This window comes from Rhinatrema bivittatum, chromosome 8, assembly GCF_901001135.1.
Source record: "Rhinatrema bivittatum chromosome 8, aRhiBiv1.1, whole genome shotgun sequence".
Taxonomy (NCBI): domain Eukaryota; kingdom Metazoa; phylum Chordata; class Amphibia; order Gymnophiona; family Rhinatrematidae; genus Rhinatrema; species Rhinatrema bivittatum.
Genome location: NC_042622.1, coordinates 97,366,648 through 97,612,331, shown reverse-complemented (window position 1 = coordinate 97,612,331; position 245,684 = coordinate 97,366,648). Strand labels below are relative to the sequence as shown.

At 43.7% G+C, this 245,684-nt stretch overlaps 2 protein-coding genes across 8 annotated transcripts; both read right to left on the bottom strand.

Moving 5' to 3' along the window:
• Window positions 1-24,334: 24,334 nt before the first annotated feature.
• Window positions 24,335-181,778, bottom strand: NACC2 (NACC family member 2). 7 transcript variants are annotated; one of them, XM_029612169.1, is made up of 8 exons: window positions 181,622-181,777; window positions 158,707-158,807; window positions 83,330-84,272; window positions 45,669-45,842; window positions 40,618-40,723; window positions 39,506-39,603; window positions 32,103-32,585; window positions 24,335-25,696 (listed from the first exon to the last, which is right to left on the bottom strand). In XM_029612169.1, exons 3-8 carry the CDS (start codon window positions 84,207-84,209, stop codon window positions 25,686-25,688), a joined length of 1,752 nt encoding a protein of 583 aa, XP_029468029.1. In that variant the 5' UTR covers window positions 84,210-84,272; window positions 158,707-158,807; window positions 181,622-181,777; the 3' UTR covers window positions 24,335-25,685. The 7 variants fall into 7 exon arrangements, with proteins under 7 accessions (XP_029468029.1, XP_029468025.1, XP_029468028.1 ...); XM_029612165.1 differs by lacking the exon at window positions 181,622-181,777 and adding exons at window positions 155,649-155,708; window positions 165,548-165,633 and having other exon boundaries at window positions 24,335-32,585; XM_029612168.1 differs by having other exon boundaries at window positions 24,335-32,585; window positions 45,669-45,839; window positions 181,622-181,778.
• A 32,501-nt stretch (window positions 181,779-214,279) lies between these two features.
• On the bottom strand, window positions 214,280-219,334 carry TMEM250 (transmembrane protein 250). The gene is made up of 2 exons (XM_029612666.1): window positions 219,127-219,334; window positions 214,280-217,705 (listed from the first exon to the last, which is right to left on the bottom strand). The coding sequence occupies exon 2, from the start codon at window positions 217,569-217,571 to the stop codon at window positions 217,152-217,154; it is 420 nt and encodes a 139-aa protein (XP_029468526.1). The 5' UTR covers window positions 217,572-217,705; window positions 219,127-219,334; the 3' UTR covers window positions 214,280-217,151.
• Between the last annotated feature and the right edge of the window lie 26,350 nt (window positions 219,335-245,684).

Genomic DNA, 245,684 nt, shown 5'->3' with positions numbered 1-245,684 from the left:
GTTAAAGTACTTACTGAATGTCTATACCTACATACTTTTAACCACCACATATGTTGAGCAATCTTCAAAAACCCCATTTCTGCGTGTTTTACCTGTGGAAATGGCCACGCCAATTGCCCTTGTGAAACAGCATCAAATAATCTTCTTTCTACATTACTCCAAGAATTAAAGGACCATCATAATAAGCTCTACTGGTATATCACCTTCATAGCTTTACATTTAATCATCGGTCCTAATTAAACCAAGTTTTTTTGTTTGTAGTTTTTCATTATGCAAATAAAATTGTTTTTTCATTGAATTCTTCACTTATTTCATTATGCTCTATGGTCAGGAAAGAAAGTCCATCATGGCCTCTGGATCAAATTCAATGAAGGATAACCCTGAAGCAGCTTGTGGTTCGAAACATGCATGTTGGGTTTGTTACATCCGTGGTGCAAGCACAGATTTATAAACAAGATAAGTAATTCAGAAGATGTTTTAAAACAAACAATTTTATTTGCATAATGAAAAACTACAAACAAGAAAAAAAGTGATATACCGGTAGAGCTTATTATGATGATCTTTTAATTCTTAGAATAATTTAGAAAGAAGATTTTTTGATGCTGTTTCGCATGGTTAAGCCATAGTCTTTTGACACTCTCTAGCTGTATACGACAATTAACCTCTATAAGAATAAAGTGCTACCTTTTTAGTTAGTAAAGAGGTTTATGGAACAAGTAACGCAGATGTAGTTACTGTGCATCTCTATAGAAGAATAAAAATCTCCAGAGTAGGATTAATTATACGTAATGGTCTCACAGAGTACCTTAGAAGCTCCTCTTTGCCACCAACAGAGGAGTTAGAATGTGACAAACAGAGAGCTCCCTGTTGTAAGGTGCTGAGCCAGTCCTGGTTTTAGGCCCTTTGAAACTTGCTTTTCTTAGAGAAACTGCAACTCCAAGTCCATAGATGCAATGGAGGAGTGAATCCAGGACGGGATGAGCCTGTGCAGTGTGATGAGGAGCTCTATGTTCTCCCTCAGGAAATGCTCAAGGCAGTCTGCTGCCTGAGGTGAGGGACGAGATGGTGCTTCCTCCTCCCTAAGGCACAGCATAGGTCAAACCACCGAGAGCGCCAAATGGAGGAAGAGAGGGAGTCCCCATGAAGTCAGGCCCTTGTGGTTATTTGAAATGCAGGGGAAAGGGGCAGAGAGGGGTCAGGGTTCCTGAAGAATGGCAGACAGATTAGCAGTGATAATATTTCTAGGAAGCTTCCAGGATCCCTGCCGATCCTTTCTACAGCATCTGCCCCCTGGGGATGCAGAAAATGGTTGAATGGGGGGGGGGGGGGGGGTATGTGTGTGGTGTACTTTCTCAGGGCTGATGCAAATGTTATTAGGTGCCCTAGGTGAGTCTTACAGGCTTAGCTACTCCCCAGCCAGCCCTCCTCACATAGAATTTAAAATTATGCATTTATTAATTTTAAAATTTCTTATTAACCGCTTCTCTGACCCAAAAAAGTAGATTTTTACATTAAAATGGACATTAAGTACAGTCTTCTGAGGTAAAAATAACACTTACAATATGTATATTATATTTGCATGTAATGCTGTGGTGCCAAAGAGAAAACCCTGCAAAAGAGACACTTGAAACCCATATGATATTGGGCCTAATGAAAAGCACATTGGATGTGGGCTTGGCCTTCAGAAAGCTATGAATAAACAGAATTTCCATTACAATATCGAAACAGAACCAGCTGCCAGCAATCAAACATTAACAGCCCTACCTATGAAAAGGCAACACTGCAAATATTACACCAGGCTCTAAAACACCAATACACCTCCTATCAGGAAAGCAGAACAAGTCAGGCTGCTATTGATCCCTACACAAAAACTATAAGCTAGAAGAATACTTCACCTTAGTCACTCATGCGGGACACAGACAGATCCTCACCAAATACAGAATGAAGAAACCATAAAGTAGAAACAGAAAAGTGCAGACAAAAACTAAACTGGAAATTGCAACAAGCCAGACTTCATAAGCAGTGAAATAATGCAAAAACAGAAACATCACAATTCCTCTTAAAACATAAAATCAAGAAATATAAAACATCAATCATAATAGTAAAACCATACTTATAAAAAGAATAACTATTGCAAATCAGCTGATGAATAGTGCATCCACTAATTATACTCAATTTTTTTTTTAATTTTCCAAAAACCAATAAAATATTTCAAAACAGCAGATACAACAAATAACACCCAATAAATAAAACTAAATGATTTTAAAAATTCTTCGCTTTCCATACCTGGGAACTATTGATGTCCAGAAGGCCCAAGATTGTTGTGGATTAACAGGGGGAGGAAAAAAGGGTTGTTACTCTCAAGTTTTCTCTTCTCTTTCTTTCTTATACATACATGCTCAGTCACAGGAACATGCTTCTCTCTCACACACACATGCATACAATGACAGGAACATGCTCTCACATACACACTCTAAGGCTCAAACACAGGAATATGCTCTCGCTCATACACACTAAGGCTCAAACACAGAAACATACTGTTTCTCACATACACATATGCCCAATCACAAGAACATGCTTGCTCTCATACACACATGCTCTCTCCCCCCTTACACACACACACCTTCTCACTCTCTCTCACACATCACACATACATGCTCACATATCCTCTCTCTCACACACATATGCTCACACATACAAGCACACTCTTTCTCTCTCACACTCACAAGCTCTCTCTCCCTCACATACACATACACCTGTCTCTCACTCACTCCCACAGGCACTTTCTCTCTCATACACACAGAACAACATAGTAAATGGTGGTAGATAAAGACCAAAAAGATCCATCCAGCCTGCCCACTAAGTTTCTTTTTTTTTTAGGGTAGTAGCAGCTGCCACTCCGTGCAGGCTACCCCCAAGCCTTCTATTAAGGGTTGTAGAAGTTGCTGCTTCATGCAGGCTATCCCCAATCAGCAATGTAAACTTTAGGTGTAATAGAAAAGTTACCCCACTTCTTCATTTCCATTCTCTAGCTAGCACGGATCCTCTGTGTTTGACCCACACCCTTTTGAATTCTCTTTTCCTGGCCTATTCTTCAAAGCCCTGCCAGGCCACAGGGTCTTCTCAAGCCATAGCGGGATGGGCTCCGCTGTGGCTTCGCTGTGTCTCCGGGTCTTCTTGGGCCACAGCAAGATTGGCTCCACCGCAGCCCTGTCAAGCCTTGGGTCTTCTTGGGCTATAGCGGGATGGTCTCCACCATGGCCCAAGAGTCTTCTCAGGCTGCAGTGGGATGGACTCTACCATGGCCTACCATGCCTCCAGTGCCTCCATGCATGTCATGCTCCTCCTCAAAGTGAGGTGGCCGCGGCAGGGGTGCTTTTGAGGGCATGTGCTGCTGTCTCTATAATTTTGCCATATGAGGCATCCTCCTCACCATGCCTTATTATAGAACCATCTCTATTACCTTCAGTGAAATACAAGTCCCAAGTAGGTCAGGGCAAGTGAGGATGATCCCTTATGCATGTACTTGAACAAGAAAGAAAAAAAGAAACACCAAAAGCTCACCCTGAGTTGGGGGCACCTTACAGCAGTGTTTCTCAATCTTATCAAGCCCAAGGCGTGCCTACGTTTACAAAAATATTGTATAGCACATCAACTTCCATGGAGCAGACAGTGTGGACCCAGACAAGTCTCATATGGCCCAAAAAAGAGCTAAGGAAGCACTGAAAACCTCATCCATCTCTCTTCCAAATGTTAAAACATAGATAGAAAGGGGGCAGAGACCCTCACAATAGTGCAGCTTTGCCGTGACTTTTGAAATGAATTGATGTGCGGGTACCACAGCAGGAGGTTCGGATGGCTCCCCCACACCACCAGTTTTAAGCAGATGTGGTTATCTAGTTATTGATAGAGCTAGGAACTTACACACAGAGAGAAAGATAACTGCAGCTGGCTTTGTCCCTCCAGTTGTTAACCATTAATTTCTCCCATCTCCATGGCTGCTCTAGCACTGGAGGATGAAGTTTAAGTTGCATTTATGGGTTATCTAGAGAGCTTCAGCACATTTCTCAGTAAAATCTCCTTGGACTTCAGCCACAATTTGACCCTTTTGTTGTGCCTAGAGCCTGTAACTAGGAAACAAAGCATGCGTGAGGACAGGTGCTCAATAAGGAGCTCCTGCATGTTTAAGAGCCATCTTTAGTGTCTCTTGTGCTGCAAGTGCAGAGAGCAGAGCGGTGCGTCAGGCAGTGGAGACCTTTCCAGGGCCTCCTGGCTGGGGAAACAGTGCCTTACAGTAAACCCAACAGAAATCAAGCAGAGAGAGGCATTTTAGGCTTGGATAGCAGCAAGGTTTTTGACTTGTTTTGACAAGGTTTTAACATTTGATACTTAACCTGCCTTGTTTAAATCCCAAATCAGAACAGCATGCCATAAACTTTTCCCCCACAACTCAAATGTCTTCAGTAAACACAGATCGCAGGCAGCTGCACCATCAGCTCTTTGAAATTTACTTCCGTATCAAACCTATGCAGCAACATAAATGTGAGGTGTTGTAATGGCTTCACATTATAAGGCTACGTTATACCACTATTAAAGGGCCTGTGTTCCCCACCCCCCCACATTATGGAGCAATATCTTTCGCTTTTTAAATATCTTGTTTATCTTGAGCGCTCTGCAGCTCCTAATCCACCCACACTTCCAACACTGCAGAAGAAAGAACTAATTTTAGAAATGGTGTTTATAAGTAATCATTCTGAAATATTGGTGCAGCTATATGATAGTTTTCCAAAGTACTGACGTTTGCAAGAAAGAAGCCTTGTGAAGGAAGATTCTGATTATACTAAAAGCTTGCTTGGAATAAATCAGTTGTGCAGTGTTTTGCCAGAACACACGAGCTGGCCCCTTCACTCTCAGAGCTTCCCTGCCACGAGAGGAAGCTAAGAGAAGCCCTCCTCCCTTTCCCACCCCCAAATTGGTTTTAGACATTCAGAGCAAAAACGTTATCTGGGCAACGTCCTTCTCTGCTCCTAAGGCCTAGGCTAGCTCCAGCACAGTACTCACCCCTGTCGGCAGCAGTGGCTCCTGCACAGTGCTCCCTCTTACCAGTGGTAGTTGCAGGTCTGGCACAGTGCTCCCCCTACCTGGTGGCGGCGGCAGCTCTCCTGTACATTGCTCTTTTTCATCTCCCGGTGGCAGTAGCTCCAGCACAGTGCTCCCTCTTACCAGTGGTAGTTGCAGGTCTGGCACAGTGCTCCCCCTACCTGGTGGAGGTGGCGGCAGCAGCAGCTCTCCTGTACATTGCTCTTTTTCATCTCCTGGTGGCAGTAGCTCCTGCACAGTGCTCCCTCTTACCAGTGGTAGTTGCAGGTCTGGCACAGTGCTCCCTTATTTGGCAGCAGGAGCTCTGGCACAGCATCTCTCTTGCTCTCTTTTACTCATCATCCCCCCTCTCTTTGCCACCATCCGCAGTGTATCCCCCCCCCTTCCATTTCCCCTGCCAAGCATCTTTTAACTTTTCTTCTCTCTGCCCCAACTTCATTCTTCTCCCTCTTCCTTCCACTCTCTACCCAGCATAAAAGCATCACCTCAATATTTGCCATTTTTTTCTGCAGTGTCAGTGTCCTCCCTCTCCCTCTCCCTCCACCCCACCCTCACCCGCCCAGCACCCTCTCTCTCTCTCTTTCTCCGCCCCATCCACTCAGCATACTTCTCTCTACCCCACCACCTCCTACCCATCCAGCTCCTTCTCTCTCTCAGCCCCCCACTCAGCACACTCTCTTGCTACCCCATTCCATCTCACCCCACCTACCCAACATAGTCTCTCTCTCCACCCACCTTTCCCTATACTTAACCAGCATTCATTTCCCCCTCTCTCTCCCCATCTAATTACGGTAGCTCCAGATGAAATAAATGACTGCTACATGGAGCAGCTGGCCCAGGAACTAACGAGAGGGGGAGCTATTTTAGCCCTAATTCTTAGTGGAATGTAAGATTTAGTGCGAGAGATAACGGTGGTGGAGCTGCTCAGCAACAGTGATCACAGAGCGATCAAATTTGACTTGATGACTGGAGGAAGGGAATTAAGTAAATCTTCAGCTTTAGTTTTAAACTTTCAAAACGGAGATTCCAGCTTGGAAGCCCAGTCCAGATGTATTCCATGCATTAAAAAAAGGTGACAGGAAGGCTAAACAGCTGCTAGCATAATTAAAAGATGAGGTGAAAGAGGCTAATTTAGCCAAAAGAACTTCTTTAAAAAATTGGAAAGAGGATCCATCTGAAGAAAATAGGAAAAAGCATAAGCAGTGGCAAGTTAGATGTAAAACACTGATAAGGCGAGCCAATAGAGAATTTGAAAAGAAGGTGGCCAAAGAGGCAAAAACTCATAATAAAAACTTTTTTATTACGAGTTTTCTAAATATATGCTAAGCAGGAAGCCTGTGAGAGATTTGAATGAACCCTTAGATCAGAGCTTTCCAAACTGTGTGTCGGGACACGTTAGTGTGTCGCCTGCAGTGTGCAGGTGTGTCGCGCAAGCCCGGTCAACACTGATGCGAGTTTGGGCTTTTTTTTTTCTAGAGATTCACTTTTTTTTTTCAGTTTATGGGTTGCTTATTATTGGGTGATTTTTGCTGTCAATCACGTTTTTTGGGGGGGCTTGGTGGGTGGAACGAGCCCAGCCATCCTTGCATTGGCTGCTGCTGCCGATGAGGCCTGGCCATGAGGAGTACTGACTGCAAGCAGCAGTGTCTGGTGATCATGGAAGGGAGTGAAGCACTTAACTGGCAACAATCAAAAAGACGAGGTACATGAGTGTGGGGGCCAGACATGTGCTGGGGAGAGAGAGATGAGTGAGTGGGGGGCAAACGTGCTGGGGGGACAGACATGTGCTTGAGGGGGAGAGATATGAGTGTGTGGGGGCCAGACATGTGCTGGGGGGAGGAGAGAGATGAGTGTGTGGGGGACAGACAATTTGTTTTATTATTGTTTCTCATAAATTATAACAATAACATGAATCTTGGAATATATATTTTTAATATAAATTTAAGGTTTTCATGAGATAGGTTGTGTCGTGAAACATTTTATTTATGTATATATTTAAGGAAACATACATAAATTGTCAAAATATGTTTCGTTCGTTTAACCTTTAACCTCTGGTTTACTAGTAGACTGAATTACCGTGTCGTGAAATTATGTTTGTCTAAAAAGTGTGTCACCAACATGAAAAGTTTGGAAAGCTCTGCCTTAGATGATCGAGGGGTTAAAGGGACACTTAAGAAAGATAAGGCCATTGCTATGCAGAAAGCCTGTGAGAGAGTTGGTTGAACCCTTTGATACAGCTAACCATAATATTTTGCTTAATAGACTTTCTGAAACTGGCTTATCTGGTATCACTCTACAATGGTTCACATCTTACCTAAAAAATCGTTTCTTTCAAGTCAAAATTAAGTCTAGCTTATCAGAAAAAAAAAAAAAAGGTTTAGAATCAGGAGTTCCCCAGGGTTCATCATTATCCGCCACTTTATTTAATATATATAACCTTCCACTTTGCTACCTTTTAGCAGGATTGGGAATTACAGCATTACATTTATGCAGATGATATCCAATTTTTAATTCCCATTAAAGCTTCAATTGATAGTACATTAAAAACAGTTTCCATGCACATTTCATCATTAAACAACTTCTAACACATATGAAACTGGTTTTCAATATTAAAAAAACTGAAATCATATTACTGAACGGGAAATTAATGTGCACTAATTATCCTGTTCTAAAAATTGAAGATCCGGAAACAGAAATTAAATTGACTGCCTATGCACGAGACTTAGGTATACTTATTGACAGTGACCTAAATTAAAAAAACATGTTAACACAAAAGTTAGAGATAGATACCACAAACCTCTAACACTTAGGTGCTTAGTATTCTCAAATATTGATTATTGCAACTCCTTGCTGCTTGGGCTTCCTAACAACACTTTGCGACCTTTACAAATTTTACAGAATCCAGCCGCCAGAATATTGATAGGAGCAAGAAAATTCGATCACATATCCCCCATTTTAATATCTTTACACTGCTTACCTATTAAATATCATATTGATTACAAAGTACTTTGTTACATAAAGTTATAAATGGAGAGCAAACCGAGTGGCTAAATGCAGCAATTCACCTTCACACACCTCAATGCAATTTAAGGTCCTTAAATAAAGGGTTACTGACAGTTCCATCAATTCGTACGGCTTATTTAAGTGAGGTCAGATCAAGGGCTATTTCAATAGCAGGACCCTAGTTATGAAACACCTTACCAGTAGAATTGCATTTACAAAATAATCTAAAAACCTTTAAGAAAGATCTAAAACATGGCTCTTCATGAAGGCATTTCAGGACAAAGAATAATGATCTAGAAAGTAGGGATGTGAATAGTTTTTTGATGATTTAAAATATTGTCCGATATATTTTAAAACGTCAAAAATCGTTAGAGGCGATATTTAATAGGAATTCCCCTGATTTATCATCAAAAATCGTAAATCGGGGGAAGGGGGAGGGCGGGAAAACCGGCACACTAAAACATCCCTAAAACCCACCCCGACCCTTTAAAATAAATCCCCCACCCTCCCCGACCCCCCCCAAAATGTCTTAAATTACCTGGGGTCCAGTGGGGGGTCCCATTGTGATCTTCCACTCTCGGGCCACGGGTGCGTTGATAGAAATGGCGCCGGCGCCATTTTCTATCAACGCACCCGTAGCCCGAGAATGGAAGATCACAACGGGACCCCCCCCCACTGGACCCCAGGTAATTTAAGATATTTAAGACATTTGGGGGGAGTTCGGGAGGGTGGGGGATTTACTTTAAAGGGTCAGGGTGGGTTTTAGGGATGTTTTAGTGTGCCGGTTTTCCCGCCCTCCCCGATTTACGATTTACACGATATTTACAAAATTTACACGATATTTACAAAAACAAAACCGCGACAATTCGATTCCCTCCCCCCCCCAGCCGAAATCGATCGTTAAGACGATCGATCACACGATACACATCGAAGCAAACATCATTGTTGAAAATATAGCATAGATTCCAAGGTACTTATTTTATTTTTATGCTTTCTTTGAGTTTTATCATCTTCATTTTTGTTTTATTATTTTATTTGCTATTTATTTTACTGTTGTATTTAACTATTTCTTTTATCATTTTATGATTATGTAAACCATTGTGATAGAATACTGAATGACAGTATATAAAACCAGTAAATAAATAAAATAAAATAGTAGATGATCAAGGGGTTAAAAAGACACTTAGGGGTAGCTTTTATAACATGCACGTGTGGTGTAGATGTGCACACACTACCCGGTGCGCGCACATGTACACCCGATTTTATAACTTGCGCACGCAGGCACATGCAAGTTATAAAATCAGGGGTTGGCATGCGCAAGGGGGTGCACAATTGTGCACCTTGCGTGTGTCGAGCCGCGCTGCCTTCCCCCCTTCCCTATCCCCCACCCCACCTTCCTTTCCCCTACCTCCCCCGCCCTTTCCCCCCTAACCTTTTCGTTTTTCTTTTTTTTGTTTCAGAACTTACTTCAGCCCTGGGGCTGAAGTAAGTTGTGAAACAATGGGGATAAAAAGAAAAAGGTAGGGGTTAGGGGGTGGGGAGGAGAGGGGAAGGGGAAGGGGAAGGGGAAGGGGAAGGGGAAGGGGAAGGGAGGTTAGGTAGGGGGTTAGAGAAGTTCCCTCCCAGACTGTTTCTTAATTGGAGTGGACTGGGAGGGAACTGGGGAAGGTTGGAATGCGTCGCCGTGCGTAAATTGCAGACGTCACCCCCCTTGAGCAAGCCGCCCGCACATACGTGTGCATATTTTAAAATCTGGCGTGCATTTTCCACCATGCATGCACCGGCGCGCACATGGTAAAAAATTGGTACATCCATGTGTGCACGCCAGGAAGTGCGCACGCAAAGTGGAAAATCTACCCCAATGTTTGGATTGCCATTAGCCAGCTGAATTTTGGTAGCATAGTAGCATTTTTTTTAGTATGATCGATTTCTTTTTTGTATTTTTTTAGATGAATGAAATAAGCATTTTTCTGTTCTAGAGATGGGTGCTTGCACCAGTGTCTTTCAAGGTGTCATAACTCGGTTTTCATACCACGTAAGGTGAATGAGTACCAGGCAGCTTTAGGTCTTCTTGGAGCAATGGTGTTTAGGGAGTCCGAAATTGAGGAATTCCATTTGGTGACTATGTGGTCAATGTCAGGCCCTTCAATTACAGGAAGATTTAGTAACAAGGTGTTAAGGAAGGCTTCAGGGTCAATTGTTTTCCTTTTATAAATATTTTTGGTGTCATTTGAATTTTTGGAAAGTTTGCTCCTAATGTGTCTAGATACTTGTAGGAGAAAATGATCAGACCAGGGAACAAGCTGAATAACTGTTAAAGTTACATGATCAGAATTGTAAAAAAAACCAAGGTCTAATGTTTGACTTAGTTTGTGAGTGGGCCTGTCTACTAATTGTTTCCCACCTAAACCTTCTAAGGCCTCGAGTAAAAGCGAGGCTGCGTGTGGAAGGGGTGTGGAAGGGGTTTAGAATTGAAGTGAAGATTGAAGTCACCAGCGAGTATGTTGTTAGATAAGTCTACTGGTAAAGTAGTCAGAGATTCTAGAAGGGGAGATAGATCATTGGTAAGTAAACCGGGGGGGAGGGGCAGTACACAGTAAAGAAGTTTGCAATAGTGGAAGAAATAAGCATCAATTCATATGGATATATAGAAGTCAAGGTTTTTCTGTAAGGTTGCAAAGAAGCTTTAATAATGATAAGTAAACCTCCTCTTCTTTGGTTGGGATGCGGTTCTGTAAAGGGGATGTAACCCTTAGGGATGTGCATTCATCTCGGACGAATTAAGTAATTTATATGAAATTGCCTAATTTGTTCTGGTTCAGGGAGCCCGAAACCCGTACGAGTTTTTCCCAAAATTTCGTGAAAAATTAGTTTTCGGGGTAATGCACACTAATGTAAAAATGTCAGCACGCACAAATGGGAGTTAGTGCACACTAATCCAAAATTCGGGTCCCCCCCGAATTTAAAAGGCCCGAACTGCGGGAAATACAAAATTTCCTGCAGCAGGCCCCCAGGACAGATAGTATTCAAAATTAAATGGTCATAATCGAACAACCAAGTTTCACAGATTAGGATAGCATCAGGTAGATGTGATAAGAATAGATCATGAATAATTGAAACTTTTTTCCTTATGAATTGAGCATTTATGATTAGGAGAGAAATGGAAGTCAATAATAAAGTGGTTATTTTAAAAGTAGGTGTGATGTTAATCAGTGAGGATTTATGAAGTAGATGAGGTTTACAGTGATATGTAGTTAAATCACCATATCTTCCATTACCAGTAATGGCTGAGATTTGCATTGTGGACAGGGGAGAAAAATTCAATATAAGCAAGAAGAATAAAACTGAGTGAAAAGATAATGCAAGAACAACATTGAGGTATAATAAATCCCATCACAAAATTACTGCTAGCAACATTTTTTCAGGGTGAGCAACCTTCCTGAAGACTGGAGGGTTGCCAGTGTCATGTCAATTTTTTAAAAAGGGATCAAGGAATGGTCCAGGAAACTACAGACCAGTGAGTCTGACATCTGTTTCAGGCAAAATGGTAGAAACTATCATAAAGAACAAAACTGCTGAACATATAGAGAGGCATAGTTTAATGGGTCAAAGCCAACATGCATTTAGCCGAGGGAAGTCCTGCTTCACCAATTTGCTACATTTTTTGAGGGCATTAATAAACATGTGGATAAAAGAAAGCTGGTTGACATAGTGTATCTGGATTTCCAGAAAACATTTGATAAAGTTCCTAATGAGAGACTTCTTAGAAATTAAAATGTCATGGGATAAGGGGCAGTGGTTAGGGCTAAATGGTAAATTTTCCCAATGGAGAAAGTTGAATAGTGGAGTACCCCAGGGATCTGTTCTGGGACCCCTTCTTTTTAATATATTTATAAATGACCTGGAAATGGGAACAACAAGTGAGGTAATCAAATTTGCAGATGACACAAAATTATTCAAAGTTGTTAAATCACAAGAGGATTGTGAGAAATTGCACGAGGACCCTGCAAAACTGGGAGAATGGGCATGCAAATGGCAAATGAAACTGAATGTGGACAAGTGCAAAGTGATGCACTTAGGGGTAGATTTTTAAACATGCACACTACCTGGCGCGCACATGGACACACAATTTTATAACATGCGCGCACCGGCATGCGCATGTTATAAAATCCGGGGTGTGCCACAAGGTGGGCTGACTGGGAGGGAACTTCCCTACCCATACTCCCGCCCTCTTCCCCTGTCCTCCCCGACCCCTTAAAAGGCCCTACCTTTTTTTTTCTTTGTTTTAGAACTTACGCTGCACCATCTGCCTCCAGTTCCGCCCCGCCACGCCTCCTGGAACACCCCTTTTCTTCGGTCCGCCTCTTGTGCACGTAATGAGGGTTATGTACGTGGCTGGGCCCCTTCTAAATGGGTGATTTAAAATTTGCCTGTTAGGGAAGAGTAACCCATATTATAGCTACACAATGCAAGGTACCACATTGCCAGTGTCATGTCAATTCAGGAAAAGGATCTAGACGTCATCGTTGATAATGTCGAAATGTTCTGCTCAGTGTGCAGCAGCATCCAAGAAAGCAAATAGAATGCTAGGGATGATTAGGAAAGGAATGGAGAATAAACAGAGAATATCATAATGCTTCTATATTGCTCCATGGTGTGACCTCATCTTGAGTACTGTGTGCAGTTCTGGTCACAACATCTCAAAAAAGATATAGCAGAATTAGAAAAGGTACAGAGAAGAGTGACCAAAATGATAAAAGGGATGGAACAGTTCCCTAGGAGGAGAGGCTAAAGAAATTAGGGCTCTTCAGCTGGGAAAAGAGATGGCTGAGGGGAGTTATGATAGAGATTTCTAAAATAACAAGTGGAATAGAAAGAGTAAACATTAATCAATTGTTTACTCTTTTAAAAAGTACAAAGACTGGGGACACAATGAAATTACTAGGTAATATATTTAAAACTAATAAGAGAAAATATTTTTTTACTTAACGCATAATTAAGTTCTGGAATTTGTTGCCAGAGGATGGGATGAAAGCTATTAGTGTAGCTGCATTTAAAAAGTATTTGGACAAGTTAGAACATAAGAACATGCCACACTGGGTCAGACAAAGGGTCGATCAAGCCCAGCATCCTGTTTCCAACAGTGGTCAAACCAGGCCATAAGAACCTGGCAAGTACCCAAAAACTAAGTCTATTCCATGTTACTGTTGCTAGTAATAGCAGTGGCTATTTTCTTAGTCAACTTAATTAATAGCAGGAAATGGACTTCTCCTCCAAGAACTTATCCATATCCAATCCTTTTTTAAATACAGCTACACTAACTGCACTAACCACATCCTCTGGCAACAAACTCCAGAGTTTAATTGTGCGTTGAGTGAAAAAGAACTTTCTCCAATTAGTTTTAAATGTACCACAAGCTAACTTCATGGAGTGCCCCCTAGTCTTTCTATTATCTGAAAGAGTAAATAACCGATTCACATCATGATTTTAAACACCTCTATCATATCCCCCCTCAGCTTATTCTTATCAGTACCCTGGACCATATAAGTCAGAGCCCAGCGTTGGTTGTTATCTGAATCCAATTCCCCTCACCCCATCGAAGTGAAAGCGATGATGCAGTTGCATCAAAATCATGTAAACTTATGCCTTCAGTTAAGGGTAGTAGCTTCTGCTCCATGCTGGCTACCTCCCATACACCCTTTTCTTAATTTCCAACTCCAGCCTTTAGGGATCCACAGTGTTTATTTATCTCATGCCTTTGTGAATTTGTTTACTGTTTTAGTCTTCACCACCTCTTCTGGAAGGGCATTCCAGGCACCCACCAATTTCTCTATGAAGAAATATTTCCTGATGTTGATTCTGAGTCATCCCCACTGAAGTTTCATATCATGACCCCTAGTTCTGTTTGCTTTCCTCAGAAAAAGTTTCGAGGAACATGCATCATTAAAACAATTAATGTATCTGAAGGTCTGTATCATATCTCCCCTGCACCTCTTCTCTTCCAGGGTATACATATTCAAATCCTTCACCTCTCCTCATAAGTCCTCATTATGTTCACCCTTCTCTGGACTGCCTCCTTCCTATCTCTATCCTTTTTGAGATATGGTCTCCAGAACTAAACACAGTACTCCAGGTGAGGCCTCACCAAAGACCTGTACAAGGGCATTACCACTCTGTAGCTTTCTTCAGATGATTGAATTAGGAAGTGGAGGAGCTTCAGGTTTGTTGATTGGCTGCAAGTTGTAAACTATGTGGTAACTATGTGGTAACAGTCTAATTGCGTGGTTTTTCCTCTCTAGCATCACAGAATGGAACCTGGGGATGTTGCCAATATTCAGCTATTTGCTGGGGGAGGAAAGTTGAAGAAGGGGAAACCATTGGAAGGATCAAACTGAGTGGATCAAGTGGTCTTGATCTATCAACAGCAGCTTTCTTACTAAGTGTTCATGATATGGATAGCCATCATTCATAAATTACTAACACTCCATCCCCTCACTCAGATACACACAAAAAGACCAAAATGGCTCATCTAATGGATCCCTCTTCTTCCACTCCACAACGCAAAAGCAAATAGTTAAATATTGACAGTGGCCCAAGGCTCTTGTGAAAAAGTAGAATTGGTCTGTTGCTGAATAATTTACAACCTGCTGCTCAATCAACAAACCTGAAGCTCTTTTACATCTTAATTCAGTCATCTGAAGAAATCTACATGGTGTCTGCTTTGAGTTTCTCTTTTTCTCTGTCTCTCTCTTAGCTTCCTGCTCCAACCTTTTCCCTCACAAGCCACCTGCAGGGAACAAGAGGAGCAGGGGTGAGGCTGAGGTTGGAGCAAACAAGAGCAGAGGAGAAAAGAGGTTCTTTGCTCCCTAACCCATCCTCTCCTTTCCTGTTGTTCTCCCGCACCCCACCTGAAAGGAACAGGAAGGGAGGGGTAAAATTGGACAGAGAAAGCAGAGTGCTTGTTCATAGGGTTGTGCATTTCTTTAGAACAAATTCCATCCTGGAGAGCCTGAGTTGGAGGTGAGAGGGGCTTCCAGGTCTGCCATCATCTTGATAGACCCAGGACATCGCGGGTCGTAGCCCCGGAACAGCTGAGAGGACTTGATCCTCGGGAACGAGAGCGAGGCCAGAGTGACATCACCGGAGCGTCCGCTCCTACAAATTGGGTAGCGGACGGCGCATTACCTGGAGAGCCTGAGTTGGAGGTGAGAGGGGCTTCCAGGTCTGCCACCATCTCGATAGACCCAGGACATCGCGCGTCGTAGCCCCGGAACAGCTGAGAGGACTTGATCCTCAGGAACGAGAGCGAGGCCGGAGTGATGTCACCGGAGCGTCCGCTCCTACAAATTGGGTAGCGGACGGCGCCCCTTCGGAGCGCGCGGCTTGGTCCGGCTTAGGCCGGCGAAGGCTGCCGCGAATTTTGGTGTCGGACTGAGATCCCCCCTATTGCCTCCTATACCTTGATGTTAATGACGGAAGAGTGAGTAAACCCTTTAAAGTGTTATTTTGCTTATTACGTTAACATTTATGCCTCCTACAAAAAGAAAAGGCAAAGTCAGGCAGGATGCCTCTACCCCTGCCAGACCGGGTCCTGTACAAACAACTTAAAATGTACAACTTTAACCGGTTTTTACACACCTACAGCTATTATGGCCCCGGAGTATCCCATTACAATGGGGGATTTTGAGCAAGTATCCCCCTTGTCGGGAGAAGTAAGTCTTATTCCCGGGGTTCCAACAATTCCTGCACCACCAATGAGCATTGCAGAAACCATTGGCCTAGGTTCACCGTTATTACGGACAGAGTATATTGCGGTGAACCCGTTAGAGGAAGTTCATGAGGAAAAGGCTGCAATGCCAGGAAAGGAGGTGGGGTTACCCCCACCTCTTCAAATGATGGATCAGAGATCTGGAGAAGCCTATGGGAGATCTAAGGCATCTGGAGGAAGTACGCCAGTCCCTCTTTCTGGAAATACTTCAGAACAAGAGCTTTTAAATTTATTAGGAAAGCCATCCACCCCTAGTGCTAAGCCTGGTGAAACTAAACAAGTATCTTTAGAAATGCTATGGACTGCGATAATGTCTTTACAAAAGATTGTTGAAAAATTGAATGTTAATATCAAAGATGTGCAATCTACATTGTTGAATTTAAGCCCTATGGTAAGAAATAATAGGATGACTCTTAAGAAGGTAGAAACAGACATAATTAAGATAAAAGAGGTTCAGACATCAATAATAAAGGGAGAGAATATTTTATCCAGAAAAGTTGAACATTTAGAAAATGTGGTTCGTTATTCAAATCTTAGATTTGTAAACTTTCCCAAATGCAAAATGATTTCCCCAGTAGAACAGCTTAGAAATTATTTTACTGAAGTTCTGTCATTTTCAGCTGATAATCTTCCTCTAATTAAATATGCATACTTTTTGAGTGAAGGAAATCTAAATCCTAATCTACCATCGCAAGAGTCTACCCTGAATATTACTGATTTGATAGAATCATCATACAGTGCAAAGATAGAGAAAAGGGGAACTTTAATTGTTAAATTTGCCCTCTCTTCGGATAGGGATAAGGTATTAAAATCTTTTTATGCAAAATAGATACTCTATCTAGGCCAGAAGTTATGGGTTTATCCACATGTAGCAAAGGATACTCAATTGAGAAGAAAGAAATGTATTGCCCTAGCTGGTTTGGCCAGAACATTTGGAATACAGATTATTATAAGATTCCCATGCAAATGCATTATGAGGGTGGATGGTATAAGATATGTGTATTATGATCCTTCAGACTTAGAAAGGTTTTTGGAAGAACGTAGAACTCAGGGAGGGGGGGGGGGGGGCGGAACCTTCAAATTGAAGTTTAGTTGGAATTAGAGAAGAAGTGTCTGTATTACTTCTGTCATATTGCTTTGTTAGGATTTTGTTTCCTTGAAATGATAAGTGGTTTGCTCATCAGGCTCTCAACATTGTTTAGTAATTGGAAACTAGGAAAGTTAAGAATGACTGTTTTATGTTGTTAAAAATGTTATTTGAACCTAGTGTTTGCCTAAAAAGTTCAATGTAAAAATTAGATACAAAATCAAGGGATTTACTTTGTAAATGGAAATTAATAAATAAAGAATTAAAAAAAAAAAAAAAAAGAACAAATTCCATAAACCAAAAATGGCCTCATACAAAAAATACCCAAACATTTTTGGGCATTGTTCTATTAATTGTTAATAATAAAAAAAAAATGGACCTCCCATAGGTCATAAATCACCCTTCTGATTTGCCACTATTTAATCCGGGGTCTGGACCTGTCTGGCTGGACCTCCTCCAACCCCCATTCTTGCCACAAATCTATCCCAGCCCAGAGCCCTTTCCATCCTCCCACTCCTCATTAAAACCTGCCAGGACTGAGAAGCTCCCTTCCTGGCCCCCCACTTATCCCCTTTTCAAGGTCCTGACAAAATCCTTAGGGCCAGAAGCGAAGTCCATTCGGTTCTGCACCAGTTCACTTTAAAAATGTTGCCATCTATTTGGAGATGAGCACCAAAATGACAGCCTCCAGCTGAACGGCACCATTTTTAAAGTACATACAGGTCGTTACAGTACAGTGCGCTCCGAAGGAGCGCACTGTTAACCCGCCACTGGACGTGCGTTTTCCCTTACCCCTTATTCAGTAAGGGGCCGAAAACGCGCGTCCAATCCGCCAAATCTAATAGCGCCCGCAACATGCAAATGCATGTTGATGGCCCTATTAGGTATTCCCGCGTGATTCACAAAGCAAAATGAGCAGCCAAGCAGCATATTTTGCTTTCAGAAATTAGCGCCTAGGCGCAAATTTCTTCGGGCACTGGGAAAGTGCACAGAAAAGCAGTAAAAACCGCTTTTCTGTGCACCCTCCGACTTAATATCATGGCGATATTAAGTCAGAGGTCCTAAAACTTTCCAAAAGTAAGAAAAAAAAATTTGAAGTTGGCTGGCGGCTGTCGGGTCGAAAACCGGATGCTCAATTTTGCCGGCGTCCAGTTTCCGAGCCTGTGGCTGTCAGCGGGCTCGAGAACCGATGCCGGCAAAATTGACGTCGGCTTTCAAACCCGCTGACAGCCACCGCTCCGGTCCAAAAGGAGGCACTAGGGATGCGCTAGTGTCCCTAGCGCCTCCTTTTGCCCGTTTTTACCGCCGGGCCTCATTTAAATACAGAATCGTGCGCACAGGAGAGAGGCCTGTGCGCGCGCCAGGAGAGAGAACATAAGAAAATGCCATACTGGGTCAGACCAAGGGCCCATCAAGCCCAACATCCTGTTTCCAACAGTGGCCAATCCAGGCCTTAAGAACCTGGCCTGCTCTCCCGGGGACTTTACTGAATCGGCCTGACAGAGAGCCTAGATAGGCGTGAGTGGGCTTTGTTCCTGCCCCAAAATATTTTGCCAGGTTTGTGGGAAGAGGGTACATGGGATCCAGGGAGGGACCACCCTAGTCCCAATAGGTTTTAATGGCGAGGCCCTGCCTGGGTCAGATTGGGATAGATTTGTGGCAGGAGTGGGAGTCAAAGAGGTCCAAGGAGGTCCCAGCTGGGCAGGCCCAGGCTCCAGGTTAAATTGTGGCAGGGTGGGAGGGTAATTCCTGAGCCACAGGAGGCCCAAGTGTTTTTTTTTCAATGTTTTTTTTTGTTTGTTTGTTGTGGGGAATTTACAATTTAATGATTTTTTTTTTTGGGGGGGGGGGGGAAAGGAGGTCAGCAAAGAAAAAAAAATATCCCCTCAAACAAAAAAAGCAACTAAATCGAAAATTTGGGGGCTGCACATCCTTATTTGATCCCTCAATGCGTAAGGTCTCTTAAAGCAAAGACGATTTTTTGTTTGTATGGTATGATGGCCCTTTAGAAGAATTTCATCTTTATACAAAGTTGTTGCACCTACATATGTGGCATAACATATACCAGCCACAAAGAACTGCATGTGTTTTGGAAATCGGCAACTGCTGGTATCCTACAGCTGGCAGAGATGGCATTAATTTGAATTCATAGGCAGCTTGATGACTGGCAGTAGTGCTGACAAGTTTCAAACTTGTGTTAATTCAACCTTTTTCTGTGTCTGTTACCATGTGTCCAATATATGCGCACATATTTTTCTGTGTAATTAACAGCATGACAAACTGCTGATGCTGAGGACATTTTCAGTATGCATAAGCTCATATACTCTGAAAGATGACAGATGTTATCAAGAAAATATCAAAAGGATGGTTGCATTATATTTCAATTTAAAATAAAAGTGACATTTCATAGTTAAAACTTTGTAACATATGTCTTATCTTGAGAAACAATTGATTTTTATACTTGTTAAATTTGTATTTGTACATTGTTTTTAAATAATATTTAAACTATGTGAAAGGTTTTCAATAAAAAATTGTCTTCTTTACATAGAGATGTGAATCTTTATACAAAATTATGCAGATTTGCCAATAATTGCCATAGAATTCTGAAAAATCTGCCATAAAATTGCTCTTATTGCAGAATCTTGAAAATATTTGTTGCAAGAAACACAGGGCTCTGCATATTGATATCTGAGATGAAAAATGAAAACATGATAGCAACCAATATGACCTCATTTTTAAAGCTCAAGTTCTGATTGGATTATTTTTTGAACTTCCCCAACTTTAATATTCTCACTTCCTACATTGAAAATGCACTGTATTTAGTAGGGGTGTACAGGAATAAAAAATATTTTTCTTATTTTGGGGGGTTTCCCTACGAATTTCATTTCTTTTACATTTCTTTTTTTTAAAAAAAAAGCAAAATAAATATAAAAATAAAATAAAATAAAATGGAAAAAAAAAGAAATAGGATCTCCTGAGGCCTCCCATCTCACCACCCATCCCTCCCACCCAAAAAAAATGCCAGAGCCAGGATCCTCTCCAGCCCCCACTTATGAGGTCCGAGGGGGGGGGGGGGGTGGTGATCCACCGTGAAAGGCTTGGTCTTGCATAGGCTTATGCTGCAGTAGATCGCCGCAACCTCAGCCTAGGCCCTACGCAAAGCCCAAGCTTGGAGGCCTGGTTCTGATGCCTGGGCAGAGGTCCAATGCCTATGCCTAGTTCAGCCAATGGGTGACATTTTTTTTTTCACGATTTTCCAAACAGAATGAAATTCTGACAAAATTTTGTCAGGATTTAAATCATTTCATTTATAAATGACCCAAAACAAAATAGGAAATTCCGTTTCATTTACTATTTTGTTTTTCCCGAATGCATATCCCTAGTATTTGATAATGAGTTTGCAGATATTAGACTTTCAGATAGCTTTTCTGAAATTTGTAAACTTAGAAAGCCAAATGATATGAAATGCCTTTTTATCAACTGACTCTTAGGGGCTCAAGGAGGAAAAGTAATTTGACCAAGGCCACACATTCGAAACCAAAGACTGCTGAAACTTGTTTAGGGGCCCATGAGAAACAAGATGATATCTGGATCTGGTTTCCAGTGGATGGGTGCCTGCTTCACCGGGAAAAGAAAATATCACAGACTGCACTCAGCGACATCCCACTGGCAGTCCCAGCCAAGAGGCCAAAATTGAGAAGGCCCTCGATATTTTTCAACCCTTTGAGTCCTAGCAGGATGGCCTTTCTAGAAAACGTGAGGTAGCCGGGCAGGAACTGTGTGGGGGAAGCTAGGGCTGTTGCTGTCCATGCCTCTAATTCCAGGATGGGGTGAAAGGATGCCTCAGATTCCAGTGCCATCAACCTCACACCTTTCACTGACCTGGAACTCACCAGAAAAATTTTACAAGTTTTGAGGGTAGAAGGTGGTAAAGGAACGCCTACTTCAGCAGAAGCAATTGATGCACCTATCACGTTGGAAAAGTTGCAATGTTTTCCTTTATGAATAGACAGAAAGCGTTCACTGGAGTGAAGCAGCCTTCATTTTCAGCTGGCTTGGTTTCCTGGTTGGCCTCAGCAGTGGAAGCCAGTCAATCTGCCAGAGAGAGAGAGAGAGAGAGAGAGTTGGTCTCAGGGTTTTGTGTGTGCATACAATAAAGTTTTCATTTGCCAGTTTTCCTTCCTGATTTTCAAACCGGATTGATTTGTAGGTTGCATGATACATTGATAGAGTTATAGGCTGGGTTGGGAAGGAATGAAAGAAATGCCAGATTAATAAGGGATTGTGTTGAAATCATTTTTCACCAAAAGAAAACATGTTTCTTGGTCCAAACTCACTTCTGTTTGCAGCATGTGTGTAAATAAAGCCCAAGCTCCTCAACTGCACACACACAGGTCATGAAACTTTTAAACAAGAGACTCTAAATTATTAAAAATAAAAACTCAGCAATGACGGGAAGGTCTGAGATAAATGCAGCACTGTCAACCAGTGCCTTTGCTCACTCTAATCACCGTGCTCAGTACGGGCAGGGTACAGGATGGGGATAACATGGGTCGTTCTGCTGCTCTTCAGCAGCGATGTGATTGGACATTCATGAGGTCAGCGATGGCCACTGTGTGGATGCAGTAGGTGCTTGAGAATTCCCAATAATGAGTGAACCTTCACCATGCCAAAGGAGGGGTAATCTGGGTTGAGATTAGCACCCCCCCCCCACACACACACACTCATTTTGAAATGTTAGTTGCCATGCATGAGGTCAAAGATGGTTTATGTGTCTTGCCAAAGCATGCTATAATAGGGATGATGTGAAGCTCATCCCTGGAATATATCATCTTAGATCATTTTTTATTTATCATTATTTATTTATCATTTTTTACCTCTTCCACACATGTCCCAACCACAACTAAATCCTATTTATGAGAAGGGCGCACCAAAAGCCGGGGCACTTACAGAATTTCAATTGCTGCTGCCAGGTTGTTTTCCTCAATTAGACCCTCGCCTTCCTCCCACTTTCAAGAGGGTCACAGGACACAGTCTGATTCAAATCTCGGTACCTGTGCACGCTGAATCCCATTCAGAACTCAAAATTAAACTTCACTGAAGTTAGAGCACCACCCAGGGTGGCAAGTTCAAATGTTTGGCACCTTACGGCACCTGCGCTCAAAAAGATTCCCTATCAGATTTCTCGTGGGGAAGAGCTAAACATCGGCTGCATTTATAAACACCAACACAAAGGACCAGGGTCATTTATTACCAAGTGCATTTGGAGAACTGGGGTTAGAATCGGCAACAAAATAGAAAGAAACCTTTGCTCACTCAAAAGAATCAGATGTCATTTCTATTATTGAGGCTAATCCTCCTTCCTCTCAGCACCGTACCTTAGCAAACAGCTAGAGGGAATGAAAGTGGCTGCACCCAAACCCTGGGCTCTGACTGGCTGGGGCTCCATGCTCGTGGCAGAAACATGGCAGGGCACATTTTATCAAGCAGTGTAAATATGAAAGGTCACAGTTCTGCTGAGTCACAGGAAGAGAGGGCAATCACAACAAAAACAGGGCAATAAAAAGTTAGCGATAAGGGTGGCGCACGTGTGCCAGGGCTCGCACAATGACCAACAGCTTTATAACAATGGCACTACAAAGGTAGAAGGGGGTTACGGGCCGACATCACAGAGAAAGAAAGCAAGCTCGGAAAGGGTTTCACCCATTCTTTTTCTTTAACATGGAGGCCCTTTGAGACGTGCATGCAGTCGGGTTACTAATCCTGGTCACTTTTCACAGTACCTCTATTACATTTTCATAGTAGGCCATCCAAGGGAACGTGTCGCTCCAAGAATGTGTTGTTTTTTTTCCCCCCTCAGACAGGAGATGAGTAACAACTGTTTGGGTTTCTCAGTCAGATCCAAGAGACAAAGCACAATTTAGGTGGTAAGCTTTGTAACCATGTGAACTGCTTCCACAACACTGTTTCCCCCGATACCGTTATTCATCTAATATCTCTTTATCATGACATTAGTCCAGCGTCTATAGGCTGCTATCCAGCCTGTATATCACTCGCTTACTATGGAAAGGATTCTAGTGTCTGTGTGCCTATTCAGTGATTGTTCAGGGCATTGCCTCACTTCTCCCTTATATATATATATATATATATAACAATCATATATGAGGATACATCAAATACATCCTACTTAGTTTTCAAACTTTTATTTCTTTATATTTTCCCACAATCTTTTTCTCAAAAACATCCACATAGCAGAATTTCTTCTTGCTGTTACATATAAATCTAACCTAAAATCATTACAAACTTTGTGGTGTGAACCTTTGTGAACACGTCTGGCAAAAATAGGTTTGAAATTTGGTTCAGTCAGAGAAAAGAAGGGATGTTACAACTTGATTGAGCTAGACCTCGTGGAGAAGATAAACATGGACATTTTTCAGAGTGGTGGGCTTTTTTGAGAAACAAAGTTTGTAATGATTTTAGGTTAGATTTATATGTAACAGCAAGAAGAAATTCTGCTATGTGGATGTTTTTGATAAAAAGATTGTGGAAAAATATAAAGAAATAAAGGTTTGAAAACTAAGTAAGAATTATTTGATGTATCCTCATATATGATTGTATAGTTAATTAAAGTGAGGATTAGCAATTAAACAAGTGGTCTAACTTTTTGATTATACTATATATATATAGTAATAATTAACAGAGTGTAATTTGGCAATTGCTGAGCCATTAGAAAAAAAAAAAAGATTCCCCATCATATTATTGAGCATCAGAAAATCATCCTGTCCGCTGTCAGCTTAAAACCACATAAAGCTACAATTGTTGCGCTCCATGAACTGTCTGAGAAAAAAAAATGAGCAAAGTTTAAGTTCTGTATCGGATTTCACAGATGTTGCAAAACACTCACTTGCCACTTTCATGCATGGATTTTGTGCTCCTGGGATCCCTTGATGAAAACCCACAGCCTGCCAGTCGTGCCACACAAATAACTTGGCAAGAAAAATCAAGGACTCTTTTGGCCAAAGCAGAAATAACAGCACTGAATCAGGGCTCAACCACTGTTGAAGGGACTTGTCCAATGGAGAAGCTGCCGGTTTCTGAAAGGCCGGGGCAGTGCCAAAGCTTTGTAGCCAAGAGGATTCTGGGAAAACAACACACCTCAATGCACTTTTCTCTCGCCTTCTGTCCTTCCCCCTGGCAACTGTTTCTACACCGCTTTTACAGGTAGATGTTTCTACGCTTTCATTGCATTTATGTTGTGTAATTTTACATTATTAGTATGCTTTGTGTTTCCCACTTTGAGGCCCTTTGCTTTAATGCAGGCTATCAAATATAATAAAATAAATACAATAAAATAAGAAAGCTAGGGCCACACACACTGATGCTTAAATTTGAATTTATTATTTTTGTAAATGTGAATTTTACAAAGCGTCTTGCAATTAAATGATCACATCTTTTTTTATATGCATTTTGGAGGGGTTTTCTCCCTCCCCCCATGGTATGAAAACAGCAATCGGCACACTCTGAACAGCCGGGATTTTTTTTAGTTAAGGATATCATCTGACAGCCATGGCTACAAAATAACAGTCTGAACTATACATAGTAACAGCACATAAATACCAGTGAAGAAAGAACAGTAATAATAATAATTAAAACAACACCACAAAAAAAAAGCAAATATCTTTTGTGACTGAAATGTAACTCAGTGGTACTGTGAAGTCTCTCTTACAACACAAGGAAAAATAAAAGATTTAACAGTCCTGGTTTATAATACAGTACTACTTCAATATTCTAAGCAGACTCCTTAAAACAACCTTGCACTCTCCAAGTCTCTTATTTCCAAACATTCTGTCCATACGATTAATGTTTTATTTGAATTAAGTGCCATCCAAATGTTCAAGTGAAAAATATTTATACTTGGTTTTGTCTTCTAAAAATAGTATTGCAAGTTTTGGCTTTTTTTTATTACTATTATTTTTCTGACATAAAAATCACAACAATGTGCAAAAAGCGTTAAATGGAAGCGATCGATTGAACAACAGCAGGTTTTTTTTTTGTCTTGAGTGCTTTAGACTACTTTTTTTTTTTTTTGTTTTATCTTCTTGAGCAAACAAGCTTGCTTGCTTGCTCTTTTTTTTTTAATTCATTTTTGGAATCACATCTCTTAGCAAGTCATGAAACAAGCTAAGTGTCTCAATAAACATGGTTTGAGCTTGTTCTGTGGCATAATGGTCAATTTATACAACAGGAAACGTTTTGAAATGGTGTTTGTATTTTGTTTCTGGAAATGCCAATAAAAACCGTTTATACATAAAAAGCCTAAAATGACTTTCAACTCTTGGTGTAGAGTTTACAATTTACTGCCCCGGTGGGGGGTTAATGGGCACACATTGGTTGGTCTCCACTTTCAGCTGATTCTTGGTTCGTAGACTTTCCACTCAACTAATATTTCCATAAAAATAAGCAATCTGAACAAAACTTCGGCAGTATAGCGACTGTTACCCATTTCCAGGGCACTCTACCAAATGTTGTGAGGATTGTTTTTGTTATTTTACAATATCTGTTAAACATGGAACAGTTCCAAAATGGGGATGCAGTTTTAAGATTCTCTCAAGTGTGGGCTTCTTCATTTAACTCTTTTTTTCATTTGCACTTTCAAGAGGTGCATCATGGTATTTTCAGCCACAGAATACTCCAGCAATTGCACATTTCTCAATCTCTGTAAGTTCTTCAGATGGAGACTGAGAAAAAAAATAGTGAGATGCTTAATGTCCACCGAAATACAATGAAGTAAAAACATTTTATAAGGAGAACGTGAAAAAAAAAAAGGTGAAATATTGGCTATGGAGGAGGAAGAGATGGAGAACACTTTAACAGAGAAGAGTGCATTGCCCAGAGAAGTAACACCCAAGGTTTGACACTCAAGCAGCCACTGTGACTACAAGTCTCAGGTTCAACAACCCAGTCAAGTCATTTGATGGTGAATTTGTTACCTTCTAAGTTTTAGTCTCTCCAACTCGACCTCCCCAATGAAGACACAAACCTGGGCAGTTCCTTAGGCATTCTTTGCCTGTTAACTATAGAAATATGGGGAACCAGAAAAGGGCCCAATCAAAAGGGAAGAAATCATAAGTAGTCATTCATGGTGGAGAGAATGAATGAGTATGAAATAGGACTACGAGCATCTGATACCACAAACCAATACCTTCCTGCCTACTTATGCCTCCTATCTAACGGCCTGATTCATCAAGGCATTTTCCCATAGACAAAGAATGGGAGAAAGGCCTTAGAGAATCGGGACCTAACACAGAGCATTTGTGTCAGCCAGTGTCACTAATAGCATTTACATAGGGACTGATATTCAAAGGGAACTAGTTACCTCCTCTCCAGAAATGAAATATTCCAGAGAGAGTGACTAAATCTAGCTGCCTATAGCTTTACTAGGTGGCTAGGTTTTGGCAACTCAACTGTGGGTGGTCCCAAGGTCAGGGGGCAGAATTTAGCTGGCTGAGTACCAATTTTCTTCATTTGCTGGTTAACCTTGGACACCAATATTGCAGGCTTAAATGTAGCCAGCTATGTTTCTATGTTTAAGTCGAATACTCAGCCTGATCTGAAACAAGCCCCATAATGTTAGAGGATTTGCTGTGTATCCGTCTGGTGATATCTATTAGTCCCAAGGTATTAATTTATCCAACATCACCCATTTCTCTGGCAGCAAGTATCAAAAACACTGTGATGCTTCTGTAGTAGTATTTTATATTGATTGTTTTATGCATTATGTTGTTTTATATTGTATTCTTAATTTTTGTGTCATGCCTTCAGCATGTTTGTGATAAGGCATAGATAGACATAGTCAAAAAACATTTAGGCAGTCAAAGTAATTTGTGTTCATACTGTATATACAAATATAAAGACAAAGAATACTAAATGCCAAAACCTATGCAAGTAACACTATTTTTATTTTTTGAAAAAAGTTTTATTTTTATTTTTTAGAAAAATGTGTGATTACATATAAATTTCTACATACAAATAAATATGAAAATACAAACTTATTCTCAACACAACTCTGTTCATGAGTCCATATGACACACATTGAGTGACATAATTATTTTGAAAAGAACAAATACATGTAATGTCCCAAATATTTAAGCAACTAATCATAAGATAGCTTGACTGTGAAAATACCAAATGTTCTAAGAGGCCTTGAAAAAACTCCATTGTGCTGAAACTGCTAAACTTGATAGACAATTGCAATCTTGGTCTCTCCTCGACAAAGGAGCTTTGTTTCACCAATTATTGGCTTCGTAGGGAGGAAGAGATACACACACATGGATGGACCGTTCCAGCGCACTTTCTTCAACATTCAAACATATATGAAAACTTCATAAAACTGGCTTTCCACGTGTATCAAAGCTTAATTTCTCCATTGCTTCAACCAAACCAACTCTTGTTTCTCTGTCAGGAAAATGAAAATGAGGTTCTCACAGCCAAGCCTCCTCATGATTAACTGCATAAATATTTGGGACATTACATTTATTGGTGTTTTTCAAAAGAATTGTGACACTCAATGTGTGGCATATGGACTCATTAACAGACAGAATTAGATTGAGAATAAGTTTGTATTTTTATCTTTATTTGTATGTAGATATTTATAGGTAATCATCCAACATTTTTCTAAAAAATACATTTTTTTTCAAAAAATAATAACATATAGGGTTAATGTCATAGGTTTTAGCATTAGTGTTCTGTTTGTCTTTATACAGTAGATATAACTATTAAACATATTCAGGACCAGATGTATTATGGTTTCTTAGTTTTGTTTCCCATTATGGCTCTGACATTCTCTTTTTCATTGTCCCTTGCTAATCCAAATAGGGTGCAGGATGAAGCCAGTTTTCCTGCCCCTTCCATTTTTTTCTCTTTGCCTGCTCTTTTCATCTTAAAAGTGACTAGTATGAAGTGATGCTTACCATTATTATTATTTACCTAGGATGTTTACCGGGCTGCTCCTGAACACGTTAAGAGTATGATTGTATGAGTGTGTGTGTGTGTGTATCAAACCATTTTGCCAGAAACCTTTAATATATTACTAGAATTCTAGCACTAGACAATACAGCAAAATGAAAGTGGAGACCATGGCGCCTTTTGATAAAGCAGCATAACTAGAACTGCATTACCATGCTTTATGGGTTAATTGGGGATCCAAGTTAGCACAGGAGAGGGTTTCAGGATTAAGTCACTTCCATGAAGTGTGTATGTTTCAAGCTCAAACTCTGTTCAGATTTCAAAAAGTTGTTTCATACACATATACAATACATACACACACATATATATATATATATATATATATATATATATATATATCTGTATGTATGTAAATATTGCTCACAGTCAAAATAGAAGAATAAAAGGTGCAGACACAGGATAAAATACTGGTAAATAGAAATTTGTACTATCAGGACCTAAAAGGAGGTCGGTTCCTATTACTTTCATACAGCAGTCCCAATTCTTTCAAATCTTTAGATTTCTAATAGTGTTGTGAACAGAGGAGGGATAAAGTAGGTTGACCTTAATCTGTTTTCCTGGAAAAATGATCAAAAGGTTCTAAGGCACTCCGGAAAGTCCCTATACAATCCACAGACTGCCTTGCTTCCATTCTACATTCAATATCTTAAGGGACTATGTTTATTTTTGTTTCTTTTCTCAAAGAATACAATCATCATTCATAAACACACCTTTCAAGTACACTCTTGTTAAACCTCCACACACAGAAACATTAGTGCAAAATGCTTGCCTCATCTACCAGATAAGGAAAAGCCCTAAACTCTTCACATTTTTTTTTTAAGTTTTATTTATGATCTTGCCTCTAATCTGGTGAGGGGGGGGGGGAGGGCAAAAACAAATATACAAGTCCTGCTAGGAATAAAAAAATATTTGTTTTTTCACTGTGCAAGTTGACTGTTTCCTTCGACGACATGTGCTAAGCTTTTGTTCCACGCAAGTGCTTGAACCATGTTTTCTCAGGGCCTCCTGCTAGGGCCGTGTTTAGGCAATGTTTTTCTCCACATTTGACTTATTACTCTTTTTTTTTTTTTACTGCTTGGTCCAAGACTGTTTTAGCCAACTGCGCACTGAGTCACGTACTTTCTTTTCAAACAAGATGCAATAATAATAAACTTGAGGCTTGGAACAAAAATTCCTTAGATTTGCTTTAAGCAAACAAAGATGGGAGCAGATTCAAAAACTCTAGAAACGTATGCTTACCTGACACATAGAAGGGAAACAGCCCTGGGGGAAAGCAGGATCTAATAACTCAACCGGGAGGCACATAGTGCAGCAGGGGGGCACTTGGATTGGCACCACATATGCCCTTTCATCTTGTCCTGTTTCCTACGACAGGTAGAGGTGGTTATGCAGGACACTGGGTGCCTGACAAACCCACACTCCCAGATCCAGCAACGTTCCCCCCCCCTCCCCCCAACCACTGTGCCACCGCAGAAAGCACGTAGTCATGAGGGCCTCCACTAATCTTGTTGGATCTCAGACTAGCAGCTTGCCAACTAATGCCAAATTTCGAAAGAGGGTCACTGCAGTTGGCCTGGACCAAACAAACGAGGCTTATATGGGATTCAACCGTTGTACTCCAGGTACAACCCATAAGCTAGAACTGCAGAATTTATAATCCCAAAACGTATGCAGCCGTCACTCAGCTCCCCCAAAGAACGTCATGGCCGGAACTGAGCGTGTGCCACATGCACGCCTGGCCAGCATTTTGGTTTCACAATCTTTGTGTGTTAGATTCAGGGGAAATACAAAGTGAATTAAAAAAAAAAAATAAGCAAACAAAAAAAATATAACAACATAGCGGTTCCATTAAGACAGTAACAACTTCAAGTATTGATCAGAACAGCCTTCTTTCCATTGTCCTGGTAAAACACTAAGCAAAGCCTTTGCTACAAATCCACAGATCAAAAGAATATAATCACTGTTGATCTTCCTAAGTGACCGAGGCTGCACTTTGCATTTGTTTGAGGTAAAAAAAAAAAAAAAAAAATCAAATCAGATTTAAGTAAAAAGAAATCTTTGTATTCTTTTTCAGTTCAGCTAAAAGTGTAAATAAAAGAAACTTCTGTATCGTGCTTGTGAACATTTGTTTTTCAGCCGAACCTGCAGACTTTGTAATCAGCAGCAAGGGCACCTGGTACAGGCCGGTTTGCCACAAAACATGTCACTGTTAACTGTCTCACAGTGCTCAGGGGTTTCCCTCTGGGACACACACTGAAGTATCTTTGCTATAACTCGGGTTCGATGGGAGCTAAAGAATACAGCAAGAGCGGGTCCGTTAAGGTTGCGCTGCCGTCCCCACATAAACCAGAAGTTCTGTGCAGTAACGGTTTCCTGCACATCCTTCCCAACTTCCCGTACAGCCTCCCCCCTCCCTCAAATACCTTCCATAATAAAGGTATAGTAGCTATAACTTTCAAATAGAAGTCTGGGTAACTCTGTCCTTGTTTTCCTTCCCTCTTTCCAATGAAAATAAATGGAATAGTAAAGTTAGATAAAATGCACGGATTGTGTGGTACACAGAATATACTCAAGCACTTAGAAAATTGCACATGGTGTTCAATTTAGGAAAGGTTTGCTGTCACCGTCAGAGTCTGGGAAAGCAGAGGATTTTCTAAATTTGTCAGAAAGTTTAAGAAAAATGCTGGGTTTTTGGGTGCCAGCTGTGGTGGTTCTCAGGTTGGGTGGGTGAGCTTTACCATTTTAACTATTGCCATTAAAAGCCTAGTTATTCTCTAGATTTGGCTTTTTCTTTAATAAAAAAAAAAAAAGTTAAATTCTCACCTGCCATGCTACTCTCCTTACGCCACCTAATCTGAGAGCAGACTTGCTCACTTCCAATACTTTCACCCTGTCCAAAAGGAGAAACTTAAGAATCTAGGCAGGCCCAAACCTTCCAGAGCTACTTCTGACACAAAAGTCACCCCTAGCCTGAGGCCATGATCTGCCAGACCTGCACCCTACCTGGAAGCAGATTACCAACACATTTCCTTACTTCCTCTGAAATGCACTGCCCTACCCACATCGCAGACCCCAGGAGTGGAACACCTGCTGGAGTCTCTCTGTCTCTCGCACACCAGCGGCATCACTGTTTTCCCTTAATAATTTGATCTCCAATGGCCTGCAGACACACAGCACCAGCCAATATTCTACATCCATCAACCATCCACAAATCACATCACCGGGTGCAGAAGTAGGCCAGTAGATGCAGAAGTCACCCCAGCTCCTAAAGACCAAGAAAACCCACAGATGTCACAGACATTCATTTCATCTGACAGCAAAGCTTCTTTGGCAATCAAGTAACTACTTTTTCTAGTAGTTTTTACACTAAAACCATTCTTTCTATTCATATGGTTTTCTGCCCATTAAATAATAAAACTTTGGAACTACACACAGACTGGACAAAGATAATTGTAGAGGGAGCTGTATCCTTTTTACCATCAAGAGATTTCTTCAGAAGGAAACCTAGCTGTTTCCTGCACTTCTGTGCTTTACGACACAAGCAAGTCACTCCTACCACCACTCTGGGGATTTTCAATTCTTTAAAAACAACCTTCCACCCCCCCCCAAAAAAAAACAACAACCCAGAACACTTTCTGCTGAGTGACAGTAAATCTTTCCATTAACGATGAGGGTGAAGGAACAATGAGTTACATCATTTTTGAGCTGAGAAGTGTATGCCGCAGAATGGAAGGGGTATCCTATCTTGTCCAAAAAAAAAAAAAAAAAAAAGGCTACTGTTTTATGGACTAATTTCAGTCATATCAAAAAATGGAGCCCATTAACTTTTTTGTTTGCTTAAGTAGGTCACGGTAGACCTAATCATTTACAGTATAACGAATGCGATTATTTCCTTCATAAATTTTAAATACAAGCAGAATAAAAATCACATTGTTCTCAGGCTATAGTAGCAGTTCAGTAGGTTAAGTGGCTTGATCACATTGTTTCATATTAGTAATTCATGCAAGCAACTTTAGTTTTACAGCTCCCTTATAGGTCTCAAATTTTGTTTCTTTTCTCTCTTTTTTTTCCATCTTTCTATTTTTTTTTTTTTTTTTTATAAAGTCCCTCCATATGTACCATCTTGCCTTCTCACTGGTGTTTCTGGCCTGCTAGTGGAAGCAGGATCTTGCTCAAAAGGTGGAGGAGGACTTTGGGTATCAGATGCTGGGGTATCTCCCGTGCCAGCCACCTCCTGGATGATGGAGCCATCCCTTTCCACATCCTCTTTTTGCTCAAAGGTCTGCTGGCCAGACCGGCTATTTAACTCCACGCTGACCGCATTAGTTCTCAAAGGCACAACAGTTCCGGACTCGTGTCTCCTCTCTGCATAGATTCTCTGCTCAAAGGCCTGACTGGGGATGGACGGGAACTCTGTGTCCAGCGGGATGCTAGCCGCCGTGGAGCCCATCACCGTGCGGTACATCTCCATCCCTTCGGGCAGCATGGACTTGATCTTGGGCAGCCAACGCTTGCGAACTCGCCGAGCGTTGGTGCACATGTCTGCCGCGATGACGTTCATTTCACTCTCCTTAAAGGTCGGGGCAAAATTCTGACAATACACTGCAAAAAAACATGAACGCAATTTAAAGTAATTAACGGCCACATTTCTCCCCAGAAAGATCAAACTTACACAATCTAAGTGCCACTGTTCTACAGGCAGAGGATCAGTATCTGTACGATGAATTGGCTTTTCATGCTAGAATTTGCCATTCTGAAAACATTAACAGATTTGAAATGATATATATATACATAGAATATCTACTTTATCAGTTAGGTTATTTTTTAACCATGGGATAGGGAATGCAAGATAGAATGGAAATCAAAAGATGTATCAAGTAATTTGCTACCGTTCTGTGTTTTGAACAAAACAACCTTGACTAATCTGGATCAAAATTTATTCTACAAAACTGGACATCGACAAGGACAGAGCAAGTAGCAGTAAGGACTGCTCACTCTCTGGAATCTTCAGCTTGATGTAAGAGGACTAAGATCAGGATACACACACATACAATAAAATAAACAGAAATCCCACTGCATAACCAGACTATATACAGAAGACATTTTTCAAAGCCATTTCCCTCGGTAAGTAGTGATTTGCATGCCTGACGTGGCTGTCTGACACAGCCCTCCCTCAATATGACAAAGCGTATGCAAGCTGTCATGCAAGGAGTGTACTTTTAGCTGCATTTAGGGGAGGCATTCCCTGGGAGGGGGGGGGGGGTGGCTCTGGGTGGAATCGTAAAATAATGTACAGAAACTATACTTTCAAGTCTACGGGTGCTATTTTCCAACGAAAATCTCCCTGCATAGATTGAAAAGTCTCCTGGGTACTTTGCGCCCCTGGCAGCTTTCCAAGTAAAAGTCTGCATGGACTTTCTTTTCGAAAACCGGCGCAAAGTGGGAGGCTAAGAGTACCCATGGACACTGTCTCGAAGCAGAGGGTCGGAAAATGACCCCCAAAAGCTTACAGATAGTTGCTGCAGTCCGAGGATGACGCAACCCAGCAAAGACGAAAACATCCTTAAGGTGTGTTGTAAGGATGATTTCCAAGCTGCCTGCACGAGCTGAAATCTGCCGGTGCTTTTTAGCCACAGACCTTAACCAGAATTTTCAAAAAAAACAGATTTATGCGGGTAAATCTGCCTTGAAAATTCACGGACGTGCTCCGAAACCCTGCCCCTCCTGCACGCGCACCCAAAGCTGCGCCTCGAGAGCCTGCTGTGACTTTGGGCACGTAGATTTAGACACTCACTTTTGAAAAATCAAAAGCTTGCTTACAGATCCCAATCCTGCCCCCAACAATCTCAGAACGCATATTTAATATGCACGTAAAAGTTCGCACAAAATAGTCTTCCACACGTACATTTAATCACACACCCCCGCAGGGCTGTTTTCTAAGAGTAACTTATGCAACTAAAATCGGGTTTTATGTACGTAAGTGCCTTTCAAAATTACCCCTGCTATAAAAAGGAAGCATTTTTCAAAAGCTTTTTCTCAAGTAAATGCTACTTTTACACGTGCAACACCTTTGAAAAGGACCTTGTGAGGGAGCCTACAGGAAACTCTCTCAGACTATCTTAAGGGACCGGGCACAGCTGTTTCGCCCGGTCCTCCTTAAGATTCAGACCTACAGGGAAGCCTAGGTGAAAGGAGACCCTTCACCAGAGTATTAAGAACTCAGGGCTTAAAAGGGTGAAGCAGACCCCGGAGAACAGGCAGAGACCCACCGTATGCCAAGACCTGTTACATTTAAGGACTGTTTTGTTACCTGAAGTTAAGGTGAGCTGAACTGATTGTTTTGATTTTGCAAGAAACTGCATCTAAGGAATAGCCAGAATCTGCATCCATAATTCTCCGGTTGTTTCCAAGGTGTGCTATCGCCCAAGTTACCACATATGGTAGCAAAGATGGGACAACAGGCTAAGAGGGCTAGCCCCGCCTATGTAGTCAGGGGTCAAGCAGTGACTATGGGACAGCCAGCAGGTTTCTTTTGTCCCCCCCGCCCCCTTAGATGTACGTAATTTGGAGGCAGCTCGGTAAGCAGGGAAGATGGAGTAGGTAATTCAGGACCTTGCTACAGGGCAGCAGCAATTACAGAGCACCCTGTAAATGCAAACTGATCAGCAGCAAGCATTGCGAGAGCACGTGATGCAGCAGCATATGGTGCTAGCCCAGATAGTACAAGCTCTGCAAACCCCTGTAACCGGTCCACCTTACGAGTAACCGACCCTGATGATTTCCTGAAAAACTCTGAATGCACAGCACAACTGGCAGGCTGGCCAGAGGACAGGTGGGCTACTTATCTGGGGAAAATCTACTAACCGGAAGTAGTGAAGATGCCTTCTAAATTGCCAATCCAGAAGGAAGAGTCACTTGCCAGGAAGTCAAGGCCACCATTCTAGAGAAGCAGGATTCACCCCAGAAGCCTACCAACAGCGATTTCAGCAGAGAGTTCTGTAGGCGAGAAAATCCATGGAAACTATTCCACAGACATAAAAATGTCACTTGGAAATGGCTGTACCCAGAAAGGAAGACCGAAGTGGAAGTAGCCAAAGTGGTTCTGCTAGAACAATTCCTAGACAGCCTAGAAAGGTCTATGCAGCAGTGGGTTTGCCGACACCCAAATTTATGGTGGAAAAGGCGCTGGAAGTAGTGGATGTCTATTATTAGGTCCAGACTCTACCTCAGTCACCATGGTTCCCAGAGAAGCCACTCAACCCATGTAGAGGCCGGCCGAGTCCTAACAGCCAGAGACCTCGACAACCATAGGTCCAGCAGGACTTTACACCTCAACCATAGCCCTCAGCCTGACTGCCATGTTTCAGCGGTGGAGAAAGGGGCTATTTTGCCAAAGACTGTTCTCGTAGAGAAGATGAACCCATGGACATTATTGCTGTGGCCCCACACTTTTGTAATTTCCTGGATGTTCCTAGCCAGAGAGTCTCTAATTTTGTGATTGCGGTTGAGCTAGATGTCATTCCAACCCAAGCATTAGTGGACTCTGGGAATGTGAAAATGCTCATTCGAAGAGTTAGTAAAGTGAATCCAGATTTATTTTTTTATTTTATTTATTGTATTTATATATTGTCATTCTGTGACCAATCACAACCAATCAGATTGACTACGACAGAGTAGTGAGACCCTGGCATGCATCCATGGGGTCCAAATGGCAGTATCCAACAAGCCAGGTACAACTAAAGCCCCTGGTCAGCCAAGACCATATTGAGGTGGGAGTTCTTCCTTGGCTACCCTATCCCATGGTGATAGGATGGGACTACCTGAACTTGAAGAGCCTCTGGAACCAGATCACAATGGGCTTGTCCAACCACAAAAATTAAGAACTGCAGTTTCCAGAACTCTTTCCTTTGTAGGATCCAGATCTGTATCATAAAGACTCTAAGACTCCTAAGTTCCAGAGGCAATGCCGACAGGACAAATTCAGTTATACTGCTAATTTAGAGACAGCCGAGGAGAGAAGGTCAGAGTTAGGGGAAGAACAACCCACCCAGAATGTCTTACCTGGCCCCCCCTAAGTGGGAAATGGGGGTGACACAGGGAGCTTCAAGTGGACCCAGGAGGAGGAGTTCTTTGAGTGGGCCCAGGAGCATAAACAGAATGTGGATGGGAAGCTAGTCCCTGAGGTGCAAGTTACAGACCCTGTTTCTTATTTTGTGATGAAAGGGGACCTTCTTTACAGAGTCACAAAGGGAAGTAGTGAGGGGGAATTGATAGAATAACTCCTAGCTCCCAAACCATATCACCAGAAGGTCATGCAACTAGCCCATAGCCACTTTCGGGGGGGGGGGGGGGTGTCACCTGGGAGAGGAAAAGATCCAAAAGAAAATATTGGCACAATTCTATTAGCCGGGCCTACATATACAGGTCCAGTTGTATTGTCAGTCCTGCCCTACCTGCTAACTCAAAGCCTGCTGCATATGGATGGCACCTCTCATCCCCATGCCCATAATCAAAACACCTTTTGAAAGGATGGACATAGATATTGTGGGGCCACTAGAGAGATCTACTCAAGGAAATAAGTACATCCTCGTCTTTCTGGACTATGCCACAAGATATCCGGAGGCAGTGCCACTATGGATTATGAAGACCCCAATGGTGGCAACTGTCCTTATGGAGGTTTTTCAAGACTTGGGCTACCCAAGAAGATCCTGACAGATCAGGGAACCCTGTTTGTATCCAAGGTAACGAAACAGCACTGCACCTTGCTCAAGATAAAAGCACTACGAACCCCAGTGTATCATCTGCAGACAAATGGCCTCATTGAACACTTCAATCAGATGCTCAAACAAATGTTGAGGATATTTGTGGATGAAGATGGCAAGAATTGTACATATTGCTATCCTATGTGCTGTTCGCAATCTGTGAAGTGCCACAGAGGTCGATGGAGTCTTCCCTTTTTGGGTTGCTGTATGGCAGGAGACCAAGAGGACACCTAGACATAGCTCATGAGACTTGGGAAGACAAAAGGAACCCCCAGGCAGAACCTCATTGACTACGTTCTTCGAGAGCATGATTGCCTAAAAAAGGCTGGGAAGACTGCCCGCCTGAGTCTAGAGAAGACTCAAGCTACTCAAGCCCGAGTCTACAATCATCCTACAATCCAGCATATTCCAGCCAGGGGACCGCATCCTTGCTTTCCAAAAAATGGGAGAAGGACAAGCTGTTAGCCCATTGGCAAGGACCCTAATGAAGTTTTGGAGAAAACAAGGCCCGTGGATTACAAAATAGCCCAACCAGATAAATGAAAGAAAACTCAAATCTACCATGTAAACCTCCTGAAGAAGTGGGTTACACAGGAGTGTGGAGTGGTACAAAGGGAAGAGTTTGGTCCAGAAGCTGGACCTGAAGTGGATCGAGCCCAGGTTCCTTTCGGAGAGCAGTGGTCCACTGCACAGACAGCTGACTTTAAGCAGCTGCTTTAGCAAAACAAGGAGATCTTTTTGAACCTGCTTGGTCATACCTACCTGGTGCAGCATGACATCATTAAGCCTCCTGGAACTGTGGTATGGCAACAACCCTATCAGATTCCTGAGGCCAGGTGCCATGTAACAGAGAAGAGAAGTGAAGGAGATGCTCTGGCTTGGGGTTACAGAAGAGTCTAACAATGACTGGTCCTCACCCATTGTGTTGGTGCCAAAGCCAGATGTCAACATAAGGTTCTGCATTGACTTTAAAAGGTTTTAAAACTTGATATGTACCTGATGGCACAAGTGGATGAACTGACTGAGCATCTGCGATCAGCCCAGTTCATCTCTACCCTGGACCTTAAAAAAGGCTACTGGCAGGTACCTCACACCAGCGGCGAAGGAGAAGACAGCGTTCTTCACACCAGGGAGACTTTCTCAGTTTATCGTTGTCCCTTTTGGACTCCATGGCACCCCTACAATATTTCAACTCTTGGTTGACCACCTGCTCCACCCACATCAAGACTACGCAGCTGCCTACTTGGATGACATTGTGGTGTACAGCCCAGATTGGAAGACACAACTAAGCTGAATACAGGGTATGCTAACCAGTTTGAGGAAAGCAGAAATGCTTGCTGGGAGGGCAAGAAGTCCAATATCTTGGCTATACCCTGAGAAAGGGCAAGGTCCTACCACAGACTTGGAAGATCGATATGATCAGTGGGTGCCAGTCCTGCAAACAAAAGCAAAAATGAGAGCATTCCTGGGTATTATGGGGTACTACAGAAGGTTTATCCCCAATTACTCAGAGAAGGTAGAACCTCTCACAAGGCTGTTGAAGAAAATACCAGAGAAGGTCCAGTGGACAGCTGAAGCAGAGAAGGCCTTCTGGGTTCTGAAAGAGGCAATATGCTCCAAACCAGTCCTGATAAGTTCAGACTTTACTGAACCCTTCATTGTGCAGACCGATGCCTCAGAAGTACACTTGGGAGCAGTCTTAGTCTAGGAGAAGGATGTGCAAGAACATCCTGTGGCTTACATTAGCCAGAAGCTGATTCCACGTGAGAGGCGTTACTCAACAGTTGAGAAGGAGGCTTTGGCAGTCAAGTGGACCTTACAGGCCTTGTGCTATTATCCGCTGGGATGGCAGTTCACACCAACCCCTCCTATGGCTGAATAGAAACAAGGAGTCCAATGTGAGGGTGATGAGATGGTTCCTGGCCCTACAGTCCTTCAAATATAAAATAAGGCAGGCAGGGAAAATTCCAATGCAGATTTCCTGTCTAGAGAAGTGTCCTTAGTACAGGTATGTGCTCATCCCAACAAGGCTGAGCTGAAGGGGAAGGTATGTGAAGGAGTCTATAGGAAACTCCCTCAGACTACCTTAAGGGACCGGGTACAGCTGTATTGGCCCAGTCCTCCTTAAGATCCAGACCCACAGAAAATCCTGGGTGAAGGGAGGAGCCCTTTCTCAGGGCCTAGAAGGGTTAAGGATACCGTAGGGAGCAAGCAGAGATGCAGCCTATGCCAAGACCTGTGTGTTACCTGACTTTAAGGTGAGCTGCACCAATTCTTTTGATTTTGGTTTTGCCACTGTAAATAAACTGCAGCTAAGGAACAGCCAGAATTAGCTTATTTTTCTGGCTGTTTCCAAGCTGCTATCGCCCAAGTTACCACAGACCTCCTTAATATCCAACTGTGTACCCCATTCTCTCATATATTTCCAGTTTTGCAGTGTTCAGTGACAAAATAACACTTCAAAACTGTAAATATTTTCATCAACTATTCTTTATCTAACATGCTATACTTCATTCTGGCAAATCACTGCAGCTCAAAAGCCATCCTTAGGGCAAGGGGTAGGGAGGAAGCATAGATCACAGAGATGTGGCTGGATGTAGGGTGAGTGGGAAAAGGGGTGACCCACTTAATTTATGACAATTATAAAAAAAAAAAAAATACAAACTGCAGAAATTTGAAATAATTCAGATAAAATAAGTAAACAGAGAACACTTAGAAATGGGTTTCCTGTATATGAAGGGGTAAATCTTTCCTCCTTACATTTCACTGCATTCAGGATCCTGCTGTCCAGTGGCTTCCTGCTGGGATCGCTGGTCGAGGACCGGATTCCAGTACCACAGCTATTAGCAAGTGTGTTCCTGTGAGAGAGGAGCAAGCGCTCAGCTATTGCAAAAATCTGTCCTTGGGTGGAGTTCAAGTAGCCACATTGATCCTGAAGTAAACAGGACGCTCTCTAGGTTGAGACACCTTTATTTGCACCTACATGACTATTATTTAAAGATGGTAGCCTACATCTGTGTGCACATTTAAAGAAGGGACTAATGTGGTCTCCAAAGCTCATTTACATCATCATGTTTAGGTTGTGTTGGTCCAATAATGTGCATCACAACCTGCACACAATCAAAGAGCCTGTCCTAACACAAGTCCTGAAAGAATTTCCCATAGAATTCGGTTCCGGAATGATCCTACCTAGGTCATAGCTGAGTGAGTAGCATTTAGTTAAGTCAGGCTGGTTTTCCTGATCATTCTCTTTGATGTTCCCTTTACTGCACTGTATTTCCATTTTCTTTTCTTTCCAACCCCTGAGCTTTTTACCTACTGAGAATCTCATAAATGGTGGCATTTCAAGGCACACAAATATTCTCAATAAACTTCACAAAAATGAGACAACAGGCGGTGCTGAAGATGGCATAATTCCCAGAAACACAGAAGCAACTGCTACTGAAGGAAACATAATAGACCACAACAGTCAAACATACAATTTAAAAAAAAACAACCAAAAAACCCAACTAAACAAACAAAAACAAGAAAAAAAAAATATCCCCACTGTGTGTTATTTGTAAACAGCATAGGAAAAGTATTTCCACTTTTTACTTCCCTTTGGCCTTGCAAGGGAATTCAAACATGTTTAATGCTCTGCCTTTTTGCTGTAAAAAGGTTTTCCACATTTTTTGCCCCACTAATCACAGCCACAAACAAGAGAAAAAAACCCCAGACAATATGTATGAAAATATTGTATGCAGGACATTATAATCATGGTTTTACTCTGCTGCAATGCAACTATAAATTGCTCTGTTTATCATGGTAAAACGTGTTAAAAATTTTACACTGTGAATTTTTAAAATGTTAATTCAAAATTACAAATAACCCACCGGTCAAAGAAAGTAGCTAGAAGACGTCTCAACAGGACCTTATGCTTGACTCCAGCACAAAGGTGACAATTCATCAGTTGACCTCGAGTAATGTAAACCCCTGAACCTGCAACAGAGCATGTGGACAAGTATTATATACCAAGGCCAGATACCTGCCCCTTAGGTTGAATAATTTGACATGTGTTCTGAGACACAACATATAAGATACCAATGTCAATTGGATGCCACAAAATGGATATCTGCACTTGAAAATGTTTTACTGCACTGTACTATCTATACTTCTCTTACTGCCACCCAAGCTTTTATAAGCTTGAACTTCAAACTCAAAAGCAGAATAATGTAATGCATGGACACAATTTGACTTACAGGTTATTTTTCATTTAGTCTAATACATTGCTTTTTTTTTGTTCTTTCCTCTAAGACTGCCTCTGTGAGTTGCCAATAGCTTTCTCTGCACAACCCCTACCATAAACCCAAACACTACAACAATAGCCATCAAAAACATAGTCTAGAACATGGATGGCTCTCACATTTTTTTGTCCGATTACATGATGTTTTATTTGAGCTCTCTACCAACAGCACTTGCACATGGCCTGGATCAGAGACTATTTGCTTCTCTGGCTCCCAAAGCCTAGTGTTTCTTACCCACATGGAATTTCACCCACAGCTAACATAAGTTTCAAGAAAATAAATAAGTAAAGCTCAAATAAACTAAACTCTGTCATATAAATTCCACATATAATAGAATATCTTTCCCAGTCTCTCACTGTTGTATAAAAAGCCTGTAGTGCTAAGCAGGTGAAAAAGTATGCTCATACATAGGCCAGGGTGTTGGGGTATATATTTCAATCATCATATACTAAAAAAAACACTTGTGATAGCCTTAAAAATGTACTATTTTGTATGCGAGTAAAAAATTCTACCCATGCCTCTCATTAATATGAAAACAACAGCTATGCACTTCTAGTCCTTGTTAAAGTCTTAGAACTTGGCAAGTGTTTATAACAATAAATAAAAAATAAATAAACAAAATTAACTAGTGAAATTAAGCCACCGATTATTCTTATAGCTCTCCACCATGTGTATACTTAATTTTTAACTTAACAATTAATACATTATTTTTTATTTTTCATCTTTCCGTCTTTGATGGTCGGGAAGCTGAAAATACAAACAAACCTGCCCTGATGCAGCGTTAGCAAAACGCTGGCAACGTTGGCTGAGGATAAACATACAACAACTAAAGAGGCATTAATCTTGCCAAAAAGAAAAAATGTATTATGGAGCAAGTTTAAAGATAAGTGTTCAATTGATTCATTTTGTATGTCGGGTACAATTTATGATCAAAGACGTTGGTCAAAATATAAAACGCTGAAGTCTCCGTTCAAAGTGCATTTCAAGAAATTCATATAAAGAGTGGCAATGCTACTTGATTGAAATTCATATAAGAAGAAATTTATATAAGAAGTGGCACAATTATAAAGTGCTAAAAAAATAAATATTGTGCAATTTACAGTGCTTTTTTAAAAAAAGTATTATCAAGGAATTTACAAGGCAAAAAGTTTTTGCATTTTTTTGAAATAAAAATAAAAAATAAGAGGTTTTTAGACCAGTGATTGAAACAACGGGTTATTCAGAATTTTAAACATATTCTTTACCAGTACTGAGGTCTTTTCCTCTCTGAAAAAAATTTTGTTATATAAAAATAAAAAATAATGGGCCGGATTTTAAAGGTACGCGCGGGCGTAGATTTTATAACATGCGCGCGCATGTTATAAAATCCGGGGTCGGTGCGCGCAAGGGGGTGCACACTTGTGCACCTTGCGTGCGCCGAGCCCTAGAGGTGCCCTGATGGCTTTCCCCGTTCCCTCCACCCCCTCCCCACCTTCCCCTACCTATCCTGCCCGCCAGCCCTATCTAAACCCCCCCCCCCTCCCCGACCTTTGTTAAATAAGTTGTGCCTGCCTCTGGACAGGTGTAGGTTGTGCGCGATCCCCCAGCACAGCCACTGTGCCGGAGGCCTCGTCCCGCCCCGCCCCTTTTTTCAAGCCCCAGGACATACGCGTGTCGCCGGGCCTATGCAAAATAGGCTCGGCGTGCGCAGGAGCGGGGATTCGCGGTTACGCGTGTAACCTTTTTAAAGTCTGCCCAATGTATTAATTGTTAAGTTAAAAATTAAGTATACACATGGTGGAGACCTATAAGAATAATCAGTGGCTTAATTACACTAGTTAATTTTGCTTATTATCAATTAGAAACTAGTTGTTCCCTAATTTTGTAGATCATGACATCAAAGTGTTTATAACAAACCAACTCTCCAAACAACTGTAGATGGCTTATTTGCAGTTCTTTAAAAGATAAAAAGAGAGGCTGGTCTAACTTATGCAGCTAACTTAGCTGATTTTCAGCTGTAACCCATTCCCTCCCTCTTTTCCAAATTTCATAAAAGGCTCTGCCAGGTCACGCACTCCCCACCCCTGTAAACCCTAAAGAATCTGATACATTTGATGCAGGGTCCGCAGGTCGGGCCCCCCCCCGCCCGCCTACCCCATTTAAAATATTAATCAGGCTTCCCCCACCCTTCACCTATTCTCAAGTCCTTAACTCCTCCAGGGGCCATGCTCTTACCTGCTCCTGGCGCTGCAGGGAAAAGCAGCACTGGAAGCGAGGGCAGCTCTGGACTTAGGGACCGTGGGTGGGGAGCCCAATTTCAATTTTAACACTGAACCAAGGAAGGGGATAGGGGATTTATGACCTGAGGATCCCGCAGCAAATTTATCAGATTCAGGAGGGCTTTGGGGGATGCATGACCCACAGGGCCTTGCTACTTAACTGGATATTCTAGGATGGAAATCACCACTGTAGTCAGAAATGAAAAGCAAACATTAAAACAATGAAAGGTTGATCCCAATCCCAAGTGACAAAACAGAAATGATAGAAAAGGACAGTGAAAGCGTAATACCTTCCGCACAGGACTGCTTGAGATTACTCACTTCCGTGACTACGAGAGCACAAGTCTGAGTGTTGGTGGCTCTCATGAAGTTGGCATTTTGTTCCCAGTCTACAGGAATTACTAGTTCTTAAATATAATGGCATATAGGACAGATAAGGAGGGCAGTGGTAGTGGTGGTGGGAGGGTCGAGAGGTCAGATGGAAGACATGGAGTCAGCGGTTGATGGTGTTCATTTGTGTATGGAAATTTGCATGCTCATCTACCCAGACTAGGTTTTGGACCGGACAGCCCGGTTTTGCAGCCTGTTGTATAGTGTCCGGTTACAAGGGTAACCGGACACTGTAAAAACCCGGTCTGGCAAGGCCAGGGGCCAATCAGTGGTGGCAGCCTGCCAGCGCTCCAATCACCTGCCTGTTTTCGGGGCTCAGTTTGACTCTCCTCCCTCTCTGCCTCTCCCACAGTTGTTTCTACTTCACGCTGTCCTCCTGGGAGTCGCAGAGGAAGAGGAGAATCGAACTGAGCCCCAAAGACAGGCAGGAAGGATCTGCCTAGGAAAAAAAACTCTACGCTCGATGAAAAAAGGGAGAAAAGAAGGGAGGTGGCTGCAGCCAGCCCCCTCCCCCCCCCCCCCAAGTGTCCAGTCCTGCTCCATGGAAAATTTGGCAACCCTAACCCAGATTGGTAGAAAACCAAAGGAAGAATTTCAACTGGGAAAACTGAATGGGCCTGTCTGCTGTCATTTCTTTATGTCACTATTTTATGCTCCCCAGGACAAGAGGGAACAATGGATGAGTGTTTACTAGCAACAACATCTGATGAAAAAATGAAACAGACATTGAGCAAGTTACGTCACCTTTTCTGCCTCAGGTATAAACTTAGGGCCCTGTTTACTAAGCATTTTCCTATAGACATAAAATGGAAAAATCCTTTAGTCAACAGTGGGATGCACTTTTGTTTGTAATAACATACTTTGCTGCTAAACTGAAACGATAAAAAAAATTCAAAAAAAAAATTTTTTTTTAAATTTGTTTTTCAATTTGGTGCGCACTATTACCAATCAAATAATAAACAGCAACTCAAAAGCAACTCAAAAAAATTAATAAAAACTAAAAACAAAAGAAAACCTAATGAAACAAAAAAAAAAAAAAGCAGGGGGGGAGGGGGCAAAAACAAATCTAAACTTAAGTTTTATTGATACACACTATCTAGTAACTAGGCCCCTTAGATTGTAAGCCCTCTGGGGTAGGGACATACTTATTGTACCTGATTTTGTAACTCACCTTAAGTTTGAATTTGATAGGGCAAATAATTAAATGCTAGAAAAAAACTTGGGAAAGAGAGGAAGAAGGATAAATTGTAGTATCCTTTGTCTGCCAACACCAAGAATAACCACCTAATATTTTAACAGATTAGCCTTGTTCTGGTCTGCTGGTGTAGTGCATCTTTCTTGCTGATAATAATCTTCCTTTTTACATTCACTTCCTGCTCTGCTGATGATAAAATAAAGCAAGCATAGCGGAAGAAGGCGCACCTAGAGATTATGGATACTTATAACTTCTCATTCAGGCAATTTTACTGTGCTCTCATTAAAGCTTATTTAGGGACTTCCTAAAGGCAGTCCAAAAAAATAAAATAAAAATACAGGCCAGTCAGGCCTGGAAATGAGGGGCCAGGCACTATCAATAAACAGACTATGAACCAGGCACTACTATATGCTTAGAAGGAGATATTCCTACAAAATTCTGCTGCTTTCGCCTGGCTTGCAGAGCCGCCCTTTGGTTACAGCAGAATAGAATCATGGGAAACATGGAAATGGGATCATCAGATGCCACGCCATTAGCAAAGCCAAGACCAAGAGGAGGCTGCCAGACCTTGTACCGTGTTATTGGTACAAGGGAATGGTTGCATCATTTAAAAATGTGAAGATTTTATAAGCAAAGATCTTAAACACCATGAACTTAGAAGTGAGAAGTTCCATGCCTCTGTCCCAGCTCTTGAGTGGGTTCTGCCCAGGATAAGGTTGGGGGCTTCTGCCTCCCCAAACAGTTAAAAACATTTATAGTGCAAGCTACTCAACCACATTGAGTGGATGACTTGTTACCTGCAACAAGCTCAAGCTTCTCTCCAGGGTCTCCTTCCGAGTAGAGCTTTGGGTGGCACCGATATCCAATCTGACTGATGAGACTGGCTGGGAGAGCAACCAGGTCCCGCCGAATCAAGACACAAGAGCGACTTTCCAATGAGGCCACATTCTGCTCCGGCTTCTCTTGGACTACTTTTAGAAAGGATGAAGTGACAAAAAGAGAGAGAGAATATTTTAGGTGTCTTTGAAAAGAAAAAGGACAGATATTTTCAATACATTTTTCAAAGCCAGCTTCATTCTTTAGTAAAGCAAATTCACCTTTCAGTGATAAAGACAAGCTCAAGAAATCAAAAGCCACTGAGAAGTGGGAGTGGGTAGGGGAAACTATCAGGCTAGAGAAAATTGTTAAAAGAGAGCCTCTAGTGTTCTTTGACTGGTTAGACCCGCCATCAACCTAAATAAGGTTCGGGAAACCCAATTTGAATTCTGAGCATTAAATAAATCACATCAGATTCAAGTCACTGAAGAGAGTGCTTCTTGCAAGACACTGGGTGCAAGTTAATGCCGAGAAACAAAGGTACCATCAGCCATGTAACACTTTATCAGGGGTCAGCAAACCTTTCGGGCTACCCTCCCCTTCTAATCGTACAACTGCTTCTCCTTACCTGCTATTTAATATAACATTTGTTTTGTTTTTGACTGCAGCCAGGCTGCATATATCCAATAACATTTGTTTTCCAAATTAAAAAAACAGAACTACCAGCTCACGCCTGCTGAATACCATTGTGCTACTAGGTCAAACCTCTCCATCCATCAGGCTCTCTCTTCCCTTTTGCCCCCACTCATCCAAATTAGTCTCTCTCCCCCCCTATCCACCTCTCTTGCACCCTTCCCACCTTTTACTCTCTCTCTCTCCCTTCCCTACTGCCCCTGTTAGTCTCTCTCTCCCATTTGTTTCGCTCTCCCTTACTTCCCCAGTCTTTCTGCATCCCACCTTCCTACCGCTCCCTTCCCCGTCCTCCCGCCCACCCCCATTACACTCTTTCCTTCCCCCATTCCATCAGTCTCTCTCCATCTTCTTCCCACTCACTTTCCTCATCTCCCGGGCTGCTTCTCAATGTCTGGCCTGCACAGACTGCCATGGACGTCTCACTGCCTTTGACCATACAGCACCCTCCCCCCCCCCTTCACATCCCCTAATTTGTGCATCCCTGCTCTATCAAACAAGCTCAGCTTCAGCATGCAGCTTCCCTCTACCCTCGTTTGCCACAATTAGCCCCCTCCCCTCAAATGTGTCTCTTGGCAACGTCACGCCACAGTGTTCATCTTTGGCAAGAGAGTAGGATACCTAAAATCTGCAAATACCAACATCAGAAAGCAAACCCGGGAAAGTTTACGGCAATTAGCTAAACAGAAAGTAGGCCCTTCCCATTCACTGATCTGTCTCTCATTTATCAGCCACACGCACTAGCATTCTGGAGAAGGGCACTGAACAAACCTTTAAACAGTAGCAGTATCTGTGAATAATTACACTGAGTTTGGGCAAAATCACCTGGTTTAGAAAGTTTGGTAGAACAGGATTCTTCTAAACAATAGCTCGCTACCTTACCAGGGAAGGATGTTCCATTAATTTACTGATGCTGACAGTAACAAGTTTCAGTATCCCAACACTTCTGCATTGGGAATCCTGCAATCGTCTAATTCAGTGGTTCTCAACCTTTTTTCTGTCAGGACACACCTGACAGATGGTTCTCACATGCATGACACACTGACCCATGATCGTCACTGGGCTAGATGTAAAAGTACAGTTTGCATCCACGGGAACCCCCCCTGACCCACAATAATGGATGTAAAGCAGAATTATGACATTCCCCATACAACTCACCCTACAAAAAAAGATATTTTGGTTCTGGTGTCATCTCAGTAACAGCAACTCAAACTCAAACTACTTCCAGGCTCAATAGCCCTACTTATGAAAAGACCACCAATGCATGTCCTCTTGAGAAAACACAACAAATAAGACTGATACAAATGCTTGCATGCTAGTAAAATATCTCATCTTGGTAACAGACACAGAACCGACCTAACATACTCCCAGGATCTATAGTAATGCACATAAACTAATCCGCACACAGTTACACCTGTATTATGGAATACACTCAAACAGGAGCAACCCTATCTATGAAAAGGCAACACTATAAATATTAAATCAGGCCCTAAAAACCAAGAACATAAGAACATAAGAAATTGCCATGCTGGGTCAGACCGAGGGTCCATCAAGCCCAGCATCCTGTTTCCAACAGAGGCCAAACGAGGCCACAAGAACCTGGCAATTACGCAAACACTAAGAAGATCCCATGCTACTGATGCAATTAATAGCAGTGGCTATTCCCTAAGTAAAATTGATTAATAGCCATTAATGGACTTCTCCTCCAAGAACTTATCCAAACCTTTTTTGAACCCAGCTACACTAACTGCACTAACCACATCCTCTGGCAACAAATTCCAGAGCTTTATTGTGTGTTGAGTGAAAAAGAATTTTCTCCGATTAGTCTTAAATGTGCTACTTGCTAACTTCATGGAATGCCCCCTAGTCCTTCTATTATTCGAAAGTGAAAATAACCGAGTCACATCTATTCGTTCAAGACCTCTCATGATCTTAAAGACCTCTATCATATCCCCCCTCAGCCATCTCTTCTCCAAGCTGAACAGCCCTAATCTCTTCAGCCTTTCCTCTTATTAGGAAAACAGAACTAGCAAGCAGCTATAGATCCTCACACAGAAATAACTGTAAAACTATACTAATAAGCAGAATAAATGTTTCAAAACAGCTATGAACAGAATAACATCCAACAATTAAAAACTCATAAAAATTATTAAACATTTTCCAAACACCAATGAAATATTTCAAAAAAGTAGACATCACATAATATTAAATAATTAAAATGGCAGTCAATCAAGAAAAATAAACTTTAAAAGCCACCTTTACTTACCCCCTCCAGCAGCTCTCCTACTCCCCCCTTCCATGCAGGCCATGGCAAACACCAGAAGCAGCAGTAGAAGTTAAGCTCTATACTCATGGTCCTCTTCCTTAGTGCCCATGTCTCTCACACACACACCATACCAGTCATGCCCCCATGACCAGTTTCTGTCTCTCACACACCAATCATCTCCCAGTCTTTGACACATACACACACACCAGTCACCTTCCTGAACAGTTTCTCTCATGCCATACACACACACAGGCTTCCCACTCCCGTGTTCTACTTACATATGGGGCTTCTCACTCTCCTAATCACTTTCTCTGTCTCTCACACACACACACACACAAACCAGTCTCTCACTCCCATGCTTGTTCTCTCCACATGCACAGGCTTCTCATTCCCATAATCAATTTCTTTCTCACACACACCAGTCACCTGACCTCTCTCATGCATGCATACACACACACACAGGCTTCCCGCTCCCATGTTCTCTTTCAGATATACAGGCTTCTCACTCCCATGCTGTGTCTCACACACACCCAGGTTTCTCACTCCCATGCTCACTCTCTTCTCATGCACAGGCTTCTCATTCCCATAATCACTTTCTCTCTGTTACACACACACCAGTCTCTCTCTTATTTCCATGCTCAGGCTTCTCATTCCCAGAATCACATTCTTTCTCTCACATTCACACACACCAGTCTCTTTCTCTCACACACACCGTCACCTTACCAACCAGTCTCTCTCTCTCATGCATGCACACACAGGCTTCCCACTCCCATGCTCTCTCTCACATAATCAGGCTTCTCACTCCCATGTTTTCTTTCACACACACCCCCCAACATCAGGCTTCTTACACCCATGCTTTCTCACATACCCAGATTTCTCACTTCCATGCTTTTTCTCTCTCACACACACACACACACATCAGTCACCTCCCTGACTAATGTCTCACACTCTCACATACACATCAGTCATCTCCCTGAGCAGTCACTTTCATTGTCTCTCACATATACACACACATCAGCTCTCTGACCAGTTTCTCCCAATCACACACAGGATGGCTGGCTGCTTCTCTCTCTTTCTCTCACTCACTTCCTCTCCCTCCCTCCCCCCCTCCCCCCCGCACAAATGGTAGCTGCAGCAGCCTCCTCCTCCAGCCCCCGCAGGTCAAGAAAGAAGAATCCCATCGGCCGCGGGAGGCTCATGCTGCTGTCTCCTTTCCCGATTACCGGCTGCTTCGATTGCTTGGGGGCGATGCTGCTGCCGCCGCTGCTATTTTTCCACGCGGCACGGCTCTTTCTCCTTCCCACGCACTGCATATCACTTCCTGTTCTGGGTCACCGGGGGGGGTGGGGGGGGCGCGAGAAGAAGAAAAGGCCAGCCGCAGGTGCCACTGCTTCTTCTACCACCGCTGCCGTTCCCACTGGGCTTGAACATACTGATAGCCCGGTGGCAACGGCAGCAGGGAAGGAAGAGCAGTGGGAGAGTCCAGGAGCACGCGACATACCTGCCGGTGCTTGGCGACACACCGGTTGAGAAGCGCTGGTCTAACTCAATGTTTCTCAACCAGTGTGCCTCCTTCAGACCAGATCAGGTGTGCCATGGAAAAGTCACACCTACTCGATGCTCACATCCAGGCCAGTACCAAGGCTCTGCTCTCACACCTCACATCAAGAGACACCACTTGTGGCTCCTAAACGTGTAGGAGCTCCTTTCTGAGCACATACGTAATCATGCATGCCTCTTCTTCCTAGCTTTGGAGTGTGGCAATTAATGGACAGGAGGGATAACTGGGTCCTACTTTATGCATCACATGCATTACATATAACACCTCCTCATATTTCCCCTTCTGAGTCTACTCCTTTGAGTCTTTTCAGCCTCTGTCCTATCCCCGGGCTAATGGGACGGTAAGTGTGCGCTCTGAGCACTGGATGGGCTTAGTGGTGGGCGCATCAGCAGCAGAGGAGCTCTGGCAGTGACATGCAGCTGACCGTGCCACACCAACATCTCCCTTTTTCTGCTTTTGTTATATAGAAGGGGCTGGTTCATCATGATGGGTTCATGTGTGACCCTCTTTGTTTTAAAATTTGGAAGAGAGAGACTGGTGGAGCTTTTAGTGCTTCCCTAGCTCTTCTTTTGGCTACATGAGGCTTCTCCATGTCCACATTTCCTGTTCAGTGGAGGTCAGCATTACTCATAACATTTTTGTCAAAGTAGCTGTGCCTTGGGCTTGAAAAGTTGAGAAACACTGGTCTAACTATTCATCAGCAGTGGTATGCAGATCAATTCCTGACAGTAAGGCATCATAATAAATAATAAATTTTAAAAAATGTTAAAAATTATTATAATTTTTTTCTTTTTTTACTAATTCTTGTACTTTTTATAATTCAGTTTTATAGGTAGAACAATGGGGAAAAAAATTAAAACCAAATGGCATGCAGATTAAATTCCTTTCTATAGGAGGGAGGGCATGTTAGAAAGTAGTAGATTGTACCACCTATGTCAGAATTTACCATGACATATGGATTAACCTCCCTTCTGGTTACCCAGAGCTGATCATGAGTGCATAGAACAGCCTTCCAATGAAGAGGGCAGGGGACAAAAAACAGCCATCAAATTGAAGACAAGACAGGATAGCGCAGAGGACTCTCTGTGATAAGGCAGTGAGGGTAAAGCCAGAAATTCAGGCGCCTGTGGTACTGTAGTAAGAAGACGACACAGGAAGACTTAGAGGGTGCTGCAGTCATAAGAACAGAAGAAATGCTTTACTGGGTTACACCAAAGGTCCATCAAGCCCCATCCCCCCTCAAATCCTGTCTCCAACAAAGCACAGTTGCTTACCTGTAATAGGTGTTCTCCTAAGATAGCAGGTTGTTAGTCCTCACATGTGGGTGACATCATCAGATGGAGCCCGGCACGGAAAACTTTTGTCAAAGTTTCTAAAAGCTTTGACCAGCACACTGAGCATGCCCAGCCTGCCACTATCTTCCTGTCCACGCAAGGTCCCCCTTCAGTCTCGTAATATAGCAAAAACAGATGAGTGAAAAAATAAAACAACAAACCGAAGGTAAACCCAACATCATGGGGAGGTGGGCGGGATTCCTGAGGACTAACATTTATTTTTAGATTTTTATATACCGGTGTTCCTATATGAAATAAAGATCACATCGGTTTACATTGAAACAGAACATGAAAATTGCCAAAAGGCATTACATAGAACAAGGTTATGAAACTTGGAACAGTGTACATAAGTTCAAAATTTAACAATAACGTTGTAACATTGATGACCAAAAGATAAAGGAGAAAAAAAAAAAAAAAAAGACTTAAACAATTAAGTTGACAGGTCTTATTGAGCATAAAAATTATAACGTATAAGTGAGAAAGTCTCAAGTGTCCTGCAGCAAGAGATTAGATACCGAAGTAGGTAGTGGTATGGAAAATGGGGGTTTGTGAAGAAGATATGTTCTTGCTGGTTGGAGGGGAAAAAATGATGATCATGGTCCTGGAAAAGCTTGGCTAAAGAGCCAGGTTTTAAGTTTTTTTTGAATGAAGAGTGGCAGAACTCAAGCCGAATGTCTGGTGGGAGCGCATTCCATTGAATGGGGCCTGCTGTAGATATGGCACGTTTATGATGCGAGGATTTTGTTGAAGGTACATAGAGTGTGCCTTTATATGCTCCTCTGATGGGTCTAGAGGAGGAGTGAGGGCGTAGTTGGTTACATAATTGAAGAGGAGAGATATTGTGAATGGATTTATGAATTACGGTGAGTACTTTATATAGGATCCTTTGCTTTATAGGCAGCCAGTGGAGGAGCTTGAGAATGGGGGTGATGTGATCTCTTTTATTCGTATTGGTAAGGATTCTGGCTGCAGAGTTCTGTAGCATTTGGAGGGGTTTGATGGATGAATATGGAAGGCCAAAGAGAAGCGAATTGCAATAGTCGACTTTTGATAGAATAATGGCTTGTAGGACCATCCGAAAATCGTTGAAATAAAGAAGAGGCTTCAATTTTTTTAAGACTTGTAACTTATAAAAACAGTCTTTGGTGGTTGTGCTTATGAATTTTTTAAAATTGAGCTGATTGTCTAGCATGATACCTAGATCTCGAACATGTGGTGAGTGATTTAATATGGGAGTGGATGAGTTGAGTAGGTCAGCTGGGTTTAGAAGTTTGATGTTGATGTCTTGATTGATGATTAGGATCTCAGTTTTGTTGTTGTTAAGAATGAGGCAAAGGCTGGAGAGAAGATGATTGATCTGTTGCAAACAATTGTTCCAGTGAGCCAAGGTTTTTTGTAAGGATTCTGAGATTGGGATGAGTATCTGGATGTCATCCGCGTAGAGATAGTGAGTTAGGTTTAGTTTAGTAAGTAGATGACATAGAGGTAAGAGGTAAATGTTGAAGAGGGTAGGGGAAAGGGAGGAACCCTGAGGGACCCCCCGGTTGGACGGGATCGGTTGTGATTCTTTGTTGTTAATCTTTACTTTGAATTGTCTATTTGCTAGGAAGGATTTGAACCAGCTGAAGACTGTTCCTTTAATGCCTATATCTGCCAGACATTTTAATAGAGATGAATGGTTGACAGTGTCAAAGGCTGCAGAGAGATCTAGTAGTATCAAAAGATGTGGTTGTTTTTTGTCCATATTAGATAGAATAGAATTGGTAAGAGAGATAAGGAGAGATTCAGTGCTTAACGATTTCCGAAAGCCATACTGGGAAGATACAAGAATGTTGTTTTCTTCCAAATATTCAGATAGTTGTTTATTGACTATCTTTTCCATCCTGCTGTCCTAGGAGAACACCTGTTAGAGGTAAGCAACTGTGCTTTCTCCTAGGACAAGCAGGATGGTAGTCTTCATATGTGGTTGAATGCAGAGCTCCAGACTGCCCCATTCTACCAGAAGAACCAACAGCGGCCGAACAAGGTGCCAACGGGCACAGCACAACTGTGGCGCTGTGGGAAACAGGGGGCGGGTCTGGTCCCATAAGAAGCACGAGCAGAGAGAGTTGGGTTCAGGTCTGGAACTGGTTGCATAGGACAGACTTACCGAAGGCGCTGTCCTGATAGCTATCCCTGTCAAGGCAATAATGAGCTACAAACATATGGAGAGAACTCCACGTTGCGGCCAAGCAAATTTCCACGATGGGAACTGCAGGCAAATGAGCCACTGATGCTGCCATAGCCCGCACAGAGTGAGCCTTTACCCTGTCAGCTAGCCGAAGGCCTGCCTGCGAGTAGCAGAAGGAAATGCAATCTGCTAGCCAGTTAGACAAGGTCTGTTTTCCCACTGCCATCCCCAGCCTGTTGGAATCAAATGGCACGAAGAGCCGGGTGGAGTGTCTGTGGCTTTCCGTGTGATCTAGGTAGAAGGCTAAAGCCCATTTTCAGTCCAGGCTGTGGAAAGCCTGTTCCCCTGGGTGGGAATGAGGTCTCAGAAAAAAGGTGGGTAAAAAAATCGATATGGAAATCAGTCACGACCCTGGGCAGGAACTTAGGTTCCACATGGTTGTGAAAGAACTTCGTGTTCGGTGCGTACGTTACCAAGGCCTGAAGTTCACTGACCCTGCAAGCAGAAGTGATTGCCACCAGGAATATGACTTTCCAGGTGAGGAACTTCAGGTCAGAGGATTGCAGTGGCTCAAAGGGAGGCCGCATCAGTCTTGCCAGGACGACACTGAGGTCTCAGGGTACTGCTGGAGGCTGAAGAGGGGGGCTTCAGTTGGAGGAGACCCCGCATGAAATAGCCAACTAGGGGCTGGACTGAAATGGGCGTACCAGAGACACCTTGGTGATACGTGCTCACAGCGCTGAGGTGCACTCTGATGGAACTGGTTTGGAGTCCAGACTCAGATAAGTGCCATAGGTAGTCCAGCAGCCAGGGGAGAGGGCACAGAAAGGGGTCTAACCCATGCCCTCCACACCAGACGGAAAAACGTTTCCATATCGAGCTGTAGAACTTCCTGGTCAAAGGTTTCTGGGATTCTCTCAGAACTCGGGAAACACAGTCCAAGAGCTATAATGGCTGGAGGATTATGCACTCAACATCCAAGCCATGAAGGCCAGTGCCCAGAGGTTTGGATGGTGCAGGGTGCCCTGATTCTGTGATATGAGATTGGGCACCGTCCCCAGTGGAATGGGTGGACATACAGACAGATCCTGGAGAAGTGGGAACCAAACCTGTCGAGGCAAGAAGGGTGCCACGAGAATCATGGTCCCCCCCCTCCCCCCATCCTGCTGAAGCTTTGACAGAGTCTTTGTGAGGAGTGGTAAAGGAGGGTATGCATACAGGAGGCCCTGCCCCCAGTGAAGGGAGAAGGCATCGCAGGCCGGATGGCTGTTACCCGCTATTAGGGAGCAGAACCTGCTTGCGGTTGAGAGGGGAGGTGAACAGGTCCACATCCGGCATACTCCATCGGCAGAACGGTTCAGCCACCACCGCCATGATGAGGGACAACTCGTGTGGTTGGAAGACTGGCTGAGGCAGTCCGCCAGCACATTGAGGTGACCTGGTAGGTAGGTGGCCCGGAGATACATCCCTTGGGAGAGGGCCCAGTTCCAGACCTGCACCGCCTCTTGGCAGAGGAGGAACGAGCCCATGCTGCCCCGTTTGATGAAGTACCACATCGCGACCTGTCCATCCTGATCAGAACTTCCTTGGACGACAACTGACCTCTGAATGCCCCACAAGGCGCACCGTATCGCCCGAAACTCCAGAAGGTTTATCTGGCAACGTGCTTCAAAAATGTTCCAAAAGCCTTGAGTGTGTAGGCCGTTCATGTGAGCTCCCCATCCCTGAGGAGAAGCATTGGTGGTGAGGGTCACCTGGGGCAGCACGGGCTGATAGGGAAGTCTGCGTTCCAGACTGGAGGTGGCTTCCTACCAGGCCAGAGATCCCCTTTCAGGAAGCGGGACAAGTCCAGATGGGTTGATAGCCAGATACCGTCCACTTCTGCTCTGAAGCAGGCCAGTGTGGCTACTTGGACCTTGAGGGAGTTGAGTGACAACCCCTTCTTCATACCGTCCTGTAGGAATTTCAGAATCATGGGAATCTTGGCTGTCCGTGGGAGAATCCCATGGTTCTCACACCAGGCTTCGAATACTCTCCAGATCCGTATGTATGACAGGGATGTGGAGAACTTGTGCACTCAGAGCAGGGTGTCAATCACGGCCTTTGAGTAACCGTGCTTCTTCAGGCGAGTCCTCTCAAGGGCCAGACCGTAAGAGAGAATCAAGATGGATCTTCATGGAGAATAGGGCCCTGCTGGATAAAGTCCCTGTGTGGGGGTAGGCACAGAGGGTTCCCCGCAAGGAGTCTTTGCATGTCTGCATACCATGGCCATCTTGGCCAATCTGGGGCCACTAGTAGAACTAGTCCCCTGTGATGTTCTATCTTGCAGATGACCCTGCCCAGTAGTGGCCATTGGGGGGGGGGGGGGGGGAGGCATACAGTAAGTCTTCCTCTGGCCAAGTCTGGACAAGAGCGTTGATTCCTTGGGACTGTGGCTCTTGTCTGCGACTGAAGAACCGGGGGACTTGGGCACTGAGACGGGTGGCCAGTAGGTCCATGGCTGGGAGGCCCCAGCGATTTACTATCAGTTGGAAGGCTGTGGTCGACAGAGTCCATTCCCCCGGGTCCAGGCTCTCTCTGCTGAGGAAGTCTGCTGAGACGTTGGCTTTTCCTGTGATGTGGGAGGCTGAGAGCCCTTGTAGGTTTATCTCCGCCCATGCCATGAGAGGGTCTATCTCCAGAGACACCTGCTGGCTCTTGGTTCCTCCCTGGCGGTTGATGTAAGCAACCATTGTCGCATTGTCCGACATTACTCGAATAGCTTTGCCTTGGAGTCTGTGGCTGAATTGCAGGCATGCTAGTCTGACTGCTTGAGCTTCTAGGTGGTTTATGTTCCATTCCGCCTCTTCCTTGTTCCATTGTCCCTGGGCCGTCAGTTCCTGACAGTGGGCTCCCCACCCTCGCAGGCTCGCATTCATGGTGAGCAAGATCCAGTTCGGTGGGGATAGGCTTACTCCTCTGCTTAGGTGGTCTTAATGTAGCCACCACTGGAGCTGAAAACGTACCTCTGCTGGTAGTTGGAGGTGAATTGAGTAGTCCTGGGACAGTGGGTTCCATTGTGACAGTAAGGAGCACTGGAGCGGTCGCATATGGGCCCTTGCCCAAGGGACGACTTCCAGGGTTGATGCCATGAGGCCGAGGACTTGAAGATAGTCCCATACCTTGAGGCGTGCATTGGTCATCAATCGTCGTAATTGTTCCATCAGTTTCCTTCTCCTCGGGGAAGACTTTGTTCTGTTTGGTGTTGAAACGGGCCCCCAGGTACTCTAGCGATTGAGAGGGCTGCAGACTGCTATTGCCCGTGTTCACGACCCAATGGAGTTCCTGTAGTAGGTTCTTGACTCTGCTAGTCACCTGCCAGCTCTCTTCCGAAGACTTTGCCCTGATTAGCCAATCGTCCAGGTAAGGGTGTACCAAGATCGCTTCCACAGTGTTGCCGCCATGACCACCATGATTATGGTGAAGGTTCTTGGGGCAGTTGCTAGGCCGAAGGGTAGTGCTCGAAACTGGTAATGGTGACCCAGGAAGCGCTGGTGATCCTGATGGACTGGGATGTGAAGGTAGGCTTCGGAAAGGTCCAGGGAGGTTAGAAACTCTCCCGGTTGTACTGCCATTATTACGGAGCGAAGAATTTCCATGTGGAAGTGTAGAACCCGCAGATGACGTTGACGTTCTTGAGGTCCAAGATGGGCCAGAAAGATCCTTCCTTCTTGGGAACGATAAAATAGATGGAATAGCGCTCTGTACTTTGTTGGGGCATGGGAACCGGCGTTATTGCCTTCAGATTGCGTAGTCTTGTTAAAGTGGTTTCTACTGCCAGTATCTTGGAATGGGAGTGGCAGAGTGACATCATAAATTTGTCTCGAAGGATGCTGTGGAACTCCAAAGAGTAACCTTCTCGAATGATGTTTAAAACCTATTTATCCGACATTATCTCGATCCATCTTTGGTAGAAGAGGGCAAGTCGACCCCCTATATCCTCTTCCTGTGGATGGGTCGGCCCATTCTCATTGTGGAGCATGGCTGCAGCATGCTCCCCTCTTGGTCTGTCTGTTCCGAAAGGGCTAGGACCTTCTGGAGGGATGAGGTGCCTGGAACTGCGAGTTCCTATAAGGTCTAAAGCGCTGCAATCCTCTGCCCTTGGTTCTTCTGGGGGAGGGACGCTGAGATCTCCTATTTTCCGGTAGCTGAGGCACTGGGGATTCGCCCCATTTGCTGGCTAACTTCTCCAATTCGCTTCCGAACAAGAGAGATCCTTTAAAAGGCATTCTTGTGAGATTCGCTTTAGATGTCGCGTCCGCAAACCAATTCCGTAACCATAGTTGCCTTCTGGCTGCCACTACAGAGGCAACGCCCCTGGCTGAGGTGTGTACCAGGTCTGAGCTTGTGTCCGTGAGGAAGGCTGCTGCAGGTTCCATTGTCTCACCGGTAAAGGTTCCAGAGTTATTTGCCTCTCTCAAGAGGAGCAAGCAGGAACGTACCACCAGCGCGCAGCAGGAAGCAATCTGCAGTGTCATTACTGTTGTGTCGAAAGCCTGCTTAACGATGGATTCCAATCGTCTGTCCTGAGTGTCCTTCAATGCAGCCCCTCCCTCAATGGGAATTGTTGTTAGCTTTGAATCGGCACAGACTATAGCGTCCACTTTCGGGAAACGCAGGTGTTCCTTGGTCACTGGTTCTAGAGGGTATAGGGCTTCCAAGGCCTGACCCCCTTTGAAGCTGGCCTTTGGGGCATCCCATTCCAGGTCAATCAGTTCCTGGATGGCTTCCATCATTGGAAAGGGACACCAAGATGGGGTTCTTCTTTGGTTCCGCCATAGGGTCTGTGCCAGGAATACCCAGCATCTTCAGAGTCTGGGAAACAAGGGCTTGTAATTCGTCCTTGTGGAAGAAGTGAAGCATGGTTCTGTATGGTTCCATTCCTGGAGGGATTTCTCCTTCTTCCAGGGAGTCATTCTCATCATCTGAGGTGTCTGGGTCCCTGTTAGAGAAGTTCTTGGTTAGGCGAGGCATGTCTCGCATCCGAGCAGGGCTGGGAGGATCTTGTGCTTCCAGCAGGGGTTGAGCCTGGGGCACAGCTGGGGCTGATTGTGCCTGAACGAAGGCTTGCAGCCCTTGGAAACATTCCAACCAGGAGAAGGTCCCTGGGTCCATGTTAATCCCAGGGAGAGTCGAAGTAGGGGCCCCAGAGGTGCCCTCCTGTGGGGAAGCCATCTCAGAGATGCAAAGGTCCGGGGAGCTATCTTCAGTAGCTCTGGAACCATCTCCCGACAGTAAGGGACCAAGCTTTGGTTCCCCCTGGGCCTCTTCGCAATGTTGACACAGGCAGGACTCCAATTCAGACTGCGAGGCTCTTATGTGGCAGGCTGTGCAAAGAGAGTACCTTCTGGCCTTCTTGGGCGCCGGTGCCACTGTCTCTATGTGTTTGCGTGCATGCAGTTGTAAACGCAGCTGTGCGTGTAGTTATGCGCCCGGATGCGCTCAGTTGTGCGCGCCGCTATGCGCACGTCTGTATTGGACGCGAGCGCAAGTTAGGCGCATCCGCCCGGTGTACCGCCGGCGAGAAGGGAAGATGGCACCGACAACCCCCGCATGTAAGATGGCGCCCCCCGGGGGTCTCCACGTGTGTGGACCCTTGCATCAGATGGGGGCCTAGCCTAACCAAGGTTGCTCAACCCGATCGGTACTCCCTTCTAACCTCGCCGGGAGGATTCGGTACGGCAATCCGAGCTGTGGAGACCTGAATTTAAAGATTTTTTCTTACCTGGTTTCGGTGCTTACCGATTGTGTGCCGGATGGTCTCCAGCTGTGGGGGGGAGAGGGAATTACCTTCACCGCTGCCTCGTTTCTGCACCTGCTGCTTTCAGCCACACTGGGGGGCTAAGTCCTTGCCGGGAACCGGCTACCGGACCAAGGCACACCTCTGAGGGATATCAGAGATCAACCTCAGGAATTCTCGACTCGGGGAGGGCCCCTTAGGTATCACCGCAGGAGAGCGGGGCTCGATCTTCCTTAAGGTAAATTTTGTTTCTTCTTTGCTGTAATTCTTAACACTATTCTAGTGTGTGGGATAGTGTCCGCATCTGCTAGGAGATGGAGAGATACTGAAGAGCTGAGGTTACTGCAGGGATATATCTAGAGTGACATCAGCTTTGAAATCTGACTCCGTCTCCCATCTGCTAGCAGAAGAGCACAATACCCATTGGTCCTGAGTCCATCTGGCTACATGCTAGGAAACTACAATATGTGCGTATGCCTCCTTGAGGTCAAGGGAGCAAAGCCAGCCTCCTCTTCAAAGGAGCGGGATAAGTATGCCCAGAGAGACCATCTTGAACTTTTCTCTTACGAGAAACCTATTCAAGGCTTTGAGGTCGAGAATGGGGCACAAACCGCCATTCCTTTTCAGGATGAGGGACTGGTTTCATTACCGGTTCCTCACCTGGAAAGTCACCTGGACCGGTTCCACTGTGCCCGCTGCAAGGAGGGTGGAGAGTTCCGTTTGAAGAATAGCCAAATGGGCGGATGCACCCCATGATGGAAATGGGGGAGAGGTCTCTGGGAGCCGGCTGAAGATCTTTTACTGGCAGACAATGGAGAGGTCCCAGCGGTCTGATGTTCTCTCTTCCCAGTGACAGGCGAAGCTGAGGAGCCTGCTGCCGACTGGCAGATTGGATGCCAGGGGAACTGCTAGCTGACTTACGCTCCCTTGCCACCAGTCAAAAGCCCGTGGCCGGGGCTTGCTGGGAAGCTGGTTGGGGTCAACCCTTGAAACTGGTTCGAGGTGGGTTAGTCCGAGCGGCTGGAAGGTAATACTTCCTCTGCTGATAAAAAAAAGTTTATGAGAACCTTGCCTGGAGAATTTCCTGACTGAGGACAGCCCTTCTGAGGCACTAGCTGATAACTGCTGGAGGGTATCATGATGGTCCTTCAGCTGCGCCATCACATCCTGGACCTTATCCCCAAACAGATTCTCGCCTGTACAGGGGAGGTCAGTGAGCCTATCTTGGACCTCCGGCTGGAGGTACGAGGCCCAGAGCCAAGCCATCCTTCTGGCGCCGATGCCCATGGCGTCTAAATGGGTGGCAGTCTCAAAAATATCGTAGGTGGAACGCACCTCGTGTTTTCCTGCTTCCAGACCCAGTGAGGCAATGGCGGCAAGGGCTTCCTACTGTTGCTGGGGAAGGCCCTCTGCAAAATCCTGGATTCGCTTCCTGAGACTGTGGTTGTACTGAGTCATATAGAGTTGGTAGGCTGCAATGCAGGCAACCAGTATAGCGCCATGGAAAACATTTCTCCCTATGGCATCTAATTTTCTATGATCGCGTTCCAGAGCATCTGAGGCATGGGTACGGGAACGCCGGGCCTTTTTTTTTTTTTTTTTTTAAGGCGGACTCCACAACCACCAACTGGTGGGAGAGTTGTCTCCTCTCAAACTCCAGGGCCTGTTGCACCAAGTAGGTGGCATTGCCTTTCAGTTAACTGGGGAGTCGGAGATGGCGTGTTCCCACATGCGGAGGAGGAGTTCCTTAAAAATATCGAGGATTGGAACTGCCACGATCTCCTTAGGAGTGTCAATGAACTGGAGGACTTCCAGCATCTTGTGATGTGCATCCTCCTCCATAAGGAGATGGCTTCAGCCATGGCTCTGACAAACCCCGCAAAGGATAGGTCCTCGGGTGGAGACAGACTCCACTTCTCTGGAGGGGAGGGTTCCGAGAGGGGGTCATTGGAGTAGTCAGAGTCTGTGGAGTCATCACCCCAGGGGTCATAGGAACCCTCTTCCTCACTTGGGCCAGGATGCTGAGGGCCAGGAATGTGAGGGGCATCAGCCCTGGGCTACGAGGGCTTCGGAGGCCATAAGGGCACCGATTGATCCCCCAGCATTGAGGGGATTATTGGCCGTGGTAAGCCAGAGGGATCCAGCAATGGTTTGGGGAACCGTGGGTGAGGGAACATGGCACCGGTCACATCTTCCTCCTCGGAGGACCTGAGAATCGGGATTGCTCCAGTGGAGGGCATCAGTGGCTGATGGGGCACTAAGGGCCCCTCGGGCACCGGCTACTTTGGTAGGACACCAAGAAGGACATCCAGACACTCCAGCAGAGGTGCTAACATTGATGGCAGAGGCTCAGGCTCCGGTATGGGGGCTGGTGGCACCGGTAGCTCAACACTTTTCAGCACCTTGAGCACTGCCGATTGCACCCTGTGGTCCAACTCCTCCTGGAAGTCCTGAGTGGCCAGGACTGATGGAGGGGGATGAGGCATCGCCAGCTCATCTTCGGGTGTCCGAGGAGGCACGGTGCCCTGTACCGGAGTCTGTGGGGAACGCCTCGGGCCTCCGATGGCCGGTACCGCTTCGATGGTGGCTTGGCAGCCGCTGATGCTGCTCCAAAACCGGAACCATGTCTGGATAGTGACTGGTAGTGGTAGTTATGAGACCGCTTCCGATACTTGGCCCGATCTTTCTCTGGTGCCGAGGAAGCTGATGACCCTGAGGTCCGGGAGAGCGAAGAGACCATCGAGGATCGATCGCCCTCTCCCCAGTCCTTGCAGGTAGTAGCCAGAGGGGTCGTGAGGGGGAGCGGTTCAGATGACTCCCCACAATCTTTGGGTGTTGAAGAAACCGACGCAGGTGTGGAGGACTTCAGGGTCCCGAAATGTTTCTCCATTTTGTCGAGGCATGCCCAACGCCCTTTGGGTGTCATCTGGTCGCACAGACGGCACCAAAGGACATCGTGCGAGGCCCCCAGGCAGAGGATACAAACCTCATGCGGATCCGTGATGGACATGGTCTGTGGGCACTGGGGGCACCGACGAAAACTGGTCGACGCCATGAAAAAATATTCGGCATGTGGTCCATGACCAATGGACACCATGGGGTGGGGAGTCGGGAATTGACCGCAAGTTGGAAAAAAATTGACCGAAAAAGTCTTACCATATTGAGGAGGCACAGATTGTGAAGAGGGACCCGACGAGGACCTGAAAAACAGCCCGAAGAAATTGAGTGAAAATTTGAAAATTTTCGAGCTCCACGGACCGAGAGGCAACTGCACTGCGGAAAAGAAGAGACTGAAGGGGGACCTTGTGTGGACACACGGACAGTGGCAGGCTGGGCATGCTCAGTCTGCTGGTCAAAGCTTCTGGAACTTTGAAAAAGTTTTCAGTGCCGGGCTCCATCGGATGATGTCACCCATCCTGCTTGTCCTAGGAGAATCACCAGCCCAGGTCACAAGTACCCAGTCGTTATTCACCATCACATTCTACAATTCTGAATGAACCAAGTATTATAGCATAAACAGTTCCCATGCAGAGACTCATGGGACATGCAATCTGCATCGTTCTCCATGGTTTCAGACCACACACTTTCATCCGTGTTATTTTTCAAAACAGCATAAGGTCACTATGTAGCCTGTACAATTCACCATTAAAATAATTCAAACATAAAGATTATGCCAGTTTGGGAACCACACAGGGTCAAGTTCTTAAACTGGAACAAGCCATATACTTGTTCCAGTTTGGCAATTCATATAATTCTATGAACAAGAAGAAGTTAAGTTGCTGATTATAAAATTCCTTAGATGCTAATCAATTTATGTTCCTCAATTAAGCTACTAACAAAAAAAACTCAAATTCCCCCAGTAACTCCTTAGAAGTAATGAGCTGGGTGGGGGCTAAACACAGCAAGAATCAGCCTGGGTTGATTACATGTTCAGTTAATCTAAGAAAAAAAAATGTTGAAGATGATTAATGCATTTTCTATTTGAATTTTTTTGTTATCAACATCTGTGAATAGAAGTTAAAAATAAACCACACCACAAAGCAATGTTCTCTGTATACATTACAGGTTATTTCTCTCAAGGCCCATTATCTATTTTACCAAAGCACATACAATTCTGAGTTCCAAGACCAGATTTGGACAGAGGGAGCACTATAAAATGGACCGATAATCCTAAATCAGCTGTGCTTGCTCAGATCTGACCAGAGCCAAGCCAGGTAAGTGAGAAAACAGTGACCATCTAGCCCTCCTCCCCAGACATTTCCTTCTTTGCCATGCTTCACAGAAACGGAATACTTGTGGGTGTAAGCACAAATGATGTGTATCCAATTGAAATATGGCCACAAATGCAGTGTCTCAATTTTTCAATGTCCAACAATACCTCACCTTCTGTAATATGAAGTACAAATTTCTGCGGACTAAAAAAAAACAAAAAACCTGATAAAATCATCAGAGGAAAGGGGTAGGGAGTAGGTGGTATGTAGGGATTTTGAGGATAATGCACTAAGCATAAACAAAGCAGGAAATATCACAGTCTCAAACTAGCCAGATTAGGAAAATCATTCTAAAATTAAAACTCAAAATTTAAAAAAAAAAAGAGAGAAAACAACTTCTGGGAGTGTGAAAAGTAATTTAAAAAACTTGTTTTGACTAAGAAAGCATTGCTGCTGTTAATTACCTCACATACACTCATACAAGCAGTATATAGAAGGCAAAATCTGCACAAGTCTTTGTTGGTTACCCTTAACTTGGTACTTGACACTTATTAAGCAATGATCCTTACATTTTGGAACACTCTAAATTTCAGGATTTGTATCAATTGCTAGATCTCCTGGGAAACAATAAAAAGCTTGGGACCTCTGTTTACTGCTCCAGTCCCTCCCCTTCAGGAAACCTGCAGGGGACAGGAGAGGGGCGAACCTGCTATGTACTCCACATACTACAGGCAGCATGTGGGGAGAAGCTGGAGAAGGGCTGAACAGACACAGCTCAGTCTGCAGCTGTGATTCCAAGACTTGGAATTCACCTGAGAGTTGCGTGAGGGTGCAGACGTCAGAGAGCTGTAACCTCTTGGGGAATGAGAGCAAAGAGTGCTAGGGTCAGGGAAGGAGGAAAAGGGGTGGTGGGGTAGGGTGGGAGGAAGAGAGAGTGTGTGGATTAGCAGGGTGGGGAGTGGAAGAGAGAAGGCTGATATACAATACTTGTTTCCCACTCATCTCCCACTAATCAACAGCAATCCTGACCACAACTCAGGTATGATCATCTTAGTCATGAGTATCTGCAACAAAGCATGACAGACAAAAAAAAAAGCAAAAAACCTACATGTGTATTGAGCAGACAAAAATCACTACTGATAAGTCTTTATTATTTCTTTTCTTTGCATACTTTCATCCATAAGCAGATTTTATGGATCAGAGCTCTGATCAGCTGGAAGCGTTCTCTCTGCATTTGGCCAATAAGTCCTTTGCCTCTCCACACTTATCATGACTTTACCCTACAAGGTCTTTCACTCTCCAGGTATCTTAAGGCAGCAGGCCTGAGACTGCCCAAACATAGGCCAACTAATACTGATTATCCTGGTGATTTCTTGTCAAGTGTTGAGATCTATGGTCACTGAGAACTGGCCTGCTACCACCGATCAATGCCACATGGACCACTAAACTTCTACCAGATGGCAACACCTTTCCCTTAAGGTTGGTATAAAACAAAAGACGGGTCCCATCTTCTACTACTAATAATAATCATTTTTAAAATGCTACTAGACATATACAATGCTGTACAGATACATGACATGCAAACCTGAAAAAAAGTTTGTGAACTTGTTCAGCTAGTTTGTGGGTTCATAAAATGAGTTCACCAGACTTATTAAAAAAAATCTCAATCTGATGCAGATTACTTCAATCAGTGTTGTGTGCCTAGAGATCTATCAGATGTATCCAATTCTGGGAGTCTACAGAATACAGACTCTCACAAATTGATGAATCCAAGTTTAATCTGGTCTGGTTTTCCACAGATTCGCTGGAAAAAGTTTGATGAATTTTCACAGTGATTCTGAGGTAAATCCCAAAATTGTCAAATTCCAGTGAGACAATGAATTTTCCACATGTATCTTTCCTATCCCTTGCCAGTCAACTGGGCCGCACAATCCCACTAACTCACCAATGTCAAACCACAAAGACAATTCCCAGGAAGGTGCATGCAGATGGATGGAAAAAGCCAGCAGTGAACACTTTAAGAATTAAATCTTCAAACATGCAGAGATGGTAGGGAAAAAAAAATCACCCACATTTACTCTCCAATAGTTTCCAAACATGCCACCTAAGAAAACACATATTTCAAGATTATGAACATCAGCTTGTCTCTTTCTACAGCAGGAAATATATTATATATATACACACACACAGAGACAATGGATCATGTCATTCAAACCAACACTCCAACACTAGGCCTTCAAACACAGTTAATTCCTGAAAAGGGCATATCTATGTACACCATTCAAAGATCAAGAGAGTTTTCCCAAAAAGAGATACATCTTCATAATGGGGCCCTACTTTAAATCAATGGGTATTAATTACATAGGCTGGATTGTTGGACACACTGAGGAGCACAAAACAGTACAGTCTTGTACTCACAAACAGGAATATGCTGAACCCCATCTACACAAAATTATTAATTTACAAATAATCTACATATCTTCAGAAGCCAACATGGGCTCATGGACTGTGCTGTGTTGTAAAGCGGCTTTTAGCTGTTCCTTACCAAAGGAAAACAAAAGAAAACGTTAGGGGCAGGCCATGTCCATCTGTTCGTCTGTGATCTAGTATCTGCAGAGAAATTGGTGGGCAGGTTTTCATGACATTTGAGATGGGAGAGGTAGCCTCTAAGAGAAGAGGAAAATGACAGTTACAGCAGCAGGACCAGATCCCAGGTCCCAACTGCCCAAGAAGGGGAGAGAGGAGGGAGGTGAGGGGAGTCAGTGAGGTGGATGCGGATGAAGGAGGATAAGTGCTGGAGGTAAAGAATGCTTTTGGAAATTTTGAGTGGTCTATGAGGGCATCTTTCCAATCTTGTTTTCTCAGGCTTAAAGGCACCTATCAACAATAGGAAGGAAAACAAGGAAATAGGATTAAATAAAGGAAATCAAAGCATGTATCTACACATGCGTGGATAAAAATAAAGAAATAGCTAAATAAATAGCTACAGTATGTGTGTGTGTGTGTGTGTGTATATATATATATATATATATATATATACATACAGCTTTAAAGGACTCCAGAGAGAATGTCATCAAATATATTTAACACCAATTACATCAGGAAAAAGATAGTACAAAAGGATTTAGCATAAGATTTTCAGCAGAGAGCTACAGTTTACCAAGCAGGACCATATGGGTTAGTGCCATAATTAGAGCTTTTAATGCCCTATCAAAAACTGGAAGAGATCTCCTCCCCTGCCTTTTTTCAAAGTGTGTAGCAATAACAGTTTTGCCAACGCATACCATCACCAACAGCCAGGCCTGAAATTAGGAACAAGCAAATGCCTCCAGCACCAAATTCCAAAGGCGGCGTGTTGCCATCCGGGCTTGCCGCCATCAGTGATGTTCAGCCACTGCCCATATCTGCAACAGGAGAAAAAAAGTCATAAGTGGGGAACCTGTGAGCCGATGCACACTCACGGGCCCTGCAGCGGTGCCCTACTCCTTCCTTCTGCCTGGGTTTCCTGTTAGCATAGAAACCTGTATGAGGAGTGGGCCACTGTAGGGCCTATGAGCACCCTTGGGTCCGCAGGCCATCCGCTTTTTTTTTTTCTTCTGTGGCTGCTGGCTGAGGTAAGGAGAGAGCAGCAGGATGAGTACACGGGGTGGGAGGGAATGGGGGGGGATCCACGTAAGGGTAACTCCTGAGGGGGGGGGGGGGGGACAACCCCCACCTACCTAAAATCGTTTGGAGGACTCCATCTCCCCAACCCACAGGGCCTACGGATGCTGACATTTTACATCCAGCTCTGCTGATATCTCAGGCTATGTCGTTCCCCCCCCTCCCCCCCCTGCCACCTCGCTGTCCACATCACCCCAGCTATGGACCTGCCACAAAACCATCTTTCTACAAGGGAAACTTTGCACCTTTCTGAAATGCCAAGAGAATTATTCAAGTGTAGAAATCTGTCTAGAAAGAGGTTAGGAACTGTGGCATGAAAGAATCTTTCTATAATTTTGAGTTTTAGCACCTCTCCCCAAGTCAGCTTCCCAGCTGCAGAAAACTCTGTGCTTTACCCTAGACCTGCAAACCTCTTATTGCCCTATGACCTGGAAGATATTTTAAATTTCCTGGTGTAGGCTTTAACAACCCAGTTAGCATTTTTCTGACTTCTTTTACAAGCCCAGGCCTCTACTGTAAGCATGAGGGAAGTGAACACTGTAACTCTGTTTTAATATTTTAAAGGTGACTGAACTCTGAATGTATATGAAATCTTCAAACAGACTGTAGCCAGGGCTGAAACTACTGCTCACAAGTTTCCAATTTGTGCTAGTTCAGCCATTTTCCTGCAAGCATCAGAATGCAGAAACTGCTCGTTTATTTTAAAACAAACTGGAATGATTTGAATAAATACCAGCAAATACATTTATACAAAATAAATATTCACAGGGAGAGTATAATAACTAATCCCTTTAATGATAACTTGTCTTAACTCATCAATGCTTTCATTTCATTCTGCCACTGATAAATGAGGTTCCTGAGAACCAGATTTAAATGCTTAATACTTATTTTTATAATACTACTGGATATTTGCAGCACTGAACAATGGTGACAAGCATTCAGGTACAATGAGTTCCTATCCCAAAGAGCTTACAACCTAAGTGGGTACCTGAGGTAATAGGAGATAAAGTGACTTGCCCGAGGTCGCAAAAGCATAGATGGGAGAAACGGCATGTGAACCCTAGCTTCCCCGATTCTCAGCCCATTGGTCTAACCAGTAGCCACCCTTCACATAAAGTATCAACAGTTAGCTCATCAACCATATAGACAATTTCTAAGCCAAGCAACAATTATAGGTTCACAAATAAGGTCTCTGCCCACTTCCATAGACCTCAGCTGATCACTGGCTTTCCAGTCATTTCTTTGCAACTAAAGATTCCTCTGTCCTTGTACCATGTTTTCTTGAATTCCATTTGTTAGAAAGTTGGAAACCCATCCCTCAAGCCCCCTTTCCCCTTCTCCCCCACCCCTAAAAAAAAAAAAAAAAAAAAAGCTAAACTAAATTTATAGAATCTGGGAAAGTGAGGAGGAAGTGATTCAAGTACCCAGTTGAATCTTCGCTGGGGTCTGGGTGCGGTGAGAGATAACCTACTGCATTAATGCTAAGACTGCTGCCTCACAATCTTGGCAACAGTCAGCGGCGCAGCTAGCAATGAATGGAGTTCTGGCGGGGAAATTAAGATGGACCCTCATAACACCAGGTTGGCCTGAAAATACAACAGTGTGTAATGCAGTCAGTCAATCTCCCTGGGGTTGCTGCTGATTGAACAAGCCACTGTAATGAGTCAAAAGTGGTAATAAGATGTGAATAAAAAATGTGCTCTGAGCTTCAGTATACACTTTCTTTACTCGTGCGAAAAGAAAGTTAACTCCCAATGCAATATGTTAATACAATGAGAGTTTTAGCACGTGAGCCCAAAAATGTGCACATGAAAATATGCTTAGCATGCACAGAACATGATTTATACGCATAAACCATGTTTTCTGAACTGAAAACACGATTTGTGCAAAAATCATGACTTCTGCAGATAAAAGTATAGTCTTCTGAAGTAAAAATATCACTTACAACAAGTATTTTACATTTACGTGTACTGCTGTGGTGCCAATCAGAAAACCCTATTAAAAAAAAAAAAAAAAAAGACACCCATATGGCATTACACCTATTGTAATGTATGTTGGTTTGGCCCTCAAAAAGCCAAGAGCAAACTGAATTACAATTAAATAAACTTCCCATACAAAAGCAGTACTAAATGCCAGCATTCAAACACTACTGAGGAAAAAGCAGCAAATATTAAACCAGGCCCTAAAACACCTATATCTCCTATTAGGAAAACAGAACATGCCAAGCTGCCAAGGATCCCTACACAGAAGTTATATGCTAGCAGAATACCTCACCTCAGTATCACATGCAGAACACAGACAGAATCTCACCCAATACGGAAAAAAGAGACCAGAAAGTCTAAATAGAAACAGGTAGTTAAAAACTACATGGAAAAACAACAATGGAAAACCAGAAATATCATCATTCCTCATAAAACAAAATCAAGAAATATAAAATCAATCATAATAGTAAAACCATACTAACAAAAAAATAAATATTCCAAACCAGATGGTGAGTAGAATAACATTCAATAATTTAAAAAAAGTCAAACATTTTTACAAATTTCCCAAGTTCCAATAAAATATTTCAAAACAGCAGACTCATCAAACAGCACTCAATATTTAAAATGAATAAGGAAAAATAAATATCCCCTGCTCTCCATATCTGGGAACTTTCGATTCTAGTCATTGTGAGCTTATCTTTCTTTATTAAAATTTGTTAATCGCTTAAGCAAATAAACTAAGCGATGTATAAAGCAGACATTCATAAAATCATAGGTGATATAAAATTAACATATATAAAACAATAAAGCCATCTAAAAACAAACAATAAATAACATTATGCTGTACTATTTTCTCTTATTTCACAGGTTTCTCAGGGTTACAGCTTAACAGATACATTTGCCTATTCAAATAAGTTTTGAGAAATGACTTTAGGTCTAGAGGGAGTGGGAAGAAGGGACAAACTGTCTCCTCTCTCATATAAACATGCATGTTCACTGTCTCATGCACACTCACAAGCTCTTTCTCACTCTCCCACACACACACATGCTGTCTCTCTTCCATGCATTCACGCTCTCTCTCTCTCATACACACAACACACACACACACACACACACATACTAGGGATGTGCATTCATTTTGAATGAATGCGCAATCCGCAACGTATAGGTCCCTATTTGTTGCATTCGTGGGTCCACGAAACGTATGGCGAACCCCCACAAATGCAACATATCATTAATGAATAAACCCCCACCCTCCTGACCCCCCCCCCCCCCCCCCCGCCAAGACTTGCCAAAAGTCCATGGTGGTCCAGTGGAGGTCCTGGAGCGATCTCCTGCACTCGGGCCATCGGATGCCGGTATTCAAAATGGTGCCGACAGCCTTTGCCCTTACTATGTGACAGGGGCTACCGGTGCCATTGGTCGGCCCCTGTCACATGGTAGGAGCATTGGACAGCTGGCGCCATCTTGCGCACCTACCATGTGACAGGGGCCGACCAATGGCACCAGTAGCCCCTGTGACATAGTAAGGGCAAAGTCTATCGGCGCCATTTTGACTGGCAGCAGACAGCTCGAGTGCAGGAGATTGCTCCAGGACCCATGCTGGACCACAGGGACTTTTGGCAAGTCTCGGGGGGGGGGGTCAGGAGGGGGGGGGGGATTGTAGTTAATTAAATTTAAAGGGTTGGGATGGGGTTTTTTTTTTGTTTTTCCAACTTTAATGGAAAACGAATATCAAATGCAACTAATGGATGAATAGGGATTCCCCGAAAACGGATGCAACGGATTTGGGTCCCGGCACAACGAACACCGAATAGCAACAAATATTTTCCTTCTGCACATCCCTAACATATACTCACTCTCCCACTTACAGGCTTGCTCCCTCTCATACACATATACATGATCCCTCTCACAAACACACAGGCTCACTCTTTCCCATACACATGTGCGCGCGCGCACGCACACACACATACACACTCTCTCCCACACACAGGCTCATACTCTCCCATTCTCACACACACACAAACACGCTCATTCTCCCCCCCCCCCCCCCACCACACACTCTCTCAGCTGAGCCTCTCTTTTGTTCTTTGGACTGTTGGTGAGAGGGCCCGCTAGGTTTCCCTTTTCCTTTGGGTCACTTGCACATTGAGATATGCTGATAGTCCTACTAGGCTTTCCATCCTCTTTCTGCTGCTGGCGGGTTGGGATCCCGACAGCCCAATGGGCCTCCCATCTCCTTTAGGCTGGCCCTGGGCTTTTTGCCAGACTACTCTACACCACTGGCAACAATTGAGGAGTAGCTGTTAGAGCAATGGTCTGAGCATCAGAGAAACCAGGGTTCAAATCTCACTTCGTGTGTCCTTGGGCAAGTCTCTTTTTCTCCGATTGCCTCAAATGCCCACTTAGAGTAAGCCCTTTAGGCAGGAATTTGTTGTACCTCAATTCTAATTATGCCGAAAGCTGCCTAGAGCATCATTTGAAAAGCTAGACTAAAAATCCAAAATCATCATTATAAAGGGTTAGGACTGAGGAAGGGACCATAAAAATCCCATAACCACAATACATCTAAATACAAAATATATTGCCTACAAATCTGAGACCCACATACAAGAAATCCTTCCTTAAACTGGCTGTGCATTAGAAAATTACACCAAATAAAACGCCATCAGCATGCTTAGCATGCACGATCCCCAAGCAGTACATGTTTTGAATAAGGCAGAAATTTGGAGACCATGCAAACCCTTGTATGTACATACACAAAACTGGGGTGCATAAGCAACCGTACAAAATTTTGGCCAAAATTCAAATTTGTTCCAAGATAGGAAGTAATAATTACTCTTCTGCTTGTATTTGCCAGATCTGATCTGAAGTGCAACCAAGCAGGACAAAAAGGGAAACTAAGCCTTATACTGTTGCACTGCTAATATCTCTTGCAAGCTTTCACAGTTTTACTAAAGTAACAAAAAGGAATGTGAGGGCATTTTAATACAGGGTTCACCTATGCCATGGACTGTGGATGGAATGTAGTCAGACTGACTTCACTGCAGAGTATAAGGAAGCACTGCTAGCTACAGCACCTACGATAAAACAGCCAGGACGTCTCTAATCAAAGCTCTCACAGGAGAGAAATGGATTCCAACCTTAAGTGAAAATCTCTTTAAAAACTCACCATTTGCATATGGAAGATTTTACTGCCTATATTTCTTGGAAGCTTTTCAGTTTTCTTTAACAGATTTATTTTAAAAGTCTCCGATTTCAGCAGGAGTGCAACTGTGTCTGTGTTGGCTAACTCTTGTCACTGGTCTTTCTCTGGGTCCCAGGCACAAATTCTAGGATTCTCAGGTACACAATTAATTTTTTTAAATTATCCCTGGAGATTTAATTACTGTACTGTAAAGGAATTTCTCTCCTTAAATCTGGCTAAGTGTCCCATGACCATGAGCAAAATCACCATCTAAGGAATAGGTTTATATCAGAGGTTCTTTGAGTTGCTGCAACCATTCAGATTGAGGGGAAGGTAATGCTTCTAGATTTAGCTGCAGTCATTGGTAAAGGACAATTTATGTAAGGACATTTATTAGGGAAAAGGTCTGCATTTAATATCTGCAAACCTCTTAATACAGGATTTCTAAAATTTGGTCCTCAGGCCCAACAACCAGGTCTGGTTTTCAGAAAAAACAAATATGTAAATTGACTGAGTTCTGGACCATGAAGAGCTTGAGGTTATCCTGAGAACTCAGCATGCTGAGGGTAAGATTTAATCTTACCTGATAATTTCCTCTCCTTGAGTCCTGCTAAACCAGTCCTTACTCATGGGAATTTTGTTCCTCCACATCTACTGGAGATAGAGCAAACATTTTTTTCCCTTGCAGGGTCACGACCAGCTACAGGGGAGGTGTGACTTCAGGCAGTTGCTGGTAACCTTCTGACAAAGCAAGAAAGGACAACTACCCCACAAAAAAATTTGAAGTTAATAATAAAAAAAAACCCAAACCAAGGCTGTCCCGGTGAGTGGTATCCCCTAATCCTCTTCAGGTGGTTCCATAATCAAATTAGTAGCATATGCATACTATATATCCCTGCTACATAATCACTCTTTTTTTTTTTTTTTTTTTTTAAACAGGGATGGAGTCTGGAAGTTCTACCCTCTTGCTAGATAGGACAGATAGAGAAGGATGCTCAGATTGCCCTTTGTGCTAGTGTTTGGCCACACCCTCTTCCTGGGTGGGCTTCTGGACTGGTCTAGCAGGACTCAAGGAGAGAAAATTCAGTTAAGATTAAATTTCACTTATCTTCCTGCTAGACAAGTCCTTACTCAGGGGAAATACCAAAACTATTATTCCTGCAGGGAGGAGGAAGAGAATGCCACTCTAAGGATGCCTGTCCCAAAGACTGTATCTGCCTTTGCTAATACATCTAGAAGGCCCAGGTTGTTGCCCTACAGATTTCTCCTGGGGTCCACCAAAGAAACCTCCACCCATGATGTTGCCTGTGTTCTGGTTGATTGCACCCAGAGATCTACTGGTGCTTGCTTATCTTTCAGGATATCATAAGTAATAGCTGTTTTTTTAAGATTGTGATACCTCATAAAGTGTGGAGCCTCTCTATACTTTATGAGGTATCACAATCTAAAAAAACAGCTATTACTTATGATGTCCTTTCTGTATCTAGTATCAATATATACATCATAATCGCACAGTTCATTGTTTGTTGTATCTTTCAGGATATACATTGAGGTGAGTGTTTCATTCACCCATATGGATAACATGAGCTTAGAAGCCACTTCCCCCTTCCACAGACCTCCATGCTGCACAAACAATCCATCTGTTGGAAGGGATTTGTGACTTTCAGATATTTTAATAGAATGTGCCTTAATTTCAATAAAAGAAGTTGTGTGTCTTCATTCCACACTTTACTGTCCCTAAAGCCCAGAAGTGATACTACCTGATTTATGTGGAAAAGTAACATTACCTTGGGCAAAAAGGAAGGGGACTAGTGGGAAGGTAACCGAATCTGCCATAAATGTGAGGTACAGGTCCCTGCAGGATAGGGCTTCTATCTCAGAGATCTGTTTAGCCAAACAGATGGCTATCAGAAAGGCTGCTTTCAAGGACAGATCCTTCAATGAAGCCTGTCTTATTGGTTTGAAGGGTGGAACTATCAAGGCCCTAAGCACCATGTTAAGGTCCTACAGTGGGACCAAAGGGACCATGATATGCTTTGCCCCCTAAGGAACCAGCCAAAGTTTGGATGTGCATCTACATGCAAGCCCTTAATTGGCCCCTGTAACAAGATATAGCTGCTACTTGTACTTTCAGGGAGCTAAGTGATAAGCCTTTGTCTCAGCCTAGTTGAATGAAGTCCAAGATGGACCAGAAATCTGCTTTCCAGGGGGAAATCAAGCTTGAAAGACAAAAATCCTCAAATATACACCATATGCTAGTGAGGTAGACCTCTTTGTGCCTTCAGCATGGTTGAGATGACTATAGAGGAGTAACCTTTCCTGTGCAGCTGTGCCCTTTCGAGTGCCAGGCCATAAGAGAAAACCAGAGAGGGTCCTCCATCAATATTAAGCCTTGGCATAGAAGCCTGTGTGCTCCTGGGAGATGTAACAGGGTCCCTTTCTAATAGCTTACTAAGTCCGATACTACAGGATTACCAGGGCTAGATGCTCCTCTCCTCTTTTCAATGTATTTCCTATAAAGGGCCAAGGTAGAAATACATAAAGCAAGACTCCCACTGGCCAGGGTGTATTCAGGGCATCTATCCCGCTGCACCATGGCTCCTTCCATCTGTTGAAGAATATGTCTTCCTTGGCATCCACCTGTGAAGCCATCCCCACCAGTTTACAATCATTAGAGCTCTTGCCTGAGCTTCCATTCCCTGGGATCCAGACTGTTCCTGCTGAGGAAGTCAGTTTGAATGTTCTCAACTCCCACGATGTGGGCTGCTGACAGGAGCTATAGGTTTAACTCTGCCCACCTACATAACCTGGCAGCCTCCCAGCTTGTTCATGGACGCTATTGCTATAGCATTATCAGACAGTATTTTGACTGGTTTCCTTTTTATCTATGTTTTTATTATGCATATTGGTTGTAATCACATTGGTACTTTGTGCACTGCAGACAATAAATCTGTGAAATAAATAAATAAAATTTTGGGAAGAAAGGTGAATAGCACCTTCCTGTTGGCTATTATTTCCAGTCTAGTTTATTGACTATATTTCTTTCCTTGTCCATTGTCCCTGGGCCATCTGTCCCTGGAAATGGGCTCCCCAGCCATATTTACTGGTGTCCATAGTTATAATAATCCACACCAGAGGGGCTAGATCTATCCTCTTCAATAAGTTGAATGGATCTGTCCACCAATTCAAGTCCTCCCTTACTGACTCAGGAAGAGAAAGGCGTGTTTTGTAGTTCCTTCATTCCAGGGATCACTGGAAGAGTAGAATCCACTACAATGGGCACATATAGGCTCTGGACCATGGGACAAGTTCTAACATGGCCGTCAGTCCTAGAAGGTAGTCCCAAACCTTTGGTGTATATTGAGCCTGAAAGCTTTGTACTTGGTTCTATTACTTTTGCCATTTTCTTTGGGGTGAGTATAACACAGCTTATTTTTGTACCGAACAGTGCCCCCCAGAAACTCCAGTGATTGTGTGGGGCTTAAACTACTTTTGGGATTGTTTTACTACCCAGCCCAGTTGCTCCACATGGTGGACTACCATGTTGCAGGTCTGTTGATTCTCTTGGAAAGATTTGGCCCCAATGAGCCAACTGTCCAAGTAAGGAATGGACTAGAATGCCACCTCAGTCATAACTTTGATGAAGGCAAGGCTTGGAATTAAGTGTTTGTCTAGTATGCAGAAGCAGAGCAGATTTTGATAGAACTCCCTTATTGGGACATGAAAGTAGGCTTCTGTCAGATTGAGGGAGGTCAAAAACTCCCTTCTTGTTAAGGACATGATTGATGATGGAGCAGAGTATCTCCATACAAAAGTGCGGGACCCTCAGGCACTTATTGATCCATTTGAGATCCAAAACCAACAGTTGTTTTTTGGGGAATCACAAAGTTAATGGAGTATGTTCCCTCTGCCTTGTTCTCTTGACAGAACTGGAACATTTGCCTTTAGGTCCTGCAGTCTTGCTAGTGTTGCTTCTATTGCCTCCCTTTTGCTTAGCAAAGAACATGGGAAGCCATAAAGGCCTGGGGCACAGGAGACTGTAGATCTAGGGCATAACCTCTTTGAACAATTTCCATCACCCACAGGTCAGAAGTAATGCAGGTCCATTCCATGTAAAACTGTTGGAGGCAACTGCCTACAGGTATTACTGCACAAAGGACCCACTGCATATCATTGGACTGGATAACCTGAGCCTGTGGCTGTGGCAGAGTCCTCTTTGGGCTTCCTCGCCCCTTGGAAGGGCCGAGACAGACTTCCTAGGTTCCTGCGGCAGATTTCTGCCTGCCTTAAATTTACGGTAATATCTAAGGCACTGGTGCCTTGGGCCTCGTGTAGCTGAATGTGGCCTATCTTCAGGGAATCACTGGGGTTTGGATGCCCCCAGATCTTTAACTAATTTTTCTAACTTCTTTCCAAAGCGCAAGCCTCCTTTGAAAGGTAGCTTGCAGAGATTGGCTTTGGACACAGAATCTGCTACCCAATTATGCAACCATAACAATCTCCTTGCCACCACCCCTGAGGTTACTGCCCTGGAAGCTAACCTGATGAGATAATACAGAACATAAGAAATTGCCATGCTGGGTCAGACCAAGGGTCCATCAAGCCCAGCATCCTGTTTCCAACAGTGGCCAATCCAGGCTACAAGTTCCTGGCAAGTACCAAAACACTAAGTAGATCCCATGCTACTGATGTCAGTAATAGCAGTGGCCATTCCATAAGTAAACTTGATTAATAGCAGTTAATGGACTTCTCCTCCAAGAACTTATCCAGCTTCACTAACTGCACTAACCACATCCTCTGACAACAAATTCCAGAGCTTAACTGTGCGTTGAATGAAAAATAATTTTCTCCGATTAGTTTTAAATGTGCTACTTGCTAACTTCATGGAGTGCCTCCTAGCCCTTCTATTATCCGAAAGAGTAAATAACCAATTCACATTTACCCATTCTAGATTTCTCATGATTTTAAAGACCTCTATCATATCCTCCCCTCAGCTGTCTCTTCCTCATAGGGAAGCTGTTCCATCCCATTTATCATTTTGGTCGCCCTTCTCAGTACCTTCTCCATCGCAACTATATATTTTTTTTTAGTTGCAGCAACCAGAATTGTACACAGTATTCAAGGTGTGGTCTCACCATGGAGCGATACAAAGGCATTATGACATTTTCCATTTTATTCACCATTCCCTTTCTAATAATTCCCAACATTGTTGCTTTTTTGACCAGCACAGTACACTGAGCCAACGATTTCAATGTATTATCTACTATGATGCCTAGATCTTTTTCCTGAGTAGTAGCTCCTACTATGGACCTAACATTGTGTAACTACAGCATGAATTATTTTTCCCTATATGCATCACCTTGCACTTGTCCACATTAAATTTAATCTGCTATTTAGATGCCCAATTTTCCAGTCTTGTAAGTTCCTCCTGCAATTTATCACAATCTGCTTGTGATTTAACTACCTCACTCGTCATATTCCTTTCCAGATCATTTATATATATAATGAAAAGCACCGGCCTGAGTACAGATCCCTGAGGCACTCCACTGTTTACGCTTTTCCACTGAGAAAATTGACCATTTAATCCTCCTCTCTGTCTTTTAATCAGTTTGTAATCCACGAAAGGACACTGCCTCCTATCCCATGACTTTTTAGTTTCCTTAGAAACCTTTTATGAAGGACTTTGTCAAACGCCTTCTCAAAATCCAAATACACTACATTTACTGGCTCACCTTTATTCACATGTTTATTAACCATTTCACAAAATGAAGATTTGTGACGCAAGACTTGCCCTGGGTAAATCCATGCCGAATGTGTTCCATTAAACCAAGTCTTTCTATATGTTCTGTGATTTTGATCTTTAGAATAGTTTCCACTATTTTTCCCGGCACTGAAGTCAGGGTGACGTTACTGCCCTGGAAGCTAGCCTGATGACATTATACAGGGTATCTGCCAAGAAGGCCACACCTGATTCTATCCTTGCTCTGTCCTTGGACTCAGGGAGCTGTTGAGCCCAATGCACCATTGCCTGAAATGCATAGTCACTGCAAATGGCTACTTGCAAAGCTACAGCATCAGTAGAAAAGGCTTGCTTCAACACTGCTTTGATCTTCCTATCCTGGGGATTTCTCAACGTTGTCCCACCCTCAACCGGGTAGAGTCGTTTTGCAGGTAACTGTGGAGAATTTCACCCTCAGAATTTTTAGAGTATTTTTCTCTTCATATTCAACAGTCTCCCCTTTTTAGTCCCCCATAAGGGGTGCCTCACTCAGTCAACATCATCTTCAATACTGGATGCAGGGAGAAAGTCCCTGTGGTCTTGCAGATCCCCTGTAGGATCGGGTCCCCCTCTATACGATCATCTCCCTTAGGATGAGAGATCCTGAAGGTGGCCATTAAATTAGAAAGTAATGCTGTCAGCAATACCCATCAAAACAAGTGTACTGCTGAGGTGTCTTCCTCAGAGGAAAATGCCCCTTCTTCCAGCGAGTCTGTCTGTAAAAGGTGATCCGACTGAAACAAACAGTCTTCTCTGGACTCTTATGTGAGGGCCTGAGGAGACAAGACAGAGCTCCTCTGCCCCACCTGCACCCACTTTAGCAGTGATTCTTTGTTTTTTCGGGCATGAAAGGGCCCTGGTAGAGCCGGCAAAGGCTCCATTCCAGGCTGCCGCATTGCACAAAATGGCCGATTCATCAGGAGAATGAACAGAGGTGAGAAGGCCCCAAGGATTTCTGCCATGGATTTTCCCTGCGGTTCTTATGGAGCTGAGTCTGTTCCAGGCCTAGCCTTTATCCCCTACTTCAGTATAGCAGAGGTCTCGGGGGGGGGGGGGGGTAAGACTTGAATGAAGCAGTCTGTGTGGGAGGGCATCTAGATCTGATCCTATATCATCTGGGGTATTTCTATGCATTCTCCTGCAACTGCTTCCCCTTGAGAAGCACCCATGTCAGCAAGCATATCTCTAGAGGGGCACACAGCTACCATCTCCTCATGGGTTTGTTGTTCCTTGTCCCTGTCACATAAGAGGCAGAGGGAACCAGCCTCTGTGAGGAGTTTTATAGTGCCACACATTGTGCACTACAATCCCTATTCAATGCTACAGATAGAGTAAATACTACTATGGTTGTTTTTTTCCTTCAGTACCCCACAGGTTCTGCCTGTCCCGATGCGTGACTGCTGTGTGCCACAGTTGTGCACAGCTGCTGCTGGGCTCTTCCTGCCTCTGTGGTTGCGAGGCTTTGCAGGGGCCTACTCGAGTTGCTGCTGCGGGCCCCACCTTGGGGTGTTCCAGAGATGCTTTACAATCTGCTGGGGCCCCATAGGCTGAAACACTTATGACTGACCCCACTCCCGCCAGGTTTCCAAAGTCACGTGGGTCCATCCCTTTCACCCTGCTGAACAAACCCCAGGCAAAATAATTACCACCTCCAAGGTCCTAGGCAGAAATCAAGACCTCATAGTGGTATGACTTTTTCTGCTATTCCCTTTGTTTTTTGGTTTTTTGTTTTTTTAACTTTTTGAAGGCCTGAACAGAGGCACAGCCATGATAGAGGGAAAGCAGAAGAGGGAGGGAAAGGTGAAGAAGGAGGGAGAAGACAAGACCCCTACCTGACCAACACTTCTGTTCCCATCCTAAAGGTAGGAACCCCCTTCCAGGGTAGCTCCAAACCCCTCAGGGTATTGAAAGTAAGCCCAAGGGGAGCTACAAAGAGAGACTAGAGGATCTCTTTCTCTGAGAGCAGGATGCCACAGGGAAAAATATCAATTCTTAAGACGTGTTGGCCCAGGAGTGGTTGTCTTGACCAGGCCATGGATGCACCAAGACTCTGGGAGTTGACTAGGAACCTGTTCTTACTAATCCACAGCTTGCTGGAGACAAGAGTTGATTGGCAACTACCTGAAGCCACACTTCCTTTATAGATGACTGTGGCATCACAAGGGAAGAAAAGGTGTGTGCTCTGTCTCTGGCATCTGGGAAGGAGGGAAATTCCCATGACTAAGGGCTGGTCTAGCAGGAAGATAAGGAAAACAGCTTGGAAGAGTCCATCTTAATGGACTTACAAAGTCAAACTTCTAGATTTGTTTGGAAGTATTTGCATAGACCTGGAGCTCTGATAGGAACCTGACAAAATGACCTCTCCATCTCCCCCCAGAACCTCTTTCATTTCTGCTTGTAGGTTATTCACCGTGAAACCTTTTCAAACTCCCAAAGTATCCAGCTATATTTCAATCCTATCCTGTGGATTGTTTAACATTTCCTCATGTAATTTGTTAAATAACAAACCAAAAACATGACCACACTCATAAGATTCCTAGTGGCAAGGAAGTGAGGGGGAGGTTGGGGTCTGTGGGGTTTGCACAAGGTGGGAGGTGGAGCAAGCTGGATGAGCCCAATGGTCCTTAGTCTACTGATATATGCCATGAGTGGAAGGAATGGTATTGGGAGGTTGCAGTATTGCAAACAACCCACCTTAGACTCCCTCAGGAGCAGAAGTAAGAGGAGAAGTGATAAGGAAAGTAGAAAAGGTAGACAAAGGAAGCAAGACCTAATGAATTAGCAGATCATGGGGTAGCTGAGTTGCTACCAGCAAGCTACAACCTTCCAGAATTCAATTATGTTGGTATTGGCATGTTGGTCCTGGCTGGTTAGCAGCCAGCAAGGCTGGGAGGACCTGGGAAACTATTGGGCTTCAAGTCTCTATTTTGATAGCTGTTTAAATTATTAAAACATTTAGATGTATAGCCATTTTCTAGTATTCTACTTAAAGCATGGATATAAGACATTGCTGAGGGGAGCAGGCTGGGTGTTAGAGTAAGTATGGGATCCTGTATGCTCATCCACACAGTTGGATCTAGAACCAAAAATGAAGAAAACAAAACTGACTGGATAAGAGTGATATCTATCAGTGGTTGAGCTTCTAAGGCCAGCAGCTAGACAGGAATAACTGGGCAGGTTGGATGGGCTAATTAGTCTTCTTCTGCCAACATTTACTATGTTATGTTATTATGAGATGTACAGAAGAAAATCTGAGTTATAGTTACCAACACGCAACTTAGCATACTTATATGGAATATGTAGAGACTAGAACATATCTAAGGGCAAAGAAAGCAGCTGACTTATACTCCAAGCAATCAAAGCAGCATCAATTAATCTCTCTGATGCATACTAAAGAACAAAATCTGGATGATGCACCTCAGAATTCAATCTTTACGATTTTACATATCCCCAGGAGACCAGCTCCTGTAATTTCTGGTACACAGAATTTTCAGATTAGCTTTCACATCTTGCAGAAACTAACTCAAAGCAACCAACCAAAGAATTTTATGGCAGGCAAAGTTTATATTGTATTTGAACATGAGGGGGTAAAGAAAGGTTACTCTCCTCACAGTGTAGCATAAATACCATGAATTAGTCTACTAGTTAAAACAATCTTCATCTGTCCCACAGGCACATGGAAAAATAATCTTGGCATCCACTTGACCATTGGGAAAGTGATCAGAGAAGTTAACCTGTTGCAATGTATCTACATTTGTGCTCATCTACCAAACAGTGCTGCTGTCTTCTATTCACCTACCCACTCAACCCAATTAAAAATAGGACAAAAGCCAAGTACCCCCCTCCCCACTCACCCCCAGATGTCCTCTTTAGCATGATCAGACTTTACACACATTCACCAGTCCCTCAATACATTTACTGTATCAGGAAGCAAACCTTCATGCCCAATAACACACTTCTGTAGTCTCTAGGTTACTAGACCTGAGATTTTTCTCACACTGATAAATCCAGCGATTTTCTTGCCTAAAGTGCACTGCATTTCATCTCTTCCCCCTCCCTCTTAGAAAACATTAAATAAATTCTCGCTAATGCCTTCAATTAACATCTGTCAAGTACAAAAGAAGTGACTGCACCTCTGACAATGAGACAGTTTTAAAAAAAAAATGCACAAGAACATGGCATCCAAGGTAGTACGTTTTCCTTGGCAATGCCTGCATGTTATGTAAGTTGTCTAGACTAACTGCATTGATATTGTAGCATGACTGCAGCAAGCTGTATAGCATCTCAACGCAGAGCTTGGCAGAAGCCAGGTGCATCACTTAAGCAGCATTTATTCTGAGTGCCATGAGAGGGGGAGGGAGGGGAGGGGAAAGGATGGATCCAGAAAATGAAATGCCCAGCCCATAAGAGAACAGAAAACGCAAATGAAGCATTCTTTATCAGGACATAAAGTGTAGGTCATACCTTTTTTTTTTTTTTTTTTTATTGACTACCTTAATATATTTCTGGCTGCCTGTCGAGTGCTATGTTCTCTTTCTAACCCGATGAACAAAGTACAGCTCTCAAAAGCTAGACAGAAATACAATTAAAACAAGTATCACCTACAACTTCTTTATCAACCTGTATGTACCTGGACATGAAATATGTAAGAGTAGGTAAAAAAGAACCAAATAGAAGAGTAATATTGACAGTAGGCAAGGAGCAAACACAAGAAAACAGACTAGGCTTCTAGAATGTCTGGGTTCAAATCCTCGTTCTGGTGCAAATTCCCTAGCAAATCTCTCTCTGTATCTTGGTTTACCCAATACCAGTGCAATCGGGTATAAGTAATAAGTAACAGCATCATATTTTTTATTCTCCCATTTACCTTCTTCAGAAACCAATGTCTAAGAGCTGAGAAGCTGCAGTGGCACCTACCCCAGAGGTGGCTTCATGCCTGGTGCCAGAACTGTAAACATTTTCTTCTATGTGGAGAAAAGGCACTATGTGAACAAATTACAGTTTAACTGAAATCTATTACCTGAGTATCCTCCAGTCGACTTGATGTACATCTGCCCATACTGCTCTTCCACCATGGTGTCATAAGCCTCATCATCTTCCTCATCTTCTTCATTGTGGTATGACGTGGGACTGTCAGTAGTTGGAATGCTGCTGGCTCCCGGGCTTGTCCGCTCCCCCTGGGAATTATGCATTTGGTGTAAATTTGGGATGAGGGAAGCCAAACTAGGCATCCCATAGTACGAGAGTCGGGATAATTTCAATGGACCAGCAGTGGCAGCAGTAGCAGCAGAAACATTCCCAACAGTACTGTCCTTGGCAGGAGCCTCCAGGGGCCGTTTGGCAGGAAGGCTGGGCACTGCCGTAGGCTGGAGCTCATGGTTTTCATGTTTCACCCGGGTAAGGAGTGGGATAGGCATGGACGGTGACATGACATAGGGCACCGTGGCGGGCTGCAACTGGTTACAGGGGCTATGTGGCTCGGAGCTGGGCTCTTCTATCACAGTGCTCTGCGAGTCGCAGTGTGGCGAGCTCACTTTGAACATCAAGTCCGTGCCCCGCTCCACTATGTGCTGAATCTGTAGGAAACCCGCCGTGTACATCACCACAAGCTGTTCACTGGCGGCCATGGTAAGCTTTCCAGTGTAACAAAACGAAAGAATTTGCTGAAAGCACGCTGGTGGCACTGTGGCCGGCAGCTCAAATGCACTCTTGCTGTTCCCACTAAATAGGTCTCTGAAATACAAACTGCTGGCTGCCAGGACGGCACGGTGTGCCTTGAATGCTTGGCCCTTGACCAATATGGAGACATCACAATAAAGTCCCAAGAGCCTTTGCTCATTCAGGCAACCCAAAACAGTGTTCCCAAAGTTGGGAATCTCTATGTGCAACATCTGTGACATGGCGGTAGATTGTCTGGATCTCCTTTAGACATTCAACACAAATGCATCCAAGGCAGGGAACATCTGGAACAGGGAGAGAAAATACAAAAAATAGGAGAGAATATATTTAGGGGATACTTTGATGTATGCAAGTATTATAATGAGACAAGTAGCACAATTACAACCTTTGAATTCATGTTATGTTAGCTTAAAAATTAGAATTACAGTCTTTGGCTCCTCAAAATCCTAGCCTTTATGGCTATATTATTTGTATATTTTCCTGTTCTTAATAATGATGTTCTTTTGTTTGCGGATATTTGCAGCCAGAATGCATAGTAAACATTGTCTGCAGTAAGAACCTGATGGAGAAAAAAGAAATTTTGTTCAAGTTAAGCTACTCTGAATGAGAATTCTACATTCAGAAGTTGAGAAGGCTGCTGGTCGCCTCTGCTGGAATTCTCCATATAACTGGACACTTGTGGGAACCATGCCTTGAATAGAAAGTGAGCAGCCAGGCAGGAAACAATGTACAGACAGAGCAGGGTTTGTTTGTGCTGCAGCATTCAATGGCAAATAAATACATTTTCCTTTCAAATAAAACATTTCAATGCTATGGCAAACCATGACCAGGAAAACGTGTGCAGTACAAACCATACACAACTTCCTCGAGGATGTCTGACTGGTGAATTAGAGACAATAAAATATAATTAGAAAGTTTGCCTGTCCAGAGACTGATCTGCACCATAAGATTTTACTGTGCTTGGCCACTAACTGAGCAGTCTGAAGAAGCAGGGGCAGCATCCTGCTGCGGCGCTCACAATATAGATTCTGTTATGTCTGATGCACAGGAGGGCAGAGCCAAGGCAGCACCTCTGGGCTTCCTGAGGTGAGAGTTCTAGGATCCGTTCCGTCAGGACATAAAATGGATAGTTGACAAAGTGCTAGACAGTTTCTCGGAAGCAGACATGAACACATTTGTGTGTCCTTCCCTCACCCTCAGCTCTCTCCCCCCCCCCCCCGACCCCCCACAACACACACACACACACACTACCCCTCCTTCACCGCCTGGCGTCTGGATCCAAGCTCCGGTTCTATCAAGAAAGCCTCTCATGTCTCACGTTTGAAAAACAACTCTATAAGATTCCTTGCTTGGGCTCAGGCACTTCATCCAATTACACCACAATGTGCGGTTTTAGAAAGGAATCAGAACCTATATAATTATTTTTTTCCCCCCCATGTAAGAAAGAGAAAGCAGGCAAGCAGGGTCTGGAACAAATTGATTAAAACAAACCCTAGGCAAAAAAAAAAAACTGCATGAAACAAGTATATATATATATATATATATATATATATTCATAAAAAAATCAAAAGCAAATGACTGTTAAATCAGGAACCTTCAGCTCAACACACAAGAGGTATTTATATCCTAAAATAAATCTTAGCTGGCACGGAGTAAACTGCTCCAGACTGGCTCAGAAAGCCTGCAATAAGGACAGAAAAAGAGGTTCACCTGCAAATATATGCATTAAAAATACAGCAGCTAAAAGGACAGAAAACTCTTGTGTACAGCTTCAAATAAAAAGTACTAAGAGTCAGAGACGACCCAACGCAAATCACTTTAGTCTAATTTATTATGTCTGCATGGTTTTGAAAAGGAGTGCATCTTCCCAGAAAATAACTTCTCTCTCTCTCTCTTATCTGACCCCTCCACCAACCCTATCACTGCCCCCACCCTCCATCCTGGACATACCTTAAAGCATCCAGAGGTCCAAACTGCAGAGTGAGCACCAAAATCCCTTTTTTCTCGCTCCGTCTGCCCCACCAGACGCAGCAAGGAAGATTGTTCAAGAGAGGGAGGGAGGGAGGGAGAGAGAGAGGGAGAGGGGAGAAATAGTATCAAAACCTCTGTTTGTATCTGCTGTAGCTGAAGCTTTTACCAAGTCAAATCTCCAGAGCACTGCATAGCATGTAAATGAATAGGCCGGATGCAGATTAACATTCAGGCTGCTCTCCGGAATGAATAGAGCCCTTTGATTAGGGACCTGAAGTAAAAGCCAGTTTTAGACCGAAGCTTTCAAAAAAAAAAAAAAAAAAAAACACAGAGAAATATCAGTGCCAGAGGAATGCTCTCAGTGTTGGTACAAGACAGACTTTTGATGAGTCACTGCAATGCAAACAAAGATGGCAGAAATACTGTACACTGTGCTGATGAAATGCTTAGTGGTGCCACGGCAACTGAGACAGGTTTAAATTTATAGTGCAGTTTTGCATATGAATTACGCTCTAAACTGCCTCCTCTGCCATGCAGTACATCCGAGAGTGTCAAAGCATTTAAACTATTTCAAACAGTCTGCAGAGCTGGCAGGGCTGCTCTTTTAACTCCTCAAGGCTAGGGAGAGAAAGGGGTCGAGCCGAGCCCAGCCCAGCAGCTCCCGGGCAACATCCAGCCAAAAAGAACCACTTCCGCTTCCCGACCTGAAGCGCAGTGCTGCACCTTGCCTCGGGGCTACTCCTGCAACATTTGAAATGCCCGTCCGCCCGCTCAGGTAGGATGGCAGGGAGGAGAGGGGGAGGGGTCCGTCCAACACCGAGCTCTGGAAGCGGAAAGATCCCACCTATACAAATGTGGACGTGGTTTTATATATTTTTGGGAAATCAAAACAAGCAAACCACAAATCTTAAAAAAAAAAAAAAAAAATCCAAGCATAGAGGTTTTGGAAGTAAAACGCTTCCATCCTCTGATCTCTACACTTTTCTGGCATGCATCGTAGGACTTGCGATGGGACCCTCACAAGTGAAGGTTAAACAGAGAACTGCTAGCAGGAAGCAAATACATGGGTACATTCTCGGGTCTCCAGGTGTGAACCAGGCAGTGCACGAGGGTTCCCTTTTAAATATAGGGAGGAAAATCTTATTCCAAGGAAAACCTTCCTCTATTCCATACTCACACATACTGGTCTAAAAACGACAGTTATCTTTTCTGCATAGGCCATGAATCACTTGGACTCCAGTTTTAAGACACGCCACATTTATTCAACTAATATCTCCATGGGCTTTTATTTCCCTCCGGGACAAACTTCTCATTTAATGTCAATGGATAGACTATTTCTTGTCTGGGCTCATGAAAACAAATATTTGCTAATATCTGTAAACAGAACTAACCAATTTAGCTTTGTTGCAAGTACTGCAGTATATACATTGAAGGCTGAGCCCTGTGCGAATACTTCCTTATATTATATACCTCGCCTATACTGAAAGAACATTGCCTGGGCAGAAGAGATGAGCCATAAGGCTCTGCTACACTGCACTGTGAGATCTTTTCGAGACAGTGACTTGTCCTGAAAACAGTCCAAGCATGAGGAAGAAAGTAGAATGTTTCCCCCAAAGTGGATTGGATTATCTTTAGCACTGAGGAGGATATCAGCTACCAGGCCCTCATGCGCTGGTTAAGTGTTGGCCTTTTCAGGTTTCTCAATAGAAAGAAGGATCCTTTTAGGATGCCAACTGGCTCTATTTTTTTTTTCAGGACACACAGATCCAGGCCTGGTTTTATTGCACTGTGTACATGAACTTGAAGTTCCAATTTCCCTACTGAGTTCTGTTAGGAAAACAGAACATCTCCATGCATACAGTGAGAGAAACCAGGACTGGACCAGCCTGTACCAAAAACACAGAGACAGTTGCAACAGCAGTATTTAATCCTCCAGGAAGACTAAATATTGCTGTTGACTGGAATCATATTTTGTGAATAAAGCATGCTGGATGGTGACAATAACTTTAATAGTTAGGAAAAGTAATGTGTTTGGCTTATCAAACTGTCATTTGAAAAGCTTCATGATTGGCCTATGGAACCAGTGAATGAAAGTTTCTTGATTTCTTACAGCTTCCAAGGAAAGATTTTCATTGGCTTACTGACCTGTCTATCTTGCAGGAAGATTTCTGATTGGCCAAAATGAAAGATGTGTATTCTGCTGGTGTAAAATAACTTCCCTGATTGGCCAGTTTTTCAACTTTTGAAATGTTTAGAGAACGTGGTATTTTCCATAGAGATCTAAAGATGGTTGAATAGGCAAAGAAAGAAGCAGTTGGAGGCGGCATAACATTTCATGGCATAGCCCTGATGCAACGCAATTAGCAAAACATGGCCATGTCAGCTTTATGTTGGACAAGATAAGTACTACTGTAGCTGCTTTATCTGGATATCTCTCATTGATGTATGAGAAATTAAGATGGTAACTGGTGCACATGTACGTCTGTATGCCAGCTTGTGCCAAAGGATGCGGCCATTTTATAATGGTATAAAATAGGCTGTACATATGGGCACAATTTTATAAGGATGCGTGCGTGTGCACGCAAATGCCGGCTCTACTGAGAAGTGGGACAATTTTATAAGGGATGTGTGCCAACACTGTAGGGAGTTTACCCAATTCGCTCCTAGTTTGCCCAGTTAAGGGATAGGACTGCCCAACCCCCTTAGTTTAATAGTCTCCCTTATCCCCCCGTTAGCCCCGACCCTTAAAACCCTGCTGACTAGCCTAGATTTTTTAAATTTTATTACTTCACACCACCCATAGCAGTAGTAAAGTTATGCGTCAGGGGACCTGGTTTGCGCTTGTACATGTAAATTCTTTTGCGCACATTCTATGATAAAGTCCCAGAACGCCCATGACCCGCCTTTCCCAGAACATGCCCACACCCTGCCCCTTTTTGAGCTCATTTGTCCGCATACTGGGAGATACATGCATACACAGGAGGGTTTTAAAAGATGCTTGGCATGCGCTGGCTGGACATACTTGCGTATCGCTTGGTTTTGGCACTTTTAAAATTCACCCTTATGCACCTTAGCATTCAAGTGGAATATTTTAATGAAAAATTCTTTATAAATGCCTGTTTTGATTTAAAAAAAAAGTTTGGACCTATGATATATGAAAGGGTTTTTTTTTCCTGGACTTCTCCAAGAGCTTGACCAAACCTTATTTAAACCAATCTATGCTAGTTGCCTTTACTATATCCTCTGGCAATGAATTCCAGAGCTTAATTGTGCATTGCGTGAAAAATAATTTTCTCAGAGTGTGCTACTTACTAAATTCATGCAGTGTCCCCTAGTTTTTGTATTATTTGAGAGAATAATTAACTGATTCGTAGTTACATGTTCTAGTCCACTAATGGTTTTATAGATCTCTGTCATATCCTCTTCTCAGCCATATCCATGCTGAACAGCCCTAACTTCTTTAGGCTTTCCTAATAAGGGAGCCGTTCCATCCCCTTTATCATTTTGGTCACCCTTCTCTGTACTTTTTTCAGTTCAGCTATATATGTTTTGAGATGTGGCAATCAGAATTGCACATAGTACTCTCGGTGCGGTCTCACCAGGGAGTGATATAGACGTATTGTGATTTTCTCTGTTTTATTCTCCATTCTTTTCCTAATAATTCCTAACATTCTGTATTTTTTTTTTAATCACCACACTCTGAGCCAAGATTTCAAAGTATTGTCCATGATGATGCCCGGATCTTTTTCCTGGGTTATAAAACTCTTAATATGGAACCTAATGTTGTGTAACCACAATGTGGGTTAATTTCCATAGGTGCATCACTTTGCATTTGTCCACATCAAATTTCATCTGTCATTTGGATGCACAATCTCCCAGTCTCGCAAGGTCTTCCTGCAACTTCTCACAATCCTATTTGTGATTTTCATTACTCAAAATAATTTTGTCACTGCAAATATGATCACCTCACTGAATGTTCCCTTTTCCAAATCATTTATAAATATTAAAAAGCACTGGTTCCAGTACATATTCGCAAGACACGACATAGTTTACCTTTCTCTACCGAGAAAACTGACCATTTATTCCTACTCTCTGTTTTCTCTCTTTTAACCAGTTTGTAATCCACAATAGAACATTACCTCCTATCCCATGATTTTACTTTTCTCAGGAGTCTCTCATGAGGGACTTTTTAAATGCCTTCTTAAAATCCAAATACACTATTTCCACTGGATCAGCATTATCCATATGTTTATTAACTCCTTAAAAAAAATAGCAGATTGGTGAGGCAGGATTTACCTTGTGTAATCCATGCTGGCTGTATCCCATTAAACCATGCCTATGTGTTTTATGATTTTATTGCTTAGAACAGTTTCTATGAACTTTCCCAGCACTGAAGTCAGGCTTACCAGTCTATAGTTTCCTGGGTCACTCCTGAAGTTCTTTTTAAAAATCAATGTCACACTGGCCACCCTCCAATCTTCAGGTACAATAGACAATTTTACTGATAAATTACACATTACTAGTAACAGAGCTGCACTTCTATTTCTTAGTTCTATCAGAACTCTGGGGTGTAAATCAACTGGTCCAGGTAATTTGCTATTCCTTAGTTTTTCATTCTGCCCTTTCCATCATTCAGGTTCACTGTGATTTGGTTCAGTTCTTCCAAATCATCACCATTAAATACTGTTTCTGGCACAAGTAATCTCCCCAACATCCTTTTCAGTAAACTGTTTCTTATTCCATTTGCCCCTTGCACCTTTCTTCCTCTTTAACCCATCCCCCAGTCTTGTTTCTGTTGGATCATTATATTCCTCAGACCTGCTTCCACTCTCTCTTTGGACATCCAATACAAAAATTTGCCTGCTCTCTCATTTTAGACCTTATATATGCAAAGAGCTTTGGGATAACTTCTGTTTGGAAAGATGCTAGCCATAAATCAAACTATACCGAATGATATGTGAAGGAACTTTCATTTAAAGTTTATTCCCAAGAATTAAAACATGGCAACGTTTCCTGCAAAAAATTATATGCAGTTAATATGTGAAACCAGCATGAATTTTCTTTCAATTGCTGTGTTATTCCAAAACACACCCCACAGCTATGTACACGTCTGGGGTCACAGACATAACACTACAGCTGAAACCTGTCTTTGGCCAGCTTTAGCACTAAAAACAGTTCTGTTACTCAAGATTTGCTGCTAATGCAGACCTAATTTAAAGTTAGGGTGTACAACATATAGAGAATACAAAATGAACTTCAGTAGTGTTAAATTTTACTTATTATTAAAAAATAGTTTTATAAGCACATTAGAGAAGTTAAATTATCCTAGTTCACATAACCAGAATGAGGAAAAATGGATTATAAATTAAAATGTAAGTAGTAAGTTAGAACTTACAAAACATGACAGTAAACACTATGGACTTGATTCACATGGACGGTAACTTTCAAAGGGGCATGCGGGCACACACTGATGCATGTGCGTTGGCGCGCACCCAGGCACAAGGCAATTTTATAACATATGTGCACAAACATGCATATGTTATATAATAGCCTAGATGTGCATATGTGTGCACACAATTTTGCATTTGGGTGCACACAGCTGCGTAAATTCAAGTATGGACTGCATAAATCAGGGAATTTTATAACAGGTATGCTTCCATGCCATGACCAGTTTCACCAGTCCAATCCACCAAGTCTCCTAGTCTAGAGCCAAGTCCTCCAAACTCCCTCCTCCAAACTCCCCCCCCCCCCCCGTTCTTTAGCCTGCAATCCCCCCAGTTACCCCAGACCCCTCAACCACTCAGATATCTTTTTTTTAAATTATTTTTTCTTTATTGATTATAATAACTTGACAATAACAAACTTGCCAATAGATAAGGACAATGATATAGAAATAAAGTACAAGCAAAATATTCAGGAAATAAATCCATACATTATCCTGGGTACCAAGCAATTAAGGGAACCAAGATTCTAAAGAGCGTTTACATATAAAATGAAAGAAGATTAGGTAATTAAGGAGGGCTAAACCCAGCACATCTACAATTGCGATAACTGGATAGTTGGCTATATTTTCTGATAAAGCATGAGAATCTAAAAAGAGCTTCAATTGAGCTGGATCAAAATATATATATTTAACATTAATTTTCATAAAACATTTACATGGATATCATATTGTGATCTGAGCTCCTATTTGTCTAGATTGATGACAAAGAGCTAGAAACATTTCTTCTCTACTGGGTAGGATCTTACTATGTCTGGGAAAATCCACAATTTCTGACCATAATATGGAACTTGTCTATTACGAAGAAATAGCTTGAGAACCAAGTCTCTATCAAATGGAAAAATAAACTTGACCAATAACGTCCCACACTTTTCAACTTGTTCTTCTCCTGAAGATTCCAGAAAAGCAGATACATAGAAATGAAATGACGGCAGAAAAAGACCAAACCGGCCCAACCAGTCTGCCGAGCAAGCTCCCACACTTATTTTCCCATACTTATTTGTTTCACCGACCACCAAGTTCAGGGCCCTTGTAGGTAACTGTTTGATTCAAATTTCCTGCCACACCCTGCCATTGATGCAGAGAGTAATGTTGGAGGTGCATAAAGGTGAGCATAAGGCTTATGGTTATGGGTAGTAACCGCCGCATCAAGCAAGTTACCCCGATGCTTGTTTACCCAGATTGCATAGATCAATGCCTTGTTGGATGTTGACTGAATGTAAATCCTCTTTTCCACATTTCTCCCTGCTGTTGAAGTAGAGAGCAACGCTGGATATGCATTCAAAATGAAGTACCAGGCTTAACTGGTTTAGGGTAGTAACTGCCGCAATAAGCAAGCTACCCCCATGCTTATTTGTTTGCCCAGACTTTGTAGCTCAGTCCTTGTTGGTTGTTGTCTGAAGAAAAAGGGGTGTGTCTGATAATTTTTTAATTACTGCACCTCGTGCTATGTTAGTACTTTGCATAGGTAGTGTATTGTGGGGCATGTTAAAGTTTTTGCACCCTGCGATACTTGTATCAGCACTGGGAGGAGCAGGGCTCAATGGTTGAGAAGATATATCATCTCTTTTATCAAAAGATATAAAATACATTTTAGCAAGGGGTGGCACTGCATCCAGTGAAACTTTCAAAATCTCTTGGAGATATTTTTTGAATTGATCCCGAGGAGAGACATGAGAAACTTGAGGAAAGTTCAGAACTCTCGGGTTCAAATATCTCAAGGCATGTTCAATATTCCCAAGTCTCTTTAAATGAACCGTATCTCCCTGTATTAATCCAGACGGCATCTTCGGAATTTGGGTCACACTCTGCTCCATATTTTCTAACATGTCTTTTTTTTTTTTTTAAATACATACACTGCCTCCATAGCAGAAGTAAAGGTGCACGGCACTGGACCTGGGTGCGCGCCCAGGCGTGTAGGTACTTGTGTGCACTTCTCTTGGCCCCGCCCCAGAACGCCCACGCCCCACTCATTTTTTCTACGATGTGAGATCGGCACATCTGCGCACATCCCCCCACTTTATAAAATTGGGTGGACGCTTGCATGTCCTACATGTGCACGTATCTCCTAATTTTGGGGGGCACCTGGCTTTTAAAAGTCACCTCAAATTTTCCTCTTATTTTGTGTCTATAGGAAAAGACCTTGATGAATCAGGCCCCAGCTTTAAAGAACCACCCAAAACAGCTTTTAGGTTGATTATTTTCTCCTAGCTTGAAAGAGAATGCCTTTGCCACAGCAGACTGCAGCATGATACCGTCAGGTTGGTGGTAGTACCGAGGACATTCTAGCTCATCTCCATGAAGAGGAACGTAACCACAATCCGATTTCTCTCTGGACTGAATAAAACACACTATGGCTCTCTGGTTAAGCTCCAAGTACAGGGTTTGAGCTATGTACTGAGAGCAATCCCTTTTTGGCCAAAATGGAAAACGTGTACAATACGGCAGTGTTACCACCCGATTGGGGACAAAATGACATAACAATCATTGCCAAAGAAGGAGGTTAAACCTCCAGCTTAAAACAACAGAAAAAATCATCTCTAGCACAGGGCTTCCGAAATCTGACCTAGGAACCCCACAGCCAGTCAAGGTTTCATGATATCCACAATGAATACGCATGAGATAAATCTGCATAGACTAAGTCTCCACAGTATGCAAATTTATCTCATGCGTATTCCTTGTGGTTATCCTGAAACCTCGACTGGCTATGGGTTCCCCAGGACAAGTTTGCGAAGCCCTGCCCTAGCAAGTTGGTGGTGGACTTGCACTGTCTATCTTAAAATGCTTATCTACAATATGCAAATGTTTTATATTATCTACTATGTAACAGATATATGATATCAAATGTTAAGTTGTTTGAATTTTAGTTGACTATTTAGTATGTAAATACATTATATAATCTACCAATTGTAATAGTTATGTAATTGATCATTATCTGCAAAGCATCTAGTGCTGCATTAGTGATCGCTATTGTAAAAGTTATTTTTATCAATAAGATTTATTTAGTTCTAAACAAAAGCCATTCAATGGGAGGGGGAGGTAAAAAACAGAACTTTAATCATAGAAATGGCTCCCTTTAAAACTGGCTGCCCAGTTGATATGAATGTAATTGTGAGCACAGCAGGGTTTATTTCATTTCTTATATACCGCCTAATTCCCAAAAAATAAGATCGCGGCTTACAATATTACATTTGGAGGGGCCTGCCGGTCGTAATGATCGGCAGGCCAGGGTAATGCGGGCCCAGGCACGCTCTGGGAATGGCTGGTCCTCGGGGGGGGGGGGCGCCTTAGAGAGGGAGGAGGGGGTCCCGGAAGGTGCAGGGTCAGACGCGGGGCAGGAGGTCGGTGGGGAGTCAGGGTTAGGAGGGGCTTAGGCTGGTACAGGAAGGCAGGGATTGGAGGGGAGCAGGGAGCTGTTGCCGTGCTGGCCGACCAGGATTGGTCGGCCAGCCCGTGCTTGCTGCACGTAGGGGGGGTAGTCCCGGAGCATCGCGACGCTGTCCTGCACTTCGGCGCGGCTGCTCCGGTAAAGCACAAGGCCGTTTTTTTCCCTCCCACCCGCCCTTAATCGTGTTGATGGTGTTTGTGTTGTTTAGTGGTCGCAGCGGATGGCCCGAGCCAATGCTGTCTATACACTGCTTAAATGTTAAGATGGATTTATGTAGCGATTTGAGAATGGTGGACAACTGGGGAGTTGTTGGGGGTGGACTCCTTGCTGGAAGGCGGCGGGGGTCGTCTGGCAGGCCTGGCTCCTTGCTGGTTGGCGGCGGTGGCCCACTGGGTTGGCTCCTTTGCTGGCAGGTGGTGGGAGTCTGAACTCGGTGTGGAGGCCGAATGGTGAGCCGAGTGGCTGGTAAGAGTCGTCTTGCTGGAGGAGCGGCGGACGGTTTGGGAAGCTTGTTGTTGGTATTTGTAAAGTTGTTTTGGAGGGGGCTCGGGCCTCCAGGTTGTTATTAAAGCTGCGGCCCTGTTAACCCATAACATGTTGTCTGTGATTAATTTGGAATGTAAAAGGACGGATGTGAGCGAGTGATGTCCTGGATGCCCGTATTATGAAAAGTACGTGTGCAAATTTCCCCCAAAACTTTCCTTGTAGAAAGTAGCAGGAGTAACTTTGGGCAGATAGCTTTTTGTGGAATAATTTTCAAAGCAAACTTATGCACTCTGAAAATTGGTTTAACTTGAGTGTGTACAATAGCAGCCTGAAAATTTTTATAAACAGCCCACACAAATGACCCCCTAAATGTGGAAAAACCTCTTAGGTATTTCACTATGATCGCTGCTTCATTTTAATTCAGATAGAATGTAAGGTCTGGGACATAAGTGGAGGACAGGCCCCTTCTTGGCCTTTTGGCAGCGATTGAGAACCTGCATTCTACATGAGGATTCATGCTTTGCCACCCAAAACCATTAGGGCCTTGACCTCCCTCCCATCCAACAAAAATAAAAACAAACAAGCTCATGCCTTAGAATTACAAGGAGCCTGCTATACTGAAGGACAAGTCAGCAACACATTCTCAATGCATACTCAAGTGCTAGGAAAAAAATGTAGATCTGACATCCATCTGCAAAATGTAGCAGTTTAAGCAAAGTAAACAGTGTTGTGCCCACCAACATTGACCTGGGAGAGCCTGAACTTGTTAGATCTCAGAAGTTAAGCAGGATAAACAACTGGATGGGGGGGGGGGGGGGGACTACCAGGAAAACTGAGTTGGTTGTAGGCTGCACAAGGCAAATGGTGAACCTTTGCTGTATTCTGCCAAGAAAAAGGTCACAGGCACCATGAGTAGGATATATATGGCTGCCCAAATCTCAACAGCGAGGAACAAAATGGTCATGTCCATGTAGTTGACAGTTTGACATAGATGGGGAAAATTGTTCTCTCTGGTCAGGCTGAAAACATCACGCATACAATGATTCAAATAAATGCACACCACTTCACCTTTGCAGAAATAGCAAGTGTATAGTATGTGGCGCTTTTAGCGCACACGGTTTATGCTAGCTAATGTTTAAAAAGCACACATACTTGGAGTGTAGCCTAGTGGTTAGAGCAGCAGGCTGCTACTTGTGACCTTTGGTAAGTCACGTCCCCTACGTTACCTCAGGCACAAACTTATGAGTGTATTTTCAAAGGGGTTACAAGTGGAATATATATTCATTTTATAAACATCAAAAGAATGTGCATATTTTTAATTTCGCACACACATTTATCGACACAAAAAGGGGCAGTCTAAAGACGTCCTGGAGCAAGGTCAAGAGGTAGGCGCAGAAGTTGCTATTTTATAAGAGATATTCATGTATAAATTATCTAGCTTATTCACGCAATTTTACACCTGCTAATTGACTAGTGCAATTGAAATTAGACTTGTTCATTATCTGCAATTTCTGGGTGGGAGATCTGAGTGGCCTAGTGGGATTCAGGGTGAAGTGCTAGAGGGTCTTGGTGAGCTAGAAGATGTATGGTCGAACTGGTTGATTTGAAGCATGCGCACAGGAACATATTTTCAAATGGTATACACATATACACGTCATAAAATACCTGTCTTTATGCATGCATGTTATGTTTTTTAGGCACCTAAAATAAACATGCGTATGTTTATAAAATAGGTAAGAAAAGTGTGCACTTTCTTTGCACTGGAAATATATGAGCATTCTGAAATATACACAGGTACTTTCAGAGCATAAATATGTACATTTTTTTTTAAGCTTACCAAGCTTTTCTATGAAGAGGTTTGTAGAATCTATTGCAAATAAAGGAAAACTAAAAAGAAACAGAATAAACACAGAGAGAACTATTTTCAGTAGCCTGCATAGTAGCAAACTAGTTTACCGGTAATTTTTTTAAACTTATTTTCCACATTTTATGACTGGTCAGCCACTACAAAGCAGATTACATTCAGGGCTTACAGTCTGAGAGCCTAACTTTCAAACATATTCGTGTCACTGCGTGTGCATGCGTAAGTGGACATTTAACCTAATATTTTATAAATTGTGTAGCAGAAGCTACGCAGTTTATAAAATGCATTTTGCAGATGAGAAGTGTTGTAATAAATTTAATAAAATTATTTTCTGAAATGCAATTTTGATACAATCTAATAAAAGGTTCTCTAACCCAGACAAACATACAGCTGCCTAAAAAGGAAGCCATGCTCAAATACAACCCTGCAGTCTATTACCATGATTTCCTTTTAAATCTTTAAAATGTGTCTTCCTAGTGTTCCATTACTGACACTAATTCACATAAGACATTGAAAAGACACGGCTGTCACACGAAATATTATAAGCGTTACTTCTTTTACAGAAAGATGTTGCCAGACGCACATTACAGGCATGACTCAGAGCTCCACACTTGCGGCACCTTGAGCACAAAAAGCCCCCAAATTAAATAAAAGCCTTAAAGGTCAAGGAAATAAGCTTACAAAACAGACGCGGCGCCTCACTTCAACTCATTACCTAGTATGGTGGAGCTGTGTGGCTGTGTGTGAGGGGTGGGGGTTTGCTGGGCAAGTTAGCCTGTGAGTCAGCATTAACACACATGAGAACATCAGAAATACTGGCTGGCTCTGATGCAATGGAGATTGCCAACAAGAACAAAACAAAACAAGGGGCATTTAGACTGGACAAGGACCTATAAAGAAATCACTTTTTCTTTTGTGTTCCTGCACAGGCTGCTCTTGCTCAGCTGCATAAAACAAAAGAACTCTGCTTACATGACGTCCATGGCCTCTTACTGCTGGGCACAGCCTTTTCTCGCCAAACGAAAATCCTCCCCCCTCCCCAAACTTGGGCATACCTCTGCACAATTAACCCGTCCTGTGCCTGGCGTTGCATCATTTCTGGACTGCACCAGGTCACCCTGCGAGAATGCTTTTCGAGACAGGCACTTATCCAGAAAACCGTTTCCTGTTTGATAAGCTACAAGATGAGCTTCAGCCTTACTACCAAACACCCCCGTCTCCACAAACTTTATTTTGGGTTGGAAAAGTCGCTTTGATTGCAGACATTTCAAGACCCCATTCTTTGCGCACGCAGATAAATGTATGACGAGCTTGTCTGCATTCACCGGTTAATAAACACGTTTAACCCTTATGCCAGGGGTGCTCAAACCAGTCCTACACCCTCCCCCCCATTGGATTTTCAGGATATCACTAATAAATATGCATGAGACATATCTGTATACCCTGCAGGTAGTGCATGCAAATAAATCTCATTCATATTCATTAGGGATATCCTGAAAACTGATGGGTGGGGGGGGGGGGGCGTAGGACTGGTTTGAGCACCCCTGCCTTATTGCTACCACACCACAATCAATGATACTCAGTTGCTTATGGAAATGAACACAAGACCTGCTGACAACCAAAAAGATACAACTTTTGCTGTCTGGTAACCTAAATGCATCAATGGATACACCAATACTTCTACGGCATTTTCAGTGGTACTCTAAGGTACCTTCCTTGGGAGCATACAGCATTATTTACTTTCAGCCAGATTAATATGCCCGACTGGCATGTACTTCCTGAGAGCAAGACGTTGAATACTGGACTAAGACTACAGCCAATCAGATAGACCAAGTCACCCTTTCCCAGGGAGCATCTCCCATCTACTTGTTGTGGTGTAGTAAAAAGGAAGGGAAATGAGCCAACAGGCTTAGATAGATAAGTATCTCCTACTAGCTCATCAAAGGTAGTTGCTCCTTAAACTATGTGGTTTGGAGCCAGACTATTGCAAAATCAAACGCAGAGATCCTGGACTGTAAAAAGAAAGTGGGAATGCCATGAATGGCATGGAGGCCTTGCGGGGAGATGTGAGCTTCTGAATTGACTGCACCTGATTTTTTTTTCTTAGAGCACAGCAAAACAGAACATCTAGAGGTGGATAGTCAAAAACGTTTGTCTGGCCGGGCAAATCCCGAGATATAAATTCCCTGCCCCTCTCAACAGCAAAGTGTTAGCCAGGTAACTCATTAACTGGCCAAAATTTGGCCAGATAAAGAAGCAGGACAGGGGCCATGGCTAACATTTATCAGGCTATTCAGCACCAGGATGATAAACTGGCTAGGACTGCTGAATAGCTGGGCAAGTCTGGTCAGAAACAAATACTGCCCTAAAGTTACCCTAGTTACTTTAGCTGGGTATATTCAATGGCACACTTATCAGAGTATGTCCGCTGAATATGTGGGTAATGTTAGCCAGGTAGCTATCCTGCAGATCTTGAGCTACCTGGGAAGGTTTTTCATTCTGTACTGGAAAAAAAAAAAAACTAAACAAACCAAAAAAAACCAAATCAGTTTGGGAAATCCAAGATTCAAAAGCTTGACATCCATTTTTTTTTTTTGTAGCCGGAGCTGTAGCATCTCAGATCACACTCATAGGGACTTATGTACGAAGCACTTTTCTCCATAGAACTAAAATGAGGAAAACACTTTGGTGCATCCAGCTAGACAGGAAGATTCTTGAAGAGCCTGCTGCCTACACTGCTCAGGCATAGCATGGATCCCCCTGCCAACCAACCGATCACAATCAACTCAACTGAGATAAAAAGTTTATAGTTTACAGAAAGTGCTCAGAACACACTCACACAAAGGGTCAGATTTATGGTTCAGGAAACAAAAGCCCAAAAAACATGCAAGACAGTTTTGTCTGTACAATTTTTAAAGCACATGAAATAAAAATGGGAACAAAGCGATGCATTCATTAAGCTTCCCAAGAACTTAGATACCACAAACCACCTTCCTCAGTCAAGTCTCAACTTTAAGCTACTGAGTGCAAGAGAAGAGTACTACTCCACAAGGCACACGTGCCTTCCTTCTATTTTTTTCCTGCTCTGCAGGAAAGCTTTGTGGTGAATATTTCCATAATTTACATCATTCTTCAGGAGAATTTCAGCTTAGGTTAATGCAGTATTAGCAGGTGTTTACAATAGTGAAATATAGCTCTACCCACCCTCCAAGCTCTGTGCAGAGAGAGAACATTTGTTCCCTCCAGGGAGTCATTTTGACCCCCATCCTCCATGATTCTGGCATGGAGTTGTGCATTCACTGATATGGAGCCGAAGAGCAAATCAACATTTTGAATCACTAGGTTGAAGAGTTACTCCTTTCACCGTCATCGTGATGTCTTTTCCCTTCTGTTGTAAAAATGCTTGACTGCGCATAAAAAGGCTTTTAACCTACGCACTACCTTTGGGGGAAAGTGTTATGCAGTTGCAGATTGTGGTAAGTTCAGATGAAAGATGGCATTAGACCATCAGGTTCAACCTTTTGCCAGACAGGCAAGCAGGCTAATCTTGTGATTCAGAAAAGCAACACTCCCCTCCCTACCCCAATGTGCACATAACTGAAAGCCCTAAACAATATCAGCCAATTATGATAAGGGTGGGCAGATATAGTACAACTGTCTTGTTTTTCATTCTGGCCATCCACAGAAAAAGAAATTTGATTCACTTTCATAAATGCCGCATATGGGCAGATCTAGGATTTTAGAAAGTGTGTGTGTTTGGGCTGGGGGGGGGGGTGGGGGGAGCAGAAGATTTAGTACATCATCCCTTATCCTCCCTACTCCTTCCTGATACCTTTCTTCCTGCTTTTTCAACCTTCTGTTCCTTCCATATCCCTCCTCCCCAACACATTCCTCTCCACCCACTCCAGCCCATTTCTCTTTGTCTTTCCCCTCTCAGGTTCTTCTCCATCTCTCCTTCCCTTCCCCCTTAAATTCATTTTGATTTCTACTCTTCTCCTACCCTTCTCCCACCAACCAAGATTCCTTTCCATCTCCTTCTCCCTCACCAGGGTCTACATCTCCCACAGGACAGTAACAAAGCAACATAATAGACGATGGCAAAAAAAAGACCACCCAGCCCATCCAATCTAATCTGACCAACCATTGAGCACAACTGTTTGTAAATCTCTCTCCTTATCCAGGATAATTTTTTGTCATCGATCTCCATTTGTACTCCACCATCTCCAACAAACTAGACATGAAATTACAAATTAAATTAGTACTGCAATCATCCTACTATGAACTCCATCTTCTCAGACATATTAAACCATTACTTGAGCCTGATGACTTCCGAACTCTCCTTCAATCATTAGTACTCACAGCAATTGGCTATTGTAATTCGCTATATGTCGGTCTTCCTCAGTCTACAATCAGACCCCTTCAACTCGTCCAAAATTCTACAGTCTGATTATTAACAAACACAAAGCTCCACAATCACATCACAACAGTTTTTTCTCTACACTGGTTGCCAGTTCACTGGAGGATATTATATAAATTATCTACAATACACAGCCTAATAATATACAATGTTAACAGGCCATGCTTACATTCTGTTCTCCATTTCTATGTTCCCTCACGCAGTCTAAGATCAAAAAAATCAATTTTTGCTAGAAGTCCATTCTCCAAGAGTCACCAGGTTGGCTATAACTCGTGAAAGAGCCTTTTCCATTGTCGGTCCAATTATAGGGAATTCTCTTCCGCCCTATTTAGGATAGTTACCAAATGCAAAGGATTTCAAAAATACCTTAAAATATCAGCTATTCAGTCAAGCATACAAAGATCTTTGCCAGTCCTAAGTCTCACTCCAGGCCCTTTTAGCACTATAAAGTATTAAGCTGGAAACACTTTCATTACAGGCGTCGTAACATCCAGGATCTATACAGGCTTTTGTACTCTTGCTTATGTTTTGTTTTAATTTGTCTGGTATTTTACTAATCATATTTTATTAGGATTGTTTCATTTGTAACCCACCCCGAACGTTAGAGGGCGCGGGCAACAAGTCCTTTAAAATAAATAAATAAATGAATGAAATCAATCAATCAATCTTAGACAGATGAGTATTCAAGATCACCCACCTGGTTCACACTTGGCACCTCTTCTCATTTCCCATGTCTAATCACAAACTTCTGTAATAATCTAGATAGCTACCAGTACTATTGTGGCTGTTGTTCAAACAGCTGGTCTCCTAGGTCCCCTGCTATAGAACTGGCTATGTGAGCATCTGCATTCCTGTTAGAACATCTAACATTTCAGATGATTTGATCATGTTTGCCATTAATGAAGGCAGCCCCAACCCAAGCTGTAGAACCGTCTAAATAGGACAAGACTTTAAGCATGTACCAATAGAGCATGCTGCTGCAATCCCTTCACTTTGTCCAACTAAGGATCCCCTGCGCTTATCCCCTGCCCAAACTCCCTTCGAGTCCATTGATGTTTTACTCTCCATCAACAACTTCAGGAGAGCATGTTTCCCAATACTGCTTCTGAATCCACTCATATCATAAAGGAGGAATTATTCTTACCTGATAATTTCCTTTTCTTTAATAAAGATAGGTGGATCCACGACCAGTGGGTTATGCACCTCTACCAGCAGATAGAGATGGCGCAAAGCTGACATCATGGTATATACACCCCTGCACTGACATCAGCTCACCAGATTTCTCTGCAAAAGTCAATTGTGGACAAACTAACAAAAAACCTGATTATTAACAGAGAACCACTCCAGCACTCAGCTAACAGGAGACCACGAAGCTCGGACAAGGAATGTAATAACACTAGTCTAGGGGCTGGATTGACAATTACCAGTAACCCCTGGAACAAGTAGCCATGCAGGAGGACAATAGCACCCCTTTTAAGAAATGAGCCGACAAGGGTCCACCATTCACCTACTCTCGAAAACAGGCAAGAGCCTCCACCTTTACCTTCAAGGAATTAAGGGCCAATCCTTTTCTCAATCCAATTTTTCTAACAGAGCCATGTACTCATTAAAAAGAAGAGGGGACATGAATAAACCCTGAAGGACACCATATCTCATTTCCCTAAATGAAGAACTTACTCTTACCCCAATCCTCATTGACTTGCATTGGCTCCCCATAGCTGAGCATATTAAATACAAGGTTGCAGTGATCACTTTCAAATTAATTTCTTCTGCTGTTAGACCATGGTGCAACGCCTTGTTGAGATTGTACTGTTCCACTCACCAACTTTGCTCCTCGCAGAGAGGAATGCTAAATGTACCCTCACCTGCACATGCCAGGCTCAGCTGTACCAGAGACTGGGCATTTTTTTTATCGCTGCCCTGACTCTCTGGAATACATTTCCTGAACCACTTCGAGTGGCAGACAGTCTAAAGACCTTCAAAAACAGTCACTAAAGATATGGCTATACAGGCAGGCATTCTATTAATTGTCCATTTTGTATGTTACTAACTTGTTAAGAATTTTTAACACGTTGATACGTTATCGGTACAAGTTTTGATTGAAATCTTGTGTATGTTTTTATTTTGAACATTGCCTAGTTCTTAGGCGATTAATAAATTTTAATAAAGATAAAAATGCTTAGACCATAAAGATTTGTCTGAATCACAATAAAATTAACCCACCTTTGACGGGCCAACCCAAACCCAAAAACTAAATACAGGGAGTTGCCCTCCCTTATGGGTGAGACCTTGCATGTTCTGAATAAATCACCTATTTATAATGTATTTAAAAACTGCTTTGCCCTAGAGCAGTCCATCCTATCAACTTGTAGACTGAAATGGAGAAATTACTCCTTACCTGATAATTTCATTCTCCTTAGGGTAGACAGATGAACTCAGGACCAGAGGGTTATGCTTCCCTGCCAGCAGAATGAGAAGGAGCAAGCTGTCGTCACAGTATATATACCCCTGCAGTGACCTCAGCCTGCTAGTATTCTTTTCAAAACCAACTGTGTGAACAGACTGGCAAAAAAATTTGATTATAAACAGTCAACCATTACTGTACTCAGCCAACAATAAACACTAAACTAAAGCAATGAAAGTATGACCTAATCTAGGAACTGCATGAACACTTACCAGTAATCCCCTGGAACACATAGCCCCACAGGACAACCATCAACACAAACAGTCAGCGGCCAAGGGAGGGAAGCTGAGTCCATCTGTCTACACTAAGGAAAACAAAATTATAAGGTAAGTAGTAATTTCTCCTTTCCTAGTGTGTAGATAGATGGACTCAGGACTAGTGGGATGTACCAAAGCTACTCCCAATTAGGGTGAGAGGCCGCCCACGGTCCAATCAACATTGCCCGCACAAAGGCTGTATCCTCCTGGGCCTGTACAACCAGATGATAAAACCTGGAAAAAGTGTGTAAGGAGGACCACGTTGCAACTCGGCAAATGTAGACGGGAGACAACTATCTAACCTCTGCCCATGATACTGCCTGAGCCCTAGTGGAATAAGCCCTAACCTGAGTAGGCAACAGCTTATCAGTATCCATGTACACAGCCGTGATTACCTCCTTAATCCAGCGAGCTATTGTAACCCACAAAGCTGATTCGCCCTGCTTCCGTCCACCATGAAGGACAAACAGGTGATCCATCTTTTGGAAAGGCTTAGAAACTTCCAGATATCGCACATGTCTCTTGACATCCAAGGGACGCAAGAGGCAATACTCTTCCCACATCTCTGTCCTTATTCAAGGATGGCGAGGAAATGGACTGATTTAAGTAAAAATCTGAGGCCACCTTAGGCAAGAAGGAGGGAACAGTACACAGCTGTACCACCCATGGAGTCACCTGAAGGAACGGCTCCTGGAAAGACAAGGCCTGCAGCTCGGAAACCTGATGCACATAACATATCACCACCAAGAACACTAATTTCAAGGTCAATAACCACAAGGAAGGGCCACGCAGCGGTCGAAATGTAGGACCCGCCAGGAAATACAACACCAGGTTAATACTCCACAATGGAACCGGTAACCTCAAGGGAGGCTGAAGATGCTTCTCTCCCTTCAAGAAAAGGGCCACATCAGGATGGGATGATAAGGACTCACCATTCACCTGGCCCCTGAAACAGGCAAGAGCCACAATCTGTACCTTCAAAGAATTAAGGGCCAAGCCTTTATTTAACCTATCCTGTAGAAAATCCAAAATGAGCGTGATCTTAACTGAATGAGGAAGAGCCCCTTGATCCTCACACCAGGCCTCAAACACTCTCCAAACCCGCACATAAGCTAAGGAAGTGGAGAACTTTCAAGCTCGGAGCAAGGTGGCGATCACAGCAGAAGAATATCCATGCTTCAACAAGCAAGCCCTCTCAAGGGCCAACCCGTAAGACAAAACAGAGTTGTGAAGGACAGGACCCTGCTGCAACAGATTCGTGTGCAGTGGAAGATGAAAGGAAGTCTCCACTAAAAGTCTTTGCAGATCGGCATACCATGGTCATCTGGGCCAATCCAGTGCCTCCAGAAGCACCAACCTCCTGTGGTCCTCGATCCTGTGAACTATCCTGCCCAACAGGGGCCGCAGGGAAAAGGCATAAAGCAGCTTGTCTTCCAGCCAGACCTGCAGGAGAGCATAAATACCCAGGTACCGCGGATTTCTCCTGCGATTGAAGAATAGAGGAACCTTCACATTGCGAGAAGTCGCCAGCAGGTCCAAGAATGGAAAGCCCCAGCAATTCACTATCAGCTTAAAAGCCTTGTCCGACAACCCCCATTCTCCTGGTTCCAGACTCTCCCTGCTGAGAGAGTCTGCCCTTACGTTGTCTTTTCCTACAACGTGAGAGACTGAGATCACCTGGAGATGTCCTTCAGCCCATTCCATGAATTGATCTATTTCCTGCAATACTTGCTGGCTCTTGGTTCACCCCTGCCGACTGACGTAAGCCACTGTCATTTCGTTGTCAGACATCTCTCGGACTGCATGTCTCTGCAGTCTGTTGCTGAACTGCAAGCATGCCAACCAGACTACCTGGCCTTCCAGGCGATTGCTGCTCCAGAAGGACTCTTCGGTATTCCAGCATCCTTGCGCTGTTAGCTCCTGAGAGTGAGCTCCCCAACCCTGGAGACTCACACCTGTCGTGAATATCAACCAGTCTGGGGAGGTCAAGGAAACACCCTTTCTCAGATGATCCTCCTGCAACCACCACTGGAGGTGAAATCAGATTTCCATCAGCAAGTGGAGCCGATTCGAATAGTACTGAGACTGCAGGTTTCAAAGAGACAGCAGGGAGCACTGAAGAGGACACATATGTGCCCTCGCCCTCGTCACCACTTCCAGGGTCGCTGCCATTAAACCGAGCACTTGTAGATAGGACCACACTGTCAGGCGTATAGTTTTCACCAAAAGATGCACTTGTGACATCAACTTCTGAATCCAAGGTTCTGGCAGGAAAGCTTTGGCCTGCCTCATGTCGAACTGAACACCCATATACTCCAAAGACTGAGATGGCTGTAGACTGCTCTTGGCCAGGTTCACCACCCAACCGAGCTCCTGCAACAAAGAAATCACTTTGCGGGTCACCTGGCAGCTCTCTTGCAGAGACTTGGCTCGAACCAGTCAATCATCCAATTATGGGTGTACTAGGATTCCATCTTTCCTCAACTCTGCCGCTACTATCACCATAACATTGGAAAAAGTTCTAGGGGCAGCGCCCAATACTGATAATAGTGCTCCAACATCACAAAACACAGAAAACGTTGGTGCTCTAGCAGGATGGAATGAAAGGAGCCCTCCTTCTTGGGCACAACAAAATAAATGGAATATTGCCCTGTATGTTCTTGAGACGTAGGCACTGGAACCACAGCCCTCAGCTTGAGGAGCCTTAATAGCTTAGATTCCCATGCCTGATTCTTCTGCGGGGATGGCAAGGAGACACCATAAACATATCTTGAGAAATACTGCAAAATTTCAGCGCATATTCTTCTCGTATCACCTCCAGGACCCACTGATCTGTTGTGATCTCGACCTTCCTCCAATAAAAGAGAGAGAGATGACACCCTATCTCCTGATACTGAGGGTGAATTGGCAAACCTTCGTTGCGAGGCTTGGGAGGAGCTGCTACTTGAGCCTGCTCCTCACTTGGGCTGTCTGGGATGAAAGGACTGAGACCTATCAAAAGGCCGAGTACTCTGAAAGATCAACCCTCTTTAGGGACAAAACCTCTTGGAACCCCTGATACGACCCCTCATACCAAATGAGCACTACAACTGCTTATTTTCTTCTGGCAAGCGAGGAACCGGGGTCTCGCTACACTTACTGGCCAATTTCTGCAACTTGCTCCCAAACAAGAGCGAGTCCTTAAAAGGCATTTTCGAAAGATTAGCTTTGGAGGTCGCATCGACTGACCAATTCCATAGCCATAATTGACACCTGGCTGCTACCATGTTTCCCCGATAGTAAGACACCCCTGATAGTAAGACGTAGTGGGAATTTTAGGGGGGTCGGCTAATGTAAGACATCCCCCGAAAGTAAGACGTAGTGTTCAAAAAAAAATTATTTTAAAATACCTGTCGGAGGGCCGCGTGGGTCCAGGCGGCTGGCGGCGGGAGCCGGGTGGTCGCGTGTTAAATCTAGGCCGCGGGTGGGCGCTTGTTCCCGGGGGGGGGGGGGGGTGGACGCGCGTTAGTTCGAGACGGCCGGCAGGCGGCGGGTGGTCGCGTGTTAAATCTGGGCCGGGTCGCACAGGCGCGCATTCATTCACTGCCGGTGGGGGCAGCCCCGGCAGCCCCCACCGGCAGTGAATGAATGCGCGCACAGGCCCACAGCGCCTGTGCGACCCCTGCGATTCGGCGCTGGGGGCTGCCGGTGGGGGCTGCTTTCGGCGCTCAAGGCAGTCACAGCCCCCAGCGCCGAATCGCAGGGGTCGCACAGGCGCTGTGGGCCTGTGCGCGCATTCATTCACTGCCGGTGGGGGCTGCCCCCACCGGCAGTGAATGAATGCGCGCCTGTGCGACCCGGCCTAGATTTAACACGCGACCACCCGCCGCCCTTCTCGAACTAACGCGCGTCCCCCCGCCGCCTGGAACAAGCGCCCACCCACCCGCGGCCTAGATTTAACACGCGACCACCCGGCTCCCGCCGGCCGCCTGGACCCACGCGGCCCTCCGACAGGTATTTAAAACATTTTATTTTTTTTTGAACACTACGTCTTACTTTCGGGGGATGTCTTACAGGTTTTTTCCAATATAAGACATACCCTGAAAGTAAGACATAGTGGGACTTTTTGGGGTAAAAAGAAAGTAAGACGCTGTCTTACTTTCGGGGAAACACGGTATCACTGAAGCCACTCCTCTAACAGAGGTATGGACCAAATCGCAGCCCACATCTGCTAAAAAGACTGCGGTGGGGCTCCATAACAGCACTGGAACTCACTCCAGAATCAACCTCCTGAGAGAGCAGCAGACAAGAGCAAGCCACCAGGGCGCAACAGGAAGCTATCTGCAAAGTCATTGCCACTGCCTCAAAGGCTTACTTAAGGATAGCCTCAACCCTTCTATCATATACATCCTTAAAGGCTGCTCTTTCCTCCACAGGGATAGTCATCCGCTTAGAGAAAGCACAGACAAGCACATCCACTTTCGGAAAACGTAAGCGCTTTCTCACCGCTGGATCCAGGGGGTACAGGCCATCCAATGGCTGAACTCCTTTAAAATTTGCCTCTGGAGCGTCCCATTCAAGATCAATCAATTCTTGAATGGCAGCCATAACAGGGGAAAAAACAAGAAGCTTTATGCAAAGAAACCAAAATGGGATTCTTCTTTGGCTCAGACATGGAATCTGCTCCAGCTACACCCAGCATCTTCATGGTCTGGGAAATCAGGGCCGGCTCCAGTCCCGGAGGAATCTCCCCATCTTCCACGGAGTCAGGATCTGCCTCATCATCAGTGTCATCTGGGTTCCCGTTGGGAATACCTATAGCCAAAAGAGGCATATTTCGATGCTTAAATATAGGACTGGAAGAGGGAGGGGCCACTGGCTTGTCGAAGCCAGGACTGCGCGTGAAGAAAGGATTGCAATCCTTGAAAAAATCTATTCAAGAAAAGGCAGAAGGAACCAGACCAAACCCAGCAGGTACTGCAGTGGGGCCCACTCAGCTAGCATTTCCTGCGGAGGAACCAATCAGTGAAGTTACAAAGTCCGGTGTACCACCAGACAAGTCCTTAGCCAAACCATCATCAGGCTGGAAAGAACCAGAATCAGTAAAATCAGAGGAAGATAATTCTCCCTGAGCCTCTAAGCAGCGCTGACACATGTTAGAGGGCACTCTTGACTGAGATGCCCAAATATGATAGGCAACACAGAGAGAAAGGCGCCTAGGTTTTTTGTTTGCTGGTGCCATTAGTTCATCAGTTGACTGAGAATGTGCGTCCAGCTGGTTCGCGCTGAAAAATGTCAAGTGCACAAATATTAAGCGCCCCAAGAGCAAGCACTGCAAACAACTATGCAAAAACTGTGCACACCAATACACTTAAAAAATGTACATACAAGAGTTGTGCCCAAAACTGAGCGCACAACTCGTGTGCATAGCCGGACGCACTGCACTCACCAATTTGATACAGGGCAGCCGAACATGCACAAAAGCACACGTAAACACCGCAGCGACCTACCATGCGGCACGCAGAAAAAATCCTAACAGCTGGGCCTAACCACCAGAGCCGCTCAATCCGCCAGACTGCCCAGTTCCCTTAATCCCCACGGGAGCGGGAGCGAACGTTGGAATGGTGTGTGACGAGCATGAAGACTGGAGGAAGTCTTGCAAAACCCCTCTATACTGTCTCTGCCATTTTTTTGTTTTTTGGGTTTTTTTTAAACTTACCTGAGTTCAGCCCCTACTGACTGAGTACAGAGATGGCCTCCAGCTGCTGGGGAGAGGGCATCTGCTGTCACTGCCATGCTCGGCTTCCTGCACCCACGGCCTTTAAGCTGTACAATCAGCTAAGTCCTGGAACTGGCCACAGTACTCCAGGTGAAGTCTCACTAAGGAGCTACGTAAAGACATAGTCATGTCTTTTTCTACTAGATATGCTTTTTCCTTATGTACCATAGCAGCCAAGCTCTGGCCACTGTCTTGTTGTACTGTTTCGCTACCTTGAAATTATCAGATATAATCAGCCCAAGATCTCTTTCCTGCTTGGAGGCCATCAATATCTCACCTCACATTGTGAACTGTCAAGCAAACGCCCACACAAACACACTCCTTCCTTCTTAAAGTGTGTCTTCTCTCCTATATTCTAATCTCCACCTTTATCTTAAACTTCAAAGAACTAAAGTTAAGTAACACCAAACTTTTAGCAGAGTTAGAAAATCTAGACATAACTTATAACACTCACCAAATAGTACTTATTATGATATAATGTTACAGTATTTTTGATGGCACCTGTTTAAGAGTTAGAATTCCAGACACTTTATGCAACATAGTTATTGTGCCTTATTGTGAACCGTTGTGATGGCACCCGCTTAAAGACGGTATAGAAAAGATTTTAAATAAATAAATAAATAAATAAATAAATAAATACATTGCTCCTTTAGATTTCTGCACTCTGAATGCACAACTCCGTATTTTTTTAGTACTGCAACTTTGTCTGCTGAGCAGCTATCACTCTGCAAGCTTTCTTAGATCACTTCTCATACCATCTCTTCTTTCAGACGTACTAATTCTGTTGCTCTTGAATGCCACTCTCTTTCTTCCGCCTTCTTTCTCTTAGGTTCTTTCCATCTCCCCTCTTATTCAGGTGCCTTTCAGTTTCCTGAGCTATAGGGTACTATTGGCAGAGAAGTAGCAGTAAACATGCGCTCTCTCTCCTTTCTGCTATTCTTCCCTCAGGATGGGAGGGGGAGGAAGAGCAGATGCAGGGATAGGGAGTGTGGGTTTACTGCTGGCCTGTCATTCCTGCTGCTGATCTGACTGTCAGGGAGAAGGGAGATGCAGGGAAGTCAACTTTTTAAAAACATGGTTATATTTGATGCGGCTTTATCCGGGGGGAGATGTCCTGATTTCTGGGAATATGTCAGTGTCCACCCTAGTTATGATCATCAATTTTAAATAAAATCTTCTAGTGATATAAAAGCAGAAATACATTTAAATATGTTTTTCAGACTTCAAGAAGGTGAGTGGAACAAATCCCTGGATCAGAATCTATCAATTAGAATCACAACAAGGTTGAGTGCCCAGAAAAAAAACACCATTCAGCTTTCCAAGTGCTCTCAGTCATCAGATTCTCTCAAGAAATGCCACAAAGTGTACTGGGGCTCCAGCCGAGATCACTCACTCATCTGACGTGGACCACCCATCAGCCTTCCAGCTAGACTATAAATTTGCTCTCTAGGATCAAAGGTGCATTCCAGGTCCAATACTCACTTGTATAATAAAGTACAAGTATGCCTCTCAACATGTGCCATGTAAATGAAACACAGAAATGTTTAATTCCTGGTATATGTAATTCTCATGCAATTCTTTTTTACTGATACTAAAACTTGTTTTAAATTCCTTTCTAATTTTGCAAAGCATCTTGAAAGATCAGCAAACACTTTCATATTCCCAGACTTATTCCCAAAGTGCAGCAAATGGAATGAATTGGTCTACACGGTTACTGAAAGCATATTTGTGGAACAATAACAGATCAGCACCTCTACTCAATGGCAGCATTTTTGGTGCACATCTTAGAAGAGCTGCCTTTTACAGCCCACTAATTTTGAAAGCATGGCCATGCTCTCGTGACAAGTCTGCAGGGCAGAGAGCGGACACCTCCAGAATGTAACATGAGAGTCTCATACAAAAAGCACATCCTGGGGGATGGCTGGATGTGTGAGGCCAAGCAGGAGACCTGCTCCTGATTCCCAACTGCATCCAAGATCCTCGGGCTGATGGAGAACTACAGTGAGGGAGGAAGAGTCACCTGCTCTTATGGTGATGCCTAGTGATTGGTTACAAAGAAACAATAGATCTTTGAATATACCGTCTCTCAGCTATTTGTGATTTTATATTACACACACACACACATGCATTTATAGACATGTACATTTACAGACACACATGCACAGACAGACATTTTAAAGAGGCAATATGGGAAGAACAAGTTAAGTACTAGAGCTGTGCGATATGTTTTCTGATTAGAGTATAATCAGAAGGTGTGAAAACTGAGATCATATAATGGAGTATAAATAGGAAACAGTTTTAAAACGCATGCTTTTACTGACCTACATAATACTGATCTTTAATATTCATAGCTAGATGGGTTAATTTGTAAATTATACCATAAACACTTGGGGCAGGATACTCACCGTTCTAATTATGTCAAAAATCAAATGTAAACTCATACACGCTAACAACCAAGACACAGAAAATAAAATATTAAATTAGCAGGATGGCAGTCATGTCTCCTTCCCAACTAATTATGAGAGGAAGGATCAGACTATACAGTAGCTTTGGGTACAAGATGTTTACATATGCATAACCAGCTAGCTAACATCTTCAAGGCGCACCCTTCTGATGGATGCAAGATATATCACTGATGGAATCAACTATCTAGGCGTGGCTGTCAGCACTTCATACATGGCATTGCCATTCTTACTACCTGTGTGCTACTTCTATTTACAGTTTTCGCTGCTAATGCCTAGGTTGTTTGCAACATAACGTCAAGGAAGTTGACATAACCTTGCTCAGATTATTATGCTAGCTTGTGGGTAGTGCTTATGGCATCTTTCTGCATGCATGCCCCATTTTGTTTGTTTCCAAACCTCAAAATACTCAGACTATGGGCAAAGTCTATTCCTGAATTATATTTGTATGCAAGTATGCTCCATGGAAGGGCAATCTTACCATCTACCACCCTAAACACAGTTTCCTGTACAACAATGCAACCCAGTAAGATTTTTGTGAATGGTCTCAGATTTGTTGTCAGCCAGAAACATGGCTCCATTCTGGGCATAAATTCTCTCCAACCCCTCTTCTGTTCTCCTTTGCCTGCAATGACCACTGCTGAAAAAGAAGGCAACAGTATCAACCGCCAGATTTTCTTAAGATGAACATGCAGAAATAAGAGTCAACAAACAAGTTGTAAGTGAGATCCTTTTATTGAACTAACTCAATACATCTATGACAAGCTTTCCAGAGCTGTGCTCCTTTCATCAAGTCAGTGAAGAAACACCAAAGTTACAGTGCATTTAAAAAAAATACAGAGTCATCTAGGGTATATTATTTAAACCCATTGTATACTCGATGAAAGGATCATAGCTGTTGAAAGCTAGTCACAGATTTATTGAGTTACTCCATTAAATAGATCTCAACTACAACTTGTTTATTGACTCTTATTTCCACATAATCAACTGGTCTAACACAGCAGCCACAATACTTTCCTCTATGATGAGCAGTAAAGAGAAGTTACTTATCTGTAACAGTTGTTCTCTGATGTCAGTCTTCACATGTGGGTGACATCATCCAATGGAGTCTAGCATGGAACTTTGGATATCAAAGATTCTAGAAGCTTTTAGCATGCTTCACTGAGTATGTGCAGCTTCAGCCACCTCCCTGCCTCCTAGGCAGGACATCTCAGTCCATGATAATGCTAAGCTATGGAGAAAACAACTCCAAGGGAGGTGGGAGGGTGTCTATCGGTGGAATTAATACCTGTATGGAGAAGGACCACTTAGTCAGTCAATGAACCTTCACCATTCCTAGGATTACACTTATTGCCTTCCACTAAAGGAGAAAAGTGAAAACCCTTTAGTGACACCCCTCCTTGGGTGTAGAGTCTCTTATGCAGGCTTCCAAACCTAAAAGGCATGCAGCCATGGCTAGGTTAAGATGCACTAGCAACTTTAAAACAAATCAAGCACCAGGACCATGTGTCCCTCGTAGCTGAATGCTATAGATCAGTGGTTCCCAACCCTGTCCTGGGGACCCCCCCCAGCCAGTCAGGTTTTCAGGATATCTACACTGAAAATGCATGAGAAAAAATGTGCATGTTATGGAGGTAGTGCATGCACATTTTTTTCTCATGCATTTTCATTGTGGATATCCTGAAAACCTGACTGGCTGGGAAGTCCCCAGGACAAGGTTGGGAACCACTGCTATAGATGTTAAGTTTCGAAGCAGATGGAACCATTCATCTCTTAGGGGACAGCAGACAGCCCAAACAAGATGCTGATTTGTCTGGGATGGTTGTAATAACAACACATTCATCTTTTACTGAACATATTAGAAAATGTACTCCCTTTACATGGGAGAAAGTTCTTACCTGCTCTTTGGGAGTGTATTCAAACTAAACAGAATCCATTGCCAATACTGCAAAATGCCAGATCATGCAACAGGCCCTCCCCCATACACACATTCCTCTCCCCTCTCCCCACCGTATGTCTTGCAATAACCAGCTGCGCACCCATTCCAAGTAGCAGTGAGAGTTCTCCTTCCAAGCTGGATCCCTGGACCCCACAGGATACAGAGAACATTTCAGGTAAAAAGCAGCTACCCAGAAGCAAATTCAATCAGAAGAAAGGAGAATTTTAAAAATTCCCCTTCCCTGGGAAAGAAAATAAGATGCAGAGGGGAAAATATACTGTTTCCCTGCAAGCCTGAATAACATACAGTACTTACATTCAGGATGGGACAAAGTACTCAGCTCTTTCAGGGGCAGCAGCATGTATGCGACCAGACTCCCTTCCTATGATGTAAGATGTTTGATATGGCAGGTGACACAAAGAAGCTGCTAAATCATTTCTCAGAGAGCATTTGGGAAGAGTATTGAACAGGGGTATTCTGCTTGATAACTTGAGTACCCTAGATTCTCTGGTTTTAGTTACCAGAGGGAACACAGTGGCATTATTGGGATCTAAGCAATAAACCTCTGATCCACTGAGCCCTCTACTCTCTCTATGAGAGTGAGAAACAGCCACCGATGGGTGGAGAGATGGGAAGGGGGTGAGGACCCCTTCATTATCGTGCTCCATTGGCAATACAGCAAATAGCTGATGATCCTAACACTATGTTACCACTGACACCAAGGAGTATAGTAGGACTGAGAACAAAAACAATAGATGTCTCACTCTGCTTTTCTGTTCCGTTGCTCCCTACAGAAGGCCTTGTAAGGAGCTGCTCCAATCCCATGGTAGATTGAAGGCTGTGCCGACTGCAGGCATAGCCCCCGCAAGAGAACAGAGAGCTTGTCACAGTATAACCCTTAGAACCAGAGACAGGAAATCCAGGTCACAAGCTGACAAAGAAGGGATCATAGGAGGCCTTTCCCTTTCTCATAGGGGAAGTCCCTAACTGAATTTTCCTGAACCCCATCCCAAGTGGGTGAACCAACCAGGAGTGAGACGGAACTCACTCATGTATGAGGGGGCTTGGCTAAAGGTCTACCGACCCCCCTCTCCCTCAAGAGGCATCTTGGTGCACCAGCCCTTGATGCCGATATCCCTAAACAGCAAGCAGCATAGTGCACAACAGTAAAATGGTGTCTGTATTGCTCTGCATCAGTGAGGCGGTGCTTGACCTTGCAGTCATTGCACAGGTGCACCCGACGTAGCAGTACCAGACACTGGTTCAGAGTCGGCATTGCCAAACACTCCAGATCTGTGGTATGTTCCATCAACCACACCACAACAAGAACTGATGATTACCCGGTACCTGTAGCACTACTCTGCAATGGTACCAACAATGAGTATTTCATCCGTGCCAATTCCCTCTGCACCCAATGTCACCAGACAGTGCTCAATAGCACTCATGGCCGTTGACACCCAATGGTGACCGGCACTGCTCCGTGGCACCCCACACTGACAAGGCCTGCTGGTACCCAACAGTGCCTGGCATTGATGGTGCTTGGTGGTGCTAGGTGCCAACAGCATCTACAATGCTTGATGTGGGTAGTGCACAACAGCGCTAGACAGGATTGATGGCACCAGATGGCACTGAACTGAGCAACATGGCACCAGGTGCTGAATAGTCACCAGTGTTGATTCCCACCAGTGCTCTGGTACATGGATGTGCATTGACATCTGATGTAGAGCATGACTGCCCCATGCTCAGGCTCTCCTACTCTTCAATGGAGACTGCCCTGCCAGAGTATGTTGCCCAGTTCTGTTGCCCAGGGTGTGTGTATGGGGGTGTATGGGGGTGATCACTGCCCATGGGATCTCTTCTTCATCTGGTACCCCCCCCCTGCACGCCAACACACGATGGAAGGGGGGGTTGCCATTCTTTTGAATCCTTTGCTTTCTGGGCCTCCATCAATACCCAGCAGCCGGACTAAATTTTATCACGGAGCTCCTGCCTGGGTGAGAACTCAGATAAATGCCTGGCCTACAGCAGGGGTGGGCAAACGATGGCTCGCTGGCCAAACCCAGACAGTTTTTTTCCTGACCCTCCTCCTACTGAATTTAGCTCATTATCTCTGGCTTGGCAACACCTGGAAATGTTGTCAATAATGGATTGGTTGTTGGCAGCGGTGATGACGTCCCCCTTAGTGTAGACAGGAGAGCAATGTAGCCCCAGCATCAGCAATTAAAATAGCAGTGTGCCAGCAGGGCACAAATAGGAGGGGCATCTCTGCCCCACTGGAATTGGCTCATGCAAATGGATGAAATAGGGAGGCCCTTGCAGTTGCCAGTGGATCTCATCCCACCGGCAACTGAAAAGTAGAGAGAGAGGCCCATGGGGCAATGACAGTATCAGCACAAGAGTGAGAGAGCCTCTGAGGCTGCTAGCAAAAGAGAGGAAAGCCTGCCTGGGGGTATGTGAGAATAAATGGGAGGGTGTGTGTGTGGGCACTGTGTGTATGGATGAGAGAAAGCATGTGAATATGGGTGGATGAAAGAGAACACATGTCCATGTAGGTAAGGGATAGCATGTCTGTGGGTACGAGAGAGTACATGTATGTGCAACAACCTTCCTTACTCTCTGCCTGCTATCCGTGATACTCTGAGGGCATCTGGAAAACAAATGTTTCCAGGTATGGAAAGCGGGGAATTTTTTTAAAGTCCTTACTAGTTTTAATTATTGGGTATTATTTGATGTGCCTGTTTTGAAATATTTTATGGATGTTTGGAACATTTTTAAGAGTTTTTATCTATTGGATGTTATTCTATTTTTAACTGTTTTGAATTATTATTTTTATTGGTATGGTTGCTGCTTTGGTTCTCTCACTGTGGGGTATACTTGCCACTGTAACACCCCCCCCCCCAGCTCCCGGAGTTCTAAGGGGGCCCCCTGCCCCTATAGGCACCAGTAATGTGGCCCTATTTTTTAAAAAAAAGTGTATTCACCCCTGGCCTAGAGGCCTAGCCCAGTCACATAGTGATCCTGCAACTGCAGGATCCATGAGGCAACAGACAAAGGCAAAAAACACACCAAGGGTAAGGAAAGAAATAAAAAACACTTAAGTTGCTGGGTAGGATTATTTAATAGAGGAAAACAAAAACTCTAACTATGCTGTGCTGGACATTAGGCCTGCGCAGCATGTAGTCAACAGAAGTATTAAAAAATAAATAAAATAAATGAAGAAAACTGAAACAAACAAAAAAACTACCTAAAAGATACATGAGGGAGAAAACAAAACCCACAGGGCCCTGCAAGAAAAAAGCCCAGCTTCTGCAGCTCCAGAGACTTTCACTGCAGTAGCTGTGAGAGAAAGCAAGGAACCGTGACTTACAGGCTAGGCGGATAAAAATGAGACTGAGAGGCCCAGCCTGGGAAGAGGGAGGAGGCTATAGTTGCACATGCTCAGTAGAACATGCTAAAAACTTCTAGAATGTTTGATATCAAAAGTTCTGTGCCAGGAACCGTCAGATGATGTCACCCACGTGAGGGCTGCCATCCTGCTTGTCCTCCGAGGAAGTTCCTTCCAGCTTGTAAGCTCTTGGTCCTCACAGGGCTTAAGGCAGCCCAGTAAAAATCTGTAGATTCCTGAAATCGGCAGAAAATGCCATTTCTTTATAAAGAATACCCAAGGCCACCAATGATTTGAATCTTCAGGTGTTTATCAATTTTTGCAAAAGCAATAATAACATAAGATACCATTGTGCTGGGTCCCATCAAGTCCAGCCTGTCTCAGACAGTGGCCAGGTGGCCAGACCAGGTCACAAGTACATAGCAAATCCCATAAATTTGCTATATTTCCTGTTACTCACTCCCAGCAATGGCTTTCCCTAGTCTACCTGGCTAATAATATTTTATGAACTTTTCTTCCAGGAATTTGTCCAAACCTCTTTTAAACCCCACTATGTTAGTCACCTTGACCACAGCCTCTGGCAATAGCTTCCACAGCTTGCTTGTGCACTGTGTAAAAAACTACTTTCTAGGATTTATTTTAAAACTGTTGAATGTTTCAAGGAGTGTCCCCTTGATTTAGCTTTATATGACAGGGTAAATAATCTCCCTTTATTTACCCATTCACCTCCGTCATGATCATATGAATTTCTATCAGGTCCCCTCTCAATCATCTATTTTCCAAGCTGCCTTTTCTGTATACCTTTTCTAGTTACACAATTTTTTTGTTTAGATGGTGTGCCCAGAATTACACACAATACTCAAAGTGTGGTTGCACCATGGCTCAATAAAAGAAGCAATATGATTATTTTCCATTCCTTTTCAGATCATTCCTAACATTCTATTTGCTTTTCTGACCACTGCTGCACATCAAGCTGAGGATTTCAATGTATTGTTCATAAGGACTCCAAGGTCCTTTTCCTGATTCCCAATACAGAACCCAGCATTATGTACCTGTAGTTGAGACTACTTTTCCCTATGTACATCACTTTGCATTTATCCATATTAAATTTCATCTGCCATTCAGATGCCCCAGTCTCCAAGTCTCACAAGGTCCATCTGCAGTTCCTTACAATCTGCTGTTGCTTTAACTACTTTGAATAATTTTGTGTAAATTGCAAATGTGATCATATCACTTGTTGTTCCCTTTTCTAGATCATTCATGAATATATTAAACAGCGCAGGTCCCCTTTGGTATTCTAATGACCTTTCTCCATTTGGAAAGTTGACTATTTAGTCATACACTCCATTTCCTGTCTTAACCATTTACCAATCTATAATAGGACACTGCCTCTTATTCCATGACTTTTTAATTTCCCAAGGAGTCTCTCATGGAGGATTCTGTCAAATGCTTTCTGAAAATTCAAACAGACTGTATCAGCTGTTCACTTTTATATGCATGTTTATTTATACCTTCAAAAAAAAATCTAATAGATTTTTAAGGCAAAACTCCCTTTTGTTAAAACCATGTTAACTCTTCCCCATTAAGCCATGTCTATCTATATGGGCAATAAATTAGATTTTTAAGAACAGCTTCTACCTTTTTGCCTGGAACAAAATCTAGTTTCCTAGATCATCTCTAGAACTCTTAAAAATTGGTGTTACCCTGGCCTACTCACATCTACAGGAAATGTAGATAATATTTATTTAATTTATATTCTGCCTTTCAGGCACTTCAAAGTGGATTACATTCAGGTACTGTAGGTATTTTCCTATCTTCAGAGGCCGATGCAAAAAGACATGCTCCGCACAGCTCACAGTTTAACCCTCAGTCGTACGCACATATTTTATGCGTAAACTCTACTGCCAATGCAGCAAGGAGTTTTGCACACAAAAAATGTGACTACATCATTGTGCATTTAAATTAGTATCCTTGCATGGAAATTCCATGCTAATGATGGCATTGTCTATTACACCCAATGCAGAGAGATGCACTGGCTTACCTCCTATTTTCTTTCAGGCCGATTCAGTACGGTGCGCTCGGCCGAGCACACCGTTTAGCACACGATTGGTCACGCGTTTTCGATGTGCGTCTATTACCCCTTATACCGTAAGGGGATTAAGTGCGTCGAAAACGTGCAGCCAACCCCCCCTGAAAACTAATAGGGTTAGAAAAATGGATGCTCAATTTTACCGGCAGCCATTTTCCTAACCAGTGGCTGTCAGCGGGTTCAGAAACTGACACCGGTAAAATTGAGAGTCTGTTGTCGGAATCCGCTGACAGCCACCTCTACTCTAATAAGGAGGCGCTAGGGACGTGCTAGAGGCGCTAGGGACGTGCTATTGTCCCTAGCGCCTCCTTATTAGTGCGACCCCCATTTAAATAAAGAATTGCGGCACAGGAGAGGTGCCTGGGTGCGCATTGGGAGAAAGAGCGCTCAACAAGGACCGCCTACTCTCCCGCAATTCTTACAGTATCGGCCTGTTAGTGCTGAAAACTTAACTCCTAGTCCGAGGTGGAGAAAAGTTTCCAGCACTAGTGTCGGTCTATGGGCGGAAACTGGAATTCTGGTGCTGGCACACGTAGTTAGGATTTTATGCATAGAAACATGCTGTGTACCCAAAAAGCATGTTTTCCATGCATAAAATATGATTTATATGCACAAAAATACTTTCTGCACTGAGAACAATTTTTGTGTGCATAAAACATGGTTTATATACACAAATAGTTTTCCACACATAAAATAGGATTTATGCACACAAAAAAATTGCTCTCTGTGCAGAAAGCATTTTGGTCAGCATAAACCTTATTTTATGTGTGGAAAACCTGATTTGTGCACATTAACCATGTCTTCTGCGCATAAACTTGTTTTCTGTGTGCTAAGCCTATTTGGACATTTTCTGGTTTGTGAACATTTTTAAACTCTCGATGCATTAGCATAATATTAGCTTACTACATCAGGAGTTCAAAAAATTTAGCTTTAACATAAAATTTTAATGCTCAGCTGTTTGCCCTGACCTCCAAGTTTGTACCTGAAGCAAAGGAGGGTGAAGTGACTTGCCGAAGCTCACATGAAGTGGCTAGTTTAAATGATAGGTTACATATTACAATGTTGTGTTTGAGTTCTGTTACCATCTAGTCCTGGTGATTTGTTACTCTTGAGTTTGTCAGTGTGATCTATTACATCTTCCATTATCAGAGATTTGCTTTAGTTACTCTGAATTACCATAAAAAATATTTTCATTATGGATATGTCCCCAACATCCCCCCTCAATAAAGACTGAGGCAAAGAATTAATTCAGTTTTTCTGCTATATTTTTTTGCCCTCTCTCAGCATCACTTTTTCCCCTGGTTAATTATACAGAAACAGTGGAACTCCTAAGCTCAGAACGAACTCAGGAGAGACATGCATTGGTCTTTCAATACTGAAAAAGAGTTAATGCATGGTTTATGTAATAGCTGACTAGGAAGAGTCATTTGGATACCTACCACACTACCCAGGGCCGGTGCAAGGGGATTTGGCGCCCTAGGCGAGCCTTCTCCCTTGCGCCCCCCCCGGTGCGCCGCCACCCCCTGGTCTCGGCCCCGATTCCTACCTCATTCTCGATCACGCCCGTTGACTGTGTGGTTTTCCGGTCACAAGCAGGTTGGGCACTGCTCGCGGCCCGCCAAATCTCCACTCCTCTTTGCCATCGCTTGCGGCCCCATATGACTCGCACCCAGTGGCGCACCAAGGGTCTCCGGCGCCCGGGGGCCAATGCATTTGTGTGCCTCTCCAGCATCGCCCCCTTAATCCTTCTTGTACTAATGCTTAAGGTCACAGAAAATCAGTGGTGTCGCTAGACAGAAGAATTTGAGGGGGGGGGGGAGCCAAAATGACATTTTTTCATCATACCCACCTCTATAGCATGAATCGTGCTTTCAAATTGGTTATTAAAAAAAAGTGTTAATAAAAAAGTCCAAAGGCTCTTCTGCGTAATTTTAAAAAGCTGGCCAGTTTCACTCTATAAAATTATTTGATAGCCTCTTTCAACTAATTCTATGTGGCTATGAGAGTGAAGTCAGGAATATATAGGAAGGAACAGAATGTCAATACAAATCCTGCATCTTCAATTCTCTAACTCTGTGCATCCACTGAAATTCCCCTAAACAATGGAGCTTGGATGTTTCCCTTACAGCTCATCATACTAAAAGATATTTTCAAATTCTGGTGTCACCTCACAGTAACAGCAGCACAAATACCTTCCACTGCCAGACTCATTGTGAACTAACACAAAACCCCACATAAAGACACTCAAAATCTATACTGCAATCCCATCGTAACATAACAGTAATAACACCAAGGACTCAAACAACAATAACCCTACCTTTGAAAAAGCAAGGGTAAATATTACACTGGGTCCTAGAATACCAATACACCACCTACTGAGGAAACAAAACAAACCAGATTGCTAATGATCCCTATACAGACACTATATGCAAGCAGAATCTCTCATCATGGTCACACATACTACTATTATTATTATTATTTATTACTAAATGTTATTTTTTGACTTTGTTCCCTATCCACTTGTTAATTGTAAACCGACAAGATGCGATTTTTATCGCGAATGCCGGTATAGAAAAACTTAAAATAAATAAAAATAAAATAAATACAGAATAAAGCCACAAAGTATAAACAGAAATGTGCAGACAAAAACTGAACTGTAAAACACATCACGCCAGACTCTATACAGTGTAACAATGGAAAAACAAAAATTTCACCATTCCTTGTGAAACAAATCAATAATATAAAGATATATAAATCATTAATCATAATTATAAAACCATACAAATAAGAATTTCAAAACAGCTGAGGAATAGAATATCCAATAATTAAAGATTAATGCAAATTTTGAAAGCTTTACCAAACACCAATAAAATATTTCAAACAGCAGACACATCACATACTACCCAATAATTAAAATGGTAGTCAATCAAGAAAAATGAACTTAAAAAGCCACCTTTACTTACCCTCTCCAGCAGTTCTCCTACTCCTTTCCCTTGCAGGCCATACCAGAAGCAGCAGTAGCTGCTGAAGCTGTCCTCACAGTCCTCTTCCTTAGGGACCACAACCAGTCTCTTCTCTCTCTCTCTCTCTCTCTCTCACACACACACACACACACCAGTCACCTCTCTGGCCAGTCTCTCTCAAACACACAATGCTCTCGCTCTCTCTTACTAACACACAGGCTTTCAATCACACACATGCTCTCTCTATTTCACTTACACACAAGCTCTCAATCACACACGTTCTATCTCACTTACAAACAGGCTCAATCACACACATGCCCTCTCTCACAGCTACAAGCTAGCCAAAAACATGCTCCATCTCTCTCGCACACACACACTGACACACACAAGCACCCTCCCTGACTCACATATACACCACACACATACAGAAGCACTCTCCCTGTCTCACATACACATTACACTCACAGAAGTATCTTGCTTTCAGACTTACAGCATTTTTCACTTTTACTAAAAGTGAAAGTGATGCTCCCAACCATTAAATAAGAAAACCACATTCCTATCAGAAGGCGAAATGACACCCTTCCTTCAAGGTTCTGTCCTCCCAAGGGACAGCCACCTACACCTTCTCTTGTTTTATGCTTTCAGGCAATAAAGCAAGTGTGTTTCTTCAAACTATCAGTCGTATGATTATTCATGTGGGAGATATGGAACAGAAAGACATCCTTAGTCAGCTTCCCTTTTAAATGGGAAGACTAAAGGCTTAAAAAAAAAAGCAAAACTGTTTCAGATTGGAACTAGTCTTCATGCTTAAATTATGCTTAAAAAAAAAAAAAACAACCCAACCTGTCATCAGTATCTTAAATTTGTGATTTTGCTGAGATGAACATTTTAAATACTTTAATTTTTTTTTTTTTTACTTTAGTATTTGTCTCTACCCACTTTGTTAAATTTTATTTTCCAGCAGAGGGATTCTTAAAATTTAGTAATTTCATCTTTCATCCAACTTTTCAACAAAATCAGCACAAAAGTTGAGGTATATGTATTATCACACTTCATTTTTTTAAACTGGCAGATTCCTTTCTCACATACACACACACACACACAGAAGCTCCATTCCTTTCTTACATATACATCACATCACATACACACAGAAAGATCGGCGCAGCCGGTCTAGCTGATCACGTGGCCGAAGAAAGGAAGATCGGTGCAGCCGGAGACCAGCCGCCGAGACTTAAGGGGCGCCGCAGCAGGCAGCCAGCCCCCGACTCTCCCTGCCTCCCCCCCCCCAGTGCCACCCTCCCGACGCCCCCCCTGGTGGTCCAGCGGAGGGCCCGGGAGCGATCTGCCACTCCCGGGGCCTCGGCTGCCATTAAGCCACCGGCGCCATTTTGCTTAGTGGCAGCGGAGGCCCCGGGAGCGGCAGATCGCTCCCGGGACCTCGGCTGGACCACTAGGGGGGTGTCCGGAGGGTGACACTGGCAGGGCGAGTCGGGGCTGGCTGCCTGCCGCGGCGCCCCCTAAATCTCAATGCTTGGTCTCCATCTAGGCGAGTCGAAGGCTGGCAGAATTTTGAAAGGACACTTTTTGCCCTTTCAAAATTCTGCTGCCTGCCGCGGTGCCCCCTAAGTCTCGGTGCCCTAGGCACAGGCCTAGTGGTTCCGCCGGCCCTGACACTACCTCACTCTCTTGTCGCTTGGAAGGAATCAAACGGAGTCAGTGCGCCAGCTGCCACTAGTCAAAGAGAACCTTACAGATGATTTCAGCTTTTAGGCCAGGGATTCCCAAACTTTTAGACAATGTGTCCCTGTTTCAGCACTTGAAAATTCATACAACCCCAGATGACTAACAAAATTACTCCATTTGACCCCCTGTGCTCTAGCTGATCCCCTCTCTTAACCTCTACCATCTCCAGTCAATCCTCTCTCAATCTCCATCTCTACTAGAGGATCTCCAGTTCCTCTCTCTTTCCCAACCTAACCCCTCTCCCACTCCCTCCAGTCCTTTTTGCATCCCCACAGCTGATCCTCTCTCACCCCCTAGTTCTTCTTATAACCCTCAATTGATCCTGTCATCCCTTCCCTCTCACCCAATAACCCATTCCCTCCTCATTCTCTCTCATCCCCTCTCCCTTACCTCCCAGCCTCACCTCTTTCCCTCCAACCCTTCTTTCACCCCCCCCCCGCCCCCCCCAAGTGGATCCCATCTCACTCCCGGCTCCTCTCATACATTTCCCAGTCAATTTTCTTTCATCCCCTCTCTCTCACGTTCCATACCTGATCCAACTCTGAAAACCCTCCTACATCTCTGATCCCTCCCTTCCAATAGCCCTTCAAATAGCCTTTATGATTCTTATAGAATCTGCTGTACCTAACTGAAATCTTATCTATTATTTCATAGTACTACGTCACCAAGTTAACTACAGATTATTTTAACATGTATTACTCATTTGTTGATGGTTGATCTTCCTATGTACCTCTTAAATGCGTTCATTATTTCCTTAAGAGTTTAAATGTTATTCTTATGCATTCCATGTAAAGGTTGTGCCTTTGTTTCTGGCCTTCCCACTGTTCCTTGTAAACCGGTACAATGTGCTTATGGCTATCGGTATATAAAAATGTTTAAATAAATAAATAAATAAATAAATAAATCCCCCTGACCAGGGTCATGGCAATATTTTCCTTTGGGGCCTAAAGGCAGGAAACTGGTGGGAAGAGAAGGTAGGCTATTGAGAGGGCAACATTTTTCTCTTAGGCAGGTTCAGTGGTAGGTGAAGATAGAGGAACAGTGGCGAGCACCATCAGCCCACACATTCTGAGTCCTCCCATTCCTTCATGGCTGGTTCTGAGCTTGACAGTGATCTGCAAGCAGCAGCAGCATTAGTAATTAAAGTCTGCAGGGAGCCCCAGAGTCAGTGCAAACTCACAGGTCCTGAAGTGGCATAGATCCCTCCTCACAAAAGGCTATCTGTTACCACAGAAACCAGAGTCCCTATGAGTATGTGCTGGCTCACCGGCCCTACACCGATTTCCACTACTAATGCTGCTGCAGCTGCCATCCGAAGTGCTGCCACCTGAGTCACCTGTGATCCCAGATGAATGTTTTGTGACCCCCATTTGGGGGCCTTACCCACCGATGGGAGGTCCTGTTTTAGTCAGCAAATCAGATTTCTTAAAGTGCTAATGCCTATCCCTGCAGGGACAGCAGTTAGAAATACTCTGCCTCCAGACTGGAGGAGACGAGCAGGAATGGGTTAAAGTTGAGAAAGTAACTAAAGGGGAAATACAGAACCAGGAATTTACACTTCCAGCTGAATGAACCACTATTTCATTAGGTAAGCAAACGCAAATACCTGAATCATAGTATTACACACCTATACAACCTGCTCAGCCATTACTGGTATAAAGTGTTACTACTGTACCAGAGGGAAAAACATGCTCTCTCTTTATAACAAGTTTAAATCTTCTCTGTATTTCAGGGCTGAACACTAACAACATTTTTTTATCCCTCACTAGTAAGGGGAACTTTTCATTTCCTTGCTGACTGCACTGCTTAGAATTTGCTCAGAAAAGGCCCTAACAAGGCATCCAAGCAAAAAAAAACAAAAAACCCCTTCCTCTTGTCTCCCACCTCCAAAAAAAAAAAAAAAAAAAAGGTACAATAGAATAAAAAGTAACAGAAAAGTTCTTCTAACTTTCATCATCTGCTCAATTGGTAGCCTACCAATTAACCTCAAGGAATAATAGGCGAGGCTGTATCTTGTTAAGCAAATGTTGGTTATTTAATTGTCAAACATATTTCTGATAAGAGGGCCGTTCTGGCTCTCTCAGCTGAGGTTTGTTACTGGTGTGATCTTTCAGGGACTGATCCAGGTGAAACAGCTACAGTTCTCTGAATATCAACTGGCCTAGTTTTCGGCTCTGTTTCCTCTGGTTTACCTTAACCTTTTCTCACTACATTATTTCTTATGGTGATACATTATTTTAAAAAAACAAGAAAGAAGAGATGTGCACCTTTTAGTAGAGCTAACCCTGCCCCCTTCCTGTTGTTAAGAACTTTTTCCACCAGTCCCCTTCTTCAGCTGTTTGTGCCGTATTCATGCCTTACATGTAATGTGTGACACCTGCATGGGGTTTTGATGAAAATTTATTTAAAACTTTATTTAAAATACTTATAACTCATCTATCTACAATACCAAGTGGGTAACAAAAGACATGCATAATAAAAATATCAATAAATATGATACATAATAAAACAAAACAATAACACCAATACAATAAGAACACTATAAATACATTACTAAAACCACCATTAAACAAACATATATAGAACAAAAAACACAGTCATTAAATAAATGTAACATATGCCCTGCACATAAGCTCACTGGTCCCAATCCTTTTTTTTTTTAGCCATCCATGCTGTACTTGTGCTTTGTGTGCATCAATGTGACACCTGCATGGGTCTCTGGTGAAGGAGTCAGGAGGGCCTTAAACTTATTTATATTCATGATGATAGGGATAGTAAGGAGGAGGAACTGTCTAAAACTCTAAACTAAGGTCTCCTCCATAATAAATATGGATCTGAATGAAGTGATGAGCGATGAAGGTCTGTATTTGTTTTAACTGCCAGTGGAACTACTCCTCTCCCCTAACAGTGGTACAATCTGTTCTTTTCAGTCTGAAAGCTGCCCTGGAAACCCAAAAGGAGGAGGAGAAAATTGCCAGGCTAAAACTTGCAATTTAAAAACAAGATGTGGAATGCCTTGTTCCCTTCTTTGGTACAGGAATTTGCATATAGTTATGACTTCAAGTACTATCCAATGGTAGGGCATTTTTACAAAGACTTACAGGCCAATGCAATACTGAGCACTCTGGCTAACGCACAAGTTAACCTGCGGCTGGACGCATGTTTTGGATGTGCGTCCATAACCCCTTATATAATATGGGGATTAGCGTGTCCAAAACGCACATCCAAACTAGCACATGTAAATGGCATGTTGATGAGGCTATTAGCTCATACCCCTTATGTAAAAAATAAATGTGCACCCGACGTGCACATTTTTACCCTCAAAAATTAACAACAGCCCCGGAGCTGGCGTTAAGTCTTGAGATGTCCCAAAGATTTACAGAAAAGCAGAAAATACTGCTTTTCATTGGTTCCTCCCACTTAATATCTTGGCGATATTAAGTGGGAAGAACCACATAAAGCAACAACGTGAAAAAAATAAAATTAAAAATAAAATAAAAAATAAATAAAAATGTGTTGCCGGTGGTCAGGTTAGGAAAATGGACGCTCAATTTACGAGCGTCCATTTTCCTAACCCGCGCACAGCCACTTCATGGCATCGAGTGCTCAGGAAGACGCACTAGGGACAAATAATTTATCCAAGTGCGTCCTTTTTAGCGTGGAGGCTCATTTGCCTATTGCATCAAGTGCCTAGGACAGGTGATTGTGCATTTGTTAAACAAAAAAAGTGCTTCCACTGTGGACGTACATTTTTAGCGCAGCAGTATTGCATAGGCCTGTATATGTCAACCAGTATCCGGTGACATCACAATGAGTCCTAACTGCACTGTATTAGCTCATTTCCCTATAAGAAAAAAAAGGAGTAAAGAATTTTACGTGTCAGGAGCATCAAAGGAAAAGTGTGATCTGGGGGAGGCTTGATGGAGGGTTACAGGGCCCTCTGCTATATGTGGCAGAAAACTCAATGAAACTGGATGAACGATTCAAAAGTTATTAGTAGTGGACACTTCCAGGAAGGAGGCAGAGAAACAGAAAGACACACAGACATGTCAGTAGGCCAGCATCCCTCAAAGCTAGACTAAAAAGCCAATCTTTCTGAATCATATTAGTTTTACTGAGCTACTGTGGAATAAACCACAGTACTGGCATGGCGGAAAGATTGTAACACAGCAGTTCATATTTCCAGACAAACTGAAATGCAGATTTAAGCAGATTCAGAGTTTCCTTACAATTAAAAAAAGAAAGAAAGAAAGAAAGAAAACCTTTCACATCCCAAAGGGGAGAAATCAGACAGAATTAGATCCTGAAGCTCCAATCTCCAAAAAGTGAGAGCACTGCGTAACGGTAGTGGGGCCGCTTGGCAATAGTGATCATAATATGATCAGATTTGATTTAATGACTGGAAAAGGAACAGTGTGCAAATCCAAGGCTCTCGTGCTAAACTTTCAAAAGGGAAACTTTGATAAAATGAGAAAAATTGTTAGAAAAAAACTGAAAGGAGCAGCTACAAAAGTAAAAAATGTCCAAGAGGCGTGGTCATTGTTAAAAAATACCATTCTAGAAGCACAGTCCAGATGTATTCCACACATTAAGAAAGGTGGAAAGAAGGCGAAACGATTACCGGCATGGTTAAAAGGGGAGGTGAAAGAAGCTATTTTAGCCAAAAGATCTTCATTCAAAAATTGGAAGAAGGATCCAACAGAAGAAAATAGGATAAAGCATAAACATTGGCAAGTTAAATGTAAGACATTGATAAGACAGGCTAAGAGAGAATTTGAAAAGAAGTTGGCTGTAGAGGCAAAAACTCACAGTAAAAACTTTTTTAAATATATCCGAAGCAGAAAGCCTGTGAGGGAGTCAGTTGGACCGTTAGATGATCGAGGGGTTAAAGGGGCACTTAGAGAAGATAAGGCCATCGCGGAAAGATTAAATGATTTCTTTGCTTCGGTGTTTACTGAAGAGGATGTTGGGGAGGTACCCGTAATGGAGAAGGTTTTCATGGGTAATGATTCAGATGGACTGAATCAAATCACGGTGAACCTAGAAGATGTGGTAGGCCTGATTGACAAACTGAAGAGTAGTAAATCACCTGGACCGGATGGTATACACCCCAGAGTTCTGAAGGAACTAAAAAATGAAATTTCAGACCTATTAGTAAAAATTTGTAACTTATCATTAAAATCATCCATTGTACCTGAAGACTGGAGGATAGCAAATGTAACCCCAATATTTAAAAAGGGCTCCAGGGGCGATCCGGGAAACTACAGACCGGTTAGCCTGACTTCAGTGCCAGGAAAAATAGTGGAAAGTGTTCTAAACATCAAAATCACAGAACATATAGAAAAACATGGTTTAATGGAACAAAGTCAGCATGGCTTTACCCAGGGCAAGTCTTGCCTCACAAATCTGCTTCACTTTTTTGAAGGAGTTAATAAACATGTGGATAAAGGTGAACCGGTAGATATAGTATACTTGGATTTTCAGAAGGCGTTTGACAAAGTTCCTCATGAGAGGCTTCTAGGAAAAGTAAAAAGTCATGGGATAGGTGGCGATGTCCTTTCGTGGATTGCAAACTGGCTAAAAGACAGGAAACAGAGAGTAGGATTAAATGGGCAATTTTCTCAGTGGAAGGGAGTGGACAGTGGAGTGCCTCAGGGATCTGTATTGGGACCCTTACTGTTCAATATATTTATAAATGATCTGGAAAGAAATACGACGAGTGAGATAATCAAATTTGCAGATGACACAAAATTGTGCAGAGTAGTTAAATCACAAGCAGATTGTGATAAATTGCAGGAAGACCTTGTGAGACTGGAAAATTGGGCATCCAAATGGCAGATGAAATTTAATGTGGAAAAGTGCAAGGTGATGCATATAGGGAAAAATAACCCATGCTATAATTACACGATGTTGGGTTCCATATTAGGTGCTACAACCCAAGAAAGAGATCTAGGTGTCATAGTGGATAACACATTGAAATCGTCGGTTCAGTGTGCTGCAGCAGTCAAAAAAGCAAACAGAATGTTGGGAATTATTAGAAAAGGAATGATGAATAAAACGGAAAATGTCATAATGCCTCTGTATCGCTCCATGGTGAGACCGCACCTTGAATACTGTGTACAATTCTGGTCGCCGCATCTCAAAAAAGATATAATTGCGATGGAGAAGGTACAGAGAAGGGCTACCAAAATGATAAGGGGAATGGAACAACTCCCCTATGAGGAAAGACTAAAGAGATTAGGACTTTTCAGCTTGGAGAAGAGACGACTGAGGGGGGATATGATAGAGGTGTTTAAAATCATGAGAGGTCTAGAACGGGTAGATGTGAATCGGTTATTTACTCTTTCAGATAGTAGAAGGACTAGGGGACACTCCATGAAGTTAGCATGGGGCACATTTAAAACTAATCGGAGAAAGTTCTTTTTTACTCAACGCACAATTAAACTCTGGAATTTGTTGCCAGAGAATGTGGTTCGTGCAGGTAGTATAGCTGTGTTTAAAAAAGGATTGGATAAGTTCTTGGAGGAGAAGTCCATTACCTGCTATTAGGTTCACTTAGAGAATAGCCACTGCCATTAGCAATGGTTACATGGAATAGACTTAGTTTTTGGGTACTTGCCAGGTTCTTATGGCCTGGATTGGCCACTGTTGGAAACAGGATGCTGGGCTTGATGGACCCTTGGTCTGACCCAGTATGGCATTTTCTTATGTTCTTATGTTCTTATGTTCTACTAATCTAGTTCATGCAGTCCTCAGTGAAGGAGAAGTGAAAACCAAGGCCCCCCCCCCCCCCCCCACCCCACTGTGAGAAGAGCTGCGTTTGCTATTCAGTTCTACCTCAACATCATGCCTTGTATGTACTATTTTTAAGTCCATTTACTAGAAATCCCACAAATTAAAAAAATACAGATAATGTTGTAAGAATCCTATTTGGTCAGATAAAAGCCACATTAGTTTCCTTGTTCCTGAGAGTAGGATTTATAATCACAAAAGCCATATGGCCCACTCCCAGCACATTTAGCAAAACTCAATTCAACTGACCATGGATCCTGCGGATAAATATCTCTCACCATACAAAGTGCAGAGTTTGACATCTTATAACAAAAAAAAAAAATGCTGATAGCCACTGAAGTTTCACGCACACGAACCAACTTTCAAACTCATGGCTATTGGCTAACTGCTCAGAAATGTCACAATGAAAAATAAGCACTTCTGGCTACAGAGGGGTAAAACATTTTGCACCAAAAGTGAAAGGGAGAGTGATCACCTTGCCACTCATTTTGCCTTTTTTTTTTTTTACCTAAAACCAGCCAGAATTCTCTATTGATTTTGCATTATTTTCACAAGATCTTTTATGTTTCATTTTTTTCTTTTTATTGTTTTTGCCAGATTTGGATAATTAGCATGAAAGATTTGTCACAGAAAACCTATGGTCAAAATTTTTTTACAAGATGGGAGGTGAGGGGGGGCCAAGGAGAAGAGAGAAAATGAAAATCTTGTGAAACTGTTCCAGTAGGAGAGAGTCTGACTTTTTGTATTTTTGCACGGTTGTCTGGTGGCCTCGCTTCCTGTCAGGAGTAAACTCCCAGAGGAGAAATGTGTGGCAAAAATTGTACTGGACAATAACAGTTCAACAACAGAGGGATTCTTTTATTTTACAAATGCACACAAAACACCGTGCACGGAACTAAATATCACAGTTAACAATAGTGTACATGCGAAGGACCCCGACACGACCGTGTTTCACATCAGGGCTGCGTCAGGGGGACCGGAAGAGTCGCAAGTTTGTATGCTGTAGAAGGGACATTTTGCTTGTAGCTGAAAAACCAGCTTAATGGTTGAAGCGTGAAGGGTTTTTCAAAATTTAACTCGTAGTGTGGAGCTAGACGCGGATACTGAAACCATCGCGGGGGAATGGTGCTTCAAACAACCCCATGTTTCAAAAAAGGAACCTTTATTGAGAAGTAGAGCAGACCGGGTAGGTCTCCCAATATAAAGTAAGTAAGAGATGGGACAGACGACCTTCTCAGCCGTGGTGTATTTAAGAAAGGATGTCCAAAGGATTTTCAGAATTTAAGCCATTATAAGGCTGGGCACGGATGCCGGAACCATCGCGGGAAGAAAAAGAAGTTTGAACCACCCGATGTCTCGATGGTGAAAAGTGCTAGCGGTATTTAAATTCGAATGGACCGGGAAGGTCTCCAAATGTCAGATTAAGGGGGGCAAAGCCAGCCGACTCATCAGCCTAATAAAATATAATATAATAAATATTATAATAATACACTTTACAATGCTCATTACTTTTATGACAACTTACTAATATGTGAAGATTATTGAAGTGGAACTTATGTATAACAAACTACTGTCCTAGCCTCTAATTAACTTGTATCTGATGTTGTGTAGACCAAGATTTTGAAGTGACCTAAAATATGAATATTGCTTTTGTAAACCGCTGTGATCTTCTTTTGGAACGACGGCATATTAAATGGCTAAATAAATACATAAAGAAATATTTAAAAGAAATATATAAGGAAATGAAGAAAAAGCAAAAATCAGAAAGAAACCCCAAAAACTAGAGTGCACAAGCAGCAAATACTTATTCCGTTGCCTGGCAAAATCTTCAATATTCAGTTTATGCCCCTCCTCAGAGAGGATCTAGCTATCCATGCAAACAGTATAGAAGGAGTTCAGAGTTCACCAGCCCCAGACCGCCGCAAGGCCAACAAATGGACTGAGTAGCAATAACCGGAAATTCAGTTCAGTGCTGAAGAGCTGGCTCTCTGCAGGGAACAGGGAAAGCAAACTCTCCATCAAGAGGAAATGCCAGGATTTCAGGAATGCTTTTCATTTATTATTTTATTTAGATACTTTTAATATACGAACGTTCAGGACAAAAAGTCTTATCACGCCGGTTTACATCAAACGTAAACTGGGGAAAGTTACAATTAACAAGACATGTAATCAAGAGAAACAATATAAATTTAAGTTACAAATAGTTGGAGGAGTAATCAAAATTAATTTAAGTAATTTAGAAAGAGGGTAATTAGAACTTGGCTCCGAGCTTAGCTTAGTTTTGTTTTTTTTCAGGAAGGACCAGGGCTGTCAGGGAGGTAGCTCTGTGAGGGGGGGGGGGGGGGGAGGGGAGGGGAACTGATAGTAGCTCCTATTTCCAAACCAATGTTTTGACATAAACAAAGAATGGAAGAATACCTGGAGAAAACAAGGCTCGTTAAGTGCAGCAAAGGTCACACAGGTTGATTTTGGGCTCGGGCAATATAAAAGTTATGCCAGGAGGTGTGAAGAAGGAAGACCCTGTGGACAGAAACCGCGTCAACTGGGGAATCAACACAGGAATGACAGAACAGATAAGGAGCAGAGAGGGTGGAGAGACACGCGTTCAGGCAGGATGTAGCAGACCAGCAGCTCAGACCTGGACCCTCACGAATGATGCTTTATGCCAGGATCCTTAGATGGCCCCGATAAACCCCACCCTGGGATTAATTTACTGCTGGAAAACGTTCCTGGGGCTCCAGAGTCCTATGCCTTCGCTAATGAGGACAAAGTGATGGCAGGTTCAGATCTGATTAGCAAAATGTGGCAGATGAAGTGCATTCATCAAGCCGAGAGGACACAGCCCTACTCCCCGCACACAGGGCTGATTCCATTCTGCGTAGGATAAACCGTTTCAGGAGGATGGTGACCATCTTCATCATGATGGAGATTTCCTTCGTGAACAGGACTAAAATCTTTTCTTAAACTAAAATGTGTGCCTTCCTGCTTGTCTTGAAAAGGCCATTTTACTCATCAGCATGCAGCAAATCTCTCTAGCACCTACTGAAAGGCTAGTTTCCTCGCCTTTGCAAGTCTCAGCTCACATCAATCCATCCCCACCTCCCATCAGAGAATTAATGTACAATTCAAGCTATTTGCTGCAGCAATATTTTCACTACATTTTCTGAAATTATCCTCCCCACACATGACACATCTGTGACAGGGTGTAGTAATAAGGGGATGGATATCAGCAACTTGGCTAAAGTAGGTACTCTTACTAGCACAGCCATGACTGTCCTTAGTGGGGAGATGCAATTCAGGGCAACTGCCCTGGGTCCTGTGCTTTGTGGGACCCCTATCCCCCCCCGGTGCTCTCAGACATCCCTTACTACTCCCGAAAGTACCGCACAGCACAAATATAAGCAGCGGGAGTAGAAGCTACAGCGGTAGAGGATACAGACAAGCTCCCCTTTGATCTTCGATCTCAGAGGGGAGTTGGAGTCTGCTCCAGCCGATTCACCTTGGGCCCTACACTGCCCCTTCCCCCTGGTCAGCCCTGACCCAGCTAAGGGAGTCACTCCTGTAACTTGGTGGTAGATGCCCTGGTTGGGAGCAAAAAAGGTTGAAAGTTCAAATCCCGAGATCCCCGGCTGGAAAAAAAAATAAAGTAAGCAGCACTGCAGAGGGCAGAGCAAGCGTGCAGCCCTCACATTGTCCAACCTCTAAGACAGTCTCTCTCTCTCTAGAGGGTGAGCAGCCTCACCCCCCTCTCAGCTTTACAACATTCACGACCCTTAGGGCAAGCTCCTCACACTGCCATTCCCTAGAGCTGGCTCTCGAAAATACCCTCCATTTTTGGTAATGGCTTGCATTTCAGCCCACAGCTGCTGGTTTCTACAAGAGGTGGCTCTGACTGTTCTGACACCGTATTTACTTTCCTGCGGCGGCAATGCTGAGGAGGTGGAAGGCATGTTTTCCTTTCGCAGTCAACAATCCGTGTCTTGAGGTCAGAGATGATGTCAGGGCAATCGGGCACAGCCCAACATCACTTAGTAATGGATGGAAACTCCAGAACGTCAACTCTGCCTGCACATCTTCAGTTTTACATGTTTGGGGTTTCGTAAAATCCAATTTTATATTTCCATGACAGAAAAGTACTGTGGGAAGCCGTGGAAAAACAAGAGTTTCCTTAAGTTTCAATAAAATATTAAAAACAGGTTACTACTTTGTTATTCCATTTACATGAACATCTATAATCTTCACCTTAGTACTAAACACGACCTTATTAGTGTGGTTATAAACATGCAAAACTAATATTTCTCCATGGACTTGTGGGTCCGCTTTCTCAACAGCAGCAGTAACTATGAAGCCAATATTCAGTAGGCAATTTAGTGGGCAAGTTATCTGGCTAACCTTATCCGAATAACTTGTCCTGTATATTCATTGGAGAAACGTCCCACAGAATATAAAGGACGTTTCAAAATGAAGGACCCATTGTCAAAGCAGTATATTTCAAAATTGGGTCCATTTTTTTGAAACACCCTGTACTTGCTTAAAGTTATCTGGCTACATGGACCATGGCCATGCTGGAAGCGTAAAGTTATGATTCCAGCACTGCCAATCAGAAGCAGCTCTGGAGCTGTCGGGAGTGGGTGAGTTAAGACTTCGCTCCTAGCAGGGATCTGTTTTGGCCAGGGGGGGGGGGGGGGCGGGAATAGAGGAAATTATCTGTTTTCTCAGTGGAAAAAAGTAAACAGTGGAGTGCCTTGGGGATCTGTACTTGTTTCAGTGCCTTTTAATATATTTATAAATGATTTGGAAAGGAGTACAATGAGTGAGGATCAAATTTGCAGATGACACAAAATTATTCAGAACAGTTGAATGACATGCAGATTGTGATAAATTGCAGGAGGACCTTGCGAGACTGGAAGATTGGGCATTCAAATGGCAGATGAAAGTTAATGTAGACAAGTGCAAGGTGTTGTATATAGGGAAAAATAACCCTTGCTGTAGTTACATGATGTTAGGTTCCATATTAGAAGATACCACCCAGGAAAAAAGACCTAGGCATCATAGTAAATAATAATACATTAAAATTGTCAGCTCAAAGCACCGCAGCAATCAAAAAAGCAAACAGAATGTTAGGAATTGTAGGGAAGGGAATGGTGAACAAAACAGAAAATGTCATAATGCCTCTATAATCGCTCCATGGTGCGACCGCACTTTGAATACTGTATGCAATTCTGGTTGCCACATCTCAAAAAAGATTTAGTTGCACTGGAGAAGGTGCAGAGAAGAGCATCCAAATTGATAAAGGGGATGGAATGGCTCCCATATAAGGAAAGGCAAAAAAGAGGTTAGCTGGGGCTGTTCAGCTTGGAGAAGAGACGGCCCAGGGGGTTATTATAGAAGTCTATATAGTCATAAAAGGGCTTGAGCGGGTAAATGTGAATCAGTTATTTACTCTTTCAGATAATACGAGGACTAGGGGGCACTCCATGAAGTTAGAAAGTAGCACATTTAAAACAAAGCTGAGAACATTATTTTTCACTCAACACACAATTAAGCTCTGGAATTCATTACCAGAGGATATGTTTAAGGCAGTTAGTGTAGCTGGATTTAAAAAAGGTTTGAATAAGTTTCTGGAGGAACTGCTATTAATCAAGTTGACTTAGAGAATAGCCACTCCTTATTACTGGCTTACTAGCATGGGCTCTTTTTAATGTTTGGGTACTTGCCAGGTGCTTGTAACCTGGATTGGCCACTGTTGGAAACAGGATGCTAGGCATGATGGATCTTCGGTCTGACCCAGTATGGTATGTTCTTATTCTCTTATGTGTGCTACAATTCTATTGCTTAAGTCTTTTAATTAAAGAGAAAAACTTGTAATTTTCTTTTTCACCGTTGCTGAAGACAAAGGACTTTTGATTTTTTCATCCTTCATCTGAGAGTCATTTGAGGGGTGCCTACTTGGTAGAAAGAATAATCAATGCAGGATGATAGGAGAAATTTATAGCCTCTTGGAGGCTGTGCAGAAATTTCTCATGCAAGTGCTATAACAGGCCGAGGACTCACATACAGGTCACGCTGGAAAGAGGCAGCATTCAGTTTAAGCTGCCACATTGGTGTCTTCATGGAGGAGGAATCAAGCTTTCCAAAATCCTTTGCTGGTTCTCCATTTTGCAACCTGGCATTTCATGCAGGCAAACTGTGGGCCTTATGATCTTTATTCACCCTCATTGTCAATGTTGAAATGCCCTGATAAACACACAAGCCAGCTAGCAGTGGCAACAGCAAAGTATTTAGACATCTGAGCATTACTATTAAGTGCATGAGTTTTTGGAAAGAATGTGAGCAAAACAATTGCTTGATACAAATGAAAAGCCAAACCACTTTTGGAAGAAACTTCGTGTGAGTGCAGAGCACCACCTTATTGTGGAAAAACTATAGATACAGAACATAATGCTTACAGCTCACTAACTCTTCTAGCTGAAGTGATGGCAACTAGAAATACTATACCTTCCAGGTAAGAAACTTTATGAAAGTCGACACCCACGGTTCATATCAGGGATTCATCAGTTGTGCCAGGATGACATTAAGATCCCATGGCACCACTGGCTTTGCAACTGGAGTCTCATATCTAACAACTCTTTCATGAATGTCAATACTAGAGAATGGATGGAGATCAGCTTTCCGGCCACTTGAGGTTGATAAGTAGCAATGGCAGAGATACACTTTGACCAATGACGTGCTGCAGCCTGAAGAAGAGAGAGAGAGAGAACATGTACTCAAGTATATCTTTCGGGGCACAGGCAAACAGGTTCAAGGAGCTTGCCTGACATCAAAGCAAAACACTTCCTTTTGAAATTGTATGCTCATCTGATAGATGGCTTCCTGGTCGAAATCATGATGTCCTCAACTTCCTTAGATAGTAACAATGATAATACTATTGAGCACTCAACATTCATGCTGTCAAACTGAGGGAGGAGAGGTTTAGATGACACAGATGACTCTCTTCCTGAGTTAGTTAAGCCAGATCAGATCTCAGAAGGATCGAAGGACAGACTGACAATCTGACAAAATAAGAGAACCACATGTGACTAGGCCAAGCTGGAGCAATGAAGATAAGATGCACATTGTCTTTGAGTATCTTCTGCATGGTCCTCACCACCAAAAGCAGCAGAGGAAAGGTATACAGCAGATCTGCATCCCACAAAGAGATCAAGTGATGGGTGACCCCAGAGGTCGAATGGCCTGCTGCTACCCCTTGGTCCAGGAACCACTTACAGAGACGAAAAACCCTGCTGAGGCAATCTGACAGCATAGTAAAGAGTCTGGGAACATAAGTTGCTTGGAGAAAAGCTCTGCAATTGTAAGCCCACTCCCACATTTTCTGAAATTCCTGGCATAAGGTCCACGATCCTGTGCCCCCTTGTTTGTTTACATAGAACATTGCCATTTGGTTGTCGAATTGGATCAGAATTCTCTTTCCCTGAAGAAGATGTAAGTATTCCTTCAGTGCATAGAAAATGGCTCATAGCTCGAATAGGTTGATCGGAAAATTATGTTTAGTCACCAATCAGATCCCTTGAGTATGGAAGGGGCCCATGTGCACACCTCATCCTCTGGTGGACACATCCATTGCCAGCATTACCTGATGGGGTAGAATTCAAAGAAGAACACCTATCTAGCCATCAAACAAGATGTCTTCAGCTCTATAGTAACCTTCACAGGATGCAACAAAGGCTGGAGCAGCTGATCCTTCTGGATTACGATGAGGCGAGTCATAGGGACCACATACACCACTGCCGCCATGTGCCAGACAACAACCATGATTGCTCGGGGCTGTGACTTGATCCCACTGTAGTAAGTTCTGAACCAGTGTTCGAAGACAAGATGCATGATCTGATGGAAGGAATGTTTTCTCCTCCACGCCCTTATGGATTTGATGCTCTGGCTGGGGATGAAGTTTGTGTTGCTAAAGTTGATTATGAATCCTAGTGACTGAAGGAGCTGGACTGTCTTCTGCAGGGAGTACAACATCCCTGCCTAGGAAGGTTCCATCACTAGCCAGTTGTCCAGATAAAGGAAGACAAAAATCTGGTGATGAAGGTGTGCCACCACCACCACCGCTAGACATTTTGTTAACACCCTCCGGGACGCTGAGAGACTAAAGGGAAGAATCTTGCATTGGTTGTGAAAGGAGTCCATCACAAATCTGAGGTATTTCCAATGGGACTGATAGATGGGTGTGTGAGCATGTACATCTTTTAGATCCAGGGCACTCATTCAGTCTCCTGCTTGGATGAATTGCAGAATAGTATGGAGGAGTTCATAGGTCCATGTTCAGTCTTTGTTCATCCAGGATGGGTCTCAATTCCCCTGACTTCTTGGGGATAAGGAAATAGCATGAGTAGAACCTCCTTATCATGGTCTTTGGGAGGGACAGGTTCTATTGTCCACTGACTAAGAAGCAACTCCACCTTAAGATGGAGCTGGATTGAGTAAGACTGATATGACTTGAAGGCTAATAACTGATTTAGTGCAAGGAAGCCAAAAGAAGTGCAAACGATATCCAGGCTCCAAAACTTTGAGGACCCAATAATCTTTGGTGATTTTCTGCCACTCTGAGGAGCAGATGAATTTGTCCACCTACTAGAGGAACAGAAGACTGAGGATCGAGATTCCTCAAAAACTCGGTCCAATCTTAGGCTGGGCTTGCTGAGGCGCTTTAAGTTAGGGATGTGAATCAGTTGCCCGATCGTTCCCGCTTTCGGGATCGTCTGACCGCGGGAAAAAATCATTTTCCTATGTTTCCCCGTTTTATTTTTTAGTGAAAAATCGTTTTTCAGGTTAGTGCGCGCTAACTCATATTAGCGCGCACTAACAAAAATAGCAAAAAGTAACAAAAATAAACGTTTTTATTAGTACGCACTAACCTGAAAAACGATTTTTATGAAAAATCGGGGGTAAAATTGATCATTTCTTTCTTTTAACCGATTTCTAACAAATTTAGAAATATTGTACAATATTTCAATTCGTTAGAAAAATGATTCACATCCCTACTTTAAGTTGACATCTCTTATGTGGACTTCTTCAAGTAGGAAGCTGCTGTTGTGGAAGCACAGATGAGGGTACAATACCATTGAAATTGGTAGACGGGGTGTCTTTGGAAGAAGGAATGCTTATAAGTGAAGTAAGGCTAACTATATGACAATGGCTGGTCAGCCCCAGCCCCAGTCCCAGTCAATAAAGACTGAATGGCTGCTTCTTAATTTGGGCAATAGTTTCTCTGACTTTGTTCTCAAAGAGATTGTCCCTTGAATATGGGATGTCAGCTAATTTTTCATGAACTTTCTCATGGATTGCCTGGCTAAGGACCAGCAGCCTACAGCGTGCTCCAATTGTTGCAGCAGCAAATCTGGTCATGGTGTCAAACGATTCGTACACTGACTGGAGGAGATGCTCACACTCTTCTGCATCAGAAGGGCCTGCTGATAACCTTCCTGCTTCCTATCAAGAGACTCTACCAGAGGTTTCAATTTGTCAATGCAGCCGTATAAATATTGTACTATGTAAAATATTGGTAGAAGCAATATGGGCATTGAGCATCGAGCTCTGAAAGTCTTTCTTTCCCAAGTTGTCCAACAAGCTTGGGTCCTTCCCCAGAAAGGGGAGGGCGGGAGCAGAGTTAAAAAAAAAATCCTGGTCTTTTTAGCCTGCTTCAAAACTGACTCCATAACCATGGACTGGTTTGGTAGTTGAGACACACTTAACCCCAGAGATTGTTGGAACCTGTATTTAAAGGTCCAATTTTCTGGTCACTGGGGTGCAAAAGGCTGGTAGTTATCCCACATTCTTATTTGCAATTCATGCAGGATGGGATGGAATGGATTGGTATCACTGCAGGATCAGCAAGTACTTCCAGAATCCACAGTATCCTGAAGACCTCTGCACAGGGATCCTTGTCCCTGTGGATATCAAGTCTAACTGCCTTACCCAATTTATCCAGGAATTTAGCATATGAGAGGTCTTCTGGCAGAGATGAATACTCTGGCAGGTTAGGTAAGGGTCTGAGGGGATCCCCATAGACCCTTCCTCTGAATTCAGAGGTGGGGGACATGAATACAAAATGAAGGCAATGGTAAATCGGTACGGGGTCCTCAGTCATCTCAAAAGATAATACTACCATGGCCTATGCCACAATGTGGCATCGCAAACTCCATCCTCAGAATGGCTGGATTCCTCCACAAAAAGAGATGACTGATGCAAGCTGGAACCCACCTATGATTAGAGTTCCTGAAGCATGTAGGTGAAAGAGACTTCCTCTTGCAGAAACAAATTGATATTCTGGACAGGAGAGGTTGGAGGACGCCCTCCTTGTCACGGCCATCAGTGAGGTAGAGAAAGTCTTCACTAATTCAGCTACTTTCTCTATGGACTGCTCTGTCCTTTGGTCTGGAGTTGGTGAAAAGACATCCTCTTCTGAAACCAATATAGGGTCATGTTCCTGAGAAGTACATACTGGACTTCAGGTATGGCCTCCCTCCTGAATTAACTGAGCTGGGGGTCACAGAGATCAGAGGCGCAATGGAACACATTAGATCTGGAGTCTCCTGGTGAAGCCTATGGGATGATGGAAAGGCAGCAGCTCCAGAAGGCCTGGTATCTGGATCAAGGAGTTGAGTTGGAGACAATGGCACCAACACAGAGGAAAGTAGCTGTGATGAGCCCTCTCCTGGTCCTCCCAATGCTTTTTCCAGCATCCAGTGCAGGAACAGCACCAAGACTGATGTGTCAGTGATGCTGAAGCCCGAAGCATTGACAGTGAAGTCTGATGTATTAAAGGCGCCAAGGTGTAATGATGTGTCGATGATAGCTCATTCATCAGCGCCGAATGCACTGCTGAATCTGAGGATTGGCACTTTTTCTTCTGTGACAAACCCCACAAAGATAGGGAATCGGCCCCTGGGTGCATTGAGAAGTTTGTGGGCTCCTGCACTCGACACTTCCACATCTTGCTTGATTCCTAAACTATGGCAGACTGGGAGGAGCTATGACAGTTGGGAGGAGCTTAACTTGGTGAGAAGGAACACTCTCACTTTTCACCGACCTCCAAAAGGTCCTCCATCTTCCAGGTCCTGTTCCTTTGGGATCTCAGCAACATACACCAGAGTCATAGTAGTTGGCTGAAATGTGATCAGAGTCAAGGTATTTGTAGTAGATATCGTGGCTGTCTGTGATGGATATTTTGTGGCCACAGACACAGTCCTTGAAGGCGGCCTTCTTGGAGTCGGATATTCTGCAAAATCAAGGATTTTTTTTTTTATAGCACTGAAAAGTGCGTGTTGAGGAACTGCCAAGGTAACTGACGAGTTACAGGAAGACCTTCAGAAACTGAAAAAAAGACTAAACAATATATAGAGAGAGAGGGTACACATCCATGTGGAAGCTCAGACAAAAAAAAAGGGGGGAGGGGGGGACTCACAAGGCAGTGCACACTCAGTAGTAAAAGCTTTACTGAGATAGAGATGGGTCCATTTAGCAATTTAGCAACATCAGATGACATCACCCATGCCTTGGCTAATTCAGCCCAGTTTGTTGACGGAGGAAAAGGTATAAACCCTTCAGATCAGAAGAAAGGAGCCTTAAGACCATGCAACTGGATGAGTCCCATGGATATTCAGATTTATTGAGTCTTACTAATGAGTGCTTACTACGGGATCTGCTCTGATCATCTTCATGAGGTCAGGAAGGAACTGATTTACTTGAGGAACACAACGGAATTAAATTCTACAAGGTTCTTTGCCTTCTGCAGACAAATACTCATGGACAGTTTGGCAAAAAGGTGGAACAGACTGGACTGATATTTTTTTTAAACCTTAGCATGGAATTTTTATAAAGTTCCCTACAGCTCACTAAGATTCAAGATTCCCACTGGTTACCAGGAGACAAACAAATCTGTATAATATGATTTCAATGTTGTTGTTCTCTTAATTAATCCTGTGATGTATCCTAAGACCTACCGCAATTATTTCATTTCCTAGCTTTACAAGATAGTGAAGATGGAGCACTTCCCAGCTTAGGACTGGTAAGAAACTGGTTTTTAAAGTTCATTGGGTAGGGACGTTCTGGCACTTCTTTTCAGAGCAGCAGGGGTGTTCTGCTTCTTCCCCTCCCATCCAGGGAAGAGGAGAGGAGAGGAGAGGAGAGGCTGAACCTGGAGTCACTCTGCTCCCTAACCCTGCCTCCATAATCCCCTGTGTTCTTTCCTCACCCTCCTGTTTATTAGGGGGAGGGCAGTCTGTGAGTGAGGTGATCAGAAAGTTGGGGAAAGAGTGAATGTGGGGTGGGAAAAGAAGGGGTAAGTGAGAAGAGCATGCAGTGCTGCTCCCTTCCTTTCTTCTCAGAGATGGCAAAGAGCAGATCATGCTTTTGAATTTTAGGCCCCCATCCCCAATCCAAGGAAGCTGAGGAGAGCGGATGGTACACACCAACCTGACCTTATTCCCCAAGGTTGAGGAGAGCCAGCTGATTCTAGCTTAAGAAGAGGCCTAAGCCTTTCTGGATAAGGAAAGAGGAGAGTTGCTGGACAGGTAATTTTCAGGAGGAGGGGGGGGGGGGGGCAGGGGAGTGGCCAAAGGCTAGATAACTACCAGGGATTAAGGGTGAGCCTTTGCCACCCAAGGATGATGGGATTGGTGGGGTGGGGAAGGAGAATTTAGGGCTAGGAATGGAAAACCAGGATCTTCAGGGCAGAGAGGAGGAGGGTAGAGAGAAAGGGTCCCCATCGCTGTGCCCTCCTCCTCCTCTTTACTACAGTGACCTTCCATCCCCAGCTCCCAGGAGTGCTCAACCCCCAGCCATTCTTCACACACCAGGGCTCATTAAGGGAAGAATGGCTGGGGATGGAGGATCACTGGAAAGAGGAGGAAGAGGAAGAGTATGTTTGCATATATGTGTGAGACAAAAGAGTGTGTGTTTGGGAGAAAGAGATAAACACAGGATCTGGCCCCGTCCTCATTCTGCCGCCACCACCTCCTCCTCCTCCTCCTCCAACTCCACAGGTCCACTTCCTTTTTGTCTACAAATTAAGCCCTGATGCCAGCGTTCCAGTCACAAACATGCTAGAAATAAGATGGGTACCCTCTGAATCCAAGAGTAAAACTGCCAACAGCCAGATTACAACAATAAATATTCATGAACTCTGGGTCATTCAGATGCTGGCTTATCAACGGAGCCACAGGAGACTTCGGTGCTGGATAAGAAACGGTGACCAACCGGCAAGCGCTGATGACCCACTTACTCTGACATAAAGTTCTGCCCAAGACATGAGTTTGCAAAAATGCAGAGGCAGAAATGAATTGCTCATTAGTTTGCCTTTCTGACCTGCAGAGATTCTTCTTGCATGCTCTCTCTGGCCAATTAGACATGAACCGTTGGCATTGTGAAACGCAGGAAACTTTGTAGCAAGACTCAATAACAACTTTCAAGGCTCTGGGTCAAGAAACACAAGCAGCTCCTATTTCAGCACAGAGTGCTCAACATTCATCACGCTAGGAGGTTTTTGTCTTCTGAAAAAAAAAAACCTGGGGGAAAGGAAGGACAAGGGAGCAGCAGGATACCTCACTTTGACAAGAACTCTTCTGCTTGTTCTCTCTACTGAATGATGAAACCGCCCCCCCCCCCCCCCTTCTGCAGCTATCAGAAAAGCAATTCTAAAAACAGGGCTGCTATGCCCTAATCCTACACCAATAAAAAGGCACACGCATGGCAAAAATCATTACTTGCCTGAATGTGCAAATCAAAATCTAAAGAAAAAACAAAGCTAGGATGTCGTTAGCAGCGCATCCAGCTTGGATACTTTCTAAAAGTGCAGGAGTTCGGATTCACCGCTGGCGGTTATTAGCAGGGTGGAGAGCGCACAAGGTTGTGAACCATGAAGACGCAGGCTCCAAATCCAACCTATGTTGCTCTGCATCCCTCATGTACATTGCTTATGCAGGGAGTATAAAGAAAAAATGATGACCCATGCCCAATGGGGGCGGGGGGGGGAGAGCCATAGGGGTTAGTGCCCCCCTCCCCCAATGCGCCAGGTGCTAGTGCTGCTTTGGGCTCCTCTGTTCCCCTCCCCCATCAGTATGCCCTCCTTGTACCTTGCGCAGGCAAACTATGCCTATAGTTAGAGAGGAGAAGCAAAAGATTCTCATTTCAGTGGAGAAGGCTTAGATTACGCATTAAGAAGAACTTTCTGTGAAGATAGTTATACACTAGAACCAGTTACCTTGGGAAGCAGTAAGATCACTCTCACTCGGGCCGATACAGTAAAAACGGCCACTCTCTTGGGCACGCGATCAAGTATTTAAATGAGGGCCCGCAGTAATAAGGAGGCGCTAGGGACACTAGCGCATCCCTAGCGCCTCCTTATTGACAGAAGCGGCGGCTGTCAGCGGGTCTGACCGCCGACGCTCAATTTTACCTGCATCGGTTCTTGAACCCGCTGACAGCCATGGGTTCGGAAAACGAACACTGGCTAAACTGAGCGTCCGTCTTCCAACCCGCAGGCTGTAGGCATTTAATTTTTTTTTTTTTAATTTTTAATTATTTTTTTATTTTTGGGGCCTCCGACTTAATATCGCTATGATATTAAGTTGGAGGGTGCACAGAAAAGCAGTTTTTACTGCTTTTCTGTGCACTTCCCCAGCGCCGGCAGAAATTAATGCCTACCTTGGGGTAGGCGCTAATTTCTGAAAGTAAAACGTGCGGCTTGGCTGCACATTTTACTTTCTGTATCACGTGGGAATAACTAATAGGCCCATCAACATGCATTTGCATGTTGAGGGCGCTATTAGTTTCGGGGGGGGGGGGGGGGGGGGTTGGCCGCACGTTTTCCACGCACTATTACCCCTTACTGTATAAGGGGTAAAAATAGTGCGTCGAAAACACGCGGCCAAATGGGGGCTAAAAGTGCGCTCGGCCCGAAAGAAAGGTGGTAACAGATGAGTCTCGATCCTTGGGACCCCCTTGTTACTTGGGTTTTCAGGACATCCCTAATGAATATGCATGAGATATATTTGCATACACTGAAGGCAGTGTAAGCAAATCTCTCTCATCAATATTCATTAGGGACATCCTGAAAACTTGGTTGGCTGGGCAGGGGTGGGGAGGAAGAGGAAAGGATTGGGTTGTGCACCATTGGATTAGAGAAATATCTGTTTAGGATGGTTTAGGTACAGTAGACCCTACCTATGGTGGAGAAGGGAAGAGGGACTAGATGACCTCTTGAGGCCCGTTTCAGCCCTAACTTTCTAGAATTCTGATTTTATAACCCTATGCTCAGATTTAAGTTGTTGGATCTTTGTAGCAGGGAAATGCATCCTCAGTGAAACCTATGAGGAAGATTTTAAAAGCTGCATGTGCAAAAAAAAAAAAAAAAAAGACCACGTGCACAAGTGAAATAGCATGTGCACGGGTAAACGGTATTTTAAAAGCCACAACATACGTGCAGAACACAGGGACCACAAGTAAATTTGCACGTAGAAAAAAAAGGGGTGACTGGGGGCGAGGCAGGGGCATTCCCAGGAGGGGCCAACATTTACATGCACAAGTTGCTATTTTAAAACCTGCCAAAGTAATGCTGGTCAGTCTTTTCCTTGCGTAAATTTACTTCTGCTCAGCATCAGGGCTAAGTGATCGTAAACATCTGGAAAGTGAAAAAAATGACTGGGTCAGGGGTCTGAGTGACATGGGGGGAGTTGAGGAGATCTAGGAGGGTCTTCACGAGGTGCAACCTGGTGGCTTACTAGGTAAAACTGCTAATTTCCTTCTCGCGCACATAATGCAAAATTCAAGGAAGTATGCACTTAAAAAGCCGACATTTGCCAAGAGCAGTACACGAGTTAAATCTTCTTGTGTAAATGATTAATATTAGGAGCGCAAATATGCGAGTAGAGCTGAATTACATTACTTATCAAGATAAATTACAACTTCCCCGGTAAGTGGCGGCCTTGCTGCCACTTAGTTGGAAAAGTTTGAAAACTCGCTACCTAGCCAGCTAAGTAAGATAGGCAGATCAGTGTTAACACAGAACTCATCCAGCCATGTTTAACAGTACATGTCGCGTATCTTTTAGATATGCAAATTTGTTGTTGGGTAGAGTTGCATGTATTTTATATCTTACGCACACAAGTACATGTGTACATCCGTATATGTGGGCATGCTCACACTTGTTTTAAAGTTATCCTCCCTGGAAACAGCATTTCATAAAACAGGTAAAGGCACCCATGGACTCTCCAGGCTACATGAAAGCAAAACTAAAGGAACTATTTATCATCACCATGCTTTCTTCCATCCATATGGTACTTGTATATACTTTTCATTGCAGATTAATATACTGTATACATAAGATCCCAGTTCCAAGAACGCTTTCCCTGGGCACCAAACACGAAAGGGACTCAGCTCTTACACAGGAATCTAATGACTTTGTATTCCTTCCCTCCAAAAGCTAAAGAGTACAAAATACTTCAAAAAGAAATCACATTCATAAATCCAACAAGAAATGGAAAGGCTCTGTATTGCTTGCCATTGAGAAATGGAGTCTCACTTCAGATCTAGCCCTACACACACAAACACCTGACTCACCTCCCAAATTATTTAAAGTCACTCCTGGGAGCAATCAAAGTAAAGCTGTTAATATGGCATCCATCATAGCAATAAAGCACATTTAAGGCCAGTCCAGTAGCTTAGTTGTGATGCTGTGCACTGCTGTATGAAGTACTTGAGTTCAATTCATAATAGGTCTTCCAATACTTGGGCCAGCGGGGGCAGCATTCACAGCCCCTGGGGAATGGAGTCCCTGTTGTTCTGCAACGGCGACACCTAGTGGCTGGATTTAGGGCCCATGATTACAGGATTCCTAAAGAAGCTCTAGTGCATGGCACCCCTTCCCTCCCAGGAAAAGGATTGCCCCTGCAATGATTGGGCTGAACTGGAAGTGGGTATAAAATATGGGGGGGAATCCCTCAGGCAGTTGTGAATAAAGTCTCATGATGCCAGATCCCAGCCCCAGCAACAACTGAGCAAGAAGCCCAAAGAAACAGGTCTTCATCGAATGACTTATGATGAGAGATTGAAGAATCTAAATATGTACAGCCTGGAGGAAAGGAGGAGCAGAGGTGATATGATACAGACTTTCAGATACTTGAAAGATTTTAATGATCCAAAGACAATGACAAACCTTTTCCATCCAAAAAAAATCAGCAGAACCAGGGGGTCACGGTTTGATGCTCCAGGGAGGAAGACTCAGAACCAATGTCAGGAAGTATTTCTTCACGGAGAGGGTGGTGGATGCCTGGAATGCCCTTCTGGAGGAAGTGATGAAGACCAGAACTGTGAAGGACTTCAAAGGGGTGTGGGATAAACACTGTGGATCCATAAAGTCTAGAGGACATGAATGAATGAAGACTGGGTGGCTCGCGGGAATGACGGCTACTGCCTGGAGATAATACCCTTATTCAATAAACATACACACAGTTAATGCTACTCCAACATTGCTCTAGACTCCAACATTGCTATAAGCTTCAATGGCAAGAGGAAATGTGGAAAAAAGGATTTGGATTCACAAAAAGCAGGGAGTAGCTTGCTTGTTACGGCGATTACTACCCCGAACCAAATAAGCCTGATACTTCACTTTCAATGCATAACCAGCATAGCTCTCTCCTTCAATGGGAGGGGAGAAAGACTGATACTTCACACACATCCAGCATAGCTCTCTGCTTCAACGGCAGGGAGAATGAAGAAAAATGGATCTATATACAGACAGCAACCAGCAAGGACTAAATTACATAGTCTGGGTAAACAAATAAGCATGGGTATAGCTTGCTTATTGCGGCTATTACTACCCCTAGCTAATCAAGCTAGATATTTCATGTAGATGCAGCTCCAACACTGCTCTCTACATTAATGGTGGTGGTGGAAGGGAAATAGAACCAAAAGGTTACTAAGAGCCAAGAGAAACAGATAAGTATGAAAAAACAAATGCTAAGCTTGCTGGGCAGACTGGATGGGCCGTTTGGTCTTCTTCTGCTGTCATTTCTATGTTTCTATGAAACTGCTGGGCCATTAAAAAAAAACCACAAAAAAAACCTGCACTTTTGTTTATTTTTGGTACAAAGACTCAAACTTATTCATTTGTTTCTGCATATTTTTATAATCAGCAAGTAAAAACTCCAACTACCAAGATATGACAAAGCCATGGGGCCACACGGATGCATCTTAGGATACAAAGGTAGCCCAGACCCACTGAACCACATTTCCCTCCATCCTCAAACTTATTTATATCCATATCCCTCCCTTTCCCACCAACTATACACGTCAAGATAAGAAACCATTTTCACCTAAAATTTGGACAAATAAAACTTGATCAACGTTTAACATTAACTACTAGTTACCATGCCTGTTAGTAAAGATAAATGTTACCATGTTCCCGTTAGTAAAGCTAAATGTTGCTATGTTATCGTTAGTAAAGATAAATGTTAACAAAGTGTATCTGTTAATACATAATATTAAGACTTTTAATGTAAGAAGTTGTTATATTTGTAAACCGGAGTGAAGGCTTGTACCAAACTTCGGTATATAAAAACTCACAAATAAAATAAATAAAGATGTCTTAGATGGTCCACTGAAATATCCATTCAATAGATCTTTGGAGTCGGGCATGGTCCCGCAGGACTGAAGAAGGTGGATGTGATCCCTTTTTATAAACGTGGTAACAGAGGAGGCTGAAAACTGCAGGCCTGTAAGCCTTACCTTGATGATGAGAAAGCTGATGGAGATTCTTCTAAAGGAAAGGATTAGGACTATCTACAATCCAGTGGACTGCAGGATCCATGGCAGCATGGCTCTACTATAGGCAGATGCCAATCAAATAAATCTCATTGATATTTTTAATTGGGTGGCTACAAAATTAGATCAAGGACATGTGCTGGATGTGGTTTACCTGGCTTTCAGCAAACTCTTGATACTGTCCTGTGTAGGAGGCTATAAATAAACTGCAGGTGGGTCCCAAGGTAGTGGTCTGGATCAGAAACTGGTTGAGTGAAAGATGACAGATGGTAATGGAAAGTGTAATTCATTCTGAAGAGAGAAAAGTGATAAGTGGAGTGCCTCAGGAATCGTTCCTAGGGCTAATTCTGTTCAATATCTTTGTCAGCGATATTGCAGAGAATTTAGAGGGAAATCTGCCTTTTTGCAGATGACACTAACATCTGCAACAGAGTGGACACCCCTGAAGGTGTAGACAGAATGAAAAGTGATCCAAGTAAGCTTGAGGCGTGGTTTAATACTTTATAAAGATTCAATGCCAAAAAGTACAAAGTCATGCACTTGGGATGCACAAATCAATGGGAGCAATATGCAGACGGTACGGAAGAACTGATGCACGCCTACTAGGAGAGGGATCTTGGTAAGAGTGTTGGAAGATCTCGAGATAGTGAAACAGTGTGATTAAGGTAGTGGCCAGAGTCGGGAGAATGCTTATGGAGAAGCACAACCAGCAGAAAGGGATAATAGTGCTTGGTGAGGCCTCAAAGGGAGTATTCTGTTCAGTCATGGAGACCATCTCAGAAAGGATATAGAGGCTAGAAATGGTCCAGAGAAGGGCAACCAAAATAGGGCAGTACCTGCACCAAAAGTCCTATAAGATGAGGCTGAAAAACTTAATATGTATACCCTAGAGAGAGGCAAGACAGACATTTAAATACATGAAAGGTATTAATTCACAAGAAGCCTTTCAATGGAAAGTTAGCTATAAACTAGGGATCACCTTATGAAGTTCCAAGAGGGTAGTAAAGTAGAGGTATTTTTTCAAGAGATGGTGGTGCATGTCTGGTAAGTCTTCCCGGGGTGGATGGTGATCATGACAAGGATAGTGGTAATCTCTGAAAAAGCACAAGATAAACACAGAGGATCTCTAGTGGCAAGAGAATAGTAACAGTCCCAGGAAACAAGACGGAAACCAATCCAAAGTGGCAAAGTAGCACCCAAAAAGAATACATCGGTAAAAACAAGGATTCTTTTATTATTACAATTTGGTCTAGTAGAGGTAAAGCCCGACTCTGGCTGAGTTTTGCTCATTTGACTGAGCTGCTTCAGGGGCTGTAGAGTTCATTGATCTTTAAAATACCACATTCAATCCTCCTTTGTTACCAGATACAATGTTGTGCTTAGATGTACCAGCTTTGTTTGACACCGAGGTTCACGCGTCTTGCATTGTTGCGCTGCCAAACCGGAAGTAATTCTGTGATAAAGCTGCACTGTGCTTCCTGGAAGCTATGGGGTAACCTGCACAGAACGGCATTTGCAGCCCTAATGGGGACACAATGGAACTGGGGGTTGAGTTCCATCTGGGAATTTGATCTACTTTCGGTAGATGCCCATAAAATCATTGCTAGGCAGACTAGATGGGCATTTTTGGTCTTTATCTGCCATCATTTACTATGTTCACTATGATTAAATAATCAAAGATGTACATAAGAGTGCCAAGTATGTGAATAATTCAGGCCCCTCCGACACTGAGCTTAGGGTACGCAAAATTTGGGAACCTGCTTATCTATGGGGCCTATAAATTTGCCAGAGCTCTTCCTCTGCCCACAGTAATCCACTAATTAGAAAATACTTCAGGGTGGGCCTGGTAGCTCAGCGGCAGATGCTGTGCACTGCCATGTGGACGACCTGGGTTCAATTCCTGAGCAGGGCCTCGGGTCCCCAGATCACCTGGAGCTAGGGATGATGCAGAAGCAATGTTCGTAGCGCCTGGTGGGAGAAGGGGGAAGAGGAGAGTCTCAGCCATCACTCAGTGGAGAGACGCACTGGCCAGATTTGGAGTCATCCATATTAGTTGAATTCTGGAGGGAGTTGCGGTTCATGGCCCCTGGCTTGAGTACCGACAGTGGAGTAGCTGGGCAGAATAGGCAAGTGGGTATAAAAATGGAGGGGAAAATCCTATGAGCAATCCCAAATGAAGCCCAAAAGAGACCAGTTGCAATGGAGCTGGAAGCCAAAAGAAGCAGGAGGAAAAAAGAAAAAAGAGTTTCAATAGTTTGACATAATGGAGTAAGAACAACCAATGCCCATGTGAGAATCTGAGCAGCAAATCCATGAATACAAGCTGGAAAAGTCACAACTTCTTTCTAGTCTCCTTGATTCCTTTCCAAATAACGTGTGTATGGTAATCGATGATTTTATGTAATAATGATCAATTATTACTACTCTAAGTCACTATCTCCTGCTCACTAGCAACATTAAGAAGGCTACCGGCTCCCAGATTTTCCATCCTCCATAAGCACTGTATAATGCTGACCGCTGCTGGACTGCTGAACTATGTCCTACTGTTGGTGCCAGCGCATGTCAAATACGTGCTGTAAGGAAAGCAGCTCGTTACAGCTGCAGGATGTGGACTTAAGTCAGCAAGAAGTGAAGGACATGGGAATGGCCCACGTAGGATACATGTGTGGTCCGTGTGGAAACCAACTACAAAGGAAAATGCAGAGACTGATAAGAGATGATCAATGTCTTCCTACAAAGTATTGTGGGGAGATGAAAATAGAATGGACATTTGGACTTGAAAGCAAGCAAGCAAGCAAGGAGAACAGATGTTGGGGGTGCAGGTGGTCTAGGGAAAGGAAGTCAGGCCAGAGTGACACATTTAGAAATGATCAGTACTTGGCAAAGGTAACCAGGAAAAAATGTATACAAGTCTTGTAAAACTGTGACATAGGGAAGGAGAAATCTTAAGGCTTCTAGGGTTTCTTGCTGACCCTGTATTTCTCCTTCCCAGACACTTATGGTGTGGTTGGCAATCATTTATTTACTATAATAAACATTTTACTAAATTTCTAAAATATCTGAGCCTCGTGTCTGGTATATTGGGGCAAGAACCTTACGGCATCCGCCCAAACTTTAGGTTTCATGGACTCCAAGCTGCCAGAAATGTCTGCACAGCAATAGTCTGCCAACTCAAAAGCATCGGGTTGCTCCAATTGTTTTCGACTGGTGAGCACGCAGCACCTCCACACCTCCAGGGGACCCGTCCAGAAACCACGTCACAGCAATAAAACGGAGTGGCAGGACTGCTTTTACAGGGCTAATAGTAGTAGAGATGATACCAATTAAATGCACAAGATCTGTCATGGTGAATGAGTGGAATAGATATCTAAATAAATAAATAAGGAGGAAAGGCCTAGCACAGTAAAATCCGCCAGGCAGCAGAATGCCTACTGCAGCAAGACCTGACTATATGTGCCATAACGTCTGCCTTTTCCTCTCTTCCGTGTACTGGGCAGCACTCGGACATCAGGCCAATGTGGCCCCTTCCATCCAATGTCACACATCCTTTCACTTTGCTAAGAGACCCTGGTATATTCCAATTACATTTCAACAGAGTTAAGTCAGCATGGACTATGCCGGTGTATGTTTTTCTTTCTTATTATGCAAGCTAAGGTCCCATTCGACTTGACCTCAGAAATATCCTTCCACTGATACACACAGACCTTAGTGCTCTGTACAGAAAGTCTCTGCTGTCCAGTCTATTCCAAGAAGTCTTTCTCTGTGGGATGTTCAGCATATCGCAGAGGTGCATAAAAAAACGCCACCTCTTGTCTTTTTATTTGAAAAGATGAGGCAAACATGTTGTATTAGTACTGCAATTTTAATTTACAATACAACAGGGAGATATAGCAGAGTAATATAGTTAAACATTAGTATACGAGTGTACATTATCCTACCTCAGGCAACCAACCAGTAAATAAAATGTCTGAATATGGAGTGTGCTACTTCCAATTACAGGTGCTAAAAATATTTAAGCAGAATTAGCAAAATTAAAAAGTGTGAATTTAAATGTTAATTACAAATAAAAAAAAGTATTCTCAGTGCTCCAAGCCTACCAGTGACCTTATCCAGTTATGCAGATCTCAGTTTTTTTCCCTCCATTCTTTACATATTATCCTAATCATTACCATTAACAAAACGTCATCTGGGGAAAACAGGATCCAGCATACTTTGCTAATTTAGAGCTCTTCAGATACTAGCTAACATGCAGCTACCTCCAAGGTGAACTGGCTGCCTGTTCCCTGTCCTTAGACTGCATGCCAACTCAGGAGACCTCGAGTTTGCACAGTGATTGCATTAAAAAACAAAAAGGATCAATTCATGCACACTCTTCATCCTCTATATCGGCCACATGACCGTTTCTTTCTTTTGCATTCTTTTTGCAATTTTAACAAAGGAGAAATAGCAAACACTTTCTACAAGCAGCCAATTTCATTACCTAATTTTTAAATCGGCACTTACAGCTGCCTTCATAACCGGGAAATTTTTGTGGCTGACTTTATTAATCCTGTCAAATCTAAAAGAGAAAAATGATGCTGCGTACTTTATGACTGCAATAACTTTTAGCCCATCAGACATGCATGCTGACATGAAAGCTATCAAATTGATTTTTTTTCCTATTACAATGAAGAACTTATGTGTAGAAATAGTCTTTTTGGCACAGGACCGGAAACCTCAGGAACCTTGCGCTCACTCAGGAAATTAAGAAATCACGACAGATACAGCTAAGAAATACAAGCCTTCTGGTTACTCACACGTTAATTTCCCTTATTCATCAGAGAACGCATTAGTCAACTAAAAAAAAAAAATCAACAAAAACAGTGCAAAGAAATAATTTGAGGTTTTCAGAGCAATGCAGACATCTGAAAAGAGAATTAACTGTTTTTTCCATGTCAAGAGTTCTATTAGTATTAATGCAAGGTTTTTTGGTTTTGTTTTTTTTTAACTTGCTGAATCTTACACACTAAAGCTATCATATAACATGCAATCCAGTCCTTGGTAAAAAAAAAGTTATAGCTATATATAGATATATACCCATACGCATGTATTTTTTAAGTGTTTAATTTGAACAGGAATGGCAGGAATTGTTGAAACAGACACTTTGGCATTTCTGTCTTGGATCACAGAACATCTGGCAAGCCAAATGGACACACCTCCTCCTACCGAGGGGCAGTGTTGAAAATGCATTTGCACTCAGCTCACAAGAGCTTGGTGGTTGCACTTTGTTTCTGCAGTGGAAATTCAGGCCGGAGAATGAAGTGCATGCAAATAATACCATTAATCACTATTAGACTGCTGACAAGATCAGAAAATGTTACCTGCCAAACTGCAACTAGCGTCAAAGAACAGCAGCAAAAGGACCTTGTAGGTCAACTTCCCTGATGGGGTAAGGGTGCATGTAGAGCAGAGGAAGAAAAAAAAAAAGTTAATGCATATTGGTTTTCATCTTGACCTCTCCCAGCTCTCATTAAGTCAAACAGAAGAAACGCTGATGTGGTATCACCAGTCTTGGCTCGGGCTACAGCACGTCACTTTATTATAAGATGTGGAGGCATCCAGCAGGCTTGGTCGTCAGTTACAAAGTTCTCCACCATGGGCTGCATAATTTTGCTCAAGTAGAGAGTGGCAAAAGGGAGACCTTAGTGTAGGACAGTTGCAGGGATGGGCAAGAAAAGTTGACCGCCTTGAGTACCACGCCAGGTGAGGGGAGGGGCACATCACCCTTTTAAGACAGTTTTTGAGTCTGCATGACTGGAAGAAGGGAGGGCACTGAAAGCAACCCTTGCCTGGGGCATCATTTTATCTAGTGACTGCCCTGCTGCCCTCATAAAAAACATAGGAATCTGCCATGCATCTATCTCTGCACACTGAAATAAATTTAAAATCACTGCCAAAGGTGCTAACTATACCAAGTTGCCCAATGTCCCCTCACATTCATTTGCTCAAAATGCTACAGGTTTTCTGAATTCTGTTGCATGTGTCATCTTTCAAAGGAAGCAGGAGAGTTTCCCCAACCACCTAGGCTTCCCAACTACTTCTGGCTTGGGGGAAAAACAAAGTCAGGCCTCTTGGTGGCCAACGTGGTTTCAGTTCTCCGGTGATGACCCCAGAATTGTGGTGCAAATCAAATTTCTTTCCAGTCTGACTTATTTATTTTTAATTTTAAAAATTCTATATACTTTTTTCCTAGAAAACCATCCAAAGTGCTGACAACCAGCACTAAAATACTGTTTACAAAGAACATACAATCAAACAAAATAGCTAGTCAAAACCAGACAGTAAATAAACGACCGCAGACACAACAAACATTCAATAACAGCAACAAAAATTAGGTCAAGCCAAATGTAATTATCTGAACCAAGATGCAAGGCAACAAAGTGAGCAAGGATTGAAATAATGAATTATGTTTTTTCTGTGTTTTTAATTAAATTGAAGTTGTTCAGTATGACAAAAGGCTCAATCACTATAAGAGATTTTTCATTGAAAAGGAATTCAGAATGTGTGCATTGTTTAAGCAGGCTTGCTGTATTTTAATACAAGTTACTCCAATGTAAAGACAGTTGGCCATATCCGCCATAAAACCTCAGGCTCTTTGCAAACAATGTTGAATAATTCTTTGAACTTTTCCCCTGCAAGGAAGTTTCTCTTATTGTTAACCAGGGAAACCAGATCAAGACAAATCCCCAAGGTCACACCAAGAGTCAGTGGCAGAAAGGAGCCTTAAGTTTCTCCCAAATCATACACCAAAGCATATGCCAATGCTACGACCACTATAGTACTTTGCATCCCTTACTCAGCAGCAATGCTAGCAGACAAACAAAAATAAAACTATTTAAAAATAAAGCAGGCCATTAAGATGCCTTCAGAAATTCTACATTATTTTACTGTATCCAAGATATTTATTTATTTTAAAAACATTTATTATTCACTGATGATAATCTCTCAAAGTGATGTACAGCATTAAACCAACAATACAAACAAAATAAATTAAACACAATACAAGCAGATTTCTTTTCAAATTCTACAAATACTTTCCACATTACCATTTCCACCATGGTAAATCTGAGTGAGGTGGTATAAGCTTCACGAAATCATCACGCTTGTAAATAGCACAGAATGTAGAAACTACAGCTGAAAAGCAGACTCCAGGAAGGAGATTTAAAAAACCAATACAAGCAAGAAGGTATTCCACCCAGAACAAAAACATCTGAATTCGGCAGAATAGAAATTTTTAAAATAAAAATAAAATAGTTAAAAAAGTACACGCCTTCTGCTAGGAAAAATCCTGTAAAAGAAACTATATCAGACAGAAATTAAGGTGACATAAATAAGATCAAGTGAGGACGCAATTCAGCTAAGAATCAAGTGAGTTGACATTCTGAATAATTGTTGATATAAGGTTTACCCCTTTCACTGCTCTGCCTATCAAGATTACCACTAAGGTGCATACCAACATTATCAATATCATCAAAGTCTTTCATTTAGTGCCACTGTGCAACACAGTACTATCCTCCTCCTTCCTCGTTAGTCACGGTCTCTGATTAATTTAAAAAAAGAATCTTAAAAGACCCTTTAGAAAACTGGAAAAGGTTTATTTTATGCACCTTTAGTTTTCCTGTACAGCAATTTATCAAGAGTCGACAGCAAGAAAAGCGCTTACATGTCAAACCCATGTCCTGGGAAGCTTGTCCTTTCCCCAACCACATTTAGCTGAACTCAGGAGAGAAAAGGCTCTGGCAGAAATACCCACAGGCAGGGGAAAACAACTTCACGAATCAGCAGGTGGTAGAAGACACCCAAGCCCATGCAGTCCAGCCTCTGTAAGTATCACAGGTCCTAGAGGACCTGGTGGGCAGGGGGTTATATAATATATTAATAATGTATTATTGTTGCTCATTAGGCAGGGGTGAACATAGTGGGATGCACAGGATCCAATTTTTCAAAATGACAGGGGTGAGTGGCGGGGGGGGGGGGGGGGGGGGGGGGGGAGGTAGAAAACTCAGTACAAATTACCCTTCCCTGGCCACAGTGATGGAGCATCCACAGAGCTGGCATTTATGGTGGCTTGTCCACTCCTTCACTTTCCTGGAAGCCTATACTGATTCCACCCCCCGCCGCCTCCTCTTCCTGAAGAATCAGATCAGGGGTTTTGGGAGGTGAGCAGGCACTGCTGTAAGCATTCAGCTTCTCACTTCCCTTCAAAAAGGGTTTGAGGAGCCTGTCTGGGTGAAAGCTATTCTAAACCTTGCACATTATTAGCAGTAAATGGTATGGGCAGGCTGGATAGGGCTGTATGGCCTTTTTTTTTTTTTTTTGCTATCGTGTTTCTCTGTTTCAATGCTTCAATAATAAAATATGGCCACGCCAGTACCATACCATCATTTTTGGAAACGGTCTGCCTGCCATGCTACGCTTTCATATCGTCGTGGGTCATCGAGTAGGAAATGCAGACAGGGTCGAGCTGAAGTCACATCGTGCTGTAAGAGATAAAATTACACACTTTATAGGCCAAAGTCAAGCCACTCGGCTCCTTAAAATCTCTCATGTAGCATACCTTCCTTTTAAACAAGTCATAAAACTTGAGCCAAATTTAAGCCCAGTAAATGTCATTTCCTTAGATATTTTCCAACACATCTAGGTCTAAAAGAAGTATTCCTAAAAATAAGGGGTTTTATCAAATAGATTTCTGGTTTTATGGGGTTGGGGGTTTTTGTTTTAAAAAAAAAAAAAAAAAGTTGAGGTAGTCACAGATCCCATTAAAGGGAAAGGTCTCAAGAGTTCAATTTTAAATTGGCTCCTTAATTTTCCAGGCGAATATTTAAGTTACTTTTCCACATGAACAATGAGATATCTCTGAATCAGAGTAATTCCTAGGTCACCAAATTACATCTTCTCCTCCTCCCCAAACTCTGTGTAACCTTAGGAAGGATCTCCACATAGCTCTGTTCACCCAACAGTGACCGAGAAACAGTAGGTGTGAGAACTATCTTGCAGCACAAACATCAGAAGTGCGCTGCACAGCCCTTTTTCCAAGAGGCGGCTGCATGTGTGTTCCCCTAAAGTGCCCATCAGTATTGCACACTGGGATCTGATTTACATTTCTGCTATGGTGCCCCACAACCGACTGTAACAAATACAAAAGATTCTGCGGTTCAAAGTCAGCAATAGTGAACCAAAAGCTGGGGACACCTGGAGAAACAGCCACTAGAATTTAAATAGAGGGCTGGTGAGTTTAGAATGAAAACTAATTTGATTGAGAGGCATCAATTCCAAATCTTTCCTACTAACTTCTATTCTTGCAATGGCAGCAAAAAAAAAAAAAATAAATAAATTTACTTGCTAAAGAGTAAAGAATAAAGTGACCACCCCAGTCCAAAGAAAAAACCATGTCCATTCAGCAGCTTCCTACAGATGGACTATAAAATGACTGTGGGGTATTCGCCCTTCTTCAGCCCGCTCTTTATTGTGCTTTCAAGTACCTGTAACTAAATCTCCCAGCCAAGATATAAGGGATCTTTCCCTTCCCTACAAACTCTCTAACTTGCAGCGGAGTGTTCTGGAAGACTTCCATAAAGCTACCCTGGTGCTGGGGGTTTGTTTGTGCCACGACGCCTCTTTCTACCTGAAGAGTTGCCAAGTTTAACTAGATTCAAATTCCAAGAGCCGAGTGAAAGAAGAGAAGCAGCATGGTCTGATCCAGGCGACATACTGTAACCTTCCCCCCCACCCATGGCCAGAGGGTCTTGAATTCGATATCTCGGCCCAGCCAATGGAACTGAAGCTGACCAGACTGATCCTGACAAAACAGAATAAATGCAGCTAAAGAGTAAAAACAAACATGGACAGAAAGTGAGATAATTCCTAAAAGAAACTCTGCACTAGAGTCCGTGCCCAGAAGCTCCACATAAACTGCATAATTTACAGCATGTTGGGCAAACCTGAAGCTTCCCTACCTCCTAATTCAACCATTTGAAGAAAGCTACAGATTGCCTTGCCTCAGTCTCCACTCTCTCTCTCTGCTTCCTGCTCTAGCCCCTCCCCTCACAAGCAGCTTGCAGGGAACGGAATGGGTAGAAGCTGAGGCTGAAGCAAACAGAGCAGAGCAGGGGAGAGAAGAGGCACTCTGCTCCCTAATCCAACTCTTGCCCTCCTGTTATTTCCCTCACACCCCCATCTTCCTACTGTCCTGAAGGGAACAGTAGAGAAAGGGTGAAGTTGGAGTACACAGAGAAAGCAGTCAGAATGTTTGATCCCTCAAAGATCTCAAATCAAACCAAAAGATGATTTTGATACTCCTGGATGGAGTGATATCCCTTTAGAAGAATTTCATCTTTATATGCATGCTGTTGCAAAGGCCTATGTGCCCAGCCATACACCAGCTACAAAGACCTGGATATATTTTGGAAGTCTGCAACTGCTGGTGTCCCACAGCTGGTAGAGAAGGCATTAATTTCAATTCCTAGAAGCCTGGATGACTGGCACTATTGCTGACAAGTTTCAAACTGGTGTTAATTCAATCTCTTTTTTTTGTGTCTTGTTACCATGTGTTCAATATATGCGTACATATTTTTCTGTGTAATTAACAGCATGACAAACTGCTGATGCTGAGGACATTGTCAGCATACATAAGCTCATATATTCAGAAAGATGACAAGGAGTTTCTCAAAAAAATATAAAAAAGGATGGTTGCATTATTTCAATTCAAAAGAAAAGTGACATTTCGCACTTAAAAATTGTAACATACGTCTTAACTTGATAAATAGTTGATTTCTGCACTTGGTAAATTTTGTATTTATTTTGTTTAAATATTGTTTAAAAGCAAACAGTGTGAAAGGTTTTATAAAAAAAATTACATAGTCCAAGATGAGAATCTTTATGCAAAGCCATATAATTTTCGCAGAATCTTGAAAAATCTGCTGCAGGAAACAGAGGGCTCTGATTGGGAGTCTGAAACTCCAACCCTCAAGGGGCACAAACAGATCTTGTTTTCAGGATATCCACACTGAATATACAAAAGATTTAAATGAATACAGAGGTTTAGGGTCAGGTTTACATATTTTAAATTAGCCTGAAAACCAGGCCTGTTTGCACCACTCAAGGACCCAAGTTTGAGGCTCCATAAACAGTGCAGTACAATAACACACTGGATTCCTCTATATTACACAGAACAAGGAAATTACTTTAACCACCTGCACTGCCACCACTAATTTTGTCACTAGGTAAATCCACCATATATACTCAGAAATAAGGGGTATGTGTTCCTTCTCCCTTAACACTACTGACTGTGAGACAGCTGAGTTCCCCAGGCTCTCAGCTCCTGGCAGCATCTGTGTACAAATATCTTTCTTGTGCACTATTCTGTAGACACTAAGGTAGGATCCTAAGCAACAGTTTAGAGAACATGTATTTTCCAAACAAACTATCTGCATTATCTGCCGTGTGATAATATTCCAAAGTCTGGGTAGCCAACCTGTCTGCTGGAATTCTGAAAATTCATACCAGAAAGTACACGGGCTGACCTGGTAAGACCATATAGCAGTTCCTGCCATCCACTGCACTCCACAAAATCTCTCTTATTTAGAACTGCAGAAACATTTACATAATATATTCTGCACAGTATCAACACCCTGTGCATAATGTTAAATCTCGGGAGCCGGAGCTAGCAGTATCAACTGCCCAGACATCGAAAGTTCTACACATTTCATGTGCATTTCATAGTCTGATCACTTGACCACTAGTCTGCTTTTCCATATGTATTGCAACAACTTGGCTTTCAAAATCTTACATCATCAGACATGACAACTGCAGTATTCTGGCAGTAAGAGATGACAAACACTCTCCTGTAGCAATTCCACAAGACTTGTCCTGCCTCAAATTTTAGTTTAAAAATAACCCTACACTGCTGAATTAAAATATCTCCTCAGAAGCAGATGGTTGAAATCAGAAATTATGACAGGGCTGGTAAAGCCATAACTATGATTGGGGCAAGAAGATCAAAACATTGGTTTGACATCACACACCTTTGACATATATTATGTTAGCCCAAGTGAGCTAACAAAAGGTTACCTATTGTGACAGTGACAGGGCAGCCGACTGACAAAACAGATTTACAGCAGTCAGTATTGTGGACCTGGCTACCTTTTAACCTCCTGCAAACCCTGATGGGAGCACATGATTCACTGACAGGCTCTTTGGGGTCTTCAATCCAACATTTGTGCATTCCAAGCCCTGAACTATAAAGAAAACACCAATATTACCAATCCTGACACCTGCTCTCCATGGCATCACTCAAGGGGTTTCCACCACCCTCTATAACTTGTAAAAATAAAGAGAAAAACAACGGCTTTTTAAATTCTGTAAAATGACCTCACATTAGTTCCCATGCTTATCATGTTGTTCACAGGACTGGTTATATATACCTAAGGGTCATGTAAAAAAAAATCTTTATTAGCCTAAATAATATAGAAGAAGGGAACGTGCACAACACCTAGTCGTATTACTATTTTCATTAAGGGAATTATAAGACACCACAATAGACGCTTCCGATAGAGGTCCCTAAGAGAATATTAACTCTAATGCAAAAGAAATTTCTGAATTTCCTTCGGAGACACAGATGCCCCCTCCCCTCCTCCCCAGGGCACGCTGTACCATTCTATTTTGGCCAAAAACGAAGGGTGGATTAGGGGTGCCATGTATTGAGAAATTACATTGCTTTTCAACTCCGAGCTTTGGAGGAAAGGCAACAAAGGGATGTGGTCAATCAGCGGGCGACAAGAGAACAGGAATCGCTGGATAAGACCCCCAATCAAGCATATCCATAGGTAGCAAAGAAATTTAGAGTACCAGAGGTAGCCCATAATCCATTTGTACGACCTACGGTGAGACTATGGGATAGATACTTTTCTCAGTTGATTCCATGGAGGAGATGTTCCACTCTCATGCCTATGTGATACAATAGGGGATTCTTACCAGGATTAGAAGGGGAGTTACAGAGATGGGAAAGGATGGGACCTACTTGTTTAGGGCAGATGGTTTCCAAAAGGGGGTGCTGACATGAGTTGCGGGATAGATACTCACCGTCTTACACATACTTATTTGCGTTCTTTCAATTAAGACATTTCTTAGAACACAATGTTGGTAAAATGTGGTTGGGTAAAGGGGCCACTGGGTTGGAGGGATTATGCTCCAGAGATGTTAGTGTTAAAGGGTTGACATGCAAGCTATATAAAATATTGCTGAATGTACCAAAGGCAAAACTACACTTTCAAGTGACATGGGAGAAGGATTTGTAAATGGTAAGGAGGAAGAATGGGATGATATACATGTTTGTGGTTAAATCATCCCTCTCAGGACCCCTAACAGAAAATACCCTTAAGGAGTATTATAGATGGTACCTCGCACTCTCCAGCTTGCATAAAATGTAAGATTTATTTATTTTATTTTATTTAATGTTTTTGTTATACCGAGTTTCATGACAGGCATCACATTATCAAAGATAATGCACCTGATAAATAAATGTTGGCGAAGATGTGGGCAAGAGGATACTATGGGTCACATATGGTGGCATGATGCAGCGACTGCTCCCTTTTTAGAGAGCCAATCGATGATTTTTAAAGACTTTGGCAAAACACAGTTTCTGGTAGGATCCCAAGCTATACCTCTTTAACGTGGAGATTCAGGAAGCCCCTAAGCACATGAACAAGCTCATAGCGCAAGTTCTCAATGCTGTGAGATGCTACGTCGCGGCTACCTGGGAAAAAGCTGCAGACCACCCGGGAGCAAGTTTACAGGCGCTTGGAGGAGATGCATTGGATGAACTGTCTGCTTTTATGGCCATAGGGAAGCCCTGCGAGAACTGGAAACCATAGATAGTATAAGACTGGGTGGGGGAGAGAGGGAGAAACAAGGCATAGAGGAAATGGCTATGCAATGCTTTCTCTATGTCATTATCAGTGCTGTTAAGCAGCCTCGTCTGGTATTATGTGGGCTGTGAAATTGTTACTTTTATATTTCCTCAATAAACAGTTGAACACAAAAAATATATATATATTAAATCACAATATGTTTCTAATATAATAATGTAATGACCTCTTTTGGGAGTAGATAGTCCTTGCCAGAGATGTATGTAAAGATGGGCAAATCGTCATAACTTGTGACTAGAATCTCAAACTCTACCCATTATCTGAATCTTATCATCCAAGTTTTTCCTCAATTTCAATCGCAGGCAGAGCACAAGAAAAAAAGAACCACAGAAAATCACTGTGAATGCTACAAAGTCTCTGACATCATCCAGGATTTTATAAAATGTGTTCAGATTTTCTTTTCCGGCATGGTTTATTTTTTGTTTGTGATCTAAAGTTGCTTATCGACCCTTCCATACCAAGAGTGCAGAAAAAAAAACATTCAGGAGGAAGAGTCAAATTCAGAGTAAGCGTGGCTCTCCACATTTTCATGTATGTACTGATTCTTGGGCTGACTCCAAGCAGTGCTCCTGCTAAGGTGTGCGGTAGAGTGCAGACGTGTTTCTCCCCGCCAGGCGTACTCCTGCTGTCCCACGGTCCAAATTGCTCAGGACTCAAAGTCTGCGGGAGCTGCTAGCCCTCTCAAAGTTGGAACAGCTGGATGACTGAGCAATATTGCTCACCAATTCAAGTCCTGTCTGGGGAATGAAGTGCTGAGAAAGCAGTCTGCAAGACTGTGGACATCATAAATGGGTACACACTGCTTTGCCAGTAAAAAACACTTCATATGGATGCTTATGGGAATTAGTTTCATCTTGTACACTTCCATGGAACTTTAAGTAATGAAGTCAACACATGCTACATGGAAAAGGAAACTAAGTTATTTAGCAGCTTGTGAAAATCTCACATGTTTAGCCTTTGGCATTGACCTTGGAGGTCCAGCTGATGTGAGGACAAAATGAAGGATCCTATAAAAGGCTATAAAGGAAATATTACTAAACATTCCTAAAAGCTGTTGAACAGATCAAGCATTCACCATGGACTTCCAGATGACAGGTAATACCATAATAGAGATCAACCCAGCTAGATTTCATTGAAGATGCAAATCTAGTTAATCTCTTTTATTCAAGACAACTAGCTACAGAGCCAAGCAATTAGGCATTCCAGTTAAAAGGCCTCATATATATAAGGAAACAATTCCAAGAATGTGACCAAAAACGATCAATAGACTTCACACTGAATTCACCAAAAACTACCTGTAAGTAAGAGATTTCTTATTCTCCAGCCAAATCTTCCTCTGCCCCATTGAACAATATCACAGTCTCCCCTCTCTGCTTTTGTGGTCCCTAGTGCTTACTGTGTGATCTCACAAAACATTGTGAGATCATCAAGCATTAAATCAACTGCTTTGCCATTGGTGGGTATTCAAACATTCAGATGGAATACGGTGATCAGTATAAAAGATGCATAACACAAGAGTGTTTGCAAGGAGACTCTTACTGACTGTACCATATGAATAAAATCCCTTCTTCTTCATGATCAGTCACAGAAGGAGGACAGAAGATAACTTGCATAAGTATGGCAGTAAAATAGTAATTATTTAAATTTGTGTCTGTCTGTTTCTTAACCATGAAATAAAAATCACATGCAGTCACTAAATCTAATTATCTTGGTTTTATCCAACTATTTCTGGAAGCCATATTAATGTGTTCCAAGCTCTTCATAAACTGAGACACTACTAGGAATTCTTTGAGTTTACAACAAATTCACTGTCTTCCCTCTATCTTCTCATAGGGCCCTCAATAAAAGAAACAAACGTTCTGTAGCTAAGTGGTTTTCTATGATTTGTTCCATTGCTATTCACAAGCTCTATGAAATGTATATAGAAATACTGTGATCTAATATGTTTATGCTTGTCTTTAAATGGAGAGAGATTTAAAAAAAAATCACTAGTTCTCCACATAAAAAAGCATCAACCAATATTACAACACTGTCCTTGAGAAACAAATATTTAAGAGTGTTGACCAAATAATAAATGGAAAGCAAAGTGTAGCACCTTGCCAGAGTCAGAATATGAGAAAACTCAAAATATTGGCACACGGGGTTTAGGCTGCTTTATAAATGCCAAAACTGAACAAATAACAAGCAGTCCAGCTGGTTGAACCAGGCTTATTTATTTATGACATGCAAGATGGCAGATAAAGACTGCAAGGTACAACCAGCCGGCCCACATTTTCGCTCTTCTGTTGCTGCAAGGCAACAGAATTTGACCTCTGGTGTTCCCATTTCCTCTCTGCACCCCCCCCCCCCCAGTAAGGATCCTCTGTGCTTATCCTAAGATTTCTGGAATTCCAATATGGTTTTTGCCTTCACCCACCTACACTGAGAGGCCATTCCAAGCATTCACCACCCGCTCTTGTGAATACATATTTCCAGTTTTGATACTCCTCAGCCTACCTCTTGAGCATGGACTGTGGAGTAATGTATCAATATTTCTCCAGAGAACACGTTTTAAAAAGTAAAAAGCACACGATGTCTCCATACGTTTGACTACCAGTCAAGTGGCAAGACATTTTTACAATGCTTGATGACATCACAATGCATTACAAAATTGCAAAGTAACTGTGCTACACTTGAAAAGTGATAAGGAAATGCAAATTTAGCTGCTTCATGTTCTGAACCACTGTGTTCGGTCTACAATAAACTGTGTATCTAATAAAAAAAACAAAACAAAACTGAAAGCAACAACCAAAACGCCAAGCAACCAACTGGATAAACAACATGGAAAGAGCTAAGGATGAATTATTGACTTCCACTTGTCATTAATGAACTTCAACACTTCTCAACTTTGTTCCATCACTTAGGGAAGAATATGTATCTACAGTCAGCCAATCAACCATCCTATAAAAATGGATCAGAAATGCATCACATCCTGTTGCATCCGTCGGTCTTCAACGGTTTCGCCCCGCCTACATCTCTCTAACTTGTGGCTCCTCCAGCTCACCTTGGACTGATGGCCGCGGTGGCATCTGCTTGCCATTCTCTCCGGCGTCCCCGGACCAGTTTTGGTGCTGCCTCCCACCATTCTCCTTCAAGGTACCTATAGTGCGCGCACAACACCCTCATCTTTAACTTCACGTTGGCGCAAACCTCAGGGGCATCCCCCTGTTCTGACGTCTCGACTCCAGGGTATATCTGCCTACAGTATTTGCTAGCTCGTTGAGTTAGCAACAGGATTCTTATGGATGGGACTCGCTCTCCGTTCCTAAGTCACTTTGCCACTCCAGCTCTATCTGAAACTCTTACTACCCTTCGGGGTCACTAACGGGGTACCCGCTCCTCGGGGGCCTCTCTGCTTCTTTCAGGTGCTATAAGGAAAACCAGTACTCGCTGCTCGAGGGCCCATGTTCCCTGTGTCGCTGCCTGCTACTTCTACCCTTCTACTTGGAAGAACTAACTTACAGTCACCATCAGTGAGTACAGAAAACATCTCTCTTTACAGTACCGCTTCGCCGGAATCAGGTTCATTGCTCCTCGAGGGCCTGCCCTCTGCTCCGGTGCCAGACCTCTCGTCTAGTGGAATCTCTGCTACTGCTAATGAGTACAACACCACTGAGTCTCTCTGCTCTAAGGGATCAGGTACTCGCTCCTCGAGGGCCTGCTCTCCCTGTCTCTGAGCTCTCCTATTTTATTTGGGACTCTGAATGCTAATCTTATTGTGTGCTCATATCTCTCAGTCTCTTTCCACTACAGCACTACTCTAAAGAGGATCCGCTGTTCCAGCATTCTGTGAGAGACGCGCCCAGCCGGGCTCTACAACCACTACTCACTACTGCCACCTCTGGTGGTTCCATAAACTGTTTAATAAAAGATTCAAATCTGTGTTTGTCTGTCCGGAGTTTAGCCTGACACTGTGGTCCCTCATGGGACTGCCCCCCGTGGGCGTGGTCAGCTGCCACAGTGTCCAAGGATCCACCCAAACACCATTAACCATAACACATCCCATGGCCAGTTCAGAAATCCAAGTGACATAACTGGCATCAGTGCAAGAAAAAAAAGAGAGATGTTAGCAGCCTGAGCTATTTTGCATGCAGAGAAGATGTAATTTTACTCTTAGGTTTTTAAATGTGGTGCACTTAGTTGAAAGGGTCATTCATGTGGAATGTTCTCAAAAAGGCTGTATCTGTTAAACTTTAACCAAATGTGTTGGTGGGTTGGAAGAAAAGAATTCAGAAAGAAGCTCTGCTGCTGAAATAGCTTGTGTGCTCTACATAGAAATATATCAATGGAAAATAGCTCTGGCTCTCAACACACTCAGACATCCTGAGGATATCATCACGACACTCATCTCTCCTGAAGGCTGAGGAATCCAATTGTAGAAAAACATCAGGAAAAATGTATTGCTAATTTGAAAAACTAAGTTCTCACATGAAAAAAATGGACAATTAGAAAAAAAAAAATCCTGACATGACTGTGTTTTGACCTTCTCTGTTCTATATCAGGGGATCTGTCCAAACTAACCAGAAGAACATGAAAAGCTTCTGCCAGCATCAGTGTCCAGTGTGATCAGCTTCATCTCTCTTCCGCATTGTCAGAAAGGAGAGCAGCAGCTGATAAGGAGGAGGTCATAGGGAGAGGAAAGCAGGGGTGAGAGAGGACACCACCGAGATGCTTTAACATAGAAAGCCAACACACAGTAAAAGCTGGGAGTAGGATACCCACGGAAGGCCACTTAAAAGCAAATATGTTTTTCTATCATCTGAGTGCAGCAGATGTTGGCATTTGCTTTGGCTTCATTACTCCAATTTGAGAGTAAAAGGTGTTTTGCAATCTGTATCATTAGCCATTTTAAATGCTGCTGCGCTGTCACTGGCCATTGCAGGGCCAGATATGCAAACAGGTTCTGTATGCTGCACCCTTGTTGGTGATGCTAAACTTCCAACATGCAGGGGTAAAATAACTTTCATCGTGTATTTCAGAGGCACCCATATCAATGGCAAAAACAGAAGCAGGTTACAAATCCTCACGGCACATTAAGAGGGCACAGTGGCCAAGACAGTGCTTTATCTGCAGAAAAGGGCTCTGTGAAAACTGCCTATCTGTCCACAGGTAAAAAAGTGTCTGAGGTGCCACTACATGCGTACTTTTGCCCACAGACAGGGTAGGCATTCCTGGGGCTGAGTCTAAACAGGGTTAGCACTCACGCGAATACTTTTTCATTTTTAAAAAGTAGGTGCAAACCTTTCCCAGCAAAATGGATTCACGCATATAGTAGGTGCAGATCTGTGTGCGGACACTTCCCAGCTCAGTTTTCAAAGGGAATGCTTTCCCTTTGAAAACTGTCACAAGGCCTGCAAGTAAAAAGGTCTTGCAGATTTTAGGATTCTGCACACTGTTTCAAAGTTGCCCTCTACGTGTCACAAACAGCTCGCGCCAGATGTTCACTGGGTCACTGGCTACTCATGGGGTAAAGCAGGAGGTAGTCCTGCAGTAGAGGGCATTAGCCAACCACTACAGAGATCTCTAGGCAAGACAAACCATGTATGTTCTTTCTAGCTGTTTCACTTGCTCACTGTGGTATTATTTTAATCATTAAAACAAAACCCAAGCAGCTCAAGCATAGCAGCAATGCAGAGACTTAGAAAATAGCCCAGCATTTTACTACCCAAACTCCTGGGGTCCTTATCTGACCCATAATGACTTCTACATTTGTTCAGAAAGCTTTACAGTAACACTGAGGGAGCTAAGTATTGTGACTGCTGTTGTAGTCCATTTGAATATGTAGAAATGAAGGGTCAACAAACAAGTTGTAGATGAGACCTTTTTACTGGACTTAAGTTAGCATAAGGGCATACAAATTAATCCCATAGAAAGAGTTCACCTACAACTTGTCTGTTAACTGTTATTTCTAGAGTAACACTGTGCCTTTTCTCACTAGTGTGATGCCCGAGTGTATAATTACCTCGTCTCCTGTGCTTACTGGCAAGTAGGTGAAACTTTTATCACCCCTCTCCTTAAAGATAGCTACGCATTGCCGCAGCACTTGCAGTCACTAATAACTAATGGGCAAAAAGACTGGAGCAGAGCTGGCTGCAGCCCTGTGTGCTTATCTTATACAAAAAGCCTGACACTGCCGAACTGCTTTATGGTTTTTTTTATTTTATTTTAAACAGAATCCACCACCTTTCCTTAGGAATAAATCCTGTGACAGGATTGTGCCCGGAACCGTAGCCAGCACTGGAATTAACCCGATGGCATCGAGAGAACGGTCATAATTCAACCTTGTTTACTGATTTCAACTTGCACTGCTGTTTAATATTTTAGTTTAAAAAGGTAAAACAATGTGTCAGATCATCAATTACCCAATACACAAGATGCAAGCTTGGCAGGCGTATGGGCACCAAGCTACCCACAACACCATATAAAATGCCTTTTAGTAGGAAGGCAAGACACCATCAAATATTTTCAAATGAATGAATCAGCATGTAATGGAGGTTTTGTTTTAAGTGATTCTGTTCCTGTCCTTAATACAGCCAAGTACATTCCGTATGCTAGAGAACACAGAGTCCTCCTGAGGACTTTCTTTTCAGGGGATGAAGATGTTTGCATTAGAAGCACTGGAGAACAGCAAATATGATTTAAGTGCAGAATGCGGTACATTGGGTGGGTGTGCCTGTGTGGGAACCAAGTGACTTGCCAATGTAATACTTTAAGTCCCTTCATGGCACATTCATAAGCAGATCATTATGCCTTAGGGATGTGCATTCATTTGCAACGAAATAGGAAAGAGAGACAATATTTCCTATTTCGTTGAGTTTCGGAGGGGCAACGAAACAATAAGAAAACCCATGAAATTTCGTGTGGTTTTCTTATCGTTTTTTTTAGGGGGGGGGGGGAGAAAGGGCACATTAAAAAAGAAAAAAAAAAGAAAAAGAAAAACAAACCCACCCCAACCCTTCAAATTTAATTAATTGCAACCCCTCACCCTCCCGACCCCCCAAGGCTTACCGAAAGACCCTGGTGGTCCAGCGGGGTCCCGGGAGTGATCTCCTCCTCTCGGGCTGTCGGCTGCAGTAATCAAAATGGTGCCGATGGCCCTTTGCCCTTACCATGTGACAGGGGCTATCGGTGCCATTGGTCGGCCCCTGTCACATAGTAGGAGCAATTGATGGCCCGTGCCATTTTTTAAGATGGCACCCATCGTCCATTGCTCCTACCATGTGACAGAGGCCGGCCAATGGCACCAATAGCCCCTGTCACATGGTAAGGGCAAAGGGCCATCGGCACCATTTTGATTACTGGCAGCCGACGGCCTGAGAGGAGGAGATCGCTCCCAGGACCCCTGCTGGACCACCAGGGACTACTGGAAAGTTTTGTTTTTTTTTTTGGGGGGGGGGGGGGGGTCGAGAGGATGGGGGGTTGTAATTCATTAAATTTGAAGGGTTAGGGCGGGTTTTGGATATTCGTTTCGGGGCAGCCGAAATAAAAATCGGCCCAAACCGCAGGAAACCGAAATTTCCCATGGCGGGCCGATAATGAAGGCCAAACCAAAAGGTTCGGCCAAATCACATCTCTATTATGCCTTTGAAAACCCAACACCCTATCGGGCTCCCCATGCTTTCTCTGAACCCTGATGAAGTAATTCCACTATAGTTTTGGGTTGCAATTGGTGCTCCAAACAGATTACCCCAGTGCTTCATTCACAAGCTCTGGCCACTATGGATCCTCTGCGCTCATCCCATACTTTTTAATTTTGCTACTGTTTTGGTCTCCCCCATCTCCTCCAGAAGGATATTTCAAGCATCCACCGCCCTTTCTGTGAAGAAAATATTTGCTGACATTGTTCCTGCGTCTTTCCCTTCAGAACTTCATATCATGACCCCTGGTTCTAGAACTTCTCTTCCACTGAAAGAAGTTTGCCTCTCGTGCACCTTTAATATCTTTCAGGTATTTAAATAGCTCTGTCTGCTGTATGCCTTGAAATCATAACCTAATCATTCCACCTTCTGTTCTCACCCTGTGAAATAATGCAGATGACATAATGGATGTGACCATGCTTGGGACAGATCTAAAAAGAGGGTTGAGAGATCGGTGACTCAAGGAGGGTGTTGGGTTGCATTTGGGAATTGTATATGTACTGTTTATTTATTTTAAAATATTTATAATCTGCCTTTTCCTTTGTCTAAAGCAGACAACATAAAGACGCACATAATAAACTAACTGAAAGAACATGAACATATAATCACAAAAGGATGAATCTCAACTTAGCAAACTATACGGACCATTTTGGGCTTTATCTGTCATCATTTACTGTTATAATGTTAATGTAAGTGTGATACTCTTGTCTTAACAAATTATATAAATATTGTGATTGTCATTAAATTATATTTAGGCTTTATCATAGAGATGTTATTCAGACAGGCTCCATCTGGACAAGAAACTGGTGAAATTATTCTACCTGATAATGTTTTTTAAGTTCTACTTGACCAGTCCTTACTCATGGGATTTCTCCTTACCTCATCTGACAGAGGCAGAAGAGACACCTCTTTCATGACCTTACTCTGGGCTATAAGGGAGATGTGATCCCGGGCTGTTGCCAGTAGTTTTTGCCCAGAGCACTGTGACAAGGACAAAAACCCCTTAACAAACAATAATTTAGTCCATGGTCCGAAAGGCCATACTCTAGGTGAAGAAAGAGGTGAGAGTGAGAAAGAACGTGTTATGGAGACATTACTTTGCTAGCCCTGTATTCCTAGGCAGACCCTGGATTGGTCCAGCAGGACTCAAGGAAAGAATATAATCAGATAAGAATAATTTCACCTTCCTTTTCTTCTGCTAGACCAGTCCATACACATGGGAGTTACCTAAGCTTGTGTCTTGCCAGGGGAGGGAAGATGACAGGGCTGTCTTATTTATTCAACGTCTGCCCTTGCTTGCACATGCATTCTATAATACCTTGCAAAGGAATACAGGGATGACTCTGTGCCTGTACTGCAGATTTATTTCAGAGAGGTTGAAGAGACTTCTGTCCATGATGATGCCTACACTCTTGTGGAAATGTGCACAGATGGCACACATCCATGAACCATTATTAAGGCGGAGTTGCAGAAATCCACTTCTTACCCCTGTTATAAGCAGCATGGTATCTATTTACCCCTTGGGATCCTGCCAGGTACTTGTAACCTGGATCGGCCACTGTGGAAACAGGACACTGAGCTTGATGGAGCTTTGGTTTGACCCCAGTATGACAGGTCTTATCTTCTTATCTACCCTAGAAAAGGTAGACTGAAGCTATTGCCTCTTTGATCCATCTACCCAAAGTAGCCTTGAAGGCTGTCTCCCTTTTCCAGGGACCAGAAAATAAAACAACTATCTTTGCCCTGATACTCGCTATTGCTAAAGGCGTGGAGTGAAATCAACTGATTTAAGTGAAATGCCGATGCCACCTTGGGCAAAAAGGATGGCCCTGGCTGCATAGTGACAGAGTCTGTAGAAAACATCAAGTTAGGATCTCTACAGGAGAAGGGCTTTAGTTCTGAGATGTGCTTGCTGGAAAGATAGCTACCAGAAAGGCTGTCTTCAGAGATAAGTCCTTCAGGAATGCCTGTTTCACTGGCATCAAAGGGAGGCTCTCAAGACTACACTGAGATCCATTGTGGAAATATTGGTCAGAAGGGAGGTCAAAGGCATTTTACCCCTTTCATAAATTACACTGTGTCTGGATGAGCTGCCACCTGGATACCCTTGATCTGGCCCTTATAGCAAGATAGAGATACTACCTGTACTTTTAAGAAAATTAAAGGATAATCCTTTCTCCAGGCCGCTCTGCAAAAAGTTTAGTATTTGCAAGATATCTGATCTCCACAGGGAAACCTGATTGTCATGGCAGAATCCTTTGAAGATCCACCAGATTCTGATGAGTGCTAGAGAGGTATAGGTCTTGCATGCCTTTAGCATGGCTGATGTTACTGCTGAGGAAGATCCCCTATTGTGCAGGCATGCCTTTTCAAGAACTAAGCTGTAAGAGAGAATGGAGACAGATCCTCTCTTGGGACCAGCTCTTGCTACTCCAGGCCACATTCCCTGGACAAGCTCAGAGGCCTCCTGCTTAATCGTTTTATTAGGTCTACATACTAACGCCTCCTTGGTCAATTCGATGCCACCAGAATAATCAACAAGGGATGGTACTCTATCCTCTTTATTCTGCTTACAAGGGCTAGGCTGGAAAGACAGGATAGACTGTGTGCTGACCATGGACACAGGAGAGCATCTATTCCACTGGAGCTTCTCTCTGCCTGGCAGCTCAGAAATATGTCGGCTTTGGCATTCACCTGAATATCCATTAGGCCTGCTCTCAGCAAGCCCCATTGGTTCGCTATCATTTGGAAGGCCTCTTGACTCAATTTCCACTCCACCAGGTCTACTCTGTTTCTGCTGAGGAAGTTGAACTGGAGATTTCCCTTCCCTGATATGTAGATTGCTGAGAGGAGAAGTAATTTCTCCTCTGCCCATGGGAATAGCTAAGCTCTTTCAAGCGCAAGTATAAAGTTGTGAGTACCTCCTTGCTTGTTCATGCATGCCACTGCCGTGACATTGGCTGATATTTCTCTGACTGCCTTTCCTTTTATTTGGGGGGAGAATGTGTTGCAATTTTTCTTTAATTTTATATTATGCTTTCAGGCACTTCAAAGTGGATTTCATTCTGGTACTGTAGATATTTCCCTATCCCCACAGGGTTTACAATCTAAGGGGGTCATTTACTAAGCATTTTGCCCATAGACACAGAATGGGACAAAAGCCTTAGGAAGTCAGGCCCTAAGTTTGTACCTGAGGCAATGGAGAGTAGTAACTTGCCCAAGTTCACAAGGAGTGGAAGTGGGATTTGAACCCAGGTTTCCAAGGTTCATAGCACGCTGCTGTAACCATTAGGCTACTCTTCCACTGTCCAGTGCTACAGGTCCTGGCAATGAGCTTCCCAGCCCCAAAGGCTGGAATCTATTAACACAATCCACTTGGGAAACTCTATGCTTATTCCCTTGTGTAGGTTGGAAGGTTTAGCCACCAATCCAGGCTCCTTCTTATGGTGGGCGGTAATTGCCACTGAAGCTAGTAGGCCCAAGCTGCAGGGTACCAGCGTAATAGCAAGGGATGCATGTGTGCCCTGGCTCATGGGACTGGATCCATTTATGCTGACATCAGTCCCAGCAGAAGGGGATAGCTTTCTGTGCTCAGGAGGCATCCAAGGTAAGGGACTAAAACCTGATGTATCAACCTGGAGACCCTGCTTGGGGATAGGCTGGCCTGCCCCTCTATCATACTCTAGGATCTGAGAAGGATCTTTGCATATTTGTTTTTACCCAGCCCAGCTGTTGCAAAAAGTGGACCATAGCTTCCGAGGCCTGACTGTTCTCCTGGGCAGATTTGTCCCTTATGAGCCATTCAAACAGGGGTGCACCATTATGCCTGGTTTCCAATGGGCTGCCACGACTACCACCATAACCTTGGTAAACGGCCGGGAGTTGTCAATAGTCCAAGGGGTAGTACCTGATACTGAAAATGTTGACCCATTACATGGACACATGAGGACTGGTCATTTTCAAACTCCCAGATGCAGTCCTGGCCTGGTAGAGTCTCCTTGGTCCCAGGACAACAATCTCTAGGGGCTGATTTTCCTGCTGGAAGCTTTCTCCCAGGACTTCCTGGGTTGAGTTCCCTTGTGGATGATCCCAGTACCCCTAGGAGAATAATGGACTTCCCAGAGAAGGGATTCCCTAGTTTTCTAAGTAAATCTAAGAGGGGCCTCTTGTGGGTAAGGGTCCTCAAAGCCTCTCCTATTCCCTGGCTCTCCTACTTTCTGTTCTCCTCCTCTCTACTTCCCCTATTTCTTTGTGGAGCAACACAATTAAGGGGGGGAAAAAAGTTAACTCCCTATTTAGGCCAGCTGGACCATGGCAAGCTCCGAGGAGTGGGAAATAATATAAGGTGGGGAGAAGGGAAAGACACGGGCCATTGTAATTTTCCTCATTTTCCTTCCTTCCCGGGTATCGAGGAGGGGCCACTTCCGCAGTTACAGCTCAGAGAAAAAAAAAAAAAACAGCAGCATCAGTGACACAAGGAAGTGAGAGCAAGTAGCAGTGGCTGCAGGTAGGTGCCTCCACAAGAGATCTAAACACAGCCCAACAGCCAAACCCCCCCCCCAAATTGTAGCAGCTTCTAGCCCCACCAAAGCCAAGCACAGAGGCAGGAAATGCATGGGCTACTGGGCAAAAAAAGGTCTCCAGTGTGGCAGGGACCAGGTCCTTCTACCCCCATCTGTGAGGGTGGTCCCGATCCTGGTCCACAGGAGGAGGCAGATTCCCCTCCCCCTCTAGCCAGAGTACAGCAATCCATTAAAGATTCCTCAATCGTGCAGCCTCAACCGGTGTTAACCGAAGGATGCTTCCCTGCTCCCAGGGGGTCAGCCCCCACCTTCCTCACCCAGTGCCTCTCTCTGAAGCTGCGGCAGGCAGAAGCCCAGGCTCCAAATTTCCCACTGAGGGCCGGCCCCTTGGGGATTACAGTCAGCTGGGGCTTGGCAGGGAGTGGTTTCTCCTGAGTTTGTGATACTAACGCATCAAGTGTTTTTGGTTATCTGCAAAGACCGAGGCCTCGTCCCCTCCCTGGGTCCCTAGGATACAGCCAGCCTGCAAAAGGTTCTCTATTCAAGTGAGCAAGGGAGGCCTCTGAGCACTCCCTCACTTCATTCATCTACTACAGAACCAAGGGATATCGCCTGGTCAGGTGATGACTCAGATCATGATACCCCAGGGGGTTCCCAAAAGGAGGGAGAAGACTCCTCGGATGATGACAAGGAGTTGACCATAGTAAAGCTGTTTAGGTATGAGGAGTTTGCAGCCCTTATTTAAGGTGTGGTAGCCGCTCTAAGAATAGCAGACCCCAGCCCAGGGGAAATGACTAAAGGTGCTTGTTTCGGCAGTAACACAAAAGACAACAATCCCTGTACATAGAAGAAAAGCCCTGAAAGATCCTCAGGATAGGAGGGTGGAGTCTGTTCTAAAACAGACTCTCTCTATGCACTATATGGCTCTACAGGCATCTATCCGTGAAAGTTATGTAGCCAGGACAGCACTGCGCTGGATCCAACAACTCCCAGAGGCACCAAAACCTCACGACTGGAGTCAGCCATTGCATTTTTGGCAGATGCTATGCACAACCTAATCAGGATGTCTTCTCAGGTCATTGCAGTAGTAAGAAAAGGAGCACACGTAGCCTCTCTGGACCTCACGGAGGTGTATTTTCATATTGCTATTCGAGAGTCCCATCAGAACCTGGCAACTGCCTGGGTCCATACCTCCCTTATAGTCCAAAGTGAAAGAGGTTTCCTTCAACTGAGGTGAGAAATCCCCAGTATAAAGACTGGGCTAGCAAGAAGAAAAGGAATATTCAGTTTTGTTTGGTTTTTTAAATAGACAACTGTCTTCTAAAAGGAACACAAAGAGCAGAACCCTAGCTGAGAATGATCTGGAGCATCTTACTTATATCGTGATCCGTAACAGGATGAGCAAACTAGGGAGACAAGCTTAAATAAAACTGACACTGAGGCTGGTGGCACCTTATATGCCAGGAGTAGGCAAATCCCGTCCTGGAGTGCCACATACATGTCTAGTGTTCAAGGCATCAAGAATGAATATACACAAGATATATTTGCATACATTTAAGGCAGTGCATATAAATATCCTTCATGCGTATTCAATGTGGATAGACAGAAAACCAGACCTGTCTGTGAGACTCCAGGAAAAGAGTTGCCTACCCTGTTATAGGCTAATAGATCTATTGAGGCATGAGCTTTTGAGGACAATTTGCCAAATGCACGAGGTGCATTGAAGGAGGTAAATATATAAGCAGGTTGAAGGAGTCAATGTCAGGGTGGGAAGGCTCATTCCCTTGCAACCCTCTTCCATCTAGTCCTTCAATCTGAGATATTTCCAACTCCCACACCTCATACAGCTGAGGACATGGATACTTGTCCTCAAAAGCTTTTGCCTTAGTGAGGGCCTAATTTACTAACGGGCCGAAGCAGTAAAGTGCGCTCAGGCTGAGCGCACTGTTAGCCCCCATTTGGCCGCGCGTTTTCCATGCACTATTTTTACCCCTTATACAGTAAGGGGTAATAGCACATGGAAAATGCGCGTCCAATCCCCCGAAATTAATAATAGCACCCGCAACATGCAAATGCATGTCGATGGGTCTATTAGTCATTCCCACACGATACAGAAAGTAAAATGTGCAGCCAAGCCGCACATTTTACTTTCAGAAATTAACACCTGCCCAAAGGTAGGACTTAATTTCGGCCAACACGTGGAAAGTGTACAGAAAAGCAGAAAAAACTGCTTTTCTGTACAACCTCCGACTTAATATCATAGCGATATTAAGTTGGAGGCCCAATTTTGCTGGCATCCGTTTTCCGAACCCATGGCTGTCAGCGGGTTCGAGAACCGACGCAGGTAAAATTGAGCGTCGGCTGTCAAACCCGCTGACAGCCGCCACTTCTGTCAAAAAGGAGGCACTAGGGACGCGCTAGTGTCCCTAGCGCCTCCATTTACCGTGGGCCTTCATTTACATTTTTTTTTCTGAATCGCGCGCCCAGGAGAGTGGCCTGGGTGCGCACAGGGAGAGCGGGCGCTCGCCTGCTCTCCCGCGGGTTTTTCTGTATCGGCCCGTAAAACTTTTATCACATTCTGTCTCTCTGGATAAAAAAAGGCCCTAAATCTATTCGTTCAAGGTATCACCTGTGTCCTTATTGCTACAGACTAACATGGCCACTCCCCTGCCAGAAGACTTAAAATGAAGTAACATTACATTTTGTTTTATTTATATTCCATCTTTTGTGACTGGTCAGTCACTTCAAAGCGGATTATATTTGGTTACAACAGGTATTTCTCTGTGCCTACAATCACTTAGCATTTTTTTCCCCCGTAGGCACAGAATGAGAGAAAATCAGGCCCTCCTGAGGCAATGAAGGGTGAAGTGACTTGCCCAAGGTCACGAGGAGTATCAGCGGGATTTGATTAGAAGGCAATTCTTAAATTTTTGTATAGTCTTATCGATTATTCACAACAGCAATACAAGCAGAAGGGAAGGGGAGCTTACACATTCTAGCCATAGTTCCTCTCCCCCCGAGGCCTCTGCCTCCATGTCTCAAAAACAGAGCATGTTCAGCAAGCATGCACCACTCTGCTCCAAACACTGCCCCTAAATGTGTGCAACTCCCAGCGAAAGGGCTACCTCGGTCAGAATCTCTGAAATATTACAGGATTACTCCCGGGGCAAGGACTGCCAGAGGCAACTTCCTGCCACGGGGCTAGGAATGCTGAGGGGCTAAAAGCTGTGAGGTCTTCCTGGACGTTGCTGCTCTGGGGAGCTGTAAGATTAAGATCTATCCTGCTCCCAGATATAAGGAGTGCTTGGAGGGGCTGTGAGATGTGTCTTGCTACTGGGGATAGGGCCACCTGGACGGGCGAAAGTATACACTGCTTCCGGGTCAAATGGGCTGTGAGGTGCCTTACTCCCAGGAATAAGGATCCTCGGAGGGTCTATAGGATATTCTGCTCCTGGATATAGGTTTGCTCGGACAGGCAACAGAATGAGTTCCTACCAGGAACAGGGGTGATTGGAAGGCTTTAGGACACCTTGCTCCCTGTGACAAGGGTGCTCATAAGAGCTTTCAGATGTTCCCAGCTCCCAGGGACAGCAATGCTAGGAGGGGCTATGATATGTGCACTGCTGCCAGGGATAGGGTGCTCGGGTGAGAGGAGGGTACACTATAGGATCCCCTGCTTAGAGGGACTATAGGATATACTCTTTCCACGCACAGGGGTGCTCAGAGGGGCTGTGAGATGTGCCCTGCTCCCAGGGATGTCTGCTTGAGGGGGAAGGCTGTATGATGTCCTGATCCGAGGGTTAAGGATGCTCTGAGAGACTGAAGGATGCCCTAATCCCAGGGATATAAATGCTCGGAGAAGCTAGAGGATGCCCCCAACTCCAAGGCCTGAGGTGCTCGGGATGGGGGACTTGCAGGATACCTGGATTCTGAGAATGGGGAGGCTTGGGGCAGGACTGACCTTAGGAGGGTGCAGGGCCCAGAGTGAATCAACAGAAATGGGGCCCTGGAACACTGAATTGCTAATGTTGGGGATGTGCCTACCATCGCACTGTGGGGACCAGGGCAGTCGCCCCTGCTTGCCACCAATGTTCCTTCTAATTTTCAAAAAGCTACATGTGCAACAATTTTCTTTTGTGTAACTTTTTATAAGCCAAGTTCAAATTTGTGCGCTGTAAAACAGATTATTGCAAATATCGGGATTTCTTGTGCACATGGGGTTCATGACATGTATGCGCACAAGCACACAGCTTAGAGGGAACATAGAAACATAGAAATGACGGCAGAAGAAGACCAAACAGCCCATCCAGTCTGCCCAGCAAGCTTTCGCACTTTTTTTTTTTTTTTTTTAGTGTTTACCACCCTCTAAGGACAGCCCTGGGTGGAGATGGGGTTTGGAGGATCCCCTGATCCTGGTGTTAGGGGTGGAGGACTCAAAAATACTCTGATCACAGGAATAAGGGTGCTAGGGGGTAAGAAGATCTGTAGATGCCCTGATCCTGGCGATCGAAATACTGAGGTTTGGGGGAGGGGAGTGTTTGAGGATGCCCTGATGCTGGGTATGGGGATTCTCCAAGAAAGAGGGGGGGTTGGAGAATGCCTAGATCTCAGGGATGGAATGGGCACAAATAGGGTTGTAGATGCCCTGATCACAGGAATGAGGATGCTCATGGGGGTACTGGAGGATGTCCTGGTCGCAGGGATGAGAGTGCGTAGGCGGGCTGAGACATAGGGGAAGGCTGGGGACTCTTCCGATCCCGGGGACAAGGGCGCTCGGCAGAGCTGGAAAATGCCCTGATCCTAGGGCTGAAGGCATTAGGAAATTTCTTGATCTCAGGGGTAATGGTGCTTGGGCAGGCTGGAGAATGCCTTTGTCCCAGAAACAGGGGGCAGCAGAAGGCTGGGGGAATATTTTGATCCCGGGGATGGGTGCGCTTGGAGGAGCTGGAAAATGCCGTGCTCTCAGGGTTGGGGAGGTACACGTGAGTGGGGGAAGGCGGAAGGGAGGGGAAATGCAAGAGGCACGGATCCCTGGGGATGGGGGCGTGTTCAAAGGATGCGCTTCTCGGGACCTGAGCTCTGCCAGGATCCTCCCGAAACTCCCGATCATATCCCATCATAAACAAGTTTCCCCGGACCGCGCCCAGGAGAGGGGCCGATCCTGCCTTACCTGCCCATGGATGGAGGCTCCGTCAGCCTGCGGGAGCCGCCGGAGATCCGCCCGCCACGGGCAGCGGCTGCAGCCCGGGACTCCTAGACACGGCGGCGACAGCAACAGCAGCAGCAGCAGCAGCAGGAAGTGATTCCAACTCACATGGACTTTCTGTGACCTCGCCCAGCGTGGCAGCGGGGATTTAAAGAGACAGCCCCCAGCACCGGCTCACTGACGCACACCCATTCTCCTTTCTCGAGAGCTGCAGTGCTAACGACTGAGGGCTTCTCAACACCACACAACCTGTTCGGTGTCTTTAAAAGTTTACTAACGGCAGTAATCCTCCCAGCTCATGACCCTTCTAAACCTCTGAAAACCATATGCAGATCTGGAGAAATCGTGGGGAGATCTTTTTATTTTTATATCAGTACTTGAGACTGACTGTAATATCAGAAAGTATCCCGAGAGGGTGGTGGTGGGTGCCTGAAAAACAGCCTCCCTTGAGGAGACGAAAGCAGTAACAGAATTCCGAAAACAATAGGATAAGTACAGCGGATCTTTAGTTGTGAAAAAGCGAAAGGAAAGCTAGACAGGGCTGACCCTAGGAGAGGGTCCAGGGTCCTGAGCCTGGCCTGGTCTCAGCTACTACATACTTACTGATAATATGCAGGTTTTTCCCCCGGTTAATGCCTCTTGGCCTACTGCCTTAAAATGTATTTCCCTTTACATCTCCGCTATAAAGCAATGGCCAATGCAAGGGGATTAGATGCTCTAGGCAGCTTCTGCCTTGTGCCTGCCCCCCCTGTCGTGCCACCTACTGCGACGTGTATGGTTTCTGAGCTGTGAGTAGGTTGGGCCGAATCTCCACTCCTCTTTGCTGCCGCTCGCACCCCCTAACGGTCGACCAGCATCCTAGGCCCAGGCCTAGTTCGCCTAGTCCTTCCGCTGACACTTTATGGGACATTCCATGTCAAGTGGACCAATTTAGAAAATCACGCTCGACCTCGAAATTGAATAAAATTTTGTATGGATGTTCGCTAGGGCCTCAAACAAAACTATGCATCACTTTTTGGCTGGATCTCAATTGGTTCAAAAGCTAGAGATAGCTGAATGCAGGTGACTCTGGGGCCAATGTAATAAGACCCATGGCAAAACAGGTGCTCGTTGTGTGGGTGGGTTTTGATCACCACATGCGGCTGAAGCTACTACTTCCGCGGGATGTAAAAAAATAAAATAAATTATGCCAATGACTTGAGCGCAGAAATCCAAGCTCGAACGGAAAAATGCTCATACCTAAGCGTGGTAGAGGGCCTATGGCCACATCCGTGCTCAATACCCGCGCCGATAATCCACACATAAAAGCGAATGAGGGTGGGTCTCCCTATTAAGTGAAAGTATGATCCTGGAAAGTATTTTTAAATATCTTCAATAACTGTGCTGCAGCAAACAAGGCAAATATTTTCATGGATGCTAATTCACAACAATCTTGCCGCTTTTCTGGCCGTGTATGTGTCCGTCCAGGGAAGCACCTACCTCGGACATTGTGAAAAGCTGTCCATTCTGAAGCCCAGTTAGGCATTCAGCCAGGCGCTTATCAAACCGCTCGTGCTCTGATTGAGGCAGATAAATCTGCATGATCGGGTGCCCAGAAAGGCACCTCGCTACTTTTGCCATTTGGGTTCTCAGCTAGGCGCTTAGTTGCTCACATATCTGCATGATTGGGCACCCAGAAAGGTGCCTAGCTACCGTTGCCGCTCAGGGGCTGAGCTAGGCGCTTACTTGGTCGTGCCCGAGCGACAATGGTAGCTAGGCACCTTTTTGTTCACCCGACAGCACACATTCACAACCAAGTAAGCGCTTAGCTCACCTCCCAAGCAGCAACAGTAAGGCTAGGCGCTTTACTTGGTCGCGAATGTATGCCGTCGGGCGCCTAGGGAAGCACCTATCTAAGCTGGCTGTTCTGATGCCCAGAAAAGTGCCTAACTAAGCTGGCCACTCGGACATCGAGACAGGTGCTCAGCTAGGTGGTTTTCAGGATGCTCAGAGACCAACACAGGTCCCCCGAGTCGCAATGACACTTAACTCGTGCCCTGACTATGGCAGTAAAAAACCCACGGCTCCCTGCATTGCCTATGATTAGCTAATCACCTCGTTTGCATGCCGATAGCATGCATTTGCGCAGGAAAAATCACGGGTCTGTAAGCACATTCATATGCACTTTTTTCTCACGCACAAAACCCTCATTACATCCCTGCGGCAGCTTCAGCATTCCTTATTACATTGGCTCCTCTTAGAGTACTGTGCTCCGTGCAATATAAAATGGCCACGTTGTTCAGACACTGCAACTAAACAACCCGTTAGGGGTCTGAAATTTTGTGGATGATTACAACCTCTGGTGCTAAGTTCCTATGCAAAGTTTGGAACCAACATGAGCTTGCCACCCCTTTTTATAGGCCAACAAAGTACATGAAAAATGTTACAAAAGAAATGTAAGGCCTGCTTTGACTCCTCATTGCTCCTGATGTATATATACTTCAATTCAGGCCATAACTGGATCAGTAGTCATGGCCCATGCTGTACATCTAGGATTTTCACTAGGAGGCTTTGCAGCCAACTGGAAGCAAAGATATAGGTACATAAAGACATGATATCACCTTTTTATGCACATTTTTGCCATTTTTTGGGTGCAAATATCTCTATTGTGTAGTTTTTAATTTTTTTCTTTATAATGTCATTTGAAAGAGACCTTTTTTGCTACAAAAGTCACTCCGTTTCGTCTTGGACCCAGCCTTGCTTTAGTCAGAATTACAGTCCCAAAGACAAGCATCATTTGCATATTTGGCACCCAATTGTGAAACATGCAAATGAGCTAGAGATGTGAAATTTTACAGTGCAGCTCAGTTTACTGTGCTTACCACACTTTTGGCTTTTGACACATTCATTTAGACATATTTTCATAAATTAGTCATCAAAGTCAATGCAAAATTTTGTATGCTGATTCATTACCTTGCATTGGTCAGTGGTGGCTGAGCCACTGCCAGTTCAGCAAAACTGACAACCCCATCGCCTAGGGGCCACTCCAGACAGCCAGACAAGGTACCAGCCACAGGTTTCCAAGTCAGTACATTTTTGACACTGATCACTTGCTGGTTCTTCTTCAAGATCAGCAGGATTTAAGCCACTAACGACTGCAATTTGTTTAGCAATGGCCCCTTATGCGTCTCTGATTTTGCGCTTTGCATAACTCAAAAGAATTTTTCCTGCTAACCCACTAAATCTTTAAAGGGGAAATGCCAAGAGGTGTAAAACTGGCATTGAGGTTTTACCAGAATCATATTGAGGACCTTCCCGTTCTTGCAACTTTGCATTAAGGTCTTGCCTATAAGGTGAACAAAGCTTTTGTCCTGGGTTAAAGACTTTTTTTGTAATAGCTTTCAAATAATCAGCTGTTGCAAGGTCAGTTAACCTCAGACCTTTGATATTGCTGTGATTCTGCTTCTTGAAGGGATTACAGCACTATTTCTATAGAAATGCAAATTTGGCCAGAATCAAAGCTTCGTGATAGGAGCAAATACTAGAGATGAGCTTCGTTTTTTTCTACCAGGTCGTTTTTTTGAGTCGGAAGCTTCGGGATAAAGTTCGTTTTTCCTCGGTTTTCAGCGGGGGTCCGGGAGCGACCTCCTGCACTCGAACCGTCGGCTGCCAGTAATCAAAATGACGCCGATATTTGCCCTTACTATGTCACAGGGGCTACCGGTGCCATTGGTCGATCCCTGTCACATGGTAGGAGCACAAGATGGCGCCGGCCAGCCATTGCTCCTACATATGACAGGGGCTGACCAATGGCACTAGTAGCCCCTGTGACATAGTAAGGGCAAAGACTATCGGCGTCATTTTGATTACTGGCAGCCAACGGTCCGAGTGCAGGAGGTCGCTCCCAGACCCCCGCTGGACTTTTGGCAAGCCTTGTGGGGGTCAGGAGGGTCCCCCAAGACTTGCCAAAAGTCCCTGGTGGTCCAGCGGGGGTCCAGGAGCGACCTCCTGCACTCGGACCATCGGCTGCCAGTAATCAAAATGGCACCAATAGTCTTTGCCCTTACCATGTCACAGGGGCTACCGGTGCCATTGGTTGACCCCTGTCACATGGTAGGAGCACAAGATGGCGCCGATGGCCATGTGACAGGGGCTGACCAATGGCACCGGTAGCCCCTGTGACATAGTAGGTCAAAGGCTATTGGCGCAATTTTGATCGAGGCAGGCCCGAAAGTCAGACGGCATGGAGGGAGAAATCCCTCACGGGATCCCGCTGGACCACCAGGGATGTTAGTAAGTCTTGGGGAGGGATCAGGATGGTGGGGGGGGGGGGGTTGTATTACAGTGAATTTTAATGCTTGGGATGGTTTTTTATTTAAAAAAATAAAATGTGCCCCTCACCCCATACAAACAAGAAAAACTAATTTTCCTCGTAGTTCAGGGAAAATCAGTTTCGGGGTTCAGAGCCCCCGACCCACGACAAATTAGGCAATTTTGTTGAAATTGCCTAATTCGTGATAAACGGACCACATCTCTAGCAAATACTGGATTTCACAGACAAACTAGAAAGTCCAGAGCGTGTCTTTATTAATTCTTGATCTTCTGAAGAGAAATCCTTGATGGACTTTAAGCCACTTCTTCCAAAATAAAAACCTGATTGCTTATGGTGTCCAGAACCATCATAAATTCCAATACTACAGGGACCTAATTTGCTGGTAACCTCCATGTGATCAGAATAAATGGTCACCTAAAGATTAAAAAAAAAACAATAATGAAACAAATCAAGGAAAATTTGCAAGAACACAACAGAAACAGCAAAAATGTCTATTGAACAACAGAACACAAATCTGCTACTTTGTAGAAAGGAACAGATAAAAATGATGTGGGAAATCGATAGTTTCATCAAGATACATAAAACAGAATGGGCCAGGACTTGTCTATCAAGGCAGTCATTATATCACAAAGAGCACAATGGTGTCACAGGCCAATGCATGTTCCCAAAATCTCTGCCCCCAACACACTGCTACCATAGTTCTTTGTGAAGGTGATACTTTTGCATGTTCAGGCTTGCATGCAATAAATAACAGCACAATAAAATGTCCATTTTGAGGAGTCATTTATAAAAGTATATCGAAGAAAGATGTGCCACAAGTTACAGCATGGAAAGCACAACAAGCTTTGCCTTACTGTAAAATTTCACATCTTTACCTCATTTGCATGTTACACAGCAGGGCGCCAAAGATGCCTCTTTTTAACATAGTACACCCATGCGTGCAAATGATACATATCATTGGGGCCTTAATTCTGACCAAAGCATGATTGGGTCCAAAATAAAACAGGATGACTTTTGGGGAAAAAAAGATGCTCTTTCAAATGACAGAGAAAAGAAAAGATTTAAAACTACACAGTAGAGATATTTGCAGCTGAAAATTGTCAAACATTTGCATTAAAAAGTGACATCGTGTCTTTATGTAATTATATCTTTGCTTCCAGTTGCCTGTAAAGTAGGGATGTGCAGAGGGACGTCATATGTTGCATTCGGGATTCGTATTCGTCGGGGGGCCGATACGTTGCATTCGGCAAGGGGGGCCCCGGATACGTTCACGCGTTAATTCTTATTCTTTTCCCGGCTAAAATTGAATTAACTACAATCCCCCACCCTCCTGACCCCCCCAAGACTTACCAAAACTCCCTGGTGGTCCAGCGGGGAGTCCAAGAGCCATCTCCTGCACTCACACCCTCGGCTGCTGGTATTCAAAATGGCACCGATAGCCTTTCACCTTATTTTGTTACAGGGGCTACCGGTGCCATCGGTCGGCCCCTGTCACATGGTAGGAGCAATGGATGGCCGGCGCCATCTTCTGCTCCTACCATGTGACAGGGGCTGACCAATGGCACTGGTAGCCCCTGTGACATAGTAAGGGCAAAGGCTATTGGCGCCATTTTAATTACTGGCAGCCGACGGCCCGAGTGCAGGAGGTTGCTCCTGGACCCCCACCCCCCCAAGACTTGCCAAAAGTCCCTGGTGGTCCAGCGGGGGTCCAGGAGTGATCTCCTGCACTCAGGCCGTCGGCTGCCAGTATTCAAAATGGCGCCGATAGCCTTTGCCCTCACTATGTCACATGGGCCGATGTAGCCCAGGTTTGGACGCACGTTTTTGACGCGCTAGCTTTACCCCTTATACAGTAAGGGGTAATAGCGCGTCGAAAACTTGCGTCCAACCCCCCCCCCCCCCCCCCCCCCGAAACTAATAGCGCTCGCAACATGCAAATGATGTTGATGGCCCTATTAGTTATTCCCACGCGATACAGAAAGTAAAATATGCAGCCAAGCCACACATTTTACTTTCAGAAATTAACGCCTGCCCAAAGGCTGGCGTTAATTTCAGCCGGCACCGGGGAAGTGTACAGAAAAGCAGAAAAAACTGCTTTTCTGTACACCCTTCGACTTAATATCATAGCGATATTAAGTCGGAGGCCCCAAAAGTAAAAAAAAAGTAAAAATTAAAAAAAAAAAAAAATTAAAAATCAGCCCGCGACTTGAAAACTCAACGCTCAATTTTGCCGGCGTCCGGTTTCCGAACCCCTGACTGTCAGCGGGTTTGAGAACCGATGCCGGCAAAATTGAGCGTCGGCTGTCAAACCCGCTGACAGCTGCCGCTCCTTTTACCGAGGGCCCTAATTTGCATAGGCCACCCTCTTGAATCGCACTCCCAGGAGAGTGGCCTGTGCATTCGCCCGCTCTCCCGGGCGTCTTTCTGTATCGGCCTGTTTGTTAGGTGAGGGTCAGCACATGTGACTGAGGTGAGGTATTCTGCTGGCAAGTAGTTTCTGTGTAGGGCTCTATAGCAGCCTGGTTTGATCTGTTTTCCTAATAGGAGGAATATTGGAGTTTTAAGGCCTGCTGTAATATTTTCAGTTTTGCCTTGTAAGATGGTTACTGCTTGAGTGCTGGAAATTGGTGCCGTTTTGGTTTGGGATGTTTACTATATGTAGTTTCTGTTCAGACAGAGTACTTATCTTTCCCTTGTGTCATTCTTAACAATAAAAATAATACTGGGCCTTTATTTTTTATTTCCACCTTGAATTGTAATGAGCAGTGTGTCACACATGTGAGCATGGTCTGTCAGGTGTGACACGATGGGAAAAAGGTTAAGAACCACTGCCTTAGAGAACATCCATGCAAAATTTTGTTTGATTTGGAGGAGGTTGAGCGTGGACCCCTGGTCCACTTGATATGGAATGACAAGCTTCTTCTCAATGTCAACAAAACTGATCTGATCTTATTGAGTTGGACTCCCATAGCCGATCACCCTCTGCTATTCCCATTACCCAACATGGGATGACTTTTTTTTTTTTTTTAATTTTATTTTTATTGAATTTTCAACAAATGATTACATTTATTCAATGTCTCCAGAAATACAGAAAGGAAAAAGAGGAAAAGAAAATATTGTAACTTAACTATTGGTGTTTCTACACACAAAAGAAATTAAATATACCTTTACCCTTTCTACTATCATAGGCAACAAGGGGAGATCCAAGATGTTTAAAAAGCAGATAACAAGAAATAAACAATATCATAAGTCATGACATAATACCCCCGTTTCTATTACTTTTTCACCTAACCTCTCCTGGAGACAAAACTTAAGAGTGGGTATCCAGATATTCCCGTAGATGTGATGGATCTGTGAAAATATATTTATTATTCTGAAAAAGAAGTATGCATTTACAAGGAAAACGTAAATTAAACTTCGCCCCTCTATTAACCACTTCATTTCTCATAGAAAGAAATTTTTTTCTCTTCTCCTGGGTTATTCTCACAATGTCCGGGAAAACTCGGACTTGCTGACCATGAAATACTTGATCCAAGTTACGAAAAAATAGTCTCAATACAGAATCTCTATCTGCAATATGTAGGAACGTCACTACTAGAGTTGCTCTAGATGAAATAGGGGTTTCAGTGGATTTTTCCAGCAACTCCGTTAAATTCAAAGATGAAGTTTCCCTTGTTACTTGTAATCCATTATTTTCCTTTCCCTCCTGGTCTTTAGAGGCTGGTAGATAAAATACTCTTGAAACTGGTGGTATATCAGTCTCTTGAAACTTCAAGATCTTTAAGAAGTAGTTTTTCAACATTTCTTTAGGTGGTATAATTCGAGATTTTGGGAAGTTCACAAATCTTAAGTTTGGTCTTCTGATTATATTCTCTAGAGCCTCCATTTTGTTTGATTGTATACTTTCAGACTTTATCAGATTTATTTGAATCTCTTTAATCTTCACAATTTCTTGTTCCATATGACTTGTCTTATTTTCAATAATTTGTACTTTGTTTGTCTGTTCTTTTAACATTGTAGAAATGGATTTGATAGTTTTATCCATTCCTAACAACAACTTCCACACCTCCGCTAGAGTTATTTTTCCAGACACATTCATCATCTCACTCATATCTGGTATTACCACTCCTACCTCCAGGGAGTCTCCTTCACCCGTTTCTGCTCTCATCTCCGTCTGATCCTCTGCTCCTATACCCCTGGAGCCCTGCTCTGGGTTCTCCGAGACGGCGTGCAGTTTAACACCGACTCTCTGGGTCGGCAGAGTCTGCGGAGTGACTGGGGCAGCTGGACTCCCAAGCATTCCCTCCGATCTTTTAGGAGGTCCTTGCGGCGGGGTAGGAGTGCTTGGTGCACCCGGGCTGAGGGATATTTCCTCTGCCATAGCGGTCGACGTCTGCTTCTCGTCGTTACCGCCAGCGGCTCCTCCCTCCGGTCTCTGAGAAATGGGTCTAGCAAAAACCTCCTCAATCCGTGGCTGCCGGTCGTTGGAAATCGGCGTTGAGGTAAGGTTTTCTCGAATGCGCGCCTTTCTTTTAGTGTGTGGCATCGCAGCAGGAAATTAAATATAAGAAAAGTTGAAAGAATTCTGAAAGGTTTTATCGACGGAGCTGAGGTTTCTGCGTGCACTTATGTCGACGCCATCTTGGACATGGGATGACTCTTAATTATGATTTATCTATGAAGTCACATATTCAACAGGTGACTAAATCCTCATTGTTCTAATTATGCATTCTCTTGTCATTTAAAACCTTTGCTTCCCGATCATTTTCGATCTCTTCTTCAGACTCTTGTGCTCACGTTTAGATTACTGTAATGCATTACATTTAGGTTTACCTGCTGCCACATACAGATTATACGGAATTCATCTGCATGATTCCTAACAGGTACTAATATGAGGGAATACCTCATCCTATTCTGAACTCCCTCCATTGGCGTCCTGTTCACTGGCGAGTGCATTACAAAGCACTCACTATAATTCTTAAGGTGATTCATACTGAAACCACTTCCTCTGGCTTTATCAACAGAGCAGATCAATTCACTCTGCTGATTCTGCCTTCCTTGATGTCCCTTCTCTCTGTGGAGAGTGCCTAGTTGAGGCTCATGATCGGGCTTTCTCGATCGCTGGCCCACGTTTATGGAATTCCTGTCCAGAGTTTCTTCGACTAATTTCTTGTTCCAAGTCATTTAAGAAGCAATTGAATACCTATCTCTTTTGTCTTGCATTTGGTAAAACAGGCCTTTGCTCTCTTCAGGGCCGGTGGAAGCATTAGGCAAACTAAGCCTGGGCCTAGGGCACTGACCATTAGGGGGTGCGAGCAGTGGCGTACTGAGGGGGGGTGGACAGAGGGGCTAATGCCCCCGGGTGCAGGGCCATAGGGGTTGCTGATGGCCAACATGGAGGCCCAAGTGGCCGCCGGTGGACCTCATCCCACTGGTGGCTGAGCAGGGAAATACTGCTGTGCTGTGTGCTGGATGCAAAAGCAAGAAGATCGGCGGGGTCGTGGTGAAGCTCATCTCACCACGGCCTGAAGAAAAAGGTCAGGACCAAACCTGCAGGTGCTCCTCCTCCTTCTGGCCAGCTTGGTCCTGGAAGAAAAATGCTGCCGAAGCCATGCAGGAAGGAAGGAGGAGGAACATCGACCACGTACAGAAGAAGAGCAGCGTTTATGGGCCACCATTAATCCTATGTCGGGGGAGCTTGAGAAGAGGAGGAGGCCCGGTAGCAGGGCTGCCGCAGATCCCACATCATGGGCAGCCCAAGAAGATCAAGGCTACCGTAGAGCCCGTCCTGTGGCGACCCACGAAGAGGAGGCCCAGAGGCGAGAGAGAGGCTGAGGGCCTGTAAGGTATGTGTGTGTATGAGAGTGAGTTGAGAGATTGTGTGTGTATGAGAGTGAGGATCTGAATGTTTGGAGAAACAGCATGTGAGAGCCTCTGTGTGTGTGTGAGAGACAGCATTTGACAGTGAGAGCCTGTGCTTGAGCAAGACAGCATGTGGGAGTGAGAGAGCCTGTGTGTGTGAGTGAGACAGTATGTGCAAGAGAGAGACAGTGTGTATGCATGTGTGTATGAGGGAGAGCATGTGAGTGTGAGAGCCTGTGTGTGTGTCTGTGAGAGAGATAAAGCATGTGAAAATTAGAACCCGACTGTGTGTTTGAGGGAAGGAGACAGGTGGAGAGAAAAGAAATGGAAAAAAAAAAAAGACCCTGTGAAAGGAATTGTCAAAAAAAAAAAAAGAAAGGGAAGTGGAAATAAAAGCCTGTAACCAACCAATTAGAAAACTAAGATCAGACAGCAAAGGTAAAACAAAATAAAAATGATTTTTTAGTGATTGGCATATGTTGTTTTTGGGAATGTGCAAGAGTAGCACTTTCTCTATGCCGATATTGCAATGTATGAGATCAGCATGGAGGAAGTGGAAGCCCACGGAGCCTGCAGAGAGGAGGCAGCAGAATGGGCTTCAGTGCCAATAGCAGCAATCGGCACCTCCCCAATAGCCAAGCAGCAGCAGTGATAGCGGTAGCAGAGGAATGAGAGAGGCTCCGAAGTTGCTGGCAAAAGAAAGAGGGGGGTCTGCCGTCAGTGTGTGCATGTGTATGGGAGTCTGCCTTCAGTGTGTGTGTGTGTGTGTGTGTGTGTGTGTGTGTGTGTGAATGCATGTGTGTCTTCCTGGGGTCTGTCTGTGTGAGAATAGGTGCCTGCCTGTGTGTGGTATGTGTGAGAATGAATTGGGGTGTGTGTGTGTGTATATGACTGGGAGCTTGCTTGGGTGTGTGTGTTTGTGTGTATGAGAGGGAGCCAGTGAGAGCATGAGTGTGTGTGAGAGAATCCAGGGGAGTAAGAACTTGTGTGGGGGGGGGATAGAGGGTCTAAGAGCCTGAGAGTGTGTCAGTGTCTGTGAGAGGGAGAGGTTATAGTGGGTATAAGAGCAAGTGCAAGGTGTTGCATTTAGGGGAAAAATAACTCATGCTTTAGTTACTCGATGTTAGATTCCATATTAGGAGTTTCCACCCAGGAAAAAGATCTAGGCATCATAGTGGATAATACACTGAAATCGTCGGCTCAGTTTGCTGTGGCAGTCAAAAAAGCAAACAGAATATTAAGAATTAATAGGAAGGGAATGGTGAATAAAACGGAAAATGTCATAATGCCCCTGTATCACACCATGGTGAGACTGCACCTTGAGTACTGTATACAATTCTGCTCACCGCATCTCAAAAAAGATATAGTTGCACTGGAGAAGGTACAGAGAAGGGCAACCAAAATGATAAAGGGGATGGAACAGCTCCCCTATGAGGAAAGGCTAAAGAGGTTAGGGCTGTTCAGCTTGGAGAAGAGATGGCTGAGGGGGGTGGGGGAGATAAGATAAAGGTCTTTAACATCATGAGAGGTCTAGAACGGGTAGATTTGAGTCGGTTATTTACTCTTTCAGATAATAGAAGGGCTAGGGGGCACTCCATGAAGTTAGCAAGTAGCAAATTTAAAACTAATCAGAGAAAATTGTTTTTCACTCAATATACAATTAAGCTCTGGAATTTGTTGCCAGAGGAGGTGGTGGTTAGTGCAGTTAGTGTAACTGGGTTTAAAAAAAGGTTTGGATAAGTCCTTGGAGGAGAAGTCCATTAACTGCTATTAATCAAGTTGACATAGGGACTGGCATCAGTAGCATGGGATCTACTTAGTGTTTGGGTACTTGCCAGGTACTTGTAGCCTGGATTGGCCACTGTTGGAAACAGGATTCTGGGCTTGATGGACGCTTGGTCTGACCCAGTATGGCAATTTCTTATGTTCTTATGTGTGTATATATGACAGTGTATGTGTGAGAGAGAGAGGATAAAGTTTGTGCACTCCTCTAACCTCCTAATCCAATATTTTTTATTAATATGGTTTTCCTAATATAATTGATGCTTTATGTCGCTTGGTCTGACCCAGTATGGCAATTTCTTATGTTCTTATGTGTGTATATATGACAGTGTATGTGTGAGAGAGAGAGGATAGAGTTTGTGCACTCCTCTAACCTCCTAATCCAATATTTTTTTATTAATATGGTTTTCCTATTATAATTGATGCTTTATGTTTCTTAATTTTATTTGTTTATGAGGAATGGTGGTTCTGTTTTTCCATTGTTACACACAGAATCTGGCTTCTTGGGGTTTCCTCTTCAGTTTTTGTCTAATTTGTGATCCTCTATTCTATATTTTGTGAAGGTCTGTCTCTTTTCTGTGAGTGTGACCATGATAAGAGATTCTACTAGCGTGTAGTGTCTGTTTAGGGATCAATAGCAATTGGATTTGTTTGATTTTCTCAGTGGATGGTGTATTGGTGTTCTGGGACCCAGTGTAATATTTACCTGTGCTTCTTCACAGGTAGGATTATTGTTGTTTGAGTCCTTGGTATTATTACTGTTATGTTACAATAGGTTTGCTGTATAGATTTTGAGTGTCTTTTTTTCGGGGTTTTGTGTTAGTTCACAATGTGCCTGGCAGTGGAAGGTGTTTGTGCTGCTATTACTGTGAGGTGACACCAGAATTTGGAACTATTCCAAGTTCCAAATTCTGGTGTCACCTCACAGTAATAGCAGCACAAACACCTTCCACTGCCAGGCACATTGTGAACTAACACAAAACCCCGAAAAAAAGACACTCAAAATCTATACAGCAAACCTATCCAAGCTCCATTGTTGGGGGAGTTTCTGTGCATGTACATTGTGTTACAGAACATGAATGGCATGGTTATTTACCCTTATAAATAGTACTAAGACTAGGGATATATCATGAAAATAACAGGTAGCAGATTTAAGATAAATCGGAGAAAATATTTTTTCACTTAAGCCCAAATTTTCAAAGGCCTGGGCTCGTGTAAAAAAAACAGGGGTTGCGCACAAGGCCCTGTGATGCGCAGAAGTGCCGGGCCTCTCCAAAGCGGTGGGACGGAGGTCGGCCAGGACAGTACTTCTGCTCTGGAGGAGCAGTAAGTAGAAAAATAAAACAATTTCAGGTAGATAGGTAGGGTGGTTAGGCAAGGGGGTAGGGAACTGGGGGAGGCCCGATTTTGTCGCAGCCTGTATTAATGGAAAATTTGGCAACCCCCCCCCCCCCCCCCCGCAGCATGTGCCACCCGCACATGCACACATGGATTTTAAAATCCGGCATGCATGTACACGCGGCCATCAGATTTTATAATGTGCGCGCGCCAGGAACCGCACACGCATGGATGGCCATGCGCTGCTTTGAAAATTGACCCCTTAATGCACAATCAAGCTGTGGAATTTGCTGCTGGAGGACATGGTTAAGGCATAGCTGGGTTTAAAACAGGTTTGTACAGGTTCCTGGATTAAAAGTCCATAAACCATTCTCAATGAGGCAGACTTGGGAAAACCACCACTTATCCCTGACAGTGAACAATAAGAAATGAATCTACTCTTCTTGGGATCTATCAGGTACTATTACCCAGTTTGACCATTGTCAGAGACAGGATACTGGGCTCCATGGACCCAGCATGCCATATCTTATGTTATGTAGAGGAGGATGCCGAGGCAGGTAACAAGTACTCCTCTCCTCCTTCTGGTGGCAGGGATTGGGGGAGAGACTCAGTCCTGGGGGAGGAAGAGGATCAAAATGCAGGCCTCTCCTCCATCCCCAAAGTGCAGGGCACAGGACAATCGTCCTGATCCATCCTCCCTTAGAGATAGCCCTGAAGTGAAAAATCAAATGGAATCTATGTCATTGCACCAGGAAGTAAATTGAGCAGACTAGATGGTCCTTGAGATCATCACCTGCAATCATATTCTATGTTTCTAGGCACTGAACAAGTTGGAGAGGAAAAAAAGCTGTAATCTCTGGATATTAGACCCATATTTCAAAACCATACACAAGCCTGATTCACTAAGGTGTTTTATCCCATTCTGCCTCTAAGAGAAAAAAAAAGTGAATCTGGCCAATAATCAGCCTGAGGCAGTTCAAAATTGTATTGCAAAGACCTTCCTTGCTAATTTTTTTCTAGCAGCTCTACAGGATCTTCCTTGCACCCCAAACAGGCTGACATGCTCTAAAGAGTCATAAATGAAGCCACATGGAATGAGATCCGAGCAGTTTATGTAGTGCTTATCATTTTATACCACAGTATCTTCAAGAAAAACGCAGTCATGGTGAACTGTTTTGTCACTTTCTTGCTGACAAGTTGCCATCAAATGTTGAAGAGAATTGCAGGAAAAGGGCAGCCCTGCTAAGTGAGCACTGGTATTTCCACTAGGTACATCTTACCATTACTGAGCTTGCAGCCTGAGTCTGCCAAACACAGTTGCTAGTTCAGTTCTATCATTTCAACCTAATCTATCTACCAATATTAGCATGCAAGAAAAAAATGCAGAATGCAAGGCTTGAAAATGGAGGCTCCACCATAATAATTTTATTTTTCCATTTTGCAATTAATTTTACAAAGGTGCCAGAGGAATCATGGGCCCTAGCCAGCAATACATTCTGTATGATGAAGGGCTTAAGGATAAACAACTTGTTTTGCACATCCTAGTATATTCATTAGTTCATCCCACCTTGTAAGCTTTAAGAAAACTCTGCAATATAAATAAAGCTAATATATTCACTAAGAGATTTCTCCCATTGCATGGAATGGTAAAAGTAAAAGTTCATAGTGAATGGCAAGTCTTGCAATTTTATTTATTGCTATAGACATGAGAAAACTTTAATCAAAACAGCAGTCCATGTTCCCTGGCTATTTGTATCCAATTGGTTAGGCTTTCCAGATAAGTCTAAAAGTGAAACTTCCAGTTCCATACACTTTATTGAAAAATATTGCGCCAAAGGTAATAAGCATTTTTCCCATTGACACTGAATGAGAAAAAAAAAAAACTTTTTTTAGTGCATTGAGCCCATTTAGGGGCCAATGTAATAAAACCCACACTAAATTTGGAGTTAAATTTTAGCATGGGTTTTACTCAACATGTGCGTTAAAAAACAGGGGTCTCCGCAGGATACAGCAAGCTAACGGGATGCAAATCGAGCAACAGTCAAAAAGTGCACTAAATGAAAAAGCATGCTAAAATGTGAGTTAACCTGAAAACTCTGCACTAATGCACTACTTTAAAACAGGAGTAAGGAAGCAAGTGCTTGAAGATGGAAAGAGTGTGAATAAAATGACCTTGCATGCGAGATTGACACTGGGTATCCTGACTTGGACACAATCTCGCATGCAAGGCCATTTGGGCAAGGCATGCAAGTTAAATCAAAGAGTAAGATCTCTAGGGCAGTCAACTATAGCCATACAGTACCAGCTTGGGTGCCATGCATCCCTAATGGCTGTAATTGTCCTTTCCAGAGAGCGATGAGAGCCATTGTTAACTCCTTGGCCTGAAGTGGAGTAAACGTTAACTCACATTTCAGGTGGCCATGATATTCTATTGTTGTGCCCATGTGGTGTATCTAGCACAGGACTTCCCAAACCTGTCCTGGGGATCCCACAGCCAATTGCGTTTTCAGGATATCCACAATGAATATGCATGAGATATATTTGCATATACTGAAACTCTGTGGTATGCAAATGTATCTCATACATATTCATTGTGCTTATCCTGAAAACCCAACTGGCTGTGTGGGCCCCAGGACAGGTTTGGGAAACCCTAGTCTAGCTGTTTCTACTACACTGGGCACAGCAATAGTATGACTTTGGTACCAAAAATGTGAGTTTACTCCACATCAGACCAAAGGAGTTATACTTCCAATGTAAGTTTTCTGGGGTTGCTCCTACAGCTGAACAAAACATAAGCACTCTAAGGCAGCTGAATAGTATGCATTTTGGTGCTGTGCATCCTGTCTTTGGCATACCAGTCACCTGTAGGTGCCAGCCCCAGAGAGCTTACACATTGTTCAGCTGTAGGTTCCAGTGCCAGAGAACTTACGTTGGAAATTTGGAGGCTAATATTCAGTAGCAGGGGCGAATTGGCCTATCAGGGGGGATCGGGCATCCCCCGGTGGGCCGATCGCTCTAGTCACGTGGTCTGCCGCGCGTGGCTGTGACAGAGCTGTACTCGGCAGACCATGTGGTATCTCCTGGGCCGGCCGGGGCGGTGAATCCCCTGGCCGGTCGTCATCGGGAATCCGCCCCTGTTCAGTAGGCCCTTTAGTGGACAAGTTATCCGGCTACAGTTAGCCAGCTAACTTGTCCTGTATATTCAGTGGGATAAACGTCCCGCTGAATGTGCTGTGTTAAAGTTATCCAGCTACATGTAGCAAAAACTGAGTGTAGTTTATGCCTTCTAATGCAGCTTGATAGAAGCTGTGCTGGGACCTCGCCCGGAGCAGGTAAGTGCAGACCCCACTCCCGGCAGGGATTTTTAGGCATCAGGAAGTTGGGGGAGGGTCTGGGAGCAGGGGAGAAGGCTGAGAGATGATACTTTATATTGCCAGGGGAGGGGTGGGCTGGGATGGGAGGGCCTGGCCTCCACTTCTTTATGGAAGTGGTTTGTCGGGGGAGGGGGAGTGGAGGGATGAGTTGACCGCTGTGATCCTGCCACATTTTTGCTTTTATGAGCTGTGGGATATATCCGGAAAAGTAGCAAGTTATCCGGCCACACATGGCAAGGGATGTCAAGTAAAATTAAAGCAAAAGCTCTCTGTGGCGGGCACCTACAGCTAGCTTAGCAAAGCATAGGCTGTCTGGATGGGCACCAAGAGCGAACAGTATACACTTTAGCACTATGAGTATACTGTCCAGCTGTTTTTGAAAACAATACCTGTGACTGCTGCCTAAATCTGAGAGCTTACATTGAAAATTTAACTCCAGGGTCTGAGTGGAGTAAAGGTGAGTTAGGTGTTACTTCTGCCCAGTCAGGCATTACATTTCATGTGTTAAAAAACATGCTTAAAATGTCTCCCTGATAACTTGGCTCTCTGCATGGCCCTGTATTGCTAATAGCTTAATTTAAATATGATTTGGATGCACCCACGCCAAGCATACCAAGGGTTTCTTAGTGTGTGTTTTCTTCAGTGCTAAAACCCAAATTACATACATGAGTAAGGTCAATGCCGAAAAACCCGCACTAAAACCAGAGTAAAAATCTGTGATGGGATCAGCGAGGCTTATTACAAGGGATAAACTTGGGAAGTATGAGAAACCCATTTATCTTTGAGAGCAATCTCTGTGAATGTGTGATTGGTTTTCTGTAACTGAACCTGTGGCAGGAAGAGAGGCTACGCCTTTTTACCCCTAAAGTTTTTCTTGCAGAAATAGGTGACTTTTACAAAAACTTTGCCAAAACAAGAAATTAGGTTTTGCATTTCCTTAGTAGTAGCAGCATTTATTTATTGATGATTAAAGCAATGTGCCACAATCATTCTTTGACATATTGTGGTTACTTTAGACCAAAGCTAGTGCAACAGAGATTTGGAGTAAGTATTCAAAGAAGTATTGATTTATATTTCTTGTTCACCCTTACAATGGCTGCCCAAGGTGTATGGGTATTCTTATTTTATACGAGATGACTGGTCTAGAAGAAAAAAAAAAAGGAAAAAACTTGTTTGGGCTTTTCACTTCCAGTACATCATAGGGTGGATATCTATTTTTTTTCTCCCTTCAAGTCTGGTAAATTTACTAAGATTCTTCAAGTATTAAATAAACGCATTGTGCTCAGCATAAGAACAATTCCAGAGACTAATGCTTAGGCAGCTTGGGTTTGATTATTTGGGATTTCTCTACAGCTAAGGAGACAGAGGACACACACCTTTTTTTACCTCACTCTCGGCTGTAAGGGAGGTGTGATCCGAGGCCATTCCCAGTAGTCTCTGTCTCTTGCAACTATGGATATGTGAGGACATCATTTTCCAGTGCCTAGGTTCGACTCTGGCCTGGTTGAGCCTTTTGCTTCTGGGGACAACAGCCCTTAGGGACTGATTTTCCTAGTGGGAAGGATCTGAAGGGAAACCAGGGAGTGAAGCCCTTTAAAAAAAAAAAAAAAAAAAAAAAAGGACAGCAAGATAATGCTCCCTCTTCCTCCCTCGCTCTCCCTTTAGTGATGCCTTTACTCAAAAGGGTGGAGAAACAAAAAACAGCTGCAAAGAAAAGGGAAAGAAAGTCAGACTTGCAGGATTAACCAACAGAGTGGGCCCCAGAGATGATGAATACATGTTGGGTCATTTCGGGAAGCAAAGCAGCAGTCTTTCCCAGTTGGAAAAGCAGAGGGAGAAGCTTTTCTGACCACAGTTCTGTCCTTAGCAGGGCAGCAACAGTAACACCACTGTAAAGCACTGATGAGTAGCCATGGGGGAGGAACTGTTTGCTCACTGCAGCAGCATTCACTAGGCCCCACAGTCATGCATCAGAGCAGAAGCTGCTCCATATGTGGGGCCAAAAAGATTGCAAGTGTAGCTTGGTCATGTTGACTGGTTTGTGAGGATAAACCAAGCAGGGACCTCAGGAGGAAGTCTATACTTCACTTCAGTTTCCCAGGGAAGAACAATTGAGGACAGATTCACTGATCGAACCCAGTCAGTCACTGATAGCAGATATGAGCTCAGGACTGGCAGAGGAGCTAAATCCCCTCCCCCTCCCACTAGGGAGGCAGCAACAGGGGCAGCTTGAGGTCAAAGTCACTCACCAGAAGGGCCAGAGGGGTCATGCAGATTCTGGCAAAGGGTCTTTCCCTAGATTTGATTATGACAATGCATAAAGAATACTAAGCCATGTGAAGGCCCACAGAACCCATTGTGCCTGAACCACCAGACTGTAGTTACCACCCCAAGCGACTGAGAAAAGAGTTGGAGCCTCCCCACTTGGGCCGTATAAGTACTCAGGACTCCAGAGAAGTATCCTTGTCCAGAGAAGAGTCAGCTTAGGGATTTCCTGGTGCCTCATAGGAAGAAGTGGAGCTCTCCTCAGAAGAGGATGGTTCCACTCTAATTCGTTTGTTCAGGAAAGAGGAGCTGGCAGCTCTTATTTCCAGTGTGATATCAGATACTGTCCATAAAAACCGCAAAGAAGGAGACTCTATTCTTCAAAGCATCTGGAAGCCCCTAAGACATTTTCTTTGCACAGCACCCTGAGGTGCATGGTCCTTTTAGAATGGAATAGTCCACAAGAGGGGCTTAAAGGGAGTAAGAGTTTAAGCAAAATTTACCCCTTGCCACTAAGGGAGAGAAATAATCTCCTTAGCATCATGTCAGTTAATGCCCTGCTCTCGGCAGTCACACACGACCACAATACCTATAGAGAGGGGATCAGCCTTGAAGGACCCTTAGGATGGAAAAATAAAATAATAATTTCTCAAGCAAGACAACTTGACGAATGTAATGGCCTTACAGGCATACATTTGTGGAAGTTATGTTGCCTAGGTGGCTTTGCATTGGATTCAGCAGCTCCTGGAGAGTACGGAAACAACATGCCTGGAATCACACATTGCATTTCTAGCATACTATGTACAAGAATGTCCTCTTGAGCACTGGCCTCTGGGGCGGCAGCCAGGAGGCTTCTTATAGCTGTGTAATTGGGTAGCAGACTCAGCATCAAGCTCACAACTCTGCAAGTTGCCCCTTTAGGAGAATTGCATTCTAGGGAGGACCGGGCAAAGCTAGTTAAAGATTTGGAGGACTCAGAGACCCCCTAAAGATAGGACAAAGTCAGCTCTGCAGGGGTTCAGATCCCAGTGTTCCTGGGGCTGGCATTGATATAAGCCTGTGAATCGTTCCTTTTCAGGTGCACGGAGTAAGAACTAGCCCTTTCAGGGGGCAGAAATAGCAAAGACAGAGCCTTCTGTGACAGCAGGTAGGAGTCAATTAGCCCAATGACCTGCAGTAGGTCCCTCCAGCAGTGATACCAGTAGGGCACAGCCCACTGGGATACTATATTGTGTGAACCTGAATCACGTTGGATTACTACATCCTAGATACTGTATCTTACAAAGGGAATATCCCCCCCAAGTGTATGAGGTCAGTCCCAAAGGTCTTTTTGGTTTCTCTATGTGCCTCTCCTCTCAAAAGAGAGGCAGTCATGAGGTCACTAGCAAAATTGCAACATCTTCAAGCAATTGTGCCAGTATCACCGCAAGAAAGGAGTCAACAAATGCCTACACGTGCCCCACTTTTGGATGGAAATGTTTTGCTCAATCATAGTGTCAGTGAGGGAAGGGGAATATTTAGTCTCCTTGCAAGTAGCAGAAGCAAATTCTCATATTCCCATCAGATATCCCATCAGAGCCTGCATGCTGGACAAGCTTTTTCAGTTTCAGCAATGCTCTTCAGGCTAGCAACAGCCCCTAGGACCTTTACCAAGATCATGGTGATGGTGATGGTGGCCTTATGGAAACAGGGCATATCGGTGCATCTGTACATGGACAACAGGCTCAGAAGAGCAAAATCAGCCCAGGAGAGTCATTGGAGATAGTGGTCCAGCACCTGCAGCAACTAGAATGGATAGTAAAATATGTTAGAGGTGTTTAAAATCATGAGAGGTCTAGAATGGGTAAATGTGAATCGGTTATCTATTCTTTCGGATAATAGAAGGACAAGGAGGCACCCCATGAAGTTAGCAAGTAGCACATTTAAGACTAATCAGAGAAAATTCTTTTTCACTCAACGCATAATTACGCTTTGGAATTTGTTGCCAGAGGATGTGATTAGTGCAGTTAGTGTAGCTGGGTTCAACAAATGTTTGGAGAAGTTATTGGAGGAAAAGTCCATTAATTGCTATTAATCAAGTTGACTTAGGGAATGGCCTCTGCTATTACTGGCATCAGTAGCATGGGATCTTCTTGGTGTTTGGGTACTTGCCAGGTTCTTGTGGTCTGGTTTGGCCTCTGTTGGAAACAGGATGCTGGGCTTGATGGACCCTTGGTCTGACCCAGCATGGCAATTTCTTATGTTCTTACCTGATAATTTTCTCTCTTTGAATCCTACTGGGCCAGTCTAGAGCCTACCCAGGAATACAGGGGCGAGAAGGGCAAAAAATACAGATTGCATTCTTAATACCCTGTCTATTCCTACTTTCCTCATTCTTTCACTTTACCTCTTGTCTCATTCAGAATGGACTTGTGGGCCCTAATTGGGTATCATAATATTGATTGGCATTATTTAATTAAAGAGATTTTGGTTGGTCTCAGTGCTTTGGCAGAAGGCTATTGGCAATGTCCTTAGACCACACCTCTCTTATAGCCCAGAGTGAGGTCATATAAAAAGCCTCTGTCTCCATCAGCTGTGGCAGAAGGAAATCCTATACATGAGGACTGGTTTAGCAGGAGTCAATTAAAAAAAAATACAGTTGGTAAGCATAATTTAACCTTCACATACAGGATGTATCATCCAAACAATAGAAATCATTAAGAACATAAGAACATACTGGGTCAGACCAAGGGTCCATCAAGCCCCAGTATCCTGTCTCCAACAGTGGCTAATCCAGGCCATAAGAACCTGGCAAGTACCCAAAAACTAAATCTATCCCATGTTACTGTTGCTAACATGGGATAGATAGCAGTGGCTATTTTCTAAGTCAACTTAATTAATAGCAGGTAATGAACTTCTCCTCCAAGAACTTATTCAATCCTTTTCAAACCCAGCTACACTAACTGCACTAACCACATCCTCTGGCAACAAATTCCAGAATTTAATTGTGCATTGCGCGAAAAAGAACTTTCTCTGATTAGTTTTAAATGTGCCACATGCTAATTTCATGGAGTGCCCCCTAGTCTTCTATTATCCGAAAGAGTAAATAACCGATTCACATTTACCTGTTCTAGACTTCTCATGATTTTAAACACCTCTATCATATCCCCCCTCAGCCGTCTCTTCTCCAAGCTGAAAAGTCTTAACCTCTTTAGTCTTTCCTCATAGGGGAGCTGTTCCATCCCCTTTTAACATTTTGGTCGCCCTTTTCTGTACCTTCTCCATCGCAATTATATCTTTTTTGAGATGCGGCAACCAGCATTGTACACAGTATTCAAGGTACGTCTCACCAAGGAGTGATACAGAGGCATTATGACATTTTCCGTTTTATTAACCATTCCCTTTCTAATAATTCCCAACATTCTGTTTGCTTTTTTGACTGCCGCAGCACACTGAGCTGACGATTTCAATGAATTATCCACTATGACACCTAGATCTCTTTTTTGGGTGGTAGCTTCTAATATATAATCTAACATTGTGTAACTTCAGCATGGGTTATTTTTCCCTATATGCATCGCCTTGCACTTATCCTCGTTAAATTTCATCTGCCATTTGGATGCCCGATTTTCCAGTCTCACAAGGTCTTCCTGCAATTTATCACAATCCGCTTGTGATTTAACTACTCTGAATAATTTTGTAACATCTGCAAATTTGATTACCTCACTTGTCGTATTCCTTTCCAGATCATTTATAAATATATTGAAAAGTACGAGTCCCACTACAGATCCCTGAGGCACTCCACTGCCCACTCCTTTCCACTGAGAAAATTGTCCATTTAATCCTACTCTCTGTTTCCTGTCTTTTAGCCAGTTTGTAATCCACAAAAGGACATCGCCACCTATCCCATGGGACTATAACCCAGACTTTCCCAGCTGCTCTTGTCAGTTGGTTCTTACATCATTTACCTTCAAAAGGAAAGTTTGCAAACCTTATGATGAAAAAAAACCCCAAACCTTCAAAGAGAGAAAAACAGTTTTTATTTTTGGTGGTAGACTATACCAGTGGTTCTCAACTGGTGTGTCAAAGAGTGGAAGGTATGTCACCTAAAATGTGACATAGCAAGCCTATGCTTTCTATTACAGCCACGTGTGCTTGCTGAGAAAGCAGATTAAGGAGCTGGTACTTAAAATTCCTCATCACCGCTCCCTATTGCTGCTTTCCCCTCAACCCTGGCAATCCCTGCCACCACCAATCCAAGCCAGAAATGTTGCAGGCATGCTGTATCCTCCCCTTCTTGGAGTTTCAGTTTTTCTCTGTATGCGTGTTTATAATTTATGGTCTTTTATTCTGTATTAGGTAAGGGTCAGTCTGCATTCTGCACGTTTGACGAAGGTGGGGGATTCTGCTAACTAGGATGTAGGTTCTGTGTAGGAATCCAGAGCAGTCTGGCTTTCTTTGTTTTTCCAATAGGAAGTGAAGTGTGTTCTATAGTTGCAGTCTTGCTTTTTTTTTTCATAGGTGCAGTTGTTGCTGTTCAAGTCCTGGGTGTTAGTGCTCTTTTGGTATGGCTGGAATGCAGGGCAAGTGCAAGGGGATTAGGTGCCCTAGGCACCTTCTGCCTCACGCCCCCCTCCCCCGGTCGTGCCGCCACCTCCATTAGGGGGTGCGAGCAGCGGCACCGCTGCAACAAAGAAGAGTGGAGATTGGCGCCACTGCTCGCGGCCCCACATGGCTCACACTCCCTAATTGTCTGTGTCCTAGGCCCAGGCCTGGTTTGTATGTGGTTCTGCCGTATAATTTCTAAATGGCTTTTTTAGCAGGTTTTCATGTTATTTTACAAAGTGGCTGGCTGGGAAGGGATTCTGAAGTACTATTACTGAGGGGATATCAGAATTTGAATATATCTTTTGTAGTGTGAGTTGAAAGGGGAAATTTCCTAACTCTGCTCTGTAGAAACTCCAGAAGAGGTCAGAACTTTCTGGAGGTTGACAGTGAAATGTAGGAGAGAGAGAGTGTCTGCATATGCATAATCAGTCCAGATGTCTCACTGATGCAGTAAGCAAAGATTACAATTTTTGTGAAAACAATAAAATTGAATAATGATATTTTATAAGCAGTTATTGAAATTAAAGAATGTTCTTTCTCCTGCATTATTTTCAACACTAAAATATCATCTAAGATTTTTTTTTTTTTTTTAGTATAGCAGTTAAATGTAGTGTGCAATGGGTCATGCACGTGAACATCATCTGTCAGGTGTGTCATGTCGGAGAAAAGGTTGAGAACCACTGGACTACAGTTTGCAGTATTAAACTACTACATTTTCTGGCATTTTTAATTGTTTAAAATTATACATGTAAAAACTGACAAATTCCCTACTCTACTACATAAATGAGACATTTTTGATACCCTATTTTAGCTGGTGACAAGAAAATCTTGCTGGCTACCACATTTTTAAAGCCCTGCTCAGACACCATGCAGCAGAGCTAGGATAAAAAGAGAACACTACAAAAATTAATAATCGTTCAGCATAAGAAACTAGCACAGGGTATTCCTCTGCAAGAAATATGCTGCTGTCCATCTCCGCTTGTCCCTGGGGTTAGCTGCAGGAGCTCTCCCATGCTCTTGTGAAGACGCTGCTGCCCAAGCAGTGAGAGGACTGATAAGCTCATTCTCAGATAGGTGTAAGTACATAAGCTTTCTATTAACTCAAGGAGCTGAAGCTCTTCTGAGAAGTCTTCTATTTAGGGTTGCCACTTGGTTCCAGATTTTCAGGACAAGTTGATCCAGTCCTGCTTTTACTCACCTGCATGCAGCTACTTATAATCTTGCTTTAGGTAGGGAATGCAATAGGGAAACCTGAAAAAATCCCAACATGCAATGGGGTAAAACCAGGACTGGATCAACCTGCTCTGAAAATCTGGAGTCAGTTAGCAACCCTACTCCAGTCCCCACCTCATGAAGGATACCACACGACATAATCTTTTAGGTACCTAGCAATGCCTCTGATGCTTGCTTCAGACAGAGAGGGACCTTTTTTATTTATTTATTTAATTTATTTACTTTTATATACCGAGGCTCGTTGGCAAACAGCACCTCGGTTTACAATGAACATTAAGTGAGCAACAGGCTTTACAATCCAACATATTTAAGAAAGGATACAATAGCTGATAACATTCAAATTATAGTATAATAAAACCAAACTAGACTTAGCTAGGGCGTATAGTACTGGGGATCAACTTAAAGGAACATTATTAACAGTACAGAAATTATTTTTTTTTTTAGGTCCATATTAGTCATATTGCAGGAAGATATGACACCGAAAGGTATTTAAATATACTGATTAGGGATGTGCAGGCAAAATGTTTTATTTTGTTTTTTAATTTGGGGTGGCGTTGAAAATCATGTTTGTTTATTGCAGTTCAGTTTGTTTACCAAACCAAAATAAATATTACATTAATAAAATTACCAAAATGAAAGCCCTTGCTTCCCCCATTGGAAGCTTTTGAAGGTTGAAAGGGGCAGAAGTGACTCCCAGCCACTTCTGCCCCACTGGCTGCTCTCTAAAATGGCAATGGCTTCAGCACCGGCTTGAACCTAGTTGCTTTTGGGCCTTGCCTTTTTCTCCCTTCAAAACCAATGATAAGGTAAGTAGGGACCGAGGAAGGGTACGAGGAGGCCAGAGAGGCACCACATGTGCTGCTAAAAAGTGTGTGCAATTTATCAAAACAAAAAAAATCCAAATAACATTCAGATTTTTTGGACAGAGTCTATTTTCAGTTCATTACATTTGGAATGAACCAAAAATGGACTCATTCATTGCATTTTACTCGTTTGGATAAAAAGAAAGCCCATCCCTAATACTTATTAACGTCATCACCAACCAAAACAGTTGTCCAGTGTGGGGCATAGAAGCACCTTAATAGTAAGTCAAAGGTGAAAGGGGTCCAGTGATCCACTAGGTCTTGTGACAACAAGATAAGCAGGACACAGTGGGAGGACTAAATAGCCCTCTTTTGACCAACATTATCTATGAGATTTTTATCTTTTCAAAAGCGACAAAATCACCCCCTTTTAGAAATAAGAAAGTTGAAGGTCTGGAAATCTCTGTCAGAAGACTTGGCTATGTTTACATTATCTAAAGAGCTTTTTAAGCAAACAAGTAGTGAAGCGCTGTCCTCCCATATTATTTTACAATTCTGCCTCAACTCTTCCTAAGTAAACAAGCCATGCCTACAAACTTTCCATACTTACTAAGTCAGTTTCCCATTGAAAATCCTGTAACAGTAATTAGAATAATCCATACATATATCAAAAGTTCAGAAGAGACAGAGATGTTACATTATCAGCTGTAATTATGTCCAGACACCTGTGGATAATCTGATAGTGAAAGGAGGGGTTTCTATACAGGAAGGAAATTTTGATTATAGAAACTCCCCCCCCCCCCCCGTTCTAGCAAAAGTCCTGCTGGACCAGACCCCCTCCACACACACACACACGCTTCCCCCAACTAATGAACCATAAGAATAAATCTTAGGTCCAAGGTGCAACTTTTTTGTATTGAAAGCATGTATTACTTTTTTTTTTGTGAATCAAAGATGTCATAAGAAGTCTGCCTACAATACTTAAATGTTGCTTTACACGCCACTAGGTCAAACGCTGAGTATTTAAGGTCAATTTCTTGGTAAATCAGCCCCTTAAGTATTACAAGAAGGTGATTTCCCATTCATTTGGTGCACTTGGGAGTTCAACATATGGCTGCATTGTTTTAGTAAAGAGGCAATGTCATCATTATGTACAGCCAGGGATCAGAGCATTGAATCCTGCACAAAAACGACGCAATGATTTACCCACCCCAGGTTTAACGACATTACTTCCAATGGCACTCACCGCTTTTTTCCATAGCACACTCGATTACTGTTCCTGGCAAGCAAATTGATTGATTTTCTTGTATGAATATTCATAGGGCATTTTAGTCAAGAACACTCATTAATATTCCAAGCAAGAAGACTGAAATGCACATCCTAATGTAATGAATGACTGTAAGTATGGCGGTGATGGATAGCATGACCAAGAACACTCAGAAATGTGGTTCAGACATAATTTTATGAGAGAGAAAAGAAGGAAGTGAGGAAAGAGACCAGAGAATGGAAACAAATGCCCCTCCCCCCGTCTCCAGATGCACAACAGAAAAAAAAAAAGGTAAATATTATTCTCCCTTCACTGCCATGTCTAATCCTTTTGTTTTATTAATCTGAGACTTGTGGTCCTGTTGGTACGAGGCGCTCTTGGGAATTCTGTTTTGGTGCCCTGAACTCTGCAAACTTCTCAAAGCAAAAAAGATGAAATCAATGTCAGACATACTGTGGCATGGGGGTGGGAGGCGTGCATGTCAAAGTGAATGGTTAAAATAATCCACCGTTATGATTCAGTGTGGATGGCAATGAAGCCTTAATTGGCCTGAAGAAGCATTGCTAACTTCCATTATTCTTAAACATGGGTGTTTTTCCTTAGGGAAATCAGAGTTACAAGCCCATGCATGGAGTGAGGTAAAACCGGGACTGAACTGACCTGTTCTAAAAAAGTGGAGCCAGTTGGCAATCATAAGTCTGGTGGATGCTATCACTCCACCCCCCACTAACTTCCACTGTGCCTGTTCCCTGCCAGGTATTTCTATTTTTATCTCTGCCTCATTAGGTATCCACCTTTAGGTGCTAGGATACTTCAAGATGTGCAGATAACATTTTGCACCCTTCCCCCATGAGCATCACAAGACAGTCCTGTGAAGTTTGCTAAAAGAAAGAGGTATAAATACATCCCTTCATCCACACTGCAGCATTGTGCTCTATTCTGTGTCATAGGTAGGATGGGAAATGAGAAGAGACAGGAAATGATTTAAACCTTTCCTGGCTTCATTCGGTTTCTGCATTCCCGTGTGAGTATTTTGTGAGTGTGCATTGCAGTGGAGCTGTTTCATCTATTGAGTGGTGCAGACTGGTCTTGTGGGCTCTCACTGTGCTGTGTGATTTGAGACTAGTGGCTCAGTCGAGAGATGGTCAGAGCTCAAATGTTTCACTTTCACTAACAGTTTGCAGGAATCAGGCCTGTCACCTTATCTTCTTGTGCCTTAGCTTGCCTAAATGTCATCAGTGGTGGCCTTAGTGGATGACAAAGCGGGCAACCACCTAGGGCCCCCCACTTTAGGATAATCTAAATTCAAACAAAAAATGTCCAACTTTCTTGTAGGTCAGATTTTAACTCCAATGGTGGCTGCTTGCATGCACTTTTGAATTGAAAAGGGCATTGACTCCTTAATGGGATGACAGACAATAAGTACAAATAATCACTTACTGTGCATTAAACAACACTTTGAACTGTTACATGATGAGTTTCAATACCACCCATTAAATATTTCACATTACTTGTTCCATTGTTATAGGTTTGGTTTTTATATTGTTAAGTAGCAACTCTAGACAGATATCTATATTCCTAGTAGTATCAAATCAGTCGACAAAAAGGAGCTTCCATTGAGGCCTTAGCATCACACGTGACCTCAAGGAGACTGATGTCAACTATTGGTCGTGTCATGTGAACTATAAGAACATAAGAAATTACCATACTGGGTCTATCAAGCCCAGCATCCTAATTTCCAACAGTGGCCAATCCAGGGTACAAGTACCTGGCAAGAACCCAAACACTAAGTAGATCCCATGCTACTGATGCCAGTAATAGCAGTGGCTATTCCCTCAGTCAGCTTGATTAGTAGCAGTTAATGGATTTCTCCTATATGAACTTAACCAAATCTTTTTTAAACCAGCTACACTAACTGCACTAACCATATCCTCTGGCAACAAATTCCAAAGCTTAATTGTACTTTATACCTGCACAAATCACAGCATCTAGTTTCCTTTTAAAAGCAAAAATATGCTCAATAGACAACTAAAACAAATGATTACTCCTACGTGTGACCTCATGTTTTACTAAATCGGGCATACTGATTACTTAAGTATTAATAAATTACTTTGACTCTTTCCATAAGAGCACAATAAAGGAATGTATGTGAAAGCTGCAGGACTGGACAGCATTTAGGGATGAAGCCTGGACAATTGACGTTACTGCTCATAAGTTTTAAACTTGTGCTTATTCAGCCATTTGTTTCCATGTGTTACCGTTTGTCCAATATATATGCATGCACTTTTCTGAGTAATAAGAGCTGAACAGAGCTACAAGAAATATTATAGGAATACATTACTATCCATCAAAAACAATTACTGGAACTGACCAGAATAAGGATTTTATTTCCACATAGCATGGGAGGTTAATGTATCAGCATTTTGAAGGGAGGAGTACTGCATATGGAGCCCCATAAATACATCATACTGCCTTACCAATAATGGTCTAAATGACAAAGGGGAGAAGAAGGCTACTGAGCAGCAAAGTGGACTTGAGACGGGAACAAAGAACTTTCAGCATTCTTTAGCATAAAGAGCTTATGAGGACATGAGAAGGCAGACACAACGAATGGGGAGTGGGGAGATGGGAAGGGATTCAACCACAGGGAAGAAGCAGCAGGAGCACCCACAGGAGCGATGGAAAGGAGCACCAGTCAGAAACCATTAGATTACATTCAGCTGCAAGGTTATAAATTTTGGTTTGTGCTGGTACAGTGATTAGTCCTTTCGCTGATAAAATGGAGAAAAAAATTAAATCATAAATCACTGTTCTTCTTGGGAGCTAGGGAATGATATGGAGCTGGAGGGAGGGAGGCAGGCTCAGAGGAAATGTCAACTCTCTCTGAGCCTCCAAGCAGCACTGACACAAGTTAGAAGGGGATGCCAGGCTGTGATGCCCAAATATGGCAAGCAGCACAAAGAGCAAGGCGTTAGGCTTTTTTGCTACCGGCGTCTGATAATCGTGCGCCCGCACAATTGAGCCTGGACAGAGTGCTAAAAAAAAAAACAAGCCCTGTTCAATAAGCGCACTCTACGGACACCCAAAATGTGGGCACCCAATACGTGGTCCAGGTAGGCACCCACCTGAGCGCTCACCTAAATGCACAATCGGGTGGGCAAGCGGAACCATCAGACATTTTCACAGCAGACTTGTGCATAGATAGGCACGCATCTAAGCGAAGCCTGAGAGTAGGGCCTAGCCAAAAAGGCTGTTCAACCCAAGCTGCCATGACTCCCCAAGCTCCCCCAGAGACAGGAATGGACGTCAGATCAGCATGCCAAGCTTGGAGATCAGAAGGGGAATGGAATTCCTACAATTAACTCCTCCTCTTTTTCTTCTTTTTATATATTTGCTCAGCCCATCCCCACCGAGTACAGAGTCAGTCTCCAGCCCCGGGGTGAGAAAGCAAAGACCTTCACCGCCATGCTCAGCTTCCTTCACCCGTTAGCCTCTCAGCTGTATGTCTCTCTACAGACAAGTCCACACCAGAAAACCAGCTACTAGACCGAGACTCTGTACTGAGGGAGGGAGGGATCTGCAGATATCACCTCAGGAAAACTCGATTGAGGGAGGGACCATTAGGTATCACCACAGGAGAGCGGGGTGAATTAATTTCCTTCTTCTTTCTCCTTCTAAATTTTTTTTTTAAGCAGTCACCAGTAGGGAGATGCACGTCCACCATCTGTTGAAGACAGAGAACACTGGCAGGCTGTTGTCCTTGCAGGGATATATATATACCGTGATGTCAGCTTTGCTCTGTCTCCATCTGCTGGTAGAGGTGCATAACTCCCTGGTGTGGATTAACCTGTCTGAATGCTAAGAAATGTCAATATATGACATTTTCAGCTAACACTGGTAATAACGATTTGCTCTGTGCTTACATGGCTGTCCCTTGCCTTTCCAATTCATTGCACTACTATTTGTGAAGCAGAAATATTTGTGAGCAACTATGATATTACTATTGTTAGAGATACTTTCAGGTAATATTCACATCTGGGCTCTGAAAACCACAATGTTCTAGTCTAATTGATGCATACTGTGGGCTGTCAGCACTATACCGTAGTAGCAGCAGAATGAGTTGTCAAACCATGGTAACAGAGTCAATGGTTAATAAGAAATTGATATTTTTTTTAAAACTATTTTTGCCTGGTTTTTTTCATGGGGGAGTGGAATGGTGGATTTGACTTAGCAGTTTCCTCTTGCTTCTTTTTCTTACAGCTCAGCTGGAACCAGGGCTGAGATCCTGCTGCATGAGTCTTCATTTGCAACTACCCAGGGATTTTTTGTTCCTATTTTATAAACATCCACTCCTCCCCCCTTTCCAGAACCCTACAATCATGGGCCTGAAACTGAGCATTAGGTGTCATCCTTGAGTAATGACAATTTTCCTCCTACCCTTCTTCCCCCCACTCCCCGAGGCTATGATCACTGCCTCCACAGCTCCCCGCCAGAGTGTGGACAACCTAGCTCAGGGATTGAGCTAGGGACCTTCTGCATGGCAGTGGAATGGGCTAGCCCACTTATTCTAATTCTGGAAGGTTTACAGATAGAATTATTTTGCTGCAAGATCTGGAGACTTCAGTTCCAATCCTACTTCCATCACAAGTCACTTGATCTCTCTATGCACAGATTTTACACTATAAACTCGAGTGTAAATAAGGAATGTTAACATGCACAACAGTTGTGTATGCTGACGGTGCAATATGCAATCATGTAAGAGCACAGCAAGGGCATCTTTATTTATACAGAGTTCCAAACCAGTAATGTCATATTTGTAATTCTTGCTCAAAAGAGGGAACACAGAGCAAAGGTTTTGTAATGATTTGTGCCATTCAAGAATGTGAACATCTCCTGGTGTTTGATAAACCATGTCCCCTGTCATTAAGTCTGTCCGAGGCAAGCACATTCCACTGCTCAGTACACAGAGACCCAAAAATGTTCAAATTACAGTGGCTTTGATTGCTAATTTGCTTCTTGCTAATGGGAATTGAAATGCAGTCTCTAAGAGCTGCAATATCTCACTCACTGAGCCGTCACATAGGCTCAGCAGACTCGTCTGCATATGGAATATCTTAATCAATGAATAAAATCATCTCCCTGCCACAGTGCATGCTGCTGTTTGTTTGATACTGCCACTGATCTGATTAATATTAAATGGCACCTTTCTAAATCAACCTTGCAGAATCAAGTTCATTTTCATCCTCAGGCAAGCTTCAAAAAGTAGGACACATACTGCAACTTCTCTTTTAACTCTAATTTGTACCTAATTAGTAAAGGCCTTGATATGTTTTTGTAGTTCAAGAATGGTATATTTTCCTCAGTTTTTATAACATCCTCTTTATATAACACTGGCACTGCAGTGACAGACCTTTTGGTTATGACACTGTAGTGCAAAGGCTGGGGACTCCTCCTTCCTAGGGGCTGCAATTCTTGGCTTGGATTAAGGTTTCAATTACCTCTTAAACAACCTGATACCTCAGAACGAGGGACTGTGGAAGCTAGAAAGTAGCAATGTTCACTATGCTTGGCCCTTTTCATACCTGGCAAACTAGACAGAGTAATCGGTCTTTTTCTGCCATCATCTGCCTTGTTACATAAAGAAAATATTGCGGATTCAAACTTGAGATCTAAAAACCAAATCCAATCCTCACAACCCTATCCCTCCCCTAGGGACGCAGGAAAGGAAACAGACTCAAGCAGGCAAATTTTTAAAGGTGAACGCAAAGAGGAATACTCCCAGACAAAAGAATTGATTCACTGTGAAATTCATAAAAGAAAATACATTTAATGCCAATGGTTGTCTCAGAAAGAGTAATTAAGCATGCCGAGCACCGCGCTGTTTCTGTGCTACAAAAGTTTAACACAACACAGTACTGCATTTTATACATTCATATTTCCTGTCAAAGAACTCTAGCAACAAAACTTTAGTAGAACATGTATCCTTAATTATAGTGACAGCCCACAGCAGGTACCTGCTCAGAGTTCACTGTCATGTGTTAGGTAAGAATGCGCTTGGTCCAGAGCTCTGCTGAGAGGTTTAGTGGGAGAGGTGGTGTCCCTTCTGGGCCTCAACCAGCAAGGAAGACTATTACTGCACAGCAGTTCATGCACACAGCATGGACTCATGCCTTTAAAAAACATGGTGTACCTGCTGCATACATGTATTTGTGAAAAAGCAGAAACACTCAAATTGTCTTGATGGGGGAGAAAACATATGCAATGCTTTTGCTGAGACAGGATCATAACCAGAAATGAATAATGAAGTTACTCAGCTCTGCTGCAGAGTATCAGATCATACTTGCCAACCATGTTGGTGTGTATGTACCTAGACTGCACACTTAAGCACAAACACTGGAAACAGATGTGAATATATAGTGTGTGAATTGCCCTATTATAGTGCCTTTGACGCATTCCTAGTGCAACACATTGGAAGCCCTTGCTTCAGAAGCTATATGATGCTTGTGAAAGTAGCTGGGTTTGCAGATCTGAATTTATCTAATCATGGAGAAAGCAGAATCAAAACTTACAGCACACTGAGCTGCAGCCAAGCTAGGTGTTGCTAAGTGGATCCATTTTTTCAGGACAGGTTGGCCTAATCCTGGTTTTACCCCGGTACATGCATGGACTTGTAATTCTTATTTTTCTAAGAAGAACTGGACTACAGGTCCCTGCATGCAAGAGATAAAATCAACACTGGATTGTCATGCCATGAAAAAGTGGAGCTAACCAGCAAGCCTAAGCCAAATATTTCTTTAGGAACCGCACATGCCTGAAATGGAATCTTGACCTTCACTATGCCTCAGCTCCCTCTACGTGACTAGGAAGTGCCACTAACCCCTACTTCCACAACTTTGAAATTAGACCAAAACAACCTTTCAGTGGTTCTAACTTCTGTTTTATGATGAGTTTTATGCTGACTGAAATCATGTTTGAACAAATGAAACTAGCTGTGGTTAAGTGTACATACGTTACTACTACATAGTGTTCTATCTTCTGGGGTAGAAAAGGTTTAATATGAAAAATAAAAGCCAGAAATCTATTGTCCCCATCTTATCTACAGGCTGCAGGGTTTAAATAGGAGTTACACCTCATAGGAGGGCAGAATTTTCTTTATGGGAACATACAGAGGGTTGGAGGATCAGTGTGGAAAGAGAACATAACACTTCACAGATGGTTTCAATGTTTTAGAAATGCATTTTGACTTTGTATCTCTTTCATTCAAGTGTGACATGCTAAGTAAGGATTGGGCATACTGTAGCCTTGTCTCCTTGATGGAAATATACCTTAAGAAGGCAATTTTTAAAACCATTTACTCAAATTGTCTTTTTGAAAACTGCCCTCCCTCAAGCTGGCTAAGAGAATGCATGGAGAACCACAATGCACCTATTCTTAGATGCATTGGTGGGGGAAGTGGGTGGAGATATTCCCAGGGGGTGTGTTTTGGGCAGGATCAGAAAATAGTGCACACATTGATTTTCAAACCTATGTGCATTATTTTCCATAAAAAAAAATGTCTTCCCATGCAAAACTCAGGTACAAAAGTTCACAGGTACTTTATATCCAAGGAGGTTCTCAAACGAGAATGCATGCACATACTCTCTCCCTTTGAAATTTGGTGCAGAGTCCATGGGTAAAAAGTACCTGCAAACTTTGCAAAAAAGCAAAGAGTTTGAAAATTGCCACCTAAGGAACTCCAGCTGCATCAGATTTCCCATGCTAGCCTCTTCCAGGGAATAAGCTTTAGATATGCAGCCCGAAGGATTGCTTGGCACCTACAGGTTGATTTTGGTTGGCCTGGATCTGTCTTGGTTGCTACCTTCTTGAAAACAAAGTACACATTTCTTCAAAGTACTATTGCCCTTTTACTTATAAATGCATCTCTACTGGTTAATTCATCTTGGCTTTGATGCTGCTTCTTAAGGTTTAAATTCCAGATTCATGTTGCCCATTAGGTATCTTCATATACTTTTTAAGATAAAAAGGTATGCATTTTTTTTATTATGGCTGCACACACTCTTATCCACACTGGTTTTAGAAAGCAACGTCATCACAATCTGATGGTCCCTGTTGTCCTGTGCTCATGAAATTATGGACCAGTCCTGGTTTTCCAACACCTATCCTAGCACAGTTTGGTCCTTAGCATCCCAATTTTACCTAAATTGTCACACTTTGCCAGTGATCTCTGTAGCTCCATTCCAAAAATCCAAGCAAAGAAATCACTGATGAGGACTTTTGATACAATTCTCCTTTGAAAGGAATTCAGTGATACCCACCCATCTCTATATATCAATGCAGTCACTGATGTCACAGTGCATTCATGTGACAGTTACAAAAACCTGGACAGGTCCAAAACTTCTAGGCAAACTAGTAATGGACTACCTCCAGATCCCTTCTTACCACTGGAACAAAAGATGCCATAACTGCAGCTATGATTTTGTTGCTCAGAGTCAAGTCTTCCCCCCTTGGTCATAAGGCCAGATGGACTTCAGCCACCACCCTGCACAGAACAAGTTCATATACAAGTACATGCATATGACCAAAACTGACATCTTCCACGGATGATAAATAATAAAGAAATATTCATACTTCAAATATGCAATAACATATTTTAGCCTATACGTGCTCCTCTTATTTACATATCCACAAACACCATGAAACACCATCCCAGTCCTCCAACTAGCAGCATGGTCACGTGTATTCCATAAATAAGAAGCTCATTCAGGAGGCCAAAGTCAACACGCCTACGTCCCAACAGCAAAAGAATGATGGACAACTTGTACTGGAAGCGTAGAAATATTCGGATACCAACGTACTGAAGGCAAAACAAGATGGAGAGCACCACCCAGAGGATGGAGGTGAACAGACTGCAGCTGAAGTACAGCAGGAAGCGTACAAATCCATACATCCATCGAGACTTTAGGTAAATGTCAAAGTTGTTGTACTTGGTGCGCACCAAATGAGTGGTCCTTATTGGGCCACAGGCAGAATGCAAACATGTGGTGTGGGGGCCGTGGAATGAACGAACCCGGCGGGGAATGGGGATTACAGGCATCAGGCACCCCACGCTTCACAGAGTCCTAAAGGAGGTCTTCCACTGCACATATCAAAGTTTATCCATTAGGATGTAATAGAACCAAGCAACTTTCCATTGGGAATTCTCAGACAACTTTATGTGAAGGAATTTACCTGTAAGGAGGACAGATTATATAATGTATTACAAAAAAAAAAAAAAAGACTCAAATGTCATCTAGAATATCATAACCATAAGTAATTTCTATCATTTAGCAGGCCTTTTTGGTCATATTTCCCTTATGTTCTTATTCCAAGATTCCTGAGATTACAAGATACAGAAGGAAATCCAAGCTAGTTTTTTTCTTTCACTCAATACACTTTGGTATATAGAGCAAGTATACATCTGCAAAATCAACCTGCTTTCAGATTGCTTAGGCTCCAGATAGTTTGAGAAGGTCACAGAGGAGGAGTGGCAAGATTCAGTCACATTCAGAAGAAAAAATCCTTTGCTGGAAAAAGAGAGCAATGGAAGGTTCAAAAATCAAAAGGGTCTTTGCAATCAGCCCTTTCCTGGTTCACACTGTGCAGTCATCTGGTGAGGGATTTGTGTGTGTGTGTGTGGGGGGGGGGGAGAAGAGACATGTAGTAAAGGAAATATATGGTATTATAATTTGAGCCTTAATACTCATTCTTTGGTTAATGTTTAATAGTAATCAACTGTGACTTGTACAGATGCTTTGTATTCTGTAAACACCAATCTGGGATAAAGAAATGTGGTAAACGTGTTAGTCCACTTGACCTGCTGAAGGTGCTATAACTCCCAAAAGCTAGTTATGAAATTAATTGTTCGTTCAATAAAAGGTGTCACCTGTTTATTTTGTTGACTTTTTTGACCTATATCACTGCCATGAAAATATTTAAAGAATATTAAATCCACAAAGGTTAAACCACAAGACTCTATAAATGTTGCCTTCTCACTGGTGAACCCTTTAACCCTTGGCTTGCAATTGTTCTTTAGTTGAATGTTTTTCTCTACACATCACTGAAGGGTCCAAAGGACTTTGACACAGATTTTGACTGAGATAAAACCTTCCCTAATCAAAACTTGGAAGTGACAGGTGGGAAATGGGCGGCAGCAGGCAAGAGAGGAAGCCTCAAAGAAGGAAAGGGAAGAGACAAGAGGATATGGTATAGACTAGGAAGAAAAAGGGGAAAGAGTGGAAGGAAGACATGCAAATGTGAAATCAAAGCATGCACTGGGGAAGCACAGAGGAAGTTAGGACTGGGGATGGATGAAAGAAAGAAAATGCATACATTGGGAAGCGGGTAAGAGGAGGAAGAAATCAGAAGGGGAGGGACACATGGAGAGAGAGAGAGGGCAGTTATGCAATACAGAGGGAAACAAGAGGTGGAGGGAGAAGAGGGAAACGGAGACAGGTGAAGGCATGCGATGGGGGAAAAAAACACAATCCAGTAGTACTTCTACAACACGTTGGCAGGAACCTTAGGTCAGTCCAGGCTCTCTGCGCTCGGACACATGCTGCGGCCTGCCCCAGACGGGGAATGCGTGAAAGCTGCCCCGCTCCTGCAGTTACCTGCCGGCGGAGAGGTGACTCGTTCGGGACGGCGACATCTCGCCCCTCTGCCACCGAGGCGGAAGCGGCGACGGGCACTAGCACTGCTCTCAGTGGCGGGGACAGTCGATCTCTGACGTCACGCACGCATCACATGGCCGACCCGCTCTCTACTTCCTGGTTCCCCCACAGCGGTACCGGCGTGAAGCTAGAAGTCGACGACTTCCTACTTCCGGGAGGATGCGCAAGGCCTGTCTCGCGAGACTTTGGGAGCTCGCTCGGAAGCAGATGATAAGACGAGGCGGGGGTTATACTGGTGTTGTATTTGGCTGTGAGAATTATGTGGCGAAGGTAGAGTGAGAAAATAAAGCTGTGTGAAAGGAGGATGGTGTTGGAATATCATTAATTAAACTTTGTGTGTAAGATTCATAAAGGGCGAGGGCTCCCCTACAAATTAATAACTACGTGTTACCGTTACTCAGGAAAATACACGCGCATATATTGAACACAAAAGGTGAATTAGTGCAAATTTGAAACTATCAGCAAAAACACCAGTCACCAAGGCTCCAACCTAAATACTGTCCATTTAGGCATCTTTTACACAGTCATAATTAAATAATCATAAGAAAAACATTTTTGTCCAAAGTGGAGAGTATATCTGGCATTCACTTCGTGTATGGATCCGAAAGAGCTGAGGAACATTCAGGTTGCAAACTTCCAAAGAGTCTCCTTGAAAATTAAAATATAAATCGAGGGCCCCCTCATAAGAGCCTCTTCCTTATTGTCCCCTAGATCAGTCCAGATGAGTGTTTTATCCCCTACCAGCAGATGGAGACAGAAGAAAAACTTTGCTGAACTGTTGATACATAAGACAGTGTGCCACGTGCAGTCGCTCAGTTTTCTCTGTCTCCAGGAGATGGTAGAGGTATAAAACCTGCAGTTGGACTTGGAGATGAAATTGTTCCCAGGGATGTTAAATACTTGATTGGGACTATCCTTCAAGTAGAGTAGGGGAAAGCAGGGAGTCGGTGACCCTTGTTTTAACTGGAGCCCTGTCCTGAAGAGGGCTATAACAACTAATGGTTCTGGCTTCCTCAGTCTCTACTCTCATCTTCCTCTTGCTGGCTGATCCCTCTGTGCTCTGAGAAGGCTTCAAGCAGGAAAGTAATATTTGGATTCATCTGTCTGACTTGGTTAAGAGTGGTGCCATCTCTTTAAGACTATGTAACCCCTGTGATGCTTGAACCTGGATAATAGTCCCAGATAACATATCTTACACGTATATTCGTTGGACACTGTTCTAGAGTTATTAGATTTACTTTCCAAAGTTTTCTGTGTGAGGGAAGGTGGGAACGTTTCCTTTCAAGATCTCCAGATTGCTCTTTACTTTTCCATATTGAAGTCTTTTGCACACAGCAATGATAATCTCAGCATTAATGATAACAATGTCACTACTCAATAAGACACATGAGAGCTGTTTGGTGGTTTCCAACATTTCTGTTTACTGATAAGGTGCAATGATGGTTTTTAAAGTCTTTACAGCAGTGTACTTCATATTTAAGCTGGTACAGAATATGTTTAGTACGTTTGTGACCTCTTAAAGTCTTTCTTAACTTCAGATGTCTATTCAATTTAAGTAGTTATTTTAGTTACTTGATTCCTTTCTCCCATTGGAATACAGGGCAAATTTGGATACTTCCCTCCCATAGTAGCTGAAGTATCAAACTGTATTTTTAGTGTTTAGTCTTATCTCCTACCTCCTCTCGTAGTATCAAGGGTGATACCTTATTTCTTCTTAACCTTATCCTCTAGATTCCCATGGGCCACTGATATGGTCCATCTCCTCTCCTTCGTTCCACTTTCTCCTTCCTCCTTCTCTCAGGATGTCTTAAAGTCATCTTCTCTTTGGTTTCTGATAAACAGGTTCCTCTGTTAAGAAGACACCTCTACCTTGGTGTTAGAAGAAAATTCAAAATAGCTTAGCTGAGTCCAAAAGAATTTAGGACTCCAAACTCAAATAAGTGGACTGAGAGGGTGGAAAGAAACTCTCATTCAAAACCAGTCTCCATGAAGCTTAAATTTAACACTTAGAAAAATAAGAGCACAACTTAAGACATGCTACCTCTTTGAAAGCAAAAAGAATACAGAGCTGCCACATGAAGAGCTGCAAAACCCCAAAACTACCAACCTGTTCCTCCCTCATACCAAATGGTATATTCCTGTCCAAGTATTAGTAGGGGACTAACAGGATCCCTACATTATTAAACCCCCCCTCCCCCCCCCCCAAAAAAAAACAGCAAAGATACTGAGAGGAGCTCCATCCGAGTGCACCATAGCAGGCCTCTCTTCCCTTGCAGGAGAGTTTGGTGCAGCTCCAGCCTGTGGTGCAATTGTCAGGTGGGGGACTGTGTTATTTCAGTGTTTGTGAAAGGAAGCTGAGCACAGGGTAGCTTTTCTTGTTGGCACCATGCTAGAAGAACATGGCTGCTCTTGCTGAATGCCTGAAGTGGTGTGCATCCTGCGGTAACAGTAGGAGCACTTAGTTTGGGGCTGTGTGTGAGTGATGGAGAAGGCTGCTTAGGAGCCCTTCTTTCTGCCTCAGTGGTAAAGAAAACAGCTGGTAAGAAGCAACATTCTAGGAGCGCTAAGGCAAGCAGTGCGGAGATCCCAGCAGTGCAGAAACCACAGCCATTTTAGCTTCCTCTCCTGCATTGCAGAAGATCACGGGAGACAAGTCTGATGATCTTCCCTCTTTATCCCCTGTACTGGTGGGATTTAGATCTTGCCCGGAGTAATTCAGGAGGTGCTTCAGCTTTGCAAGATGTGGATTCTGAAACTGAGGAGCCTTTTTCAATGGAGAATGTTTTGCTCCTCTATAAGGACATTTTAGCTAACAAAGGGATTGTTGACAAATAGGGTCTCACTGGTCATCTTTGCGGTTCCATTCCATCCCAAGAGGAGGATTTGGAGCAGATGGTTAAATGTTTTGGACTTAAGAGTCTCCAAAACATTTAACTATATGCTCCAAATCTTCTCCAAAGAGTAGCTTTTCTTTGAAAGGAAGATTATACAAGTGAGAGTTGGAACAATTGCAGAGCCAGAAAAGCTGCCAGGCTGAAACCGCAGACACCATATTTCTTGCAGACACGTCTAAGTAAATCATACAATGTGTCCACTATAAAGGCCAATCCAGCTTCCAGACGTTCTGTCTCTTTTTCTGACAGAGCATTGTTACAATCTGCCACTGGAATTGTACCCAATGTTACTGGGGAATAAACCCAAAGGGGGCTGAAAGACCTTTCCCAACAGGCAGAACCATCCGTGAAAAGGATCCTCTTTGCAGCAGCAGTACTTGAGCAGATTCCAGTCTTTTCGGTGGGGGGAGCCATAAGCCCTTGCATGGGAGCTCAGGCTCCAGCTCAAGAGCATTTAAGAGAGCATAATGAAGATCAATTGATCCAATCTGTGAGTGCATTTAAGAGGGTGGTTGCCTCAGTCTTACAAAGAGTGAACCAAGATAACTATGGACGAGTCAGACCTTTCCTACTATGCTTTAGAATTTGCTCACCCGGTACTCAAAGCCTTTTGCGGTTTGATCCATGTTGGACCAACTTCTCTTGGGAGTGCAATTCTGGTCCCAAAGAATAGAAAGAGGTCAGGGCAGATATTCCATTTACTTTGTGGTGCTGAAAAAGAAGAGCACATATCGGCCCATTCTGGATCTGAAAAAGGTAAACACCACTTTTGGATGGAAACTCTGCGCTCAGTTATCGCAGCAGTGAGAAAGGGGGAGTTTCTGGCATTCTTGGCTCTATCGGAGGCCTACCTGTAAATCCCCATCCAAAAAGATCATCAGAGATTCCTCAGGTTTGGAGTTTTCAGAGGTCATTTTCAATTTCAGGTGCTTCCATTTGGCCTGACCACAGCTCCCCACATGTTTTCCAAGGTCATTATAATGGTGGCTGTGACCTTGCACAAGAAAGGAGTTCCGGTTCTATTTGAACAACTAGCTTATTCAGGCGAAGTTGAGAGAGGTTTGCCAACAGTCTGCTCAAAAGATGTTACAGGTGTTGCAGACCTTGGAATGTGTTGTGAATTTTGCCAAGAGCAAGCTTCTTCCTTCACAAAATTTGGAATATCTGGGGGTGCATTTTGAGACAAGATTGGCAAGGTGTTCCTTACAGTGGACAGGATGATAAAACTGTAGGGTCAGAATCATCGCCTGTTGAACATGAGGATTCCCAGGGTCTGGGATTATCTACAGGTTCTGAGTTTCATGGCTTCAACGTTAAAGCTGGTTTCTTGGGCGTGTGCTCACATGAGACCATTACAAAGAGCCCTTCTGTCACAGTGGAATTCTCAGATGGAGGATTTTGAGATCAGGTTACCACTGTATGAGGAAGCCAAATCTAGTCTTTCCTAGTAGGTCTCTCAGGACAATTTTTCCAAAGGAGTAGAGTTGAAAATTCCAGATTGGATCATAGTGACAACAGATACCAGTCTTAAGGGCTGGGGAGCCATATGTCGGGGGCAGATGATGCAGGGCCTGTGTGATTGGCATTGGAAGCGGCAAGCTTTGTGGTCCATCATTCACTTAGAAATGAGGGAGATCAAGGCAGTAAATGTTTTGTCTGACGATGCAACCGAGGTAGCAGATATCAACAGAAGGGGGGGGGGGGGGGGACACGATCTCCTTGGAGGTCGAGATATTGTTCCTTTGGATGGAGCAACATCTGAAGGTCTTGTTGGCATCTCATGAAGATGGGGTGGAGAATGTACAAGAAAATTCTCTGAGTGGACACACTCTGGACCCTTGTGAGTGGGAGTTGGCGCAAAAAGTATTGTCGCTCATTGAGGCCACCTAGGAGGTTCCCAGTTGGATTTGATAGTGTCAGGCCTGAATGCCAAGACTCTGCAGTTCTTCAGTTGAAGACAAGAGGCAGGATTAGAAGGCCTTGATGCCATTCCAGCCATGACCTCCAGAGATTCTGCTTTATGTGTTCCCTCCTTGGCCTCTGATAGGCAGGGTAGTCAGATGCATAGATAAGCATCAAGGTAGAGTGATCCTTGTGTCTTCAGAATGGCCCAGGTGACCATGGTTTGCGGGCTTGATGAATCTCATTAGAAGATCCACTGAGGCTTGATCATATTACTGGTCTGCTTCATCAAGGTCTGTGTAACACAGCATGAGCAGCCTTGGGGTGGAGGACTGAAGTCTCTGGACACCAGCCTTTCTTCATAGAGCAGTCCTTTATTTACAGTGCAGAACAATATAGTAACATAAGCAGTCTGCTTACCTCAGCAGCACAATTCAGAGTTTCAGTATTCACAGTTTAGACAGACTTGTAGCAAGAGCTGTCTTCTCCTCACAAAGTAAAAGTCAAACACACAGTTAGGCCCAAAAAACAACAAGGTAGGCAATCTAAAAAAGCCGTGAGGAAACACAAACGAAGTAGATGCCAAAAAAATCCTTTTCAAATTCTCTATTGGGTGGAGACGTATAAATTCAACAAGGAACGCCTGACTCAGGCCGATTTTCACAACTTTGCCAGTGGCTGCCTCAGGGGCTCAAAGTGACTTTCTCAAATTTGCAACAAATTTGAAAATATTTACTTATGACATTAGTAATCAAAAGCCATCCACATACACACATGTCTTATTGTGAAACAGATAGAACTTATGCGCTTGACGGCTCCATATACTTAATGGCGCCGCATACTTGTAGACTGCTAGTTGGCGTGTATCGTCTCCACTTGTACTTTTACAGGCGAAACTCGGCCTGAGTTAGGCATTCCTTCTTGAATTTATATGTCTCCACCCAATAAAGAATTTGAAAAGGATTTTTCTGGCATCTACTTCGTTTGTGTTTAAACACACACAGGCCGATACAGTACAGTGCGCTCCGACGGAGCACACTGTTAGCCGGCATTTGGATATGCGTTTTCGACATGCTAGCTTTACCCCTCATTCAGTAAGAGGTAATAGCGCGTCCAAAACACGCGTCCAACCCCCCGAACCTAATAACGCCCGCAATATGCAAATGCATGTTGATGGCCCTATTAGGTATTCCCATGTGATTCAGTAAGTAAAATGTGCAGCCAAGCCGCACATTTTACTTTCAGAAATTAGCGCCTACCCAAAGGTAGATGCTAATTTCTCCGGGCACCGGGAAAGTGCACAGAAAAGCAGTAAAAACTGCTTTTCTGTGCACCCTCCGACTTAATATCATGGCGATATTAAGTCAGAGGTCCCGAAAGTTTAAAAAAGTAAAAAAAAAAAAAAATTGAAATGGGCCCGCGGCTCGTGGGTTGAAAACTGGACGCTCAATTTTGCCAGCGTCCAGTTTCCGAACCCGTGGCTGTCAGTGGGCTCGAGAACCAACGCCGGCAAAATTGAGTGTCGTCTGTCAAACCTGCTGACAGCTGCCGCTCCTGTCCGAAAAGAGGCGCTAGGGACGCGCTAGTGTCCCTAGCGCCTCTTTTTACCACCGGCCCTAATTTTAATAAATTAAAACACTGTATCGTGCACACAGGAGAGTGGACTGTGCGCGCGCCGGGAGAGCATGCGCTCGCTCTCCCGCGATTTTACTGTATCGGCCCGACAGTTAGGACAGAAATGTTGAAGGAGCAGCTTTCTCCCTATTCCCTGGGCCTGAAGTTCCCAGCTGAGCCCAAACTCTTATTCCTGTGCTTAGGGCAACACACGAGAAGCAGACTTCCTTTCTAGGCTGACTTAAAGTGGACCAGGCTAAATTCCTGGTCCTGCTTTTTAAGGAGTGTCTGTCATACACTCCTTTACAATCCGATTTTCTTGGAGCAGGTGGATCACTTTTGCCTTGCAGCCTGACGTTTGAGCAGAGAAGGCTAAGCATTAAGGGTTATTTGGAAGAAGTCTTTATAAGTGTGCTTCAAGCAAAGCACATCTTTGCCATAAGTGTAAGTTTGGAAGGTGATAAGTCCTGGTGTCAAGAAACAGGGATTGCCTTGCTTCAGGCCTCGGTTTTACAGATCCTTTCCTTTCTGTAAAGAGGATTACAAAAAGGGATAGCCCTGAGCTCTTTTAAGGTACAAGTTGCAGCATTGGCCTGTTAAGAAGAAAAGTGCATAGGACTTCGCTAGCCTTGCACACAAATGTAGTGAGACTTCTCAAGGAAGTGCAGCATTTATGCCCTCCAATTTGGTGGGTAGTTCCACTGTGGAATCTTAATTTGGTTTTGACAGTGTTGTTCAAGTCCTCTTTTGAATCACTGCAAAAGGCATCTTTGAAGGATCTTACTTTGAAGACTTTCTTTTTGGCAACTATTTGCTCAGCAGGGTGTATTTTGGAGCTGCAGTGATCTTTTCCTTCAATTTTCGGAGGTAGGGGTTTCCATTCGGACAATCCTTTCTATTAAAGGTGGTTTCTTCATTCCACTTGGGTCAGTCCATGGAATTACCTGCTTTTTGGAAGTTGAAATCTTCTCCCCATTCCAGGGAGCTTCATGTTTTGGATGTGCACAGTGCTCTCTTGAGTTATTTAAAAGCACAAACAGTTTTTGCAAATCAGATCATCTGTATTTGTTATTCAGTGGTCACCAGCAAGGGGGAGATGGCATCAAAGACATCTGTTGCCAGATGGATTAAGAAGGTGATAGCCTCTTCCTAAATTTGCAAGGGATACAAGTCCCAGCAGGCCTTCGGGCTTATTCCACTAAGGCGCAAGCTGTGCTTGGGTGGAATGTTAGTTTTACTGCAGAACACCTGGTCTTCTTTACTCACTTTTGCCAGTCATTATAGGCTAAATGTTTGGGCTCTAGACTCAGCAATATTTGGTGAGTGTGCTGAAAGTGAGTCTTTTGGTTTCCTGCCCAGTGTAGGGAAACTTTGGTAAATCCCACTCAACTGTTTGACAGTAGACTTCCGGTGGTGAGCATCGGTCACTGCGTCCTTAAGCCTATGTGAGTCCTGATGGACATAAGTAATTTTGAAGTAGTTGCACACACTCTAACGTTTTCATCATTTAAGTGATGTTGTGAGTTCGATAGACTCTCATGAGGATTGAAAATTGGCATCCATTGATCTAACTATGAAGTTATGTTCTCTCTGTGAGGAAACGCACAAGACTTTATTAAGGAGACAACCTTTAAATCGTATTGACAATCATAGCCCCTGAAGCAGCTCGACATAAGAGCGAAACTCGGCCTGAGTCGGGCTTTTTACGACGTTTTGTGCTATAAAGAATCCTTGGTGTTTTACTGATCTTCGTTTGGTCGCGTCCTTGCAATATTGGATCGGTTTCCGGTTTGTTTCTGTGCTCATGTTATGCATTCATGCGAGGAAGGCTTATAAATAAACCGAGTAGTCTAGGGATGAGTCCCAAGATGGTTGACTGGATTAGAAACTGGTTGAGTGAAAGACAAAAAAGGTTAGTGGCAAATGGTGTTTTCTAAAAAAAAAAAAAAAAAAGAGGGTTAATTTGTGCCTTGGATCAGACCAGGGCTATTTCTGGTCAATATTTTTCTAAGTGATATTACAGAGAGTTTAGTTGGGCAGTCTTATCTTTCTATAGATGATACTAAGATTTGGAATAGGGCAGACACCATTCAGGGGTGGTTCTATAATGAGGCAGGGTGAGGCGACCAATTCAGACAGCAGAATTTTGAGGTGGCAAAAAATGCCCCTCTCAGAATGCCGCTGTGGCATCTGCTTCACACTGCCTGCCCTGCCTCACACTCATACCTGGGAACTCTCCAGATTTGGCTTGGAGACTCCAGAATTCTGAACGAATTGCCGGGTCTCCGGGCCAAAACCCAAAAACCTGGGTGCCCTGCTACAGAAGGCCGGAAGAGAAAGGGCCTGGAGCAGCGCATGCTCGAAGAAGAAGGAGCATCAGCACTTGTGGCCCGGAAGAAAATGTGAAGCCCAGAGCTGCATGGCAAGAAAGGCAAGCAGGTGTGTTGCCCTCCTCTGCGGGAAACTGAAGACGCAGGAAGAGGAGCAACAGTGTTGGCTGCGCACCAAAAATAAAACAAGGGCAGAGTGGGCTGATGCTACTGGAGGAGGAGGAAGAGGAAGAGGAGTGCATGTTTCGTGGGCCTAGGGAAAGAGGGAGGCACCTGTGGCTAATGAGAATCAAGGTGAGAAAAGACAATAAGCATGCATGTGTGTATGGAAGAGGGAGAGAAGTGAATGAGTGTATATGTTTGTATGCCTTGAGCCGCCCCTGACACCACTGATGGAGTAGCCAAAGTGAGGCATGATCTAAAAAAAATGTTGGAGTGATCAAGTGGGTGGCAGCTAAGATTCAATGCAAAATAAATGTAGTTATGCATGTAAGGTGCTGAAATTCAAGGGAGCAATACACATGGAGGGGTGGGGAGAGAGATGCTATTAATCTCAAGGTTGCAAAATAGGGAGACAAAGCAGTAGCCAGAGGAATGCTAGAGTGTATGAGGAGAGGAATTACTAGCAGAAAAAAGGAGGCCAGACCTATGAAATACTATAGACAGAGCAGAGGCAGTCCAGAAAAGGGTTACTAACATAGTACATAGTTTGCATCATAAGTTGTATGAAATTAGACTTAAGGATCTAAATACATATATCTGAAAGGGGCAATATGATAGAAACAAATACTTTAAAAATATAAGTAATATACAAGAAGCATGTTGCGCTTGACGGACCGCACCCAATCCTATGGCCTGCTGTTCTTACCTCCAGCCCGGGCCCATCTTTTCAGCCTCCTGGAGGCACAGCAGACCCTCCCGGCAGAGATGCAGCTGCCTGCCACAGCACGGCTAAGCCAACACCAGCCACCGGCCCTGCTGCAAAGCTTCCCTAGGCGCGCGTGAACCCGACTTGCCAGGATTTAAAGGGCCCGCGGCGGGAAATCGTCTGCAGCACCCTCTGATGACATCACGGGTCCTCCAGTATAAAGAGCCTGCCTGGACACCTCTCCAATGCCTTGGCAATATGTCGTCTTAGTTGAGAAGTGCGTTGCCTCTGTGATCCTGTTCCTGGTTCCTGCTGTGTGTACCTGAGTTTTTGTTTCTTGTCCCTGGTTCTGTTGGCAGTCTGGTTCATCTTGAATTCTTGTCTTCATGGTCAGTCTTTCCTCATCCGTCTTCAGCGTCCCCTCCTGCTCTTTTGCTCCTTCATTCTCCACTTCATCTCTTGTCTCCTTGGATTGGATCTATGGCTTTGACCTAGGACTGGACTTGGATTGGACTTTTGGTTTGACCCTTGGATCGGACATTGACTCTGCTGACCTCTGCCTATCACTGACCACTGCCTTCTCTCTGCTTCTGATTGAACTCTGCCTGCCTCAACTACTGCCTGAACCACAACTCTGTCTGAACTCTGCCTGCCTCTGAACACAGCCTGGACCTGACCTTGCCTTGCCAGCCACCTGCCCTGACCGCCACTTGTCGTGGCTGAACTTCCTCATCGTGCTGGCCTGAAACATTCACCATCCAACTGATCTTCACCTTTACAGAGGCCCCTGCGTAAGTCCAGCTGGTCCCGGCACCCAAGGGCTTAACCTAAGGGGATCGAGGGCTGGTATTGATAAAGTTCCTGTTGGACCTCTGCTCCAGCCAGCAGAGCCAGCTCTGCCTGCAGATGGCGGGGCTCCTCCTTGCAGGTTGTGTCAAATTCACGTCTGCTTGCAAGAAATTGCTGAGGCCTTGGACCTGGCGGATGCCTTGGGCCTCCAGGCCATTCCAGGCCTAGCACAGAGGATCCAGCAGCATCAGTAGCTTCTTGACGCACTTCATGGAGCAACTCACCACCCGTCTAGATGCCACAGCGATGTCCACTGCTTCTTCAGCTGCTGCAGCGACCGTAGCACCGCCAGCCGTACTTGCTCCACTCATGATCTGCTTACCGGCTCCGCCTCGGTATGCAGGGGACCCAAAACAGTGCCAGGGGTTCCTGAACTAATGCTTTATGCATTTTTCTCTCCAACCGGCACTGTTCCCCAACAACGCGGTCAGGACAACCTTTGTGCTCTCCTTATTGGATGGGAAGGCCTTGGCCTGGGCCTCCCCATTATGGGAGAGAGCCCACCCTCTTCTTCAGTATCTGCATCAATTTGTTAAGGCCTTCAAACTTGTCTTCAATGAACCCAGCTGGCTGGCCATGGTGGGTTTGGATTTCCTTCACCTATGCCAGGGTTCCCAGACCCTGATGGACTACGCAACTGAGTTTCGAACCATGGCTATGAAGCAGAACTGGGGAGAGGACAGCCTCCTTAGTATTTTCATGGAAAGGCTGTCTTCATGAAACAAGGATGAGCTAGCCACCTGCAAGCTCCCAGAGTCCCTGGATGGCCTTATAGATTTGGCCAGGAGAATTGACCACTGCCTTCAGTAATGGACCAGGAAGCTCCACCCACCACGCAGATCATTCACGCTAGTACCCTGTTTTCAGTGTCCTCTCTCTCCATCACCAACTTCAACCCTAGCCTCAGCACACCCGGAGGAGCTGAATCAACTTAGTCATGAGCACGTCACTCCTGAAGAGAGGCTTCAATGATGTCAGTTGGGGCTCTGTTTCTACTGTGCCAGGACCGGACATCAGCTTGCATGGTGTCCACAGAGGCTGGGAAACTACCAAGCCTAGGATCTAGTGGGGAGTTTTTCCTAGGCTTCACGACTCCATCTCCTTGACTGACACTCCCAGTGACTATTATGATGGACAACCAGGGGTTCTCTACGTTAACCTTGGTCGATTCCAGCACCAGAGGAAACTTCATTATGAAAGCCATTGTCAACCACTTGCACCTTCCCATGGTTCCCTGGAGAACACCTCTTGTCATTTCATCCATTCATGGGGACCCTCTACCTGGGCAGATTACTTTGACCACATCACCCTTGCGTGTACGTATTGACATTCTGCACGTGGAAAACATGATTTTCCACGTTATTGATAAAGCATTACACCCCATTGTACTGGATCTCCCATGGTGACAACTCCACTCTCTGCAGTTTGAGTGTGCTTCATTATAGCTGTCTAGCTGGGGTCCTCATTGCCATAACTCCTTCCTGCAGTGAATTGTACCACCACTCCGTTTGCCTTTAGCAGCCATCCTCATGGGGTTACCCCCACCGTATATTGACTACGAAGATGTCTTCTCCAAAAAGGAAGCTGAGACACTGCCCTTTCATAGTGCCATTGAACTGCCCTTTCATTGTACCATTGTGTAGAGTATGGAGGCAAGGAACACACTTGAGACAGCTTTCATCGCAGGCAGGAAGAGAAGGGAAGGGGTGAGCCCTCACGAGGCTCTTCCTTTTATTGTACATACATACAAAGGCAGATGATGTGTCATTACATGATTGGCTACTTTCCCATAGCAACAGACGAGTCCCTACACTATTGGCTTTGGCTCAGGGGGTGTGCACGGATCATTTCATTGGCTGCTGAAATCTATACCTCCTGACTTTGTCCTGCCTCTGACTAGGGAACACCCAGCCCCTCCCCCAGGAATTCAGGGCTAAGCACAAGCCAGAGAAATACATGATAGTCTGGTATCCTTTCCTAGGCAGAGAGGCTTAAGCACAAGTGATGCTTTTATTCAGGCAAAGGTCAGGGAGAAGGGAAGTTAAGTGTTTAAACCCTGATGAAATGGCTTGCTGGCAAGCGCATATTTCCCACATCTCACCCTTTCTGTTTTTGTTTATAGAAACATAGAAACATAGAAATGACGGCAGAAGAAGACCAACCGGTCCATCCAGTCTGCCCAGCAAGCTTCACACATTTGTTCTCATACTTAACTGTTTCTCTTGGCTCTTAGTAACCTTATGTTCTAATTCCCTTTTCACCCCCACCATTAATGTAGAGAGCAGTGCTGGAGCTGCTTCCAAGTGAAATATTAAGTTTGATTAGTTGGGTAAGCGGCAGCATAGCTCTCTGCCATGAAGCAGAGGGCAATGCTGGAAATGTGTGAAGTATCAGTTTTTCTTTTCCCCTGTCATTGAAGCAAGGAGTCATGTCGGACATGCACCGAAAGTGAAGAATGCCTTGAAAGTCACATTAACTATCATCAAATATTGAAAAGCCTAATAATTGGTAATACCTATAAGCCCATGAACCCATCCCTGTTTTTTTTTCTTTTTTTCTTTTCTTTTTTTAATTGGGAGATGGATGCCCTTCATCCTTCTACTCTGTGAAGGTGGACACCTACCACCGGCCACTGGCATCCCGCTCCGTTAATGCCTCTGTGGCTACTGCCGCTCCATGCAGTGTTTTACTACCTGCTCTTTATATGCGTCCTCTAGAACTGATGGATCCCATCCCTGGGTTTTTTTATTATTTATTTAATTGGGAGATGACAGCCCTCCATCCTTCCGCTCCGTGAAGGTGGACACCTACCACTGGCCACTGGCATCCCGCTCCGTGAATGCCTCTGTGGCTACTGCCGCTCTGTGCAGTATTTTACTACCTGCTCTTTATATGGACACCTACCACTGGCCACTGGCATCCCGCTCCGTGAATGCCTCTGTGGCTACTGCCGCTCCGTGCAGTATTTTACTACCTGCTCTTTATATGTGTCCTCTAGACCTGATGGATCCCATCCCTGTTTTGTTTTTTGTTTTTGTTTTTTATTTAATTGGGAGATGACAGCCCTACATCCTTCCGCTCCATGAAGGTGGACACCTACCACTGGCCACTGGCATCCCGCTCCGTGAATGCCTCTGTGGCTACTGCCGCTCCGTGCAGTATTTTACTACCTGCTCTTTATATGCGTCCTCTGGACCTGATGGATCCACAATATTTATCCCATGCCCCTTTGAAGTGCTTCACAGTTTTGGACTTCACCACTTCCTCCGGAAGGGCATTCCAGGCATCCACCACTCTCTCCGTGAAGAAATTCTTCCTGACATTGGTTCTTAGTCTTCCTCCTTGGAGCCTCAGCTCGTGACCTCTGGTTCTGCTGATTTTTTTCTGTTGGAAAAGGTTTGTCATTGTCTTTGGATCGTTAAAGTTTTTCAAGTATCTGAAAGTTTGAATCATATCACCCCTGCTCCTCCTTTCCTCCAGGGTGTACATATTTAGATTCTTCAATCTCTCCTCGTATGTCAACCGATGAAGACCCTCCACCTTCCTGGTCGCCCTTCTCTGTACCGCCTCCAACTTGTCCTTGTCTCTTTGTAGATACGGTCTCCAGAACTGAACACAGTACTCCAGGTGAGGCCTCACCAAGGACCTGTACAAGGGGATTATCACTTCCCTTTTCTTACTCGATATTCCTCTCTCTATGCATCCCAGCATTCTTCTGGCTTTTGCAATCGCCTTGTCGCATTGTTTCGCCGACTTCATATCATTAGACACTATCACCCCAAGGTCTCTCTCCTGCTCCGTGCACATCAGCCTTTCCCCCCCCATCGAATACAGTTCATTCGGATTTCCACTCCCCAAATGCATGACTTTGCACTTCTTGGCATTGAATTTCAGTTTAGGCAGCTCAGTAAAGCTTTAGACCCTTACTGAAATCTGTTATGTCTTGGTATGGGCTGGAAATAGGGGAAGGGGGATTATGGAGAGAAGAAAGCTGATTCGGCGTGGTGTGCCAGCCACCGATGAGCTCCTGAATCTCCATATCACCCAGAGCTGGTGCAGGTGGTGTGCCAATGCTGCATGGCTCAGGATTCCCTATTAGGCATCTTACAAGACATCTTTGTATCCGGGCTGAGAGCAAGGTTTCAGTATGGATATGAGGTTGGGTATGCACTGAATACAGCATCACAGGCAAACAATTAAGACAATTATGGTCATTATAATAGAAATCACCCTTTTGAGACCAGAAATATCAGGGAGTCAGGACCATAGCCAATCCCATGGAGAAGTAGGTATTCTGCCTGAAAATGGTGCATCAGCAACCATGGTTTCTATCTGCTCTATGGTATGTGTGAGGTTTGCTTTATAGTCTGATATGTACACACAGCAATGAGATCCAATTAATGCACAAACACCACCCTTTAAGGCTAAAATGGTTTCTAAGGTATAGCTGTTCTGTAATGCTACTTCTCTAATCTGAGAAACTTCTGTTGTGAGTAGTTTTAATACATGGACTGTCTGATTAAATATGGCAGTCGTCCAGTTAGCTAGGATGTGTAAGTCTCTGTAATTCATATCTGTCCCCATTGGGGGAAACAGGCTTCTAGCTATCTGAGTTTCTGTAAACTTTTCTATGGGATTATTTATCGCCTCCCTTTTGTTACGGAGCCTTGCTTTGGGTAAATTTTTGACTGCATAGTATGAGGGGAGGATGTAGCCTAAAGTGCATCTCTCTCCATCTTGGAGAAATGTACATATATGCTCTACGCCCACATAACATCCATATGTTTCCTAACAGATAGTGGACATGTCATTGGTTATCATTTGGGCTATATAACTACAAAGGGTAAATCCTTCATCCCCTCTATACTTTCTGTACCTGCTTGGGTCTCCCACTGCACATCCTGAAATCTGCCAATTGCATACATATGTGGTATAATTATGTAAGTGTTCAGTGATTAATACAAAAGTTCAGTTACAATATGGACATTTCCCACCTGAATTCCCTTCCCATCCCCTGTATCATAGTCCCAACAAAGAGCGGCAGTCTCTTGAATACGGCTACCAATGTGTAGTATGGTATTATTAACTGGAGAGTTAATGAAAACCTCTCTGTAAAGGATAATTAGTCCATACTGTAAGGTTAAATGGTACAGCATGCATCAGTAGTTCTCCGCAGGCATGGGTTGGCATGTGTGCGCAGATCCAACAGTCTGTTCGATTCAACAGGTGTGAAAAGTTCTGTGCAGAGGATGTACATGTTGTTCTGTCAGAGTCCTTGTTCTGAAATCGCCATAGCTGGAGAAATAAGGCAAAGGATGAGGGTACAGAACACAATTGTTAATGAGTTGGCATTCAGGCAAGAAAAAGCGGCTAATAAGTTCTCTGGAGTTTTCTCAAGGCCTTGCTGTTCTAAGAGTTGTGCAGATTGGTTGGATAGGGCCTTGATCTGTCCCCAGGTCATGTGGCGCTGCTTTTTGCAAGGAGTCCGGTCTCTGTCCTTCTGAGGGCTGTGGAGGCTCAGGGAGAAGTTGGGGATCGGGTCCTGTAGACCTGGACACCTTTCCATCTTTCCACGGCTTGATATACCGGCTTGAAACCCCAAAGTGGACCTGTGGAAGCAAGCAGAGAAACATATCCTCGTTCCCCATTTTAAAGGAACGGGACCGTACCAGACATTAAATATTCTATACAAAACTGATGGCTGTGGGTGACTAACCCTAGTCCCATAATGATTACTCATGGCTGTGTTCTTATGTGAACCTGATATGTTTAGATGATTTAAAGTAAACAATACTTTGTTCAGGGGGAAAATCCAGGGGCAATCCCTCCTTTTTCTTTTTGTTTGGTCCAGAGCTCTTAAGGGTATGATTGGCTCTCTCCACAATGGCTTGCCCTGTGGTGTTGTAGGGGATGCCAAATAAGTATTTAATGTTCAATTATTGACGAAATTCATGCAAAGGAATGGCTGCAGTAAATAGAGCCATTATCAGTTTTCCGAACAGAGGGTAACCCCATTATCAAGAAAGTTTTTATGCAGTGATCAATTTTCATTCAGTAAAATAGCAATAAGGGTAAATTAATCATTTAAAGGAAAAGTCATTTGCAGTAATCACAAATGACAAGTATATTAGACATTACATTAAACATATGTTACACAAGACTGACACATATTCATATGTCCTGCAAATATTCATTTACACAAAACTGACATATATTCATCCATTCTGCAAATATTCATTCATAGTCTTCTTGGCATCAAGACAGACAACAGATACATAATTTGAGCTAAAAATCTTATCAAAAAGTTATCAAAAACAAAATTAGATCAAGGATCAAAAGTCAAAAGGTGTTAGAAAAATGTTAAAATAAACTGCAAAGTGTTCACCTTCACATCTCCTCATGGCAGGAAGGCTGTAAATCTGGAAAATATTAAAAACTGGCATACAGCAAAAAATTACTAAGGTAGGGATTAAAGTAAAATTCTTACTTTTTTAACCTTGGAGAATCAATTCTATCATTCAATTTAATAAAATCAATTTGGATTTGCAAGAAAAGGCTTGGGAGGGATTGCTTTAGATGTAGCAATCTCTGTCAGTAAAAATTTTAAGGTTCAGAATTCTGTATACATTTTGTGAAAAAGAAAATAAAACTGAAGTGTCCTTAAGACATGAGGACCGCAGATCTGAAAAATAAAAACTATTATACAACAGAATTATTAAAACAATAATATAATATAACTTGTAGAATAACATAGCGCCTCCTAGTGGAGACCCCATCATTACTTTATAGAATGCAACTATTGTTCCAGGTTGCAATCAATAATACTCTGAGCTTACTTTCAATGTGGAATATCAGAATAGAATTTCTTCTTATAATTATTAGAATAGGAAATTAAACACGCTGTTTGCTCTGCTCTGTCTGCTGCACGCTAAAGTGACTGTAACTACTATTAATCTGTCTGAGTTATAACATATATAAACTAGAGAGAGAAACTGCAGTACTAAGTCCAGTTTTGGTTTTTTTTTTTTCAAAAGTTCTCCCTCCCTCTCCCATGAGTGGCAAGCAAGAGTTACAGTAAAGGGGGGGAGGAGCAGTGTTTCTCAAAAGAAAAGAACTGCACCCAAGGAGTTAATCCTTCAGTCAATAGGAACTTAAAGATAGCATTGTTTAACAATTGATAACATCGACCATAGACAATGGCTGGTGAGGATTTGCTGATTCCATGCAGACAGATACTATTTTTCTCCTGTAGGGCAAATTACAATAAAAGTAGAAGTTCTGTGCACTGGCAATTCAAGCTATAAACTTAAATCTCAGAGAAATGGAGTCATTTTAAATGTGAGCCAAATAAACTTTGCAAAAGGGAAACTTTCACATGTAATTTACACAGAATATTATTCAAATTTCAGTACAGTTTTAACGTAAGGCTATGCATTCACTTTGTGGGGGAAAATACTCTCAAAGTATGCAGATTTTTTGTAACTGAATTCAAAGACTAATAGAAACCATTTTTTTTCAAATCTGTACTGTTTGTTAAGAGAAACCATTTTTTTTCAAATCTGTTCTGTTTGTTAAGAGAAACCATTTTTTTTTTCATAGTGATATTTTCTTTGCTTGTAACGCAGGAGTCTAATTAAATCCTTTTTTTCATATTGATATTTTCTTTGCTTGTAACGCAGGAGTGCAGCTACCTGGCCCAAGGTCTTATACACTGATTTCTTTGAAGACCTGGGGGCATAGCCACTGCTCATGGCACTCAACTCTATTGCTGCCACACCTAGTTCTTTGTTTCTTTCTGTAATGGGAAAGGCTTGAATCCCTTTCAATAATTCCTCCCTTGTGAGATTTCCATGTTCTAGATGAAATCCCATGCTGACCGCGGCACATAAATTGTTACCGGGAGCAGTGGTTTGAGATGGTAATTTACCTGGACAAATTGGTGATGCAGAGTCAATGACTGTCTCAGGCAATGGCAAATGGGGGTACAGGGAGTGGTTAGTGGGGGAAGGGGGTTGCAGGCAAGATGGAGGAAGGCTAGTTTTTCTGACCTCAGTGTTTTCAGTTTCCTGGGGCCTTTTCTCTGAGATGGACGCAGAGGAAGCCACAGGAGCCATGTGAGTGTGTGTCCCCAGATGTTCTATTTCATTTTCTGTCCCCCTTTGTTCATGGTTCTTTTCTGTGATGGGGAAGGCTTGAAGTCCTTCTAATAATTCTTCTTCTGTAAAGTTTTCTTTCTGCTGAAATTCAATGCTAATCGCCCCACCCAGGCCAGGTTGTGGCTCTATTGTTCTCAAGGGTTGCTTTTCTAAAGAAATGGGGAAGGTGTGAATGGGCTTGGGTGTGGGTATGGAGAGCTGATACAAAGAATTTGCTGTCTCTGAGGAAGACTGAGCATAAGATGGGGGAAGGGTATTCTGATTGAGTCTGCCTGCTTCTAAAAGCACATGGTTTGAAACTGCTGTCTTTAAACTTTTTTTTTCTATGTGTTCGATGGCCTCTGTACATTTTTGCCAGATTAATCTTTGCTTTATGGGAGCTCTGGGAGCCGTATGAAGACAATTGCCGATTGAAATCCATTCCTGGGTATTTAGAGTTCCAGCCTGTGAATACCAAGGGCAACGGCAAGCTATTTCACTTATTAATTTTTCTAAGTCCCCCAGGCTGACTTGCGCTATTTTTCTTCTGGTGATGAAATAATGATTATTGATGATTTGCTGCAGCTCCCTGGCATGTAGCCTCTGCTGTACAGTCAAATCATTGCCCATGCTCACGAGTGTGGGGAACAAACTTGCAGAGAAATACTTTAAAAATTACTAAGAAGTACTTTTTTTTTTTTTTTTTTTTAATTATTACGATTGCAAATCTGTTGAACGGTACGTACCTAGGCTATGACCAGCCGAAATAAGCATGGAGTTTATCATCTCGTCGCGGGTCACCAGATGTAGAGTATGGAGGCAAGGAACACACTTGAGACAGCTTTCATCGCAGGCAGGAAGAGAAGGGAAGGGGTGAGCCCTCACGAGGCTCTTCCTTTTATTGTACATACATACAAAGGCAGATGATGTGTCATTACATGATTGGCTACTTTCCCATAGCAACAGACGAGTCCCTACACTATTGGCTTTGGCTCAGGGGGTGTGCACGGATCATTTCATTGGCTGCTGAAATCTATACCTCCTGACTTTGTCCTGCCTCTGACTAGGGAACACCCAGCCCCTCCCCCAGGAATTCAGGGCTAAGCACAAGCCAGAGAAATACATGATAGTCTGGTATCCTTTCCTAGGCAGAGAGGCTTAAGCACAAGTGATGCTTTTATTCAGGCAAAGGTCAGGGAGAAGGGAAGTTAAGTGTTTAAACCCTGATGAAATGGCTTGCTGGCAAGCGCATATTTCCCACACCATTGAACTGCTCCCTAATTCTGAACCCCTTTGTGGCAGGGTGTACCCATTATCCGTCCCAGAGATCCAAGCTATGACAGAATATATCAAGGAAAACCTCAACTGGGATTTCATTTGACCTTCTACTTCCTTGGCCGGGGCTGGCTTCTTTTTTGTCTCCAAAAAGGATGGCTCACTACGCTGGTGTATCGATTACAGAGGTCTAAATATGATTACAAAGAAAGATCAGTACCCTTTACTGCTCATCGCTGAGCTATTTGACCACCTCCAAGGATCAAGAGTGGATCTCCGTGGTATCTATATCCTAATTTGGAATCAGCTGGGAGACGAGTGGAAGACGGTATTCAGTACACAAGATGGGCACCATGAGTATCTCGTAATGCCTTTTGGGCTATGTAATGCACCTGCAGTATTTCAGAAAATGATGAATGAAATCTTCAGAGACCTTCTCTATGTCTGTGAGGTCATCTGTCTTGATGACTTCCTCATTTTCTCTAAAGACCTTGACTTTCACTGCCAGGACGTAGGTCTAGCCCTCCAGAGACTGCGAGACAGCAAGTTCTACTCAAAGCTAGAAAAATGTCTTTTGGAAAAAGAGAGTAGAGATGTGAATCGTGTGCCCGATCGTCTTAACGATCGGGTTCGGCTAGAGGGGGGAAAAAATCTGATCGTGGGTGATGTGAATCGGAATTGGTTCCGATTCACATCGTTATTTTTTTTTTTAGTGAGGCCCGACCCTTTAAAACTAACCCCTTACCTTCCCCCACCCTCCCGAACCCCCCCCAAAGATTTTTACGAGTACCTGGTGGTCCAGTGGGGGCGCGGGGACTGATCTCCTGCTCTCGGTCCATCGGCGCCATTTTGGCTGCCACTCAAAAATGGCGCCGATGGCCCGATAAAAAAAACCCCCATCCAACCCTTTAAAAATGACCCCTTAGCTTTCCCCACCCTCCCAAGCCCCCCAAAACATTTTAAATTTACCTGGTGGTCTAGTGGTGGTCCCGGGAGCGATCTCCCGTTCTCGGGCCGTTGGCTGCCACTCATAAAGATGGCGCCGATGGCCCTTTGCCCTTACCATGTGACAGGGTATCCGTGCCATTGGCCGGCTCCTGTCACATGGTAGGAGCACTGGATGGCTGGCGCCATCTTTAAAGATGGCGGTGGCCATCTTTACGACGGCGGCCATCTTTAAATACGGCGGCGGCCATCTTTAAAGATGGCGCCGGCCAGCCAGTGCTCTTACCATGTGACAGGGGCTGGCCAATGGCACGGATACCATGTCATATGGTAAGGGCAAAGGGCCATCGGCGCCATCTTTATGAGTGGCAGCCGACGGCCTGAGAACGGGAGATCGCTCCCGGGACCACCACTAGACCACCAGGTAATTTTAAAATGTTTTGGGGGGATCGGGAGGGTGGGGGAAGCTAAGGGGTCATTTTTAAAGGGTCGGGTGGGTTTTCTTTTTATCGGGCCATTGGTGCCATTTTTGAGTGGCATCCAAAATAGCGCCGATGGACCGAGAGCGGGAGATCGGTCCCCGCGCCCCCACTGGACCACCAGGTACTCGTAAAAAGCTTTGGGGGGGGGGGGTTCGGGAGGGTGGGGGAAGGTAAGGGATTCATTTTATAGGGTCAGGGTGGGTTTAGGGGTTTTTTTGGTGTGCTGGTTTTCCCCGCCCTCCGCCCTCCCCTGATTTATGATTTTTCACGATAAATCGGGAGAATGTCTATTGTATCGCGACTCTTAACGATTTTTGACAATTTAAAATATATCTGACAATTGTTTTAAATCGTCAAAAAACGATTCACATCCCTAAAAGAGAGTATCCCCTTCCTGGGATACATCATGTCCAGGAAGGGCTTCCACAAGGATCCCCTTAATATCAAAAGTATCCATGACTGGCTGCAACCCACTGGCCTATGGGCCATCCAAAGATTCTTAGGCTTTGCCAACTATTATGGGCACTTCATTCCCAACTACTCTAAAGATTGCAGCCCCTCTAATGGCTCTCACCCACAAGGGAGCACACACTAAGGTATGGATTCCAGAAATCATCATTGCCTTCCTACAAAAAACCCTATCTCCACCATCCTGATCTCACTCGACCCTTCATAGTCGAAGTAGATACATCCACTGTGGGAGTAGGGGCAGTCTTGAGTCAACATTTGGATAAGAGTGTTCTCTATTCATGCTCCTTCTTTTTGAAAAAATTCTCTCCTGCAGAGCACAACTATGAGATCGGTGACAGAAAACTGCTGGCCGTTAAGCTCGCACTCGAGGAGTGGCATCACTGGCTCGAAGGAGCTTATCATCGCATTACTATTTATACTGATCACAAAAACTTGGAACATCACCACCATGCACAATTTTTGCATGCTCACCAGGCCCACTGGTCTCTATTTTTTTGCATGTTTTGACTTTGAGTTACAATATCGACCAGCCACCAAGAACATTCGAGCTGATGCCCTATCCCAGTCATTCCTGGCAGAGGACAATCCAGAGCCTCCCAGACATATTATTGACCCGGTCCTGATTCTCCTGGCCACCACCATGAGCGTCCCACCAGGGAAGATAGTTGTCCCATGCAAACTCCAAGAAAAAGTGTTAAAATGGTCCTACAACTCCTGTGTCGCAGGTCACCCTGGATGGGCCCAGACTCTCACAATGCCCCAGCGATACTGGTGGCCCCAGATGCAGAGAGATGTCTGGGCCTATGTGGACTCCTGTCCCACCTGTGCACAGCAGAAACATTTGGCAGGATGACCCTAGGGGTTGTTACAGCCATTGCCAGCCCCCAAGGAACCCTGGACCCGTTTGTCTACTAACTTTGTGGTGGACCTCATTCTCTCAAACAGCTGCACAATCATGTGGGTCGTAGTTGACCGGTTCTCAAAGATAGCTCATTTCATCTCAATGTCTAGCCTTCCCATGGCCCTGGAGTTGGCCTGACTATTCATGCACCACATCTTCCACCTGCTCGGTCTGCCCAAACATATTGTTTCTGACCATGGGGATCACAAACAGCCAAGTATTGGTGCTCCCTCTGTAAAAAAATTAACATTTCCTTGGAAATGGCCAGTCCTGTGCAAATGACCAGCAAGATAACTGGGTCCCTCTCCTTCTGAGAGCAAAGTTTTCCCACAACTCCCACATTAGCACTGCTACGGTTTCATCTCCCTTCCAAATTGTTTACAGGAGACAGCCGTTACCTCCTTTGCCTATCCCATTGATCATTCTCTTAGCTGCGGCTCAATTAGCAGTTCAGGAGCTCCAAGAACTCTGGATCCGCACCAAGGAAATGCTTTAGAAAGTGGCTGAGAGGGCCAAAAAACTATGGATGCTCACTGTAGGCCAGTGCCACAATTTAAGCCAGGGGACAAGGTCTGGCTTACACCTAACACATCCAGCTCAGGATGCCTTATATGCGGATTGCCTCCTGGTTGATCGAGCCATTCCCAGTCCTGCACCAACTGGGTCCAGTGACTTACCAGTTACGGTTGCCAGCCTCCCTAGGAATCCACAACATATTCCATGTTTTGCTTCTGAAGCTTTTGATTCTCTCATAGCTCTCCAGGAAACCACTGGAACCTCAAGAAATTTCCACTGAAGACTATGCCATCTATCAGGTGAAAGACTGAACATTAGATGACATTTCAAGAGATGGAAATACCTTATCTCCTCGGAGGGATATGTTCTGGAGGAAAATACATGGAAACCTGCTTTCAATATGTTGGACAAGAGCTTTGTCAGGGAATTCCATGCCACACACTCTAAGAAACCTAAACCCTTTTGGGGGGGGGGGGGGGGGGCTTTAGAGGAGGCTAGGCTGACGCCGATACTGCCACCTGCCCAGCTGCAGAGCTTCCCTAGGCTCGCGTGTGCTCAGCTTGTCAGGATTTAAAGGGCTTGCAGTGGGAAATCCTCCAGGGCACCTTCTGATGACATCATGGGTCCTCCAGTATAAAAAGCCTACCTGGACACCCCTCCAATGCCTCGACAATAGGTCATCTCAGTTGAGAAGTGCATTGCCTCTACATTCTGATCCTGGTTCCTGCTGTGTTCCTGAGTTCCTATGCCTTGTCCCTGGTTCTGTTGGCAGTCCAGTTCATCATGAATTCTTGTCTTCGTGGTCAGTCTTTCCTCGTCCTTCTTCAGCATCCCCTCCTGCTTTTGTGCTTCTTCATTCTCCGCTTCATCCCTTGTCTCCTTGGATTGGACCTCTGGCTTTGACCTTGGATTAGACTTTTGGCTCTGACTTGGAATGGACTTCTGGCTTGACCCTTGGATTGGACCTTGATGCTGCTGACCACCACCTGCCACTGACCACTGCCTTCTCTCCACTTCTGTTGAACTCTGCTTGCCTCGACCACTGCCTGAACCATGACTCTGTCTGAACTCCACCTGTCTCCGATCACAGCCTGGACCCAACCTTACCTGCTCTGCCACCTGCCCTGACTGCTGCTTCTCCTTATTCAGCTTTTTCATCGTGCTGGCCTGCAACATTCTCCATGCTTTGGATTTTCATCTTCACAGAGGCCTGAGCCTAAGTCTAGCTAGCCCCGGTACCTGAGGGCTCAACCGGGAAAAAGGGCTAGAATTGGAGAAGTTCATATTGGGCCTCTGCTCCAGCCAGCTCTGCCTGCCAATGATGAGACCTGCAGGGTTCCTCTCTGCCGGTTGTGTCAACTCCACCTCGACCTGGGAGTCCACTTTCGTAACAAAGCAAAACTTTTCTAGAACAGTAGTGGACAACTCCTGTCCTCAAGAGCCACAAACAGGCCTGGTTTTCAGGATATCCACCTTGAATTTGCATGAGATAGATTTGCAGACACTGCTTCAATTTTATGCAGATATATCTCATTCATATTCATGGTAGATATCCTGAAAACCTGGATATCTGGCTATTTGTGGCTCTAGAACAATGGGTCATAACATGAGGCTCAAAGGGGTTAGACCAGAGGTGGCTATCTCCGGTTCTCAAGAGCTACAAACAAGCCAGGTTTTCAGGATATCCGCAATGAATATGCACTAGATAGATATGCATGCACTGCCTCCATTGTATGCAAATCTTTCTCATGCATATTCATTGTGGATATCCTGAAAACCTAGCTTGTTTGTGACTCTTGAGGATTGGAGTTGGCCACCTCTGGGTTAGACTGAGGAGTAACCTAAAGAAGTATTTATTCGCAGAAAGGGTGGTTGACGCATATATCAGCCTTCCAGGGGAGGAAAAGTCAGTAATAGAATTCAAGAAAGCCTGGGATAAGTATGTTGGCTCCATTGTTGAGAGGATTTGAAAGGTAACCTGGAAAAGAAGCGGGGTCTGTGGTATTACATCAAGAAGGAAAGTGTACAGACTAGATAGGCCTTGTGGTCCTGAATTGCTGTCATATTCTGTTTCTTCTTATTGAATTTTTTTTTTGTGGGGGGTGGCAGGGGGGAGGCTGTGGATCAGTTTAAATGGCTCTGGACTTGATGTATAAGAATTCAGAACAATATCAAGTGTTTTATTGATGATGTCATGTTCTATATTTTTGTAGCCTGGGAGACGTAATTGTTCCTTGCACTCCAGAGCACAAGCATCACTTTTTCTGAAACCATTAATGAAACTAGTTGTGCAGAAAATAGTTAACTTCAATTGTATTTATCACTAACATATGACTTCCTTTCAAGGCATTTTCTACAGTACATACTATGCCTCACTAATTGACATATAATTGTGCTGTTGAAGTACAGGCTGAAACTTTGACAAACAAGAAATGCGGCCAGAAGATGTTTTAAAGCATCTATGATAATCTGATTATGTTTTCAGTAAATTTATAAGAGAGTTTAAGGTTATGAACCTCATGAGTTGCGCCTAATGGCAATACAAACCTTCTTAGAGAGCTGTCAAGAAAATAAAGAATATGGCAGTTTTTAATGGTATAAAACAGCTGTCAATTTTGATCAATACAGGAATTTTTGCAATGAAACAATATAGGGGTAGATTTTAAAAGGCACGCACGTGCATCCATGTGCACACGCTTCCCGGCGTGCACACATGGACGCGCTGATTAATAATATGCGTGCAGTGGCGCACGCATGTTATAAAATCTGTGGGCCACGAGCAAATGCGCACCGGATTTTATAATCCACATGCGCATGTGCGGGTGACACACGCAGGGGGGTGGGCCTAATTTTAGAAAGTATGTCCGGAACAGGGGGGGGCCTAATTTTGAAAATAGGCGCAGTGCACGCAAGACCCAGCCACGTGCGTAACCCCCATTTTTTATGCGCATGGCTGTTTAAAAATCCGGCCGTTAATGATTTCACAGCAACTGGTGGTTGAAGGTATAGGCTGCCATAGGGACTGCATATGTATTCATGCTGGTTTTACCAGCTGAGCATGGTAGGTACAGACATCTGCAAAGCTTGTATCATATGAGGTGTGTAATAGTGAGAGGTGTCCAGGTTTGCTGTAGTGAAATTTGGAAGTGTGCAATAAATCATGCAAAGGAGTAAATCTCTAGGGGGATGAGACAAATCATTTTTTGTAGCACAGAGGGTGGGAGAAAACTGTGGGTCAACTGGCTTCTGTGATTCAGGAATTTTGCAGAATCAAGGTCCAAATAATTGCTGTTTGTGCCTATCTTACTTTAGAATA

What these genes read in the sequence shown, in the direction of transcription:
- TMEM250 (XM_029612666.1), bottom strand. Translation starts at nt 217,571, where the DNA reads ATGCCTGTAATCCCCATTCCCCGCCGGGTTCGTTCATTCCACGGCCCC.
- NACC2 (XM_029612167.1), bottom strand. Translation starts at nt 84,209, where the DNA reads ATGTCACAGATGTTGCACATAGAGATTCCCAACTTTGGGAACACTGTT. An exon ending in GAAGCTTGAGCTTGTTGCAG is followed by an intron (nt 40,724 to 45,668) that starts GTAACAAGTCAT and finishes GCTCTGTTGCAG; the next exon opens with GTTCAGGGGTTTACATTACT. An exon ending in CTAGCTACTTTCTTTGACCG is followed by an intron (nt 39,604 to 40,617) that starts GTGGGTTATTTG and finishes CCTCTCTCACAG; the next exon opens with GAACACACTTGCTAATAGCT.